This window comes from Pogoniulus pusillus, chromosome 14, assembly GCF_015220805.1.
Source record: "Pogoniulus pusillus isolate bPogPus1 chromosome 14, bPogPus1.pri, whole genome shotgun sequence".
NCBI lineage: Eukaryota > Metazoa > Chordata > Aves > Piciformes > Lybiidae > Pogoniulus > Pogoniulus pusillus.
This window is the reverse complement of record NC_087277.1, coordinates 11,416,280-11,661,965: the sequence shown is the minus strand read 5'-3', so window position 1 is coordinate 11,661,965 and position 245,686 is coordinate 11,416,280. Positions and strand designations below refer to the sequence as shown.

The 245,686-nt window shown below is 41.8% G+C and overlaps 1 long non-coding RNA gene across 2 annotated transcripts; it reads right to left on the bottom strand.

Moving 5' to 3' along the window:
• Positions 1 to 14,798: 14,798 nt before the first annotated feature.
• Positions 14,799 to 200,121, bottom strand: LOC135181042 (uncharacterized). Of its 2 annotated transcripts, none has more exons than XR_010304670.1 (5): positions 200,041 to 200,121; positions 34,663 to 34,821; positions 27,850 to 28,238; positions 22,761 to 22,897; positions 14,799 to 14,859 (listed from the first exon to the last, which is right to left on the bottom strand). It is a non-coding gene; the product is annotated as an uncharacterized LOC135181042 (long non-coding RNA). The 2 variants fall into 2 exon arrangements; XR_010304669.1 differs by lacking the exon at positions 200,041 to 200,121 and adding an exon at positions 35,840 to 35,912.
• Between the last annotated feature and the right edge of the window lie 45,565 nt (positions 200,122 to 245,686).

Here is a 245,686-nt window from a genome sequence, read left to right as displayed (position 1 = left end):
GCAAGAGACACTCAGTACATTCTACTAGGTACAGAGAGAGGATGGATACCACAAAGAAGAGATGACAAAATTGATTCTATGTCATTTTAGGCATTGTGGATTTCACAGTAGGCCTGAACTCTCAAGAAGATTAATAAATGCCATAGTCGTCATTGAAGGCCTTTCACATTTATCACTGGGGATTTGCTCTTTCATTCCTTGTAGACTGATCAATGTGAATGCTGTTTCCCTGTCCCTGTGAAGTCCAGTGAAGGTAGGTTGCACCAAAAGATTCCTGAAGTCTCAATAGTCATGCAGCCCTGGCTAGATCTATCCTGTGAGTTGCACAACTTGCAGTGCATGGCTGAAGTGATTTTGATGGATGAGTGAGAGGAAGGAGTGAAACACTAAATACAAGAGTCCAGATTAAATCTGGAGTTAGTGTTTTCCCTAGTGGAATAGTCTGATTTCTGATTTTTATCAAGTTGCAAACTCCTTCTGGGGCCAGGGCAAACCTCGCTGTGGCATTGGTGTTGCCGTGGTGTGGTTGAAAACTGATGCATTGTCCACATTACTAAAGCCATTTTCTCATACAGTCTTAGGCATTCTACATTTTTGTTGGAGCTCCTCAGAAGACAACTAACTACTATCAAATCTCAAGATTTGAGAAGTATGCATTGGTCACAACTCCATCCCAGGTGAAATAATTTCTGGGATTTTTTTCTCTTGGGATTTTTTGTGTTTAGCTTTATGAAGGCTGGAAATATAGATTAATACAGGACACAAACCCACTCAAGCTGGCATTTGATATATGCCTGGCAGTTAAGTAGATGACAGATGCTTTTGCCAGAGACATAGGGACACTGATGTGAAATTATTCAACTCTTTGTTTAGATCATCTGATTGAACTTGATTCTAGGATGGAGAAAAACAAACCTTATTTCAAAAGATGTCACAAACCCAATGAAATACCTGGGGCTAGAACTTGTAGTTTCTAGTTATCATCTCAGCAGACTCATCTCCTAGGCTATGTGGGAGTTATAAAAGTACTTCACCTTTGTTTTTTGCTGCCTCAAAACCAGGTGAAGGTTGGATTTCAGTTCCACAGCGAAACGGCTTGCAGTAGGGGACCACTCTGTGTTACTTAATGTGTGTGACTCACTCCCGCAGGATCTATCTCAAGTCATAAGCTCCCACTGAGTAACAACCTGGAGTTTTCTCCAGGTGCTCTTTAAGTGAAAAACCCCATGCCTCTTCTCTGGTTCATCTTTTTTAAACAAGAGCATCCACTGTCACTTCCACGTTCATATATCTGCAGTTTCACAACAAGCCATACTTGTTTGTGAGTCAGAAGCTAATAAATGCCATGCTTTTTATGTACTTGTAAGCTTCCCTGGGCACTCTGCATTGCAAAGCTTATGGCGTGCTGGTGCAGAATTGCACTGGTAAGGCAATTAAGTAACATGTACCCGTTCTCAAAAACCCACCACAAGACAGAGGTGCACATAACTAATTGAAACCTTACCTTTGCTGCTACATACAGAGGACATTTTTGGCATTTTATATCCTTTTAATGGAACTAAGAAAGTCAAAGTGGGTGCAAATTAGAGCTTTTACTTCAAACTTCCCGGAGTCCAAGTAATACTATAGCACCTGTGTTTTTCCCATGCTTTTTCCCAGGTCAAGTGTGGATGGCTGATAAAACTTTTGATACATCAGTCTTGAACTCAAACAAAAAATGTTGTTGCTGTGCAACAAAAGTGTTTGATAGAATGACAGAATTGTTTAGACTGTAAAAGACCTTTAGATCACTGAGTCCATGTTTCAGCACCAGAGAAGCTTCATGGCTCTTCATATGTCCAGGTATGAAATCCCTTCAGCTAGGTCCAAAAGGAATGGGAAAATAAAGTGGGGAGGTCTTAAAAAATTGCTTTTCTCTTCCTTCTTATTATTCAGGGGAACAGGTCATCTGGCTTTCCTGAAAGACCTAATTCTTCTGAAAGAATGGAAAGAAAGATAGTAAAACCTTTCCTTTCACTTACTGCAAACCTACTGCAATTTCCTTTCTCTCTTAGTCTCAAAGAGTGTATAAATATTACTCCTGAAAATAATGCAACATATTTTCCACTCATTCTGATACACACTTTCCCATTCTGTTCTTCACTCCATGGGGACACCATATCCACCCTTGTATTTGAATTATCCTGAGTTTGTGACATACAAGCCTGAAAATTGTGATGCCATGGTGGATTTGACAAATATTTGTGCCATTGACTTGATTACCTACCCTACATGTTCAGTTTGTGCTTTCGGGAATTCAGTGATTCAGTTAACTTGACTCAAGTCTCATGTGTGTTACTTTTGTGTCATCATCTCCCATATGTTTCCCCCATCCCAGTGGTCTAAGATCCTCTGTGATACTAGGCAGCTGTCAGCAAGGAAGAATGTGGGAAGAAATAATGTGTCTTAATGGAATCACAATCTGTTGCTCATACACCTCAATCTTCCTCATCTAGCATATCTCATTTTTGAGCCACTTCTTCCACTTGATCTCCATTTCCAATTCCCATTACTGAGTGGTCTCCATTTTTTCAGCATCCTTCCACTGAATAATCTACCTTACTTATTTCCCTTATATGCTTTGCTTGCCGATTCTTCCTGCAGGAGTCCTTCAGAAGGCTGATAGCCTCCTTTCAAATGAATTACCACACATGCAGGCATACATACTCACAGTCCTGTCTCCTAGCCATGGCATAAACGTCTCTTCATACTTCTCCACATTTCATTCTCTGCATTATCATCATTAATCCCTTTCCCTGAAAATTTTTTTCTTCATTAGCATTCTTGGTTTTCTCCTCATCTCAGACATTTTCTGGAGGTAGCTGGGTGATGGACAGGAGATGCTCACATTTCACTCTGTGTATTTCTCAGTGAAATAAGTAGAAGTTGTCCTTGTCTGAACAACTCCTCACAGCAACTTCTCATGGCAGGATGAGCCAGTGTGAACTCTGGTTCATCAGGACTTCAGACTGAGCTCATTGCTGGGATGCATTTGATGCAAAAGAACTGTGAAGAGTCAACTGCTGCTTTGATTAGAGAATCCAAGACTGGAAATGTGGCTTTGGTAGTTGCTGTAACCTCTTGCTGGAAGAAAGTTATTCCTACTGGGGGCTGAGAGGAGGAGGTTAGGCAAGCAGCAAATTTGCTGTTGGTGTTGGAGCGAACTTTGCTAACTTTGTATCATTTCAGACCTAGGACGACATTCTCCGCATGGGTCTTGGAGTCAGTTGGCATCCTTGCTTCCTAAAGGAGCAGCTCCAGGTAAGAATCTCCTTTTATTATTTTCCTCTCCTTGGTCATTTCCCCAATTTTGAAATAATTATGCTAGGCTAATAAAAATGCTGTCTGTGGTTACAAAGAAATATCATGTCCTACACCTCATTCCCTGAAGGCACTTCCTCCACTTCCCCACTCCTCTCCTGCTCTCCTTTTGTTTTCTTTGCATCATGTCCTGAGAGCTAGGAACACACTGCTTATTGCATAGCATCCTGATTTTCTGCCAAAATCTTTGTTTCTGTTTTAGTTGATACTACTTTGCTGGAGTAAGGTTTTCTTCAGCTGCAGCTTGAGAGCTATGAATCCTTTTTTTACTAAGTGCAGAGTTCATACTTTCCCTTGATTTACTGGCAGTAAAATATTGTCTGATCAGATGTCTTAGTAAAATGCTATTCTCATCTAAGGATGACATTTTTACCTTTCAAAGAAAACCAGACTTTCACTTGCAGATAAAATGTCAGAGAGATGAAGAATGTAAACAGAGTTTAGATTCTCTTATCACAGTTAAAGAAGAAAAAAAATACCCCAAACTATTTTAAACAGAGACCCTATATAAGGAAGTCTTCAAAACCACTTCCCATTTCATAGGACAGGATATGCCAAAGAAATTACACAGCTTGGCACAAATAACAAAGATAATTTCAACTTTAAATGCTACAAGGACATTGAAAGATATCTCAGGATATAAATCCTATTTTGATTACATTCTTCAGCTTTGCTTTCATCTTCATCATTTTTTCTGGGTAGAAGGGGAACTTAGGAGGACAGTCAAAACTTGTGGTTTGTAAAAATTATGAGCATCCTGTAAGCAAGTCTGGAAATTAAAACCTTACATTTCTTCCTTATACAAGCATAGAGAAGAAAGCCAGTGAGTAATCTTCTCTACTTTGCTTTACTGGAACTCTTTTATCACTCATGGCTGGTCTGGAAGATGAGAGGTAATTTAAACTCTAATGGTCTCAATAAGCCCTAAGCAAAGAAAACAAAAACTATATTAAAACAAACAGTCTACAGCCACTGAATCTCTCCTCTGTCAGACTTATCACCCTGGGGACACTGATGGACGAGTCAGAATTCAAATACTGTAGGCTGGGATCACTGATGAGAACAGCCCCTGCTGGCTGTTAAACAGATGGGCACCTTCAGATCTACACAGTCATGCACATATTCTCCAATGATGGAAATCAGCACTTCTCTGCAGGAGTCAATAAAGAGGTATCAATATTCAACAGCTGGGAATCCAGCCCATAACATTTTCCATTTGTGTTAAGATTCAGATTCACAAGTGCTGGATCCAAGAACAAGCTATGAGAGGTCTCTTAGGACTTTGCCATTTGTAAGTGTCAATAAAAAACACACAAACATCAAGTAAACCTGCACCAATACAGACCTTCATGTTTCAGGGTTCAGAGGCAAAAAGACAAGTTGAAAGAGCTGTAAGAATTTAATTAGGAGTGCAATCCTATAGGCCTCTTGTTCTTAAGCCATTTATGTTAGGTGGATAATGGTATTAAAGGCCAGTACCTTGTGTCCCACAGAGAGAAAAGTGGGAAGTTTTTACTGTTGGGTTAAAAACCAAACCATCTCTTTTCCATCATGGGATGGGTCTGCAGTGTGCCACAGAGAACTACGTGTGATTTAGTTCATCTTTCTATAATAGCTATAATTCTGCTCCTAAGTCTCTAAAATCATTCTGGTAAAGAGAGTAAGAGGAAGAAGTGAGAGAAAACACAAGGTTCCTTGAAAAATATCTTCAACGTTGTCTGAGGCTGGGCACAATCCAATTCTAAATTATCTATGGAAAGCAGTTCTATTCTGGAGAGAGAAAATGATATTTGCAGAGAAATGTCTTCAGGATGTACTTATACAATAGCAACTAGAAAGGTCATCATAGGGCATGTTCCTGTGCCTTTCACTGAACAAACTTAAAATAAGGTTAGGTTCATATAAGTAAAAACTCAGCCAATTGAGTGAGAAAGAAAGAAAGAAAAAGAAAGAAAGAAAGAAAGAAAGAAAGAAAGAAAGAAAGAAAGAAAGAAAGAAAGAAAGAAAGAAAGAAAGAAAGAAAGAAAGAAAGAAAGAAAGAAAGAAAGAAAGAAAGAAAGAAAGAAAGAAAGAAAGAAAGAAAGAAAGAAAGAAAGAAAGAAAGAAAGAAAGAACTAAGAAGAGTCTGTTCACTGCCACCTTACAATGTGAAGGAACTAATGCAGAGATCTTATTGCAGCTTGGTGATAGCATCTTTGTTCCTTATGAAGCCACATAGTTAGTAGAAACAACTGCCAAAAATAAATCCTGCCCCTCCTAGACAAGGACACAACAACCCTAGCTGGAACAATGGAGGCAGGCTGGAGAGACTGAAAAGTGAAAGGAAGAGAGTAATATTGAAAACAAGTTTGTTTTGTACTCATTACTGGGTGTGTCCTCGTTCTGAGTGAGGAAGTCACTTAGTTTAACATTTCAGTCAGCTGAGAAACCTCAGCTTTACGGCAAGTTCAGTTTTTCACATCCCTTTGCTCTTGCCTTGCACCCCGTTGCATTTTCATAACCGATCAGTGCTGGTCAGACTGGTTAATTTGAAGACTAAAGCCAGATTCCTTGTGAAACAACTGATGGAGAAAAGCTGCTTCTGTCTATGTGCTTGCACATGTTCTCTTCACATTACTCTTCAAACATGGAACACAGGCAACACAAAGCAGAAGGCCTCTCCAAGAATTTTGAGGACAACATGCCTTGTAAAACAAGTCAGGAGGGTGTGTCATTACAGAGGAAAAGAAAACCAATGGCCAGAGAGTCCTCTGTCTTTGTTCCCAGTCTTTTTTTATCAACCCAAGCACCAGTGCACAGGGAGCACCAGCACCCCTGCAGCTGCTATGCTGACCTTGCTTTAAATATGTCTCAGCTCTTAGATGGCCACCCTTTCATCTTGAATATGCCACAGACGTTCAGATTCATGTCTGGTGAGAATCCACAACAGTGAAGACTTACCAGCAAACTGTCTGGAATGAAAGACAGGCTGAAGTACAATAACTAATTCTTCCCAAGGATTTGGGGAAACTGAGTACCAGCAGGATAAAGAAAGAGAGACAATGTCACCCTGTAATGATGGTTTGAAGCTCTGCTCAATCAATCTCAACTTGAGAACAGAGAGGACAGACTGGAAGGTGTTACTTGTTTGCCAACATAAAGAAATTATGAGAAATTATTCACATGCAACTGATAGAGCTTCTACTGGCAAATTATTTTGGCATCTGAGATGCCGTACAACTTGGCCCTTCAATCTGCCAAAAGTTTACATTAAATTAAATTAAACTGTCCAAGGAAGACTTCTGGGAACTGTTTACATGTGGGACCCTGGAGAGTTGTGATCAGTCAAAAAAAATCTTTGCTTTCTCTGGGACAATAGCATGTGTACGGAAGGTGCATCCAGCGGCTGTAGTTTTCGTCTTCTATCGTGTCTCCTTGGCCTTCTGCTATTGACAGCTGCTAGAAGTGAAGCAACGCATTATGAACTTGCTTAGAGAGCTATGGGGCCTTTGTTTCTTTCTTCTTTCCCAGCACTGTGCTGTTATATTTTGTACAGTCCATTGATAAACTGTGGTGTGGAAAGTGCAGCTCCTGACAAGAGGACTGTGTCATGCAATAGCTGTACAGGCAACGCCAAGGCCAGTACCAAACCCAAAGCCCTACAGATTTGAAGCACCTGTCACATAAACAGTCACCTGAGGCTTTGCATACTCCTGGGTGCTTTTTTTAGGCAACCCCTGAGATACTGCAAGTTTCACTGGAGTGGAAAAAGTTATGGGTTTAATGGGTTAATCAGAGCCAGCTGGTTAAAAATAAAACCACGTAGTTTGCACAGGTGCTCAGTCTTAAAACAGGATGTGGGGTAAGCTGTGAGCATCATCAGAAATGGCTCTTCTTTTGGGTGGCGCCAAGAATATAGACTCTTGAGTGACTTGTCTATTTAACCTGTGTGGTTTCCTGAAGGCTGAGTTTTTTCTGCAACTTCTCAGAACAGTGTGCAGGTCATTGGATAGTTCTGTTGATAAGCATGGGATGGTCCTCTGTTTAAACTGCACCTGATAGTGATCGTGGGCTAAACCACACCAAGGCAGAGCCCTCCGACTGCTGCTTCCAGAACTCAGTAGCTAATTTTTCTTTTCAGTGATGCTGATCTTCAGGCTGGATATACTTCCAGATCCAGTCACCCTTTCTCAGCTGTGGTTTCATAACTTTAGATTCCTACGCTTTCACTCTTCATTAGGGAGCAAACATGATTACAGTTACCCAACTCCCCTTTGCTCAACATTCTTGACTCGGGAACTGCAGGATCTCCAGCAAGATTATGGTAATAATGTAAAAGATAATCCATTATGATCTCTACAAGATCATTCAGTGTTACCAGGAAGGAACAGTTTGGTTTACTAGTGTATTTAGTTCAAAAACATTGCACTGTTGTGCAGCAATCTCCGCCAGGAAAATGCAAGGCACTAGGATTTTGATGTTACAGAAGAGACTGAAGAACTGGCTATGTTTCTGCCCTTGAATTGAGCTCAGTGGAGCATCCAAATTGTTGTCTCTCTAAAGTAAAAGGAATACCCAATCATAACAATAACCTGTGCATTGTTTTTACAGAGAACAGACATACAAGTGAGTACCAGGGCTGTGAAGTTCATCCTTTGTCGTTTTTCCTCCTAAGTTCTTTTAATTGTCTCTTGAAGATACTATGAACATAACTGGTATCTCAAACATTTATCAGATTGGATACTCTGGTCATTTTCCCATTCGTGGTGGAAAGACATCTCCATATCATCACATGCACAGATACATTGTGCTATCCTGTGCCACAGGCTGCCTGTGGAGTGAGCTTTACTACTGTCATTTAACCTCGCAGAAAACGCTCACATTGCGATGCAAGACTTTAAGGAGACAGCTACTAAAGGCTGTACTGCTCTTTCTTAGTTTTTCCACATTTTATTTCCCTTTACTAGGGATTTCTACTGTGGATACAACACCTAACAAAATGCGTTTTTTTCACAGCTTGGGTTCTCAGGTCTCCATACTTTCATAGTGTTGGAGGACTGTTTAAAGCCATGGGTTGCATGACGAGCAACTTTCTGCCCACACATAGAAAGGGTGTGGCACTCTGCAGCTTCTCAGCTATCTGTGTAGAAAACACCACCTCTCACTTTTGATCATCATAACCCTGTAATACTGCTCACACAAAAATAAACCCATGAGTTTGTCAGCTACCTGGTAAACAATGCAGTGTTGATAACCACCAAATGGATTCAAGAGAATTGTTTCTTTTTTTGTTTGTTTGCCCTCAAGCTAAACAGTATTGCCAATAGCAATGCTGTGAAAATTCAATACATTGACAGAACAATTTTCACTGTGAAGTACTTTACAACCTAGAAATTTGGCTGTGGAGAGTTGGATATGTCATTATCTAGATTTCTGCCAGCAGAATGAGATGCAGCCAGTCTGAAGGGAAACATCTCTATCAGTAACCAGAAAGGAAACTTCAGAGCACCAAATTGTACATGTTGACCATCACCTTCCCCAGACAGCAGAAATGCCAGAATTTTCTTGCAAATGGTTTTCTGGTACTTTTAACTATCAGCACTGTGAAGTCCTTGGACATCTGTTTCACAGACAGAACAACACCTTCAGAATATCTCCACTCCATTTCCCAATGACGTCCTGGGTCTGAGGAAGGACATGACATATTTTATCACTGCCACTGCTTCTAGTGACACACACATTACACTCTCTGTTGTCACCCAGAAGTGACCTCTCTCTTCTGCGTTTAAGTGCAGTGCAGTGTCTCTAAGTAGTGCAGTAATTCAGATGAAGGAGTGCATGAAACTTTCTTAATATTTGCAGGTGGAACAGTTAAAGACTGACTCACACCTCACAGAAATCAATGGAGGTCACAGTGGACTGGACTGGACCATAAGCAAGGAAAGGCCCTTCATATGGTAGGGTTTGCCTGGTTCTTATTGGCTTATGCTTCTCTGGTTTTAAACAACAGCTCTCAACACTTGACTATTTACACAGCTCTTGTATCAACTAATATTTTCCTCAAAGTGTTGCAGTAATTAACTTATAAATAAACCATGTCTTTTCAAAGCTGGTGACACATGTCAGCAAGTGTTTGCCAACAGAAAGCTTAACACAGTGAATATGGGGAGCTTTCATTTCTTCATCTTTTCAAGCAGACTATTGCTAAGAGAGGTCATTCACAATTTGCAGAACCTCTACTTGTGATTCATATGGCCAGAACTAACAGCTATCAGCCACATCCATCTCACCAGCCTAACCAGTGCATTTGCACAGATTTTTTTGGAACTGCAGGTTACAAGACACAGGAAAGCAATACAAAGATGCATCCACAGCTGATGCAATCATCAAATCATTTAAGCTGGAAAAGACCTTATGATCATCAAGTCCAGCCATAAACTTAGCATTGACAAGTCCACCACTAAGCCATGTCCCTAAGTGCCACATCTATACATCTTTTTAATACCTCCAGAGATGGTGACTCTACTATTTCCCTGGGCAGCCTATTCCAGGGTTTGACAATCTGCTGAGTGAAGAAATGTTTCCTACTATGCAATCTAATCCTTCCCTGGCACAACTTGAGGACATTATCACTTGTTGCTTGGGAAAAAAGATCGACACCTAGTTTGTTGCAGCCTCATTTCAGGTAGCTGTAGAGAACAATAAGGTCTCCCCTGAGCTTACTGTTCAGGAGACTCAATCAAGCAGACTCAGCTCTTGGTATCAATTCTCCTCTTCAGCTTTACTTCAGAGGATTTTGTTCTCAGTTTTAACATTATGACTGTGAAGATATGCATCTGTGTCATGCTGGATTAATGCAGAGCATGTCACTGAGCTGAGAGACTTGTTTTATATGTAGAACTCCAAATCATTCCTGTAAAGAACTACTCAACTGTATGCACTATTACATACTTTAGCCTTTTGCATGTGAAAACTTTAAATTCTACAAGCTAATATAATAAAGTAGCAGCTTGTACTAGATGAATGGACTTCTGTTTCTTTCTGGTAACAGAAAGGGGAAAGTGCTGAATTTGCAGATCTTCCACTGGAGGTGTAGACAATCCTATAGTGGATTTAGATTATTAATTAGTTACTGGTGTGTGATCACTGGTAGATGCTCAGAGATATTTCATACATCCTGGAAGCCCAGTGTATAACTTGAAAAACTCTGGGAAAGCATTTGCAAGGAAGTTTTCCTGAAGTAAAAGTCCTTGCATTTTTGCTCTGTGGTCCAGATAGAAATTCAGCTCAGATCAGAGGAAAGAAGTCAGATTTCACAAGACCAAAGAGAGAGTTGGGCAACAGGATTGCAGAAGCACTGCACAGGAAGCTTTGGCTCTGAGTGTGTTTTCCCAGTATTTTTCCCAAACTGATGAGTACTTTGCACCCATGGGTGGCCAGACATGCTTATCCAAATATTGTAAACATCCAACACTGAAATCCTCAACAATTACACTTTAAAAATTGCACTTAACAAAAAAATCTTAAAAACCACAGAACAGCTTCAACTCAGACATGAGCAGTAGCTAAGCTATTCACCTCATTCTAGACAGAATCACAGCCATGTTATCTGATGTGCTCTGCATCTAGGTTAGCTTTAACCAAGTCAGGTCTGACATCAGTGCATAAAACAGCTGAGCTGGGTCCTCACATACTGACCACAGCCAGTCAGGCTAAAAATCTCCAAACCCTAAAGATTTTGCTTGGGAATGAATATTGCTGGGCCAGTTTTCCTGCAGCCCTTTACCTTGTGCACTTGCTTGACTCAGGGTTGTGTCTTAAGAGAATTCACTCTCCTGATCTGTGATGATCACTTGCAGAAGGAACATCTGAATGTACCAGGTTATTAGGCACTGAAATAGGAGTAAGGAATCTCAAGTAAATTTTAGACAGAATTATGATGCTGACACCATAAAACCCTGCCTAATCACTTCCTTGCCTGAGGCATCATGGAAACATATGCTCTTCATAACACTTAAAATACCCACAGATGCTACTATCTTGATCTGTCTGGGTGCTCTAGTGCAAGTCTAAGCTTTGCTTGAATTCAGAAATGAAGCCATTGATGAAGCAGGGATGCTCAGATGAATTAAGAACCTGTTGTTTAGCCCAAAACTTCAATTTTGGGAATGACCTTTTTAGAAACAAAACCTAAAACTAGAAGTAGAAGGCATATTTTCTACTTTATCAGTTAAAATCCCTTTAAGGAAAGGGAGAGAATTCACCCCTGTTTATGAATTTTCTCTGATGTCTCTTCATACAGAATCTTTGAATGGTTTTGGCAACACAGACTAGAATCCACCAAGGTCTGCCCTTGTCTTTTGGTTACAGAGAGAGCCTCTCTCATTCCCACTTTGCCTCTAGCCCTTTAAGTATTGCCCTTTTATTTCTGTACACTTGGTACTGCTGAGAGGATGATGAGTAAGAGTATTCTGGTACTTAGGACCTGACCCCAAAAATGTCAGGCTGAAGGGAGCTGAATCTTTGTGCCTGAGCACTGAGCAATGTAAAATGCAGCCATAATTCCCCGAGACTGAGCAGCTGCTTTTTAAGAGAGGAAAGTGAATCATTTCCTCAGTACTCAGCCTGATAACTTTGGAATAGATGCTTAGGAAACAGCCTTGGACTGTGAATCACAGAGGATCAGAGGTGGAAAGTCTGAGTTGCAGAGGTGGTAATGTTTCAGACTTGTGTCTCGAATGTGTCCTATAGACACATTCAATTTAGGTGCTTCTCTGCCCTGTGATGTGAGTTTTGTCTTTACATATATCCCTCTAACTACTGCATTCAGGATGCGGACTGGTGCTATCTGAGGACATTTTGCTCATTTCACAATTGAAGCCGTAAGGTCAGTGCCAGGCTCTGCAGAGGATATTTGTCAGCTTGAGATTTAGGAGGGAAAAAAGGACTCAGAGGAGCATTGTAGCACAGCTAACTGCAAGGAGAAATAAATGTTACTGACTGACAGACTTGTCACTCAGCCAGACATTCTAAGTTTCTAGCTCCATCTAGAAGTAATGTTTGGTGAATGCTTATTTACTTTCCATTACTCTTCATTTTTATATTCTAGGGAATATTTTGGATGATAAAATGTTTTAGATAACAGTCTTCCTTGAATAGTAGAATTGATCCAATTGACAGAAAAAAACTGAGTACTGAGAGCAAAAGAAAACATAAATAGGCGAGAGAGAAAAGTGGTGGGTGGCAGATCAGAGAGCCAAAGGAGGGAAACTGCATGCCAAGGTCACAAAGCAAGAGAGTAGTTAAGCCAGAAATAGAAATCAATGCAATAACAGCAAAGGACTGGCTTGCTTGGGGTTGTTTGGGTTACATCCTGTTTACTAAGCTAAAAAGATTTTTGCTATTGTTGTTTTTCATCTGACTGCAATAGCAATTGCAAACATGACTCAGGTTTCTCTTCAGATCCTAAATGTTTCTCTGTTCCAGCTTATTCTACATTATGCAGTAGGAGCGATATTTTCCAGTCAGAAAGCAGCTGGCAAGAGGTCCCTTTCTGCTGCCTTCAAGCCAGCAAATATCCCCTACTTGCAGGTACAGACCACCTGGCTTCAGTGCATGCACGGCGCAGCTTGCTGTGGGAGATGATGGGGCCATCGTATCTTCCCAAACCAAGTGTGGAAAACTTGTGAGACTTCCGGCTGGGAGTTGGAGCTGCTCTGGTTGGTGTTGATCCAACTCCCCGAGAACCATCCAGCAAGGGCCCCAGGAGCACTCTGAAGTGCCCTGATTTGGGATGCTGCAAGCCCAGCTGCCCCAAGGCAATGATGCTGGAGCCTAATCAGAAAGCAAAAAATTAAGTATCAGGTAGCACGAATATAGCTTTTTTCAAGCCTCTTGTTTTCAGATGGTCTGAGTAATACTGTGATCCATCAGTCAGGTATCTGTTTAATTTCAGCAGAGAACCAGATAAAGAGAAGGAGGCTGCATCTGAGGATAAATCTGAAGAAGACTGAGCTCATGAAGCCTGCTTCTCAAATAACAGAGTTAAATTTGCCTTTGAGAATGTTGTTTCTTACCCTTAAATAAATCAGTATCTAAAAAAAGAAAATAGACACAAACTAGTCAGCAATCTTCACTGAAGCTTTTAAATGATTTCTTGGGTGTTACAGATGGAGTGACAGCAGGATTTATCCAGTTAATTTCTTCCATTATTAAATATGAAGGTACGTGACTCAGTTTACTGTGCTTACCAGTGGAATTCTTTATTCATCTTGTAGTAGATGATTTTGATTCATGCTTTGCCTGATGCTACCTGCTGGCTTCCCAGGTTCAGCTTTACCTGTAATGTTTTGAGTGTTGCCTTTATTTAGCATCCTCAACTGAAGCAATAAATCCAAATAGCCATAACTCTTGGAGATATTTGGGTTTAGATTTGAACATAATGCCACAGAGGCATCTGTTGAAGATGGACATGCAGAGTAGATTTCCTTAATCCAAATAATCCTTGCAGTTTTGTGAATATTGTGGCAGCAAGGTCCCAAAGAACTTTTTCTTTATGCTGCTTCAGTGGAACATAGAGATTTTTCAGTATATGTGAAAACTATCATATTGCTTCCACTTAATTGCTGAACCATGAATTTTGTGGGTCTAATTTCACATACTCCCACATTAGAAAATGTAGCATATAATCTCTTCATCTCAACTTCTCCATCAATCAACTGAGAATAATAGCAGCTGATTTAGGAGTACTGTGGACTTTAATTAATATGTGTACAGCATGTTGAGATCCCTGAAGAATAAGATGCTTTACAACATCAAAGAATAAACAATGACATTCTTTGTCTTATATCCTGGAGCCAAGATACTTTAACATTAAGCTTCAGACCTATAAGGGATACAGTGGGAATCCCTTTGCAGCACTAAGTAAAATCAAAATGTGCCTCTGCCAACAAAGCAATATAAAAGAAATCCACAAGCACATATTTCCTATATTCTCAGTCTGAGAAAAGATTTCTCTCTGTTTTCCCACTCCCCAGCCTATCTCTAATCCTACTGTTGCTGAAATGTTTAGCCCTGGACTACAACAGTGATTCTCATTAGCTCCTTAATGCCAAGGAGTGATGTTTGAGGTTCTCACACTAATGTCACCAATACAGGCAATACCCATCTGATAAATCTCAGCTGTTCTTTGGATGACCTGGAGGCTTGTCTGTAATTCTTGCAGAATATAGCAGAGCCATTGCAACTAGCTTGGAGCCACAGTCACACTGTAGTGCCCTCCTAAATTACAAGGCAGCCACTAGTGCTGACCTCCATTCACACCCTGCTGGTCCTTCACATTGCTGTGGGCTCTTTACTAGTGAAGAAAAAGTTTAGCTTCTGACATTACTGAAGATTTGGGAAGTTACTGAAAGACCATAAGAAATTCTGATGATTGTATCCTTCTACTTACCACAATTACCCTCTTGAAATGGCAGGTAATATAAAGTCCTTCCTCCTTCCACTTGCCCATCCCCAAATCTGTAGATAGAAGTATAAAATTAAATGTCATTTACCTCAGGAAAGCACTTTTTCTTTGACATATGGGAAGCAGGTAGAAAACCCAAGTGATAATATCTATTCATTCTACAATGAACCTCATAGATGAGACATCATACACGTAAACAACAACAGAGTGTGTTTGTGTAGTTACTTCTGCATCCACAGACACAAAGTACCAGAGTGTTCAAGCATTGTGTACTTTTCCCATACAATTCCTCAATTCTAGGTATTTTTTTTCATGCAGTTGATCCCACTGCCAGAGACACTGAGCCTGTGCAGCTCAGAAATGCTGAGTATACTTTGTCAAGAAAACCTAGAAGGGAAAATGAATCTGCAGCCCACGTTCAGGGAGGGAGGAAGGAATCTTCTTGAGGGGGGGGGGCTATCTGCTGCTGATAGCTGAGATAATGGTCCATTAAGTAGTAAGGATGTTTGGTTTACTTGTGAGAAAGCACAGTGGAATTGACTTAATGTCCTGAAATAATCCAATTTAATGTTTATTTTTTTTCCTGAAATACTTTAAGACTAATTTCTAGTGGTGTTCTAAGTTGAGTTAAGTTCATTCAGGGATCAAAGACTCAGAACCACAAAGTTTTCCCTTGCACCTCTATCATCTGTGAACACTGCATCATGACAAGTATGGTTCTGTTCTTTATTTGTAAACAAAACTGCACTTGCAAAATCCTTTGAATATTAACTGTGATTCTGTATTATTTGCAAAGAAAATCATTTATCCCTTTTACAACTTCCCAAATGCTTAAGAGAAATCACAAGTTTTACGATCACTAAAAGTGTCGTTACACTTTGAGGTCGGAAGCTGAGACAGCAAATTTCTGGGGTTTTTTATTTCTTTTTTTTTTTTTTTCCTCCCTGCAGGCTTAGATTTTCCAGTAATGTGCCTCTATAGTTTAGTTTTCTGCTTTTTCTGTCTCCTTTATTCAGCAGCTGCAAAGACATCTACAAAGTCAAAGAGAACACTGAAGGTCATACAGGATTAGCACAAAGCATTTCTGAGTCTGCAGGCTAGGCTGGTGCAAATCAGCAAAGCTTGACTAGCCAAGGATGTGCAGCTTGAGCTTGCAAGGCAACAGAAGTCTCTGAACAATATACAAAAATACACCTGGCATCTACATGAAGATATTCTTTGAGGGAATAAAGCTTTCCTGTCTGGGGCTGGAATTTTTGAGGAGGGAGGGAAATGCTTGCACAGGCAGGATGTGTTGCACTGAGATGTTCAGTCACTCTCATGAGATAAATGCAGAATTGCACACATTGGGGTTGAGTTTTCCAATTTTTCACCCAAAGGTGAGATTAAATCTGCATCTTTCCCTTCCCTCACTCTTCTTGCTATACTGTTGGCTTTTCCCATTCCCAAGTGTTAAAGTGATCCATCCCCACCTGTACTTCACTCCCAAGCCTAAATTATTTCTCTTACTTTCCCCATCAGATGTCCCCTGATTTCAGTGAGGCATATGAAAACATTAAAAGGATGGGCCATTTTTTCTTATTTTTCTGTCTATAACAACTTGGAGAGTGCTGACTTCTAACATGGGGATTTCAACTAACTAATACCTGCATTCTGTGCCTCAGTCTCTTGAATACTGTAGGAAAGGTCAGGGGTAGAGCTTGACCTTGTGGTAGAGATGGAGGTATCTGGAGTTTGGGAGGAGGGCCAAGAAAAGTTTAAAACCAAAAATTATAGTCTCAAGTTGTGCCAGGGGAAGTATAGGCTGGATGTTAGGAGGAAGTTCTTCACAGAGAGTGATTTGCCATTGGAATGGGCTGCCCAGGGAGGTGGTGGAGTCACCGTCCCTGGAGGTGTTCAAGAAAAGACTGGATGAGACATTTAGTGCCATGGTCTAGATGACTGGATAGGGCTGAGTGCTAGGTTGGACTGGATGATCTTGGAGGTCTCTTCCAACCTGGTTGATTCTATGTCTGGACTCAGGGAAAGAAGAAAGAAGTAAGACTACCACGCACAAGTTAAAAAAAATAAGTCTAGATTACTCTGTGTCTTTTACTAACCATAGTCCATATTGTCCTTCTAGCCTGGATTTCTCCAGTAAGTAACAGAAGGAGTAAAGTGCTCATTTCAGGTAGTTCTCTGTGCTGTTGCTTTTTGTAGAAAAAGTTTTCTCATAATTGAGCTTTTTTGGGAATGTGAAGCTGCAAGAGTGTCTCATGTTGAGGCTTCGCTGGATGAACTTTTAGGACAATTGGAAAAAGTGTAAGGAATCTGACTCCAAGCCTCGACGGTTTGTATTTATTCAGGAGATCTCAGGAATTCAGATGTGAAATTGCTGATCTGATAGCTTAGTGTCTTTCCTGTTGCATAAATAAGCTTTGGTGTCAAAGTCATGAAGGATGGGAAATGTGACAGCTTTAAAAAGGGTTCAGGGATCAACCTGATGTGGCTCACAGGAAAATCAGGAGGAACTACAAGAGGAGGTGAATTAGTAGATGTGGACAATCACAGTATCACAGTATCACCAAGGTTGGAAGAGACCTCATAGATCATCAAGTCCAACCCTTTACCACAGAGCTCAAGGCTAGACCATGGCACCAAGTGCCACGTCCAATCCTGCCTTGAACAGCTCCAGGGATGGCGACTCCACCACCTCCCCAGGCAGCAATAGGGAAAGGTTGCTCTGATTAAAATAATGAAGTTTGAATTCAGAAAATCTTTTTGTGAGGCAATTCATTACAGTCTTTACAAACTAAATTGTCAGGACAAAGGAAAAACAAAATATCCTCTCAATATGAATAAAAGATGGAAGAGAAAGTTAGCAGTAAATTGTTAGATTTATACAAATGAAGGAAGTTCACAGTGGAAACTCAGAGATCTATATTCTCAGAGCAAACCAAGGCTGTAGGAAAAGAAGGTGGCAAAGTCTGCAAATGATAGAAATTTAACCAGTGGAATGAAATCTACAACTGGGAGGTTTTAGGAAAATCTTGCAAGCCTGAATGACAGAAGGTGGGGGGAAGGCATTTCCAAAACACCTACCAAGCATCATGTGTAGAAATTATATCTGCACAGTGATGGATTCTACCTTATCTTTACTGGTAAAGATCTGGAAACTGCTGAGTGTAATTCCCAGTAAGGCATCCCTACAGTGCTCAAGGGCAGTCGAAATTCAAGCTGAGAGCCACCAAAAGGATAAAGGCAAACACAAAACATCTATATGCTCTATATAAATTCACAATATATAAATTGATGAAAGGCCTTTGAACCTAATGTCTAGTTCTGATGACCCCATTCTGCTCTTATTTACAGTCATTGTGAGCAATGGGTTATTAAGGTAAATGGACCTTTGTTTTGACCCTGAGGGTGGCTCTTGTGTTAAGAAACATGAGTAACAGCTGCTACATGTTTGTTGAAAGTCCATATCCTAAGAAAAATTACAGTTAAGAATAAGACAACAATTGGATATTGACAGGCAGGAATGATGACATAAGTTTTGCAGAATGAGTGATTTTTGAGTATCCCCAGTAATCTGGTGTTCAAAAGGTAGGTTTTTCACTGGTATTGTAAATTAGACCCCCTATGAGCTCCCTCAGGCACAGGCAGTCATTATTTCTGAGCGCTTCAGTCACTAGATACATTGTTACTGACAATGCAATCTTTTAAATTGTTTTCTAGACCCCTTAAATTTAGGATTTTTTGTTTTCTTCCCTGTTGCTAAAAGACATTTCTAATCAATATCTAAGTCTGTTGGATTCTTTCTTTTCCCCTCCTAAGCTGATTTATTGGCAGCATTTATGAAGTTCATCTCAGCTTCTCCAAAGATTTATAAGTACATTGGGCATCCTTACCCAGACCATATCCAAAGGAGCTCACTGGCATTCCTAAGAACATAAGTAATTTAGTTTCCATTTTGAAATAAGCAGGGATGGCCCTAGGCTCAGAGTGAACATGTTCTTGAAGCAATGCTGGATCACAAGCCTGACTAGGCACATTGGGAGCAATGCATTGCCAGGCTGCCTGGATGAGAAAATCAGAGTGATGAAGAGCACAGCATGGCTGTGTAGACTCTGAAGGCCTCTTCTTTTCATTGTAGGGTGAACACGGAATCCCTAGAGATTGAGCTCTGCTTGTTCCTAGACTTCTATCATGATTCTACAACTCTTCCCTATCTGGCACAAAGGCCCTTGGAAATGATGAAATAACAAGAGTCATGTCTGAGGTCTGTGAGAGATGTGATGAAGCTATGCACAGAGGAGCTGAGCCCACATTACCAGAGTTCATGTGACATGAAGGGTAACTGACAGCAGAAGCAGTGCATACACAGTGCACCAAACTCACATCAGAGGCAGGGGATGCTCAAAGGCACAGACATGTTCATGTCATTGTGGTGGAGCAGGTCCAGAGGAGGGCAACAAAGCTGGTGAAAGGCCTATGAGGAGTAGCTGAGAGAGCTAGGGCTGTTTGGTTTGAAAAAGAAGACGCTGAGGGGAGATCTCATTGCTGTCTACAACTACCTGAAGGGACATTGTGGTGAGGCTGGTGCTGGTCTCTTCTTACAGGTAGTTGGAGACAGAACAAGGGGGAATGGCCTCAAGCTGAGACTGGGTTGGTTTAGATTAAATATTAGGAAAAAGTTTTTCATGGAGAGAGTGGTCAGGCACTGGGATGAGCTGCCCAGAGAGGTGGTGGTGTCATTGACCCTGGATGTGTTTAAGGGTCATTTGGATGTGGTGCTTAGGGCTATGGTTTAAGGTGAATCTTGTAGAGTAGTGTAATAGGTTGGACTTGGTGACCCTGAGGGTCTTTTCCAACCTGGATGTTTCTGTGATTCTGTGGTTGCTGAGCTCTCAAGGCTACTCTGCTCACCTTTGGCCAACACCACTGCAGACTCTTTAGAGGAGTCTGTCGGTCTCTTCCATTAGGTAAGCGCATCCTCATGGTGGTGGATGAGTTGAGCCTTTGGGTATCTCCTTTTCTGCCTGTTCTGTGTGAGGCAGACTGAACTTACAAATCTTCCCCTGTTCTGGTGAGAGGACCAGAGACTACTCGGCTTCAGTTTTTGCACTGACTGTAAACAGCAGTTCTGCAGAGCACTCAGCTCACTGCATCTTCCATCAAACACCTTTCTCCTGGGGCTCATTGGCATGGCATCATCTTCATTGCTCCGTGATTGAAGCTTAAGACTCTCCGGCACTGTCTGGAGTGCTTTAGCTGAAAGGACAGCTCCTCTTGGATAGGGTGATCATGTCAGCCCCAGCCCCTTCACCTCTGAAGCTGAAATTATCTTATAAAAATGCTACTGCAGCAGCTACTGGCAGACAGCTCTGCCCCTCCCTTGTCAGTCATATCTATCTGCAGGCTGCCTCTGCAGTTTTCATCTCCCTTGCAAGATGGGAAAAAGAAATAATACATAGCTCAGCTGTTTCTGTCTGTAGGCATTTAAGCTGGTAAAGCTCAGCTGTATAAATCTTCCCAGCTGTGAGAACCTCAGTGCTTTTATTCCCATGATAAAGCCTTTGGCTTTAAATGTGTTTCAGAGATATTCAAAGTAGAAATCTTTCTCTCCATCTGGGGAATTGCTTGGTGTTAACTGACAAGGAAATGGGAGGTCAATAGCATTTAAAAAAAAAGAAAAGAAAAGAAATAGAAAAGAAGACAAAGGGAAGAAGCCTGGGTTATAGAATTAACTCTGTGCTAAACCTCGATGTATGTTTTAGGAAGGGGGAGTGGAGGGGAGGTGTGGGGGTTGGGAGGTTTGACTTACTCAGAGCCTTTCATTGGAAAACTAATGCAACTGTCCCCAAGGCACCGTGCTGCTAAGATCTGGCATTTTCCTGCTCCAATGGAAAAGGAAGACCGATACTTTCCCTTATAGTAACCTTTGCTGATTAATCAGTGTAGTGACATTGAAGTCGGTTCCAGTGGGAAATAATTGCTGTCGCTCTCAGACACAATATGGAAATCAGATGCCATGGTGACAGCAACAGTTTTGAAGGGCTGGCAAGGAAATTCAGTTCAAAGATCAATGTCTGGCAGGCAAAGTGTTCACTTGAAGTCAAAGAGAGAAGAGTTTAGGCATAAAGAGTTCTCCCCAGAATGATGGGATTTGGACAACAGATGGATAAACTTTAATAAAAATCCAGATATGAGGAAATTTTCATGATGCAGGGTAGCTTGAAACCTAGGGCTCAAATTTGCAGCTGAATATGAATATCTCCAGATCTGAAGGCTGTTTCAAAAGTCAGGTTCTTAGGCAGATAAGACAACATCTATGCTATTGTGCTAGTATTCAGCTTCCGTTCTAGGTTCAGTTGAGAATTTCCTGTTGGTGGTCATGAATATGATCCCAGTTTCTTTTCTGCCTCAATTTCTCATCTGTAAAAAGATCAGTGAGACCTTTTCTATGGCCAAAGGTGTTATAGTAATACCAAAATGCACAGTGCTCTGACACCAGGGCGTCAGCATTTGAGATGCTGAGATGTTGTTTTGTTATTTAGAGTCAAATAATTAAAGAAAGATGTTCCATTAGTGTGTAAATCTCTGGGTTTTTTAAAGAGTCTTAAATGAGCTCTGTTTGTGGAGCCACTATATAGAAGCCTATAGATGAAACACTTCTGGTCCATCCAGCTAAGTTTTATTCTTGGGTTCCTGGAAACATGAGAGTTCACCATCTCGAAGGATCACTGATTTGACAGATTGAATATCCTGATGCAGTCCATGTCCTCAACAGACAAATCTTAAATTGCATGTGAAAGTTAAAGGGAATCTCCATTTCACGGGCAGAAAGTGCATAACAATAGCTGACTGATAAATTTGATCTTCAATATCTGAGGGTTTCACAAGATTACAACATCCCAAAGTGCTGGCTTTTTAAATAATAATAGTGAAAACATTTTCACCTTGCTCTAAAGAGTGATATATTGTTAGCATTAACAATACCTCGATGATATTTCTCCTCTGGGAACAAATACATGGATTTGAATAACACACAAAGCTATCAAAAAGGCAGATGCAAATCCAGCACCTATCATTTCCCCTGACTCTCATATTTCTAGGAGGTAAATGAAGGCAAACCAAAGCAAATCACTGTGATCATGAAAACATATGGCAGCAAAAGCAAGGAGCTGCACCACATGGTTTACATGGGAAACAGAATTTGATTTCCATCAGCATAATGAGAATTTGTTCCCATGCTGTTCCGATAATGCAGGCCTCAGCCAGAAAGATAAATATGTTGGTGTCTAGGGAGAAATTAAATTATTTTACATTTCCACTGAACTTATAGAAGCCCAGAATGCAACTTCTTGCCTGCCTATTATCAGGACTTGGATGGCTCATTGCTGCCTGCAGTAAATGACTCCAGATAAGCAAGATCTCACAGGAACCAGCTGAAATAAAGGCAAAAGAAAGGCAACCTCTTGGAAGCAATATACAGGGTAGTCAGATGGCACATGGGCAATAACTACCTGAATTGGGACCTCTGGTGCTGACAAGATCTCTGCTATGCAAGTACAAGGGAGGAGCTGTGAGGAGGGATGAATCTGCCTGAGTACAACATGGCAATTGGTACCTTGACTCAGCGTCTATGTCACCACGAATGTCTCATTTTTAAGGCACTAAGAAAGGAAGATCTAAGTCTCACAAATGGGTGCAGGGTCCTCTTGCAATGTATCTTTCATGTCACACACAGTGCATAGCCCAGGAGTCTTGGTGCAAAGTCTCACAGGAAGATTAGGCAGGAACCTTGAAGAAGGAATTTTACTCACCACAGGGAAGGTCCGAGTCTGATATAGACAAGCCTATTTCCCTCCCCCAGAAGAAAAATAGCTCTCTAATACCCTAACAGGACTTGAAATGCTTCTGTCTCTAGTTCACAAGTTACCTCTGCGAGGGACAAAAGCAGTTCACTTACCCAGTCCTTCAGGTGCCTTGTTCTTGACACGATGGCCCAGATCCTCCGAGTACACATCACGCCTACTGACGTGATTTAGGAAACCTGATTTTAGTGGGAAATGGCAGTAAAATTCCTCTGGTAGTGGAAGCCAAGCCCTTTGAGACAAAATATGATGGTATAAGGATTATCTACCAGAGAGAGGGTTTGCTGAGGGTTAACATAGCACCGAAGGAAAACATCTTTTTGCTCCATTTGTAACATATGAGGTCTTTCACTCAGCAATTCCAACAGTACTTCTTATGTCTACCTCCTCTTTTTTCTCACCTGTTATGTCTGATCATCAATCACTATGAATCATGTGCCACTGTATGTTTTTGGCAGGTCTGAGACAGTTGTGCATTAAAAGAGGAAGAAAGTAAATGAATGACCTACTGGACATAAATTACCAGAGCAGCATTTCAGAAGTTGTAGAGAAAAAAAAACTAATTAAACTTACCGTCACACATCCAGGACAAGAAACCAGGAAATGTGCCAAAACAGTTCCCAAAATAACTCCTTTTGAAAATATAAGCTTATTTATTTATTTATTCCCTTATTTCCCTCCCCTTTATAGCCATCCTGACATTAATTCCTGTATTGAGCATCCAGGAAGTACCTTTCTGCCAACTATCACAGCAACTCTTGCCATTTAGTTATTATCCTGTGAACAGAAGCACTATTCCCTACTGAAATACCTCACATCTCACAGGAGAGCAGAGTAGAATCATAGAGTGCAATGCGTTGGAAGGGACATTTAAAGGTCATCTAGTCCAACTTCACTTTAACTAGATCAGGTTGCTCAGAACCCCATCAAGCCTGATCCTGAGTGTCTCCAGGGATGGGGCCTCCGCTAGCTATTTGGGCAACCTGTCCCAGTGTTCCACCACTCTCATAGTAGAGAAGACCTTAATGTCCATATTATTCTAATAATGAGACACCCCTCTACCAGCACTCTGGCTGGCTGGAACTTAGTTTTGTCACAGTATGGCCATTCTTACGCTCTTGCTAGAAAAGTAGGCATCAAGATGCAGTGTTGTCAGTGATGAAAAAAAAATAAGGAGATGAAAAAGCAAAAATAAGTATGCTGGAAACCAACTGAAGAGAGATGGCATACAAAAGATATTCTCAAGAAGAACTCTCCTCAAGCGCAGGTGTTTTGGGCCACTCAATTCAAGAGTGAGGTAACATGTCCAGAGAAGGGCAACAAAGCTGGTGAGAGGCCTGGAACACAGCCCTGTGAGGAGAGGCTGGGGGAGCTGGGGGTGTGCAGCCTGCAGAAGAGGAGGCTCAGAGGTGACTTCTTTGCTGTCTACAACTACCTGAAGGGAGGTTGTAGTCAAGTGGGGGTTGGTCTCTTTTCCCAGGCAATCAGCAACAGAACAAGGGGACACAGTCTCAAGTTGTGTCAAGGAAAGTATAGGCTGGATGTTAGGAGGAAGTTGTTGCCAGAGAGAGTGATTGGCATTGGAATGGGCTGCCCATTGGGGTGTTCAAGCAAAGCCTGGATGAGGCACTTAGTGCCATGGTCTAGTTGACTGGACAGGGCTGGGTGCTAGGTTGGACTGGATGAGCTTGGAGGTCTTTTCCAACCTGGTTGATTCTATGATTCTCTATGTGTTCAGCACCTCTCTCACACACAGATTTCCTGTATCTGACACTGGAATTCACACTTTCTGTACGTCAATGTTCTTTTCAACTAGGCCTACAGCTATTCAGGACATGAAATTTCTCTTATTATCAGTGCGCCTAATGTCAATCTCTGTAGATACTTTAGGAACAAAAATTGCACGTTGTCCTTTTGTGGCTATGCTATTTCTTCATTTACAGTCTAGAACTCAGCTACCAAGGAAAGAAACACATCTTTGGTGTACAGATGCATAAATCCTCCTAAATACACCATAAGTACTTGTAGTTAATTACAATCCAGAGCTGGAGCATAGTTATGTGCTGAATGGGAAATTCAGGAGCTATTCCTAAATCCCAGCTGTCAGAGTATACCCCATTTCTAAGCTCATGTAATTAGAATTTCCTTCTCTAAAAATACTGTAGTTCTCAAATGTGTTTATTTGCTCTTCTCTAAGATTACTATGAGATAGTATGAGTTTCAGCCCTTTATCTTCAGCAGTCTCATGCTGATTTATGCAAAAGAAACCCTACAGAGAGAGAGAGATTTATAAAATGGCTATTACACTATAATCAAGATTGCTATTTGCAGAAGACAAATCTTGAAGAACAGAACTATCTAAAAAATCTGGGAGTTTGATGCATCATTTTGACTTGAATTTAGGAAGGCAGAAGCCAACACAGAATTGAACAAGTGAAAGAAAGTCAGAGTATGCATGTTGTGCATGCCTTCAAATGCATTACATAGTCCTCAACTTTTACATCTGAAAGGAACAAAGTACATTTATTTCTACCATCAGGTTTGGTTGGTGACAAAATATCTTTCAGAAGGGCTGACAGTCCCATACTGCTGTTCCCTAGTGACTGATGATCCTCAGAAATGGAAGAAGCTTCTTTCACATAAGCACATAGTTCTCATAATTGCACAGCACAGAATTCCCCTATATAGGATGAGAAGTTTCCAAGTTCTCTGGTTTAATGTCCACTTGCGAGCTGCCCAGGGAGGTGGTTGAGTCACCAACCCTGCAGATGTTTAAGGGTCGTTTGGATGTGGTGCTTAAGGATATGGTTTAAGGTGAATCTTGTAGAGTAGGGCTATAGATTGGACTTGGTGATCCTGAGGGGTTTTTACAACCTAAATGTTTCTGTGATTCTGTGGTCTTAGGTTGACAGTTGGACTTGCTGATCTTAGAGGTCTTTTCCAACCAAAACAACTCTGTGATTCTATAAGTGCCATCTTGGAAGTGAATAGCAGGGAGATATTGATTGCAGAGATAAATTTTCCAATGACAGTTTTATAACCAGTCTTACCAGGAGGCAGCTGGATTCCAAGCACTGTGACATCAGCACTTCATCCTCCCTTTTCTTAATAGTCAGCAGTGGGTAAAGCAGCACCTGACTTCTCTAACCCCTCCCTCTAAGCCACTTCTGTGCAACTCATGCTAGTAGATTTGGGGATTCTTTCACTAGGTGAGTTTCTTTATTTACCATTCATATGAGATTCAATTGTTTTTTTTACCTCGTTGAGTTGATCTGTATTAGCTTTCATTTTTAATGGAAAGAAATCTTCCAGTTTCGATCTGAAATTCTGCCCACATCAAAATGCAGGTAGAGCCTGATGATTGAAATTATACTTTATCTCTCACATGAAGTTTTCAGAAGCAACTAAGTGACTTAGGGCCCTGCTTCTCAGTCATAATTTAAATATTTGGGAATTCATGTCTCAGTGGAAGTCTCAGACAACCATGACCATTTATGACACTGGGAAAGAATTTGATTTAGGTCTTGGGGTCATCTAGGCACATTTGAAGAAGCTCTTCTTGTTTTTTAACTGAATGAGGTCCTGTGAATAGGCTGGTAGAGGATTAAAAGGACTTATCACAAATATATGTGGTCTATGTTAATTTATGTATAGCTTGGTCTTTTTCTCCAGAAATTATCGCATTTGTTAGACCAAAAAGTTTCAGAAAACTTTGCTTATGGTGAAGAGCAGCAGCAGTTGTGAGGATAAAATTCCTAATCCTTTATGCAATAGACCCAGGGCACAGTGGACTAAATGCCGTTTCTCCAGGCTTTAAACATAGATGCACTTAAATCAGCCTTCTGGGATATAGGAGTGTCTGTGCTAGAAGTCTGCCTGAAGTTTGAAACACAAAAATAGCATTTCAGACATAGCAGAAGTCATCTGATTTTAGAGAAACTGTGTCCTCAGGATTAACTGTTGATTATCCAGGTTCCCAGCAGTACAGCTGCTCCTCGTCTCTTTGCCAAAATAGGAAATGCTGCCAGGTCTGGAATTCTCAAAACCATGCACTCAAGCCAGCAGAGAACCTGAACTCTGTCATTTTGCATTCTATAGCCCTAATTTTCATCATTATTAAGGGATCAGTAGGGGGCAAAGCTGAAAATGCACACCTAGTATACATCTCTTTAGAGAGCTGACATGTACTTGCACAGACCATAGCCACCTAAGCTTCTACACCTACCTCCTATCCTCCTCATATATGTTGACTGAGATGACAATCAAAGTCTCCTAGAAGTACAGGCCACCAACAAGACACCAGGCTGTTGCTGCTAATAGCTCATGCCTAGGAGATCGTAATTATTGCTGCATGCCTAATTGCTTTAATTTTTGCCCTGTGACCAGATCAATCCAAAATCCAGGGGGCTACAAAGTGGTTTATAAATTAAGTCCATTCCACCCTCGGCTGTATGTTGCTTGGTGCATGTAATCACTTTCTAACTGAATGATCTCACCAACAAGAAGTTAGCAAGCATTTATCTTCTCATTCCTCTGGATGTGTAAGGTGAATGGTAGCCATTGACTGGTCTCAGGTACTTACTGGTACCTCATGTAAGTCTTAGACTGGCCAAACCACCAAATTTTGACTGTAGGACACAGGATTCACCAGCTTGGCTCCAGCTGTTATGGTTCCAATGGCTTCTTTACAGATGAAATTAAAACAAATTGTAGTCTCAATGCTGTGAAATCTAGTGCAGAAAGGGCAACTCTGAACCAGTATTTAATAGTGGTGATGATCACTTTCAACCCTACTAGTCATTCCTGATTGGCTTAGTATGTGCATCATGATGGACAAAAAAAATACAAAGAGATGCAGTCACTGTGTTTCTTTTTACACTGGGTGTGCCCTTGATTCCTTCAGTTCACAGTGACCAAAAATGCTAAAACTCAGATCTGATCCAAGTTTTTATTCTATTTATAGATGTAAGCAGAATGGAGAAGTCCTGACTCCAGCACTGAGGGAAGCAGGATATGCAGCCATCCTGCCAATGTAATAAAAAAGATACTGTGTGTATCTCAGTGTTTTCAGTGGCACCATTAATAGCTCATTGATCCTTGTACCTAAAAGATTGCAGGAGCATTATTTGGCAGCGTAAGTTAAGCAAAACAATAGCTATGATTGGGAAAATATTGAACACTCACCATGCTGATGTTGTGCTTTGTCACAGCATTTTTTCAGCTGGGTTACTGTGCTCTGACTTGTCATGAAACACCTGTTCTTCAAGTAGTTTCTTTGCATGATTTCTCTGCATGTCTTTGATGCTAGTCTCTTTTTCTCTCTTCCCTCTCAGTGAAAACACAGCTCTGACAGTGACTTTGGAAAGCCTCACAGATGTTTTTCTTATTCTGAACTACAGCCACTCTGTCAGCTCACAAAGGAGCCCACTTAGCATTTCTTTGCAACACTGTCATTGAGTTCCATGAAACATTCTGCTTCTCAAAGTTTGCACAGTGAGCAGCTTTGTGTTCTTTTATTTGACTCTTTGTAATTTTGTTCTTGAGTAAACCTGGAATTTTTCTCTTGGACGATGCTGTAGGGGGGAAAAGGGAGCAAAATTTAATAAAGAGAAAAACCTGATGGATCTGTAAATAAAAACATCAATGCTACCTGTGATGCAGTTTGAAAAGACGTCATGAATCAGTGAGTCAGCTGGACAAAGGCATGTGAGGAGACAGGAGTCAGGAAAACACGTAGAGATTTGACAAATCTAATGAACTCTAATTACAGATACATTTAGCCATGCTGCATGATGTGAAGCATTAGACTCATAGTCAGATTAACCCTTTGACAGTGGCAGTCCTATTACCAGTCATCTTCCTAATCGCCAACTGAGATAGTAGGTAGGAAAAGAAATGTCTTCCCATGGGGAGAGACTGAGGCAAACAAATGGCTATTCCTGTCTTTTATTGTGAGTGCAACATCAAAAACTGTATTGAATAAAATGCTCAGTACAAGAGTATCCAAGCAGACTTAGAAAACAAGTAGTATTTGTTCTAAAAATGACTGTCTTTTTTCTTTGTTTCCTCTCAGCAGAGCAGATGGAAGAGATCATTTTCTACTGTCATAAGGAAAACTCAGTCCCAGACCAGACAACATAGGTTTCATGGAAGCAGGCATGGACGACTAACTATCAGTGCCACCCAAACATGTAGAAGGCTAGACCAGAATCCTTTCCAACCCTGACTGATTCTGTGATTCTGTGATCCCCTCTTGCCCTATAAAGGTTAGATGAGATTAGAGGTGAAATCATGAGCTGTTGTCATCATATTGTCTCTTACTCATGTCTGACTTGTTAGCAAGATGATCAGGGCTTTAGTCTGTACATATTACTCCAAGGAACTCTGGCAGTAACAACAACTTTGCATCTAAAGTATACATTTCCTTTTGATAATTCCATCTAATGATCTTACAAGTATTAGCAAAAAAACCACCACACATGTCTGTGGTAACAAACTCAGTTGAAATCTTATGAGCAATCTGCAGACAGAAAGTGATGCAACTCATTAGAAAATGCAGTTACAAATTTACACAGCAGAAAGAACTGACATCTTCTGAAGGAATCAGTACAAATGATGGACCCAGTTTAAGTCAGAGTAGAATATGAAAGGCCCTTCATCCCACAGCTTGTAGAACAATTAAGAGCTGATTGAAAAGGTAGCATTCAGGCAGTCAATCTCTGTGAAAACCAAACAAATGTATTACAGTGTCTCAGAGCTAAATACTTCCTTTTCATGGAGGAAAACCACAAAATATGTGTAAGTTATATTAGTGGCATGTGTCGATGGCCAAAAAAAGGGGAGGTTTTAAGATGGAAGGAGTACCATACAACATAGCTTCTGTGCATTTAGTGAACATCAAAAATCAGCAGATTCTAACTGCAGTGTTTCTTGTTGCAGTTTTCTGGAAAGACAGCATATCCTGAAACATCAGCACACAGAAAGATGGAGGAAGGAGTGCAGGAATACCCAGCCAGCCTCTTTTCATCTCTGTTATATGATCCACACAGTAAAGTAAAGAAGGTTTGTGACAGGAAACTTTACTATTAGCATTTGGAAGTGCGCTTTGGAAAGAAATCAAAACAGAAGTCACAGTTGAGTTATTTGTCCCTAAACCTTGCCTTGATGATCTAACTACACTAATAAAAATCTGCACACTCAAAAGTGCAAGTCTTAAAGGCTTGCAAAGCCTCCAGCAGATGGTGGTTTACTTGTGCACCACCACTGGGCCACATTTGCTAAGGCTGCCATCTATTTATTCCTCTGCTCCCAAATATTATTATTATAATTTGTATATTTATGTGCCAGCTTTTCTGATTTGGCTGAGTTGCTCTCATCACTAGAACAGGGAAAACTGGCTTTAAGCCACTTATATCTTCCCTTGGAGTTTGGAGGCAGCCAGATGTCAGTCCAGTATCCTGCATAAATTAGAGCAGCCTCAAGAATGTTCTGCACAGTTATCTACATGCACTATAGTGTGCTTAGACTACTCTAGTGCCCAAGAACAAGCAAGACAGCAGAGTGCTCCAATTATGTTTCCTTTGCCTCCTGTATTTCCTTTCCATTAAGGGAAAGCAAACCACAAAGTGGTTCTTGAAACTCTATGCTTTATTGCATGAAGAGATTTAATTTATAGTGGGAATCCTTAGAGGCAAGAGGTGTCAGTTTCATGGCACTGTAGGACTGGGACAAAGAGACTGTAGCATGGCCAGGGTTTTATTACCAAGCATCAGATTTGTCTTTCTCCTTGGTATCAAAGAATACAGGGTAGGAAATTATGCTTTTGAAATAGATGGGATATTTTCTATGACATCAATGAGCGATTATTTCACCTAGCAATTCGAGGTGTTGCTTTGCTCCTCTTCCAGGGACCTAAATTACACCAACAAAATGGAAATGTAAAATTGTATCCATAAGTTTACAGGTTTATAAAATTAGGCTTTGTGCTGAAGTCAGTCTGAAAAAAATGAATGTCTTATTTGCAAATTGCATGCAGGTAGAGGATGTAAATTCTGACTGGTTTTCAAAAGAGCATCAGTAAAACATTGCCAAGGGGAGAGAACTCTGTGATATGATCCATCTCATACATTATTTCATGATCATGATAATTTTTCTGTCCCTATGGCAATATTTTACAGAAATTATGGTAAAGAAAACTATCTCTAATTGTTTCATTACACTTCTGAGTGTAAATCTTCATTTGAAGAGCCTTCTGAAACAGAGGAGGAAAATGCTGAATTGAAGGGGCTGTGTCTGCAAACAATCTGGGAAAGTTTATGCCTTAATGCCTGAGTCACCAGGAAATAGCAATTAAATCTACTGTGTAATCACCTCCCATTTAAAGAGGATCAAGAGAAGAAAATAGGTATGTGTATGTCTGTGCATTGTGGTATGTGTTCTTAGTACAGAAAGTCTATTTTCCTTCTATATTCCTATCTTTATATTACTTGAAACATCTTGACGTAGCAGATGACTAATGTTCTGTACATCTTTTATTCTGTGCTTCATTTCTTTGCCCTGTATTTCTTGTAGGATCTTTCTTGTGATATCTAACCCTGAGCACATGCATTTTATGTAATGAATGAAACACAGGTTTTAGCATGAAAAAAACCAATCCTTTCATTACTACATCAATGTGCATAATAGGATTGAATTAGGATCACTAAGACAACCTTAAATTTGAGGTTTTAATATTCTCTTGAAATTGCATCTATATTCTTTTTGCATATTTCCTAATATAATTGTCCAACTTTTTAGATCATAAAATGGGGGAAAGGATAGACAAATCATGGCAGGATTGTAAATTTGAGACCTGCCTCTGCCCCTAGGCTTAAAGGACAAACTGATAGTAGTAGCAGGTTGTCATCCTCTCCATGAACAGCTCTGAAGGAGAGACAAACATTTTATTTCGGAGGATTTCAGAGAGATTTGCTGACATCATAGTCAGGAAATGTAGCAGCCAAAGGCTGTCCACGGAGCAAGTCCTATGTGCTTCTAAAATTCAAGCCCCTACTCCAAATCATGAAGCATTAGAAGATTTGATGAATGACTTTTCCACCTTCTTTTTTAAATCTGATGAATCCAAAACACTTTTCTCCTAACTTCATTCATAAAACAAGCTGATCCAATCTGCTGAGGGGAAAAAATATATCTGAAGCTGGCACATACCAGGGAATATTACACACTGAATTGTTAAAGATTAGAAAAATGACTGAAAACCAAGGCTCTCTAATGGGATGCATCAAGCTGGTATTACCAGCTGGCTTATAACTATGTACTCTGCATATAGTAGTTGAGGGAATTAAGCAAATGGTTTACTGTCAAGTCTTCATTATAGAGCTGGACACATAGTAACACATTGCCTTTCTTGAAAATCACACACATTGTCTGTAATACTAAATAAATAAAGTATTTAAGTGAGGTGAAAGTTTATCAAATATTATTCTCATTTAAGATATTTTCATAGCAGTATATGATAAGGAAGCTTCAAACTTTACAGATGTAGCTTTTCAGCTCACGGGGTTCTTTGTTTTGTTGGGTTTTGGGGTTTTGTTTTGGTTTATTTTGTTTTGTTTCTCAGGTTTCTTTGAAAGAGGATTCGTCTGGGTTTAATTTTGTCAGTTGGGATTTCTATTAGAACTTGTCTTCTTGGCATTGTAATTGCACGTTGTGACATTTTAACCTTTTCCTTTTTTCAAAGGGCAGTCATTCTGTACTCATACTAGTGTATTTAGAACCCATCTCTGTGATCAACTTGTCAGACTTCTTTTTTTGTGAGCATATGAGACCAGGAAAGGAGGAGATGTTAATTAAGCATGTTAGTTTTCGAATAGAGGAACAGATGGCAGGATGATCTAGTATTTTAGTGCCTATTGGGGCAGGTTTTAAGGTAATCTTTTCATTTAAGTGCTTGGCAATTGTATAAACACAGCTCAGTTGCTTCTGTTGCTTGGCCTAATTGTCTCAGGACATTGTCATGGATCCTCTTTCAGCTCCAGCTGTTCCAGATGAGAAGTTTACAGTTTTTCATCACTACATCCAGACTGAAAATTACTACCCCATCTTATCTATTGGTGGAAATGTTCACATAAGGAGTACTCAGCTTTTTCTAACCAGGTTAACCAACCCAGTACAAGTTCTGGGGCTTTTATTGCTGTGTAACCAGGGAGCTATTGAACCAGAGTTCTCACTGCTCAGGGTGGGAAAAATTAATGTGGAGGAACAGAAAAGTGACCTCTTTGGAAAGTATATCTAAAGCTAGGATGAAAGACATGTCTAGTATGACACACTGTAGTGTGAATGCAGAGTATCCAGATGCTTCTGTTTCATTCCCATCTTGGAAAACATCCAAAATTTACCAGATAATCCCAAGGCTCTTGCTTTGAATGAGTTTTGAGCTGTCTATGTCTCTGGCAAGTTAATCACATCTCCAAAGCACTGCAGGCCAAGATCTTTAGACTGTTTTCCTTTCTGAATCAGTCTTTTACTGCCAGCACTATGAGCAAAGAAATAATGAAAAGGCGACACTGGGATAGAAGATTCATTATTACTAAATCACTCGCCCAGCTCCACCAAGGAAAGACAGGGAGAGAAAATTCTGAGGAAAAAAGTATCTCATGATAGGATGTGCATCTCCTCCTCACTTTGCTCATACCAAAGCTCCCCACAGAAATCAAATCCCAGTCTTGTTAATTTTAGAAATATTGACCAGCATCTATCACAGAGCCTTGCCATTGTCTCTCAGATGTGAAAGGATCTACATATTGTAAGTGGCAACAAAGCACCTATGCTCTTGGTGCTTAATGAAAGAATCAAGTATCACAGAATAAAGAGGAAAAAAATCGTAGAAGAAACACAAACAAATAAATAAAAAAACCCCAACCAATCAAACACCTATAACAGATTTCCAATTTGCAGAGTGGATTGTTAGAAAAACATGACACATTCAGCTGCAATTAGGTGGCTGGTAAAGATAGACATGTGCATAGCATAGTATTGCTAGCTTCTCATCCTGTCACCTCTCCCTAAAGCAGAGGGACAGATTTGATGACTTCTGATTTCTGTGATTGTACCATACCATCTTGCAACTTTCCACCTAAAGCACTTATCAGTGTGAAATGAAAGAGAAGAAGAGAGAATGTTTCACACAGGAAGTGGAGTTAATAGGGTGACACCTAACCTGGCTCAGCTGAAAGTATATTGCACTGACATTTTAAATGCTCATAGTCCTCAGAGCAAATTATTTAACTTTCTTTACCTTCTAGGATCTCTTTTGGTGATCTGAGGCATGGGAGGTGGAAACACAATTTTTTCTCCAAACAGTCAGACAGGGTAATGCTGTTCTTGCTTCCTCCAGTGGGCAGTAAAAGGTCTTGTCCTCAAATTTTATCATAAACTCTTCAGTGAGAAGGAAAAGCAAGTTTGTTCATACTGACTATTGCACAATATTTTCCTACTCCCTTATGAGGCCCTGAAAACAATGTCAGTAGAAGGTACACAAGCTAATACCATTCATATGCCCTTCAAGCTTATCACTGTGCACATGAATCTGTATCATTAAGGCTTCACAGGCTTTGTAGTTTTCATGATAAGTGAATGTGTACTTGAATTAGTGACTGATATATGTGCTGTTCACATAACTTTTGGCACAGTTGGATCAGTACAACATTATACCTGCTGCAGTGGTAGAAGTGTCAATAAATGAATGTACTCTTCTGAAACTGCCCAACCATCAGCAACTTTTTATGACTTTAAATATATTTTTGACTGTATCAGAACCATGTATCACTCTCTTCCCCAAAAATTCTCAAGCTCGTTTTTTTCAGATTGGTTTCCCAAGAGAATTTACTCCGTTTCTGCAGAACAAACTGGCAGCGAAGGCTAAAACTGCTCCCAACCCAGAGGACTCTATTCCAGTCCAAGCCTATTTAGGAAGGGAACAGCAATGACTTCACTCACCCTTATTGCAATGTTTCCAGTAAAGACAGGCGTTGTTCTTCTCATGTGAGCTCAGCATGTCATTCTTAATGAGATCCCGACTGAAATTTTACATCAGTTATTGAAAGAAGTACTTTTTCTTTAAATGCTCTTTCTAGCTCATAAGATTCTGCTGAATCACTGTAAAATACAAAAATAAATAAATAAAAAAACTGGTGAGCTGTCCAGATGAATACTGAACAACATTAGATCATCACAAGCCGTGCTAAAACCAAATGCAAATATCTAATTATTAGCCAGCAGATCCAAAACACTGCCAAATAGTTCTTGGTCACTCTGTTTACACAATGACAGATTCTCATGTTAGTCATATCCTTCTGAACAAATGTTTTGGATGAATTTTTAAATCAATGTCCACAAGGAAATAGGAGAAGGCAGCCAAACTCTGTTGAATGCCTGCCACTGACAAAGGTTAAGTATTTACAGTCACTCTCCGCCTAACTATTCTAAAGAAACATTAAGGAGTGAAAAACAGAAGGCAAGGATGTTCTGTACTTTTGGCAACAATGATGCAAGGGCAACAGAAGCGGCTCCAAATTAGCCAGTTACTGGGCCAGATCCTGTCCCCATTAACGTCAATGAGTAAAACTCCCTTTTGGTCTAAAGGGACCAGGATGGGGCAATTGGTCCTTCAATTGACTAAGGAAAAAATAGCCAGATTTTGTCTCTTTTTTTTTTTTTTTTACTTCCTCTTGTTCATGAAGACTTCCGTTGGGACTGAACACAACTGAGTCATCATGTAAGCATAGGCCCTAACTGGACTGTTAGGAAGGCAAATACATGTTGCATCCACTTAATTTCCCTGAAAATTGATACCCATTTACCCCACTTCTTTTTGAGGCATTCATAGTACTTAAGTCAATTATGTTCCAATTAGTTTCACTCACAAAATCAGCCAAATTACAATAATGGAAAAAATTGGTTTAGGTGAAAAGATTTAGAGATAGAATAAAACTTAAACCTAGAGGAAGTTTGCTATTGCAGTCTTCTAGTCACTTAACTCCATGGCCATATATTTTGGGATGACTGCCCTAACATGACCCCTCACAAAGACCTTGTACAAATGTTAAGACAGATAGATATACATTCAATGACCCAGTTTCTAGGTCCTGGTATCTCTATAGCATGTGAAATATACCTGCAGATACTCAAAGGAATGCAGAATCATGGACAACTCTATGTAGGCAGACAAGAAACAGAGGCCATGTCCCTCCTCATGCCAGCCAAATGACAGTTATTCTGCCTTTTGATCTCCTTTTCACCCTGCAAGTAAGTAAAGAGACAGATGGATACAAAGATGTATTTCACCATCTCTTGTCTTTCAGCACTAGAATATTCAAGAGTAATATATTTTTGCATTTTTGGGGCTGGTTTTTTTTTTCATGTTAAAAATAAATCCAAAGACAAACAATGTTTCTGTAGATATTGGAAATGTAAATGCATAGTAGAGGAGGCATACATACTTCAAATCTAGATCATTACCTGCCTTCTGCCTTTCATGTTCTATTTTTGTGACCCCTTAATAAATAAAGGTTGAATCATAGAATCATAGAATCAATTAGGTTGGAAGAGACCTCCAAGATCATCCAGTCCAACCTATCACTCACCCCTGTGCAATCAACTAGACCACAGCACTATGTGCCTCATCAAAAAAACTTGGGAGTTCCTGGTGGACAAGAATCTGGACATGAGCCAGCAGTGCACACTTGCCGCCCAAAAAGCCAGATGCATCCTAGGCTACATCAAAAGAAAGCATGGTCAGCTGATTGAGAGAGGTGATTCTGCCACTTTGCTCTGCTAAGACCTCACCTGTCTAGTACTGTGTCTAGTTCTGGAGCCTTCAACACAGGAAGAATGTGGACCTGATGGAACGGGTCCAGAGGAGGGCCACAAAAATGGTTAGGGGGCTGTAAAAACCTCTGCTATTAAGACAGGCTGAGGGAGTTGGGGTTATTCAGCCTGGAGAAGGCTCTGGGGAGACCTAAGAGCAGCATTCCAGTACCTGAAGGTGGCCTATAAGAAGGCTGAAGAGGGACTGCTTACACAGTGGTAGGATGTGGTAGGATGAAAGGGAATGGTTTTAAATTAGAGAAGAGTAGATTTAGGTTGGATGTTAGGAAGAAGTTCTTTACCATGAGGGTAGTGGAACACTAGAACAGGTTGCCCAGGGAGACAGTTGAGACCCCATCCTTGGAGACAACCAAGGTCAGCCTCAGCAGAGCTCTGGGTAACCTGATCTAATGAAGAATGGCCTTGCTCATTGCAGGGAGTTTGGACTACTGAACCAAAGCCATTCTGTGATTGTATGATTTGTGCATAAACTGAAAGTATAAATCCTGTCCCTGAAGTCAGATAGTGCTTGCAGAAAGAAAAACTGCTTTCACAAATCTCTGATTTGCAGTTCTTAGAGGAAGTGTCACTGAGAACACCAAGAAGGTCAAAGATGAATTTAAATTACTTTAGTCTTTTTAAGTATTCAAAGATTATTTGATTTCTACAGACTAGCATATGCTCCAGTTCCAACTGCAGTAAGTGGGAAAACATGTGAACAGCAGTGAAAAACATATAGGTCTTTATGCAGTGGCAGGCAGTACACCTATGAATGAGCTCATACTCACAAACTTTTCATGTCCAGGCCACATAATGACATAAAGTCATTTTCATTCCAGGAATGTCCATATAAATATTTGGTGGATGGCAAAATGTGTGCAGTCTTCGGAGGCAGAAGCTTCTTTCAATCAGCTAGACCTCTCAAAATCAATCTCTTGTTCCATGAGCTTGAAGTTCATTTTCCCCATGTTTTGGCAGAACTTTGCTCTAGTGAGAAGCAATTACAAGCCATTCTTTGGCTTCTCAGAGCACAAGAACTCATCCAAAATAGAGTGGAAATCTCTGCCTGACCTTGGATTTTTATTTTTACACAATACTTTTAATGTTTCCAGTGGCATACAATGCAATTTCCCTGAAAGCAGAAACAAAGCTGGAAGGAATCTTGTCCAAGATCTTCATTCTTATATCTGGAAACTTTCTTTCATGAAGACTGACATGTGGCAACCAAGACTTTTCCTTATATCCTAGTATAACTAGCCAGGTTATTTCATTCATGGGATTAAATTTAACAAGGTCAAGTGCAGGGTTCTACACTTTGGCCACAACAACCCCAAGCAGCACTACAGCCTGGGGACAGAGAGGCTGGCAGAAAGGGACCTGGGGATACTGGAAGACAGTAGCTGAACATGAGCCAGCAGTGTGTCGAGGTGGCCAGTATCAGGAGCAGTGTGGCCAGTAGGACCAGGGAGGTTATTCTCCCCTCTGTACTCAGCACTGGTCAGGCCACACCTTGAGTACTGTGTCCAGTTAGTTCTGGGCCCCTCAATTCAAGAGAGACTTTGAGATACCGGAATGTGTCCAGAGAAAGCTAACAAAGCTGGTGAGGGGCCTGGAACACAGCCCTGTGAGGAGAGGCTGAGGGAGCTGGGGGTGTGCAGCCTGGAGAAAAAGAGGCTCAGGGGTGACCTCATTGCTGTCTACAACTACCTGAAGGGAGGCTGTAGCCAGGTGGGGGTTGGTCTCTTCTCCCAGGCAACCAGCAATAGAACAAGGGGGACGCAGTCTGAAGTTGTGCCAGGGGAGCTCTAGGCTGGATGTTAGGAGGAAGTTGTTGCCAGAGAGAGTGATTGGCATTGGAATGGGCTGCCCAGGGAGGTGGTGGAGTCACTGTCCCTAGAGGTGTGCAAGAAAAGATGGGATGAGGCACTTAGTGCCATGGTCTAGTTGATTGGACAGGGCTGGGTGCTAGGTTGGACTGGATGATCTTGGAGGTTTCTTCCTGGTTGATGCTATGTTTCTATGATTCTATGATTGCTTTATCACATTTCTGTGACTACTTCACCCAGTAACATCATTCATGAGCACTAGGTTGCACTGATAGGAAGCAAGTTAAGAAGACTTGGTTCAAAGCATTATCCACAGTAAAGGAAGTTTTAATTATGCATCTAGACCAACAGAAACCTATTCTCAGACTGTGTTGCTGATGTCATTCTAACATGAGGGCCCATGTTAGATATGTTCAGATATGTTGAGATAACAACAAAATCTTCTCTTGCTCAGCTAAAGACCACTAACAATCCATAGTTGGTCCACATTGGAGCTAGTTTTCACTGCAAAGAGTTGAGCTGCAGAAATTTGTATCTTAGCCACACAAAGTATTCTGAAAATTAAATTCTTCTCTTGGCACTAAATCTGAGGTGGACTAAATATATATATATGTAATATTGAAATAACATGTTCAGCAGGTTGCCATTAAAAAAAAAAATAGAAAAAAAAGGAACAAAGAACTGGAAGTCTTCCAGAGGAAGATAAAATTTGATGCTTCTCTATATAAATCTAACATTCTTTCATCTTTTATAAATGGAATTTTGCAGGTCATTAGTCCCTTAATGTAGTATAGCTATCGATTGTAGGGATTGTGTGTGTGTGTGTGTGTGTGTGCATCTGTGTGGAAAAAAAAAGTATTAAAATGGTTGAGATAGAGAGAAAATTGACTGCTGCATAGTCACCACTTTTCATAAAGATTTTTACTACACCCTTGGTATTATGGATCTATAATATGCAAATGTGCAGCATCATTAATATGCATTTGCTGCATACACCCTCCTTAACAGAGTATGTTATGGGAATACAAATGGAGAACAATACACTCGACTCAGCTAAGTTTTAATGGCCCATTGTATGAGTGGTCCCTTTCTGGGAGGTACCTTAGCCTTTTGTCTTCAATACTTCCCTTCCTTTATCACACCCATTCTCTTTATTTATTCTTGTTTTCACTGACACTTCCAGAGCTGAATTATTTAAAAGTCAGCATAAAAATTAAATGTGCATAATGTGAAAATCTCCTTCTTGTTACTTTCAGTGGAGGTAGCTGGCACAAGAAGAGAAAACAGAAATCAAAAAGTAAGTTCAGCCAAGAGTCTCCATGGTGGAATGGGATGTGCATCTGCTGGGTAAATGTGTCCTGACATAACTTCAGCTTGTATTTCCTGCTGATGGGAGTTTAGGCATTACCTAACCTAGGTGAATCATCAGAGTACATCCCCTGGCACTCTTCTGTTCTTGTCTTCCTTTCCTGGCTGCTTGTCTAGGAGAAAGAGCCTTATCACACCTTTCCTTCAGCCAGCAAAACCTCAGTGCAGCAGCTCTGCAAGGGCAAGGTCACTTCACCTGGCAACAAGAACAAGACCTGTCTCTAGGAACCTAAAGATGTTGACTCATATATACCAGTGGTTTAAACCTTGACAGTGGATGAAATTACCAGTCCCAAGTTTTTTATCTTCTGATTCTCTGCCACCTTTGGCACCTACACAAGGACAGACCTAACCATGAAGCACTTTAAAATCAACTGACCCTGACTCACTCTAATCCTAAGCTGAGCCTTGAAGCGAAGCCTTTCAGGAGAAAATTCACAAGCAATTCAGAGAGGGACACTACTGGCAGTATGGAAAGCAGTTGTCACCTGAAAAGAAACTACCCATCCTCATTAGTAAGTGCATGCAATTAAATCTAATAATGACCTTGTTGTTCTCTTCAGTGCTCTTTGCCTGCAGGCTGTAAACTTTGTAGATCAAGTGTGCCTCCAACCACTCTATGGGGACAGTCATCTGACAGGGGGTGTGACAAGGACCAGTAAGAAAGGTAATTTTTTCCACTGTCTCAGTTAAATCTATCAAAGAATCGGGTTAAAGTCCTTAATGGTCACTAAGTGTTAAACACACTGCCAGCATTTATATGCTCAAGCATTTAAGGCAAACCTTATATAGATGAAAAATTAAAGACAAACATGCACCCCTATAGTTTCCTTAGAATTAATTATTCAGTGATGGTTGCCAGTGTTATTTTCCTTTACTTGCCAATGACTGATCCAGAGCTTAATCCTTTCAAAATGCAACTGGGAGAAAAATAACACAGCAAGATGCGCTCTGCTGTGCTAATTGGGCTTCCTAATATGGTGTGAGGACATTTGTCGCTCAGCCTGCTTATTCAGTGGTGCATATTCAAGCTGTTTCAGCAGGTCTAGCTACTCTTATGGGAAATTAAGCTGCAATCAGATTCTGCAGTCATCCAGGTCTAGACTGTGATATTGATCACAGAACAGACCCACTGAAGGAATGAGGCTGAAATGGTCTCTTTGTATATGAGCAGAGTTACTTGACAGAAAATGACCTTTTGCAGATGCAAATCTGTTATGAGACATGTTTCATCCTGAAAGCTGTGGAAGTGCTGGGAAGCCATCACATAGGAAAGGTTCCGTTTCTTGTACATTTTATCACATCACCTTTTTCCCAGTCAATCTTGACCATGAATCAGAGTTACACTGAACTTCAGAGTAATGATCAGGATCTCTTTCAGATTTCCAATCATTACTTGCCAAGGGCTTCTATGGTAACTGAGAAACATAGGTTATTGAAGGTCTTTGTGCTTTGAACCAATTTTATTATAACTGGGATATTGACCAGTGAAGTAGGAATGAGGTGACATAATGGAACCATTTTCTTCTCCCAGTTTCAACTGGCTGATGATTAGATGTGAAATGTAATACTAGTAACATTGCAAGTGTCCCAGTCCAGAGATCAGTGGAAGAGGCTATATAATGTGAACTAAGCTCTATTTGTAGAAGAATAAAAATACTGAACATAGAGATATAAATCACAGGTTTAAATTCCAGAGGGCAAGGGATGACAGAGTTACAGCTGATAGTTGTGAACCAGGATACTATTAGCTCACAACTGTTAATTTCCTAACAAAACCAAATAAACATAAACCAGCTGTTAACAAGTATTTCACTCTTAACTGTGCAATATACAGGCATTCGAAGCAAACTGCCACATCTAGTAAGTCTAGAATGCAAAAGGAATACAGTGAGCACTACTATAAATGAAAAGGAAAGGACTCTTAGTGAGGGTAATCATAGCTGTGGCTTTTAAGAAACCTCAGGAAACACAACTGTCCAAATAACATGAGATGCTATCTCACAAACTCGCCTGAGATCACAGCATTCTTCACATAGTATTTTCATTTGTAACAAAGGATGACCAAAGTTCACATACCTGCTTAATAAAACAACCACATGTAAAATAACAAAATCACAGAATCACAGAAAACTTCTGGTTGGAAGGGACCACAAAGATCATCCAGTCCAACCCTCCAGCCAGCACTGAAGGGTCAAGACTAAACCATATCCCTAAGTGCCAGGTCCATACTCTGCTTGAACACCTCCAGGGACAGTGACTCCACCACTGCCCTGAGCAGACCATTCCAATGTTTGATAACTGTCTCTGTGGAGAAATGCTTCCTAATACCAAGTCTGAATCTCCCTTGGAGCAGGTTAAAACCATTTCTTCTAGTCCTGTTGCTTAACACCAAGTGGCTGCCCCCCTCCTTGCTCCAACCTCCCTTTGGATAGCTGTAGAGAGCGATGAGGTCTCCCCTTGGTCTCCTCTCCTCCAGATTGAACACCCCCAGCTCCCTCAGACACTCCTCATAGTGCCCTCTGAAACTATGATTTTTTTTCTGATAAACCCCAGAGAGTTATTGATTCATTTGAAAGAATCCTAAACCTAGAAATATTTGATCCATTACTTCCTTCTCTGGGAAGAAATGTCTGTGCAGAAAGCTCTTGGTTAACTCTTGAGCAAAGAGCTCCGAAGTGACTCCTCTTTTCAGATCCCTGCAAAGCCTGTCAGCAATGATAACCCTTTTGTCTTCATTGCTGGAACTGCTCAAGGAGGCACAGCATACCAGAAAACTTCTTCACAGAAGCCTCATTTAGGTGGGCTAAACAAGGGTTACTGGTGCTAATGTTGGGGTGACCTTCTAGCTTACAACAAAAAGAGTTTGTGTCAGTCCTTCCTAGGACTTTAGAGCCAAAGGTTTTTTTCCCCAAAATTATCAGGGAGTGAATGTTCTATCAGCACCTGTTAGAGAGGAGAAATGGCCTGCACATCTGAGAACTATCAGCACCCATCCTGTGCCTAAGCAAGAGTTTAAAAGTTCATTTAGCTATCATCACACTTTTCAGACTATTAAAAAAAATGAGCAGTATCTAATAGAAAATCTAAGAGAACAAGAAATGCACTGTAATGTCCACCAGAATGTCAGAGTAACCTCTGCATCACACAGCTAATGTGACATTTAGCTGAGAGATATTTCTCTACGTTTAAATAGAAAACTCAAACCCAAAAAAACAAGTCTGAGCTAAAGGAGAGTGGCTCACAGCAAAACCTGAAAATCTCCAGTGCTCCAGGCTAGACCTGACTCACTTTCTTGCTGCAAAATAAACTCAAACCAGCAGTTGGTAAGATAGTCCCAATAGCCATTCAGTCTGCCACCCATAAGAGGATAACAACAGGTCACAGTGTCCCTTGCAAAAGGCAAAACTAACTTCTGCAGTGAAACTTCTGTGTCTCCATGCAGAATTTATGCTCAGAAGATGATGAATGATCTGGTGAAAAAGTGTGCAGAACGAGGCTCAGTCTGTGCCTACTGAACTGTCTTTGAAGCGCTGGTATCTTAACCATTTGCTACAATTAGCACGTCCCTTTTCTCATTAATATTGGACCCAGATAGTTCAGGTCCTGTGTGGATAGTTCATTTGGCACCCTGATGAGATCAGGGGAGGAATGTGAATACTACGGAAGTCACTGTCGTCAAAATAAACTCTTTCTTCAGAATAATAACTACTTTACACTTTTTAAACATGGTCTTTGAGTTTCTTCCTCTCTGACCATGAATATCAGGTGCTGAATTTCTCAATATTCAGAATAAAAAAGTAGGTATGGTATAGTACTCATGAGGACTGAAAAAAGAACAAGAGGTACCCTAGTTCAAACTCAGCCCCAGACTGACTTACTTCCTTATTTCTTTATTTTCACCTGAGATGTTCCTGGTTTTATTTCAATTAAGATGCAAATATACTGAGCCAGAAAAGGATGAAGGCACAAAACTTCATATGGATTACATATATATGGATACTATATTTCCATTCAAGGATCTTTAGGTGCTTTAGAAAAAAAATGTTTAGATCCCAGTGCATCTGAGACTTATCCTCCTCATCTGACAAACAGGGGGGGAAAAGAGAAAGAGAGAGAGGAAAGGGAATGATATAATTTGCTACTGTCAGAAAAGAAGGCTGTATCAGTCTGGGCCAAAACACAGAAATCTCTACCTCTGCTTGTGAGAGATGTTACACTCCAATGGCTCTGGAGGTCATAAACACTTTTCATATTCTAAGCCATACACACATGTATCCATAAAAAAATGTTAAATCAGTTATTGGCTTTTTCAGGAAACCAATGTTTTGACTGCTTTAAACAATTGTTTATTAAAAGGCTTAAAATAAGTTTGTTTTATCAAATTATTTCTTTTTGTAACAGAAACAAAGAGTCTCCTCTCGTTGACAGCCACAACAACCCTCATGCCTTCAAAACAGCCAAGTTGCCCATTTCTATAAACTAGTGAAGTGGCACCTGAATGTCCTTGCTTATTTTTCACACAGACCTGTTAAGCAGTGACTGTACATCTGAGTTTGTAACACCTGCGCTTTCTGTGCGTGATGAAGCCTCTCCTTGATGAGCATCCCTTAACAGAGCTTCTCTGTCAGCAGCTGGAGCCCAATGAGTGCAACACCCTGCTGGAATCACTAGAAAGCAAGAACTTCCAAAGCTGTTTAAAACATTTGTTATGGGATGAAAATCGCTATGCCAAGTGAAATCTTACATGTTGAAAAACTCCAAATCTTAAGAAGTCTGTGTTCAGTCAGCTTGACAGGCCATAAGGACATTTGTCCTGGGGCAAATGGTCACACTGTCAGCACAAGGGAGCCCTGCTCTCCTGAAATTTATCTGAAATACCACAGTGGATGAATCACACTTCTCATAAAAGCGTCCCTGTGTGTACTATTAAGAAAGAAAATGGGACTTGGAGTGAATGTAGCAGATCTTTAACTGGAGTTGAGTAATGTGGCCAAGCCCCAGCAGTGCATGCTACTTTGCCCTTCCACTACTTGTAAACAATATCTTTACTTGCTGCCTTCCAGCCAGTTCACTTCCCTTTCTAATCCCAGGAAGTCACTGCCCACCCTTAAATGCTGAAAGATATATTTTAATCAAGTGGAGGACTGAACAGTAGCATAATTTTACTTGAAGCACACACCAAGCCACACTTTAGAGCTATTTGGGGAAGCAACTAACCGCAGCTTGGCAGCCCCCCCTCTGCAGAGTTCAGCCTGGGTGGTCATTTGAGCCAGGGACAACACAGCCAATTCAGACAGATGGCCACTAAGTCAACCCAGCACATTTGGGGAATTCAGATCTGCCATATCCAGGACATCAAAAAAGAGATGCACACCTTCAACTCCCCTCTTCAGTAGCTCATCTGTGGGGGAAAAAAAAAAAAAGCATGAGGGAAATGCTGTTCAGCTAGAACAGACTGGATTTTTCCCCCAAAATGTGGATGTGTACACATGTGTGCTGACATTTTAAAACTCTGCCCAAAATTGTTTTCATCCAGTATAATTTGGTGAAATCAATATACACTCACAAGAAGCTAAGAACTCCATCTTTCTGTGACTTTGCCATTCCTCATTAGTCCCTCTACTTGCTCTGCTCCTTAGGCTGTTTTTTTCCTGACTTCTCACACATCCAATAGGGTTCTTGATGTGTTTTCTGCTGTCTGATCAGGAGAACATGGGATGCACCACTCCTACACTTCTCAGCAGACATTTCAGAAGATAAAGAAGTGGGAAATTGACCTTTGACCCCTTTAAGGCATAGTGAGACACTCAGAATATTTAATTAAGAGGCCAGTAATAATCACAACCCTCTAATTTAAAAAAAAAAAAAAAAGGGGGGGACTTCAATGCTCAGGGAAGGCAAGGAGTAGAAATGGGGCAGGAAGGAAAAGATTCTGCTTGAAAGAGATATCAAAAGCCAAAAAATGCTTTAGCCAGTAGGAGGAGGGATAAAGTTTACCATTAATATTTTATCAGCTCCAATGCTGTTTTCCCAATCAGACTGGAAATTACAAGCAAACATTTGATTCTTCATCAGGAGAGCACAAAGACAGCAGAAAGCATATTTCACTTAATCTTATTTCTCCCTTCTTCCTCTTTCTCTTACTGTTGTGTGACTGGTATGTTATCTACTGCATCCCTGTCCTCCAAATGATTAGGAGAAAGTTCTTCCCAGAGAGAGTGATCTGCCATTGGAATGGGCTGCCCAGGGAGGTGGTGGCATTGCTGTCCCTGGAGGTGTTCAAAAAAAGACTGGATGAGGCACTTAGTGCCATGGTCTAGTTGATTGGACAGAGCTGGGTGATAGGCTGGTCTGGATGATCTTAGAGGTCTCTTCCAACCTGGTTGATTCTATGATTCTATGTCCATCCACAAAACAGGGGAGAGAAAAGAAACACCTAAAAGATTCAGTTGAACATCAGAACCACTGTCCAACAAAAAGGCAAGGCGATGGAACAAAGTCCCCATCATGCCTTGTCTTTTCATGCATGTCATCTCAAGGTCAGTAAATCCTACTACTTGCAAGCTGCAGACGCTAAAATTAAAATTAGTAGGCTTTAGGTCCCTTTAAATATCACAGAGGGAGGCCCAAACCTCTTTAACCATAAAGACAACATCTGCCTCAAAAATGGACAGTCAGAGAAGAAAGCCCATACGAAATCAGTTGCCTAAAGCACATATAACACTGGGCTACTCATTAAATACAGTGGACATTCGTTTAACAGGGAAGCTGGTGGAAGAAATGTTTAATGCCCTGAAAATCTACACTCTCTGTATCTTACATTTTTACAGATCTGTAAGAAAATAGTTTTCTTAACAAGTGTCACAGTTTTGCCAGATCACTTACAAAGTATATTAAGAAGAGGTCATGCTTCCAACTGGCTTAACATACTCACATGCCCAGCAGTAGATTATGTTAATTCTGACAGTAATTTTTAATATTTGTAATGCAATACATTACTCAATAGGATTTCTAAGTCTTCTCAAAGCTTATTAGTCTGCCTTTATAAACCAAATGTCAGCTTTATCAAAGTCAGACATTAATTATCAGTGATGGGCAAACCTCAAAAGGTTCAGCAGCTTGGTGTAGTTTGACTAGACAGGCATAAGAGCAGCTGCTTTTGCAGATCATTATGATAGCAGATTTGGACTCCTGTTTCTGCAAATGCTAGTTTTTGAAATATAAGCATCCAGATGGAGTCTGCTGTGTTAGAGGAGGCTACTGAAGTATATTCAGCACAGCAAACATGGTGCCACCTGACCCCTCAGTGTCAGACTCTAACATCCAAATTCCCTTGTCGCTGAATGCTATAGTGGCTGTAGTGCTGCAATAAAACACCCATGGGGAGCTGAGAATATAACTGCAAAAATGAGAGAGGAGGGGAGGGGAGGGGAGGGGAGGGGAGGGGAGGGGAGGGGAGGGGAGGGGAGGGGAGGGGAGGGGAGGGGAGGGGAGGGGAGGGGAGGGGAGGGGAGGGGAGGGGAGGGGAGGGGAGGGGAGGGAAGGGAAGGGAAGGGAAGGGAAGGGAAGGGAAGGGAAGGGAAGGGAAGGGAAGGGAAGGGAAGGGAAGGGAAGGGAAGGGAAGGGAAGGGAAGGGAAGGGAAGGGAAGGGAAGGGAAGGGAAGGGAAGGGAAGGGAAGGGAAGGGAAGGGAAGGGAAGGGAAGGGAAGGGAAGGGAAGGGAAGGGAAGGGAAGGGAAGGGAAGGGAAGGGAAGGGAAGGGAAGGGAAGGGAAGGGAAGGGAAGGGAAGGGAAGGGAAGGGAAGGGAAGGGAAGGGAAGGGAAGGGAAGGGAAGGGAAGGGAAGGGAAGGGAAGGGAAGGGAAGGGAAGGGAAGGGAAGGGAAGGGAAGGGAAGGGAAGGGAAGGGAAGGGAAGGGAAGGGAAGGGAAGGGAAGGGAAGGGAAGGGAAGGGAAGGGAAGGGAAGGGAAGGGAAGGGAAGGGAAGGGAAGGGAAGGGAAGGGAAGGGAAGGGAAGGGAAGGGAAGGGAAGGGAAGGGAAGGGAAGGGAAGGGAAGGGAAGGGAAGGGAAGGGAAGGGAAGGGAAGGGAAGATCAGTGAGAGAGAGGAAAAAGACAGCATCAATTCTTTGAAAAATCCTACCACTATGCTCTTCTGTAACTGAGAGCTATTTATACTTCAGCTATCTCTGTGAATGTATATTCCTCTCAGTTGCAGGGGAAGATGACTGTGACATTTGCTCAAATCATCCCAGTAGATTGGGTTACTTAAAGGATTTCATCCACTGAACATCTCCATCCCCAGCCTGAGTCCTCACTCAGCTTTGTAAGAGTCCTCTCTTGTATCCAATCAGAGACCATTTAATCAGCTGAACACCACAAATTATGCAAGCTTTTCCCAAACACAGCACTGTATTCTGATAGTAAAAAAAACAGTAGTCAAAGCATCTTCTTTTATCATAAGACAATTTGTGTTGTTCAGCATGCTTGCCCAGAATACACGTGTTCATATGACCACCTCAGCTTGGCTCCCAAGAATTAGTATTTTTTGTAGAAGATGAGCCTGAACACTAAAATCCAAAGATCTGTGAAATTGGAAGGTACACAGACAAACAGTGCTCTCCATGAGCCTTGAGATCTTGGTGAAGGAAGAGTGAATACTCTATAATCACGGCCAATTGCAAAGACAAGTTTGCACATTCAGAACTTGAGCATTTAAGGAAGGAAAGTCTCAGCTCTCTTTGAAAAAGATGTTTTCATTCAATAGCCATTACAACTATTTCTTTAAATCATTTGTAAGTCATTATGGACAAACACTTCTGAATTGTTTGTGCAGCTGATGAAGACTAAGTCTTAGCCCTTGAGAAATAACTTCTTCTCTTAGTTACGCCATAATTGATATGACAAGCTCCAAATTTCTTCCTTTCCCTCCTTTTTTCCTTAATTTCTAACTGTAATTTCTATTCAAATGTAATCTTATATATTCTGCCCTGACCTTTTCTGGAGGGAATTTAATTACCTGCAGAGTTTACATAAATTATATGGCCTGTTTGTCTAAGATTAATCCTACACAGAGATCAATAAAGCAATGGAACATCAGGATAAAATGGCTACTTGCAAATGCCACCAAAGGTCACAAAAATCTTTCTGGAAAGAGAGGACAAGAGACATGGTGTAACACATTCCTGTCATCAGTCCAGTGTCTGTCACTGCCAGTGCCTCAGCAGCCACTCAGGGATGATTTATCAGCTGTTAGAGGACATTTGGTACAAACGTGCTACAAGAACCAGCTGAGTAAAATGAATCGAGTGTGGTGATGACTATAATTCATCATTCTCAAAAACCAGCTCAGAAAGTATGAGAAGGATGATACGTTGACCATAGCACAGATAAACTACTTTTGAGACCAGTCTTTGGGAACAACCTCTTGCTGCCATGCTGTGCCAGTTTCCACACAGGAAAGATAGCTCTTGTTCTTCCTTTATTAGATGGGAAGGACTTGCAGAGTATGCCTAGCTGGGAGACTTGTTACAAATTACATGTTTGGAGCTTAGTAGAACTTCTTTCTCAGTGCCCTAGGTACATGCTTTCCAGCACACCTGAGTTCATTCTCACACTAGCTCGACAGGATAAATGCAGTGAAACTGCAATACAGTTAACTCTTCCAATCTCATCAGGGCTAAATGGAGTGCCAAGAAATGTTTCTCCTGTATCAAAAAGAACCAAGGTTGAGAGAACAGAGAGGAGAGAGACAAGAAGTATCCCACTTGTTAGAGCAGCAATGCAAAAAACTTCCTACGGTTTTACCACACCTGATTAAAAAACATAGACTCCAATCTCACATTTTCACTGACAAAACCTCTGGTTTTAACCATGAAGGACTATATTCAGGCCCACACTGGTGCTAAGTACCAGGCGCAAAACTGAGCTAATATTGTTGCTGTGCAGACAGATTTTCCTAAGTGCTCACCATTTAGCAGCTCCCACTGTGACAGATTCTGAAAGAGGTCAGTACTCAGCATACACACTCCTTATGACTTGTAGCCAATTAGCTCTGTGCCAAAACAGGAGCTGAGCTTTTGTGAAAATCAGATTAGCTTTTTTTTCAAATCTACTCCAGGTGGGCAAAACAATTTTAACTTGACTTTAAGAGGCAGAAGTTGGATATCCTGTCTCTGAAAGAGGGGAAAAGCAGACAAAGTGGTACTCCAGTATGTAGAAATGTGATGGAGGTCTCTGGTGAGAAGCATGTTTTGGATTATGGTGTGAATGTCTTTCTTAGCCCTGCTTGGGATAAATTTCTGCTGGGAAGTGGGATTTACCAGCTTTATCTCCAGGGTATGAAAATTTTGGGTCTACAACAAACATAGATTATAATCCAGCTGGGGAACTTCATTCTATTGCATTTTTGTATTATACAGCACAGCAACACTTGACCAAGTACTGTTATACAAAGTGGTAAAGCATGCAGTTTTGTGCATAGGAAGATGACTTGAAGCTATACAGTCTGGAGCTTCATTTAAAGCATAGTTGGACTCAGGCCCTTGGTTTGATCCACTGTGGTGGAGACGATCAGGGTCTGAATTTGAAGTGGGATAAAACTCGGATGTTTAAATAACCCCAGAAGCCCAGCAGTGTTTTGATGTGGAATTATGCTCTGAACATCATTAGCAATATTAACAATCTTTTAATTACTGTGCAAGCCTCTTTCAGCAAGCCTGGAGTCAGAACTGTTGAGGGAAAATTCAAACAGAATCTCAGGGTAATAAAAAGCCCATTGTTTTTATGTCCTGCAATAAAGCCTGGAAACCACAGATGACATCAGGACCATATTTTTCAGGGCATTGCACATACAAGCAGGATGAGACAGGCCTTCTTCAGCTCACAGACCAAAGGAGAGGGAGGGAGAACAGTGAAGATGAGGAAAAGCAACTTCTCTCTGTTGCCCATTTTGGAAAAAGCTGCAGGAGTCCAACTCTGCCTTCTCACTCGCAGCCCCAGAGAGTGGGCAGTACTGTTCACAGCTACCAACTGCAGCTCAGATAGACTGGTTTAGGTCACTGTTACAACAAAAGACTTTCACAGGCAGCCCTCTTCTCTGATTTGGATCCTAGGGGTGTCAGAAGAGGTCTGCTCACTCGCATGAGTGAATATACACATGTGGTGTGTGGTTTTGCTTTGTACCAACTAGCATGGGGCTGCACCTGGTACCTTGCACAGGGACAATTGCAAAATTGTCTGCTAAGTGTCTGTCACACAACAGGGGACACTGCTGATAGAAAAAGGCAGTTGAGATTTTCATCTATTTCCCATTTGGTGTTATGTTGATGGTATGGGTTAAGCTGAACATGAAAACACCTGTTCTGCTGCGAAACTCTTACTGGCATCGTCAACCTTGGGGAAGGCTGCTAACACTTGGGCTTCACAACAGATCTGTGTAGATGTGTACATTTTCTTGTTATTTATTAAGAAATAGCAATTGTATTAATATCAACCCATTTTTGCACAGCCCAAGGTAGAGGATCCCAGCAGTCCAGAGAAAGAGTGTCCTTTGGCAAGTGAGTTTGTGTTAGACCAACTCCCTTGCTGGCCAGCACAAATCATGCATGTGTAGTACCTCTGGGAGCCACATGACTACCTTTAAAGTGTTCCTTTCCACTGAGTCTTGAGACAGACTTTGGTTGATTTTGTACCCTTAGAGAATGGAGGTATGGGACAAGCCATCTCATCTTTGCTATAAAAGCAGAGCATAGTAATTGTGCAGTTAGACACTGCTAAATTTATACTTCTATTTAATCTGTTCCAGTAACCCAGCTCAGAGTTTCTGCCCTTTTGTTGTTTTTGGTATTTTTTAAAGTTGGTTTATTGGTTGGTTAGGGTTTGGTTTTCTCTTCATTTGTTTGTGAGTTTTGGTTGGTTGGTTGGTGGTGGGTTTTGTTTATTTTTGGATTTGTGTTGATTTAGGGGTTTTTGATACCTATGACAAAATGTAACTGACAACACTAGGGAGCTAAATGCCTTATCAATAGATTATGGTGGTAATGACATGGGAGTTTAATTCAGGAGGATACGTCTACATCATTTTATTCCCTTAGGGGCTATGTTTTATGCTTGCCAAAGTGAAAGACTCAGAAATGGTCCACAGAATCACGATGAACTTTGTTTCCAGTACAAGTGATGATCTATAGGAGAGTGGTAAAAGTGAGGTACTGGTTCATTTCTTTTACACGTCAAGACATCACCACCAGAGATCATAAAGCACTTTATAGGTTGTGAAATTTCTGGTCCAGAGGAAGGAACACATCTTGAAAAGTAATGAAAATAGTGATCCAAACTGAGTCACAGCATGGCTTTTGTCTTTGGGAGTGTCACATCTGTGCAAATCTGTGCCAAAAAAAAAAACAACCCTAGCTTAGGTTAGCCTCTTTAGGCATTTCTAAATATTCTAAACATAGAATAAAGATCCAAAATCCTTGAAAAAATATTGCAAAAACATCATCATTCTTGACATAGTAAAAAATAAAACCAGTAGTTACTGGGTGCAAAACATATTTTACCACATCAAGCCTTAGTTATGCTTACAAATTGTCATAATTCCTTCACCAATGATTTTGAATATTAGTCCAAGAGAAAACCTTTAAGGCATTCTTTTTCAATTAACTGTCCCAGGATATGTGAGTTTTAGTACCTAGGTCTTTTTGTAGGCCTTTTCTTGAAGTGAAATTCTTAGCTATGAAGGGGTTATGGCACTACTTTCCAATGTCCTTTGTGCAATCTCAACTGGTAACCAAGCACAGCAAATGTTTATGCACAGAGCTGAAACAAATCACCACTGATGCCACCACTAAGAATTGAGTGACCTTTGGCAAAGGAGCCTTGTGTCCAAGGTCCAACAGGCAATGAGGATTAACTTTATGGTCCCGACAGAGCCCTGAATTCCAAGCATAGAAATTAGGTGTTTGTAATAAGCTATTTACAGTTGCAATTCTGTTCTTTTCATTGATCCTCAAGGACTCACAAACAATGCTGGACATTTTGGTCACCATCTCCCAAGTCATGTATTCACTGTCTCCATAAATAGATGCTGCTTTTTGGACAGCATCCTCCATAGCTCTCTTTCAAAGCAAGGAGCCATTGGGCTAGGAATTGAAAAAGCTGAGAGTAAAAGAGGAGACAGAATGTTTTCAGCTCCCACATGGAGTGGATATAAGTGTGTCACCAGAGGAAAAGGAAAAATTTGGACCTACAGAAACAATGACAGCATTTTAGTGACACATATTTGTTGAATGTCCAAAAGAAGAAAGTCCTATCAGAACTTACACAACAAAACATCCTGATGATTTTTTGTAATGTTGTCACAATCAAAGCCTTTTCTCACTTCTCTCTGGTACCTGAATACAACAGATAGGCTATTCAGCACACTTTGTCTTAGTGTGCAGTTTTCATCCAATGTACAAGGCCTAGACAAATCTCTACAGGGACCTCATTCTAGATATGTAAGGTATGTTGGGATATGAGGTATGAGTCATTTTTCCTGTATGTTCAGCTTTGGTTGCAGATTAGGAACCTGCAGAGGTAGAAGCTATACAGGAGTTAGGGCTACAGTAGGCATTCTAAACCATAATCCTGCCAGACACCATTTTCCTAGCATTCAGATTTTCTTCCTTCATGAATCTGCAGAATATTGCAAATGCTCAGTACAGGCTGTGCAGATTTATCAAGTGTGAAGCTGGGAAGATTCATATACCAGGCATGAAGCAAAAATTAGCTTATATTCTGCTCTTTTGAAATACTTTTCATGACCCAGCTTCACAAAATGACTGATAGATGTTTTATTGAAAAATAATACTTCTTTAATACATTGCAGACAAAACTAACAGTAGAGGAAATGTAGACCCACTGCTGAAGGAGGTGAGTGCCCTGGTGACACAGGATGTAAAGAAGGCAGAGTTACTGAATGCTTTCTTTGTCTATACAGCTGAAGACTGTCCTCAGGAGCCCCATACCCCTAAGGCCCCAGAGCAAGTCAGGATGAATGACAAGTTTGCCTTGGTGGACGAGGACTGAGTTAGAGATCAGTTATAAGATCTGGAGGTCCATTAATCCATGGGTCCTGTGGGTGATGAAGAAGCTGGCAGAAGTCATTGCTAAGCCACTCTCAATCATCTTTGGTAAGTCATGGGGAACAGGGGAGGTGCCTGAGGACTGAAGGAAAGCAAATGCCATTCAAGTCTTCAAAAGGGGCAAGAAGGAGGACCTGGATAACTACAGACCAGCCAGTCTCACCTCCACATTTGGAAAGGGGATGGAGCAACTTATCCTCAGAGCTGACTCTAGGTGTATCAAGGATAAGGTCATTGGGAGCAGTCAATATGGTTCTACCAAGGGGAAGCCATGTTTAACTGACTTGATAGTCTTTAATGAGGACATAACCAGGTGGATTGATTATGGTAGTGTAGTAGTTGTAGTTTATCTCAATCTCAGGAAAGCATCTGACAGCTTCCCACAGCATTCTTGCAGCTAAACTGAGGAATCATGATCTGGATGATAGGATAGTGTGAACTAGTTTAAGGAAATATGTCAGAGAGTTGTGGTCCACTGGACAGAGTCTAATTGGAGGCCTGTATCTAGTGGAGTCCCTCAGTTCAATAAGGACAAAGAACTGCTTGAACAAGCCATTGCAGAGTCACAAAGATGATGGAGTTGAGTATCTCCCTTATGAGGAAAGGCTGAGGGAGCTGGGTTTCTTTAGCTTGGAAGAGACTGAAGGGTGATCTCATTAATGTTTATAAATATTGAAGAATGAGTGCCAGAAGGATGGAGCCAGGCTCATCTCAGTGATGCCTAATGATAGGACAAGGGGCAATAGGTGAAAGCTGGAGCATAGGAGTTTCTATGTGAACATAAGGAAAAACTATTTTTACTATGAGAGTAACAGGGAGCAGGCTGCCCAAAGAGGTTGTGGAGTCTCTTTCACTGAAGACAACCTCTTGGATGCATTTCTGTGTGACCTGCTTTAGGTGATCCTGTTCTGGCAGGGGAGTTAGACTAAATAATCTTTTGAGGTCACTTTGAACCCCTAACATTTTGTGATTCTGTATGATTCTGGGAGGAAAAAGAAGAAATTTAAAAAGGCATAACTAAAGGTTCAAGGAAAAAAAATAATAGAACCACAGTAGACACCTCCAGAGAAATCACAGGTTCAATTAAAAATGAATTGTAAAGATTTTTTCTTCACACTTTCCAAAGAAATTACTGGGGACACTAAGCAAGAACTGGGAGGAGAACTAAGTTATTATACACTCCAGTCCAAACTTGTGTCATTGTTATATTGATGACATTAATATGATGTCTTCTCCAAAAGTGAAAGAAGAGAAATTTGATGGGAAGAATCAAGACCCTCAGTCAGTAGTGTCTGAGGGGAGCAGATATATAATCCTATAGTCAATTATTAACCAAGGTCAATATTTATGGCACAGGGAAACATTTTAAGTGTGCATTATTTATGTAGAGACTTGTAATGAGCACTTCATGCTTGAATAGAGAATGTATATACTGGGATAATTTTAATAAGAGAGCTGCCTGTCATGGGAAACAGGATATACTTCCTTGGAAATATACATCTGTCTGTCTGTCTGTCTCCTACTCTTGGTCTAATTGAATTAGTCAATATTTTCCACCATTATAATTCATGATCAGAAATATCCTTTATCCAGAAGCCTGCAAGAATGGGATAAAGATGTTTTAGACTTTGCTTTTGCAGCTTCTATTTATGTAAACTGAATTCAGACTTAGAATTTTTCCTGAAAAAATGTTAATGTATCTTAAATTATGTGAGGGAGGAACTCCAGCTATCCTCTCCTCATATCCAAACAGACAAAGCCTGCTGCTGGGAGCGTTTTGCTTACCTGACATGATGCATTTTCCAAATCACACTTCCATTTACCTCATGAATCTTTTCTCCTCCACCCAGAGTATGTATCAAGCATAAGGATGTGATAAAAACTCCTGAACTACAAAACGACAGCTTTGCTGTGACAACCAGTGAGGAAACAAGTGGCTGGGTTATATGACTGTAATATATGAATCTTGCTTTTGGGATTTGGCTTCTGTTCCACACATTCATACAGCATCAGTCATTCACTGAGTGCCTGCTCTCACATACACTGAAGAGTATTACAGTATGCTGAGTCAGGTTTTAAAGGAATTCAGGCACATAAAGATGCTGAATGTCTTCTAATAGGATTTTCAAATATGCCTAAGCACACAACTTCTGAAAGGCACCTCTGAAAACCCCATAAAGCAGTTATGTGCACCTGAAAGTGCTTGAGAATCTTATAATTGAAAGCAAGTAAGTTTCTTTTACTCCTGTCTGTGATTTTCAGCAGGGACCAGGGAGCTCTAAGCATTCTGAACTCCTCAGTTGTTGTGTTCCCTTAAAAAACCCAGTTTAGGACCTTATCCAGTGCCAACATCAAAGAGAGAAAGCTCAGCAAAGATTTAGAAGTTGGAACTAACAAGCATTCTAAATCAATCTGAATCTCATGCTGGGTGACATTTGCTATTGATCAAAGGGACAGAACGAGTGAAGTCAAGGGAACATGATTGGGAAAATAATAAACCAGCACCAATTAATGTTTCAAGGTTTTTCTTAGCCTGAATGTCTGCGCTAAAGCACACTGCTGGATGAGAGGTGATCATTTGTGGGGTACTCCTTAGACAAAGAGGAGACTGTGTACATTAGAGGAACAATGAAAATTAATTTCTCTCGTTATGACCTTCTATTCAATCTGGTCTATCTATGTTCTTCTTAACATTAAGACTATACCCAACTAATTTCTTTCTGACAGGTGATATGCTACTTCAATAGCACAGTAGATGGGTATTTTTTAAGAACCTGGCAATACAATTGGTCCCTCTGCTAGCTCACAGACCTGCTGGTGGAGCTAGATAGAATTATTGCCTGGAAAAGGTAGAGAAGTTGGGAGACTTCCTTCCTGAATAGGACTCTTCTCAAAAAGAGCCATCTATAAGGACATTCATTTTACCCCTAGGGTGACTGAATGCATCTCCTGTCCCAAGGTAGACTATTGTGGCTTGCTGGGTAGACTTATTGTTCTTTTTCTGTTGTAACTAAAAATCTGGTTGAGAAATGATTACTAGTGTGATTTCTGAAGGTCACCCACACTTCTTTGTAACTTGAATTTCTCGTACTTAACATAGAGGTAACACGTCTCTCCAGGGAAGAGGAAGGGATTATGTTGCAGAGTTAGAAACATCTGCAGGGAAGAAGCACACGAAGTTCTGCAGAACAAGCTCAGGAGAGGGAGAGAAAAGCTCTTTGTTGCCTGGTAGGAAGGAAGATGAAGAGGGGATCTGAGGTCATGACTGGAAAAGATGAGGTGAACTAGAGCTGAGTATCACCTGATATGAACTGGCAAAAGAAGGAAGGGAGGGGTCCCTGTGATGGTATAGCTGTTTTCTCACAAACTGTCCTGACTGCAGGCTATTCTGTAGATATCACTCCTTGTAAATGGATTTAAATGATAAATGATATTGTTTATTAAAAACTGCACAGGGAGACAGCACGAGTTAGGGCAAACCAGCAACTCTTCTGCCTTATTTCAGTGTCTTACCCTTGGAAGGAGTTTGTAGTAGAACAGATCAGTTTGCACTCTTGTCTGTTTGTTTCTTTGTATTGCGAAGTAGTTAATGAATTAAAAAAACAGCAGCCTTAAAGCTGATGCAATTATTTAACTTCAGCCGTAAGAAAAGCTACACTGGTCCAGCTGTGCTGCTGCAGAGTAACTCAAGACAGCTGGAGATGTGGTTAGAGAAATATAGTCCTCCACAGCTGGAATTCCTAAAAGAAGCAATATTGCATGACAGTCTCAGAGAATCGCTACTACAGAGGACAGAAGCCCTGGAGACAAGGGAAAGAGTCTTTGGAAGGTGTGCAATTCTCACCACCAGCCAGAGAAAGTATCTCTGGGTGCAGGAGAGTTATTGCAGCCTGGCTTGCTATAGATCTGTGCCTATGGTGATATTCATGGTGGTCTGATCAGAAACAGATGCCAAATTAAGATTTTATCAAAGCCAAGGAATTAAAAATCTCCTCTCAGAAGGATTCTCTTCCGAGTCTTTCTCCCAGTGAAGGGATTAGTAGTCTCCATCTCTCTTTCTTACCTGTCTGCCTGAGACCTGCAGGAAGTTGCTACTGCTTTGTATGACTGAAATAAGAAGAGCCAGCCAGTGAAAAATGCATCAAATCAATTTTTTTAATGAAGACAGGATGAACATACACAGAATGTGCCAACTATGGAATGTATAATGTCTTTAGTCCCTGAAGCATCTTCCTTGTGTGGAAGTTTTGGTGGGTTTTTTTTGGTTTTGTTTTTTTTGTTATATAAGGAGTGGGAGAAGGATGCAGAATTGTGCAATAAGGACACTAAAAGCTTAAAGCTGGCAAACCCTAATCTGTTATTTTCAGCTACTCTAAAGAGCTCTGGTTAAGAGCATTGCTGCGTGCTGCCTGCCTGACCTATGTAACTGGAGTTTCACTGGCTTGCATCAGCCAGCCACTGGTTCGTCTTATGTTAACCAGGCCAATATTATTGTATTACATTTAATGGAGCTCCTTATGTTATTCCAGCCTTGCTTTTTTTTTTCTGATTCATGTCCTATTCATCCCTCCCATCATCTATCCCTCATTTTACCTGGAGCATGCAGACGTGCTCCTCTTCCTTCTGTACCAGACACCACTGCAGTGCAGTGCTTATGATTACAAATCATCTCATTAAAGCCAGACAGTCACTCAGCTGGATGCAAATTACTGACCTCCTCAATTTATGAATGTCAGACTTTTCAGAGTGGGAGGAGGTGGGGAGAGAAGAGTGGAAAGTGTTCCATTATGTGGTATCCATCAACCCTATCACATTTATAAGCTAATAAAAAGGCTAAAATGAAGTTCATTGGGACTGGCTGTATCTAGTAGTACCAGCTGGTTCTATGAAATATTAATAGGAACAAGACATGTCTCTGCATTAGGGTCTGTTAGGTGAAAGGACGATACTGCTATTGATAAGTTACTACTCTGTCTATTCTTCCTAGTGGCAACTTCAATTTCCCTTCTGGCAGTCTTAATCCTCCTACGTATGTGACATGACAAGGCTAAAACGCAGGAGATCTTATTACTAAAGACACAGATTTTATAGGGGATCAAAAAGATAGCCTTGACTTGTAGGTGATATCTAAAGTGATACTTGTAGGTGATATGTTTTGACCCGTTTTCATTATCTGTGAACTAGACTGTCATCCTGTGATTCAAAGACATAGCTTTGTCTTGAACTGGGAGAAGGAGAGATGTCAGAGAAGATTTTGAACCTGAACCTTGAGTCCTGGGGGGAAAAATAAAACCACAAACCCTTCAGACAGCCAAAACACTATTTAGCAGCATAGCAGAAGAGCTTGTCTGTCTCAGTGAGAATGATGAAGGTTTTCTCATTGTGGTGGCTGTTAAGTACAGCAAGTTCCTAGACTTATTTTTAATTAGTAATAAATGCACACTAAAAAATCTGCTGCTTGCTGGGATTGGCATTCATATATCAAGCCAATTAGCACAGCAGATCCAGACAGATAGGAAACCAACAGAAAAGCCAAACAATAAACAGGCCTGCACTAATCTCTAAGATCTGCAGATGGTCCTTTCAGATCGCATGAGCACTATACCATTAGAGGGAAAGAAAGGGTACCAAATGACGTCTGTCCTATGGCTGACCATTCCATTTATGAGCATTCATGTTAATATCAATTAAGCACCTCTCACCAACACTGAGAAATATTCTCATCTAGCCTGGGCCAACCAGATGGGCTGCTGGGGATCTTTGTGATTACTGGAAAGTACGCGCTGTAAAAGAGAATGAGAACTGATAGAAGAGACCTCTTAGAGACACTGTGAGTAAAAGTTTCACAAAGACAGAAAGATACATCACAAAAGTGTTTTTCTTCTGTGCCTCCCCTCCCAAGATAATGGCCAGTCACAAGCTTTTAGAAACAGAATAAATGCACTAGAACATATCCCTTGGCAGAGTAAGGCAGATGCAATGATAAATTAGCTGGCGGGTGGAAGGCTGCCTACTGTGCGGAGAACAGGTTGTCAAACAGATTCATTTATGGCTCTGAGAGTGATCAGCTGGATTCTGAGTGGTTAGTGGAAATAATTGTATCACATATAAACAGCACACCTCTTACAAAGGACAGATACACTGTCCACTAGATAGCAGAATCACAACTTGTAATTCAGCAAACATATACACAATAAATTTGAAATTGAAAATCAAATCCTTTACATTTTCCCAGAAGAGCTCAAGCATAAGCAACATCAGTCAAAAAGGTAGCAGCAGCAATGAAAGGCTGGCAAGCAGTTTGTGGAGATATATTTATATTTTTGTCTCACCCAGAGGGGACAAGGGCCAAATGAGTCTTCAAAAAACAGTAGCTACTGCACACACAGACATCTATTTGCCAAGTGTCATGCTGCATAACTGCTTGCAGCCAAAAACTATCCATTATTACAGTGAACAGATGTAAGCAAGAATAACAGGAAAGGAGTGCTGCAGAGAACTTTTGCAATGATATTCAAAATGATTCAAAATACAGCAATAGAGGCAGAGAATCTCTCCAGGCAACAGTATACCAACCATATCTTCACACAGCATTTTTATGAGTCCCACTTTTTACTAGAGCTGTTGGCATTTTAAACTATCTTTCAGGAGCAGTTTGATGGAGTTGGTGCCCCTGCAAAGATGAACACAGGCTTATCAGGAAATAAACACTACTTCTGCTGGGATGGAGGGTAGGCAGCAGCTAGTATGGCGACCTGCACTGTCTTGCCACTGCAAAAATTTTGGCCTGGCTTGTTGTGCTGACTTCAAGGCAAACACCTAACTGCCTGAAGTCAACTGGAGTCATTAAAGGTGATGGGGGAATATGTCAGGGAAATATTTTTCTTCTACTGATCAGCACCTTCTCCTGATTTGAAGAGATGAACTGCAGCAAAAAGAAATTGATGGAGGAAGCAAGTCTACCACAGACACAAGGGCTCATGATCCACACTTGTGCTCCATGGTAGAAATCTCCCTAGGGGCAACAGACTTTCAAAGCACCATGGGCAGGGCCCTGTGACAAATATTCGCGTGCAGAACTGATGTCCCGGACTGAGAGGCAGCAGCAAATAGCTAGGGAAGCATAATACTGATGGATCATAAATATTCTAGTGCTTGATATTGATGGAACACCTAACTCCAATGTTTTGGAGAAGAGATAGGATCTATTTGTCCAGGCTAAGCACAAGAATCCTTTCACTCACTTTGGTCCTCAAAAGTTCTTAGATAATAAACAATATTGTTAAGTAGTTTGAGAATTAGACATGCCCAACAACATTTCTGAGAAGAATTCTCAACTTGGGTCAGCTTCTGGAAGAGCATGAAGAGTTTACCTCCATTTCAGAGTTAGCAAGCTAATTTCTAGAACAAAAAATTAAGGTTAAAAGGTAATACCAATAAAACCTATGGTCAAGCAAGGGCTCATACTCTTGTTTCATTTTCCCTCCCCAAGGACAGCTGAAAGAAGTCAGATTATACATAAGCTGCTACGTGGCCCCATCATAGAATCAACCAGGTTAGAAGAGACCTCCAAGATCATCCACTCCAACCTAGCACCCAGCCCTATCCAGTCAACTAGACCATGTCATCCAGTCTTTTCTTCAACAGCTCCAGGGATGGTGACTCTCAGTATCACAGTATCACAGTATTATCAGGGTTGGAAGAGACCTCACAGATCATCAAGTCCAACCCTTTACCACAGAGCTCAAGGCTAGACCATGGCACCAAGTGCCACATCCAATCTTGCCTTGAACAGCCACCACCTCAGAGTATGTGTGTTACATCTAGTGAGTGTTTCAAGGAAAATCTATTAAGCTGACAGTGACAAATACCTAAGTCTCCCTTGTCCAAGGAGACTATAGTCTATAGTCAATTTTGGTTGTGCATGCTTTTTGTCCAAGGAATTCTTGAATTCTCTGCTACTGCTGCACAGCTTCCCCAAGAGCTCTGGAGAGTAACCAAATCTAGCTTTGTAATCAGTTATAATTAGCAGCATTTTCTCACTCAGTGGAGGGACTTGAACCTGGACCACTTATGTCCTGGGTAAGTCCTTCAGCCACTGACTTCTCTACAAAGTGTGATGGGGAAAGAAGGTTAGGAATTAAGAACTTGGTCACCATTTCAGAGGAAATAAGTGAGACCTTTAGAGTTCTCAGAAAAAAAAACACCAAATGCTGTAAGCATGTACCTGGTACCTTCCCAGCTTTGGATCTAAAATGAAGATTATGGAGACATACATCTGATCCCTGCCCATCTAGGCCCTGCATTTCCCTCCTGGATATCTCTTAGCTACATACTGCAGCTCCCTGCTTAGTATATAACCTGATCTGAATCCCACTCTAAGCACATAATCTCCCTGTAAGCTGTGCAGTAAGCTGCATTATTTGCTTAATGGTACTGTACTAGGCAGACAAGATAGCTGCTGGACCTAGTCCTTATCAGGCTACTAAAAGCAGTCTCTGATGAAAAAAACAAACTGAGCTATGTCCTATACAGATCACGAACTTAAACCATTGTATTTCCTTTTCAGGGCTGAAGGCTCACAGGCTACATTCTTTCCTATTTATGATATTTCTGTTGCAGCTTCTCTTCAAGAAATGCTGCTAGGCATGAGGGTATATTTCACTCAAATGCTGTCCTAATAAAAGATGTGCTTCCTGATTGCTTAACTTTGTAGAAGCAGAAAACGTTCATAAAATCACAGTGTCCACTTTGAGCTGACGTTTCCCATGCTTTCTCAGTCATTTACTATTCATTATCAAGGTGATTCTCTCACTTAAGCTAGTGATTTAGAAAAGAACATGATCTCCATGAGCATCTAGACTACAATTATCCAAGGAAAGTCAGGGAGGAAAAAAAAATAAAAGGGGATAACTATACTTTTTCCAAACACTTGGAACGAACATCCTTCTAAAAAGGCTGTGATGGATGTACTTATGAGGATACTGATACAGAATTGTAGTCTAATTTGGGTTGGAGCCCAGCTCCATGTTGTTTCCAAGTGCATCTCATCCAAGAAGAGCTCGTAGAAATATTCACATGGTAGGGTAGTCTATTTTTGTCTCTGCCTTTGTTTAGCTGTACAGAATGTGCTTGGCTGATGTAAAACCTGATGAAAACTCTGCCCAAGGTAAGGAAAGTAATGTTCCTGCAGTGAACCTTTCTCTTTCTCCCTTTGTTTTCTCTCCTTTTTATTTGAGCTATGGTCATCTCCCTCTCCCTCCTCCCTGTCCCCTTCTCCTCAATGAAATAAAGCTTCTCTGAATTCATCTGTACTTCAGTATCATAGGCTGACCCTCTCTTTTTTCACAACATCAGCTGGCTCTGCCCGTGATGCCAAGTGACACCCTGGGTGATGGCAGAACACTTGCTAGCAGTTGCATCAGAAAAGCCTTGTGACACCTGCTGCTCAGTAATGAAAAAGAGGAGTGAGCTCACACGGAAGATGACTCAGCAACACAAAAGAGACAGGCACGCATTTATCAGTCCAAAGGCATACTCCCATGAAGCCCTTTACTGTAAGAAGATTTAAAGAATCTTTACAGGAGCCAAGTGGCAGAAGCAACATCGGCTTATGTGACTCAAGGTATTTCTGTCTGCACATGTTTTTATTGTCCTGTGCTTGATGAGTCTTGCAATTTCTCTTCCAGACAAGGTAGAATCTGAAAGAGCCCCAAATAAATTATTCATCTTCCCAGTTGCACAATATCCAGAACAGGTGGGAAGGAAAGCTACCAAGAGCCAGCTACATTTTCCAACTCCAAATAGCATGTTGTTATCCAGTTACTTGAGATTTACAGACAAAGGCAGCAGTTAATTTCCTTTACATTTATGTTAATCTTGATACAACAAAACAAAGAAATCATCTGTGGGGTTGCTCTCTATACAACACGTACATGGCTGCACTTCACAGTTTGCATAAAGAAAATGATACAAGCTGACACTGTTCTTTATTCTGTGCAGACTTTAATGTATGTTCCACTCTGAAGAGAAAAATTTGGGAATATTGGTAGATGGAAAATTTTACACAAGCCCAGAAATCCACTTGTATCCTGGCCTTCATAACAAACAGTATAGCCAGCAGGTTGAGGGTGATGATCCTCTCCCTCTACTCTGCTCTCATGAAACTCCAGCTGGAGTACTGCATCCAGCCCTGAGGTCCCCGGTACAAAACACATGTATGATCAGAGGTCTGGTATCTCTCTCTTACGTGTAAAGGCTGAGGGAGTTGGAGTTGTTCAGCCTGGAGAAGAGAAGACTCTGGGAAGAGCTTATTGTGGCCTTTCAATGCTTAAAGAGGCTTATAGGAAAGGTGGAGTGAGATTTTTCACCAGGGCTTTTACTGACAGGACAAGGGGCAAATGTTTTAAACTGGAAGAGTAGGTTAAGATTGCACATAAGGAGACAAAACAAACCTATGGTGAGAGTGGTGAGGCACTGGCACAGGTTACCCAGAGAAGCTGCACATGCCCCATTACTGGAAGTGTTCACGGTCAGGCTGGATTGGACTTCAAGCAACCTGATCTAGTGAAAGATGCCCTACCCATGACATGGGATTCAGACTAGATGATCTTTAAAGATCCCTTCCAACACAAGTAATTTTGTGATGCTGTGATTTAACGATTCTGTGGCCATGTTATGCTTTGTATTAATCCCTTATCTGAGCTCACTGGGGACTGTTCTACTGTATGTTCTACTGTAGGCACAACAGTCTCCACACTAAAGCATCTCTCCTATCGTGCTCACTCCCAGTTCTGAAGTATTTCTTTTTTTAATGTTGTAGAGGGACCTCTCAGAACAAGACTATGCCATGTTAATCATATGGCACTTGAAGGTTGCAATCTTAACTGGATTTGATTCTGCGGTGGTTTGGCCCTGTCTGGGGGCCAGATGCCCACCAAAGTTACACTATCACTCCTTGTCTCACATGGACAGGAGAGAGGGAAAATACAACCAAAGGCCTGTGAGTCAAGATAGAAGCAGTTTCACAAAACTATAGAATCATAAATGGTTTAGCTCAAAGATCATCTAGTTCCAACCCTCTGCCATAGGCAGGGACACCTTCCACTAGAAAGAGGTCACTCAAGGCCTCATCCAACCTGGCCTTGAACACCTTCATGGAGGGAGCAGCCACAACCTCCCTGGGAAATCTATTCCCATGTCTCACCACCCTCACTGTAAAGAGCTTCTTCCCAACAACTAGTCTGAATCTCCCCTCTGCCAGTTTAAACTCATTACTCCTCATCCTGTCATTACAACACCTTGTAAATAGTCCCTTCTCAGCCTTCCTGTAGGCCCCCTTCAGATACTGGCAGGCCACTATATGGTCTCCTCGAAGCCTTCTCTTCTCCAGGCTGGAAAGACCCAACTCTTGTAGCCTGTCCTTATAGGAGAGGTTCTCCAGCCCTCTGATGATCTTTGTGGCCTTCCTTTGGACTTGCTCCAACAGTTTGATATCCTTCTTGTGTTGGTGGCTCATGTTTAATAGGAGGAAAAGCAAAAGCAAAGGCAGTTCACAGAAACAAGAGCAAACTTCCCGTCTTTGTAGGAGATTTGCAGAGGAGCAGGCAGGATGTAAAGCAGTGTGCAGTGTTGGCACAATGTCACACTGTGGGCTATGCAAGCTGATCGCGTGAAGGTATTTAGAGCCTGTTCCTGGTAAGCACTCCAGGCAAATTCAGGATGCAAATAAGGCAGCAATGGCCCTGTGCTACCTGCTTGTCCCTTTCATCAATATCTGGCCCGAGACTAATGGGCATTGGACATAGATTAGCCAATCAGAATGGCACTTCTCCAAGCTTCATCATATTAGGTGAAACCAGGGCTTTTGCCCTGCCCTCCCACAGTTTCTTCCCCCCAGCACAGAAGGAGAGGGAGCAGGGGAACATGTCTGAGCAAGCCAGAGCATGGATAAGGCCATATTTGGCCTATGAGTTCTGCCACCACAAGTATGGAAAGATACACCTGCCTCATACACTGTCTCCAAATTCTGCCTCCCTTCATATGGATGAGACGGTATTAATTCTGCCACATCTTAGTCTTCGTGCATAAGAGATGAATGTGACCCTTCCACTTTATTCTTTACTGTGACTTATCCCTTCATGCTTCATTGTCCAAATTAGTAAAAGGCTGAATTACAACTAATTTAAATCTCAACCTCTTCAGTTGTAACCCAGTGCCATAGGTTAAATAATATCTGATCTCTCAGAAAGCCCAGCTTCTAGGATTCCCACACATTAACCAAACAAAACCAAAATGATAAGACCTAAAAAAAAAAAAGAAAAAAAAATCCCACTCTTCTCATGTCACCATGAATAATGTTAGTACTGTCATGGAAAACTTGGGGGAAAGTGAGCAAAAGTTGTAAATTATATTTATGCCTTTCAGCCATGTCTTGTTTGTTTTCTCTTTATTGTGCACTGTATTAATGAGGAGGATAATCGTTATTTAATATCCTCTTCCAAAAAAGGCACTCAACCAAAGCACATGAGGGCTTGAAATAATTAGGACTATATAATTGGGTATATTATAGAGGGCATGAAATTAACTGTAGTTAAATTAACTCTTCTTTCTCAAATGAGCATAAAGGAGAAATCACTGAGAACACATCTTTCTCATATTAATTGGAAGCAGAGGAATACAGTATTTTATCAGCCTGAAATGTTAAAGTGAACCCTGATTTGCCTCATAGATAGGCAGATGAAAGTGGCTGCTTTGTATAAAAGCACCTATTGGCTCATTTAGAACTAGGAGGTACAATACAGGTTTGTAAACAGATGAGACTGTCTCCAGTAAGGGAATGGCCAACACAGTGAAGGCACAGAATGTTTCACCTTGATCTGATGCCAGTTTTTATCTCATTAAGTCAGGCAGCATTTTCGCTAGACATGACACAAGGATGGGAATCAAGGAACCTAGTCTTATACTCTGTGTCTACCATGGACCTACTTGACCATCACAGGCAATCATTTTATTCATACACAGCTCAGAAGAGGAAAGTTAAGATGTTTGTTCTTCCAACCTTCTCTACTACCATTCTACCATGTTACTACTGTGCCCCGCAAGCTGTGGGGATGTGCAGACTTTCTCCCTCTCTCCTTCTCTTCTAAATTTCAGTTATCTTTGTTCCTTTTATTCCTTCTTATTCCTGGTACATGTTCCTGGACATGTCAGTAGGTCATGGTACAACAGAGGTGCCTATTCAAGGTCCTTTGTTCTCAGTGTAACCAATAAAAATGGTCAAAAGAACATCAAAGGTAACCAGGAGGCCTTAGATGAAATTAAAACTCTGGACTGTTGTCTTTATGTTCAAATAACATAAGGTCCATGTTACAAGAGAAGGGCACCCAGAGGAAGTAGAAGACAGGAATAAAAGACATAAATATCTAAAGGCAAAACTTCAGTGATTCAGTTTTTGTTCTAGGTCATTCAAATGTTTTTCCTTTGATTTATTTCCAGTCCACAGCATAAGATATAACAAATCTTTAATTGATGCAAACTGGTGTCAGCCTCCTCAAGACAATGGAGCACCACTGGCTTTCATCAACTCAAAACTTGTCTCTCAGTTTGAAAAGGGCTGCAACAGTGCACATTCTGAACTCAGTGAGATTTTCAATCAGGCTGGCTGAAGTCAGTCTCTTAGGCTGAGTCTTTGGGATATGGAAAAACAGGCTGACTTTTTAAACCAGAAAGTGATCAGTTTTTCTTGGTCAACCCAGAAAAGAGGAAAATGGGAAGTAAAATCAATGGGAAGCATTATGGGAAAAGAGAAAGAGCGGGAGGTAAAGGTGGAGCATGGTAACAAGTGGAGTTAACCCATGAGGAAAAGAAACACAAGACAAATCCTGAAAGGAGAATGAATGGACAAATAGAATTAGAAACTTGAGTATCCTCAAAAGCAACTGAGCTGGACAGGGAAAGGAGAAGAAGTAGTGCAATTTCTTAGTTTTGTTTTGCTTTCTGAGATGGTAATTAGGCAAAGGTATTTTAGTATCCAATGCCATAGTGTGAAAGGGTGAAAATGTCTCCTGCTCTTCATTGGCTTTAAGAAGAAACAACCTACATTACCTCTTACAGTTGCCAGGAAAAGTGTTTCCTTTCTGTTTCCTTTGTTTACTTTCTTAGTCTTTAAAGGTAGATTGAGAAAGAAAGTAGAGCTATTACTATGACTCAGCTTCAGATGCTGAGAATGATGATATCAAACATACATCACTCTACCCTTGTTAGCTAGCTGCAGTATCAATGCTAAAATTATTTCAGATCTCCTCATGAATGCAGCTCTGATTCCTTCACATCTTGAGGGTGCTCCCTATTTACTTTTGCCAAAGACATCAACATGCATGAAACCGCTTGGCAGTGGTACATCTAAGACATACATGACAGTGTTGCAGTCAACTGGGGACACTTAAACCAGACTGAAAATTCAGTCCTTCCCCAGAAACAATGCTGGAGCTCCTAGGCAGCTGAAAATAACATCTATCATCACGTACAGATGCATGTACATTTCTCAGTATCTGAACACAAAATCACTTGAAAGCTTTTAACCTCTCCCAGAAGATTATACAATGTTTGATTTGGGGATCCGTGGGTTATCTAAATATAATCATCACTTCTAGAAGTCGGAGGCACACAACATACAATCAAAAAGCTGCAGAGTGTCTCCAATCATAAATCAATGCCATGCTGACGCTCACTTTTTCAGAACACTGACCTGCCTATGAGGATCATGGTCCCCCATGATTCCCTTTGTATTCACTGGATTTAAGCAAACGCCTCTGAAAATCAAAAGATATTTGAATCTTGAGACTAAAATGGCTTTCCCTTTCATCTACTTGTACTTGAACTTTTTCTTACAAAAATATTTGTCACACTCATAGATGGCATGAATGATTTCTCCCTTATCCTGACCATGACCATGGAGAGTGTATCTAAATGGAAGACTAAATGATGAACTGTAACATGAGGAGGTATGCAATTCCAGTAACTGCTCCCTGCTTTAACACATTTAATTTGCCCATCACTCCTCACAGATCCAAATATTTCAGCAGAAGCCATTGCTAAACTGTACACTGCCACTTTCTTTGCATATTTAAAACCCAATGTCCATTAGGAAGGGAAAAAAACTCAGTTTTGCCATTTTCTAGGAAGAGACTACAAAGGATAGAGCTATGTAACAAAGATATAAGGAGAAGAAGGAACAACTGAAAAAGAGCTCTTTGGATCTCCCCTCACCATCAGTCGGGGAATGCTTAGCCTTGTGAAATGAGACAGGCAATATCACAGTATCAATATGTTACACTATTCTGATTGTCATTCCTTATATTCCACCACCAGACCTGAAAATGCTTTTCTGGAATAATATCACAATTGACACACAAAAACATCATGTGTCACAAGAAATTTACTCACTAAACACTCTGCAGAATCAAATCACTCATAGGCTAGGGAAGCTTCATGGCTTTGCAATCAAGGTGTGGAAAAAGTACCAGCAGATTGGAATCCTCACCTCAACCATACTAAGCAGGTGGTGCATTGCTGTCTTATTGAAAAGTCAAACCTTACTAGTTTTATCCCAAGAAAGTTTGTTAAAATAATCATCTGGAGTTGAAAGACACATTAGTTTTGTTTATTTAAACAATAGCATCAATTTTCCTGTTCTTGAAAGGTTATAGAGATGATGTAGAGGCAACAGTTACACTTCCATTAGAAGTTTCTCAACCTTGCAAACACTTAGTATGCTCTAATGTACCTCCTCTCTACATGCAAAGGTATCTCACTGAGTTTTCTGTTGATTCCATGGGCCAGCTGTCAAGATAAGAAACTACACAGTGCATGTGATCAAGTGCCTAGGCACTAAACCACCAAGAGCTACCAAAACACAAATCAATACATAATAATGATAACATAATCCTGGAGGAAACTCCTATTAATTTCTACTTATCCCATTAAACTAACTATTAATTGAATGGAGAAGATTTTATGCAACATAAATGTTTCAACCATGTTTCATGAGTCAATGAGCTTCTGAATCCTCTATCACCAACATTAAGAGAAGACATACCACATTCAATGTCCAAATCAGAGATTAGATAAGAACAAACCTCAAGTATTTTTATTTATATTACAATTATTACTTTCAATTCCCAAACTTCATGACACTGTAAAAGAATTTCTTGTTTTCATGGAACAAAAAGCATCCAGGGACAGCCTTCCATAGAGGCTGTCAGACTGATGTGTAATACATACATTTACATTTCATGGGAGTTGAAAGTACATTCATCTAACTCATCTCTGTTATATTCTCTGACAGCTCTTGAAAATTGCCAGGCTAGGCTTTAGCGTTTGATCTTTCGACATTATTGGAGGTTGTATAAACAGGAAGCAATGAATAGTTTCAGCATCAATTAAGATAATTCTAAACAAACATGCTGTCATGATGCTGTCAGTTCCCTGTGGTGAGCATGTTCACGGACACGTGTTAAGACCACAGTGCAAATCCTCTTTCAGTGGTAACAGCAGTCCTGGTGTTCCTCCACTCAGCTGCAACTCTCACTATACTAGAAACCCAGACACATTCTTGCCACTTAAATACCACACAGTGTGGTCCATATGGATTTATAGCTATTACATTATCTGGGATAGTTGGAAGAGAGCTATAGCCATGTGGATGCTGTGCCACTTGCCCTTAAGACCAAAGAGCAAGTCTTGACTTGTTTCATTTAACAGTAGCCTACAGATCTCATTTTGCTACCAAACACCAGCAGATCATCACATAAAGCAGACAGACTTAAACTAAACTATGCTGAGCTTCAGGAATTCTCTGGTACTTTTTATGTATGTATTAAATAATGAACAAGAAAGGGAAGTCAGGTCAGGATGGAAACTGGTGGTCATTAGATCAATGATGTACAAACCCAGATTTATTAAGAGATGTATTTTAAAACTCCCTGGAAGAAGAAAGTTGCATAGGCATTCTGGTGAATGATCTCCCAAATAAATATGGATAAATTTGGTATCAAAAGACCAAGGGAGGCACCCTTCACTACATGTCTGTGCAGAGGTTTCAAATCCTTTTCTAACCATTAATTGCTTTCATTCTTTCATACCACAGATATGTTCAATATTTCTGCTCTGAACCTGGTGGGAAGTTTCTCACTTCATTCAACGAGCTTTTGATTAGACTATTATTTTCATTGCTCAGGTCCTGCACGTTTATTATGACTGCAAGTACGTAACATTGGCTTCTCCACATTTCTCTGGAGGAGGAACTTTACTTCCTTGGCATGAATTCTAAATGTCAGACTGAGGACTCCATATGTCTACCACCACTAGAGCTTTACCAATTTGTTGAATGTGACTATATCAATAATTTCCATGGCACAGCTCTTAACAGCATTCTGAAGGGAGAACTTGTAAGCAATCACTTTCCAAGAAAACCAAGAGGCCTTCCAGTATAAACAAATGACTGGAAGAGAGCTCCACCTACACTATGTGGGTGCTTCCTGAAAAGATTTGGGTGGACAGGAAGAAACAGAGTGCATTTTCTCTGAGCCATAAATGCTATATAGTCAGGATTCTTTTGTTGTATGCCTTGAAGTGAGCAAGCTGGAAAGACACAATGGACTGTCTTGTGGGCAAGAGACTGCAGAGATGCTGAAATACAGGGAGCTGTTTCTTAGCAGATTCTATTGTTTCTTTTCCCAAGCAGTTTCTATTGTCTCTCTTCCATCCTCTCAGACTGTTGAGCCACAAGTATGGAACGTGCTATGCAACTGGGTGGCAGTGAAAGAAAATGTTAAAAAATTGTCTAGAAGGAAATATTTTATCTTCATTTCCTTACTACAAATAACTTTATATCTATATATAGATTCATGGTACTTAATGATAAAAAATGATGCAACATGCAATCTGGGGAAATGTCTGCATAGTGTAGTACCCAAGAGACAGACAAATGGTATGGCCAAGCCCTGAGCCAACTAGAAGCCTTCTAATCTGAGTTATTACAGTGCTGGGTACTACTTAATGCACTTCAACCTTCAGGAGAACAAACTAGCCCAGGTTCAGCACTTGGCTAATTGTGTGTGTCTAGTATTGCAAATGCTGGGACCATGGTAAGGGACATTCTTTGTTATGAGGGTTATGAAAGAGACTGTTCAATAGTTTAGATCCCTCTTTCTGTAGTGATGACACTTGTTTTATTTTAAACTCCTGTGCCAATCCTTACAGCATAAAGCACATCAAGCAAGTTGACAATAGAATTTTTAAAAGGTGATGACATTTCTAATGTCTTTAACCTAGTTTTAGGAACTGTTCTCATTTCAGGAGTGGTTGCTTTGAGGATCAGCCTTACAGAATGGTTTAAGTCTTCTCATATGACTAGTGTGCATGACTGCATGTATGAGCACCTAAGACACTGGGTATTCAGCAAGGAGCAGAATATGTTAGAAATTAATTTAGCAAGATGAAACTTCACTAAGTGTCCCAAAGGGTAAAGAGAGGAACAGACAATTAACAGTCTATTGTAGCATCAGATATATTCCTTGTAAAAACAGAATGACTCATTCTGAGAGGGTTTGTATGCATCTATGGTCAAATCTGAGCTTGTTGTAGCTTGCAACCCATGTAGGTGTCAAAACTCATCTGCTCACTCCAATTTTCCATCAGTAATTCTTTATTGCTTCATAATTTCATAGTAAAAGTCTATATTACAGGAATTTAAAAGTGCTGCACTACAAACACATCTTTCATTCAGGTCTGATGTTTTGTTTAGTTTTTGGCTGCTTGAAAAGAGCATCAAAATAGAGAGCTTTTAGAAACTGGAGGTAAAGGGAAAATGCTCTCTTATGAATGACCTAGATATAAAATGATAGACTAATTAGTCCAGCCTGGAACGGCAGAGGTCACTTCCCTTTAAAGCACTGGACTAAATACCAGGCAGTCTGTGTTTGTTTTTCCTGGCTCCCTGTGAAAACTTAAACAGGAGTCACTTGAGCATAGAACATACCAACACAAATATCCCTGTATGCTTACTTACATGATTACTATCTTTTATTTCAATAGGTGGTCATGGGAATTAACTGTTTGCTGGATCAACGCCTCCAGTGCCTTCAGCGACTATGGTTTACGTTTTACTCATGTTTCGCTAACACTGTAGAAACACAACCACCAGCCATCTGAGGTGCCATATTGCCCTACAGATACAAAACAAAACTATATTCTGTGTCCCAAAGACATTACAGTCGACACTTAAATTGCTGATTTGCCAGTTTCTGCTATTTAAATTGACATACAAAATGTTCCTGACTTTTCTTCCTGCCAGTATGCTGTCTTCTACTCTGTGTGAAGAATAGAAACCCACAATGTTTACCTTGAGCAGCTTCTTCATGAACACATGACCTAGGTTATTGTAGGCTGTATTACAGCAGTCCCCAAGGGAATGTTTATATACACAGAGCATTTATCTACAATCCCCATAGCCATTTTTATCAGATTAATGTTGAGCATTTCCATAAGATCTCTAGTAGCACATGATCTATAGAATGACACACTTCTACCTTAAGGAAGACCTTTTTCTTCTTTAAATTAAGCAAAACAGCATTTTTGCATTCTTATTAGAATGGGATTTCTGTACCAAAATCCCATTAGTGTGACTGAGAGGAACACAAATAAATGCTCTGGTATTAATCATTACTTTAATTGTTATTATTATTATTATTCAGGCTGACTTACAGAGGGCTACTGCTTTTGTGTAGGATCTTGATAATCAGTCAGCTATAACAGACAAATACAAGGATGCCAGTCTTGATGAATTTAGGGGTTAGTGGACAAATTTTTGTATCATAAACATGAAAAGATGTGGTGCAAGAATGCATTTGCATTGTTATGGTATTTCAGCCATGGATCAAATCCTGTTTATTATTTATAACTACTTAAACAATGCCAGCCCCAAACAGAGGTTTGGCCTTCCAGAGACAAACAATGTAAGAATACTAACCAGTAGGCAAATGAAGCACTGAAAGTCTCAACAAAAATATACAAATTGCACACACAGAAATCACCAAAACAACTCAAACAAACAAATAAAGAAACAAAACCCAACACATTGTTTATCCTTTTTAGCAAATGAGGAATTCAGGGTTTGACAAGGTTTCTGAGGCAGGACTAATAATTCAGCCCACTTCAGTCATTACCTTAACTACTTCTCTCTATCAGATAAAACTGTGATTTCTTTAAGATTAGAAGGGTTTCACCCAGCACATTAAGATGTATTTGAAGATAGAATGATACTAAATCAACAAACAGAGAGAATTTTCATAGATGAGGATATGTGCCTGTGAAGAACAGCAGTGAATGCATAGTCCATCTGTAATTACCATGGTCATGGCAATTACTGCAATGAATCTGACACAAAATAAAGTTGTATGTGTACACAGGATAGAGAAAACTCTACTATGATGTATAACCAGGAAAAGTAGATTAAATGACATCCAGTTCCAATCTTGGTATTGATTTTCTAGTAGTTCCATTAACATGATACTTCACATAAACACTCTATCATTCTGAACATTCAGGGAGTGTAAATAATTACATCGCTGTAATCCTAGCTGACAAATCTCACATCTCTCCTATATGGTCATGAGTCAGTACATATCAATCAAAGCTGATGTGTATTTTTACATGGGAGGCTCTTAGACATATCACATCTTCCTTGTGTTTACCACCACCACCTTCTGAAACATGATAATAGCCATTTGAATCAATCTTGAGGTACAGGCGTGGGGCATGAATCATAGCATTCCTTCATGCTGCCACACAGCTTCTGAAATACATCAAGAATCTGTGTCTGAACATGGGCAGTGTTGTTTGGAAGAAGAAATAATTGATTGCCTTGTTCCATCATGTGTGTAAAACAACTTGCAAATTTTTTATGCTCTAGCTTTCTTTCACCTCATGGCACAATAGAACTGATACAACCTTCATTTGAGGCTTGGAGAATATGACCACAAAGAGGAAAAGAAAAGCCAAATCCCAGGACAAGGAACTGGGAAAAATATCTCTTTCTAACTCTACAAGTGACTTCATGTCTGACTGCAGAGAAATTTTGGTATGGTAAAATAGAAACCCAAGACATCTGCTTCACCTGTAAATTAGAGATTTTCAGGTGAAGGCTACAATCTCAGCACCCCTGAATGAAGCTGATAGTCTGAACATCTGTCAGGAGGTCTTTTTTTTTACTAAACAGGTCTCAAGAGCACAAAAAATTTTCTAGCTGTAAACTTGTTTGCTTTAAACCAATTAAATTCCAGGCAGATGTTCCAAGTGGGACACCCTCTAGGGTCTATAAAATCACCCAGATGTAAATAAAAATAGAGAACCTCATAGATAATTTTGAAATCAATAGGCACCAAAAAAAAAAAAAAAAAAAAAAAAAAAAAAAAAAAAAAGATGGAAACAAAGGCCTAGATTTAGAGGCAGACTCACACCCTGCCAAGAGCTAAAGCATTGTCTTCAGTAGCTAGTGTATAACAGGTTACCCAGAGAAGCCATGGAAGCTCCATCCCTTGAAGTGTTCAAGGCCAAAGTTGGACAAAACTTTGACAAATCTGATTCAGTGGTAAACGTCTCTGCCCATGACAGAGGGGTTGCAACTAGGTGGTCTTGCATCATCTTTCATGACCCAAACTATTCTATGATTCTATGACAAAGTAAAAGAGAGAAAGATTCAGGCATCAGATCTTTTAGGTCAAATAATAGAGATTTGAACCCTGTTCCCATATTTACACATTCACTTAGATTACTTTCTCAACTATTACAGTAGTTTAATTTGCTCAGCTTTAGTGAAGAAAATGGAATGAAAAGTTTCCATATATGCTGTTGATTAGAATAGGGGCAGAAATCTTCAGATTATTTGAATCCAGTAGAGGAGGGATTTAAAACCAAGCCTGCAGCTGGACCATGGAATATGATACAATTCCACAATTCCAACTTTACTTAGCAAATTAGCAAGCTTCAGATAAATCAAGGGAAAATCAAGGCTCAAGACTCACATTTCCTTTACCATTGGGTTCCCTTTCTTTAGCTTTATCCTTTTTGCAGAGCTCTAATTGGAATGATACAAAATGGCTGGATTCCAATACTCCACTGGTAAGTCAACACAACCAATTTGAACCCTGGCAAGGTAATCACACTCATGCCATCTGCCACAACCTAGATGGTTTTCCTATGAAGAAAATAGACAAAAGACCCAAGATAGCAGCATCCCTTCCCCTTCATCCTACTCTGTTGCTCAGCAAAGGGGCACACAGCTGCTGGGGTTCATACTGTGGCTGCAGGTGAGTGGCCTCTGATGGCTTCCTCACTTCCAGGGATTAGAAGACAGTCTGAGTTTCTCCCTACGCATCTCTGAACTGGCAGGTGAGGGCAGAAAGAAACCAGGCACTTAGCTGCTCAGCCCATGATGCTGCAAGCAAACTTTAAGTTTCAGCAGCTGGGGAGATAAGAGAAAAAACTAGATGCACCAATTGATTTTAGGTGCTTCAGAGGTTAGGTCATATTGAAGATGAGGCTGACAGAATTGTTCTCCTGGATTTAAGCATTTAATCCTGCAGTGTGAATCTCAGACCGTATCCAATATTTTTTCTTTGTTTCTCTCTTTTCTTTCCCCACCTCCTTTCTTTTTCTCTTTTCTTTATTTCTTTTTTTACTATAGAAACTCACAAAATTGCTAGATACAGGTAAAGTAACAGCACATTTGATTTTTCTTTTGAGTTGTCAGAAAATCGTTACCTGAAATACAGTTGAATCCACTTAGATCAATACATGTTAAAGGGAATATACCCATTAGAAGACAAAAGGTAAATTACAAGTATAACTCAACTTTATAAAAGGAATAAAATTACTAGGAGAATTTTAGTTTAAGTCAATAATCACAGTGATGATTATGGCCATATCAAACTCTTCTGAGCTAATAATTCTTAGTGGGGAAAAAAATTAAAATCTACTTTCTGTGAGCAAAGGTTAAGCACTCAGCTGATTTAAAATGTTTTCTTGATGTCTGGAAATCAATGTATACCTTTGGGCAGATATTGTGTATAAACATACATAAAAGCAGTGACTAACACCATATTATAACTTGAAAGTGCCCAGTAGGTGTGTCTTATCTGCAGTGCTATCCTACCGCAAAATCACGGGCACCGTTGTGTTGACTAGGCATCGACTGTTGAGCAGCAGAATTGCTCAACAGAGAGGTGTTAAGCAGGGTTCAAATCCTGAAGGCTTTGAACAAAAAAACAACCAAACAAACAAACAAAAGCTGCTGGTGTGGTTCTCTGTGTCTCTAACATCTGTGTGTACACATAAAGAAACTGAATGTACTCCATTGGCTTCAAATAACACTTGGCTCAATGGCATTTTTCCTTCCTGCTTTCAAAGCTTCTCATAGCACTTGTGTCCTTTTCAGCTGTACACACCATCAGCTTCCCGAGTGGGAAAAGCTCTGAAGGACACGAAAGGCAATTTTTCTTTTAGGAAGTACTCAAGACAGGAAAACTGGATAGCCAGTGGGATAGCACAGGACTTCTCTGCTTCTCTCTGACATGATTGAGAGCTTGGAGGAATTGTTCTAAATTATTCCAGCTATATAGTCCCAATGAGAATAATCATACGGAGGTAGAAACCCAGACATTTTCATCTTTTGTTTCCTACTACTTACTATTCCTGCAATATACAGAAATGAAAATTTCCCTCCTTCCCTTCCTTGCCTATTGACTTTAAAAGCAGGTTTTCTATGTAGGGAAAATGAAGGATTGAACTCTGTTATTTCTTAATGGAGAAAATGCTGGTGGTATTTTAACAGCTCTCTCACTCGACTAACCCATGAGCATGGGTCATTTCTTACATCAGTGAATAAATCGGGCTCTAAAGCTCACAGTGCTTCTGGGAAAACAATTATCACAGGAACTCCTGCTACTACTCTGGAGGCCACATCTAGCAGGTTTTCAAAACACCCATGGCTCTTTCATACAGAAAATGGATTTAAGTGTTACTTTCATTGTCTTCATGTCCTTTAAGAACATAATTTACAAATATCAACAAAAAGAAAGTTAAATAAAAAATCCCCAAATGCCCTTTCTGGTCTTGACTTTCTATCACTGAATCAAATTTTATATGCAATAAGATATGATTTTATTATATACTCAGGTAATCAAATAAGTCAAGACCTTCATTAGTAGCAGTGAGAGCAGTTATATACGTTTTTTGGTACACCTGCAGTTGTTGGTATGTGTGTTGATAAAACTGCAAAGGACAGAAGACTACTGCTAAAGGTAGTAAGTGAGCTAAGAGGCTCCAGACACTGAAAAAGTCACAGTAGTGAAATGTACCTATCACTACATTGCATAAAGAGGGGTGCAAAACAGTAGAAAGACAGGAAATAAAGCAGTAAATACCTATTACACAAGCATGTGTCATGCTGGTAGGTCCATGACATATGGAAAGCGTACGAGACTTTGTGTTTGACACAAAGTTCCTACTAAGAAATATCTGGACAAAAACTATTTTCTCAAAGACATGATAATTTGTGTGGCCTTCAACGAGTTAATCTAGAAACAGCAAATCATTAAGTGCCAAATTCAGAACTGGTATGAGAGCAGAAAAAAATTATGGTTTCTTCTTCTGAGATGAATCTTCATATCACCAGTCATCTCCTGTAGGCCTGCTAATACCTATTCCATCAATGCACAAGGGAGTCTAAATGGGTGCAATTTAATTATCAAGGCTTCAAGAAAGGGTGTAGGCAGAAGCAGGTTGGAAACACCTCTCCCATCTGTGGATTATCTGTTATCTCCTCGAGAGGGAAGTTATATTTACTTTGCACTTCCCTGTGCAGTGATAGAGTAGGGGTGAGGGAGTTTTAAGAGACCATTAGGAAGTCAGAAGTTAGATGAAATACATCACACTTACAAGTACGTCTACTACTTTGCTGGGAGAGGATCTAACTTCCCACCATTTTCAGCACTGAGAACTTGGAAAGCACACAGCAGACAGGCACTGTGGATAGCAGAGGTATTTTGATTTGTTTATAAAAACTGTCAAGCACCACCCACACTCTGTCCTCAAGTGACCCAGTTACATTCTGCTGCATGAAGATGAAGCATCAAGATATCTACCAACACATGGAGTGCCGTGTTTTATGCTCCAGCAGGATAGATAAGCAATCAGCTCAGAATAACAATAACAAACTCACTATCCATAATAAGATCCTTGAAGTTCTTTTCTCCTGAACAGGATTAAGCCTTGTTTAACATTCCTAAATATTTGCACAATGGATTTGGGATTTTGTTGGGGTTTTTTTGGGGGAGGGCTAGGGTTATTCTGGCTAAGACGCAAAGCAGAGGAACAGAAAACTATACAACAAACCAATGTAAAAGGGTAACAAGGGGCCAAATACAGGCCAGAATATGAAACAGAAAAATGGGCTGTTCTTTAGGCATTTCTGGCAATGGTGGGGAACGGAAATGTCAGCAGGTGTTTTGTGGCAGTGGGCTTTGGCTAGCTCCATTCCAGCTGGGCAGGCTTGAACAGTTTAGGTTAACAGGGGCAAAATGGATCATACACAGCACTACAGAACAAGGGGACACAGTCTCAAGTTGTGCGGGGGGATATCTAGGCTGGATGTTAGGAGGAAGTTCTTCATAGAGAGAGTGATTTACCTTTGGAATGGGCTGCCCAGGGAGGTGGTGGAGTCACTGTCCCTGGAGGTGTTAAAAAAAACCTGGATGAGGCTCTTAATGCCATGGTCTAGTTGATTACACAGGGCTGGGTGATAGATTAGACTGGATGACCTTGGAGGTCTCTTCAACCTGGTCGATTCTATGATTCTATTCTATGATACAACTCAGAACACATGGGCTTCACTCTTACCTGGGACATAGATTTGCCATGTCACTTTTAACTGGATGCTTTCAAGCAAGACTTTTCCCACTTAATTGCAGCGATTTTAAAAAGTCATTGTCTTTTTTTGAGCTGCTCAAAATCGTAATGACTAGAGAATTTCTTTGTAGTCAGTTGAGAATGCTGAACATATCTTCCCTGAGATGTGTAAGATAGATGGGGTCCAACAGTTGCTGTCCTATCACTCTCCAGTGATTATAGTTTCTACACGACTTGACTGAGACAACTCATTTTCTGTTCTTTTCCCTTTCTTTCCACCTTTCTTCTGCCTGCACAAACAGTAGGCATTTATGCCAAAGATATTCCTGTGCAGTGTATTTCCAGCATAACCTATACAATGTTGTGCACCCACTGGAATGCAAATACATAAAGCATCAGACCTATTTTATTGTTTTGACAGAATGCAGTGGAATTCTAATTCCTCTACTGGTTTTGCCATCTCTGATCTACACTTCTTCTCATTCTTCCATGGAAGCAACGTTTTCTTCTGACTGCAAGCAATACAAGAATCAGACTCCTGAGAATCAAAAGATATGTAAAGAAAAGTTAAAAAAAAAAAAGGAAAAATAAGTGCAGGAGCTGGAAACACTGTTCAGGTCTCTGTGGCATTATTTCCATTCTAGAGTCACAACAGAGACCAGGTAAGACCAGGAGTTTATAGAGCTGGCTAAAACAGTGAAAAAGGGAAAACATATAAAGGCATCACATTCCATGTAACAAAAACCTACTGCATTTGATGGCCAAAAGTCAGTTGAGAATATTTAGTTGGAGGTTGCCAAAATGCTGAGCAAATGCTGCACTAGTAAAATAAACCGTTTATGCGGCACAGGTAGTCCAGAACTGAAGAAAAGGAGCTCAGTAAGTACAGAGTAAAGCAGGTCAGAGAGCAGTGATTAGTGGGTGCAGGAATTTCAAATACAATCATGAACCTGGTCAACATGGCCTGAAAAGATGGACTGCCAAATGCTCTGTGAGAAAGGAGAGCAGGGAGAAATACATTTCAATGTGACATATCCGTTCTGACAGGGGAGAAACTGGTTTCTGAATTTAAGCTGTTGCAGGAGGTGGGGTAGAGGGGCTGCTCTTTAGGGGAAATATGAGATATCAGAAATTACACTGTGAGAATAACACCCTCATTTGTTACTGTTAGACTTGCTCGGATCTCCTATCCTCTTCTGATTGTGTCTTTTTCTCAACTGCTTAGTCTGCCTGTGAATGATGAAAAAATCTTTGGTAACAAGAATTTAATAAGAAGAATGGGTGAAACTCAAGTTGCACATGGAGGAATGATGTCTTTTTATTCTGGTTAAGATGGAAAAAGATTTTTTAAAGCTACTAAAGGCACAGGTTACAAATTAGCCCTATAAATAGCATTGTCCTTATTCAAATTCTAAAACAGCCTAAGCTAACAGGCTAAATTTTCATATCACTAATGAAGGTTCTTGGTCATCTGCAGACAAAGTAAAATGGGAAAGATGTATCAGTGGTTAAGGGAAGAGGACTAGTTGTACTTCCACACAAGACAGAGTGCACAAGAAATACTTGGGCTTCATCAAGAAGGGGCTACCTCTGGACTTCCCTGGAGTCCTTGGTTGCCTCAATGTGGTTCTGTGCATGCAAACTATTTTGCATATATCTGAAGGGATTTAAGTGATTTATAAACATCAGTGAGCTCCTTCCACATGACTAAATGTCTCCTGATGAGAGTACTGAAAAATCACAGGAGATTTTTTTTTCCCTCAGAAATCTCATATAGATTCTCTCAAAGCTAAGAAATTTGGCAAGTGTATGGACCAGTTTCCCAACAAGACCATCACCATGTAACAAAATCAGTCACAACAGACAGTGGTAGCTTTCCCTGTTCTCCTGCAAGCTAGCAGGAAAGGGACATGAACACATTGTTTTTTTATTGGTCTCAATGCTAATATAGGCAGGACTCAACTGGTTCTTTCCTGATTGTTGCTTCACCCTGTCTCTTATGAGCTCAAGAGAGTTTTGGAGACTTCTCATCTTATTCCTTCTTTATTTAGGAGTAGCTTGATTCATGTTAGAGACTGCATCATCCATATTCCTCCATTGCCAATAAGCTCAAGTCACTACGTTGTAAGAATTGACCAATTTACTGCTTTCCTTTTCACACTAGAGATCCAGACTGCTCCAGTGGAAACCTCTAAAGTTTGTAGATCCAAAAGGCCAAAGGACTTATGGATAATCTGTGTTTAGAGAGAACGTACAGCATACTAAATGTATGCAGCATACTAAAAAGGTAAGGGGAATAGAGAAGTAGAGCTGAAGGAGCTCAGCAACTTGTAAAAATTCATTTCCTCTACATATTTGAACTATTAAATGTAGGTCTAAGACTGAAAATTTTGCTCTGTGCAAGAAAGACAATTTATTGTTCTATTTGTCATTTGTGCAGGCAGACAGGCAGGGTTTGTTTGACTGGGGGGAAGGGGGTGTTGTTGCTTAGGTTTTTTTTTTCCTTTTTAACAATCCATTTTACAGGGCTATTTCAGGAGATGCCTGTGAGCACACCAGAGAGGTGCTATATCAAAACAAAGTACACCTGATTAATTGCCTAACAAGGGAGATGTTTGCACAGCCAGTACCACTCATTTTTCATGTGACAATGCAGACTTTAAGTATTAGCAACCAACAATCCAACACTGCCAGAAGGATGTAGGCACCCTCTACACAATCTTTTCTCTCAGTCTCATGCATGTCAGCATACTGTCAGGGATCATTCAAGTTCCACATCTGACCTTTCCTTTGTACCTGTCCCAGTAACCTGTGAGAGATTTCAAGAAAGGATATGGATTTCATCAATGGCATTAAACTGTGGTTCAAGAAGAACCACGTTTAAAGCATCACAAGCATTTTGAAATGTTGCTAAATTATTACATTAGCAAACTAATTCTCTTTTCTCTCGTGCTCATCAGATTCATTCCCCACTAATGAATACAGAGAAGAATGAATCTCCAAAGAATTTACATTTGAGTTTTAAAGGAGGTTTAATGTTTGGATTTGGCTATAACTTCAATTTCCTTTCATGAATATTTTATTTAAATCCTGTATTAATCACAGAGTTGCAAAGATAGCCTGCCTCCTGCTTCTGCTTGCTCTCATTGTCTGTCACAGAAGCACTTTCTCTCAACCTTAAATATCTCTAATTAAAAATTTCCCTGAAGCCAGCTGATACCTGTGTGATTAATGGGCTGGCTAATAAATAAAATGCACTGTGCTACTTTAAGATCGTTGTACCATAAAAGCACAGAAAGGATGCCAGTGGCCTCATCATTTTGAAAGATGTTTATTAAAGCAACAATACAGAGGTCCTAGGGATCCTGAAGTGCTCCACATCATTAATAACCAGAGAAACCATCCACTGAGGAACCTGCTTCAGACACATTTATTCTTCTAAGCAAGGAAGCTACGCAAGCAGGGGAAAAAATCCAGGAGAATGAAGGGAAGCACAGAGATTTTTTTTGCTCTGATGGATAAACATCCATCTTCTCCTTAGTGTAAGCATGAACAACAGTGAAGGATTGGATGCTGCTGGAACAAGGCTTTTCATTCCTAGATTTCAGGTTCAAATCAAGACAGATTACCCAACATAGTTCCCATGTGACGATTCTTGTTTGAGTTTTTGGTTTAAGCACTCTTGGTAGAGGTTTGAGACAGCCTGGGGCTGTTATCCAAAACTAGGGAAGCTTCTGCAGACAGGGGCATGAGGATTCAATTACAGTCTCATCTGTGCTCAAGGAAAATCTCTTTCAGTGAAAGCAGCTCAAACCAGGTAACTGCACTTATGTCAGATTAGCCTGCCAGTCAAAATAGTGCACAGATGTTTCCCTGCATAGAGGTAGTATCCACCTTATCACAATTAAATAGTGCAGCACTGACAGCTCATCTTGGGTTAGTTCATAATGTGGCAATAAGATCTGCTCTGGAGCAGATCAGAGAAAAAAGATGAAGCCTGCTGTAATGTAACTCTCAGGCATGCTGACTCAGCCACATTGCAGGGCAGACAGAGGTGGCAGACTTGGGCTCATGTCTCCTATCTAGAGTCTTCCATCCATTTCAGTAAAGAGAGAAGCAGCTGTGAAGCCAGATGAAAACACACACTCATGCCTTGAAAGAAAGTACAGCTCAGTGCTGAATAAAGTTTGGTATAGGTCAGTCATGCTACACCACTAAAAGGTTGACAGCTTGTAAGAAATAATGAGCATCAAACCTTGCATCTCACCAGCCTCCAAGACAAGCAGTCAGGCCTTGTTTCTATCACATTCAAGTGTATCTTCCCTGTGCAGTATGATATGAGTCTACTTCCATGATCCAGGTGCTTAGCACTTTGAACCCAATACTCCGCCTTTCCTCTTTCTCATTTGTGTCACTGTGAACACAAGCTAATAATTAGGTTCCACACTCCTTGTTTAGACCAGGCCTCCCATGAGAGTTGCTTGATCCATTAAAATACATCATGAAAACATACCTGTGTTACAGATCCACAGGAGAACCAGCAAAATCCTTTACTACTTTCTCACCAAGGCTGTATTCAACTTTAGGCAGCGAGTTAGGCAAGAAATAGTCTCAACCTCATGCATTGTTTTGTGTTTTGGCACTGATTAGTCACCAAAAAGAAAGGAATCTGGAGCTAACCTCTCTCTTTAAATGGGATTCCCTCTCTCTCTCTCTACCATGGTTTGAACTGAGCATGAAAACTACTTGTTGAGTACCTTATTCAAAAACCTTAGCATCCCAGAACCCAAACACATGAAAATATTTTTCATCACTATTGCCATTTTTGTTAACAAATCCTTTGGGGGTGGCTGTAATGAATTGACAGCTGCCACCAGTAGCTCATGTAGTAGCCCAAAGTAAAAAGCCAAACAGTATCCCTGGTCATTCCTGGTTTGCTCTAGCCATCAGAGTGAAGGCTGTTTTCTTCAAAGGGGTAAATGAGAACCAGCAATCCATACACATGCACTACACTCAGGTGATATGACAGTTTGCTATCACTGCCAAACCCAGATATTGTCCTTACTTTTGTCTGTGAAATTGACATGTCATTCTCCATCTGAATAGAATTCCTTCTTTTACCAATGCCTTCATTTGCCCTTTTGAAGCATTTTTCTTTTCAAAACTTGCTGAGTCTCTTAGTGTAGTCAAAGTGAATGGCCAAGTTAATCCATGGCTACTTAAAACAGAATTCACAGTGGGCTGGATTAAATCCTATCCAACCAACACAATTAACCTTAATCTAGATTCAACCATTCTTACCCAAGGCCTAGGATCTGTCTCTCAAAGCTCTGTGGTATAAACATCTGTACTTGAGAAAGCTGTCTGCAGGCAGTGGAGACCTAACCAACAGAACCAGCGCTGTTTGGGAGAAATATTTTGCACTGAACAGAAACATTCAGGTTTTTTGGCTAACCTGAATGCAGTACTATGGTGGCTGACTCTGGCTCTTATGTGGATACAAAGGGAGACTGGGAAAGAACTGCTTAGTTGCAAATACCTGCAATCTCAAAGCATATATTCACTTAGATGAATCTCACCCCAGAGTATTCACTAATTTACTTATCTGTCCTACTGAAATGACTAGCAATAATCACACTCATGTTCATAGTGCATAGCTCACCAAGTTATTTAAAATCCATCTTGTTTACTTCATCCAAAGCTGATCAAAACTGTAATAAAAATAACTCCCACCTGTTTGCACTTGTGTAGGAGGCCTCCTTTGGCATATAAACTGCATGCATTTTTACTGACCTTATCTTGGCTACGTCATCAAGACCTCCAATGTCAGCCACATTTCACCAGTGAGACACATGTAATTACATGAGATGCATCTGTAAATACAAGTCATTTACACTACATAAATACAAGTTTCGACTGAAGCTCATTTTATATTCATATAGTAGATTTATGTCCTCTCAGTGGTTCATGTGAAGCCACTAATATCATTATATGATACACTTGCAGTGTAGGGACAGTTGTAGTTGAGTGAGGCAGAGATTTTCCTCAGCCTTTTAAAGTAGTAAAGGTGATGTCAGCTTAACAAGAGGGAAAAGAGGGAATGTTACGTATGTGTAGCTGTCACCAGAAGCTGTGACCTCTGTGGGGCATTTAAAGGTATCAGTGGTGAAAACATGTTAAAATGGTGAAGTAGAAGAATAGTAAGAGAGTTATGAAGTTTCCATAGATGTTCTTAACAAGTCATAGGATATTTGAAGCTCTTTTCTTCACAGAGAAATCAGTAGCTGTGCTTTTCAAGAAATACCCTTTTCTTAACTCTCCCCTGCTGCAGAAAACAGACTGCATTTTTAACCCACAACTAAGAGGTTACTCCACACTGAAATTTCCTATTCAAATTAAATCCTCAATCTTAATTTTTTCATCATTCAGAATAAGAGGACTGGGTATGATATTTCATTTTAGATTCAGGTCAAAAGATGTTTATACATTAGAAAGAGAGAGAAAAATGTGTCTTATAACATCTACTAGGACCAACAAAAATCAATAACCATCTGTACAACACTAAGAATGCTAAGTCAATACAGGGGACTTGGTAAAAGATTTCAGTTTCTGAAAGAAGTTACAGGATGTTTGGAAGTCCTTTTAGCATTTTGTTCATTTTCAGGGCAGAAGACAATCTGGAGCATCAGCAGAGCAAACTTCAGAAATGCTTTTAACCAGATTCACAAAACCAGTTTACTGCCTATCTGTTTGTTTCCACTTCCCTGTTCCCTAGTAACACAAAGCAATCATTTTCTAAGAGGGCCACGAAAGACCCAAAAAACAATATAGTGGCCAGACTGAAATCATGTATCTTTAAGTACAGAATCGTAGAATCATAGAGTGGTTTGGACTGGAAGGGACCTTTTTATAGGTCATTTAGTCCCACACCTCTGCAGTGCACAGGGACATCTTCAACTAGAGCAGGGTCCTATCCAGCCTGACCTTGAATATTTTCAGGGGTAGGGCATAAACCACCTCTCTGGCAACCTGTTTCAGTGTTTCACCACCCTCATTGTTCTTCCTTACACCTAATCTAAATCTACCCTCCTTTAGTTTAAAACCTTTCTTCTTGCACTGTTGCAGCAGGCCCTACTAAACAAACTGTCCCTAACTGTCTTACAGGTGCACTTTAAGTGCCAAAAGAACACAATAAGGTCTCCAAATAACAGCTTGTTTTGAACTTCCTTGAAGTTGTGAGAATGTAGCACAAATAAAAACAGCCTTTTGTGAGCCTTTATAGTTGTACATCAACAGTAACCTGCTGCTTAATTAATTAGCTGTAACTTTTACTGTGAAAACACCTTGACTTTCTCGATGTGCTTCTCAAAGCTCAGTAGCAATGCTTTTGCTTACACTGGAAAACACTTGACAGAATAAATCATAAGCCAGGGAAAATGCTTGTGATTTAAAGTACAGCCATGGGTTAGAAAGTCAACGTCAGCCTTTTAGTCAAATTTTAGGACATTAACTAGATTTCTGATTATTAGTTGTGTCTTATTTCGTGATGCTCTCTTTCTTTATAATCACACAATTGCAGAATGGTGGGGGTTGGAAGTCACCTCTAAGACCATTTTGTCCAACCTGCCCAAAAGGATGGTGTCCATATGATTCTGTCCTTTTGGTGATGCATTTAACGTTGCTTATTTCAACTGTAAAGAATGAAAAGACTTATTCTTAAACTTATATGTTCTAGGAATATTTAAAACCCTATTTTTAAAAACTAATTCAGGCAGCATTTAAAGAATCAAGTTGTAGGTAAACCATGACCCTAGAATAATGTGTAATTTTAACCCTCATCCTTGTCCAAAAAATTGTAGTCCCAGAACAACTTAAATAATGCAAGAAATCATATAAAACTTTGTCTTTTAGTTTTCAGAAGAGGAAAATATGTTTATTAAAAATAAGCTTTGTGATACTTGAAAAAGAATGTTTCTTTCTAAGGTTTTAATGTCACAACTGGCAATAGATATTTTTTATAAGGCCAAACCTATCAAAATCCATTTCAATTTTTTCATTCTATTTCAGTTCATGAGGAATTTGTTTGAGAGTCACCTGCACACACTATGTTGATTTTATTTTGTTTTCCAAATTGGAAGGTAACAAACAGCTCATAACTTGGAAATCATCTCCGAGACATCTTTGCTATTCTCTCATCTCAGTTTCCAACACTAGAATATTAGAATCCATTTCACTTTGCAGTATATAATAGCATGCATTTTCAACTTAAGAGTTGTTCAAGATGACTGATTCTACTTTGCTAGTGTTAAACTTTCCAAATCATCTACAGGATGAAAATCATCAGTGTCATCACTGACACTTCTATACAATGAACAAAGTCTCAGCACTGGATGATTTCAGAATGTACATGATTTAGTCCATCCAGATGGTAGAATAAGAATAGGTACATGACAAAAATAAAATTTACATGTTTAAGATTTATTCTGAGGATCATCATTGCCAAATCACAGTCTTATAGAAAATGCTTACAGAAATTACAGGGGGAAATGCATTCTTGATAGCTGGTGCTCTTAAGGGGAGTGATTATTTCATTCTCTGAGAGACAATGGCTCTACAAAATACCTCAGATTGTATTTAAAGAATGAATGACATCATAAACTTCAATCAGACACTGCCAGGAGTGCAGTGGCGTTTTTTCTATGATCCCTCAGTAGCAGTTGCTAAATAGAAAACATTTGTATTGGAGTCACATTGTGTTTTGTGTAACACTCAAGACATCTTCTGGAGCAAGGCAGTGAAAAGCTATTCATACACATTGTATCTGGCCCACTACTCCACAAAGTATTTTAGCTCTAATCCACAGACTAATGCTCCTGCAGTTTCTGAAACAAGACTCTCCTAATCCTGGCATCTGAGACAGTACTGCATTCAGATGATAAAAGTCTGAGTTCATTTCCACTGTTCTTTGTGTACAAGCATCAGTTCCTTTGTGCATTTCTCAAGAGGTTGGTTGTAGTGCATGACAGGAATTAGTTTTCATCTCCTGTAGAAATATTACTGATTTCAGGATCTGTATCTCCTGTAGAAATATTACTTCTCTTGGGCTCAGACTAACTGAACAGTAACCAAAACCCAGAGGAACCATCAGCCAGTACTATGAGTAGAAACAAGAACTTTTACACCAGATTTGCTCAGTCTTCCCTGTTAGAAGTACAAAAATTAATTCAACTGATAATTTTAATAATATAATTGCAATAATTAAGTTGATTTTCTGACTTTCCATTGACTCATTCCCTTCCTCTTGTGGATCAGTGGAGACTGGATCATCCAGCAAAGGGATGAAGACAAACAGTTGACACCGAGGACAAAAGCAAAAAACATGTTTCAGTAATGAATTGCCTTTGTAATCCAGGGGTTCTAGTACAACCATGGATAAGGAAAGCTCAGGTTCAAATCCTCAGTCTGATATATTGTTTCTTTACACAAAGGGAAACAACTGCAAGTAGAAAGGCAGAAGGACCCAACTCAGAGTAACTAGGATTATTTTTCTGGGGAAGATCATCTTCAGCCTTTATCTCCCATTTGTCTTCCTTAGTTCCTCAAATATTACCCTGAACCTGAGACGCTTTCTGACAAAATATTTTCTTTAAAAAAGGAAAAATATATTTTTAAAAAAGCTGAAATGCTGCCTGGGCTGTACCTCAGCTGCTTTCTAACCTGCAAATCCACCTTCCTTCCCATGGTAAGTAGAACACAGATTTAGGGCAAATCCACACTTACATTGCTGTTCATTTAGGTCCTGTTCTAATTTGTCGTCTCTACATATATATATGGACATCTTGGCCTGTATCAGGAACAGTGTGTCCAGCAAGTCCAGAAAAGTGATTGCTGGTGAGGTCACACTTTGGGTACCATGCTCAATTTTGGGAGCCATCTCTATGAGAAAGAAGATGAGATCCTGGGAGCAGCTCCAGAGAAGGGCAATAAAGTTGGTGAAAGGCCTGAAAGATAGGTCTTATGAGGAATTGCTGAAGAAAGTGACATAGTTTAGTCTGGAGAAGAGGAAGCTGAGGGGAGAACTAATCACACTCTACAACTATCTGAATCAAGATTGAAGTGATGAGAGGGGCTGGTCTGTTCTCCCAAGTAACAAATTATAGGAGAAGAGAAAGTGGTCTGGACTACAAGGCAGACAATTACCTAAGAGTGGAACATGCTTGCATTGTGTTTCAGTTTGTAATAAGTAAGTAAATAAATACTCATAAAATTAACATTTCTGTTCCCTCTGTAGTCTACAGAGTCAAAAAGACGTTACCCAGATTTCGGGATGAGGAAACCTGAGGTGTGATTACCATGAAATGATTTAATTCACTACCTTTAGTAAAAGAAGGAGGGAAAAGAGGGTAAATAGAAAACTAAAAGCAATGTGTTTCAAGAGGGCAGATTTCAATAAACACTGTAAAATGGTGGGTGAGATCTCCTCGGAAACAAGTTGAAGTGACAAAGGAGTCCAGAAGAGCTGGCAATTCTTTAAAGAAATGACAGTGAGGGTACAATCAGGAGCCATGCCAACATGAAGGAAGGATAGGAAGTGCAATCAGAAAACAATTTGACTAAACCATGAGCTCTTCAATGACCTGGAGCTAAATAAAATGCACAGGAAGTGAAAACTACACTGAAGTACTAAAGACAAGTACAAATGAATAGCATAAATATGTGGGGGAAAAAATCAGAAAGGCAAAGGTACAAAAAGAGAGGAAATTAGCAAAGGAAGCAAAAAGCTTTCTGTAAGCACATTTGCAGTAAAAAGAACTCCAAGCAAAAACAGTGGTTCACTGCTAAATGGAGAGAAAAGTTCCTGCCAGATGAGTCTCAGAAATGTGAGCTATTTCATGCCTTTTCTATTTCAGCCTTCACTAGAAAGGTCAGCTATGGCTAGACAGTTGATACAACCAAGGCACAATAACTCAGATTACGATAGGGGAGATTCAGACTAAAGAATACCCAGACAATATAGATGTTTCCAGTTCAATGAGATGCTAAAATGTTTATCCCAAGGTACTTAAAGAATAGGCAGAAACAATCTATCAGACATTAGCAAATTTCTTAGAGAATTTATGCAAGCTGAATAGATTCACAAGACAGAAGAAGAGTCAGCAAACCACCTGCCTGTACGAAGAAATAAAGGAGGAGCCAGGGAAGGTTCAGTTTGACATTCTAGCTTGACTCCTGGAAAAATACTGGAACAAATAACCTACTTGTAAGCACCTAGGTTGGCAACAAAGAGAGGAGTAGCAGGCAACATGGATATGTCAAGAACGAATCATGTCAAACAAACCTAATTCCACTCTACAGCAAGGTAACAAGCCTTGTGGGTAGAAGAGTTAAGGAAGATGTCATATGTCTTGACTTGAGTGAGGCTTTTGACACTGTCTCACATAATACTCTCATAAGAAAGCTAAGAAAACATGGTCAAGACTAAATATCAGAGAAAAGGCATGCAAAAGTAGTTGTAAATCTGCACTTCAAGAGCAATTTGTCTATTATTTAGTGTCAAAATGGTAGGAATTAATCAGCTGGGAATCACAGAGGTCTATCCTAGGTCTGTTAAAGTTCAATATTTTCATGAATGATGAGGGGAAAAAGGAGTAAGAGTGTGTTTGATGCATTTAGAGATAAAAATCAAGCTCAGTCAGACAGTCTGTAAACACAACGAACACAAAAAAACTGTTGGAGAGACAAAGAAAGTGACTTGGGAATTATGATGAATCACAAGCTGAACATGAATCAACAATGTCAATCTCTTCTCCCAGGCAACCACTAGCAGAATGAGGGGGGACAGTCTCAAGCTGCATGAGGGGAGGCTTAGGCTGGATATTAGGAAGAAGTTCTTCACAGAAAGAGTAACTGGCATTGTAATGGGCTGCCCAGGGAGGTGGTGGAGTTACTGTCCCTGGGAGTGTTTAAAAAAAAACCTGCATGTGGCACTTGGTACCATGGTTTAGTTGACTAGATGGTGTTGGGTGTCAGGTTGGACTTGATGATCTCAGGGATCTTTTCCAACCTGGTTAATTCTGTGATTCTGTAACGTCACATTGTTGATAAAGTGACAAATCTGACACTGGTGCATACAAACAAGAATGTCACCTGCAAGACATGTGAAATATCCCTCCTGCTCTGCTCAGCTCTGCAATACTGTCACCAGCTTAGGAAAGGACTTATTGCACAGCATGAATGCAATGCAGAGAAAAATGTGACCCAGGAAGAGACAACTGAGATAGTCTTGGACAGGGAATGTCTGAAAGGAGACATGAAAATAGTCTTGGAGAACCTGAGAGACAAAAGGAGTAAGATCTTCTTGTATGCTGAGGCTAGGCTAACATATATGTGGTTTTACTGTAGCAAGAAATCCAACACAGAATCATAGAATAATTTAGGTTGGAAGGACCTCAAAGATGATCTAGCTCCAGCCCTCTGCCATAGGCAGAGGCACCTCCCACTAGAGCACATCACTCATGGCCTCATCTAGCCTGGCCTTGAACACGTCCAGGGAAGGAGTATCCACAACCTTCCTGGGCAACCTGTTCCAGTGTTTCACCACCCTCACTGGAAAGAACTTCTTCCTAACATCCAGTTTAAATCTCCCCTCTGCCAGTTTAAACCCATTACTCCTCATTCTGTCATTACAAGACCTTGTAAATAGTCCCTCCCCAGCCTTCCCATAGGCCCCCTTCAGATATTGGAAGGCTACTACAAGGTGTCCTCAAAGCCTTCTCTTCTCCAGGCTGAAAAGCCCTAAAACTAGTTTGACAAATAGCTGCCAGAAGTAATTTAAGTAGAGGTGATCCTAACAGATTTCAAAATGATCTTTTTATCCATCTCTCCCTTCCATCACACATCAGATTTCAGGGACACAGGTCATGGATGATTAATCAAAGTTCACACAGGACATCTAAGAACAAGCAGAAAATTGAAGGCTGACCTTAATAATGACAATTCAAATGTCTCTACTTCAGAATATCTCTCCTCTCTTTCAAATAAATACATTAGACACGTAGAGTCCTTACACAACAAATGAGACATTAAAACTTTTTGCATATAGTAAAGGAAATAGCATCCAGGTTGACTCTTTTTTTTTTTTTCCATTTCTATTTCCCCTGCCTCTATTATCACAAAACAAATGGAAAGAAGGTGATGCCAAGGTAGAATTTTCTGGTGGAAAACACACTGCAAATATACAAACACACCATTAGACTTCTGCATAATTGGATACTCGTTGGAAAAGGTCACCAACAAAAAGCATTTTGACACAGCCCTGAAAAAAGCTCAGGTCCTTTATGTAGCATGTGTCAGTACAGAACAGAGAAGTGACACATCTGGTTTATGATGCCACATTCACAGTTTAGGATGAATTATTAGTGACAATATTCTTTTTCAGATGCCTTTTTTTTTCTTTATTAGAAATGCTGTGAACAGTAATCGATACCCTCCTTTGCTGTGTTAATAATGCCTTCTTACCCAGTAAATATTGGCTAAATAATTAAGTGAAGAATCTTTTTTTTTTCCTTTTTCTTTTCAATCCTCTGTGCAATTTGCTTCATTTAGTAGATTTTATTTGGAAAAACTGAAGGCATTGTTCATATCTAAGAAAAAAACAAACAGCTAACCATGCACTGCCTGTGTGTATCAGCTCCATCAGAAGCAGCACACTGTTTTAAAGGGACAGCCAAACTAGAATTAAGGAACCAAAGATACCAATCAGTATCTTTGAAAATAGACATTTAAAGGACATGGAAGTGTTTTCCTCATTCTGAAATGGAACACAATTTAAAGTACTCTCAAATCTCAATCCACCTTTTGCAAGTGTTTTTTGGCACAGATTTTCTCTGAAAGTTTTGAGTATTGCATTTTTAACTGTTTAGATGCCTTCAACAGTTTTGCTGCTACTTAAATAACTTGGTAAAGCTTTCCTGGTTTAACAACTGTTGGTTATGCCTCAAGTGGATAAAGGAAATCGAACACAAAACACCATATATATACCTATTATTTCCATTTACAAATTTCCTGAAGAGCTTAGTACTCCTCTCTGCTTTTAATCTAAAGTAGTTCAGTTTTAATCTGAAATAGTAGTTATCAGTAGCCCACATAAATCATTTTCTACAAACAGTGGTGGCAGAGAAAGGTGTTTTCAGTCCTTTGCAGACCTGTCAAAATGTTTGTAGAAGTAATTCACACTTGCAGTAACTGAACCTGTAACAGTTTTGCAATTCACTTGAAATTAAATCTCTCTAATTCAGAGGCTGACTCCTGCCCTCATTTTGCCTCTGGGTGATTACAGGCGGTAGGTTTGATTTGTGTAACTAGACCCAGTTATCTGTTACGAACTTTGAGGGTTTTAACCTGGGATTTGAAAACTTCATTCCCATTAAAGGTAAGAGAAACTGGATGTTTAAAACTGCTTGATGACTTCAACATTTTCAGCCAGCTCATCTGAATTCTTCTGAGGGACTAATCTGTATATGTTCGCACAAATCCTGTTAAAGTCCGTGGAAGTCACAAGCACATCTCTGGGGCAGAGTGGGACCCCCTGCTATCTAGTCAGTGCAAATTAACAGCTGGGAGTGGAAGGAATGTAAAAAAGCAAAATCTCTTCACAGGGCCACATTGATATGCAGGGGATTTGCTTGTCAGAGTGAGATGTGTGATATGAAGTGAATGTTTATTGTGCACTGCAGGGAGCTTCCAATAGTAGCCAAAAGGAGATATCTATAGTAGATCTGAATCAGAAGCCGTCTAAAAGCCAAGGCAGAGTGAAAGGCCTTTTGATTCAGAATGCCTTTGTGATGCTACTTATTCCTCATTAAAGGAAAAAATATTGCCAGCATTTGCAATTTGAGGAAGAGGAAATTTGGAATCTTGACATTTTACCAGCACTTGTAACTCGAATATTTCACAACATTTTGAAGTGTGCTTATCTGTAGCCATGGATGGATGGATGTATGTACAAAATTCAGTAAATTGCAGTAATGCTCCCACAGGAACTCGGGGTTAGGGTTTCATAATTTTCAGAAATTATGAAAACTTTAGTCTCATAAGTCATGTAAACTGCCGTGGTCCCTGAACACAAAGACAAGCTCAGATGGTGTAGACTCTCACCTTCCCTTACTGGAGAGGCTTAAATCCTTTTGGTCACCTGATCCCTGGAAGAAAATACTAGGAATTTCTAATCTGTGTTGTGTTTGGGATGACCTATTAGAGCCTTTCTCCAAGAAAAGCATCAAGAAGGACATAATTTCCCCTTCTAGTAAGAGTCACTGGTTTCTTTCACTCTAATGCTGAGCTCCACTCGTGTGTGATACAAAAGCAAAGATTACTGCTGCTTACTGCTGCTAATGCCACATAACCTCCCAGTTTTTGGTGGGGCACCAAGCCAAGGGTGCCAGGTCCTTGCTCAGGGGTGGAGCAGGAACTATTTATTACCTAAGGATCCATTTCTTCAGCACATTTTTTTCCTTCTGATCAAGCAAATATCCAGATGAGCAACACTGCACTGGTTCCTTAGGCTGAAGTAATCTAAAGTAATTTGAATTCAAATGTTTTGCTTGGATAAGTAACATGTTGGTTAGCAACATGTTACTGCATGAATCATATCTGCAGTACTAACAGAAATAACAATTTGAATGATCCTTTTCAAACCAAGGGTAAGTTTGCAAAAAAAAAAACCAAACTTCTGTGAATTACTTTTTCAAGTGGCCACATCAGGGACTTTTCACTCTATTCATGCACCATTTGTGAACAGAAACTAAGGTCTTTCATCAAACAAATCACTCATTTTGAGTTATTTGCCATGCTGTCACTAGGAGCAGTACTAAATTCAAAAGCAACACCCACACACATCCCAGTACACTTAGCCAGTTGGCCCAGAGAGATAGCACAAATCAAAGCCAGCGTGAAACGTGCAGACAAATGAAACTAGGAGAAAATAAACTGTCATGTGCAGTCAGGCATTACATCAGGCTACCCAGGGAAGCAGTGGAATCACCATCCCTGGAAATGTTTCCAAAAAAGTGTAGCTGTGACATTTAGGGACATGGTTTAGTGGTGGACTTGGCAGTCTTAGGTTAATAGTTAGACTCAATGCTTTTGGAGGGTTTTTCTAACCTTAACAACTCCATGATTCTATGATTATGAATGCACAGGGTCTACCATCTCACTGCTTTTGAATTAATGTTAGGCACAAGCCCAATCTGACTAGTGCTCATATACTTGTGTACTCTGTTTCTAGACCAAATCTACATGGAATCCGGGATCTTCCCTAGCACATGCACTTGGCAGTCACTCCAGTCCACCAAAGTAGCCTTGCTGAGCAGATAAAACAACTCTTGAGTCTCTCTTCAAACATATTTCATGAAGGTGTTTTGTGCCTACTGGTCCTGCAGCTTCTTGAGTCATTCTGAGTCCTGCTGCTTAAAATCTACCTCTTAATGTGTACTTAGCTGTTAATGATAATGGAAATTAAAAGAGTAACTACCTAAATGACACTAAAGATCAGGACATACAGGCTGTAATCTGCTGCCTGCTCCTCTTAAGAAAAACAAATTACTTGTCTCTTCTTAACCCTCTGTCTTTCTCTTCTTACAGGCTGAAAATTCAGTTTTTTCCAGCAAATGCTAGGGCAGAAGTAATACCAGTACCAACTCAGATTTAATCCTAATTATTAATTTCCCACTGAACATTCACATTTGGGCTTCCTCCTTTCCAGTCCTCCAGCTGGTTAATGTGTTTCAACAGTTTGTCTCATTTTAGGATTGTGTTTGCAAAGGAGGGAAGGGATGGTAAAAACCTTTGGCATCAGCAAGACATTTCAACTCTATCTCAGTAACAGCTCTGATGTGGCAAGCAGAACCTGTCAGCAAAGATGCCCCCAGCATCAGCTCTCTTTTCTATCTTCCTCTGGCACTGAGTTCAAGGTCAAACCTAGCAAGAAATTGCAGCTATGTCCCTTGAGCCCTATGACTTGGCACCATCACATCAGTCTCCCATGTGAGGAAACCTTGCACAAAAAATACCTTCCAGGAGATTTCTGCCTCAAACTGGACAACACCAAAGTACTCTGGCTCCAGGGGGAGGTAAAAAGTTGATTGCTACCTACTCAATAACCATTTCCTTCTGGGTGATCGATGGAGTGTTGTCAAAGACCCGTCTGGTGACAGGCATCCGTTAGCTATTGGAGGCAGAGGACAAGAATGGCTCTGTGATAGATGATCATGGAGAAGGAAGCAGCAAAGAGCACAGCAGCAGCAAAAGGAATGAAATAGGCTTCCTGCTGAACTGAGGAGCAGGCAGTAGGATAAATGAACAGACATTGATTGAATCAGAGCACTTCTTTAAACTCAGAGCCCTGACTACAGCACTCTTATTGCACCGTGTAAAGTTTCTTCTAGTGCATGCTTGGTGACATCTTGACACACTGATTTTAGTATTGCTCACTCTGTAATCCCCAGGGGAAGACATCTAAGCTCCAAACAGTGCTTTTGAGTCATTCCTTCCAACTAAACTCGTTTTCTGGTTTTCTCCCTGCCAAGGTCACTGAGTTTCTGATCTTACAAGCAGAAGCTTTACAGTAAAGGTGAGTGGAAAGATGAATGAAGACTTGCATTGCTCCTTCAGGGTACCAGCTGGCACAGTTCAGCCAGTGTAGTTTGTAGGCAACATTAACTGACATTACACTAAAACTCTCCCATGTAGACATAGTGAGAGAATGGTAGAGAGCAGGAGTTTTCTCAGAGACACAGCCTGCCCTTGTCTTGCTTTGAAAATTGCACAGTGAGACAATCTTCACACAGCACTGTAAGATAAAGCCAAGTTGTTCTTATATATATGAGAGATTGAGGCAGCCCTGATGGGATGGAGTAATTGGTGGAAGGGGAAGAAGCTGCTGTCCCCACACTTCACCTCTGGACGATGACTGAAGAGGGCAGCAAGGAAACCTGAGATTTAGCACTGGGTGCAGGAGCTGCCTTCCCTCCTGTTGCTGCAGCATTAGGAGATGAGAGAAAATATTTAGATGTTAATAGGAAGGCCTTTCCTTCCCTTTCTCAGCTAAGCAGCTGAGATGCAGCTACACAAACCTGCATGTTCCCAAACACATGGTCTCTATCTCCACGTCTCTCCTGGGCTGGTACTGAGTCAGCCTGGCCACAGGAACAGTGCTCACTCACACGTACTTTCATGTACACGGGCACAGGATGACTGAAGAAGTTAATAAGCTTCAAAGCACGCACAACGATAATCAGAAGTTCACATCAGGACAAGGAGAGAACAGTGAGGCCTTGCAATGGGTGAATAAATTACCTCTGAGTCCTATGCTTCCTGTGAATTCATACATAGACTGGTCTGTCACCAACATCTCAGTGTAGGCACACACTGGTGGAAGAGTAATCCATGTGATGGTACATGAATCAATGTCAACCACTTTCAGCTCCTCCCCAGGGCAGCAGATGCTATGCTGTGACTCATTTCTTTTTTATATTACCCTCTCCATGCCATGTGAACAGCTGATGTTTGAGATTTGGTGCACATCCAGAGCATGTACTTAAGGTGACAAATCTTATCACAGAGAATGAATGCAGTCCCTTGCAAACACTGGGGCAATGGTTTGCTTTTTTTCATGCATTTCAAGCCAGCAGACAGCAAAAACATCCAAGGAAGAAGAAACTGCCTCAGTTTCACTTGAGTAGGATGACATGACAAGGAGCCTTATGGAATAAGCAAACCTACCACCCCAAGACCACTCAGAAGGCAACAGAAACAATCATGAAATGACCAGATAATGTCAACAATCCTTCCATCTCCAAAGTGTTTATAAAGATTACATCCAAGCTAAGATTTAAGGCTTAAATTTCCTCCATGCTAAACCAGAATAATATATACCCACCAATTCAGCACTATCACACTCCCATACCCTATGAAGGTTCAGAAAAAAGTACCTGTGAAACACAATAAATCTATGTCTTATTGGACTCATAATTTAATTTTTTTTTCATGTAAACTGCTTAAATATCTTTATACATCTGATCAGCTGCCTGGGAGTATAAAGAGATTACATTGTGTTTAATAATAAATAGAAAACTTTGAAGCTTCATCTTCTAGATTTTTACTCAAGGATGTATTAGTCATCACATTTTGGAAATGGAGAAGAGGAGGTTCAGGGGTGACCTCATTGCTGTCTACAACTACTTTAAGGGAGGCTGTAGCCAGGTGGGGGTTGGTCTCTTCTCCCAGGCAATCAGCAGCAGAACAAGGGGACACAGTCTCAAGTTGTGCTGGGAAAGGTATAGGCTGGATGTTAGGAGGAAGTTCTTCACAGAGAGAGTGATTTGCCATTGGAATGGGATGCCAGGGAGGTGGTGGAGTCACCGTCCCTGGAGGTGTTCAAGAAAGGACTTGGTGCCATGGTCTAGTTGACTGGAAGGGGCTGGGTGCTGGGTTGGACTGGATGATCTTGGAGGTCTCTTCCAACCTGGTTGATTCTATAATTGTACGAAACTTCTTTTCTTTTCCAGATCAGTGTCTAAAATAATTCACACTTCAACCAATTTATATATATATATACGTATATATTCATTATTATTTATTATTATCAGTAATTATCTCTCTGAAAAAAAATACTTTCCATCAGAAAAAAAAAAAAAACAAACTTTTTTTAAACTGAAATACTCTTTTGGCATTATCTTCCCCATTTCAGAGTTCTTTAGAGGGTTAATTTCTAAATTGAAAGGCCTCATTCAACTGAAAAGTCAAAATGTTTGCCATAGATAACTACTAAAAAGAAATGCTGCAATACTTAAAGGAAATTCTTTGTTGCTTTTTCTCAGTTAAATTCTCTTAGACATTCGACTCAAGTTGTTGAACAGCTGTATTCTCACTACTTTTCTTTAAAAGCAGATCTTCTGCTTACACAGAAGAAAATTATCAATTTCTCACTTCTGATATCTACTCAATGACCATCTCTTATGACAGGAAAACTTAGCAGAATAAAGGAGTAAAAGAATGAGCCTAAACACAGCACACAAAATAAACGGATGTCTTGTCTAACGCTGCAGTGATTCAGGATGACACTGAAAGAGGTTTCCAAGCTTCTGTTTACATAAACTATGTACAGAAACTGTTTACAGAAAGCTTCCAATAAAGAATATATATTAAAAAAATGTATATATAGTTATAACCTTAGATATGCATCTTTTAATGAGATTTTGAATAAATGCTTTGTTTCCTTTAAAATGTGTAGGAAAGAAAAGTATATTTCAATCATCAATTTACTCCCACAATATAAACACATGCATATACTCCCCATATATGGACAATATATACACATAGATCTAAACCATGGGAGCTGGGGTTGTTTAGCCTGGAGAAGAGGAGGCTCGGGGGGACCTCATTGCTGTCTACAACTACCTGAAGGGAGGTTGTAGCCACGTGGGGGGTCGCCTCTTCTCCCAGGCAACCAGCAATAGAACAAGGGGACACAGTCTCATGTTCTGCCGGGGAAAGTATAGGCTGGATGTTAGGAGGAAGTTCTTCACAGAGAGAGTGATTGGCATTGGAATGGGTTGCCCAGGGAGGTGGTGGAGTCACTATCCCTGGAGGTCTTCAAGAAAAGATTGGATGAGGCACTTGGTGCCATGGTCTAGTTGACTGGCTAGGGCTGGGTGCTAGGTTGGAGTGGATGATCTTGGAGGTCTCTTCCAACCTGGTTGATTCTATGATTCTATGATTCGTGGAGCATAGTAAATGTTTTACTGCAGGTTTATCTCCTATAAGGAGATAGCTTTGAAGATTTTTTTAATATATATGTATTAAATATATATACATATATCCTTATATTTATATATCTCCTTAGAAAATTCAGAAAATATTGAGATCTGAAGGGTACCTCAGACAATTTCATTATAACTACACAGCACTTTTTTGGTGCTACCTAAAGGCCTTCTTCAAAAGGCTGAAACACAGAGTTGCCATTCCTGGCAGTGTTCAAGAAAAGACTGGATGAGGCACTTAGTGCCATAGTCTAATTGATTGGACAGGGCTGGGTGATAGGTTGGACTGGATGATCTTGGAGGTCTCTTCCAATCTAGTTAATTCTATGATTCTAAGTTGTACTGCTTAGCTGGGATTGAGAGCACATTTCCCTGTCTTTCAAATACCATCAGCCAGACCTGGCAGTGGAGGACTCCAGAAGACATATAGGTTCCACCAGGCAATTGGGGAACGGGGAGTTGTAGCAGGTGTACAACTACCATCTGATCATGGGTGTCCTGTGCCAATCTGAACGCAGCAAGACAAGACAGCAAAGCCAAAGAGCCTGATAACTGTCTTGTTCTCTGTCAAATGCAGATAGCTGCAGTGAAACAAAGTGGGTTAGGAGGGGCCAATGAGAAGTACTGGGAGGGAAGGTGTGAAGGGAAAAAAGAAATAAAAGTATGTTTTAAAATTATTTCTAAAGTTGTACTCTAGGTTCTTCTTTATGCATAAAATCCACAAAAATGGCAAGAAAAAGGCTGTCTGTCCTCAAACTATGTCAGCTCTGCTGAGAGTCCCACTCCCTTCCCAGACATCTCCCCCTATCCCAAAAGCAAAGTAAGAAGGACAGACTCCTTAGGACACCAGGACAATATGTTATTTTTTCCAGGATAACCTCCAGACTAGAGGCCAGACTGTTGGCTGGTATAAATTGCTATACCAACTTCACTAGAGTCCAGCTGATTTATTTCAGGGTCCTGCTCTTCACTAGGTGTATAGAGACCACAACACATGCACCCACCATCCTGCCTGCCTTCCATCATGTCAGAAAAGTCCCATAAAAACTGCATTTTGCAAACACCACCACCCCGGGCCAGTTACAGGCAGGAGATAGGGCTCTCTTTTTCCCCAGGGTCATGGCCTTCGAGATCCTGCCTCTCACTTCTAAAAAGCCATAAAATGAAGACATTCACTCAAGTAATCCCAGGGCCTGCCTGGGAAGGAAGTATCAGAGCCCTCTTGGTGGGGTTGCCTGCCTCTGGGATGCATATGCCCCTGAAATTAGCTCTTGGAAATGACACGGGCATCTTAACAATCTGTGTTTAAAGGAGCTTGTCAGACAGGAGCAATGATAACTTATCATACACAACAAGGAGAGAGAGAGGAAGAGGGAGAGGTATGAGTTTTGTTTAGCTTCTCAGGACAAAGGATGACACATACTGATATATACCATGGAAGAACTAATTAAGCTATAGGATGACTGTTGGCACAAGTGGAGCTAGCTGTGTCTGAAGACACTTGATGGAGAATAGAGATATTCTAACCACCAAGGGAAGAAGTTTTTTGAAAACATAAGAAAATCTGTAAGATTTTATCATGATATTCAGTCAAGGAAGGCACAAAAATTCACTATATTACTCTATCAGAGGGACTGGACTCAGCACACTTTTGCATCCTTTCCACACATACATCATATAAAAGTCAAAAGGAATTTTGCCACAGATTTATTTTCACAGGATCATTGTATCAGAGGATGTTTGGGGTTGGAAGGGACCTCCATAGACCATCGAGTCCAAATCCTCTGCCAGAGGAGGAACAGGGACAGGGAGAGCCTCAGTCACAGCCCCACACTGAGCCCACTATGTCCCCACCAGGCACACCATGGCCAAGGCACCATCCCCTTGGCCAGGACGGGGTGCCTGGGGTGCTGCTGTTACTCCCCAGTCTGTATAGGCGGTTGGAGCAGCAACTGCCTGCAATAAGCACAGGGAGATGATTTGGCTCACCCTGAAATGTTAATCCTATTAGCATGTGCTTTTGGCCTAATTAATTTTGGATCTTCAAATGATTCACCACTATTTTTCAGACCAGATATGGACTTCAAACTAAATGAATGCGTAAATTGTATCGTCAGCAGCAAGACTCCAGACCTGCTCATGCAGATCTCAGCACATAGAATAAACTGCAGTGACCACAGATACAGTTTATTAATCAATTATCTCTGTTTATTGGAGACCAGGACCTTCCTGCAGCTGCTATACTAAATGACGTGCAATGACAATTATGTAAACTTTCATGGACCTCCACAAAAAGCTACCAGTGGTTTCCTGGCTGTAATTTTGGATCTGATCTAATCTGACATATGGTGATTTTTCTGAGTCATTTGATAGGGCAGAGAGCTAAGTAAACCCCTCTCCAAATAGCCATAAAAAGTGGTCCTGCAGTTTTTGCTACTTTTGGAAACCCAAAAGCATGTTGCTGCAAACAATCCAACACGAAGGCAGGAAGGATTAAATCTTACAGCAGATTTTGACCTTGAATGCATCAAATCTTTTTAAAACTGAAAAATGTTTTCAAACAAGAAACTTATTTTAATAAAAGGGAGTCGGCCTTCCAAGACAGTGAATGACTCTTCTTCATCAGAAAGTGAAAAATATAATAGACAAAAAGTTTTCATGCTAACATGGGATCTTTTTCAACAGCACACTTGCTAAAAGAGTTCAGTTTTCAGCCGCTGAAGATGAAAACATTTATAAGGAAAAAGTGACACTAGCAACTCTTATGCAAATAGTGGAGATTCATTGCATAAACACATTTTATTCAGACATTTTTCACAGCCACATTTTTAAATCTGTCTTAACTGGACTTCAATTTCTTGCTCTAGCTTAGGCCCTTTGATCCTTTGAGAACAGATTGATCCTCTAAATCAGCTATCTCGATACGTAAAACCCCTACCTTTTACACTTCAGGACAAGATTGCATATGCAGACCTGACTCTTAATATCTAAGAAACACGGATCAATAGAAAACCCATCTGAGAACATCAATTTTACAACTGACACCTACAGAGCAAAACAAATTAACCTAAAAAATGGAATTATCTTGCAATGAACTGCATATTTTGTTTACTAGAAATAATGCATCTAAGTCTAGTGGAAAGACAACGTTTGCAGAAATCTGAAGTACACAAAAATAGTGTAATGCAGCAGCTCCCAAACAGACCTGAGCTCATCCTGCTTCACTTGCATCATCATTTTAAGAGACTCTGCATGTAGATGAAGATTGCTTATTTTAACAATTGGAATCTCACTTAAAGTTGCTGCAACTGACTTACACTGAGATGTATAAGGAAGGTGCTAGGGATGTGATGGGATTTGGTTCCACCAGAAGCTGTAGTAGCCTCTAGTGCCCTGTAGCAACTGGCACGCAGGGAGAAAGGAGGTGAAAAAAGGGCCTAACCAAAGAGCAGAAAACACTGGTGTGAAGCTGATTTTGTGCTTGCTGCTGAAGCAGAAGACAGAGATTATCAAGTATCAGAATCATAGAATCAACCAGGTTGGAGGAGACCTCTAAGATCATCCAGTCCAACCTACTACCAGCCCATGTCAATCAACTAGACCATGGCACTAAGCGCCTCAACCAGTCTTTTCTTGAACACCTCCAGCAACTCCACCACCTCCCTGGGCAGCCATAGGTACCTCATATTCACCCAAGTCTCTTAAGTGTGCAGCACTGATATGCCTGACAGAAAGCTTCCCAACCCTGTTTTACACAACAAAGAGATCTGGCTAGTTCAGATAAGGGATGGAGGAACATCCAAAGTTTCAGTTGCTTATTTATCTGAGATGCTCCACCCTTCACTAAACATCTCCATTCCTAGAATGGTGCAAGTCCCTTGATTAAAACAGTATGGCACATTACTGGAATACCTCAGTCCTACTGAGTTGTCTCTGCCTGTCCCATTCCCAGAGATATCACAAAATCTGATTGTATCCTATTGCTAAATTCCCACCAACCCCAGTGGCACCAGGACTAGGCTTGAGTAAACATTTTCTATCCCTACCTAGGTTGTCTTATTCAGTCATTCTTAACAAGGAAGGATATTCTCACACACCCCTTTCTTAAATAAAGTTTTTCTTCAGTTTTGTTTGTACAGCAATGCAAACACCTTGCACAGGAGGGATCTTTTATTCTATCTGCCGGAACAACTGCTCGCACTAACTGAGAAAAGTGTATATCAATAGGTCCCTCTGAGAAACAGAAGGGACAACAATGTTGTGCTGTAGCCCTTCCCTTCCCTTCCCTTTGAAATCTTGCATGTTTCAAACAAGCTTTTGCCGCTCTCCACCTGTATTTTGTATATGCTGATTGGATGTGGCACTTAGTGACACGGTCCAGTCGATGGGGTGGTGTTAGGTCATAGGCTGGACTTGATGATCTCAGAGGTCTATTTCAGCCTCGATAATTCTGTGATTCTGCTTGATCACAGAGCAAATCCCTGTAGAGCAAATATGAGTCTGTAGAGAGTTCAATCCTCTTAGCTATCTTCTACCAACCCATTGGAAGTACTCTCTAAGTTTTCTCCAGTTATTTAAATATAGAAATTCTTCCCTGCTCACCAACCTTGCAAAAAATTCCCAAACACACTCCCACCCCTGATTTAGTGAAATGTCATTTATCCATCACAGAAATGGAGCTGCTGTCAGAAGAGCTGAGCTGGAAATCACTTACTCAAGTCTCAGTACCTTAAAACTGCTGTTCTGTAGCTGGCTCAAAATATAGAGAGGACACAAGTTCAAATGCACTTCCAAACATGGTTACTTTTTCTCTAGTAATCTTCAAATGGTAATCCCAAGGTGAAAGACTCTCCTCATATTTATCCATCGTCTGTCATGTTGAGAATGGTGGACCTCACCTTCTCCTCTCATCTGGCATCTGGCTCCTATCAGGTCCCACCAACACTGTTGAAAATCTCTCCTTTACATTCATGTGTAAGTGAATTAGTTCATAGTTTCTTCTGATATTCTCACATCTTTGAATATCTCACCTTAATGTAGCCTTCTAGTGCTTATTTCCGTCTTTTTCACTTGGTTGTTAGACTTCAACCAACCTAGCTTGAATAATCACTTAGCCTCATTTATTCCATATGTAAATCAATCAATCTGTTGCATTGTTTGTTTGAAGAAATTTCAGCTCCTACTTGTATGCAAGATGCTACATGCTATTAAATTTCACCCTATGGCATCGGCACAGTTAAACTTATTACCTAGTTTGTCTCCTTCTCAATTCAGATTCATCTTCTAACGAGCTAAAAATTAACAATGTAGATAAGGGTCACTAGAAATGTGTACTCCTCTTTACTAATATCAAATTGCACATCTGCAATAGAACACAACATTTTATGCATCGTGCTAGAAAACTCTATGATTCCAGGAATTTCAGATGTTCCCCAGCATTATTCTAAGACAGATAATTACCATAAAGCACAACATAAAGAATTCCCCTAGACATCATCTGCATGGCCTATCACCGCAGATCTCTGCTTAACCTTAAGACCTGACCTGAATATGAATCCCTGTGTTCTTTACACTCGTATAAAAACCTGGCACTTCAGCAGTTTGCAACTAATCAATTAATAGCTCACTCATGTATTGTGATGTAGTTAAATATTAACACGAGAAGAGAGTAAACGACCTCCTCCCGTCACTGTACAATCTTTGCAGCGGTGACTTCAGTGAGTGAAAAAAAATTAACCAGCTCCGGTCACTCTGTGAGTGAACATCCCACTCTCAAACAGTAAAACTTTACTTGCCCTCTGGAACACCAGAGCATCAATCTGTCACATATTAGGGATTCCCTTTCATGATATTAACATACCTCAGATTGAACCAAATGCCAGTAATTAAGAGTCTTGTTGAGGAAAAAGAAACAGTTTACTTAGTACTTGTCTATAGATGAATTATTCCTACACCAGCAAGGACAAGTCTTGAATGTTCCCTCTTCCTAAGCTTGCTTGCTTATTACTTTGCACAAAGAGACAGGACTGTGAATCTAGTGCGCACTCCTGACCCTTTTTCTCAGAAGATGGGACTCTGCAAAGAGTTGCTCAGGTTTTATTCCCTTAATCCAGCAGACAGATCATTTTACAGTCCAACCTTGTCAGTTTTCAGGAAGCTGAACTGCTCTGTATATGGATCTTGTCCAGGAAAAAAAAGTAGAAACCATAGGTCATGGTTTGTGCTGCAAAACTGGTGCCAGTGACTTTGTGGCAGATATTCACACATCTGAGTCAGATCTAAACTAATGTGGCTAGATCATGTCAGAAGGGTACAGAGCCACCAGAAGTGCTGCTTCTTAGATTAATCATAAAAGTAAAGTTCAATCCCTGCCTCTACAGGTACATTAAAGCTAGTCTCTCTGAGTGTTCTTTGTGGGCTACTAACTCTGATGCCTTTCATAAATCTTGGCCTGGTGAAAGATGTCAGATTCCCCAGTAGACGCTGGCAGGATAAAGACAATTTCTCTTTTCCGAGGAATCACAGAATCGCAGAATTAATCAGGTTGGGAAAGACCTCTGAGATCATCGAGTCCAACCTAGCCCTTCTAATTAACTAAACCATGGCACTAAGTGCTTCACCCAGCCTCCTTTTAAACACCTCCAGTGATGGTGACTCCACCACCTCTCCAGGCAGCCCATTCCAATGGCAAATCACTCTTTTTGTGAATAACTTCTTCCTAATGCTCAGCCTAAACCTGCCCTGGTGCAGTTTGGGACTGTGTCTTCTTGTTCTGTTACTGGGTGCCTGGCAGAAGACACCAACCCCCACCTAGCTACAACCTCATTTCAGGTAGTTGTAGAGAGCAATAAGGTCTCCCCTGAGCTTCCTCTTTTCCAGGCTAAACAACCCCAGCTCCCTCAGCCACTCCTCACAGGGATGTGCTCCAGCCCCCTCACCAGCTTTTTTGCCCTTCTCTGGACACATTCAAGCACCTCAACATCTTTCTTAAATTAAAGGGCTCAGAACTGGACACAGTACTGAGAACCTGCAGTTGAGCTGCCTCTGCTTTTTGTGCATCTTGTCTTTAGCACAGAGAGATTTTATTTGTTGCTTGTTTGTTTGTTTTTAAAGTAAGATTTCCCCTCAAATATTTCTGGGGTTGTCATCTTTCTTTGTCACTTCTTTCTTGTGGGAAACTCTTAACATACCAATGGCCAGAAAAAAAACATAAATCTCACTTATGAAATCTCCATATATAAAAGTCTGTGAATTGTTTTAACAAAAAAGTACCTGTCAAAGTTTTCATCAGAAAGAAAAAAAAAACAAACAAACCAAAAACAAACAACAAGAAGTTGTGATTGTATAGTGCTCTTAGGCCATCTTTCTACTCAAGGACTTTTCTGATCCAGTCCAGATTTCTTCCGTAGCCCACCATTTCCACACAATGGCAGCTCCAGGAGGTCAGAGCCCAGGCTTCAAATCCTTTTGACCTGGTACAGATAATGGGTTTTGTGCTGATACAGACAAGATGGGCTTCAAAATGCTCATCAGAACTGTCTGACCCTCTTTCCTGTTGTTCTTTTTGTGCAAATGGTGGGAATCTGGAGGCAAAAATAGGTAGAAATGATGCTGCAATACTGCTGGCTAAGAACGGTGTATTCACAGTTCTTCTGGTGGATACATCTTTTCAAGCATTTTTGTAATTCACATATTTGTGAACATCTAAAGGATGGCTTGAATCAGTAATTTTCATGATGAAAGTTAGTAAATTTGTGTCCACAGTGACATATCTCCCCAGAGAATCCACACCTGGTGATCTTCCCAAAGCCGTCCACCTTCCAGAGTCATATACAAAGTCAAGCCTGAAATTACAGGTATGAGAGACTGATCACATAATAAGTGATAGAAATAAGTCAAAAGGGGGAAAGGACACAGTAAAACCCTCTCTGCTCAGCATTCAAGTTGTGAGTGCAATCAGCAGTAGGCAAGAGTAAAGATAGTCAACCATCTCCATTCCCTGTTGCCCTCTCCATGGTATGAATAGGAAAGAAAATTTGCCTTAAGGGAGTTGACAACGACTTCTTCTAACTGCTTTTTTAGCCCTGTCCAGGAAGCTATGATTGCAGAGGAAGAAGAGCCATCAGTTTTTGTAACCTGTAACATCTGTAGAAGGTGGCAGGAAGGATCGAGACTTGAAGACTATTAACTTCTTTGTATTAAAGCCAAGGAAGACAGAGTGAAGCTCAGAAAATTCTACCACTTTAAGAGGTCTTGATACCAGATCCCAAACTAGGGAGTAAAAAAGTATATTAGGACAAAGCTAAGATGTCATGATTTAATAGATGGTAAAGAAAAACACCCAGAACTTTTCTGTATAGATATATATTTGCCAAGATAACCTCCAGACATCCTGAATGGTGATAATTGACATGCAATAGTGACCTCTGCACTTCATTAATGCTGAGCAGAGTTTGCAAAAGATGCTTCACTTGAGTCCTCAAGTCAGGTCTCCACTCATAGCATGATTTAAAAACTAGTTGCCTTCTAACACTAATCTGCTGGATGGCAGCTGGCCTTTGGGTAAACAATAAAAATCTCTCTCACACTGGTGACAAATTCACTTTCTTAAAACTATTCAGCTGTAGAACAGCTAAAGAGAAAAGAGAGGAGAGGGGAGGAGAGGAGAGGGGAGAAAATAAAAAGGAAAGGAAAGGAAAGGAAAGGAAAGGAAAGGAAAGGAAAGGAAAGGGGAAAGGGGAAAGGGGAAAGGGGACAGGGGAAAGGGGAAAGGGGAAAGGGGAAAGGGGAAAGGGGAAAGGGGAAAGGGGAAAGGGGAAAGGGGAAAGGGGAAAGGGGAAAGGGGAAAGGGGAAAGGGGAAAGGGGAAAGGGGAAAGGGGAAAGGGGAAAGGGGAAAGGGGAAAGGGGAAAGGGGAAAGGGGAAAGGGGAAAGGGGAAAGGGGAAAGGGGAAAGGGGAAAGGGGAAAGGGGAAAGGGGAAAGGGGAAAGGGGAAAGGGGAAAGGGGAAAGGGGAAAGGGGAAAGGGGAAAGGGGAAAGGGGAAAGGGGAAAGGGGAAAGGGAAAGGAAAGGAAAAAACAAAAGAGAAGGAAAGGAAAGAAAAAAGAAAAGCAAAGTTCAAGGTTGTTAGTTTTTTTGAAATTGCATCTTTTATTCCTGCAGTGCCAGTCCAACAATTGTCCAACTCTCCTCTTTATAAATTAAGCCTCATGAAGAAAACATTTTCTCCTTTTTTTCATAAAAACTTTGGTATGTAAAACTACTGACCTGTGAATCAGAGTTCAATTATTATTTCTAAATGTGTGCTTACAGACAGGCAAGTAGACACTGGACAGACCCCAAAAGGCTGTGGACTGTGTTCTGGCTGCCTATTACAGTCATTAAGTAGGTGATTCATTGCCTAGTATTTAGGACTGCCAGACTATGCCTCTCTATGCAATAAAGAGGGAGAAAGAGTTGCAACATCAAAGTCAGGCATTCACAGTCAGCCATCTGCCTAACACTTTGACTTATGTCCCTTTATTGTAAATGGATCAGTATCTACCATGGTGTACTCTGATCTCATACCAAACATCAGCACCATTCTAGGTGCTAGTGCTCATACCAGGGGCCCTGCTGGGTAATAAAACTAGCCCTACCTAAACTGGGACATGAACAAAGGACAGAAGGTCACTGCAAAGAACATATGGAGGAAGGCTGGCAAGGCTTTAGAGAAGAATGGCAAAGAATCCACATTTGATGCTCTGTTCACTTGCTGTGGCTTAGGTTTCATTGAGTGGGAAGTGAGCTGCAAGCCCACACTATTGCACAACAATCTCCACTCCACAGCATCTCTCAAAGGCTGACTTCAAGGTGCTTTGCAAGAGCAGGTGAATATTATTGATCTCCACTTTCCCAAGGAAATGCAAACATTTTAATGTCATCGAGGTTACACAGTGAAATTCAAACTCAAATGGTTGCTCTCCAGAGTCCCACTTACCACGGGGAGTTAAGAGTTGACTGCATTTGAAGTCAGGACTGCACTGCAAACCCTGTTCTTAATCCACTCTAGTGCTATACAGTAGCAGACAGTTAGCATACATTTGTTGCATGAACTCTCCTGCAATGCAAGGCTGTCACAGGTCTGCTGTGATCAATTCTGATGAGCTATTAGCCTTGGAACGGAGGGAGAAGGTAGAGGCTTTTTGGCAAAGCTGTTCTTCCCTCAAGAGTGGGAGTGCAGTACTGTCTGAACAGCCCAGCCCTGCTTTCTCACTTAATTATACAGCCACAGGTTCATTTCCAGCTCTCCTTCATGTCACTGGGCTGCATAAGACCTGCCAGACTTCACATACCAGGCATGAGACTTGCATAGTTGACTTCTGCCTCCATCTCTGGTACATCAGGCAGTGATGGAGCAACGCCGCAGGTGACACCAGCAGAGAGTGAATCACTGCAGTGCAAAAAAGCTGTCAGGCATCACTAAAGATGTAAGAGGCACAGCTGGGCCGCTGGGCAAATAGCAGGGACATACTGTGTGACTTGGGATCGTTCCTGCACGCTTGATTTGCATTTCCTATTTCTAAGCACAAGATCAGGCCATGCACTGGCAGCAGGGAAGGTTGGTGGCTGTCAGGAGCAGTTACCGAAAATAGGGTTGAGTGCTGGGGGCAAAGGTGGGCCTGATGGTTTGATTTGGTTCATCCTCGTGTAGCAGAACCACTGCAAAGGACATACCTTTGTACAATCCTGCCAGTGTGAAAAAAAGCTCCATACAATATCGGGGCAACTATTTGAGCAGTTGTGAAGCCTTCTGAAAGGACCAGTGGCTTCCAAGTGAGCTGATCCTCCTGCTAAGGCCTCACCTATCTGAATATCCCATTTCACTGATTAGCCAGCCTGTGACTTGCTTCTGAGGACAATACTTAGGAAGCATTGTTGCAATAGTAATATATTTATTCCCCTGTACTGATTAGGAAATTTTGAACATCATCTGGTTTAGTTTGCTCATTTATCTTGCAAAAACACTCACTGTCATGTAATTCACTCTTGTGTTCTGCTATTGTGTTTGGTTGAGATTCACACATGCACACACACTTGAGAGGGAGATAAAATCACCCTGGCTGAGGCTTTATCTTGCCTATCTGTTCCTCAGATGGCTCCATTTGACTCGGAAAGGAAGAGGATAATTTGATTCCTAACAGAAAAGCTCCTCCTTTGATCTGTTGTTTCTGCAGTTACCCATTCCTCAATAGATCTTTTTCTGTGTGATGTTTTCCTTTTGTTTTTCTTCACCCTTGTCGGATAATAACGTGTTTGAGAGAATCCACCCTTCTTCCAGGGAAACATCACAACTAGCCCTTTCGAAGCCAGGCATAACTGTAAAACTCAGCAGTGCCCCTTGTACCATCCTGCATCTTTAGATGATAAAACACTATTTGTCTAATCTTGCATTTAAGCCACAGATGCTAGTATTACTATATTTCAAAGGACCCAAATCAATCCATTTTCTTCATTGTCCCACTCTCACAAAAATCTAGACAGAGAAGCCCGAGGCTTTCTAGGTTTTTAAGTGCTCTAATCTGGACAGATCTTAGCATTGCTGTCATAATTGATTAAGCTGTTGCCAGCATCTCCTGCATCTCCTGAGAGCTGTCATGGTTCACATTCATCAGAGCATGCTCCAAAGTTCACACACTTCCACGAGGCACAGCTCAGCGAGAGTCAGGCGTCATTAGAATAATAATACTTTGCACTTGCGATCCTGCCTTTCATCACAGGCTCCCAAGGTACTTTGCAGATACTTAAGAATCCATTTCTGCTACCCATTGCCACACTCTGTTATACTGCACAGCAATTCTCTCTCCTTCCAAAAACGTTCTATGGAGCTGTTCTCAGAGTGAGATACACCAAGGGCAAGTAAACACTTACTGAAAATGTGTCACAACACTTTTGAGAGATAAGTGTTATTCCTGTTTTACAGACAGAAAAGAATTGTGGCCATGTTTGAACTAGTATGCTAAGGATGGCTGAAATTCACCCTGAGACCACATTAGCCTATGCCATATTGAGTGCCTGCAAGCATTGCTTCAGACAGGATCAAAGTACCTCCATACAGCATTTTGTGAGCCCAGAACGTAACAAAGTTACACAGGATGCTCGTAGACAAAGAGAGGAGGAGCCAGGCGGATAGAAGCTGGGTGTATTGTGGAAGGAAAATGCATTTACAGGTGGTTTGAATCATTTTCCTCCAGTCCTCCCTGTGATATACCAAAGAGGATACAGAGGAAGCAGTGTGGCAGCTAACACAGAGAACAAGTGTTCTTAAATTTCTTCTCAATGTCTAGTCACTACAACTTCCCATCTTTTCCTATTTGCTATGGATTCTTTAGCTGTTTACTTATTATTTGGCAGGGGGGGGAAAGGTACATATTAAATGTATTTTTACAAAAGGAAAAAGCAACTAATTTTCGGTGATGCAAACAAATGGATACTCATCCAATCCATATGCACAAAGATACAGTGGATACATGGGTTTTACTAGGTGTATTTAATGCACATGCAAAGCTGAGAGAGACAAAATCAAGCACATGTTGATTTGGTTGCTCATAGGAAAGGAGATTCACTGTGTGGTAATTTTAAAATGGAGTGTTTTCTTCAAAGGGAAATATGTATAAAAGAGAATGCTCCTCTCTGAGAGGAGGGAGGTGCTGTTCCTTTATTCAAGGTGGAGATCTGTGAACAAGTGACCAAGCAAGAACAACGGAAGAGGAAGCAAATGGAGATAAGGAGGCGGGAATAAGCCTCAGTTCAGCTGAGAAACTCAGTCTTTACTGGCTTCAGAAAAGCACAAAGGGAAGATTCGGCATAGGTTAACATTGACAAGAGCCCTATCTCCTGAGTAGGAGAAATTGCCTTATTTCTATTTATTTCTTTGATAACGACTTTGCACCTCTACTTATATGCCCTCTTCTTTCTTTGTGCCCAGACTTGAACAGAGAGAAGACATCAGGCTACTAAAATCGAATAAAACAGCTCACTAAAGGAAGGGCAAACTGACTTGGAAAACCAGGAGCCATCTCTACTCCTACCAGCTGGAGTTTCTCCCTCTTCTACAGCCATTAAAGTTATGAAATGTTTGGATGTTTTACTAATTCCATTAAGAACCAGAAAGGCTGTTCCCACCATGACCAGAAAATGAAACAGCAGCAATCACACGGGAAAATGCTCAACTTTCCAGACTCAACAGTTTTATCAGCACAGATACCCTCCAAATAGACAGCAACACATTTGACTGCTTCCTTACACTGAACCTTTACTCAGCCTGCAAAGCCTAATGGTGTTACTAACCTTCCTCTCTGCCTCTTTTCTCCAGCAAGAAGAAACGGGCCACTGATAAGGACTCTGACCTAGGATTCAGATGCACTTTTTCTTTTCTCCTTTTCATGGATTGCCACAGAGACTTTGTAAATTGTGTCTGCATCCCAGTTCCCCAGCTGCAAAATGGAAATAATAGCACTTCTATTCTGCAAAATGGCATTAAGAATATTAATTCTGAGGCACTTGGTACATTTCTGAATCACCTGGCATATGATGATAATAAAATTATTGAAATCATCGTTTCCCAGGCTCCATCTCTTGCCTGGGTCTAGATCTTTCCTAGAAGTTTTCTAGCAGCAGCAAATGCTAATGTGACAAGCATGGGACCTTTTTTTGTGTGTGTGTGGTACTGTATATGATTTTTCAGCTTCTGGAGTCATATGATTATAGATAATTTTGCTCTTCATTAAAATAAAGACTAAAATTTAATAATCAAGAGACTTAAGCATAGAGAGGGTAGTACAGGGAAGAAATTGTTAAAATCATGAATGCAAAAGAGGGAGATACTGAAACAGCCCCAAATTGTTTCTTTTAAAATGTCGAGATTTCTAAGCTGATAGAGTGTTTAATAAGGATGAAAGATTCATTTGCAAGTGCAAAGCTGACAATACCATTTTGTTCTTCTTGTTTTTTCTCCTTCAGGTGCTATTGCAGTACAGACCACATCAGCACTATTCACTCCAGTTCACCAGTACAGGCACCTAAATTACCACCCCAGCACCACCTGAGTCTTTGAGAAAGTGAGAGCTCAGAGCTGAATTTTGAAGCCAGCTCACACCGTGGCAATGTGTCAAGTGCATTAACATTTAGCGAAGGTATGTAATGCCATGCTCCTTGCCTCAAGGAGCTTACAGCACTACAGTACAGACAGAGGGACTGGAACAGGAAGCCAAATAAAAAGAAAGAAAATTAAGCAGACATGTTGGCTACATATCCCAGCAACCACATCAAGACTGGTCAGAAGGAGGAAACTATCACGTCTTTTAAGTCATCCCCACTCACAAATCCAGGCCCTGGCAGTCACACACAGGCTGGCGTGGATCCGCATGGCTTCCCGCACCCCTTCCTGGGGCCAGCCCTTCCTTCTGCACCAGCCTGCCAGCAACAGACAGGTCTGCATAGTTAGCTGTAAGCCACACAGGGAATTGGATTACTGGCTGGTTCAGCTAGTGAAAGCAGGCACAAGCTACCTACAGTCTGATATAATTTTCAAACCTTACCATTGAAAATTCTTCACTCTAGTCTGTGCCAAACAGAGTGAGCAAAGTCTACCAGTCCCAGGCCCCTGGTGCTCCCATCACAACTTGCCTTGCACAGACCTCAGCCCACCCTAGACCCCTGTACCTCAGAAGCATCAAGACCCTCCTACTAACTCACCTACTCCAGCATTGGGATAAATCATGTCTGTATCAGCCTGAAGGAGGGACAGCTGTGTATGGCCTAGGTCTCATCAGAGAGGGGAAGCTTGTTCTTTCTAGGAAGATGGAAAATTCCCAGGCAATTACCCAAAGGAAATAAAATCTTCTTGAGAGCTGAAGACGACAGTCAGACACACAGGACTGTGGAGGAAGTTGATCAAGGTCACACAGCAAGTCCCCGCTGGAGCTGGACTCAAAACATGAGAACCTCCAACTCTAAGTTACACTGTACTGTCTTCCCTCTAACCAACTCAGAGGAGGGCAAATTAGAACAACAAAGTGACCAGACTAAGGAAGCTTTCTCTGATATTAGACATACTAGCATCTCCACATGACGATGATGGTAGAAAGAACCTGTTCCAAAAGCCATACAGAAAATGATTCATCCTTAACTTCTCTGTGGAGATAATCTCAAGATCACTTCTTTGGGTAGCTCAAGTACAAACTAGCACATTTCACAGTTTAAGCCACCTTGTGCAGACACGAAAGGCAACATAGCTTGATTTTATCTAACAGAAGTGGTCAGTATCTCTCAGATATTTAGCATTCCTCTGCAGTGCGGTGCACTGCGCATCCTGCTCTCCCCTGTATAGTTTATTGCTTCCTTAAAGAGAAAAAGTAAATGGGCCAGATCTGCAGCTGGTGTAAATCAGCATCTCTCTGCTGAAGTCAATGAAGCTACACCAGCGGGCACTAGCTAAAGATCTGGCCCAGTGAGTTTAGTGCCATGAGGTTATGAATCACTGTTGTTATGTGGCGCTGCATGTAATTGCCTGATCCCTTCTCCCCATGTCCCCAAGGGGCAGAGAGCAGCCCCCCTCGTAATGCTGCCAGCAGCAGGAGGAGATGAGAGTGTAATGTTCAATCATCTTTTGCATGTTTTTCCAATAGTAAATCACAGCAGGGGATGTGACCCCCTGCTAATTGGAAGTCATGTCCTGTGGGGTTCTCTTCTTCCCTTTTACTCCAGTGTATATATTTGTATTAAATACTGATAAATGGTACAAATGCAGAGAGGTGGTAGATTCTGTGCAGCTGTGGCTATAATTAATACTTACCTCAGAGATCTGTTTTTCACTATTTTCAAGTATGTGCAATCATGGTTTTGCTAGGTTTTATCATAAGATACTAAAGTTGATGGAGATTCCTTCAGTAAAACATTACTTAAGTCATCTGAGCTGTTCCTGTGTTATAGGAAGATAATGTTTCTTTCACTACCATCTACCACATGGTCTGAAATCCCTCCATGACCATTTTGTGTTTTAGAAATAGTGAAACCTAAAGATGGTAATGCAGTAGACAGGAAGCATTTCTGTGCAGCTCATCAGCAAGCCAGTTTAGGTTTTCAAAGGGGTTTAATCCCAGTGAAACTCAACCCTGTGGTCAATGAAGCACTTACATTCCTCCCAAAGCTCAGCAGTAAGATGTAGGCACCAAGGATGCGATTGTCAGGCAGAGATTTCCTGAGGGGCTGATACACAGGCTGTGACTGTCTGCTGCTGCAGTGGGGTGACGGGTGTCACTCAGGCCTGACAGCACTTCTCCCTCTGTTTGCGACCAAGGTCACCAGACCTTCTCGTGGTGTGTATTGTTGCAATATGGAGCAGCTACTGCAGGCACTGTGCAGAGACCTCTGCTCGCCCCAAGTTCCTTTCACCCCTTAGGGCAGTGTCTCATTTTTTTTTTACAACCTTATAAGCCCAAGATGTGAGGAGGAAGTTCTTCACTATAACAGTGGTGAAGCCCTGGATTGGGTTGCCCAGGGAGGTGGTTGAGGCCCCATGGCTGAAGGTGTTTAAGGCCAGGCTGGATGAGGCTGTGGCCAGCCTGATCTAGGGTAGGGTGTCCCTGCCTATGGCAAGGAGGTTGAAACTAGATGATCCCTGTGGTCCCTTCCAACCCTGACTCATTTTATAATTCTGTGATTCTATGAAGTACTCACTCAACTTGTCCTATATGATGTCCCCAGCAGTGGGGGCAGATGCTCTGCTAAGAGGACTGGGCCATAACCGAGCATGACCTCCCAGCAACATTACTGCTAACCTCTTCCTTCACTCAGTGCCAACATATCAAATGTGTTCTCCTTCTACAAATCAGCCCAACCCTGTACCTCACGCATAGCAGGGTGATACATGAGATGCCTGTGACATCACAGTGCTGTGAGACAAAATTACACACTTTTGAAATGAACCCGGCCCTGATTGCATCATGAGAGATGTACCAAGAATATGATTAGAGAAGGATAAAAGGTGCTTCTTTAATAACACATTAGCTAACGTGTTTAATGAATGCATTTTAAATGCCAGCTGCAGACAGAACAAAGTGTATTTCAACACACATTAGTTGATCAAGGGAAATCTCAGGAGGAAGTCTAAAGGGAACAAATGAACTTGGACAACTGGAGAATCCAGCCCACAGAGACATGAATGGGAATTAGGACTGTAATTCAGCAAGGTATTTAAAGACAAGTTTTTAAAGGCACTTAGTGAGTTAAACATTTAAATACCTTTAAAAATCTCAGCCACCAACATGTAATGATCTCTAAGTCTGTGTTCAGATTCATTCCTGTTCATTTCAGCAGAGTAAGCAGTACTAAAATATTCTGCTGAATCAGGATTTAAATCAAATTTAACAGGCTAATCCAGAAATTATCTAAATCCTATACAAGCTACGAAAGGAAGATTCATCCTCCCATTTTCAGGTACTGGAACCCTCTTGAAAAATCACTTCTCAGTATTTTATTAAATTCTGTGGGTTAGTTAAAAAAAATCTATAGTCAAGTAATTGTTCTGCCTCAAATTCTGTCAGACCTTCTGAGAAGAGCTGGGATTTGAATTTCAAACAGCAGAATCAATAATCAATCACTATACAATAATTTGGAGATTTACTAGCCAGAATTATCCACATGACATATAGAAGTGATGTTTGATAAACAGCTCTTCGCCCATTTTATGTTCGATTAGGAACACAAGGTGCAGTTTCTGCTGAACACTAACCCAGCAGGAATCTTAGAGGAGGAGGAAGTGAGAGGAAGTTCAGGTGCCATGCAGATGGGCTCTGTGTAATAGCATGAATCAGATCTAGTAAACCCTGTCCTCAGTGAGTAAAAGTGGCAGAGAATTAAGGAAAGTCAGAGGTTTAAGCATCTATTTCAACTGGATAGGTAGAGAGTGATGAAGTTCCTCCACCAGGATTCTGCCACTCCAACTGGCTGCTCATACAAGAGTCTGTAAACTCATCTTAAGAAGGAATGGGAGGGATTGAAAGGTGAAGGAGAGACCCTTGACACTCTCTAGTTCCTTAGCTCCTGCAGTGAAAGTAAAAGCAATCTGGGCCTGATCTTGAGAAAGTGAGAAGATCAGATACCAATGATAGTACTTTAAAGTGTCTGCAGAAGAAGTGGCTTATGCCCCAAGTTGTAGTGAAAACTTGGTAAGAATCAAGTACTTGGCAAAGCTTCAAAATATAAGAACTTGAAGTGTGAGGTGCTTCTTTTCATCCCAAAGAGTCTCTGTCCCCATCTCCAGAGCACAAAGTGCTCTAGTTGCTGCTTGTGCTCCATAAACACCAAGCTTTGTCTGATCTTGGACCCACTGTTAGGGGAAAGCATCCACATGTAAGCAGCTGCTGCAGCAAGAAGGTGTGATGCCATCCTGTGCCCTGCTACTTCACTAGCCTTAGGATGCAGCAAACTCTACTGCTTCCCCCCTCTTACACCCCTGATCATGTCACAGCCAAGTGTTAGCCTCAAAGAAAGTCAAAAGCGCTTTTTCAGTAAAGACAATACAGGAAATGGTTTGCTCTGTACTGCAAAATAGTTACTTTAAAAAGAAAAGTCCCCTCATGCTCATAAATTGCCTCCAAAGCATGACTCTCAGTATGCAGAAGTCTAAGAAAGGATTACACGTCTTGTACTCCCATTACTATGATGGAGAAGGTTTCTATGAAGGAGGTTGTGGTTTCAAAAAGGCATTTTTAACTACATTTTCATTTCCTAGGTCGAATTATCTTATGCATTGGGCCTAACTTGCACTACAAAGCATCAAGTACATCTATTCAATTAGAGGTGTGAATACATCATGTTCCTGAACAAAATTATGTTACATTGGTAAATTGCACTGGTGTGAATTATGCTGACAAAACCCACTCAACAGCTTGCAGAAGGGTTGTTGGTGTGATTCTGTTGCTGGTGGTTTCACAGAGAAGGAGAGTGGATGGTACTGATGGTATAACTGGCATTACAAAATGTTTTCGGCTGCGGTGGGATCCTTGGCTCACTAAACAGCTGCAACACAAAATGTTCCTAGCCGGGCACTTTGCTGGCAGAGCACTTTGTATGCTCAATGGTACTCAGACTGGTTTGAGTAACCAGGTACAAACTATCCAGGATCTTTCCTATAGAACTCTCTATCAGCAGTACTTGTTGAAGGCTGTCTTTGACAGAGGGTTAATGACAAGCAGGCAGAGGGCATTCATAGGTTAAACCAAATATTTGCAGGCAACAGCTGCTGAAACTAGAAAGATGTGGCAGCTCAACTCTGTGCTTAGTGACAACATGGAAACTTAAGGAAACTCATTAAAGCAACAGCTTGCCTTGGTCTTCACTTCAGTGATCAGCATCAGAAGTCTGTCTCTTGGAGTCCCCACTGGGGCTGTTTCCAAATGGGTATAAGAAAAGAGCAGTAAGAGCAGATATGTTAGCAGCTTAGCTAGTCAGATTCCAGAGGTATGCTATGATGGGCTAAGACATCGTCTATGGAAATATCAAAATCTAGGGGAAACAGTGACAATGTTCCACTGAGAAGAGAAGTAGAAACTTAAGGATATTTCTCTGGGGCACAGAAATGGGAGAGGGAGGGAAAAGAAATACTGAAATCAGCTGTTATTAGAATATTTCTCACTACGGCTTCTAGTGCTTCATATGAAAGTTCTGAAATCTTTAAAAGCCTGACCAATTCCAAACTTTCAGAGCTGGAGAGCAGCACCTGAACAAGAAATCTGGAAGTGTTAATGCTCCAGCAGAAGTTGAGATGGTAAAATTTTCCAAACTCCTGAGAGTATAGTGGTGGAATGAGCAGTGGCTCCACAACCTGGTGGTACAACAGCTTCATTTCATTGCTTCTACGATGATGTGGTGTCAGAGGCTCCCTAAGTGCTAGAAACCTTTGGACAATGCAAATGAGATATATCCTCTAGGACTTTATTTTCTGGGCACCTGGGTTCCTCATCATTCAGTGGAGAGATTTTTATGGAAGTCTCCCTGGTCAAAGCCTGTGAAGTGAATATTTAGTTTTAGCTGACCATTTTTCTTGTGTTCTTCCTAAGGAGCCCATGAAGACCTAGAGGAAGCAAAGAGTCTCACACTGAAAACTTCTATGCATTTGATGAGTCCAAAGGAAAAGAGAGATTCAAGTGCTGGAGTGCTAGGATCAAATCGCACCACCTCTATTGACTCTCTCTATAGTCTCATTGCCTTGTCTAAGTTTCTGCAAAACATGAAGATGCCTGAATTCCTATTTTGAAAGCATTGCATGATAAAAAAGTACCATGTGAAGCATTACCCCCAAGAGTTAAGCTTTGCAAAGCTGGCCTTATAGTAAATTCGTTGCTCATTACTTTATTTATAAGTGGGCATATTTTCCAAGAGAAATGCTTCTTTTGGTGACTGTGTGCAACTCAAAACTGTCAGGTTTGATTTCATGTGTTAGTCAGAAAGTAAGAGTAAATTATATGTGTCCCATAAATCTTACAAGAAACCCTTACAACTTCCAATTGACACAGTGTACGAAATTGCATACACTGGAGTGGGCATTTCTCCTGATTTTCTGTTGAGAAAGTGGGAGGAAAACACCTTTTGTTCTCTGGTGAGGGTTTAATTTATGTGCAAATGTTCATTGAGTTTCTTGTGAATGGGAAACCAAACGCGTTGAGAGGAAAAAGAAAAACTTCAACAATCCCTCCACCTCCACCCACACCACCTCACCTCCACCCCAGCTGCCAGCACATTAAAACGAAAAAAAGGACACTGATTTTTATCAAAGTATCTCACCTTTCTGCTGCATTTCAGCAGCAGAATTTGAAGTCTATTTTCAGTATATTTCAAATACACTGCAGCAGCAGTATGTTTGAAGTAACTCAGTAAATGGGAATGAGAAGGAAAATTAAATAAACCAAGCAGTTCACAAAAGATGGAAGGCTTAAGAAAGTAGTATGAGCCTAAGGGTTCATAAGTAACTGCTCTTTTCAGTGCATTAGGAGATGCCTGAAAAAGCCTTCACTTTCAGAAAGCAGTAAATCGTAAAGGATTTCTGGAAGATGAGCCACTCTCAAAGAGAGAGAGCAGGGAGAGAACAAAAAGTAAGTCAAAGCCAGTGAGAATTAGTTAAGTAAGTAATTTTGAGAACACTATGTCACGTTTCAGTGTCCTCATACTTTTGGGACAATATCTAGACTTTCTCCCACAAAAAAAGCTTTTGTAAGTACAGTCAGGGGACTTTGAATACTGCATGACACTTCTGACACTGAAAAAGACATCTAAGAGTGGACGAATGTCCTTTTCAATACTGAGACCAACTGAAAAACAATCCAAGCTGTGCAACAGTGAATAAAAATTCCTGGTTAATGAATCTCAGCAGATACTTGTTATCTTTTCAGGCTCTTAAGTTAATGATTTCTTTGCTAGATGATGGCTGTAACAGCTAAGAATTGCATTTCTTTCTGTAAAGTCCTCATGCAGTTCAAGCATGCATTTCACTTGCTTTCAATATGAATAAAGACACCAGGAAATAAGTATTTTCATACCTTCTATGTTTAAAATCCTTATCAACCCTAGGACACTTTTTTCTGCAGAGATGCATGTGTCAAGCATATATTTACTACCCTAATGTTGACTAAACGTAGCAGAAAGGTTGGCCGTTGTCCTATGTTAGGTCTTCCAGAAGGTGAGAGGAATAATTTGTGTGTGAGGTGCAAAATTTTAGAATCCCTTTCTTCTTCTAGCATCTCCTCCTTATCACTGTGGTTGCAAAAGGGGAAGGCTTTCTTGCACCTTTTACCATGAGTGTGTATGAGAAACAGAGCATGCTCAGTTCCCTTAGTTTAGTATTTCAGCATCGTTTCTAGGTTTCTGATCCTTTGTGTCTTGCATCCTGTGCCAGGTACAATGAGACAGCAAATGTAGGAGACAGAGATAACAAAAAATATACAGATATGTAACATCACATTACCTTTACCCCAGTGTCACAGTAGGTAACTACCAAAAGAAGATGCTTAAGCCTGGTCTGTTCTCACCCCCAGCCACCCCTTGCATCAGATCTAACAACCACCTTGAAGAAACAGGTTTGTTTGCTAAACCAGCAGAAAACACATCTTTCTTCACTTGTGTGTGGTTTGTTTCCATGTCAACTCACCACACTTTCTCATGATCTGCAGATGCTATATAAGGGAGGGACAAGAATACGTGAGCAGGGACAGAGAGAGGAAAGTAGGTTATAAGAGATTACATTGAACATAAAAGTGCACCCCAAATCCCCAGTGGCACATCTAAATCTGCCAATACCAAATCTACCAAATTCAGAAGTCTGAATGGGATGCTGAGTTACATGAGAATCCATCAAAGTTTTTTGTTATATGAAGAGAAACTTGAAGGTTTGAGGAGTTAAGGTCATAAGTACAACAGTGAAATTAATGTTTCATGGTTTATTTGTAATATAACAAAGGTCATTTAATCCCAGGAATAATAGTAATAAACCTGTAGTATATGAATATTTAAAGACTGAAATGGTGTTAAAATGGAGAGCAAAGACATTTCATTATCAATAGTCCTTGTAAGTTATCTCTATCATTAGGATTTGTTTTTCATTAAACTTATGAAGGTAATGTTTGACAACTCTATGATACCGCAATAAAACAAGCACTAATTTTACTGGCTACGTGAAAAGTACCAATGTTACATAGGGTACCAAGCCTACAGGTGTGTTTCATGCAGCACATATTATTTGGATCATTTAGGGATCTGAAGGAAAATGAACATTTAAGTTTCTGTTAGAGAAAAAAGATCTTTTACGAATCTAAAAACTACCAGAGATTGATCATTAGGGATCTTGCTTTTCACTGTATGATGAGATGCTAAAATCTCAATATATGAAGGTTGTAGTATGCTGAAGGGCATATTCATATATCTCTTAGCTTGTTTTTGGGCCAAATAAGCAAACGATGCTTCTTGCATCATCTGAAGACCTTCCATAGGACTACAGAAAGATAACCCTTACTAGAGACCATACATTTCAGTGGCCTAGATTTGTCTCCATTTTTATTAATAATACACAATATAAAGTAGAACTGAGAAAGTATTTTAGTAACATACACAGCACTGGAGATAACTCTGCCAGAATACAACGTTTGGTCATACACATTTTCAAATGGGATTTTGATAAATGCAGTTTAGAAAATAGCTCAGAGGATAATATGCTTTATCAGCTAGATCTATCAGGAACATGGCTGTAGCACACACAGAGAGTCTGAGCTAATATTAGAAATTATTTAAGTTATTGATATTGAAGCTTATGCTGAAGCATGCTAATTCCTGCCTCTGCCTATGTAAGCCCTACTAAAGACAGCTTGAGTGTCTCTGCAGATACACACAGCTGCATTACATTCTAAGTCAGAATGGCTTTCAAAGACAAAGTGAGAAAGAAATCCAGAAATTTGACCTCAACTCAATAGTAAACACTGTAAACATCGAACTTAATGGGATGGGAGCAAAAGTGTTAAAAGATGTGCTGTGCAGAATCACAGTCGGTAAGATAAACTATCACTATCAAATGCTCCACGGACAACCACGAGTCCACCAATAATTTGGGAACAGACTCTTTGAATATCTGCCTGCATTCACAGCAACACAGACAAAGAATGTTGAGTCATGCTATTTTTTGAGTTTTACATCTGCCAGAAGGGAATCATGCTGCCCAAATGTTCATGTTACACAACTGCTTGCTCTTTCCCAGACACTCACACTGACGTTATACATAGCTCACCAAGCTTATGCCACTAGTCAGGTAGGACCTTGATGTCTGAACCCAAGTGTTCCTTTACTGAAAACTGTCTCACTCTTGCTGAATCTGATGGGTAAAATATTTATGAAAGGTGTGAGGAGCTCGTTTGTTACGATATAAGTGATGTTAGCAGTCTCTGACTGACATGAGTAATTAATTAAAAATACACTGCACTGCCTTGTGCAGACAGAATACAGATTTAAGAGCAGACGTCCAGGCTAAACCCATGTTTTCACATACCAGCAGATGGTACTGGAATTCTGCTGCTGTAAGACCCCATTGCCTTTTGAGCAGCTATGGTATGGGGGAAAAAAAGGAGTATTTGTCCTTTGGCAATAGTCTCATTACAAAGTGCTGGTTCAGCAGAGCAGGAGAAGCAGAGGATCTGACTTCTGCTACACAGTACTCCCTCCTGGTTTTCCAGTAAAAGCTTGACATTAGAAACTAGTTCCTAAATAGAGTAGTAGTTTAATTTATCAGAATTATTCATGCAGAAAAGAGAAAACATTTATCAAAGCTTCCAAAAGTGAAGCAATTGCAGAGAGGATGAAAATCTGTCTATAAGCTGTGCATTTGCAGGAAAAAAGCATCTCTTGTGTTTAGAATAAGGATGAGGTCCATGGCTGTCTTTTATGTCACAGCTGCATCTGCAGATCTTAGAAGTGTTGTAACTCTCATTCAATAAGTGTACCAAAGAAATGGAGTTAATAAGGTGTTTGGCTGGGGAAAATGAGAATTTGGCAACAGCATTGTCATGTAGGTGAAGTTTACACAAGAGACCTGAAGAGCTCCATTCTAAGCAGCAGCACAATTCTTTGCTAACAGTTCTTTGTCCTACGTCATCATGAACACTCTTCCACTACCACAGCCTCTCTCTTCTGATAAAGCTTATTTATTTGAGGCAAACAAAAGCATGCTGCCAGCTGCATCTCCAAAGAGAGAAGCTACTACTGCATCCAGTTAAAAAGTTCTGTTTAGATTATAGCAACTTTTTTTGTATGAACATCAGTAACCTTGACTGCTTATAGGAATAGCTCTCATCAAGTTCTGAGGAATTTGGTTCTATGAGTTTTGAGTTATTAAAATGTAAAACAGAAATTATAACTTTTTCCTTCCTTACTTGAGCTCTACATTTCATTCCTCAGTGTGAGATTAATTGTGTAGGCACCAAGAACACACTGGGAGATTTTTCAGGCAGCATCTATTGCAAGAAGTTAAATAATCCCAGGGTCATTCTCAAGCAAAGGAGCTTAATCATCACCACTGTTGATGGTCTCTAGCACAGTCTTAAGTCTGTGCCAGGTAGCATTTTTGGAAAGAAATTGCCAGGCACAATTTAGAAGCTTGCATGGATGAAAAAACATTTCCCAACAGGAGGTTTGGATGCAGCAAACCCATATGATATAATAAAACAGGTTAATTGTAGGAAATGGGGCACTCAGGCCCAGGGCCAGGGAATGGCCTTGGGTGCAACTACTTTCCCAGACATATATTCAAGCACTGGGGGAAGGAAGAACATGGCAAACCATTAGTGGTTCTAAAACTGTGTTTATCATTGTCATAGTTAAACATGTAAATAAACTGACAGAATGCTGATACCATTAAGTATCATAATTCCAAGATTACTTGCCTATGTCTGTGCTAAGTGAAAAAGCCCAGAGCCTGTTTGTGGATGGAACGGCTGATGTCCAGGCAGCTACACTGCTTCTTCCCTCCTTGGTCAGGCTGCCAGATGCTGAGCCATCAGCCTAGGCTGCCCCCAGACCATGCCAGAAAATTCTAGGAGAGCTATCCATGAATAACAGTATGACAGAGCTTTACTCCACAGCCTGAGCCATCATATTGGTGTCTTGTACATAACTGTGCTCTGGAGCCCTCTGCAAATATAGACAGTACAGCAGGATGAACGCTTGTACCGAATGAATACCTGCAGCACAGTAAATAATTTCATCCCTGTTTTCTTTACCCTCAAGGCACAACATCAGTTCAGCGACAGCCAGTGGATGATGCAAGTGAAAGCATTCCAGGGCTCCAAAAGGAAAACCCCTTCTGTGTGAAGCAGAAGGCAGAGGTCCTCAGCCATAGATTGGTTTTCTGTTGATTCAGCACTATGGAAACGATTTCTGTCCTTGTTCAAGAGATGCAGAATTTTTTTTTTTTTACATCTTTAGGTGCAGAGCTGGAAAGTAGGTCAGGTAGAATAAGTATGACAAGACAGGCCACTCACAGGGAGGTGGAAAGTTCAGCTATTATAAGTACAGTTGTGACAAGTTTAGATTTGGCATTCGCTGATCAAGATCTCTCAAATAACTTCAACCTTCTCCTGAAAGGACAGTGTGTCTGTATTTGTCCTTAAAATGTTTTGTGAAATTAACTGCAGAAGCCAAAGGATTTATTTTAGGGCTGAATATTTCATTAACTAAGCAAATCCAATGTACTTGAGACAGTATAATACGATAGTTTCAGAATTTACACTTAACATGTCAGTTTTAGGGCACTTAATTTTAAACTACATTATGTTAATGAGGGAGATCTGATTAACAATAAAGCTAACAACTGTGTATGACATGATCCATATGCCTATTAAGACATATTAATGCAATGTAATGAAACATTTTCAAATAATAACATTGTTATGTATGGACTATCTAAATTTAATTTTCCACAGAAATGAACAACACTGGTGTTATTTGTTAGGAAGTATCCTCCAGTTTTCAGATGGAGTTCAATTAAAAATAGAATTATAATAAATGCATCATTTTTAAGGTAGCTCCTTAACATTAATGCCAGTAAAGTTGGCAAGCTTGTATAATCTATAGGAAAAAAATATGTACAAAAGCCAATTAAGACTCCAAATTCCAACCAAAGCAGTTACAAGCCTGACCACTTAAAAGCTAACAGATGTTAATGTGGAGCTCACATTTCTTCAGTGTTTGTGTCAGACCCAATCACACATGCATCCAGATCAATTACTGCTTCTCTTGGCGATCAGCTCCAAGGCACATCCAGTCTGATGGTCTCATTGCATCACAGAATTCTATAGCACCATTTGTTGTCAAGACTGACACCAGAAGAAAGGGTGATTCAGCAGAATACTAACATAGGATTTTGGAGATGTCAGTTCTAGTCTCTCCTGGATCACAGGCTCTGCATCATGGAGCGTACATATTTAAAGACTACAGAAAGATTTCCCAGTTCCTCCCTCCAGCCATTCTTGTGGATGGGCATCACACTGGCCAGCTTTCAGTCTTTGGGGACCTCACCAGTGAGCCAGGACTGTTGATACACAATGGAGAGTGTCTTGGCCAGCTCATTTGTCAGCTCTCTCAGCGCTCTCCTCCTCCTCCTATGCATTGTCATTTGTTTACCTATCACTTCTTCAGGAGGCAACATTCAAATGGACCACACTTGTCCAAGAGCCAAATAAAGTGAAGCCAGGACAAAATGATGGCCCACAAAGAGATCTCACAGTTGTTACATGTCTTTGCAGCTAGTTCCCATCTCACACAATTTGATATCTAATGGTCACAATGATGTTAAAAGAAGTCTGCCATGGCACAAGTGTTTAAGGCCAGGCTGGATGGGGCTCTGGCCAGCCTGATCTAGAGTAGGGTGTCCCTGCCCATGACAGGGGGGTTGGAACTAGATCCTTGTGGTCCCTTCCAACCTTGACTGATTCTATGATTCTGTAAGAGAAACAGTACAAAACCCACCTGAACTCGTAAAGACACCATGCAGCAGTTACTTGTTTGTAGGTAAAATTGGTTCCCAAGACATACTAGGCATCACATAGGAGGCATCTGCAATTAGATCCAGAGGCATTAAGGCATTTATATTTAATCAGTTTCTGGGCTATTGAGGCCACAGAGTTGTCCCATACTAAGTGGATATGAAGGCCTGATCTTTACCTATTCCCTTTTCACCCTAAAGGCAAACACACCCAGAGGCATATGGCCATGGCTTATCAAAGAAGATTTACTACTGTTAGAATGTGAATATTTTGATGTGCACTGTAGCCTGATCTGCAATAACGAGCCACAACCTATGTCACGCACACCTGGTAGGAGTAGTTTGGAAACCTCTGGTTTATAAATACTGGCACTAAGCTTATCTTCTGATCATGATCATTTCCCTGCCAAGGAAATTTGATACCTGGAAAGGGATATCCTAGATAGCTGCATGCTTACAAACAGAAGTGCACCTTTTTTAAGCATCTCTCAACAAGTCCTTCTCTTGGGCAGCTGTTTGCTCTCTTCATTCAAGCAAGGGCTTTTTTCCCTTGTTTGGGCCTACCATGGACACTGACATCAATGTGATTTCATTACACATGCAAGTAAAATTGTGAATTTTGTGCCTTCCTCCTGTGAACTCCCCTCCCACTTGCCCCATTGCTTCCGAGAAAGAGAAGCTGAAAATGGCTGCTTGAAATTTCCTTTCTGTCGAACTGAAAATGAGAGAAAAGCTGTGCTGAGCACAGCTGTACTTTCTTAATCAATAAAAGCTGATTGAGAGCCCCAAATGCTCTGCACACAGTCTACAGCACTGTGTTTCCTGTCAGTGCTTGAGGTGAAACCTTCCATTTGCCTGCTGCGATGATTCATTTCCAAAACTTCAGTTAAGTTATCACAATGGCAGGTGACCTCTGATTTTTACCCATGTCTTTTTTCCCACCCTTTCTTTCTTTTAGTCTTTTTCAATTAAAATGTGACTCACTGTGATGGAATTTTGTCAGAGTCCATCAGCCAACATCATTTTCCTCACCAAACTCTGCTCATAGCACATCTTCTACAAATGTCTGGTTTAAGCTTTGGTATCTGGCATTGTCTTTTCCCTGGATATGTCTGGAGCTTCCAGAACTCGAATTCAGAAGGGCTCTGTTGTGCCGGGTGCTGTACAAATGTAATGAGACTTTCCCCCAGGAGGTACATTTTAAAAGGGTCTTGCAGTCCTTTAATGATACCCTCTCTGTCTTCCTCTCTCTCTTTGCATCTGTATGTTTTGCTGGTTCTCTCATGAAAGCAGCAGCCTGGCTACAAACTTGCCTTTTGATATCATCACAGCTAACTGGATTGCCTTACTGGAGAAGGCAGAACTACTTTGGATTTATACTCCAGGTGACTCACAGTGGGATGTCCTCCCCTCTTTCACTCATTAAATATTGCTCATGATGAAATGCTGTGATATGTGCAACATTTTTGAAGTTAAAGACCCAATAAATCTTTCTCCTTTTTTTGATTCCATGTCATACTACCTGTTTTAAGAGACTTTAATTGCTAATTAGCAATGCTGTTCATTTGTTTTATTATATTCATCCCAGCTTTCTGCTGGGATTTCAGCATCTGTTGGGGAGGAAAGCTTGGAAGAAAGCCAAAAATTTGTATTAAGAAGCATCAGCTATGCTCTTTTCAAGTCAGAACTGGACCACTGACACCATTTGATGGTAGTTACCCCACTGTGATACTGCCTTGGACCACATCCTGGGAATGTGACAACACATGTGCTCATCAGAGCTTGGAAGTACTAACAATAAACTGCAGCACATGAAGCAAAATTCTACAAGCTATGTGGAAATGAAATGTCTTTTTGAAATCACTTTCTTATAAATTGCCTTATCGGCTAAGAGACTACCAAGGAACCCTTAACTTGAGCATCCCCTGGGTGAATTCCTTCTCATAAGCAAGAGCCTCCCACTTTCCCCTATCAAAAATGATCTTTACTTCAAGAGATAATAGGCAACAGTCTGGCCTAAAGGCAGTCACATACTGGTGGGGAGCTAATTTATGCAAATGGCTCCAGGGTGTTTTGCAGAGGATCTCCTGAGGATCGTCATTGTCCTCATCATCCACATTGCAGCACAGCTTTGTTAAAGAAATAGGTTACCTCGCTAAGACTTTCGAGAGTCTAGACAAGGATGAGAAGTCAGCACCCAACTCTGGTATTCATTATTTGAAAGCTGAAGGTAGGTGGCATTATTAGTCTCTTAAACATTTCAGTCAAGCTCTAATAATAGGTCTTCCCACATAAAAGGGTAAATGATCCTGTGTGTCAGAGGTTATGTCTTCACTTCAGAGTTAACTCAGGTGAAGCTGTTGTCTTTCCTCATTCTGGTTTATAAAGAAACCTAAATCTGAGAGTGTATTTTCCATTCAGAGCAAGATTACCAATTGAAGCTCAGGATCTGTTTTCACAGGGGCTGTCACTCACAGTGCTGAAGATGCAGTTGTAGCATTTCAACGCTGAGTTCCCCAGTGTGCCCAGAAAATCACACCAACTTACATACTCTCACATGGCTGAGGGTACGCCTATGCCCTATCGTCTTAATCCTCACCTCACCCTTGGTTTTGTTTTTGACCCCTGGTTTTGATCTTCCACATTACATAAACATTAATTCACTCCCATGTTACCTCTGGAAAGTCCTAGGTAGCTCCTGTCAAAGAAAAATCAGTGCTTCATCTTAGATATTCTACTCTGGAAATATGTCCTATCAGGCAGTGTGGACAAGAATGCACCAGACTTGTGTTCTCCTACTTCACATCTTTGCAAACCCAAGGACCCCAGTCTTGCTATGTCACACATACAAGACCAAAACATCGAATCCGCTTTAGTCCATGAAAACACAAAGCATCAGGACTGCAGTGGAGCTCACACTTCAAACTGAAGATAATGGACCAAAAATGACAACCATGTCTTAGGGCATGAAGGACCAGCAGGAGACACAGACAAAAGTGTGGTAAGAAGAGGACAGAGCTACCATGTTGTCAAGGAGGCCAGCCTGTTTGGCATAGATGCAGCGTTCATTAATGTAGTTGTAGCCGGAGCAATACCATTTAATGTTGTAAAAAAGTAATGGAATATTACTTGAGCAACAGATTCAGAAATGGCTTCAAAGATACACACAGGTGCATGCAATCTCTTCATAGAAATAATGAGCATGGAATAAGGCCAGAGTTTACTAACTTGAGTTTAGACATAGAATTCAGATACATCTTTTAAGTATATTTTCCTGTGTGATTGATTATGAACCTTTTAACGGATGCAGTGGCCCCCCAATTGAAACTTTGTCATGAGTCAAAATGTGACAAATTCCTTTGATGACAATTTTTCTGAGGGAAAATGTCATTGGTACCCCCTTCAAGAATCACAGGATTTGACACTTCTCCAGCTGTGAAGTTTTCTTTCAGGTGACTTACATAGACTATCAACTTTTCAGGCAGCATAAGCTAGGAAGGTCTGTATCTTTAGCCATGCTTTGCATGTGGATTTATTTCCATGATGTTCTTATATTCAAGGAGGAGCATATGCATTGTGGCTCAATAAACACTGCAAGATTAACCTTAATTGGAGACCTCCTACCTGCAGTGAAAACACAAACAGTGACAGTTGCCAATATACCATTTCAAAACTTGTTTGCCCCTTAGCCTATGTCAGACAGCATGCCACAACTGGCTGCCATACCCAAGAGCTTCCTAGTTGGTGTTGAGAACAGGATTTGAGAGCCATGAGATCCAAATGTGGGAAAAATAAGATTATTTGGCTGTGGATAACAACAGAGGCCAAACTCTGATGCAAACTAAGATGAAGAAGCTGTAGTCACTGTCTTAGCTTAAGAGTACAGACAAGCCTTTTGTGTGCCTACAGAGGTGGGAAGGAATGGAAGATCCTCTCCATGCTCATTCCAGCTGAGGATTATGTAGGAAAAAAAGTGTGTGCCTTTAGTGCAAGACAATTACTGTGGCTGCACCATTGCTGAGGACTTTCTACAGTCTGAATTTCATCTGTGGATATGCTGGAGGAGTAAGGTATGAAAGTCAAGGATAAAGAACTCACTGTACTTACAGTCTGCTTTATCTAAAACCCTTAGATCTGCACATTTGTCCTGGATGTCTCAGAAGGACAAACATTTGCATGAGATTTTTTCTGATTTTTACTTCCAAAAAAGCCATAAATAGTATAAGAATATCAAGAATGACCTCTTTACTTCTGCTTTGGGTTCCCTGTAGAAGGAGGAAGTAGAATTCTCCCAATATGTTCATTTCAACATCAGTTTTTCTGGGTCTTCTGTCAGAGTACCTATTCCAGCATTAACCACAGAGGAGCTACAAATCCTGGATCAGAATAGCAAAGATGGCAGAAGTGCTCTGTGGAAGAGGAGTAATTCAACTCTCTTCCCAACATGTAGAGGGAACACAATATTGGTGGAAGACTCAAGACTCTCTTGTGCTCTAGAGTCACTACACCTTACTAACATGTAGACCTATTTACTGCAGGATATGTTTTTTTAAAGACACATAAGAGAGATTAAAATTTTCTTTCTATGCCTGCCCAGAGCTTTGTTCTATGGCAAAATGTTGAGAGTTTTCCAATTTACACAATGATTAGTTTAAGTAAAAGATCTCCCAGATCGTGTAATTTGGAACAAGGTGTCACTGTAACTGTGCCTGACCCACCAGAGTGGTCTCTGACTAAGAACATATGCAAGAGAGGCCAGGCAGCTTCATTTAGGACAAAGAAATATTTGCAATTGCTTTCCTCAGTAGTGTGGCATATATTTTTTAACCTTTTTTTTCAGCAGAAAAGCAGTTCAATTTGCATCAGAAGCAGCATGACTATTAGGTGACATTTTACTGTCAGAAGTATGGTAACACAAGTAGCTGGAAGTCTGCACTGCAAATAGGACAGGAGAGATAAGGAACTTCTTCACATCTGGGGTGGCCTGCATATCTCCTTCACACTGGCAAAGTAAGCAAATGGCTTTGCTAACTGACGGCTGTTGGATACAACAAACTGTTGGCTCTGTCTCTTTTCACATACTGTAAATATCCATATCAGAAAGCCCACAGCTAACCCATATTGAAACCTTGGCAGATAAAAATCAAAGGAGAGATACCAAAGTCTGATGTCTTCATCCAAAGCTGACTCAAGGCAATATTTTAAATTACTTGGCATTTATACCTATCCCTAAATTACCCTTTCATTCCTGGGAATGTCAGCAGGAGCAGAAAGCTCTCCAAAGGAGGTTTGAGGAGCATTGATATGATACTATAAGAAGCTGATATCATCTTTCTCAGACTATGCCCACAGAGTCCCTGGTGAGCTGGAAACTATGCATCTATCATTAGCCCTAAAAAATCAGGCTTATTGCAAAATAAATAAATAAAAATAAAAGCCTCCCTAGTTAAGCTGCCCCTTTCAAACTCACACTGGCAACAGAAACCTTATTACCAATCATACACTAAGTGTGCTGATGTGAGCACTGCAGATCATCTCTAACAAGAGTTACTGCCCATTTTCAATAGCTTGTACAATCGGTGGGTTTCCTAATTGCTTTGGGGATTAATAACACAATAGGAGGCCATTTCACATTGGTTGACAATTATTTTATCCAACTGTATAAAGAACAGGTGATAAATTAATAAATTATAATCAGTCAGTTATTAAAGCTTAATGGCAGATGGCTGTAACAAGAATAAAGAGAGCCTGAGCCTCACAAAATGGTATTTTGATAGTATTTTTCAATGCATTTTTAATGAGAAGCATATAAAATGCATAAAACTTATAAATCATTTATAGAAGAACAAACTACGGAGTTGAATGGTCCAGTTATAATGCTATCATTATATTATTAATACCACAAGATCACACAGCAGCCTGCAAATCTGACTGGCAGCTTATTGTGTCAGGTGCTGTACAAACAGAGAGTACTGCCCTGGTGCCAAGGAGCTGCACAGCCATGACTGGGTGCTGAGGGGGTGCACATGTTGAAGATGACCTGTCAATGAAATGGAAAGATCCTGGGGTTAAGCTCATTTGTCAGCACAAGTTCGGCACTGAAGCCCTCAGTGACTGTTGAATCCAGTCTAGGAATTTGGGACTTTACTCCAGATGTGCCTGTGTATCATAGAATCATAAAATGGTTTAGATTGGAAGGGACCTCAAAGATCATCCAGTTCTGCTCCCCTGCCATAGGGAGGGACATCTCCCACTAGAACAGGTCACTCAAGGCCTCATCCAATCTGGCCTTGAACACCTCCAGGGAGGGAGCAGCCACAACCTCCCATGGCAACCTGTGCCAGTGTTTCATCACCACTTGGAGATTTCTCTAAAAGCCATAACATGACATTCCAATGCCAATCACTCTTTCCATGAAAAACTTCTTCCTAACATCCAACCTAAACCTGCCCTGGCACAGTTTGTGGCTGTCTCCTCTTTATCTGTCGCTGGGTGCCTGGAAGAAGAGACCAACCCCACCTCACTACAACCTCCTTTCAGGTAGTTGTAGAGAGCAATAAGATCTCCCCTGAGCCTCTTCTCCAGGCTGAACAGCCCCAGCTTCCTCAGCCACTCCTCATAGGGCCCCTCACCAGCCTTGTTGCCCTTCTCTAGACACGTTCAAGCACATCCTTCTTAAAGTGAGGGGCCCAGAACTGGTCACAGTACTCAAGGTGTGGCCTAACCAATCCTGAGTACAGGGCAGAATGACTTCCCTTGTCCTGCTGGCCACACTATTCCTGATACAGGCCAGCATGCCATAGACTCTCCTGGCCACCTGGGCACACTGCTGGCTCATGTTCAGTCACCTATCGATGAGCACCCCCAGTTCCCTCTTTGCCTGGCTGCTCTCCAGCCACTCTGTCCCCAGCCTGTAGCACTAATGAGGTTGTTTTGGCCAAAGTGCTGTGTCTTAAGCCACAGATCAAGAACTGAATAACCTCTGGAAACAAAATAATGCTTCTTAAACCAGAGGTACATGCTTGGGCACTGAAAGACTTTTAAAATGTGGTTGACAATCAAGTAGTCATCTCTGAATCTGGTCTGTTACTGATGCCATCTCTTGGCTTCCCATGGCTACACTCACTCTCTTTTCTTGCCAAGATTGCTGGCTTCTTGCTTCTATCTTCGTTCCAAATCAGAGCTTCCACAGGAGGATGCTTTATTTGGTTTTGGTGCTTGTACAGCCTTTCAAGTCATCAGGAGAGGGTAGTCCTTGAAAAAGAGCCCTCCTCACAACACAAATCAGAAAACAAGGACAAGTACTCAGGAAATATCTTGGAAGCATCTCCTTTACACTGCATTTGTTGTGTCAAGACTGCAGCTGAAAACAGGAACACTAGTCTGGCACCTTTTGCAAGCAATGACACTCAAAATGGTTTTACCTCAGGCAGGAGAAAGAAAGACTGTCTCTTCTACACCAGTGCTAGCAGCTGCATTTGAGAAGCAGCAGAGCAGAGACTCTTAACAGGTTTTGAGGAGACTCCAGAGATGGCCTGCACCCTGAGAGCATGAGGGAAAGGGGTGATGCTCAAGGTGCATTTGATCCATCTCTCACTCATGACTGACCTCTTTCTGTCAGGGCTATGCTCTTTCTCATGCTTAGTGCTTCCTTTACAGACAGCTTTACACTGTATTCCTCTCTCCCTATCCCTCCACTTCTGATCTTCCATCCTCTTTCATCTAAGTGAAGAGTAATGTGTGCCTGGTCTCATGACAAATTTCAAAGGGGCATCATTAACAGACATACAAGGGAGACTCTTTCAAAGTTCTTACAATTTCATCAGTGTTAGAAGAAACACAAGGATTTCCCCATTTTCTTCCCCTTTAACACCTGCTCTCCTTCTGTTTGTAAAGGTATCTTCGCTTAATAGGCAACAAAACCTCCTCTGAGTCACAGGACTGTTTCTCCACCCCTTCATGAGCTTTCAGGGTCCAGTTATCCCTTGCAACCACAAGAAAGTACCTGGATATTCCAACAGATCAACACAGAAGAACTAGTTATGTAGAAACTTAAGACTGATCTTTTGCAAACTCTGGAGTGAACAGCTGGGTCAAAAACTTGCTGTCTCCCTGGCTCTGAGGGAATCTCTAGGTACTGAAGAGCTTATGAGAACATTCTTCCCCCCAGTCGGTGAGCATGCAACAGAGTTCTGTGGGACTGGAAGTGGACAGCACCGCTTGTCCTGCAGCCCCTGGGATGACCAGGCAGACAGGCAGGTGGCCAAACTGGCCCCATGCCATCCTCAGGGGGATAGGAGTTCAAATGATTTCTTTGCCTCCACATCTTCACCAACCTCAGTCCCATGTGTCAACAAGATTCTTCTTCCACTTGCTCTTCCTTGGCTGCAAGCCTCACTTCTGCTGCACTGCGCAGGTTTGTGTAGAACTCTGCTTTTCCCTAGCTAAAATAAGCATGACTTTCCTCTTTAAGTCATTTCTCCCAAGGGTAATTTGAAGCCTTTTAGAATCTGCTTCTGCAAAGATGTCAATATGCAGAGGAACTCTCTATCTATGCTGCTTTTTCACTCTCCCAGTTCTAGGGTCTTTAGCTTATTATCATGATGCTACATTTATCTGACCTTTGTTGGATATACCATCTGCCATGCTAGAAACTTAAAAAGCACTTAACTCTGTCTGTATCTAATTGCAATTTTCCTCATTGCCCTCTAAATTTAGTGCAATATCATCTGAAAACACTGCAGCCTTTGAGTCAGCTGAATCACAAAAGCCAATTATATCAATCATTTCATTTTTTTTTTTAAGAGAAGAATGAACACAGGATTTCAAGAACTGAGAAACAGTTCCACTCCCTGCAGGTTTAAATACTGGTTAATTTCATATCATATTTTTACCTACTCCATAACGCAAGGATCAATGCTCCCCAAACACTAACTGTGTTTTATTCTCATCCACCCACCAAGGTACACAATGCTCACAGTGAGTTGCCTTTTTTTTGGTCTCCCTCAGCAGTAATATCCTTAAAGAATTCCAGACGGTTAATGAGGCATGCCCTTCCCTTCCTGAAACCATATTAGATAGCCTTAATTAGGCCATGCTTTTCTAACTGTTCCTCCCTTAGTATCTCAAAAGAGGAGCTGAAGACTTTCAACTGCACAGATCTACAGCTTCCTGGTGCATCCCCAGGCCCTTTATAAAAATAGAAAAAGAGATCACATTACCTCCCCCTCAAACCTAAGATATCTCTCCCCTGAAGGAAGCAAATTTGTAAAAATAGCAACTATGGCTTCTCCAGTTTCCCAACCAGAGCAATAGCAGCCTAAATAGATGAGTGTTTTATTTCCTCAGCAAGTATGAGCCTCCAGAAAAGTTGAAAATGTGTTTCAAACGAGCATGAGAAAGCAAGAAAGCACATTCCCCTGCTCATCCTGAGCTCATGTTTCTATTGTTTATACTGTTCATTTGAAACAGCACAAGATAATTTTGTTACTTTCTAAAACAAAACTTTCTTCTGTTTTTCTTGGTCAGAGTTTTCAGTACTAACCAGAACCAAAACATACCTCCTCAGGACATGAAAATCTTTGGGCTTGTACTAAAAATACCAAAAGCTTCTGGAATTTCTCCTTTTCATTCTTTTAAAGGCAGGTCAAACACCAATACTTGAGATTCTCATGATTTGGAGAAGCTGAGGTTAGAATTGAGGTTTGCAAACCATAGACTGATTAAACTCTACCAAAACAAAACAATCATAGTTTAGTCTGCTGATCCTTCTATGGAACAAGCCTAAGTTTGTCCTTTCTCTACCTGCTGTTATAGTACCACCCACTCCTTCCCTGTCGCTTTTGAATAAAATCTAAAACCAGGGAAAACAATTCCCTATAAAGATCACTTTCTCACTTTGCCCCATCACTACACAATTCAGTTATGAGGGATCATCTTCTTCAACAAACACAGTTATTTCCTATTATTTTCTGGATGCAGGCATATATTTTTCTTGCTTTGTGGGACTAAATACAAACTCAGTTCCACATAGCACAAAAAGGTGAGAAGACTCAAGTCCAACATCACACAGCTGTAGAGATGTGTGCAGGACCCAAACAGAGCCCAAGTCCTTCAGACATGGACAGAATTCAACCTCACCTAAAGTGAAGAAGCTATTTCCTCTGACTGCAAAACTTTACAGGCTACACAGCAGTTATAGAAATTAACATCTGGTGCCCAGAGAGGTTACAGAGATCTGTAGGATTGGAGATAAGGAGGTGTGGAAGTCAGTGCTAGTAGCTTGTACAAGATGCTGCAGATGGGGAAAGCTGAGTTCAACTCTGAGACTAATACACAGAGAGGTGGAAGCGGGACAGCTGCTTCAGGGGCACAGCAGAGTTTCTGCCAAAATTAGCTTCCTGTTTACTGATGACTAACTTTGCTTTATGCAAATCACACCAATAGGACTGAAAAAGGAATTTTGGTGATCAATATCTGCACCACAAAAGTTATTGCCCCAGAGGGCTCCAGATTTTGCTTTCATTTAGTATAAAGGTGACAATATTGACCTGGGAAAAACCTTGGATGTGTTTCATCTCAGGGACTGCTTAATTCTCAAGGACAGAAGCTACTTCCATTATGCTGAAAAAATAAAAAACCCAAAAATTTATATACATAAAAAAAAACTTTGCAAATACTATTGACCTCATTTAGCACTGGTGGTTGTCCTGCTTCAAGTAGTAGGTGAGATGGGAAATATCCAGAGGTTGAAGCACTTCTGCAGTTTCATGAACCTCTGAATTCCAATTAGATATCTATATCTTAATATAGATTTTTTTAAAGTAATAATCTGCATAATAATGGTCCACTGAAAAAGACATTTTTTGTGATCCTTGAAAAATAACAAGTGTGTCTGAACCCACAGAATATACACCACAATTAAAGCCAGCCAAGAACATACACAACTATTTCTGTGCGGAACACATTTACATTTAACCTATTTCTTACAAGCATTGCTATCAAAAATATCTTTCAATTATGTTTGCACACCAAATATAATGCTTTTGTCCCCTCCTTGCATTGCTTCAGATCAGTGTGAGAGAAAGGGAAAAACTTTCTGTAAACAAAATATAACTCTTCTCCTAATGTGCTCACTTCTTTGCTTCTTCTTTTGTTGAGCACAGTGCTACACTTATCTTCCTATCTTTATCTAATAATTTGTGCTTTCTTTACTGAAATGCAGACAAGGTATCATGATTTAAAAACATGACACAGTCAAAGCATATCTGTGTTACTTCAAGATTCATAAAGGTCAATATCAAATGTGGGTATGAATCTGACCCTAGGGAAGTCGATCTCATATTTAAGGTGAACTGCTTTTTATGGCCATGCATCCTGTGTGACTGAATGGTGCAAGCTACCCATCCCTACAGGACTGCCTGCTCTCCAGTTCCTTACTCAACACAATGAAACAGGACCTTCTGCAGAGGAATTTCTCTGGGTTTTCATGTCAGAGAAAGTCTCTTTGCCAGTATCCAGAGGCTTCAGGAAGGTGTGCACCTTTGAAGCTGATATTCAGCCCCCACAGCTGTATCCCCATACCCTTTCCTAGTGTTTCCTCACCATTTTTGGACTGAGGGATGTGCACAGAAAACTACCTCTTCACTGCTTGGGTTTCGCTGTGGTATGGGAGGAGCTTTTTGCTCACGTTTTCTGCATTACGCTTTACCTTTTGGTCATTCTTTCACTGCTATGGAAGGACGTTTCTTCCACTTCAGCATTTGATCTCGTCAGAAGCCAGTAACGCTGTGGGAGGTATGACTCATCTTCAGAGGTCACCCCGCTTTGCAGAGAGGGGGCATTACTGTCTCATCTTCCTCCTTGAATTCAGCATCCCTGCTGCGCTTAGTAGTGCTGGCTGTCAGTCCCGCCTGCCCTTCCTCTTGCCTCTCTGCCGCTGCTGCTTCTGCTCCTTGCTTTCCTCCTTCTTGGCAGAGCATCAGAGGTCAAAGGGATCTTCAAGACCAAATTCAAAGCAGAGCTCACTCTGGTGCAACACTGTGGGGCTAGCTGGCCACCCAGTGCTTGCTACAGGCATGAAGCATGACCGTCCTCTCTATTCACACATTAAGTCTAAGCATCTAAGCATCATCTCAGTATCTGTGGATTTACCATCACGAGATTTTATAACATTAAAGAAAGAACATTCGTTCTTTTTCGCAGATGAAAGCTGAGACTCATAGTTCAAACACCTTAAAAGTGGTCTACTATATGCTACTGACTTTTCCTGTACCATAATCAACTAGAAACCCCAAAGACACATTCTGAATTGGCACTGTCTGTACCATAATCAACTAGAAACACCAAAGACACATCCTGAATTTGGCACTGCCAAATTATAAATTCATAGAAGACTACGAATAGAAGTAAAATCTCCACACCACTTCCTTCCCATCTCACTCTTCCTCTTCACCTTGACCATTAAAAATGCTGCAATAACAAAAGTGGTAAAAACTAATCAACTTAGGAGTCATTGCAGTATGTACCAGGCACTATGTTCTGCAGCCCTGAAAAGCTTGTAAGCGGGATGTTGAGTGGGAGTGAAGCTATTCCAGTGATAAGCATTTATGAGGAAAACACCCTTAGAATCATGTTGGAAAAAGCATTATGCTTCCCTTCCTTCTGTGCTCTGGAAAGACAAACATACCCTTTGATATGTCACAGGCATTTTCCTGGAAAAATTTATGTGGGGGTGAGGAATTCCAAGAGATATTTCACTTCAGACCAAAAACATACAGGAATAAATAGTCTTCTAAAGGCAATTTACATCATGAAACACACATGAACATCTAGACCACAGAGATATCTGAATATTGGATCAGATCTAGCTCTATTCCCTGAATACACTCGTGATTTAGAAACTCAAATTGAGTACCCTTCAAAAGTGTTTGCTTAAATAAAAGAAATCTTTTATATTCATTGTTATCAATATAATTAAAACCCAATAGAGAACACTCAAAGCAAGATTCATCCTTCTATGAAACTACTCAACAGAGGTAATTCCATAGGAAACCAACTACCAAGCAATGGAATTGAGGTTGGGGGTGTGAAGTGAAAGTTTCTCTTTCTCATTGTTCTCAAGGCTTCTATTTTGTGAGACACCAGTTTGAGACATCAACAACATGCAAAGACATCACAAGAGTTTAGACTGCCATATCCAGCCATGGTATAGAATAGAATAGAATCAGCCAGGTTGGAAGAAACCTCCAATATCATCTAGTCCAACCTAGCACCCAGCCCTAGCCAATCAACTAGACCATGACGCTAAGTGCCTTATCCAGTCTTTTCTTGAACATCTCCACAGATGGTGACTTCACCACCTCCCTGGGCAGTCCATTCCAATGCCAATCACTCTCTCTGGCAAGAACTTCCTCCTAACATCCAGCCTATACCTCCCCCGACACAATTTGAGACTGTGTCCCCTTGTTCTATTGCTGGTTGCCTGGCAGAAGAGACCAACTCCACCTGGCTACAGCCTCCCTTCAGGTAGTTGTAGACAGCAATGAGGTCACCCCTGAGCCTCTTCTTCTCCAGGCTAAACAAGCCTCTCCTCACAGGATTTGTGTTCCAGGCCTCTCACCAGCCTTGTTGCCCTTCTCTAGACATGTTCAAACACAGCTTTCTTAAGCTGAGAGGCCCAGAACTGGACACAGTACTCAAGGTGTGGCCTAACCAATGCTGAGCACAGGGCAGAATGACTTCCCTTGTCCTACTGGCCATACTATTCCTGGTACAGTCCAGGATGCCATTGGCCCTCCTGGCCACCTGGGCACACTGCTGGCTCATGTTCAGTTACTATCTACCAGCACCCTCAGGTTCCTTTTCTCCTGGCTGCTCTCCAGCCACTCTGTCCCCAGCCTGTAGCACTGCTTGGAGCTGTTGTGGCCAAAGTGCAGAACCCTGTAGTTACCCTTGTTAAATCTCATCCCACTGGCCTCTGCCCACCCATCCAGCCTGTCAGGGTCCCTCTGCAAGGCTCTCCTACCCTCCAGCACATCAACACCTGCTCCTAGCTAGGTGTAATCTGCAAACTTACTTATGCTGGACTCAATCCCTTCATCCAGATCATCAATAAAGACATTGAACAGATAGTGCTGTAAGGACCTATGGGTGTAGGATACATGTGCCACAGTCCAACAGTGGAGATGAATCTATATGATTTATGTCACTTCAGGGCTGTTGCACAATTGTCCTCTATACTTGTAGAAGATACCCTTCTAGGAGAGAAGCCACACAAAATAAAACAGAATCTACACAAAAGCCAGACAGCCTGCCTTGCAGAAATTACTTTTGGTTGCTGAAAAAACAGTGGCTGAAGCTTGAAGCATGGCTGAGGATTGTTCTTCCTTGTAGAAGAGCCCTTCTGCTACACTCTGGCCTGAGTCACATTTACTTTTGCACTCCAAACCTCATTCTTTTCAGGCTGTGGTTGCCTAGACTCTGCAAATAAGAGCCACTGAAGCAAATGGCAATTGCTTCCCCTATGACTTTGCAGCATCGTGCTTTACACAAACACCTACACTCAGATTCACAACAAATTTATTTGATAAATGAACACACAAAAGTGCAAAATCAGAGTAAAAGAATGATAAACCCAGATCTTGTAGCTTTACATTTTCTCATAAAATTATTTGCCTAACATAATAAATGAGTCTGATTTCCCTTTCTGTGAAGGAAGTTGACATTCCTGGGAATCCACATGCACAAATAACACAAGAAGATAATTCTGCAGATCAATCAAAAATAAACCTTCTGAAACTTCCCTGTTTTCTTTTTAATTGTAGGACCTTCCACATGGATGATATCCAACCACAGTGTAGCTAAACTTATGATGCTATTTTAATTATAAAGCCAAAATATCCACAGTTACTCTTTGTCTCAGCATGAAATCCAAAGAGCAAAAACATCAAGTCATTAAAGACCCTCTTTCCTGTTTTGTTGTTGAAACATCCTTCAGTTACACACACAATGGTCAAAGGAATTGCTTCTCATTTGTACTTTTTCTCTCTGCAAACCACAAACTGTCCTTTAATTGATTCAAAAGGTGAGTAGGGATTAGCAGAATCAAAGTCACTTAGGAGGGAGATGTTTTTTAAAGACTTCCAGTGGCAAATATAGACAAGGGAGTAATGCAAACACAATTAAGCTCTTTTGATGCAAAGGAAGCAAATGTTCGTATTGCGACTTGCAACAGAATGAGTTAAGAAATTAAGACAATCAAGCTATGTCATGTTTTAGCTCACAGCCACTGTAAAGTCTGAGGTTATAAACTCTGTTCAGACAAGCAAACAGTGAGAGCTCTGTTCTGTTTTCAAGGGATGGTTGTTATCACTTAGAAAAGATCCTACCTCCCAGTGGGTGATAAAAGCTTATCGCTCCCATGAACAACACAGCCCAGTAACTGGTCAGTGCCTCTATCTCACAGTTCCAGCTGCTGCCTTCCTTTGCCTTGAAGTAAGGAAAACATAAATAAAACAATTATCATATGGGTATTGCATTATGTAAATGGCAGTGGTTGTCAGAAATGCAGTTTCACACAACAGTGGCAAGGACTGAATTCATCACCAGAATTCTGAGGCTGGCTGAGAGAAACATTTCTCAGGCATGTTCCTCTAGCAGCAAGGGACAGTTGAGCATTATCTTCAGAGCACAGTCTTCCTGGGTAGCTGACATTAAGGATGGAGCTTGAAACTAATAGTTGGTGGCTGAGGATAGATGACTCAAACAAACTGCCTGAAATGAGTGAGACTTGGTACCAGTTGGAAGAGTGTGTTGCATTTGCTTCTAGCTGTACTTCCATGCAGCATCAGCTCCCAGCATGCTCATACAGCAAAGTGTGGCTTGGAACTAAGAGCTTTTGAAAATACCTGGGCCTGATTCTCTCTCCTACTTAAAATCAGCAACAATAGCACTAAAAGATGAAATACAATGGTGCATTTTGGCTCCTGAAGTGCAGTGGTAGAGACTTTCATACTGTGCTTGGGCATGAAAGAAAAGCTTTCCTAAACCTTCCCTCCATCTCTAACTGTATTGTGCTGATTTGCTGCTCATGTCCATTTCCAGTTAAAGTCTGTTATTCAGTTAAACCAATGCAAATCAGGAGCAGCCCCAGATGAAGCAAATGAGGTTTATCTTGACTTGTAGGGGTGTACAAGACAGCTGACTTCAGTCCTTTGTGGTCAGCATTTATTACTGTAAGCAGTGAGTTGCTCAGTTCTGGATGAAGAGGCAGGATCAGGCTGATTTACAAGTTAGTCACCCAAGTACACCATGAGCAAATCTGCTGAAAGACAGCCAAGAACAGAAGCTTAGACTTTGTACAATTTTTTCATGGTTTTGGTGCTGGCCTTGAATCACTACTGGACATCTAGAAGCAGTTTAGGATTTAGGAAATTAACAAAGGACTGAAGTTGAACTTTGGTGCCAGAATTCTCAACAGAAGAGCAGCCAGACTCCCTCTTTTTTAAGTTTCTTCAAAAGGTGTGTGGACACGTGTTTGCTTTTCTGCACACATCCAGCCCCATCCCAGGCTTGACTCATGGGCTGCAGGGTCAAGCAGCCTGGGGACTCATGAATGAGTCCACAGAATTCATTCAAATGGCACCCAACACATCCTGGGAGATAGATGGCTGAGTCTTGTGCCTTTTGGACCCAGCCCTTTTTCTTTGTGCCCAGCTCTCAGCACAGGTGTGATTTTCAGCCTTAAACAACTTGAGAGGCTTTATTTAAATAAGCCACCAGTTTGAGTTCTCTTTAATCTCTGAGATAGGGGATTTTTTTCTTGTATGTTCTGTGGTTGTAAGAATGAAAAATGAGTGGTCAGACCGGTAGTTTGCAGTTATATTGGCTGTTTCCTTTTCCAGAGATAATTCTTTTTTTTTTTCTCAATGAGTTGGTTTTCTTAATGACTTGCACTAAGGGGATTTTTCTTGGGGTTTTGGGGTTTGGATTTTTTTTGTTTTATTTGTTTGTTTGGGGGGGGATTGTTTGTTTGTTTGGTTTTAATCATTATTAATATTAACTCTGAAGTAGTCTTAAAGCAGTGTGTGTACAGTGGATGCTCTGCTGCAAACCCCATGCAAACAGATCAGAGCTCCTACTCTTAAAACTGACAGAGCAAAATGAGTAAACCCACTTACACAGACCACCACATAGCCTAAGAGACAATGACTGATCATTACCTTTTTATTATACTTAAGCAGAAGAACCTTCTACAAAGCAACAGACTCATAAAAGCCCCTATGAACTAGGAGTCTCCAATAGAAGCATCCCTATCATTTGGTGCAGGAAGTTAATTTCACAGCCAAGGAAATTATCTTCTGATAAAGTTAGGAAGTACACAGCAATAGCAGCAACCACTCAGAGTTTAAAAAAAAAAACAAATAAATTACTGAAAAACAGTAATTTTGCCCTTTAAGAGTGATTTATGAACATTCACTTTCTTTTTTTTTTTTGTCTAGAAAAGTCAGATGCTAATGAGCTTGAGATCAGAGGCAGAAGCAGGGCTTCAGCCATGAGCAGGATCTTAGCTAATGCCTACTGTTCTTTGTAGCAGATACATTTTCCTGAAGACTAGGGATAGGACGAAAAAAAACCAAATGTGATCCTCAGGATGCTCTTAGCACAAGTAAAACAACAATTCCTTTAACAAATCCGTAGAAAATGTGGAGTTTCACCCACCCAGGTCCTTATACAGTGCCTCAAAACAGTGAGTAGAGAGCGGCCTCTAAGATCAGACTATTAATTGGTACCTGTTCAAGAATATTTTCTGAATATCAGGACTAATTGTTCCAGTGTTGTCAATATAAGGCAGAAACAACTTTTGGAGAGGACATCAAATCTTCCTAGTCAACAAAGTTTGACTGGGCTTGCACCTCTGCAGCTGACTAGAGATACAGGCCCCCTGATCATGCAGACAGATCACTTTTCGCAATGTTATTACATCCTCCTCTGTCCCATGGATCACCTCTAGTTTCAGCTTGATCAAACCACTATTTTCTTTGCCTCCAGTCCTTACACAGATCGTTACCTTGGAACATCATGCTGTCCTTTAAAGTTGCAAGATACATAGAGCCTGTACCAGCTTAGCCATAGGGCCTTTGAGGTGATTTGTATCCACTAAATTATTAACAATTTAGCATTTGTCTGCCACAACCACAAGAAGAACCACCTTCCCCCTCCACAGACATCTATTCTTTGGCCAGCGTTTGCACTTTCTCTTCCATAAGTAAGAACATGATTCCTGGATTACTCACAAGCTATGCCTCAGCTGCAATCGTTACGCATCTTGCAGATACAGAGCATGGAATTAATCTCAGGATTCAGACTGGCCTGAGCATAATGAATTCCCAAGCAATTAGTCTGCACAAAGATCCTTGTTGCAATATTCACATGCTAAGGGTGCACAAACTAGCCTTGCCTAAGCTAACTCAGAGATGCCAATGTGCAAAGCAGAGAAACACAGAGTTCCCTGAAGCACACAGACTGAATTATGTCTTAATGGTGTTTGAGTGCTCTTGGGTTTGAAACAATAAACCCAGTCCTGATCTGTAAAGGACACGGAAGAGCACCACCACTACACAAAGGGTGGAGTTCATCACTGCAACTGATGGAAGTACTCATATCTCACAACCTTAATGTTTAGCATTATTCCAAATGTTGAGCCCTACAGCAGGAAAGGAGAATTTACAGACAACTTCATAATCTGTCTTCTTGATTGCCACAAGCCATGGAGCATATAAACCCCTGTAGCTACTGTTTCAGAGTCTGAAAAGAGATCTTTTACTTTCATCCACCAACTAAATGATGAACTAAAACAACCAGTGAATTCCTTCCCATACAAGTAAGTCACAAGGCTGACTGAATTTTTTTAGTTCTTGATATGAGGGGCCCAGTGTATGAAACCTTAAGTGGTAAACAGTAGGTCATTAGGGAATGATTATTCATTCTTTCCCCTAAACCCAGAACCAGAGTGTGAGCAATGAATTGTCAGGTAGAGGATTTAAAGCACATGGAAATACTTTTAAATGCAATGCATACCTAAACAAATTGAATCCATTGCTACAGGACTAGGTGAATTAAGAAAGCAATTAGACAACTGAATAAAAATCCATTATCAACTATGAAAAATAAATATACACCTCCTTTACCAGAAGCTGCTGGAAGGAATTGCTGGGGGAGAAGTGAAACTGGAGGCTTTACTCATTTTCATACCTCATCTTTAAACATTCTCAGGAAATCAATTTCAGAGACAGAAATCCTGGGATAGTTGTAGAGATGCTCTTCTATTTCAGCATTTAAAAGGCATTACCTTCCCTCAACCATTCTCAACACTCATTTCTTCTTGAGACAATTTTCCTAGCACCCGTCTTTACAACAAGGAATAACACATTTACTAGGTAATGGGTTTTGTCTGCTGTAACCTCGGTTGCTAGCAATCTCCTCTTTGCCAGAAATGGCTATCATTTTTATTTAAGTATTAATAAACCTTTTACAGAGCTGTTAGGTACACTTGTCCTCTACCATTTCTTATTTTTATATTTTAATCTAACATAAACTGAAAGTTTGAAAGAAAAATGTATAGTCATGCCTTGCATGTCAGGCCAAGGTCTGTGGAATGTAGCTAACTGTAGACAATACTTAGAATCATAGAATCAACCAGGTTGGAAGAGAACTCCAAGATCATCCAGTCCAACCTATCCCCCAGCCCTAGCCAGTCAACTAGACCACTTCTGAAGTACCTGGGTTTCATACTCCCGTTGAAATGATAAGTTAGTTTCAGGGAATTTCAAATGGTCGGCTTCATCAAACTATCAAGGGGTAGGGAGAGTTTGGGTTTCTTTTTTTGGTGTAGCATGCCTTACAAAAGGAACTTCTGAAAGGCATCCTTGCGATGTATCTCTGCCTGTGCCCCTCTGCTGTTAAGAATACCAGGCAATGCACTCCTGCAGTTTCTCCTAACTGGTCTCATGTGAACACTTCATGAAATCGCTTTGTGTAAAAGACCAACTGGCAGTTTCTTCAAGGCAGCCTTGTGTGTTTTAGCAGTTCTCACTGCTTTGAGCCATTACCTAAGGAATAGAAGCTGCCCATGACATGAAGCCTCTACACTTGAAACTACTCCTCAAAGGAGGTTCTCTTTTCCCTTTATTTTTCAAATCTTCTCCAGCAGTATCTAATAGATGGGAAGATGCACTGGCAGAAAGAAAAAGAGTGATAATTGTGGCCACAAAATTCTGCCTACCAACCCCCAGTAAATATAAAGTTGCACGTCTCTAGAAACACTGCCGGTCATTTAGAGAACCCTTCTGAAGTAATGTCCTTCTGAGCTTTCTTTTGTTGAAAAGCAATAGTAATTTGAGAGTTAACATTGATACAGGGCACAGCTGCTAATTGGCTGTCAATAAAAGTAAACTTTTTTATTAAAGCAGGAAACATTAAGAACAAAAGATACGCACAACATTTTAGACTTAGGGATTAAGCCTGCATTTACATGTACCCTCTCCAGGCAAGGCAACCTCCTGGGGGATGTTCCCTATAGTCAGCAGTGTCCAAAGTCACTGTAGTGGTCCACAAAAGCAGGTTTAACTCTGGAGCTGGCTGTTCTGCATAGGTGTAAATTCTGCCCTTGGCAAATGCAAGCAACATAAGTGACACAGAAGCAATGACTTTGGCAACTTCTCTCAGATGATTTGCATCTGAAAGAGACATTTTTGGAAATAGAACTGTTTTGTCTCAATGGCTACAAAATAAAATTATTTAACTTTTTCATTCCAACTGAGTTTAAATTCTGAAATTTCCTTCAACGCTCAGCTATTAATGCCTTGGGCTTTTTTAAAGGTTAGACACTAGAAGGATTTTAATTTTCTTTTTATTTTTGACCCACCTCTGACTTAAGAGCAAAGTGCCAGAAGAGAATCAATCAAACTGAGTTATTAACAGTTGTGTCAAAGTGAGAAGGTGTTACCCTCAAAATTTCCAGAGCTTAGCTCAAAGCATGGGATAATCTTTGCTGTTTTGGAGCTATTCTTTAAATGTGTGGACAGCAATACTGACATATGAAAAAAAATCAGCAGCTGCAGCTACAAAAAGAGCTGTGTGCCTGCAGAATTCTGTCCCAGGGACCTCAGTGTAGTACTGGCCCTTTGATATCCATGGAAATGTGGATTTTCAGGAATTGTAAGTAACCCTCTGGGTAAATTTATCTTGTAACACTTGGGAAAAATAAAAGGCATCCAGTATGAGGTCATCAGTTCTTACTGGGGGAACAACTGACAGGATGGAGTTTAAAAAGGCAGAATTCACTTGAAATCCCTCTACATCTGGAGCTTACTTCTCATGTTACAGGAGTCCCAAATGTTCAAAACAGTGAACCATTAGTGACTGAAGAAGCAGCAAAACATCTGTATAATGCATGAAATGTCTGGAAGTGTCTGACTCTCTGGGAATCAGCTGAAGCTTTCAATTGATGCTTTAATGGTGGTAATTGAAGTCTGCAGCACCGGCACATCCTAGCTCAGTAATTAGATGGATTAGAATTTTCCTTGTTTGGCAGCATTCTTTAAACAAGCTTCAGCTTTTCATATAGTCAACATATCTCTTCTCTGTAGCAGAGATAAATGTCAGATCAGTTCAGAGTGAAAAGTAATTTAAGCAGCGACTCAAATTTGTCTTCACTGAGTACCAGAAGAGATATTTCAAAGATAGGACAATGGCCCTTTCTATCCTAAAAGAATGGCCCATTTCTCAACATATAAAGGCTAGCTTGTGAAGGGCAATCTATGGGTGTGCCTTCCCTGAAATCACTGAAGCTAAACCTGCTGATGATATTTCAGGATTCAGTCTATGTTTTAATGAACAGATGAAATTCTGGTAAACAGATGTGCAGGGAAACAAGAAAACGGAGAATTACAAGGGAGACAAATATACTGCCAATCACCTAATGAGATAAGGATTTGTCATTGTAATTCCTAACTCTACGGACAACACCATAAAAAAATGAAGCCACGAAAAGCAGCCCTACGCTGGGATGATTTGATGTGAAATTAAGTAAAGGCAGTAAAGATCAGGAACTAGACTCCATCCCTTGGGAACAACAGACATACTCTTCAGTCACTTACATCCAAATCCTGCTCTCTGTAAATCCTTTTCACTCAGCCTGAAAATGGCAGCATCTAGCTTACGCTTGCTTTGAAGCTACAGAGAAATGTGCTACACATAGCTATCTTATTTTATTGGTGCTCTTTTCAATTTCAGAAGTAATGTTTTGAAATTGGCTGCTTCCTAGTGCTCATGTCTGGTTTTTCTCCTACCTGAATGTTTTAGTTGAGTGATACCAGAACTTCTAAACATCAATGGATTGGTTTATCTAAAGAACTGAACAGCCTGAGGATGTCACTGAACAAAATCTCATCCTTATATCCTGAGAACCAGTCTGGTGGGATGTTGACACTCTTGCTATCCTAAGCATCAAAACATTAATGTCTGAGGCAAATCAGGCTGGCATAATTCCAAAGCCAAAAGAAAAGAGAGAAAAAACCCTCTACGTCCTCTCAGCTTTTAGCCCTGGCCTTCCAATTCCATGTCCTCCATCTGGAGGCAATCTAGTAGCTACCACCTTTTTCAGACTTTCATTGCAGTTGATTCCCCCACGACTAAATGGAGTCTGGAAGTACAACATTCCCCCAAACTTGCACCTTAACACTCTGAAACAGGAGACCGTGTTTTTGATGGGGGGTCCCATTTCAGTGATATTCATGAAGAACGTAGATGCTGAAACCTGAATCACCAAAACCTTGACCTTGTCATCAGAGAAGGACCCTACTGACAGTAGCAGCCAGAATCTCTCTCAGCAAATGTTCCTGAGAGAAAAAAAAAAAAAATCACAGGACACACTTCATATTCTCTATAACTTGCAATATTCTTAGGTGCTTAAGTGAATTAGAATGAACAAACAGAAAAAGAAAGAAGGAGTCAGATAACATAGACAGATGACTAGTGAAGAATCTTTCTCACAGCAGAAAATCACCCATAAAGTCTGGGTTATATTTCCAACTTTGCCACAAGCAGCTGTCTGATCTCGAGGAGGTCTCTTGAAAGCCATTTCCATTCTGAAGCCCAACTAGCTGAAAATGACAACACCTTACTTAGCAGATCTACTTTTCTTGAGTAATCGTATTGCCTTCATTTCATGAAAAACAAAAGAAAAAAGTTTGGTTGTTGTTTGGTTGGTTTTGGTTTTGTTTTTTTTTTTCAGGGTGGGTGTTCTGTTCTTTTTCAAAGAGCTGAACTTGGCTGTTGGCTGCCTTCTGCTTGCTCAACAGAAAAAAAATTACAAAAAATGTTGTATCCCTGCAACCTCAACATCACAGACTGTTCAAGCAAGGTTCCTGTGGACTTACTGGCTGGCACAATTCAGAGTGCAAAATACGCTTGTATTTCCAAGAACAGATGAATGTAAACTCACTCTGACGAAAGACTGCAGCACCTCTAAACATCAGGGTGGTGATTTACCAGAAAAGGCTTCCAGTAAGAACATTTAGGCATAAAACATATTAACTACTTTTAAGATTGAGCTTAATCAGTTCATAAAAGGGATTATATAATGTGATTGCCTGCACACAAGAGACCCCTTTCAGGCCTCAGCTCCTTAACTGCAGAATATATCTTAAGGCTAAGAGATCAATCGATAGTAAGGACCCTTCAGAGATTTGACCATGTATGGGAGGTATAGTTTAAATGAAAGTGCTTTAGCTGTACATCCCTTCCTGTCCTACGATACACTCAGTAATGTAGCATTTAGGGTGATTATGATAAATTGGTAGTGTAATGACAGGGCAGGGATATCCTTGGATAATGCTGCTGGTAGGACTGGTTTGGGTATCACAATCTTTGCACATTTCAGAGGTCTTCAATGCAATATGGTACTAAAGAACACCTCCAGTCGGGATACAACATGCCACCAAACCACAATAAACTGCTGTGTGAGAAACAAGCACTGGGAAAGATAGACAAACCCACTCACAATGGCCTTGCAGAAGCACCTCTATGGTTTCCAGATACCTCAGTCATTTAGGAATCAGTGCTGAAGAGGGACCTCAAGAACTAATTTAAATCAATGAAGCTTATCAATTTGTACTTAGTGCCATGTAAGTCCTAAGTGTAGCTACACTCTTCTGAGAGCAGCATAGACCCATGCACTTGACACAATGCCTGTACTAATAAATGATTACTTGGGTGGATCAGATCTGGATCTCTCTTCACCTACTGGATGGTTTATGGGAAAAATCCACCCATGAGTGATGATGAATTGACTGTACTGCTAAATAACTTCTGCTCCCACAAGCAACCAGTGCCACACATACATATACATTGGTTGACAGGAAGATTATTGTGAATCAGAAATGTGTGTTTGCAGCCTAGAAAGCCAACTGTATCATGAGTTGCAACAAAAGTGTGACCAGAAGGTCAAGAGAGGTGATTCTCCTCTATTCCACTCCACCTTGTATTGTGTCCAGCTCTGGAGTCCTCAGGACAGGGAAGCCATAAAACTGCTTGAGCAGGTCCAAAGGAGGATCACAAAACTTATCAGAGAAGGATGGAGAACCCGCCCTATGAGGACAGGCTGAGAGAGCTGATGTTGTTCAGTCTGGAGAAGGCTGCAGGGAGACCTTATAGCAGTCTTCCAGGGGCCTACAGGAAAGCTGGAGAGGGATATTTTACATTAGTATGTAGTAACAGAACAAGGGGTAATGGTTTAAAATTAAGATTTCCATTAAATGTAAGTTTTGAAAAGATATAAGGAAGAATTTTTTTTGCACTGAGAGGGTGCAACATTGGAACAGGTTGCCCAGAGAAGCTGTGGATGCCCTTTCCCTGGAAATGATAAAGACAATGCTGGATTCATCTTTGAGCAACCTGATCTAATGGAAGGAGATCCTGCCCATAGTAGGAGGGTTGGAACTACATGATCTTTAAGGAGATGAGATAGAAATGCAGTAGCTGCAGAAATCCCTGATCTAATATAGAATAATAGCAAACAGCTGCCACCTACCTATCTGTAGTCACCTGTTCCTAAGTTTTACAAGGAGAACCTTCATGCCTTCATCAACAGCTTGACTCTATAGTTGATAAGCACACTTTGTCCCTTTTCAAGGATGGATCTTTTAGCAATATAATTTGTGAAAGAGAATTACAAAGTTCCTTCTCAAAACACAAGCTATCCTTACCAAGGAATATAGTTGTCAATTGGTTAACTGACAGTAAACACCTGTAGGAAACATGAGGTACCAGATGTAAAGAGTTGGAACAACTTCTGCATCAAGTGTGGAGCACAGACTGGATACTGAATAGTTATCATTTCTCCTTGATTCAGGGGATTTGGCATAGGGGAGACAGAGAAGCTAATAATCTTGAACTTTTCTGTGGAAGGGTATTGTGAAACATAATCTCAAGCACTCAGCTTCCTTTGCCTCATTCAGGTGGCATAAAAGCTGTACAGACCAGGCATACGCTGGGGGTCAGACCTGCAACCTTTGTAAGTCTGCAAATGGCATGGAATTGATACAGTAGGATTGCACCAAGAACAGATGATGCTCCCTGTGGGACCACTGCCAATTGACTTTTGTGTTTTCTACTGAAGGATGGCTGGAGGTCAGACTGCTGGAACTCTAGTACAACACTATACTTCCTTTCTATCACAGAGAAAAGGTTTTTAGCAGTTTCTTTCTCTTTCAAATCCTGCTTTATGCCATCACATAAATAAGAAGCTTGCTACTTGTATATACATGTATATCTTTTACATATAAAATGTTGAATGAGCCTATGGCATTTCTTTGCAAACAAGCTAATATCCATGGACTTCATTAAGGCACGGGTATGAGTCTGATTAAGGTAGGACAGGAAACATAAAATTATAGTTTCAGCTCCAGCGCAAATACATGCAAGAAAAGAAATAGTTTGTGGAGTATTTTCAACCTGACAGCACTTTATTCATGGGGTTGTTGGGGGTTTTTTGTAGAATTCAAGTGGATAAGGTCACTCACACATCAAGGGAACCTGATCACTACGGGTAGAACTCATTTCATCTGAGATTAGCTACCTATGAAGCAAACATCTCATCTAAGGCAGTTTTCTAAGCTCTGTACTCAATGGAGAGAGAAGCAACAGCTACAATACAGGCAGGACCAGTGACCCTCTGAAGACAACTCTTTCTGCCGGCTACAGAGGGAGTTTAAATTGCTAGTTTACTTGAAATGCTTGGCTTTTGAGCACTTGAGGTTATGAGAGGAATGTTCCTCCAAATATTCAGTGCCTGCAATATTCATCAGTTGTGTAGCATGCCATTTTCTTTGGGTGCCCCTCCCATTTCAGGTAATATTTTATGCCAAGTTTGGTATATACCAGATCATAAAGGAATAGAGTATCACGTCTGTGACTCTCTGAATAACACAGACAGGTTGAGTGCATTTTCTCTGCATTTGAAAGAAAGTTATGGGTCATTAATGCATTCAAGAGGGAAAAACAGTCCTGAATTTCAACAGGACGTTCATCAATACCTGGCACTGTAATGGCTGAGAAATGTCTATTGTTTGGTATAAACCCTGCTTAACAGACTATGGCTAAGAACCATAAAGCAAGCAGACACTCTCAGATTTTTGTATCCTCAGAAGTGTGATTGAAAAGCAGTGACTGGTTCACTGCACTATTGTTCAAAGATAAAGGCAAACAGAACAAAGAAGCAGCAAGGTCATCAAGTCCATCAAAGAAGACACACTTTCCACAGTGTGTTTCTTAGTGTTTTGTCCAATCTCATTTTAAAAGTTTCATGCTGAGGGGGGAGATATACCAGCTATTTTGGGAGTTTATACTAGTCTAATAACAGATATTGCTCTCAGGAAAAGTTCCTTGGTATTTACCCTGTTATTCTTTTCATGGTATTATCATGTTGCGACATTCACCTCAGATAATTCCATGAATCTTTCCTTCAAATTTTAGCTTTCCATATACTTACACACAAGCTTTACTTCATTGTATTATAGATAATATTTCAAATCATTGCTGCTTAGAAGACTGCAAAAGCAAAGAAGTCTTGCTGCAAAGCCCAAGATATGAATTCAAGGTCACATGAATATGGTAGATACTCAGATTTTTTTTTCTGGACAAATATCAAAAGCTTCTTCCCATCCATGAAGCTATATAGAAATGCTAGCTGGAAGACTGAAAGGCAGTTTCTCAGATACATCCGGCTGGGAAACTTCATGTCATTTACCTACTCATGCTAGTTCTCTGCACTCAGGATGTTCCTTTTCCTTAACTTGGTCTCATGCTTACTTGAAGACCTGTTTACCAACACTGTTTTGACATAACAGATGTCCAGCACTGAATATTCTATGATACAGTTATGAAATACAGAAGTCTCTTGTTGCCATGAACATCATTAATGTTTGTGTAGCACCTAGAGGCTCTGATGTCATTGTGCAATGTCTTGTCAATGAAAAACACGGTCCCTGTTACTATTAATTTGTTATTATTAATTTGCATAAGGGAGTGTAAGACACATATCATGCTCATTTCCATTAAACTGTTTATGACTCCTTCTATCTGACCACATTTTATCAACAGGCAGCAATTATCTGAATATTTTCAATTAAAAAAATCACTCTGGGACATGGTGGTGCTGAGTTGATTGTTGGACTTGATCTTTAGTTGACGTGGTGGTGCTGGGTCGATTATTAGACTTGACCTTAGAGGTCTTTTCTAACTTTAATGATTTTATGATTCTAAAAACACCCCATGTTTGATTCCTTTTTCTATTTTAATTTAAAGGAAACACAGAGTCATAACGTTTGCTATCTCAAAATCAACAAAATGTTCCACGAGCAGTGAAAGTTTTCATTAAAGCCACACCTACAGTTAAAATCAGAGGCAATATTTCAGGTGGAAATGGTTTTCATTAATAAAATCAAATTAGCTTCCAGTGGAAATAAGGAAAAACAAGCCTGGGGAAGGAAGACTGCCAGTGCTTCTAAGTACGAAAATACAATGAAAAATAAATAGGGAAGGAAAAGGGAAGAAATCAAAATACAGCATTTTTAGTTTGAGGGTTGTGCTGGTGTGAACATATTTAATACAAATTTTACCATCCTAACTTTCCAGTAATGAAAATAAGCATAGAAGGAAATACATGGTTTAGAAATTCACACCCCCACGTGTTCTTTCTCTGTCTCTCCACCCCAATTGTGTCTGTTGTTTTTCTCATATAACTTAATTTATTTTGCTTTCTTGAGCTGTATCTGGTCATGATCTTGGCTGGATTAAATTTCACGTTTGGCTTCAAGCTCCCTGTGTTGAAAGCAGATGTGTCCCACTCAGAAGCTCACTAGGATGAAGTCAATCAGTGTCTAAATTATCCATTGACTATTCTGATGTGCAGATTTTGTTATCCCACAAAATTACTTTGCTTTCCATTTCCATCACAGGATCTGCTTCTGCTCTTGTGTCTCTAAACAGGCTTTCACGCAGTTAAAGTAGCGGTGTCTTCCCTGGATATTGGTTTTATTGACAACTGAGCCTGGTGCCACTCTTCCTGTGATATGGGGGGAGATAAGGCTATTGATGCCAATCAGTTACTCTACATAGAAGATACCACATTCCCCTGACAAATATTTGACTAACCTTTCTCCCAGCCATATATATCTCAGTGAATCGCTACAAAAAAAGTCCTGTGGCCTACCAGATCCATATGACATTTCAGGGAGAAGACTCAACAGACATTTAAGGCAATGAGAGAAAGAGAAGAAAACAAAATTACAAGCTAAAATTTCATCTGCTATGAATTAACAAAGCTTTGCTGAAATCAAGAGCCGTATCATTTTACTTTGGTTAAGAATTATGTCAGAGAAGTCTTCTCCGGGTATAAATTTTAGTATTGAGAACAGTTTCAATCAGGCAATGATCTGGCATCAAGTTCAGCCACTTAGTGTGTTCAGTATAGAAAAAGTTGCATATAAAAAGCCAGATGAAGCCAATGCACACCGATTTTCCCAGTGGGTTTATTACAACTCTTTCATCTTTGAAGAAGACTTGAGTTTCAAATAGACCAGCTGCCTACTGACTTCATATGAATATCTTAATCTCAGTTTAGCTGGCAATCTTTTGTAAAAGTGGCACCCTTGGAGGGTGAAAGCAAAGGAAAACTTTCTTCAGGAACCAAAAGAGGAGGTCAGGAAGCCAAGGAAGGTCTGAAATTGTAAATTAAATGGATGTTGCTTCAAAGAGCACCACTGAGCAGCCCACAGCAACCAGTGTTGAGACTGATATATGATGGGGAGACAGTGCTACCCACTAGGAACGAAATTAAAGCTCTACCTGGAATGAAGATCTTTGGCACATTCCAAGCCTACTTATCTTGAGGCAGGAAGCAAGACTTGAAATTTAAGCAATTAGGTAACCAGTTCAGCAACATGTGTGCAGAGCTTGCTACCAGAGACTGGCAAGAAAGTAGCAGCTACACATGAGTGTGCCTCAGAAACCAACTATCCTCATCACACATTGCTTGTGATATGTTCCAATGTCTATGACATGGTGACAATGCAGATCCAAAATGAGAGGCACTCTCCAAAACTGCAGAGAAGGAACTGACTAAAGGGGAGATGACAACAGCCTGTGCACAAAGGGGAACTCTTGGGCTGGAGAGAGTATTTTTGGAGTTCCTCAAGGATTGGTCTCAGGACTGATGTGACAATAATTACATTAATAGCATTACCACAAAAAGGAAAAACTTCATTTTTTTTAAAAAAAGCCTGTTGTAAATGGAATTTGCTGATGAGAATTTAAAAACATCTAACATCATCAATGCAGAGAAGGAAGAGGAAATCACACAGAAAGCATCAGATAACACCAGTGATGGGAGTAAGAGAATAACTTTCAACAGGGAGAAGTTTGACATGTCAATGAGTTAAGAGTATGTGAATTGATGTTGCAAGTATATTAACACAAAGCTGCAATAATTCTGCTAAGGTTCTTGTTCACCAGTCTGAAGGAACAGACAACCTGATCAGCTAAGTTATCCACAGAACCAGCACCTCAGTGAAAGGGCTAACCTGTCTTGCCAAGTCAGCAACAGGAAAAATAATGTTTATAAACCAACTTGCTCTGTCTTCTATGGAGAAGTCCTTTCAGTGACATAAAGCATGCATCATTACCCTGCAGAGATCACAATGCAATGAAACAAGGACTGGCTCATCCCTCTCACATTGAAGAATTTTTTGCCTTAAATAATCCTTTATTTTCCAATACTGCCTCAGTCAGAAGTCAAAAACAGCATAGGGCAGGGACTGGCTCCTGGGCACTGAGGAGGTATTTGGGGCACTCTGCAGGCAGGGGGCCAAACTGGGACAGGCTGGCAGGTTCAGGAGAAGGAACAAGCCACTTGGGATAGAGAGATAAGCCTTCCTGACCTACACTTTCTGATGACCCCAGTAAGGTAACACAGGACCATAGTCGGGAAGAAGAAAATGATGCTTCCAAGGTGGGGATGTGAATCAGACTTTCTGTCCATGCAAGTGGCTCCAAAAATTACTGCTAGGGCTGCCAAGAGGGATGTTATGAGTCCCAGAAACAGCCATCAAGATGTTCATTGCTAATCTCTGCTGTCTGAACAGTCATACCTATTGGCAGTCTCACAAAGGTCAAAAATCTGGCTAAGAAGCAGGCAAATCCCAGGCCACCCACTTGACTGACTTGCCCTGCAAGCCTGACATACACATGCTGCAGGTGCAAGCATCTTGGAAACACTTGATGATGCCACCAAATACATTCATTTGGGATGCAAAAGATGAAACGCACCATCTGAGAGGAACACAGCTCTGCCAGATGTACAGGAGCCTCCATCCTGAGACAGAGGCACAAAGCCACACCTGCAGTCTCCCACTGTCTCAGTTCGGGTCCATGAGCATACCTGGGACTGGAGAAGAGAAATGACTCTTCCCCCTTTCCAGGAGTAATAATGAGGATACTGCACACTGATTGGAAGTTTGAAGAGAAATTCTATTTACAAGAGCATACATACAAAAGGCAATGGGGTAGAATAAGCACAAAACCCACTAAGTCCAAACTGGCCTTCTAGAATCCTCCATCCCTTTCACCCTCATTGGCCTGAGGATAGGCTGAAACTGCCCTCCCCAGCTGGGGCTCACAAGGCCTCAGTGGCCTGCAATAATGCAGCTCAGCTCCCTGCCAGCCATCTCCCCCACGACCCATGAGATAAGAACGTGCGCTGCTCCCAGAGAGAAGCGAAGAGAGGCAGGGAAGAGAAGGGGGAGAGATCAGTCAGGCACTATTGGTTAAGCTGGGATATCAGAAAACGGAATGGAAGAACAATAAGACAATATCCTGGGACAAGCTTATCCATCTCCCTGGGATGGGCCTCTGTCCCTATGGTTTATTAAAGGGGACCTAGGATCTCTCAAACTACCACAGCCACCAAGCAGAAAAAATTGCAGTTTCAGGTTATAGTCTTTGGGCATTAGTACAAGCTAGCAGATCCAACCCTGAAGTGTTTCCCCATACGGTTATAAAACACAAAGGGGGTAGGTTTCATTCTACAGACTTTTGGCACCAGCACTGGCTCTTTGTTTGAGCAAATAATTTAAAATGCGATTTTTTTGGTGAGGTGATTCACACCAGGCTTTTCAGAGACTTTTTGTCACTGTGTCTCAAGTAAGAAATTGCAGGCACTGTGATCTATAAGCTGAGGTTTCTATAAGCAAAGGAGGGGAAAAAAGTTTTAAAAAATCAAGACTATCATTTTAAACTTCAGAGAGATTAATCCAAGGGCTGTAGATTTTTCACTCTCCACTGCTTTTTGTGAACATGACAAATACGCCCGAGCAGTTAACATCTTACTATTTGAATAAGTCAAATTACCCCTTATAAGCCTATAGCTTCCACTAAGAGAGAGCACAGGTGAAGAAAATAACATTTACAACTACTGTTGGACACAAATGCTGATACTTACTTGGATCAGGGTTTTCAGTAAATCCACTAAACTAACAGAGACACACATGCAAGACCCTATTTAGCCACACATCCCCAATATTAAGACATTCAAACACCAAAGTTTGGTTCAAGCCATTCCCAGTAAAGGTATTCTCAAACCCAAAAATGTCTTACATTGCTGGTAAATCTATTACTCAGACAATCTCCTTGTCTGGTTTCTTGTCAGCCCACAGAGGATTTTTGTTGCCCTTTTTTTTTTTTTTTTTTTTTTTTTACAGCATAGTAAAATTTTCTTTCTTCAATGCTTCATTAGCTCATCTTACTCATGCAATTTTCCCCATTTTATTTCATGTAAATCAAATTACTCATCTGCTCTGTGATGCCATCAGTCTACAAAAAGTCTTCTATAAAAAAAAATATCATGCAGTAAAAACCAAAAACTGATGCTTATGCAGGTAGTATAATTTGTTGGGGAACAATTCCTAAGAGGTGCATAAAGATAAAGGCTGTTATGAGGATATAAAGACTTGGGAGGAATTTTAATAGGATTTGATTCTGTAGCATGTGGCTAAGATAAGGTGGTCAGGAAATATTTTCCAAACCAGGGGATTTTTGCCTACTGTACTTTTTTTCTTTTCATTTTTGTTCTTTCTTTTGGCAAGTGTGGTTAATGGTACTCAAGCTTCAGTACCTTACTTCATCTGCTCATTTACCTTTTGAAAGGATGTGCCATAAGCAGAATATTCTGTTTATTCACCAGAACAGACAGGTAAACTGCAAGCAGTTTGCAACTTTGCACATGAGTATTTTCTCCTCTTCTGCAAGATTAAAAAAGACAGCAGAAGCAAGCTGCAAGGTTGCGGGTGAAGACAAATCTGAATGTGCAAGAGGGGTTCTGGTGAGAGGTCTGTACTCACAGCCTAGACAACTGACATACCAAAGATAGGTGAGAAAGCACAAAAGCCTAGAAGCAGGATCCTAGGATAGAACTTGGGGTGCCCTGAGAGATCATTCTCATGGCCTGGGTATCTCCCCACTTCTCCTTGCTGAGGACAAGCTCCTCCTTGCACGCGGAACACAGAGGGAGCAGTTTGTGAGGATCAGTGCATTAAACACCTTGTAAATCACAGTCCCAATGTCTGAATAAAGCAACTCAGCTAGGAAAACCCCCACCTTTTCAGTTATTAATCCTGTGATATACCAAATGACTGATATTCAGGTGCATAGATATATGTGCATATGCACAAAATTATTATTTTTAAGTCTCATTTTACCACCGCTTTTTTCCTAACATTAATGTACAGTCAAATACTAAATACAAACCACAGCAATAAACAACATTAAAGCACTAAGAAAGTAAATAGCTGAATGCTGAGTGAATAGGCAAGAGAAAACTGCAAATGGTACCTTGCTAACCCTTAAGGGTCTTTCCCAAGCATGAGCAGTAACAAGTTAGTCCTTTGAGCAGAAGGAATTTCTTCCAGGACAGAGAAGTAGCAACAGCTGAACTTTGTCCCTCATAGGCAAGGTACATAGGAAAAGGATTTAAAATATCACTAGATAATCAGCAAAACTGGTGGCTTGTAGGATTGTCTCACATATACTGAAAGTAAAGTGAGGGGCAAGTTTTGAAGTGGTGTCAATATGATGAGACACAAGAAGACATAACTGTGAGAAATTAAATATATATATGTGTGTGTGTGTGTGTGTGCGTGTGCATAGAGAGAGAGAAAATAGCTGATCAAAATCTCAGGGAGAAACTTCATCTCAACTTCATTAAAAAGAAGCTTTCACCTGCAACTAATGCCCTTGCTTGCAAAACCTTTTTGATTTTAACCGAGAAAGCAAGCTGGACTTTGAGAAAACTGCTGCTTATGGCAGGGAGAGCATTAATTAGGCAACAAAGACCCTGGGGAGTAGATCTGTGTATAGTTGTGAAGCTCAACATTTCTTGCTAAGTTTTCTGTCAGTTTGAGGTGAGGTAAGATATGTAGCCAGAAGCAGCCTTTTCGCACAGTATCACAGCTTTCAGCCTTGTCTGAAGCTGGGAAATACAATGATTTTTGAGACTTTAACAAGTATTTTCCAGTTTTTCACCAGAGTTGCAGTTTCCTTCTCATGTTGGATTGCATTTCCAACAATCTAGCCAATAATGAAACCAGCTGCAGATAGCATACCTGCTGGGGGAACTGTGCCTTCAGCACAGTTTATTCTCCAGTCTCTGCTTCCAAGGACTTCACTGAGCCAATTCAAGAAGGAAAAAACAAACAAACAAACAAACAAAAAACCTGGGTAGATTTCAACACCTTCTACCCCAGTTTTTCCCTGTGATTTGTCCTTGAAATGTGCACACTAGCCCAACAGTAATCCAGAGCCAAGCACCTGACACTTCTCTAATTAGCATTGTTCTTGCAGTTTTACTTTGGATTTTCCCCTGTGAAATCGTTCTTTTTGTGTCAGAACATCCTTTGCATCTTAAAGCTTTCTACTGTATTTAAGATTCCTGCTTCTACCTGATCTTGTCTAAACACCCTTGTAACAGATGGTGGTAGCTACTCTTTCAGTCCAGAGGAAATCAGACAACCAGGAATTTACTGCAGTATGCTACCCTTCATTCATCTCACTCATTCTTTTACACGATCACAGCTGACTGGGGTGGAAATTTGCAGAAGGTAAATGCTGAGCAAAGCTGTCTCCTTGCACTAACCTAATTTTCATGAGAGAAATCTTTCTGAACTTATGAATTGTTGTCCTTTGGTTCTTATCCAAACAGGTTAAAAAAAATCCTCTCTGTAAGAACCTGATCCTGCATCAGTATTGGCTCCTGGGAATCACATCCACCCTAGAGGCCCCATTTTTTAGTGGGAACAGGATATAAGGGAGCTGTTGTTTTCAGCTGCTCATTGAAATAAGAGTGCCTTACAAGCAGGAGACATGGATTATGCCTGTGAACAAGGCTTTTTGGAGCTCTGGCAGCTCCAGGGTTTCAACATACGAGGAACCTTGGAAAAATCACTTCAGGGCAAACAGGTTCAGTTAGTCTTGGTAGCTCAGTGTCAGTATCACCACCAGGCTGGGAAGAAAGTGGGATGCAGACAAGGATAAAGAGCCATTTTTTTCAAGAGGCTTGGCTGTAAAAAAGTTGGGAGCTGTCCATACTAATACATTGCTGTCAGATCCTGCTCCACCCAGCACAGAAGAAAAAACTCCATTTATACCCACCTGCCTCAAACTAGAGAAGGGTTTTATTCTCCATGGACAGCATGTATCTGCCCATAAGGAGGGGAGATGGAGAGCATGAGGGCTCTCATTGAGTAATGGAGTTTGTATTAGGGCTGAGAGCACATCATTTTGGCCTTGCTGGCAAGTGATGCTCAAAATCTGGAGCTGGGGTAGTGGGAACTTGTAGAGCAGGCTGCCTTTCTGCATCACATACATTGATGGCTGGTTTGTAATCCTGGGCAAACTGGGGTTCTACAGGGATTGAAAGTTTCTCTGGAGTCAGTGAAAAAAAATCAAAGGAAAACAAGCTCATTTCCACTAGGATTTCCTACGTGGGGGTCCTCACCTTTCAGCAAAGTAAGAGGAATCATCCTGTGGAAATGGTCTGAAACCTGCAGAGACAGACTGCAGCACATGATGCAGGGCAAGGAATTGTTGTATTTTCTATGCATGCTCCACTGAGAGGACACAGTATTTTCACAGTATCTTCTAGAGTCTCAATTAGAGTTTCACTCTTGCCTTTTCACTTATGATGTCTTTCAACTCCCCCCTAGATATCACCTCCAGCTGTGTCTGCTGCACTTCCCTTGCCACAGTGCTCTGCACCGTTGCACAGATAACAGCCAGACAAAGGCAGCCAGGGGGCCAAAGGCAGCATCTCTTTCTGAATGCAGATTACACGGCTGAAGTCACAGGGTGAAGTTTACACAGGCAATCCTCCTGCGTCAGGAAAAGCAGGCACTTGCTCTGGCCTCAGGAAGGTCAGGAGGATGTGAGAGGACTCTGATGCTTGTCCTAAGATAGTGTTAATTCGGCTTTGTCCAAGAGAGGGTAATGAAGCTCTTTGAAAATCAGTAGTGAAGGGTTATTGCAACAAAGGACCATAGTCCCTTCTTGTCAGAGAAGAGCCATCTGCTTCCTTCTCCCTCTCCTTATTCCTTTGGGTTACACAGCTATGAATAGACAATAATTCTCAAGAATATTATAGGCCAAATTCTTGGCTGTGCTTTTGCAGCTGCTGTAGGGCAACTTTTCATGAGACTTCCCTGTGACAGGAGGATGTCCAGTATTGCACTACCCCAAATAATGCCTAGCTTCAGGAATGCACATTGAACAAACCCATGCTGCTGCAACAGCTCCATAGGGTCACTGAACTGAGGTTGCTCTGATTTGTTGCAGTGAGTCAAACTCTCTGGTGTGGGTATCTGGGAAACAAGCATGAGAATTTCACATCTTCATGAATAGTGGCCAAAGTGAGGTATCTGAATCCTGAAGTCCTATATAGGGTTTAGAACACATTACAAACGCCCTTTGAACTCACTACAGAAGTAAGTTTTGAAGATGCTGAGGTTTGCAAATTGTGATTGAGTGCAGGAAAGCTTTCCTCTTTCTCAAACAACTGGGAAACCAGAGTTATTCTTTCTCTCTACCTTTCTTACCGTCTTGGCCCTGCCATCAAATTTCATAGTATCGTACCTTCAGCAGAGACATGGCAACTGCTTCATACTTACCCTCCCAAGATAGTTTCTCCAGCAAAGATCAGACTCTCCATAATCATTCAATGAGACACGTTAGTGAGGTTCATAAGAGAGAACACACTCCTTGCTCTGCACAGCTCTGGTGGCCTCTGGAGTGGCCTAGACAGAAACTGCCACCTCCAAGGAAAAGATAACACATATACCCTAGCCCACAGAAAGGAAATGTATTGGATTCTCATTATATCCCATAATATATGTCAAATACAAGCCATTTCATATCTTCTCTATATTCTTATATCAAGTCTGAAGTACTGACAGAGTAGTCATTTCATTATTGTACAAGATGATGCAGTCTCCAAAGCACTGCCAAGAGGTGCAAGCATTTCTCTACAGAAGTCCAGTGCAATGCACCTGAAACTGGAAGCATCACAGAGCTATAGGACCATGCCTCTGACTGTTTGCTTCAGCAGATGATACAGTCAGAAAGACTGTTAATGCATGATGTAAATGCTCTGTAATATAAGCACCAAAGGAGAGCTTTGACGTCAGATGCAGGTCTTTTTTCTCTGACAGTCTCCTGTGCCTGTGGCGTGAATCTACAGCCATTCTAAAACCAGCAATCTTTGGGCTTCATGAAGACTTGGTGATTGAATTGTCAGCTGTGACACAGAAATTAAAAATAGATAAGAAGTATTAGCTCAGCCTGTGAATTCTCTTTCTACAGCAGGGGCTTTCTGTACCATGCATTGTACTGTGGTCTTCTCAGCTCATTTTAAAAGGACAAATAAAACATGGATCTATTGATCTGTGGATGGCTCTAACATTTTCACTGCATTTGTCACCTTACTGCCAAATACTATCCTCCTCTTACCTCTTCTTAATGTGTGGGTAAGATGTCCTCATTTATTACCTCCACCTTTAGCATGAGTCCTTGTGTTTGATGAATTAAAAGGCTGATGAAGTGGTTGTGCAGAAATAATTCAGCATCCACATAGTCCACAACATTCAACTCTGATACGAATTTTAATTATTCTCATAATTCAGTTTCCTTGACTCAGATAACACATTTTTGGCATCACAAGTCTCAGAACAGCATGATGCTTGCTAGGGTAAGGCTCACCTTTGCCAAGCCGAGATGGCCTGTCAAGTTTATAACCTTTGCCGAAGTGACCGTCAAGTCACAAGGTCATTAGTAAGAATTTTGCCAGCACACCACACAGTGAGTCATATTTAATAGCCCATCTGCTGTCACACTTCATAAAATATTTTCCTATTATTTCTCCTTTCTGTTCTGTTCCTAAGGAGCAAAGTAACGGATGTGTAACTGTCAGAGTTCATTTTTGCAAATAACAGAGTAGAGACATAGTTATTGCCTCTCCCACTATCCCTAAACGTCTGATACCTCTTATCATTCTTGCTGACATTTTAACAATGCTGGCTGCTCTCAGGGATCAGCATTAGAATTCCTAGTCACAAGCCAGGGCCTTATTTTACTAGGCACTGTAAAGACACAGCACAAAAGCTGCACCCCAAATTGCTGCAGACTGAACATATTCACAGGGCAATTCCCTTCCCACTGGCACAGATTCACCCTTGGGACCAGTCTCCAATTCCCACTGCTGATTTTAGCTGGGGACCTGCTCTTTCTGAATGCCCAATTCCTCATTCATTGCCTTTATTTGCATGCTCAAATACATGTTAAAGCAATGACATTTCAATAGCTAGGGTTTCTTCTCCTCTCCTCTTCTCTTCTCTTCTCTTCTCTTCTCTTCTCTTCTCTTCTCTTCTCTTCTCTTCTCTTCTCTTCTCTTCTCTTCTCTTCTCTTCTCTTCTCTTCTCTTCTCTTCTCTTCTCTTCTCTTCTCTTCTCTTCTCTTCTCTTCTCTTCTCTTCTCGCCTTGCCTTTTCTTGCCTTGCCTTGAACTAAAATGTCCTGAATTTATACAGCTAAGCAGCAACAGTCTTTAAAGGAATTCTGTTTTCATCCTGCTAGCTTTTGCTATGTAAATCTCATTAGTAGTTCCATTTTGTTGTTTGAGGTTTGGTTTGTTTGGTTTTGTTTTTTTGTTTTGTTTTGTTTTTTTTGTTGTTTTTTTCTCTAGAGGATAGGAAAGGGGTAGGCAGAAAAGATTATTGTGAATGAACTGATCATTTTATGAACTCATTAAATATGCCAGCAATTATTAATAATTAATGGTAACAGGGGTACTTTGTGCTCCTCCTCAAGAAGCCAATAATGCTCTTTAGTAGCTGTCCTTTGAAATACACAATGAATCTGTTCCTTGGGGATAACACTAAATGATCTAGATTGATGCCTTCCATTCCTTTTCCATTGCAGTTCGCATTTAACAAGAACTCTAAGCAGAGAGGATTTGCTTTCTGGCCAGCTAATATTATGCATACTTCACCTCTGCAAACGTCTCAAAGTCTGCACAGCAGATGTCACACAACATCCTCTTTGGGAGCCTTTTTGCTCACTCCATAATAAAGCTGCATTGCAAATGCCAACAGCCTTCCACTGAAGAAGTCTTCAGAGACATCAGTTCTTGAAGCCTCACAGCATCTCCTTGCAACACCCATCCTCCACCATGGAGGAGAAAGGTGAGGCAGAAAGAGTGAGTTGCAGGAGACTGCAGGAGCCTCAAAGCCAGAGATCAAGAAGGAAAAATGAGGGCAACCAGATTCCTGACACTGGTGACCTGGATATCTTCCTAATGGTCAGGTAACACAGATCCTGATGGCAATGGTCATGTACTCCATATCTCTTCCTACCACCCCAAACCAAATCGGTCTCTCATAACATGTGGCTGGAGAAATAGATTCAATTTTTGTTCGCTAGTGACTGATAGAGTGACAGCAAAGGAGTAATCACAAGCACAAAATAAAGCAATCTCTCTTTGAACACATGAGACTCAGAAGGTCTGGTTATGCATCATATGTTTTGATCTTAGACAATTTAGCTGTTTACCCACAGGCAAAGGGCTCAAGTTTTCTGGTCATGAAAACAGAAGTAAAACATCTCAGAGAAGAAAACAGAAGGAAAAAAATTAGCTAATAAGCAGTGTATTTTTACAGGAAGCCAGAGTTTGTTGTGAGGATAAATTTGTCTTTACAGGAGATGGAGAATTTAAATTGTGATTAACAAGATAGAGAAATTTAACAGATTTTTGATTTCAGAGATAAGAAGCTGTTTATACATCCAGTTCCAGTAATGGATGATGCACTTCTGCAACAATTTCAGGATATGGGCCACAACATTGTAGCCTATGACTGAAGCAACCACATCTGGCATGTATGAGCCCTTTCTGCTCTCCTTTGTGTCTTGTACTGCGTCTTACACATTTCAAACATTAACACACAGATTAGAGTTGTTGCTCCTTATTGCTGTGCAAAACAAATGCAAGCCCAGGACATTACAGCCACAGAGAGAGGGGGAAACAAGGGGAAAGAAAACCAACCAACCAAAGTCTTAAAGACCTCTTTAAAGACAAAAAATAGTATTTGATGGATTTGTTTGGCAGGAAACATTAAGGTTTCACCTGTAAATAAAGAGGAAGATCAAGCTGATTTGCTTCAACTGAAAGTAAGAAGACTTGTACTTTCAATATCTTCAAATAAAAGAAAAATGGGGCAGATTTTGGTCTTTTGGTTTTCTGGGTTTTGGTGTTTTTTTTTCTATTTATTTGTTTTTAGAAAACACCAATGCAGTTATCCACATGAGTCTGTCAAAAATGCATTGCCAATCTTAACAGCAATTTTAGCCTATTGCATAAACTGGCAAAGAGGAAGGAAATGTTGATCTAGAGAAGTAGAAGCAATAAAAGGAGATTTTGTCTTCAATTTATGACACAGAAATAAAGACAGCTTGTTCTAAAAAGACAAGGTGAATGCAGTTGTGATCCTCCCTTTTGATGCAAATCACACTTGGAACTTGGACTGATGTTCAGTACAGCAGGAGCAGATGAGACCTGTGCTGTTCTAAGGTACAAACAAGAGAGAGAAGCACTCAGTAACATTTCGTGTCCATGCTCACAGGAGAAGGGATCAAACCAAGGAAGTTAATACTTTGTAAGTGATCTTGAAATGAACAAGAAGGTTGAAATTAGCAGAAAACCAGACCAATCTACATATTGTGATGACTTGTCCACAGAAAAGGATATGAGCCCCATGGCAACTCTGTGGGAAATGGTTTTCCCAATCCACTTCCACTTTTGAGATTTCTTCTGTTTCACAGCAGGACAAATCTGTGACCTCTACATTTTCTCAGACCTCAGAGAGTCACCCATCTCAGAAGTGTCTCTATGCTGGATAAAGGTAACTAAAACTCAAGCCCGTTGTTGGTCTTAATCAGAGTCTCAGCTTTTCCTTGTGCCAAATACACCCCAAAAATACCAGTCTGTTGGCTGCCCTAGGCAGGGCAAGATTAGTTAGCTGGAAGAATACAATCTCAAATCTAGACTTTCTGTGAAAAGCACAGAAGATTGAAACATTAGGGAGCTAAGAGGAAAATTAATGCATCTAAAGAAATTTTAGACTAGGGAGGCTTTCTTTTATGTATAGGTTAAACAGACTGTATTTGTAAGGTCCATATGAGCTTCAGGGGGGAGAAAGTGTTACATGAACTACAAAAAAAAAAAAAAGCATTGAATGGCTGGGAGAAGAGAAAGACAACCACTATGTAGTAGGCAACCCCAGGAAAATAGGGAGAGAGAAAAAGAAGATGAGCCACACACTGGAAAAGTCTAGAGGTTAAAGGGAAATAGCATGAAAAGACATCAAAAAGATTTTTTAAGCTTTAAAATTAACTGAAAAAGTAAAATTGTGAAACAAGTCTCCCTGAGAAAATGAGGTACTACTGACTTAGGGGAAGTGCAGAAGGTTTAATCCGTAAACAAATTCAAGAGATTTCAAAAAGCAAATAAGGAACTAATAGTAGCAGCAGGAGATACACAGTGAGAGGAGCGTTTCAACATCACAGGCATAACCAAATCAGGGCAAGCAAGTGAAAGTCCCAGAAGATGGGTACGCAGGGAGGGGAGCAATGTATCAGCTAATGGCACAAGTTTTCAGATTTTAGCCCGGCAAAATCAAGATATGAGGTCTTGTAAAGACTTTTGAGTTCACCTCCATGTCAGAGCTGCACTGCAGCAAGCATTACCTCTATTGTTAACAACAATTTGCTCTCAAACTCCCAGGAATTGTGTCCACATGCTCTGCCTGGGAAAACGAGTATCAGCTTACAGGGTCAAGTTAGCACTGAAAACAGAGGTAGGAAGTGTTTTAGCTGGTCTTCTAATTCAACACAAAGGGCTCAAAACAAAGTTATCTGTGCCTTGTTCATTTCTGACAGAGATTTGTCTGGACCATGTAAGTTTCCTTACACATTTGCATCCAAGCTAAGTCACTGCTGTAGTGAAGTTGTATATTTTTTTAATAAACAGATGTGTTCAAAACTTGCATCTTGCTCTATGCAGAAAATTGCCATCTCTACAGACTAAGTGAGGAGATGAGTCTCCTACTGGGCTGCAGGAGGCTGACCCTGATTTTCTGTGGATGGTAATAAAGCTGTGCATACTGAACAGCTGAACAGTGTTGTATTTGGTATAGTTGTACTCCTTGCATAGAAAGAACAAGCCAAAATTCTCTGTGCTGTTAAAAAGAAGGGGGTGTGTGTGTGTGTGTTAAAATATATATTTTATTGTCTTGAAATTGCTCCAGTTTAATCTGAATGTGAGAATGGATGGTGTCACATTGCTCAGTACTGAAGAACAACCAGCAGCTATACACCACAGTCCTGAGCAGAGAGAACTAGCCTTGTGCAGTTTCTCCTCCAGCCTCCATAAGATGTACAGTCCACACCTCACTTGCTCTGTTCCACTGTCACTCCTAAGTGCCTCCAAACCATTTGCTACCCAACTGCAAGGACCACGAAATAGTTTTTCATAGGATGCCACAGCTGAAATGGATCTGGATAGTGTGAGTATGAAGTCAGGCATGAGTCAGCCTGACTGGTGTGACCACCCTGACCCACTGTACTTTTGCCAACGCTGTCCCACAGCAGCAACCATTCCACTGACCCAGCACCACGTCCTGTGTAACCAGGCACAGCACAAAAAGTTCACACCAGACAACATCATGCTGCCAGCTGCCAAATGTTTAGTGTACCAGCTGGGGCTAACCATAGCAGAACTTGACCAATGCTGAAAGAAAAAGAGGATGCTTGGAATGGAAGCCAAGTCAATTATTTTGCAAACAAGATCGGTACTCTTCCTTAAAATAGTAGTCAGATGCTGATTTGGTGTGAATGGGTATGACTTAAACTGATGGCAAAGAGCAGGTCAGGCAAATCAGTAAAGTACTAAAAGTCACTATATCATGGCTATCCTGGATATTTAGTACTGTTCAAAAGGCCAAGAACAACCTCCCCAGGCCCTTCACCTCTACTGACTGAAGAACCAGTCCTGTACCAGGACACCTGCATTTCCATTCCTGACATTGACTGTAACAGTAGGCGATTAATGGCACTGTACAAGCAGTTGAATAGCAAAATGCCTTAAAGAGCATCAAGATTTCTGCCATGGGAGGAATGCCCTGAAAGATGATCAATACTTTTCTGTGTAGTTTGTTGCTTTACCCACAACAGCAGCAAATCAACGTAGGAAGGTCATCTACCTCAGATGAGATGATCCTCCCTCAACTTTCTCCCAAAAGCCATCAGGGAGATGGCAGAAGCTGGAAAGAAACTTGGATGCCTGGTGGGTTGACAGGCAGAGGAAAGAGGCAGTGGAAGAAGAGCCAAGCTGTTGTTCTGATGTGACTCATTCATTTTCCACTTCAGTTTATGACAATTCTTACATAAAGGAAAAGAGACAAAGACTGCTTTGGGGCCTTACTTGAATTTCTTTCTGACACAAACAAGCCTTTTCTTCTTCTTTTCTGTTCTTCACCTGGTATTTAATTTCTTAGTATGGAAAAGCTGAAGTTTCTTTCCTGTTCTTACCCAACCTGATAACCACAAATGTTGCGGTAATATTTGTTCACTGTCATGTAAAACATAATGATAAAAACACAATGATTTTTATTCCACTTATGCCACAAATCTGGAATTTGGACTAAACCACACCCTGGATAGAAGACTTTATTTCAAATAATTGCTTCTCAAACTCATATTTAGGGCATTTGACTACATTTACCAGCACTTAACTAGTTTATTTCAAGCCCTCTATGCATTTGGGGTTTTTGCTTCAGTAATATCAGTTACAGGAAATTATAGACTATGTTGAGAAAAAAAATAACAAACATTCTAGTAAGAATCTGCTTTAACCATGCTTTTCTACATTTGTTTAGGCTTCTATTTAGTTATCAGGAGAAATGTTATACTAAAGCCCATTCTTTATTTTCCCTATACTATCCATTCTATTATATATCTTTATTGTATTCAATCATCTTCATCTCCTTTTTAAGCCAAGCTACACTGTTCTGTTGACTTCCTCCTCTCCCACAGAGCTTTCCTGACTTTCAGACTTCCCCACTTCTCTCTACAGAGTCATTCTGTTTCTGCAGTACTTGAAAGTCCTTGACAAATGCCCATTACTTTTATTGAATTCTCACCCCTTCTTAACCAAAGATTTATCTTGCATTACACTCCATCCATACAACACAGTCCTTTATATATGTATTTTTCTCAGAGACATTGAGAAGGCCTATGTTTATTTCTGTAAACGGGGATCTGAACTTCAGTCAAAAAGAAAAACAGCAAAAAATCACACCCCTACAAACACACACAGCCAATGGATTAATTTCAGCAACAGCAGAGGGAAAACCTGGCAGATGGAGTTTACTTCCCTCTGAGGCATTTTGGCTAATTTACATCCTTGTTTCAGAGCTAAAAGCTCCCACTGAAAGGCAGCCATGTGCTCATTTTAAACAGGTAGATTTGATTAAAGGCTGGACTTCTGGGGCATGATCCTGCCACCTTTGTACAATCAGTACTACCAAGGATAATGAGATTACTCACAGGAGCAAAGAACTGCAGAATCAAACCCTGGAGTCTCATGTATTAATTGGAGATTTTTCTCCTCTTTTCCCCTCCACCCCTTTCTTTATTACCCTTAAAATGCCTGGGGAGCTTCAGAGTTATAGCAATTATTGTTATGGAGAACAGGGCATAAAATGAACTGTTATTGCCTTTAAAAGAGCTGGAATCTCTTTACCTTTCAAGAGCAGGGCATAAAAATCTGTATGCAAATGAATAAATATAAATGCAAATACAATCGACACCAGGAAAAGCTGGTTTTCCCTGAGCTAAGGAAGCATAATGATAATCAGGCTTCCAACTGTAAATGGTGCTCACTGTTTTGTAAGGGGTGAGGAAAAATGAGGTGAGGGTTTAATATACTTTCTCCTCTGGTTAGGGGAAACAGGTGTGGCTCCATTTCTGGTAGCTTATTATTTTTCATGAATATATTACAGGTGCTCTTTGCATATTTCAAGTGGTAGCAAATTATGCTGTTCCTGCTCAGGAATACTCACTTGCGACAGAACAACACAGATTAAGAGGTTTAACTGTGCTGCTTTGCACAACTTTGATGGTTTATGTGGATTTGAAGAGGCAGTAAAACATCCCTCAGCAAACAAAGTCTTCCGAGTGGATAGAAGATGAATGCATCCTTTGTTTACTAATAGGCAAAGAAGAGAGGAATTAAAAGGCAGAAATTCTTGTCAAAGGACCCACCCTGCCACAGATATGCCATGTGGGAAGTTTTTAAATGTCTGTCTCCAGCCCATGTAGGTGTTTATATGGCTGAGATCTTGTAAGCACTGGAATTCCCTGAATAAATTTTCCCACTAATTCAAAATTCATCCCTGAGACAAACGATAAATGAGCGATGAGAGCATCGGGTATGTAGCTGGGCTGAGGCACACAGGTAAAGCGCAGGAACCAAAGCAAGCACTGGACCAACAAGAGCCATGTCCAGCTATTTTTTGCATGGTCTTACCTCCCATGGCCCAGAGTAACTGTGTTGAAACAAAACTACTGAATACCACTACTGTGACTTCAGTACTGGGAGAAAAAGAAATGAGATACGGTGTGCTCTGGTCTAAGTCAGAAGAGGAGTACGTGGAGTGGTTTGGAGGAAACTTGATGGTCCTCAGGGAAAAAGAGAGAAAGGGAAGTGAAACATAAAATGCTCCCTAAGTGTGCATTGTGTCTCAAAGTTCATCTTGATACCTGTGTCAAGTTGTTGGGAGCAAACTCAAATTTTTTATTGCTCTCATTTCAATTGAATCAGCAGATAAAATCATAGAATCAACCAGGTTGGAAGAGACCTCCAAGATCATCCACTCCAACCTAGCACCCAGCCCTAGCCAGTCAACTAGACCATGGCATCCAGTCCTTCTTGAAGACCTCCAGGGACGGTGCTTCCACCACCTCCCTGGGCAGCCCATTCCAATGCCAGTCACTCTCTCTGTGAAGAACTTCCTCCTAACATTCAGCCTATACTTTCCCCGGCACAACTTGAGATGGTGTCCCCTTGTTCTATTGCTGGTTGCCTGGGAGAAGAGACCAACCCCCACCTGGCTACAGCCTCCCTTCAGGTAGTTGTAGACAGCAATGAGGTCATCCCTGAGCCTCCTCTCCTCTAGGCTAAACAACCCCAGCTCCCTCAGCCTCTCCTCATAGGGTTTGTGTTCCAGGTCCCTCACCAGCTTTGTCACCCTTCTCTGGACACGTCCCAGCACCTCAACATCTCTCTTGAATTGAGGGGCCCAGAACTGGACACAATACTCAAGGTGTGGCCTGACCAGTGCCGAGTACAGGGGAATTAACCAACAAGACAGTGAAGAAAGCAAGAGATGCAAAAAATAAGGCAGTAGGTCATAGGGAAGGAACCAAAATGACTCAGAGGACACTAAACTTCTTCAATTGCTAAATTAAAAGATCAGTAAAATTCATTTGCAGACAACAGTCTGGGAGAAACTATCAGATCAGCAAAAGAGATGGGTTTAAATGCTCCCAGAATGTGACACAATTTATTGGCAGAACAAAGACGTTAAAAATCCCCTGGTGAAACTAAAATTAAAGGGGATTATTTGGCTGCAATGTTCACAAAAAGACAAGGGTGGGGGGGGAATGCATGCTTCTCACAAGGTGCAAAGGTCAGAATAGAGACACGAACAGATGAACAAGAAATCAAAACTGTTAGAGATCTGACTGTAGTGATGGGATTGTTGCCATCATTGAGAAGAACAGTAAACTGCTAAGGAAGCAATGAAAGTAGGTCACAGTGATGATCTTGATGTCAGTGTTAAGAGTGGAAGAAATGCAATACACAATATATTTCACTCTAGCACAGAGTAATCTACCATCAGGTCAATACCTAATATGGGAAGAAAAAAAACAAAGAAAATTAAGACTCAGAAGTAAAACTCAGAAGGTTTCTTTAATTGTAACAGAAACTTTAGCAGAGCCATATTATAGAATACAGAGTGGGCTGGGTTGCAAGGGGACTTTAATTGTCATCTACTTCCAATGCCCCTGTCATCGGCAGGAACATCTTTCACTGGGTCAGCTTGCTCAAAGCCCCATCCAACCTGGCACTGAACACTTCCAGCAATGGGACATCCACAGCTTCTCCAGGCATTCTCCTTCAGTGTCTCAACACCCTCACTGTAAAAAAAAATATTTTTTATGCAAAATCTAAAACTGTCTTCTTTTAGTTTAAATCTGTTACCCCTTATCCTGCACTGCAGCCCTGGTATTTCTCTATCTTTCTTGTAAGAGAGGCAGAGAGGGAATATGAAGAAAGGCAATCTGATGCCAATGAGCTCTACCACACCCCACAGGGTGAAAACCAGGAAAAAGCACAGTGTCAGGGAGAAGGGCCCATGAGAATTATGGATGGGTGGAAGAGATATCAGTAACCTGAAAAGAGCATCTGTAAAGAAAGTTTGGAGAGAATGCACAAGGGAGAAATGTCCTGGGAACAAAAATGTCTCAATATGGCCTCCTGCATGCATTGATAAGCCTCTTGTGTCTGAAAGCTGGAGAATGGTGCATGTCCACTGCAAGGAAACCAGCTGGACAAAACAGGCAGGGTGCATTGGCAAGGAAAACCATTTTAAGGAACACAGGAAGCCCTTACAAAGACACACACAGCAGGTGAACAGCTCTTCTATGAACTTGGATATAGACAGCCTGGAAGAAACAAACGATGAGTAGATGCAAGAGAGACAAAGAAGACTGTTAACAAGTGCAACATATAAAACAAGCTCAAATAGTGTGAGTTGTTCTACCTGGGCAGGTACATAAACTCACTAAAAGTGTCACTGGTTTCAGGGATGCTCCATATCTCTGCTAGCACAAGTCTGAAATAAGCAGATAAGCTGGAAGATGCGTACACACTTCAGTACCTCACTTTTCCCTAAAGGAGGCTGAGATACAAAACAAGAACAGCCTTTCCATGGGCCCTCATTTGATAGCCTAGCTAGGGTAGAGATGAATGGTTGGGTATGGGGAAAATCATAGTGAAAGCCCCAAAATGATCAGCAGAATTTTCAACAGTATCTGGAGAAATTACTCACTGGTGATTCACAAATTCTATGGTCAGAAGGAGCCAGTGATCATCCTCTCTGACTTCCTGCAAAAGACATTTAAAGCCTTGCTTTGCATCAAGTTTTTGATCACTGCATGCTCTAAAGCTTGCCACTTAGACTGAGTTCATAATCTTGGAGACAGAAATAATCCACCTGCATGTAGCTGCCTGTAATGGTGCCAGGTGGTCCTTTATCAGACAGTGCAGATATGGTATCACAGTATCACAGTATCACCAAGGTTGGAAGAGACCTCACAGATCATCAAGTCCAACCCTTTACCACAGTGCCCAAGGCTAGACCATGGCACCAAGTGCCACATCCAACCTTGCCTTGAACTGCCCCAGGGACGACGACTCCACCACCTCCCCAGGCAGCCCATTCCAGTGCCTAATGACTCTCTCAGTGAAGAACTTTCTCCTCACCTCGAGCCGAAATTTCCCCTGTCAATACAGCCAATGGAGCTTCAGAGCTTCATTCACTTCATCCTAAATTAAGTGCCTAAATTAAGTTTGATGACTCACACTGCAGACTTCACTGACTCTGCTGACAATCTTCACCAAAAAGAAACAAGGCATAGAATTCTGAGAACTAGATATAGAGGCATTGTAGCCACCCAAAGCTGAGTGAGATAAATCTCAGCCCAACAATCCAAAAGTTCAAAGCATGTTACATTTGTTACAGTTGTTACTCTTATTTATAAACCAGATAAACCAGAGTAGAAATGAGTTATAACTTGTCTATCTTCAGCTTACAGTCATTGACTTTATACTGTCATTGTCTATTTAACTGAAGAACTTTCACAATTAAACTACTCTGCTGTTATGCTCCCCTTTTCTCTAGACCAACAGCGCTCATTAGAGGCTAGATCTGTTGTCACCGAAGACTACAAAATGATGTCAGCTCAAATAGTTCTATTAACCAGGAAAGAAGGGTCTAAAATAATCTGCAAATAATATGCTCTATAAAAACATTTTCCTTTGCCAAAACCGCAACCTCCCAAAATAACACAAGCCAACCCAACCAAACCAAAACAACAACAAAATCAGAACAAAACCAACAAATAAATATCAAAATCACCCCTCACAAACCCCAAAACATTCCTATTTACAGAGCAATTATAAAAATAGATAGATTTGGATATTCATAGGAAAAAAGTAACAGTTCCTGTCATGGGGAAGAAATGTGTAAAGAACAAAGAACATGATAAAGGAATTTCCTTTGCTTGTTTGCCTTGGTAGACTTTCTCTTGGATAGTGTAACAAGTGTTGTGCCCATAGTGCAATGGAGGCTTTACCTCCAAAAAGGGAACAGCCATCAAGGAAAGAAACCCCAAACATATGCTCCTGGAAAAGTGATACAACACGTTTCACGTTGATAAAGGATAAAAAGAGCAGCTTGGAAAACGCAAGCTTAGACTTGATGCATTTGTGCAGTTTGTTTAATAAAAACTGTTGCCTGCTTTGCAGTTTCTCTTCCCTCATTCCACCTAGCTGGAGCACAAACCAGCATTTCACAGAGCAGGATTCTGTCATTAAGGTAACTACTGAAATACAGCACTGGCAAAGACTTCAAGAGACCATCTAGCTCAGCCTCTGGGAAGACCAGGAATAATTCAATCATCCCTGATAAATTCTGATAGCAGATGCCTCAAAGGTGCTGAGATGATGTCCTGAATGCTGTGGCAGAGCTGAGCCATGACAGCCCTACTGAAAGACAGAAGATTGGATCCCTTCACTCCATCCTCGACAAGTCTGGGAACTGTGTATTATCCTTCACAGCCTAAGGGCTTCCCTTAGCTCCACCAGCTGATCTGCTCCAGAAGCTCAAAGGGAAAGCGAAGCTGACCGCATCTCCCCAGAGGGTTTTCCCAGCAGGTGGAGACTAAAGACAAGCTGTTCATCTGAACGTTGTAGCCCCAGAGTTGGAAGACAGTAAGGATGAAGGGAAGGATACATGCCTGGAAGATCAATGGCTGATAGATACTTCTCTTGAGCTGTTTCTACAGCATTTGGTGTGTCTCCCTTACTGCTTCTGGCGCTGGGAGAAAACCTGGTCATTTTAAAATCAAAGAAAGAATCCAGCACCTTGAAAACTGTGCCCCAAAGGCCCAAAATGTCCTTGATCCCTCCTTTATTTTCTCCCTGCTAAATCCCTTATACAAAACCAATCACTTTTCAAGCGTCCATATGAATTCCCAGGCAGGAGCAGGTTAACACTGTTCTATCCTTTCCTATAGCTTCAAGTCCCCATCTTATCTTGAGTGGCATCTGTACCAGTAGGAATTTCACAGATGTTGAGCACTTAATGCATTGAAGGATCATTTCAAATCCAAATTGTATTGGTAGGCTTTAATACTCCATGCAGGAAGGTATCTGATGCACTTTGAAGAAGAATGAATAAACAGATAACAGTATCATGGATGTAAAGACTGGAAATTGAAAGTCATCAGGCAGACATACCACAAAAAATCAGAAATAAAACGTTCAGTTCATAATAATATCATAGGGCTGTTTCACTCCATGACAATTTCTTCTAAATCATTCCCATAAGAAAAACAAAACAAAACAAAAACATATTGACATGTTTGCATTTCAGGTCTGAATTCCACAAACCACATTAAAATAAACAAATAAACCAACAAGCCCACATCCCTTCCCCCAAGAAATACCCCAAAACTCTAACACAAATAAATTTAAGGGCTAAAATCTGGATAAAATGGTTTCTAATTCATAGCTATTGGCAATTGGAATGGATTTATATGTAAGGTCACAATAAGCTATGTCTTCCAGTCTATTCAGTCTCTTTTTTTCCTTCTTTTATTTGAATAAATCATCAGTGTAGAGAGCTGATCTCTCTTCTTCTTTGCTTATGTCAGTTTTGTGTTCCCTTCTCTTGGAAGAAGAACCTATTTGACTTCTTTCAAAAGCTGCTTTCTCTCATGCTTCTTTCCAGTTCTTCCTCAGAGCCAGACTGAATTCTTGAACAGTGAGATTAAGACAGCATTTCTGCAGTGGGTTTCCACTAAAATATCTTTTAGACACCATCTATAAGTGATCCCTGTCCAATTTTCATGTCAACAACTCAAGTGCCTCTACTCAAGCTCAAGCTTTCTGTGAGTTATTCCTGTGTCTGAAAACCACTCTTACACATTTACAGTTCCTCCTTGTCCCAATATACTACTTTAATTTTTGCCATCATTTCCCTTTAATCCAATACAAAGCTCACCAGGAGAAGCAATGTTGCAGATATGCAGGAATGGAGACTGATTTGGCAAGCAGACAGGCATCCAATTTACATGTGAGGAGGTAGAATTAACTTTCTGCTTAGTGATATCTCAAACTTCCTAACCAGCACAGGGCCTTCCTCTTGATTACAAGCCAATGTCATCTTAATTCATTTATTTGTATTCAGCTATAGCCTTTGTTCTGGGAACACAGCCAGATGAAATACTGAATACTTAGTGAGTATAATTAGAAAGGTAAGCAGGTCCAAAAGAAACTAAATCAACACATAAACACACAGAATAATTACACAGGTTGTATGAGGAGAAAGTTGAGGAGTGGAGGGCAAAGACTTGTACACACACAATAAACCCCCACATCCTAAGTGATCTATCTCTACAAAACTGACATATTTGTCAAATGAACTCCATTTCTCTGATAATCTGGAGAAATGTTTGTTTGTGGAGTGAGTGGGTTGGACTCATGACCTGTTTGCTGAAGCAACAAAAGCTCTTGAAAAAGAGCCTTCCTAACATCTGACAGGCTTTGGCCTTCAGCAAACAACATGTTCAAAATAAGCAAATAATGAGCAACCTTCATCGATAAACTGCCAACACAAAATGCCTTCTGATCTTATAGAACAGTTCTTGCTTGGCTGTCCTTCAGGCCTTTTCTCATGGCCCCAAATAATCACGTGTCTTTTTAACTCTCCAGCTTTCCTCTCAGCATCTGAGTCATTGTGATGTTTAACACTCAGTACAGCTTCATGAAGAAACCAGTTTATCTCTAGCCAGATTGCTCCAGGTATTTGCATGCTACCTAGATCATGAGAAAATCAATAGGAATCAAGTACTTAAATATCTTTGAGGATATGGATTAATGTTCCTCCTGAAATAGCCTTCTATCTCCGGTCTATGCTACAGAGTAAAAGCACTACTTTTCTACTAGTAATATGACACAGCCTTCCTGCTCAGCCAGAAGCAGAGGTCTCCTCTGAGGAGCAGAGGTTTTGCACTTAGCAGGAACAGGCTGCAGTGACTAAATCTGGTCAAACTTACAAGTGGCTGCAACCATTCAAACACCCTTGAGTGGTTTAAGTAAATGAGCTTACTCAGATTGGTCTTCTGGAGTAGCTGTTAGACTCTGCCTGAGTACATCAGTCCCATCCCTAAAACATCAGACTGTCATCCACTGAACTATCTACCAATTATCAAGAACAAATTCAGCTAAATTCTGATGCAGAAGCCACTGGAAGCTCTGCAAATATTTCCACTACTTTAAACTTTTTGCTAGTTCTTAACTTATCTCTTGTTATCAGTCTTAGTGGGGAAGTCAAGCAGTGAGCTAGCACAGTGTGAAAAAAATAAAAGCCCCTCTTTAACCAAAAGTCAAAAGTGAAGCCTGTTGGAGGAGGTTTACAATATGAAGCTATTTGCATTATCATTTCCCACCATTTCACATGACAGTGACCTAAGACTATAGTCTCCTTAGGCCTTAACAGTGCAAGAAAAAAGACACCTATGACCTTCTGCAGCCCACTCAAGCCTACCCTTGTTTCCAGAGCTGAGAGAAGCCATTTCACAAGTGCACACAACAAACCCTCCTCCTCTTGCAGCAGCAGCAAAATGTCTGTGTTTGAGAGAGGAAATTCAGGAACAAATACTTGTAAGTTGAAATCTCACTTCTGACTTCACAACCAGGAAGCTTCAGTGTCCCAGAAAGTAAAGGGGATGAGGCGGCATAATCTGAGGCCAGGTCAAAGCCACTAATTTTTACCAGTCCAGCTTTGCCACATTTGGACCAACGTATCTGTGCCAAGCAGCAGACGGAAAGATGCTCCATTGAAACACTGTTCTTGTTAGCAGAATTAATTTTGCCAAGGAACAGAGGAGAGAAAGGAGAGGGCTAAACCAGCAGCCAAAGCAGAGGTTCACCAGGTTAGACTCTGTTCCCAGAACAAGAGCTCTGTGCCTACTAAATATATCTGGTAACTTCTTCCAGAAAAGATCTGGTCTGAGTATTTCAGGTTTTGGTTTTACCTGTGCTGAGTGTTTCCTCTCCCTGCCTCTTAGCTTACTCCTTAGAACTATCTCTGCTGCTAAGCCACTGCTTTTGTTGTGGCATACCAGAAGTATGTTTTCTTTGCGTTCACCTCCACCCATAAAAAGTTTTGCACAAACTGGAATTCTCCTTCCCCACATCTAGTTGTAGCTTTTATTTTAGCCAATATCCTTGACAGCCTATTACTCTAATTCTGAAATGAAGCATGAAATTTGGACCAAACTCCAGCAAACTCAAGGTAGCTTTATTCAGCTTGGTGACCTTTCCAGAGCTAGTTAAGAATCAGACCACAGAAAGAACTACTTCAGCTTCATGATCATCAATATGGTTATTTCCCAACAATCACATACTTTCAATACTCTTGCTCTCAACTCAGTCTTTCTTTCAAACCCAGTGCGAGTGGGATGTGTTCCACCTCCCTTACTGGCTGTAGGATATGATAAAGATGTATGATCAACATGCTTAGGCCAATGATCACAGAATTAACCAGGTTGGAAAAGACCTCCAGGATCATTGAGTCCAACCTACCACCTAACCCTTCTAATTAACTATACCATGGTACTATGTGCTTCACCCAGCCTCCTTTTAAACACCTCCAGGGATGGTGACTCCCTGGGCAGCCCATTCCAATGGCAAATCACTCCTTCTGTGAAGAACTTCTTCCTAATGTCCAGCCTAAACCTGCCCTGGTGCAGTTTGGGACTGTGTCCTCTTGTTCTGTCACTGGGTGCCTGGGAGAAGAGACCAACCCCTGCCTGGCTACAACCTCCTTTCAGGTAGTTGTAGAGAGCAATAAGCTCTCCCCTGAGCCTTCTCTTCTCCAGCCTGAACAACCCCAGCTCCCTCAGCCTCTCCTCAAAGGGCTGTACTTGAGCCCCTTAACCGCCTTGTTGCCCTTCTCTGGACACACTCAAGCACCTCAATATCTTTCTTAAATTGAGGGACCCAGAACTGGACACAGTACTCACGGTGTAAAAGATCCCCATGCAAACGCATAATCAATAGCATTTTATAGCCCATAGACACCATTTTCACCCTCGAACTTTACATTTGGTCAGTCTGGGTGAGGGGTTGGTTGCAAATTCTGCATGCTGCTGTCAACCCATTGCACCAAAACATTTAAAGTAAAATAACCAAATATCCAGCTCTGAGAGAGATATTTCAGTTACTGTTGACTTGGACCACATATTTACAATTGGAAGTAGTGTTCATGTCTGTAATACAGGTCACTGGAAAAGGCAGCCTTGTGATAGCAGTCTTTGGCTAATATTTCAGTCACTTAACATCCCTCTGCCCTTTGGTTGGAAGGGCTTCCCCTTTACTTCCTGGCCTAGTATTTCTGCACCCTTCTGTTTCATTATTATTCCAGAGAGAGAGAGAGTCTTCATCTGTGGACAAATTTACCTTTGAATATCTGTCTATAAAAAGATTTAAGATCTTTCTGGATGAGAGTGACAGTGCATATCTGCTATCACTAACAATGCTCTGATTTAAGTAAAGATGTAGCTCTATTATCAAGATTTTAAAATAAATTTAAAAAAAAGGAGGGGGTAATGGGGGGCAAAAAAATCACAACAGTACTTATACTGCATGCAGAAATCATGTCTGGATTACAGAGAACGGTACATCTGAACTCACTGTACATTTGTTACACCGTGGCATCACTCTTATTCATTGCAGTTCTGTGTGATCCATCACATCTTCTGGGTTAATTGTAATTTTCCATGGTATTTTTCTACTTAGGAAGATGCTTTTTCCTGAGCAAAGGTCAGGTTATCATCTTTTTCAGTAAATCAGTTTTGATCAAAGAGGACAGTTTTAGTTGGCCTCCTACTGACAACATCTCCCTGATGTAAAGCAAGTCATGAAGATGCAGCTCCCCTTAACTTGCTTACAGTTTTGGCCTTGTCTGTGTTGCCTACAAAGTATGTTTTTCACACAGGGATTAATTAAGGCACATTAGTCATCTCCTGAAAGCTAACAACAGGGCAATACATTGCTAACACAATAAGTCTTCTCAATTGCATGGCAGAGATGTACATAAAACTGTGACTGGCCTGAACCTTGCTTCCTATGGGACCTCCTGGTTCTTGTTGCACATTTCATTTTTGCTTCAGAAAAACTCATTTTCTGAGCAATGAAGATACAGTCTTAACTTTTAATACTTTCCCCCCACCCCAGTAAGTGTAAACGTAGCAAAATGTGCAGCAGGCACTATAGCAATCTGCAGCATTAGTTTTGTATGTGATAGGAGGTGATGCTAAGGTGCTAATCCAACCACAGATGATGCTGGAGCCCTGCTGGCTGGCCACACAGGCTCTGGTCTGAGCCATTGTGACTGCTGTCTCAAACCTGGCTCTGGTTTTGCCCCAGTTAACAACTGACAGCGAAAATTCTGTAAAGCTGGAGTGTAACGGTTTCTACTACACTTTTGGAGAGACAACCTTAATGAATAAACACTTCATCAATGGAAATTTGTCTTTGCTAGGAAGAATGATCAGAGAGAAACTAGTGGCTTCTTGGCCACCACTTCAATCTTCTAGATTTCACCAGGATTAGATTGCTGAGGCTCAATTTGATGTTGAGTTTATGTGTAAGTAGCATATACAACAGCTTTATAAGACAGCTTAGGACAACTGTCTGTGATAGCTTGTTAAATGCCACTAAAATTTGCTGAAATGCTCAATGCAAGGCAAACTCACAGGCTGCAAGGGTCCTCAGTACATGTTGTCTCTTTTCCAGAAGAAGTCACACAGAACAAGAAGAGTCATTTCTTTATGAGAGAGCACTTCCTGAAGGCTAGAAAAGCAAGTCCATGAATAGGAAAAGACATATAGTACAGACAGTCCAAAAGAAGGAAGAGATGAAAAGTGGAAAAGTCCCCAAGCATAAAAACCACAGACTTGAACTTGTGAAGGAAGAGTACTCAGCACCAAAAGGACTTAGGAAGTAGACAGGAACTAGATGACTCAATTGCTTAGTAGAAGAGAGCTTGTGAGACCAGGCAGGAAAGAAAAAAAAAATGTTCAGTAAAGAGAGAAGCTTTGTGATTTGGATCAGATTCTGCACATAGGAAAAGAGGATGGCTTCCTTCATGGGCTCTATCTTCTAAATTTCAAGGAAAAAGTGGAAACACATTTGTACAGAGCAGCAGAGAATGTGGAGAGCTGAGGTGAATTTCTGCATGGCCTAGGGGGAACATAACCCACAGCTTGATGTGAGACCATTTTATTACCTTTAAATGGTCAGCTTCATTATCTGGTGCCATCCTAGGGTATTTCTTCAAATGCTAACTATTGGATGAAGACCAGAGGATGGAACAAACAGAAGTCTGAGTATAGACAAGATACAAAATTTCATAGGAAAGAGACAAAGTATCTGGTTTAAAAGAAAATAAAACCAACTTCAGCAATTTAAAAGAAATAAGGCTCTGACTTTAGCTAGTTGAAATGTATGTTTCCAACTCCAGTCTCCAGCTCCCCCTCTAACGTGCATTCCATGGATTTTCCAAGAGTTCCTGTTTGTCTTAGAAAGAGCCCTTGGAAGCTGAGCAATCATTTGCTGTGTCAAATAGGTAATACTCACTAGCTTATGGATACATAAAACTTATATAACACAGGCATGGTGCTCTGCTGCTGTCTGAAAACCTAAGCTATACTCAAGGGTGATTCAATCTGCATTCATTGCTTCTGCAAGAACAATCCATTTGTAGGATGTTTTCCATGTTCATGATAACCTCTGAGAAACTGAAAATGAATTGCCATCAAACAGAGATGACTTTTCAGGAAGGTGTGCCAGTTTAGCTACAAGCAAAGCAGAATCATTGACCCTCCAAGAATCAATACAGCTATGCTAGTGCAAAATTATTTATAATAGTTCTGTTTAGGCCATGTCTACAGTGCAGACTTTGGAAAGCATCAGTCATGGGTGTGCTAGGCTGCAGTATGTGACAGACATAACTGTGCTGGCAAGAGTACCCAGCCTAAATTAATTTCCTAATAGTTGTGCTTTAACCCTCACAGAATATTCCATGAAGCTACACTTTGCCCTACCTACACCCCCTTTTCTATGCCAGAAATATGCTCCTTGAAAAGATTTAACCTTATTTTATTGGAAAACACTTTTTTTTTTAACTGTATAGGTCTCATTTTTGCTGACAAAAATCCTTGGCATAAGATTGTGGAAATATCCTTTTAGCTTCTCCACATGTGGGATGATGATTTCTGCCTTCAGCTGCCTCCTTCCACACTCTCAGATCAGCTAGTGATGAGCTTAGTGGGCAGGTCTGTAGAGTCTATACCTTTGAACAGTGATGAATGCCAAGCAGGGCGTAACATACATTTGTGCAAAGTAGAGCCCACTAGGATAGATAAAACAGTCTTGACTCCATCTAGATTTTAGCTCATTTTAGAAGAAATAATTTTGTTAGTAAATACCAGCTGAAAACCATGACAAGCACCTCAGAAAAGGAATTTTTTCTACAGATACAACTGATCTGGAAGGATATACGTTCAGTATTCACTGGGTTTTCCTCTCTCTTTTCATGTGAGACCAAAAAAATTCTTTTATCTTTTTTCCCCAATAACATGAAGCCTTTGCAATGACACTGTGCAAGATTGTGCATACCTGTATGCTGGTCTTTCCTTCCTAGCAATAACTTTAAAACCTATTATTAGTTTAAAAATCAGCAAATGCATTCATAGAGAGGTGGAAGACTCAAAGACACAGAAATTTTGCAAATAGGAGGAAAAGGAAAAAAATAAATCACCTAAAGAAAAAGCCTACAAGGTGTCTTGTTTTGGGATCACCAGCCCTTTATAAGAGATAGATAAGATAAACTGTAAGGTATCCAAACAAAGAGCACTAAGATGGTGAGAGTGTTGAAGCTCATAATATACAAGAAGGGATTGGAACAGCTAGCTTTATTCAACCACCAGAAGACAGGATAACCGCAGAGTTGCTTTCTACTCCTTAATGGAAGGAAAAGAGAGGGAAAATGAAGGCAATCCCTTCTGAAAGATGCACAACAAAAGGACAAGATGAAACAACTGCAACTTGCAATGGCACCTATTCCAGCCAGACAAAACAAAAGTTGCATCTTCAGAGGAATTCAGCGCTGGAACAAGAACCCTGAGAGGGCAGGCACTGTCTGACCTTAAACACTTCCGAATCTGACTGACGAGCCCTGAGTGGATATGATTTAATTCCAGAGTTAGTGCTGCTCTGATCAGAATTTGACATCTCAAGAGGACCCTTTCTGCCTAAGTCATCTTATGATTTAGCTATGATTAGACACCAGAGAGAGCACACAAAAATCAATTTCAAGATACAAATCTATAGGAAATGAAACTTCCATGGTCTTGCCACTTATGGAACTATCTGAGCTTTTCACTACTGGCTTTCTCTTGGTTTGCCTTTATTAAGAGGAAGTTGAAGAATGGAAATATGTGTTTGTATTTCCCTTCAATAATCAGGAAAAGAAAATGCATCTTTAATCACAGTGAAAATATGCTGCAGAGAAGATGAAAGGAATTCTGCTGTACTACTTGGAGTCCTGGAGACAACAGGTAAACCTATGGAAAAAAAGGAGTGTGCCTTCATTTCCAGTTCAGGATAGGAAACATTGTATTAACTAAGCAGAAGACCTATGTCCAGAATGTTTTTCCTCTGTGTCTCATTGGCTGAGCCCACTGCCTCAGCTTCTGCTGTGAAATCACTGCCTTTACTTTGGGTGAGCTGAAATGTGATGGCACACCTGGCTCTGGACAAACTGTATTCTGTTGCTCTCTCGTTATGAAAAACAGCTGTTGACCAGAAATACTAAGCAAAAACCTTGGTTTCACTTTTCCCCATCTAGACTGACCTTGACATATAGTAGGATGTCAAGTCTCAGCTCATAAGGGCAAAGAATAGAAGTGGAGTAATCCCATAGTTCTCTCTTGGCACTTCCAGGTGGATAATATTACACATCATGGACTCTCATGAAGTATCCAAAATCTCATTCATCTAGAAAGAACTGGGCACAATTAATATCCCCATTCTAAAAGACTTACTGGATAAAGCCCTGAGCATCCCAGTCTTGGAGCTGCCCTTGTTTTGAGCAGGAGACCTCCTGAGGTCACTTCCAATTCTGTTAATCTTTTAATCATATACATATCTACTTGAGAGTTTTGACACCTGAGCCAATATAGTTGTCTTGCACATCTGCTTTTCACAAGCCTCAGGAAAAAAAAAAATCAAAACATTCAAGCAAATGTATTTGGGGGTATGGTTTGTTTTGTTGTTGTTTGTCTGTTTTTTTTAAAACCAGTAAAAACTGTAAAATTGGTTTGCCAAATCCTTTTTCACAAGTTTCTTTCTAATTCACTGAATTGCTTAAGTTAAAAAAAAAAAAAAAATTACAACCCCCACTCTGAAACTATTACATTTAGGGATTTTTATTCAGAAAACACATCATCTTTAGAAAGGATTTTTAACAGCCTTTAATTATTTTTAATTTAAATCAGAATAGCTTTGTTTTATTTGTTTGAACCTAACAAGATGGTTTTGGTCCTCTCCCAAAGTTTGTTTACGTAGAGATGAGGACTGCAGTCTTGACTTTTTAAGGTGTGTGTGTTGTGGTGGCTCATTCGCTCACCAAAACTATAGAGTAATGTAATTTTGTCAGCATGCGACAAATGTTGCTCACAGACTTTGAAAAAGCAGTCAAATCAAGAAGTGGTTCCTCTTGTGCCCTGAGAAGTTTGTGCTTTCCTATACCTCCTGACTGTTTCTATCTCACCTTGGGTCCTTCTCTCCACCTGGGCCCTTACAGCAGGGCAATGCTTCTAGGGCTGTCTGTCTTTCTTGTTTTCTGACAAAGCTCTCCTAAGTAATATACCTGCAGCAGCCAAATAGTACCTGCTCTGGCTGCAGCTTTGCTCTCCCAGAAAGCTGGCAGTGCTTCCATTACCTCCCCAGACAAAATAGCATTTGACAGTCTGGAAGAGGGAAAGACCAATTGTCCTTGAAGCAGGAAGGCCAGAGAAAATTTGTGGTGCTAAAACTGGAACTTGCTCAAAGAAAGTCCCTTGTGTCAGTTTTCAGGCACTGAGTGTCATGTTTGCATGGAGTGAGAAACTGACCATAGCTATGCAACTTGCAAAGGACAACAGCTCCTATGCAAGACATCTGACTCCTTAATATTGCTGAAAAAGCCACAGATTGAAGCCCGATCGGTTGATGTGCTTTCCCACCTGCAAAATAAACGTGAGCAATCTTACATAATTATAATAATTAGCATTTGTAGTATAATGATGCTTTGATGCAACCCATTTTATGTGGCATTTTATCATTATTCTTTAATTAAAAGATCTCCAGCTATTGAGATCAACACAAGTGCGTCACACCCAGGCAAGTGAGAAAGCAACTTTATCCCAGATAGTGAAAATACAGGTTATTCAGAATTTTGATAACCCTGGCTGTTTGTAGCTGGCATTTTGGCTCACACTTGTTCCTCTAGGTACTAAGCTATGCTTGGCAGATAAGGATAAGGAGAAGAGCCGGTAACATTCCTAAAGCCACAGCTGGAGCTGGGATCCACTGTGCTTGCAAATCCAATGGGTTTGCACATTTTCTTCTGTAAAAGAAGTGGTAGATGTGAAAAACAGACTATGCAACAAGCCAGAAATGTGCAGGGCTTTTTGTTTGGGTTCTTCTTCCTTTCTTCTATTTTTTTTTTCTTAATGTATATTGGAAAAAAAGAATAAAGAGAGAGAATCCATTAAAGGAATTGCCAGGTGTATGCCAAAATGTATAGATTCTACAGCAGCTTGTGAAGTACAGTCATGAAACTGAAGCATGCAACAAGTGTTTGAAGGTGCTTAACATTCATTCCATCTTTGTGCTGATTTAATTAGTAAACATCTTCAAAGGAAACTGGCTGACTGCTCAGGCAAAGGGCACAAGCAGTCCGGCACCACAAGAAGAAAATAAATGTTTAAAGGAAGATATTTGGAACATACAAGAGCCTGGGGATTGTCCATGGAAAAACGAGAATCAAAACCTTTCTGTGACTCACATTGCTGGTTAAAAACACAGCAAAGCTGTGCCTCTTCTGAAGCCTGCTATGGAAACAGGGTATTCATTTACAAAGAACTGTAATGTACTGAAATGCACTTGAGATTTGCAACTACATTAGCTATATAATGCTATTTTCCATACAAACAGGGTTTTTCTCATTGGTTATGATAACAATCTCAGAAATATTGACCTATTGGAAAAGAGTCTTCCCAGGCCCACAGCAAGCAGTGAGCTGCCATCCAAGTTTCTGTAGACTGTTTCTGTACACACCTCAACATTAGGCTGGCTGGAGCAAGCCATGACTGTGTAAACCAGAGACCTCTTGAAACCTCACTTCTAAATAGAAATAAATATCTGCTCACAGGTGAACAGCGTCAGGCTTTGATCTTAAAAGTTAAATAGCAGTCTGCTCTCCTTTCTGTCCTGAGAAGTCTAGTTTGCAGGCATGGTAACCAGCTGTGTGCTTGTGGAGGTGGGTAGAAGTAAGGAATGTCAGCATCCCTGTGGACCCCATTGGTGGCCTTTCCTGGTGAACCACAGGGTGCATCTCCTGCTCTGAGCTGGCACAAGGTACTTACAAAGAAGCTGCTGTAGGATTGGTATGGAGAAGGGAATCTGTGTTATGAAACTGTGGGGCAGAAAGATGGGCATTTACCACCCTAATCTGTTTTGCCGAGGCTTGAGAGGGACTGAGTTACAATTTCTTAAACTCTACTGAACACCTTCAGCAGAAGTCTTTTCATCACCACGCTAAAGAGGATTGAAGGGCATCACTCAAATGCCTTTAGTTCATTGCCAGAATGAACTAAAAGCCTTTCCCTCCAGATGCTATTGTTTGACAAAACATACGAGGTGAAAATACTTGGGTGGAAAAGAAGGGCTTTTTAGTACGTTGTCTGACTGTCATGGTGAATTCAGCTCTAGATGACCACAAACTTTCCCTAGGCTCTTAAAATCTTTCAGTGTTATCTGGATTCACTCTGCAATTCAGATTCTATAATCCCTTTTCTGCCACCTGTCAATCTCTTGTGGTCTGAATGTGAGTTCTTTTTGGAAGGTACTTCTACTGCACAGAAAAGTGTAGACTGCCACCACTGAGCTACTGAGCTACTGCCCCAGCTGGAATGTCTATATACCCTTGAAACACAGTTTTAAAAACCAATGGGTTTGCAAATCCTGTAAAAAGAGTATTTAAGCAACCACAAGATGTTTTAGGACTCTTAGATACTGGTGACTCAAGAATTAATCGCTGATGATGAAGAGCATTTTAGAAGACAAAATAATGGAGTCATAAAAATCCAAAGACTCTTTCCATTAAAATTAATATAATGAAGCCTTATTTTATAATCATATTAACATAGAGCACACAACCTGCATAGAATTTGAGAGCAGAACTTACTTCTGTAATTAAATAAGATGAACAAAAGCTAGTCAGGATTTTTTTTTGTCTTGAAATGAAAAGGAACAAATAATTGCAGGAGATTTTTCAGTAATACTTCCTCGGAGATCGCTTCACGGCAAAATACAATTTTTCAAACATTAAAAATGCAAAAAAAGCATTGGAACTTTTTTGAGGTATTGTTGTTTTAATGGAACTTTCTCATGACTGGAGGAAAAGCAGAACTGTTGCAAATGTTTCCATAGGAAGTACTTATCATTTCCCAAACATCTTCTTTCTCTGGATTCATACTGTAAATTGAAGATGACTAAACTTTGAGTCCCAAAATGGTAATTAAGCTCTTTGGAAAAAAAGAGAATAATAAAATAGTGCTTGGTGGATTATATAAAACACCACGTGAATTACTGGCTAATAGCTGTCCTGTTATCATTTCTCTGGGGTGGTTAGACAGATGACCCCAGAACAATGGGGAATTCACTAAAATAATCCTTTCCTCTCCAAGAGTTAAAAAACCACTTCTTGAACATATGAACCAGAAACAAAATCAACCTTTGCAGCCTCCTCTTTGCCATAAAAGGACTCCTCTCACTGCAGTCACCAGAGTCCATTAGCTGAGAAAGCAGGCAGGTGTAAAAGAAGTTCATGTTTAACCTCACTGGGTTTGAAAGCCAGCACTGAAGTTTATCAGCTCACAAGCCCGTGAAGGGAGGAGGAAAGGCAGAGAATGGGATTTAGTCAAAGACTTACTCAGAGTTAACACAGGCCACTGGCGCTAATAAACAAACATTGCCAGACATCAAAAGGAAGTAAGTAAATCTGGGAAGGTTTAGTCCAAACAATGGAAGGCCAAGCTAAGCCTTTACAGGGTGGGCAGTGGGGCGGGTGACTTTGAGATGTTAACCCTTGCCTGGGCCACAGCGGCATCACAAAGGGAAGGTTAGATCCCGAATTTGTTCTAGGGAAGTAAGAGATTGTTACCCCCAAACCAGAAAAACCTCAATAGTCTCAACCTCAGATGTCTTGAGTTTAAATTGTCTGGCTTGTACAAGTTCTAGAGTCAGCCTGGTGAAGACAAGAACTTACTCAACCACTGATCTGCCAAAAGATCTGTAAAGATTAGTGAACCAAACCTGATTTCCAGGGTTGAAACTTGGCAGATTTCATACAGCTCCTGGACAAGCAGCGAGTGATGGCCTTACAGAAGAAGCTTGTGGCTGCTCAGCACACCAGAACATGGAAGTTTTCTGTATTTGAGAGACAATCCCCACTGCCACTGTGCAGTGTGAGTGCAGCACATGGAGCTCTGGGGTGGAGAAAACGCAAAGATGTAGCAGCACTGCCTTCTGCAAGCATGCCCCCAAGTTCTCCAATAGCTTTTTGAGGGACACACAAGTCTTCTTCATCTAAAGGGCATCTCTATCCTAAGTGATAGTGTCTCTACTCTAGGTGGGGTTCATTCAGGGCAACCAAATAACACACCTACACCTAAAGCTCCCTAAAACGCATAACTCCCTCTGTCTTCTTCTTTCAGTTTCTATTTGAGTATCAGTTTTGCTCTGCCCATAGCATAGCACCTTGCAAGCTGTCCAAAGACAGCTCCATGGACAAATGTATGCTCACCCTCAGAAAAAAAATCTTCTCACAGGGAAAGACTTCGAAGAAGCTGCTAGGAGCTGGAAGAAAGGAAATTTATTTTCTTCAGATGACGGCACTCAACAACTTGGGAGTCTCAGAATTACGGGTGGTCTCTGGCCCATCCATACTGAGCAGGGTCTCCAGGGACAGCAGAATTCACGATGGGGTCCACAGTGCTTGCCTAAGGATCCCCTACCAGAGCAGAGGAGCAGGAGCTGGTGTCTTGCATAGACCCTGAGACTATCCCATGTCTCTGCAAAGCCAAATATCCTCCTAAGCACTTGGTAAAGCTAGGAGATACAGCCTTTCACCAAGACACAATCTCATTTCCTTTGGAAGCATGATCTACTGAGAGGGAACAAGAGGCACTGGGGTGAGTAGACTCTTGCTTGAGTAGACTCAAGGTGCAGAAGCCTCATCAGTGGCAGCTCTCTCATTAGATTCTGCTGTGCATTTTTACAAAAGCTTTTTGCATCACCTTGTTCCTGAAAGAAAAAGCCACATGGTAACAATTCCATTCTTAGAAATGGAAACTTGCTCCTCAACTCTGTGCTTCATGTGGGCAGATAAAGAGCTGAACCAGAGGCATTATACAGCTTGTCTTCCTTTTACCAAGAAGAGCAAAGGTAAGAAAAAAAAAAATCAGAGCTCCTTTCCAGCAGCTGGATGCTTTCCATGCACTCTCTTCCTCCTGAAGGGTGCTCCCTTGGCTGGAAGCATAGGCACTGCCTCCTGCAGGCTGCTGACAGCTTAACCCTCAGGAAAGAGCAAGCGTGTGAAAGGGAGAACAGAGAAAGCCTGAAGGTATTGGAGAGCACAGAGGCCCCAAGCAGGACAAACAGCCAGATGTAATCGGGTAGGTTTTGTTGATCACCGTGCCATTGTATCTGTGTCCTCTCCCATAGCTTCCTCTGCCCTTTTGCCTGGGTAGTGAGGATAACTGAGCCAGCAGTGTCTTGCTTTTAAAGGTGATGATATATCAAAAAAACTCAAACGAAACAAAACAACAAAAAGCCCCACAGCAACCACAATCAACATAAAGGTTTAAATAACATCATGCATAATACATTGCAAACTCCAAGCTTCAAGCAAGGGAGAGATGTCTGAAAAGGAGTGTAAACTGAGCCAAAAACAAAGCAAGGCTTTTTCCAAAAGACAGGGGCTGGCAAATCTGTAAGAGCCTGCAATCTGCTGTGGCGCAGGTTGTTTGAAGGCCAGGATGAAGGACAGCATGCCAAAAAAAGCCCCAGTGCCTGAGTATTATTAACCTTCTTTTATTTTTTTCTCTTTTTTTTTTTTTTCCCCTTGTTATTCCGTCTTGGTCAAGGCTCAGTTTGGCACCTCCTGAACTCCCATCTGCTGCTGGGAGTGCAGACATGGACCACCCAACACAAAACCACCAGCAAGTGCTGAGCTACAGCTCCAGGTGGCTCCAGCCCCACTCCTTTCCCATGCTCTGCACCTCCTGACTCCCTTTCCATCCACTGGGATGCCTCATCCGGTGCTGTGTCACCTCAGATGTCTTCAGATCACAGCATGCCACCTTCCTTTGTCAGGCAAGGTAAGGCAATGACAGGATGATGTGCAACTAGTCCATGTTTCTTTCATTAGGATCGTGCACCTGCTGTCACTTTGGATAAGGACTATATATTTCCAACAGTGTCCTGTGAAGTCAACAGGACCAAATTCCTCTAAGAGGTCATGAGAATTATGTGGAACCTCCAAGTGTGTCTATTCAGATCTGTATCCTCTACCATAGCATGACCAGCTCCATTATTTCAAGATCAGATCAAGTACATAGGCATGGAAAGCAGCCACAAGAAGCCCAAAAATCATAAGAACATATTTAACTTTCAGCTAAAGGATTCATCTAGACTGCAGTTCTATTATCCCTGTGCCTAAAGCTAGGCACATGTCTTTTGTGGATCCTAACAGCATCAATAATTTACCTTGTGGAAGCAGCTAGAGACCCTATTTAAGCTGAGATTATTGTACAAACAAAATAACTGACAGTGCCTGCCCTAAAATCTTTCAGTCTGGAAAGCAATCTGCAATTCCCTTTGCGGCATGCTCTTTCCTGATTTATTTTTTCCTTATATTTAATCCAACTTAAACACTTCCGAGCAGCAGCATCAGCATGTTATTTTTAAATTCAGCTTTTATTGACTAATGAGAAGAATTGACCCTTCTCTTTATTGTCAGAGAAGGGCAGAGGCAGCTGGGCTCAAATGCTGAAAGATTTACTGAAGAGCAGCCGGGTCTGCCGAGGCACTAACTGAGATATGAACCATGAATTAAGATGCTTCTGAAATACTTTTGTGAGGGTTCAGCACTAGCATAGGCTTCTTGTCAGATCAGCTGTCTGCCAGCCAAGACAATAAAAATGCACCCTCCAGATTAACTCTTCCCCAAAGAAGTCTGATCTTAAACCAGGCAGGATGGCTATGCAGGAATTGGTAGCAGTCCTCTTGCAATCTGGATCAGATGCAAGTGCAAAACAGCAAAAAGGCACCAAGCAGCTGGGTCTCCATTTTCTTGATTATCTGATAGAGTTTTGTGCATTTGCTGCATTTTTGCAGTTCTAATCCCATACAGAGCAGGCTCCTGGAAACAGAGCATCTCTGATGGATCAGATGCCTTGCTGCAGATTTGGAGTATTTCTACATGTAATTGTCTTGAGCTGCCCCCAGTAACTTCAGTTCCCATCACGCCAGGGCCTCCCCTCTGCAAAACTACTGATTCTCATTTTCCACTACTGCTGTGGTCTCCTATCCAGGCTGCCACTGTCCAGTTCTACAATATGAAGCACCAAACTGAACCCCCCCGACTCAGTCCCATGACACTGAGAAAAGCAGAAAAAGTAATGTCTGGATATTTTGGGTTGTTTTTTGAAACACACCCCACACTGCCTGTAGCCCAGTACGGAAGATTTCTTTAGCTCAGTGTTGCCCCACTGACTCACAGGCGATTTGTCATTCTCTAAAATCCCCCAGTCCTATTTGATGATAGGAAAATACTAGTTAGAAAACAGCAAGTTCCCTCTTTTTTTAGAAGACTGGCAGAGCTATTTAAAGGTTTTTACAGTAGCCATTCTTTTATAATGTCCTTAGTGTGTATAAAGTTGACAAAGTTGACTATATACAATAATCTTCCTAGTTAATACCTCTTCCATCCTGTTGGGTCTTCTTAGCATTAGCTGCTCTTTTAGTTTTGATCCCAAACCAGAAGGCCAGAAATAAGGAAACCTTCTATTTCCACACAAAAAAAAAAAAAAAAAAAAAAAAAAGAAAGAAAAAAAAAAAAGGGACACCCTCTGAGTGACATGGTATTAATAAATAAATTAATAAAATTAATAAAACATTCATTGCTAATTCTAGGGTAAGATCTGAAGCCTCTTTCCTTAGTTCTCACAGATAATTGCCATTACTCATTGAGACTCTTGGCCCATTATGTCATATGGGCATGTATCAGATGGCAAAAGCTGGCAAGTGTGATACATTTTCTACTATAGCAAGGAGGGTTAAAGCAGAGGTGTAAGAAGCTGTTGTGGTGGAATTTAGCCATGGGACAGAGGAAGAAAAGTGAATTAAAAAAAAACAAACTTGTTTTCTATGTTTTTCTATTGAACTGTAGAAAATCATAGAATATTTTGGGTTGGAAGGGACCCTTAAAAGTCCTTTAGTCCAAACCTCATCTAGTACAAGGTGTCCCTGCCCATGACAGGGATGTTGCAGCTAAATGATCCTTGAAGTACCCTCCAGCCCTGACAATTCTATGATTCTATATTCAACTAGATCATGTTGCCCAGAGCCCCATCCAACCTGACCTTGAATGAGGAGATGAGGCATCTACTAAAAAACCATACTATGTATTGGAGAAAATCCTTCATTATTTCCTTCTTTGGAATGAGCAGCCCTCTGACAGATCTGTTTCAAGAAGAGTGTTCAGGTGCTACATTGAAGTTATTTGATTTCTGCCTTCCTGAGATCAGCTTTCTAAGAATAAGTTAAACATCTGTCTTGTGATTTCTGAAAGAGGTGCAAACGAGGGAGATGACCCAAAGCCAGCCAACAGCATAAGAAAGACTCCTCTCAAACTGAATGGGTTTTGAATCAGACCCAAAGTCACTTGGTCCGAAGAAAATGAAAAGGAGCATAATTTAAGTATTTGCTGAGTGTCAGAGATATAAGCAGGGCTGCATGTAATGAAAATATGGAAAGGCTGACTGATAAAGATAGGGCAACAGTTTCCTCACAAGGTTTATTTTGTTCCTATGATTTAGGGCAAGCCAGTTTCTGACATACTGGGCAAGTGCCCATTTTCCTTTCAGAAGCTGTGGTGAGCATCAGTAAAGGCCGAATATAGCACGCTGCAGAGCAGCTCTGCTGTTTGAGGTAACAGCCTTCAACAAGGAGACCAGCCAGCTGGTCTGAACAAGAGGTAGACACACAGGCAGTGCTCTGCCAGACATGCAGCTGTATTTGCAGTACACAGTTACCTGCAGTATCAAACAAAAGGTACAATGAAATTTCTCTCACCCAAACACTGATCAAAGGGTACTGAGATATTCCAGGCCAAGGTAATGATAATCCAACAACATACTTCCATTGTTGATAGAAAGGTAATAACCCTGACATGATCTAACACTGATGTTATTACTGCTGCTCTACAGCCTAGCCTGCACAGAGCTGTAAAAAATCCAGTACCTCTTTTACAAAGGTGAACACTAAGTTCTGATAAAATTCCATTTTTTAATAATTACATACTGCTTGCTAACATCTTCCCTGTTGCTATCCCCTGCTGCAAACAAGACAAACCTCATCCTTGATGCCTTGATGGTGGTTGCATTTGTGTGGAAGGAAAGCACTGACGAATTCCTGTTTAGAAAATGCTTTTAACTCCTAAAAGACAGTAAGTCCCTCTATAAACATAACACACTACTGTAAGATTTCTGCTGGGTTCTGATGACTGATGAACTTTCAGGCAAGAAATGTCATTATGAGCAACAAGTCAACCTTGGGCACAAGCGAGGCCAGGGAATTTTCGGTGGCAGGTTTCACAATCAGACTAAAACCTGTGGTAACAGCCTAACATCACAGAATGCTTTCAGTTGGATAAAACCTTTAAGATCAACAATTTCAATGGCTAAACTCAAGTCTACCACTAAACCATGTCCCTAAACATTGCATATACACATCTTTTTAAATATCTTGAGGGTATTCAGAGTGACTCCACCACCTACCTGGACAGCCTGCTTCTGTGCCCGGCAATCCTTTCAGTGGAGAATTTTTATCCTGACATCCATGCTAAGCCTCACCTGGCTCAACACAAGGACATTTCCTATTCTCCTGTCACAAGGGGAAACAGACTGATACCCACCCTGCTACAACCTCCTTTTAAGCACAGCATGATAAGGTGTCCCAGGTTGAGGCTATTGGGTTAAAAACATTTTCTGGGGACTAGAAGAGTGCTATTCAATCCCATAATTCTGCTATCTCTTTATAGACTGCCAACAAGGTCAGTTCGTTCTCCTTTCCTCCTCCTCCTGCCTTGAGCGTGTGGCAGGAGCCAATTTATCGGGAACATGTGAGCAGTAGGCCTCTTGGATGGCGGAGGCCTTGGGGAGGGGGAGGATTGGAGCACTGGGGAGTGTAGATCTAGTTTTTGGGGGATGGGGGAAACTTCAAGGGGGTTCGCCATGGTAATTGCTTTTGTAATGCCTATCTCTGTTTTCGCTCTCTAAATATAATTCTGTATTTTCTCTCCAATTTGATGAGTTTAATCTCTGTCGGCTCTCTTTAAAAAACCACAACATAAGGTCTCCTCTCAGCTTCCTTTTCTCCAGACTAAACTACCCTTGCTTGTCCTAAGACCTGTTCTCCAGACTCTTCACCAACTTTGTTCTCTTCTTTGGATGTGCTCTAACACCTCAATGAGGTCATGTAGTGTGGTAGTTCGAGGGGCCTTAGGCCCCTGTGATGGTTTGGGTGTTACCTGTCCCCCCACACTTCAGAAATACCCAGACTAGGCTCAGCCAGCTCTGGGAATATGAATGAAGCTATTTATTTACAGCTAGCACAATATACAAGCAGATATTTACAGTATATGCAGTTATATACAGAAATATACAAGGTAAATCATAGAATCATAGAATCAACCATGTTGGAAGAGACCTTCAAGATCATCCATTCCAACCTATCACCCAGCCCTAGCCAGTCAACTAGACCATCACAGTATCACAGTATCATCAGGGTTGGAAGAGACCTCACAGATCATCAAGTCCAACCCTTTACCACAGAGCTCAAGGCTAGACCATGGCACCAAGTGCCACATCCAATCCTGCCTTGAACAGCCCCAGGGACGGCGACTCCACCACCTCCCCGGGCAGCCCATTCCAGTGTCCAATGACTCTCTCAGTGAAGAACTTTCTCCTCACCTCCAGCCTAAATCTCCCCTGGCGCAGCCTGAGGCTGTGTCCTCTTGTTCTGGTGCTGGCCACCTGAGAGAAGAGAGCAACTTCCTCCTGGCCACAACCACCCTTCAGGTAGTTGTAGAGAGCAATAAGGTCAGCCCTGAGCCTCCTCTTCTCCAGGCTAAACAACCCCAGCTCCCTCAGCCTCTTCTCGTAGGGCTTGTGCTCGAGGCCTCTCACCATACAGAAACACAACTCCCCTCCCAGAAACCTGAGTCCCCAGGAGGGGCTCTCAACCACCCCTGCACCTTCCCCCTGCCCCTCTCAACCTTACCCCAGTCCTAAAGAAGAACAGAGGTTCAGCCAAGAGGTTATGAAGCAAAGGTGGGATAGGCCAAATGGAAGGTGAGGTTAGAGAGATGCAGCTCAGCCCGAGCCCAAGGGAGTGCGACAAAATGGCGAGAGTGTTAGCTAATGTTTTCATTTCTCCTTCAGCAAGACTCTGAGGGGAGTAGACATCACCATTGTTTTCCTTTCACAGCCTATGAGCTAGTTCTTCTCACCAAAACATTCTACCCTGCTTCAAACTAGCACAGACCCCTTAAACAAAACCATAGGGACAGAGGCCCACCCCAGGGGGATGCACCTGCTTGTCCCAGGCTATTGTAATACAGTTATTATATTCCTTTTCTGGTATCACAGCTTAAAAGACAGTGCCTGACCTGATCTCCGCTCCGTCTCCTCCTCGCCTTCCTGGCTCCCGCTCCTCCACGCAGCGCAGGCTTTCCCCTCACGGCCTGTGGGGCAGCCGGCGGGCAGGCAGGTGTCGAGACGCTGAGGCCCTGCAGGCCCAGCTGGGGCGGGGGGGGCGGGAGCGGGGGCGGAGCGGGGGGCGGGGCATTGCCGGCCTACCCTCAGGCACCTGAGGGTGGAGCATTCTAGAAGGGCAGTTTGAGCCCAGTGGATTTTATACGTGTTCTGCCTGACTGCCTTTTGTATACATGCCCTTGTAAAGAGAATTCTCTCCCAAACTTCCAATCGCTGTGCAGTATGCTCATGCTCGCTCCTGAGAAGGGCTAAGGGTCAATTCTCTGCTCCAGAACCGGGTGAGCTCGTGGCCCAAACTGGAACGTGGAGTCAGGGCCCCAAAACCGAAGCCACTATTCAAGGTGCAGCCTCACCAGTACTAAGAGGACGATTCCTTACTGCGGGCCACACTGTTTCTGACACAGGCCAGGATGCTGTTGGACTCCTTGGCCACCCAAACACACTGCTAGCTTATGTTCAGCCAGCTGTCGATCAACACCCTCAGGTCTTTCTCTACTGGGCAGCTTTCCAGACACTCTCCTCCGAGACCATAGCATTGCATAGGGTTGTTGTGACTCAAGTCCAAGATCCAGCACTTGGGCCTCGTTGAACCTTATGCCACTGGTCTCTGTCCATTGACAAAGGTTGTCCAGATCCCAATCAGAGCCTTCTGAACCTCAAGTAGATCAACCTGGTGCTGCTTGCAAACACTGCACTGAGGGTGCACTCCATAGAATCATAGAATCAACCAGGTTGGAAGAGACCTCCAAGATCATCCAGGCCAACCTAGCACCCAGCCCTAACCAATCAACTAGACCATGGCACTAAGTGCCTTATTCAGTCTTTTATTGACCACCTCCAGGCACAGCAACTTCACCACCTCCCTTGGCAGCCCATTCCAAAGCCAATCACTGTCGCTGTGAGGAACAGTGCTTTGTCTTCCTGATCTCCAAGTGGAGACCCCTCCTCCAGATCACTGACAAAGGTATTAAACAGAACCGATATCAATACGTAGCCCCGGGAAATGCTTCTTGTGACTGGCCACCAAATGGATTTAAGTTACCTTGCTTATAGCAAGAGAGATATGAAACAATCCAAAGCGCTTCTGTTTTTCCCAGAGAAAGAATAGGTGATGCCTGAAAGAGGTTTAGTATCAATCCCTCAGTGATATTAAGCCTAAAAAAACATTTAAAGGGCTTTACACTGGGTTTTCATTTGGGGAACAGTTAACATACTGCATGTTATAACTGTTTCTGTTCAGGGTAGAAGGCTTTTAGCTGCCTTCCTCCCTGGCCCAGAAACCACAAAATGTCTTTTCCTGGAATGGCTCAATTGCATGTAACTATAAATTAAAGATGAGCTATCCCTATACTGAAGCCCTGTTCAAGACCCACATCAAAATATGTCCGTGTCCCACATTTACAAAATGCCTATTTGCTTCATGCTAAGAAAAGCTGACATTTGCAAGCGGCTGTGTGCTTTGTGTTTCACCGAAAACACAAGTTTTAGCTGTGGTTTGTGAAAGGTGGGCTTCTCCTGCCAGAGGCACATACTTTCCCAGGAAAAGGAGGACTGGTGTCATTAGGATCCAGCTGAGAATGAATTCCCCTGCTAAGAGGAATGTTTTACAAATCCAGTATCTAAATAATGAAGAAATATACAGAGCGCTCAAAGTAATAAGACCTGGCATTCATCCACAAGTTTAACCTGGAAAGGTGAAGCAAGACAGGTAGGAAACAATGAAATGCATTTCAAAGTGCCAGGCAAAACTCTGTGTATTCCCACTGTGGCATCTGCCCACCCTTTGCCATAATGTAAAGGTGTCTGAAACATATCAGTATCTTCCCATCAAATAGGAAGCAGTATAGAAAAAAGAGTAATGCATAGAAACATACTGGGGATGAAATTCATATCTCTTAAAATCAATGGTGGTTTTCAGCTGGTTGCAGCAGAGCTACGTTTCACATACAGCTAACAAAGCGAATATCCACACCAGAACACGTCCAGATTTCACGCATGGGTGCTCTTCTTGGCAAAGAGAGCTTTTCCATACCTTTCTGAGGTCCTAATTCAACCTGGTATGTAATTCCCTTGAGAGTTTACTCACAGCTTTACACTAACCACTTATCCCCTCCAACTGTGGCCTAAGATTACCCCTCCAGGGAAAATACACAAGTGAAAAGGAAGGGATGTGTCCTGTCTAGGAGGATGACAAGTCTGAGTATTCCCTAACTCTTGCATGTTTCTTTCTGCTATTTGAGTGATGGAAGGAAACATTTTTCATGTCTCCCTAGTCTGGGGAAAAGTTGCATTCCTGGAGACTAGATAATGGGAGGGACTCAAGGAGGGTATTTCTCCAGGCCTTCTGCTGAATGTTCTATTTATATTTGTCACGGCATCTTCAAAACTTGACAGCAGTCCTCATGTATTGGGAGTCCCAAATACTTGGAAAATCCTCTGAAACCACAGGTTAGCCAAGTATGACCAGAGGCCAGGGTAGCTTTCAGAGTGGCCTCTTCCAGTGTTGCCAGATTTTTCAACTCTAAAGGCTACTCAGTCTTTGACAACATCCAACATCACTCTGCATGGAAACCTTAATACTTGTCCTCTCCATTAGTCCCTTTGTACAGAAGGAAAAACTCCATAAACCCACTCTTTTGGTTGAAAATATCTCACCACATCAGAGAGCTGAAGGTGGCGTGGAAGAGGTCAACCAAGATCTAACAAATGAGCAAGGTGTTCTTTTTCAGTGTTTCCAGTTTTAGAAAGCCCAAGTCATTTCTCTGGATAGAGCACAGTTTTAAAGAAAATGGGCCAGAGAGTCCTCTGCAGATGAGTCACACTGCTTGAATATCAGAGCAGAACAACAGCGCTCTTGTCCTACAAGGACTGAGACAAAAATAGTTGTTTTCATAAGCCTTTTACCTGATTTTCATTCTCATCTGCACTGAAGTCCAGTGGGGATGGAAGAACCAATTTTACTTCAACTCTAACCTTTTCCAAGATGTGCAGCTTTCAAGACTGTTGGCAAATTAATAACATGCTGGCAGAGGAGGTGTCCTTAAAAGGTAGCAAGCAGAATATGGCATTATTCTGGGTTTCTGCCTACATAATAAAACTTTTTCATGTGTATCACAAGTACTCTTCTTTCCATATAAGTACCTGACACTTCTTTATTAGCATATATGAAACATGGGCCTGCACTGACCCCAGCTGCCACATCACTCCTGAAATAAAAATCTGCAGAACTGCTCTCAGCAGTCTTTATTTCCTGTATTTCATGCTTGCATAGAGGGAAACCCAGTGTCTTGGAGGAAAGTGAGAATGTACACACACTGGAACAGGCTGCCCAGAGGGGCTGTGGAGTCTCCCTCTCTGGAGATACTCAAAACCCACCTGGACGCGTTCCTGTGTGATCTGGTATAGGTGATCCTGCTCTGGCAGGGGGGGTTGGACCGGACGAGCTTTTGAGGTCCCTTCCAGCCCCTGATATTCTGTGATTCTGTGTGATTCTGTACCGTACACAGGAGAAAAATTTCATTATAACACTGCAGGTAAGACATGTAACATCCCATCTGTTTACCACTCTCACCTCTAAGCTCATCTCTGCCAGGTTAGGTTGTGTGCCCAGCCAAGAGCAAACTGTGTCATGCCATAGCAGGGGTGTTTGGCCTAAATTCAAAATGGGCCATGGGTTTAGATGCCTGAATTAAAACACGATAAAAGGAGTAAATTATCAGAAGAGTGTGCCCATAAAGAGAGAAAGAAGAAAAAAATTACACTGTTTTTCAACTTGAACACCAAAAAAATCACTAAAACTTACCTTAAGTCCCCAGCTTGAAAAACCCTTCAGTATGCCACGCGATAGTCAAAGATGTCAGATAAATAGTGCCGTATTGCAGCTGAACTGGCTGGCATGGAGAAATCAAATGACTTGTTCAGAATGTTTGTGGAGATGAGGATGGAGCCCAGAAGTTAGATATTTCTCTCCCCTGGAAGCTGGCAGCTAATTGCACATGCATTTTTTAAAAACCATTCTGGAAGTTGTCACACTCTGTGACATGTTGATTAAAGTTCCCCACCAAGCAAGGGGCTTTACTTAACCTCAGACCTGCATTTGAGTCATGCACACATCCAAGCACAAATGTACAAACACAAGTCAACAGACCTACAGTGTCATGGAGCCAAATTATATTCTTTCAAAGCTTCAGGCTGGGAGAGGGGGCCAGAAGCCCTTGGCAGCACTCAGACCTCCCAGCCTGAGGAGAGAGGCTCTCAGGTTTTTCTGTGGCTGCACAAATTTTGTCAACTGATTTCACACTTTGGGAACACTGTAAGAGCTGTACAATCTATCGATCTCCTTCACTCATCTTGGTCAGCATAGTCAAAAGACAGGACATGAGAGGATGCAGGGCAAGGAGAGGGAGTATTTCTTCTTCAGCCTCTCAAATAATCTCAAAGTGTTTGTTTTCAGTGCTTTAGAGCTACTAATTTATTCACATGGTTCTTCACTTTAGTGTAAATACATTGTAAAGTCTTGTGCAGCTCCTCTAGCTAAAGTGCTTCAGCTATAAGGATGTGCCTGAGTCAAGTCTCATGTCCCTTCCTTCATGGATAGTTTGTCAAAAAGCAGATTATATGATACAAAAGCCTGCATGGATACAGAACGATCTACAAAGGACATTTGAGAGTAAAAATGGACCATCCTACACCCTAAGTCTTCTGAGATACCAGACAAAAAATAATCTTGTCACATGCCTGCTCTTAACTATGTGCCTTATGCTCATGGGACTCCATTTAAACAGAGCATACAGACAAAGAGGATGCAGGCCCAACTTCTGCTTTTAAAGTCATACACATTTCTTGCCTTAGTGCCTTAGTCAAAGACACAGTAACTCTTCTGACACTATTACTGGACAGTGCAGACAAGCACAGTGCTGTTGATCTCTTGGCTGACTAACCAGGATACTTTCTACTATGAGACAACTAAGTTGAAAGAAGTTATAATTTCCATTTTTCTTACACTTGTGAGATTGCATCTCGAGCATTGCATCCAGTTTGGGGTTCACCAGTGCAAGCAATGCATTGATGTAATGGACCAGAATACATTTCACCTGTAATTCAGCTGTGCCAGATTCCTAGACTAATGATTTATATAGGCTGAGTTTTACAGCATTGATTCAGACCATGATACAAGTTTTTCCACAGGAACGTAAATCCTCAGAGGCAAGACTATTTATTTATTTGTACCAGTTTCTTCTGGGATTTTAAGGGCAGAAAAAGAGTAATCTTTTCAACAGGAACTACAAGGATGATCAGTTTGAGTACAATGAATGCTTTTTACGATGTGCTTATGTCTAATAAAAAATGTACAGATGTGTACAGACAAAGCCTAGACATAATTACATGATAAGTAAGATCCTGTACATCAGACTGCCTACAACTGTGTTTGGTGTTCCCATGTATCTGAGCCATCTTTCCTTCTGTTTCTTCTCCCTCTTCTTGCAACAGGTTTCTCACTCTTATAGTTTGTCTACAGGCTGGAGGCCAGAACAAAACTCCCTTCCAGTCGTTTCCCATTTTTTCCCTATTATTCTTTGTCTACTATTTGAATATGAAAGGTTTCTTTCCTTCCTTGCCATATGGCAGCAATAATCTACATTCTGAAAGCAGAAACTTAAACAGAAATATGTATTTCAAATTCATACCCAGAATTGCAAAATTCATGTGTTATACCTTACCACTGAGGTTCTTATAACCCAAAGCCTTCATCGTGTCCACACATGTACATGAAACAAGCCAGAGACTGTTCCTTGGAATGAGAGCAAACTGCCCAGTAGCTCATATTCAGGCAACCGAGCCATTTCACCTCTTCAAAACAAGGAGCCTACAGCACAATTGCTACTGAGGATAGCCCCAGACAGTGTCCAGGCATTGTCTAGAGAAGTCCTAGTTGGTGTGGGCTGGAGCTGTGCTAACAGCCCTACAGTATGGGTAATTATACTCCCGTGCTCAGGGCTATGTCTTGTCCCTGCTTATTAACCTGTTGGGCTAAATCTCACCACAACCTCCTGTGCCTCTTGTATTTGCAGGCTTTTCCTCACACTTACTCATGACAGAAGAATGGTCTCTGTTAAGCCAAAACTCAGTAAGAGCTCAAGAATCATGCCATCAAAGGCTATAAAATAGCATGAGAGTACATAAACTCTTAGAGTTCAATGATATTATTTATCAGAAATTACTGCCCAAGGTGTCTTGCAAGTGCTAAGACGACTGCAGTTTTTCAGGAAGCAGACTGGTAGTCACACAGGCACAAACAGGGGAAAAAAACCCAAATGTCTGTTAAGCTGTGGAGATACAATATTAGACAAGAGGTGACCGATCAAATATTGCAAGTCTGTCACTTACAGCCTGGTCTCCAAGGCTCCAAAAGGCACAGTTGTGATTTCAAGGCCATGTTTCTACACCCTTGTACAATATCTTTATACAACCTGATGGAGCACATCTCTGAGCAACTGTCTTGTACACACTGGCCCTGACTGCCATTTAACATCATGCTGGAAGTGCTTATGAATTGTTCTTACATATACCAGTTTATTTAGAGAGAAATGCTTGCACAGGGCCTTTCACGGAAAACCTACAGGCAGTCAGAGAGAAGGCTGATAGGGAGCCATGATAAAGTGTTTCAAGCAGACGACACCCTGAACAGTTCCACCTCTGCAATGCCAGCAGGCAGCCCCCAGGACGAAGGAAACACCAGTGAAAACAGCTGTCACTTTTTTGCTGGGTCAAAACCAGGAGTTCTGCATATTTATTCAAGCTCAGATGACTATTCAAGTGTACATGTGGTAAGACTGACCCCGGGTGCAGCTCTGATATGTTTCAGTGGTATCTCATTTTCTATTGACCCTTTCCAGCCAGACCAGAAAGGGGAAGTCCTACTTTTAAAAAAATCTCACAAAGGGAGGAAAAAAGCATACTTTGCTTCTTACCATCTTAAATAGCTTGAGATTTGTATGAACAGAGCCTGGGTGGATGCCAGGTTTCCACACTCCTAGAGGGAAAACTTCAGGATATGCTTCATTAATAAAGATCTAAGAAGCCTAACACAGCACATAGCTACCTGCTCCGTGGATATTAATAACAGTGTTAAGCAATGTCACGCCAATTGTATTACAATTACAATTGTAATTACAATAACACCTTATAATTCTAATCCATAGATGTGGAAGAACATTCACATGCAGCTGTGCATGGACAAATCACTGCCTAGGAGGGTAATACCGTTCAGAGGCCTTGTATGAACTTCCCAGGTTTTTCTATATTTTCCATTCTGACCTTGTTATTCTCCTCTTGCTCTTCTCAGAAACCAGACTGTGAGCTATCGACAGGTCATATATGAAAGATGTGGTCACTTTTTGAGCTGAAGCAGAAAAACTCATCCTTTGCCAGTGGAAAGCACACATTTCCTAGTCTTACCCAATGTGGTGGCTATCAACATGTAAAAAGAGCAGGGTCCAACGCAGCTGCTACAGTATCACTGGATAACTCCTCACATTTTGAAGCTGGAAAGTCTGGGCTAAAGATGTGTAGCTTGTTTTGCAACATGAAAGAAACGTACAGACCTGAGAGTGTATGTTGGTGTACACTTGGTGTAACCATGCTGGCTAACTGCACTGACTAAATACATATTGATAAAAACTAGGTCCAAAACTAGGTCACTTACATACTTTGCACTAATAATTGACCTCTAAAAGAGCTCTAGCCACTTCTCACAAGACAACTCTATATAGTAAGCACCATCATGGTACAATACACCAGTATTCAATACCACAGTAGTCCTGTGAAACTAAGCTCACTCCTTCTTGGAAAGACCTAGGTTCCAGATACTGGCAGATAGGGCAAAAGCTTGCCTGATGAATGCATACAGACTAAAGACTGATGGTTTAGAAACTGGCTAGAATAATGTTAATGATAGTTCATGCTACACAAAGCTGCACTTAGATTTGCAGACAAAATTACTCCACCATTACCACAGAATCATAGAATCATTAAAGTTGGAAAACACCTCTAAGATCATCAAGTCCAACCATCAATCCAACACCACCATGACTACTAAACTATGTCCCAAAGTGCCATGTCTAAGCATTTTTTTAGTACCTCCAAGGATGGTGACTCCACTACCTTCCTGGACATCCTATTCCAATGTCTGACCACTCTTTCAGTAAAGAATTTTTTCTTAATACCCAATCTAAACCTCCCCTCGCACAACTTGAGACCATTTCCTCTCACTGTATTGCTAGTTACTTGGGAGAAGAAACCGACCTCCACCTCATAAAGAACAACCCTGTAAAGAACAACAGGGTCTCCCCTCAGCCTCCTCGTCTCCAGACTAAGTGATCTGGTGTCCCTCAGCTGCTCCTTATAAGACTTCTCTCTAGACTCTTCACTAGCTTTGTTACCCTTCTCTGGAAATGCTCCAGCAAATGTCTTTCTTTAAGAACATGAACATTTCTAGAATTCAGGTTATGACCAGATGTCACCATGAACTGTTGTCATTTCCAGCCCATAATTTGTCCTGTTTAACTAATTTGGACTGGTATCAGTACACACAAGGACCTTCTGTTCTTTGCATGTTGTCATCCATAGCGTTCTAAGCAGTGTGCCAGGTATCAACCACATTAATCCTCCATGCAAGGGACGCAAAAATCAGAGGACGAAAGCTTTGTTTTGAGAGAGGCCATCCAATCTGAGGACTGCTGACAAGAAAATACTATGTCCACCTACAAAAAGGGCAAAAATATTCAGGAAACTACAGACCAGTCAGCCTTTTTTTTTAGTCCCTCAGAAAACTGTGGAACAGGTACTTTAAAAAGCTATTTCTAGGCACACAAATGACAGGAATTTGGCTGTGAAAAGCCAACATGGATAGATTGAAGGGTCAGTCGAGCACAAAGGCTGGTGGTTAAAGGCTCAAAGTTGTGCTGGCAGCTAGGTAAAAATTAATTTCTTCTGGAGTAAATGTAATTCAGCTTTATAAATCATCTCAAATGCACTATCACCAAATTTGAGGATGACTCTAAACTGGAAGAGGAGGCAAACATTCTGGAAGGAAAAGCCCCCATAGAGAGAGATTTCAACAAGCTGTTGAGATTCAGCCAACAAGAATGAGGTTTAACATGAGGTTCAGCAGAGATAAATGCCAACTCCTGAACCTAGGATGGAACAATCCCAAGCAGTGGCACCAGCTGGGCACTGGCTGGCTGGCCCGTTGCTCTGCTGAAAAGGCAGAGGGTGTCTTGGCATACTGTAAACTGAACATGAACCAGCCATGTATCCTGGCATCAATGAAGACCAACAGCATCCTAGACTGTATTAGTAAGACTACTACTGATAGATGAAGGGATGCAATTTTCTTGCTCTGCTCAGCACCTGTTATGCCACACCTGGAACACAACGGCTAGTTTTAATCTCCCCAGGTCGAAAGAGATGTTTAAAACCTGGAGGTGGTCTGGAAGGGACCAGCAAGATTAGGGGGCTGGAAAACTGCAACTTAATGAACTGTGCAAGCTCAGCCTTGAGCAGGGAAGGCTTACAATAGGAAAGTAATTTTTAAAATATTTGCTGTGAAAGCAAATCTTCAGTTGCCTAGAGAGTGTGGAATCTTCCCTCACTAGAAAGACTTAAGAATTGGCTTGGCTGGGCCTTGAATAACCTCATTTGGGGCCCTGCTTCCAACACAAAGTTGGACCACGTGATCTGGAGAGGTCCCTTAAAAGCCCATAATTGTCTGTGTTTCTTTTATTCTTTTCCATTTCTTCTTAATCTATACTCTGCTGGACACTTATGTGAGGAGAAACACTGTTCAGAGCTTTTCACTTTGGGGCAGAAATCTGTAAGGGTGCAATAGCATTTATTTTCTGTGAGTGTCCAAGAAACAAAGAGTTAAAGATCTCTTGCTAGCTCAGACAGCAGCTCCAGCTCGCTCACACCCAGACTTTTAATGGCCTGGGTTGCACCCTAACCTGGACACCTGGCAGACATCATCTCTGCCAGGTTTCTGCCCAGTCTAACCCTGCCCAGAGGGGCAGTGAGTCTCATGCTTCTCACTGGCCATGCCTTCCCCAACTACTGACTTGTCTCATGCTCTACATCGTGTGCCAGTCCAAAGCATAAGATCTGCCCATCCACCTCCTGTACATGAGCTGGCATGCATGGCCTAGCCTCTGAGTAGGTGCAGCAACCTCCCACAAAATGAGGGGAAAAAAGGGTAACTGTTACCAGTAACAGCAAAATTCACTGCAGACAAAGGTCTCAGCCTGCCAGAAGACCCTGTCATGGCTTCAACTGTGACACCAAGCAATGTACCCAGTCTGAGTGGTAACTTTCTCCAGGGCAAGTAACCAAAGGGTTAACTGTGCTAGCAATAACAAGGCAAATGATTAAGCTGCATAATTTTCAGCTGAGTACCTTTAAACTTGCCATCCCACCCATCATTTCCCTGCTGGGATCCATACTGAGATGGACATGATAAGGAGTTCAGTTTTATCACTCCAGCCTACACTTTCCTGCCCTGCATGTAGGGCCATAAAGAAAGGAGAGCTGGCTTTGGTGGCTTTGGTGGGAGGCAGGCAGCAAGCAGAATGGCAGTGAGCTGAAGTAGCACTGGCAGTGAGCACCTGAGTAGGAGTCAGGGCCACCAAGTGCCCTAGCACACCTTTGGTGTGTTTTCTACCACTGTGAAATCATCTCCATCACGGAAACCACACCTGAAATATCTTTCCAAAACTGCATCAGATAAGTAGTGACTCCTACCCTGGGGAGCTGGAGACATGTCTAATCTCAAACTTCTCCCTTTCCTGGCCCCAGCTCCTAGCTTGCCATAAGTGAGAGTGATACAGACACCTCCATCACTACGAAACACAGTGAGATGTCTTGAGACAACAGGAATTCAGTCAGTGCACACAGCAGTCCTTGAGAGACTTGGGGTGACATCCAGTTGTGTTTCACCTGGTCTCACCCACAGGCTTCTAGCAGACCCTGTGTCACTGCCTCCTGTCCCAGAAACACACCAAGGCAGCCACACAAACCAGAGAGGCAAGTGGGAGCATTAGCAGCAGGGCAGGCAGCAGCCAAGCACCCACCATGGAGCTGCTTGGGAATTAGAAAACAGGCAGAGTAGGCCTCCTTCTATTAACACCTTGTCTGGAGGGAACCAAACATGTCACACAACTGAAAGATGATGTGGCTTTGATCCATTGTGTGACAACAACTGAGCAGAGGAGAGACACTGCAAAGCTGCCAGCCCAGCTTGTAGAGTAGTTCATGCACTGTCAGATCAAAGGCCTTGGAAGGAGGACACCAGCTTTGGTCCCAGGTCCCAGGGATCTGAGTGCAGAACAGATCCTGTATGGAGATGAGAAATAGCGGTGGGCAAGTGTCAGATGAGGATGATGATTAATTCAAGCAGGAGATGGGACATAGGCCTCCCATGTTAAAGAGGAGCTGCTTAGTGCTGGTCTCTGCAAACTCCTGTGATGGATAAAACATGGAACAAGCAGGCACACCCAAAAAAACAGCTAAGCTTGGTGAAAAAAACATTGCCATTTCCTCGTTACACTAACCTACACCTTCAGTGGGATTCACTAAGCACCATCTTTCACCCACTGGTTTCTCATCTCCTGACCACTTCCAGCATTTCAGAAGTCCTAGAACAGTGAAAAGATAGTGATTTGGGAATGGCTTAATGCCCTCGGGTGTGGAGATCTGCAACTCCGCTTGGTATGTCTAGACATTTTAGGATTTTCATGTTAAATTTTAGAGTCTTTTTGAATGTTCCTTCACCATCTGCCAACTGGCTGCTCTGAGACCAGTGCACTTTGATTTTCATTAGAAATACCATCCTGATACATACAACTTTGCACAAAAGAGGACGTCATCCCAGAAGGACCCAATGTGGAAAACAGGTGTGACAGTGAGGATGACAAACACATAGCCCTGGTTACAAAGGAAATGTAGTGGGCAACGTAATTGTGGTTGTGGATTCCCAGCTGCTTCAAGGATCAACCATAATCCCCAAAGGATGAATACTGTGGTGATCTGTTGAGGATAAGAAATGGTGAGAATTATTCCTCTTATCCAAGCAAACCTTCCTGTTTCTTGTCTTAGAAAGTATCTCAAACGTCTTTCCTATGTTAAAACAGGGATATCCTAACTGAGGGTTAAAAAGGGGAAATCCAGTAGCTGAAAGAAGGACCATTCATCAAAAGGAGGTAAGCAGAGGATGGCACCTCAGCGCTGAGAGAAACATCAGTAGTTTCACAAAAGTAGCAGACTAAGTCAGAAAGAGCTACATTTTAAAGCTTTTCTTGACCCTATTATGCTTGCTTCTTAACTGAGCAGACCCTGAGGTCTTTACCAGTACTCAATGACTTGGCAATCTTCCTGAACATTTTCTTCAAAATGGATACAACTGACAGGCACAAGGAGAGTTACAATCTGCCTTGACTTCCAGGACTAAGAGTTATGGTTCAAAGAAAGCAGCCCTGGAGTCTGCAGTGGAAAAAAGGCATATCTTATGGCAAAGCCCTTCTATGCTCAGCTTTTTAGTCAATTTTCTACCCCCTGACTTTTGCTACAAGGCATGTCAGGATGTCTCTGTGAAGCAAGACTCATTCCAACTGGCAGCTCCGGATCAAAGAGCACTGGAAACATTAATCAGTGTGCCTAATCATTTCCAATCACAAGAAACTTTTCTCTGTGACCTGGCATATAAACACCGAGTCATTTCATTCACTGGCTGACGGACCAGAAACCAAACAATCTTTATCGTACCTAATTCATCTCACTCCTCTGGGTAATAGATGGAACCTCCTGTAATCCTCCAGCAGCAGTGGCAAACATTAGGTGCTTTACTTAATCAAACTGATTAGCAACCTGTCTGTAGTGCCTTTTATCTGTTGGTGCCAAAGTAGTTTACAAGCATTAAGTGCATATAATTTTGTGATAGTAAAGCAAGATGTGGTTACTGTTTTCAAAAGCACCTCCAGTAACAGGGTAAAGCTCTTGTTTAAGAGAGTGGGGAGGTTCAAGGCAGTGAGTTTTGCTGATGCATGAAAAACACTTTGAAAATTAAAAGAGTGAATGGTGAAGTCAAGGAGGGAGCCCAGGAATTTTGATTGCCAGCTATCTATTCTGCCCATATTGCCATATGGTTTGTAGCAAGAGGAAAGGAATAATCAAAGCAGACATCTGTTCCCAGAGCCTTATCTACTTGGACACCATCCTCAGGACAGCCATACTCTGAGCACAAACAAAGGATGATGAGATCTCTGCTGCTGGCGGGTCCGTGGGGGGATGTGGTGCCTCCTGCTCTGGTTAAGGTTAATGTGTGTGTGATTGCCACCTGTTTGGGAGTTTGCTCCCACGGTAACATTGATTTCTCGCTTAATGCCAAGTGCAGAACAACAGCCCCATCACTGTTAAGAGCAACGCTGACAAAAAGCTAAGGTTGCTTTAACTTTTCTTGGTTTTCATTCAAGGGCCTCTGACTGGGTGAAAAATAAAAGAAAGAATTATGCTAAAGGTCACCCTGTTCCAGAGCAGCTTGTTCCCTCTTTGAAGGAGAGAGACGTGAGGGGAGGTACAGAAACCTGCTGGTGTATCTGATGAGTTCCAACGGGTAAGAGCCAGTGATGAAGCCCTGTAGAAGCAGTTTATGAACTTGCATGACCTGCCTTGACACTTGCCCCAAACTATCCCATCCTTTTCACTGGTGCATGGTGCCAGAGGCAATCCGTCTCCCTTTTTGCTCTCCCCAGGGCACTTCTTTTCCTTGAGAGTAGGTGCCCCAGGCAGAGGTGCAGGGAGGTGAAGAAAGCTGGAAGAGCTCCATGAGCACACAGAGACTTTTCTCCAGTATCGAAGCAACTCCATCTGCTGCGGTGGAAAGCTAAACGAAGGATTTCCTGGTCTAAAGGCTGCGAACCCAAAGCTTAGGAGAGGTGGATTTCAACCTCTGCTCGCGCACAGGCTTGCTGCCTGGACTTGCCCAAGTTGCTCAAAAGCTCCACGTATAATGGTACTGACATGGCTGGCTCCAGGAAGGAAGTCCATGACACTGAGCTGCCGGGCTGCAGAGGATTAGGCATCTATGAATAGGTTTGGCATAAGGAAACACATCCAATGACAACTGCCAGACAGGGTAAGAGGAGGTGCCAAAAGACAGGACCAAATCTCCCCCAGGTTCTGCTGTTTGAACCACACAGCTCGGCAGGAGCTTGCTGTTGGTGTGGTTTACCCTCTGCTGGTCCAGCACCTGCAGTGGCTTAGCACATGATCATCACTCCTTGTTCTCATCTCCTTGCCCCAGGTTTTTGCAACCGTCTGCAGACCCCAAACTGCGCTTTATCCTTTTGATTCCCAGTCCCAATCTGCTTCAGTGGCTAATAAACCTGACAGGACAAGCAGAGGGCAGACAAGACAGCTGGAAGCAGTAATACTTTCCCAGCTTCAGGGAACAATGCCAGGGTTGGTCCTTTGGTACTTCCTCTTCTTTCTCTGTGGATAGCCAGGGACAGGGATTTTGTACCTCTGGTTGTCACCTGGTAGTCAGGCACTTGGAAAAGGGAGCTGAGACTTTCAACATGGAGTTGTGCACAAACTGGGCATCCTTAAAAAGGCAAAGCAGAGCCTTGTCTCCCTCCAGTTACAAGCAGAGAGTGCTGTCTCCTTTGCTGACCTGAGACTGTACTATGTTTTGGTAGCATCTCAGTATCCTGGGCTACAGGGTCTGAAGCAGGCAGGAGAGAGCCAGCCCAATGGTGTCACTGCCACACTTATCCCAGCCCGGGCACTTCCAGCAGCATCACTTGACACCAGGGAGCTGCACCAGCATCCTACATGCCTCTTGGGTTTGTGGCCCAAGACTTTCTCTATGGCTGCTCAGTTGGCCTGTCTTCTACCACCAAAACAGGAACAACAGAAGGCAGTGAAAAAGCAGAGATGGGCAGAGGCTGGAATATTCCCACATACCAACCATTCAAAAATCACTATTTTCTTCATATATGTAACAGGCTTCTGCTGCAGCTTCCCTAGGCACTGTCCGAGGATGCCTGTGGGCTACAACACCAAGATCACTCTTCCCTGCACCTGACAAGCACCAAAAAAATATACTGGAGACTCCTGGAAGAAGAGTGATGCTGTGTAGTGGGTTAGAAAATTCTCCTCCCACCCCACCCCTCCTGTACCCAGATGAAATTTACCAGACCAGCTGAGATGGCGTGGAATCAAGATCAGGCTGTATTTTACTGCAAGCTAAATTCACAAGCATATAGACAAAATATACTCACATGTATTTACAATTAGGTACAATTTAGAAATAACACAGAAATCAAATCCTCCCCACCTTGGACAAAGGATGTCCACAAGGAGCCAACACTACCTTCTTCTCTCCCCTCCAGGTAGAAAACCAGCAAGGCTCACGTTATCTGGTCAGTCAAGGATAGTATTCAGCTACGCACAGAGAAGCAGTGGAGGAGAAGGAAGGCAGAAAGTCAAGGGAACAAAGAGTGAGAAATTGTTTATACATTGGCATTTTATCCCTCTTAGCAAACCAAGGAATGACACAGACTTTATCCTTATTTTCTTTTTCCAACTGATGTGCTGCTCATTCAGTCTATATTCCAAAGAATGTCCAGAAAGTTCCTCTCTTTTGTTATAATTTAGAACCAAAATAGAGCATTAGCACTTCAATGGCTACATGCTGCTTCTGCAGTGAGACTGAAACTGGGAATGTCAAAGTCATCAGGATATGAATTGTTTTGATAACAATGAAAAAAGGCCACTAAGCCCTCCTGAACCAAACATAAACCAAAGATGAACATGTGCTATGAACAGGCTTCGACAGAAAAAAGGCTCGGCTTCTTGGCTAGCACAAATCAACCCATATCCATCAAGGTCAACAGAGAAACATTGATGTCATTAGGGACATGAAACATGGCTCTCCTCCTGCTTATTTAGGAAGACAGTAACTATGGAACTGACTTTTCCAGCTAAAGCGGCCAGTGTGCCTTCCCTGCAAGCAGAAAGGCAGAGCTGCTGCGGAGAAGAGTGGTTTAGCAAAACCAGAGATGAATCACAGGCAAAGACTCATCTTCCCACAGTCCAAGAGAGCTGTCGGTGAGCTCACTTGGCCCTGGAAGTACTCCAACTGTGCTCCCATGCTGCTCATTGGATTTGATGTACCCTTCCCTCTGAGCAAGGCTTTTGAATTCACCCTTGGCAGTAATGGCAGGCTCCAGAGCTCAGGGACCAGAGCAAACATCCATCTGTCCATCTCTACTTACCTGCCTTGACGGCTCCCACATGAAATCAAAGTGCTTGGTGCAGCTGTAATGACTGTGAGAAGCATACTGCTGTCATCTGAAAGGGAGCCATGGAAAATGGAGAGAAGTATGCTGCTGTCTCCTTTTTCCTTACCCCTTTCCACTCTCTGGAAATTTGCTACTGCTAACAAAACAAAACAGCCAAGTCTGGGTACACCATCAGAGCAGAACAGCTGCTGGTCTCCCCTCTTCCGACCTGCTGCATTTTTCAACTTTGCCTCCCATTCTGTATTCATTCAATAATGCCATTTAAAAGTAGATCAAAACAGATTTGCCACCTGCCAAATAAACTGTTTCCTAAGTCTAGAGTTCTGATTTGGCAATCCCAACCCATTTGTGACTCTTCTTTGAATTCTTCCTAGCATTTCACTATTCTTCTTGAAGCACAGACACCAACCACTGTGTCCCCCTTTAAAGGAACAAAGCCATATCCCTGATTCTACTTGCTGTCCAGAGCTGCAGACATCCTTTCTGTCCCACTGCTGCAACAAGAGCTCACTCTCACATGATTACACACAACAACCCCTTCAACTCCTGCCCTAACACTGTACTTCCCAGATAGCCTCACTCAGGCTTCAGACAGAACCTGAACTATTTCTTCCTAAGCACACCACAATGCATCCAACAGCCATAAATGAGGGCTCTTCATTGGTGCTATTTAATCAGATACTGGCTTACGTGGGGTGATCACATCCTTGCTACTAAGCACAGTGAGGGGAAACTCTCAGTTGCTGGTACTTAAAAAATCTCTGCCATTGCACTGCTTCTTGACATCCTCTTGGCACATGACAAGAGAACCTTCCTGAATGAAGACTAGGAGCCCACATGGGCCATTCCCAAAACACAGCTGGCTGCAGTCCCCTGAATTGGAAAGCTAGAGAGCTTATGTATGCCCTTCAGATGCAGGTTGTCCTCTACTGTTTGGCAAAGTGATAGATGGCAGTCTTGGGTGCATCAGATCACCTCATCACACATACCAGAGCCTCACTACAAAACAGCCTTTAGTGTATTGCTCTAGACTAGTTTGGAAGCTCCTCTTGCAGTCTAGACATAACACTTGCTGTAGGACAGGTAGGGTGTTGAAGCTCATTCTTGCAAAGGTCAGTGGATCCAGGATGCCCTGAGAGAGGCCAAACCTGAGGAAGACAACCAAAGATGTCCACTGAACTGCTAAATCCTCCAAATGCTGGATGGCATCATGTCACAAGCCACATTTGGCAGGCAGGAAAGGGCTGCAGTTAGCAAGTGCTCTGCTCATGCTTGCTTTTCAGCTCAGTTGTAGACAGGGAGAGAAAGCAACATTATCTCACATTAATTTTATTTTCATTATATTTGCCACGTGACTTTCTTCTTCTCCCATTACTATATCCATCTGGGCTTTCCCAAATTCCCCTGTTGAAACAGGGTGCTGTGAAGGACCAGAGGTTCAGAGTCTTCTACACGCTCAGGCAACTAAGGTGCTTCTCACTTTCCTGCTGGTTTTGGAACCCAAGGTTCATGGCTTGCAGGTGGAGTACCTGGCCCACTAACAAGAGCACACACAGTGCCTTACAAGCTTTCCTCCAATCTTCACCTTCTTGCAGGATCTCATGGTGCAAAACTCCCATGGGGAGCAGAGAAAAGAGAGTTGTTGGCTGCAGTAATGAGCTGGCCCTCAGATGTTAGTTAAATCAGGGCTGGCACCAGACATCACCCATTCCTCTGGTAATGGGAGGCCCGTAGTAATTAAGGTAGAGTTGGTTTTGTCACCCCTACTAAAATTTAAGCAACAAGCCGAATATTGTCCTTCTTCTAGGACTACTTGAAAGCAACACAGTATGGTGAAAGGATGAGAGAGCAGATGGGCTTTGTCGTCTGCATGCGACCAAGGCAAACTCCTTAAGGAAACTAAACCAAAAATACCCACCACAGACTACATGATTCATAAATTCTAAAATACAAGAGCAACCAGCTACATGATTTTGTCTGACCTCCTGCCTAATAAAGACCACAGAATTTCATCCAGTGATTTCTGCCTCAAGCCCAGTAATTTGTGGTTTAAACTGCGCATCTCGACCAGCCTACTGTCCAGCTTGGATGTGAGGACGTCAAATGAGGTGCTAACCACTTCCCTAGCTATCAAAAATTGGCTCCTCTACAGGTTGTCAGCATTTCTCTACCAATGCATAACTTGCTGTAGTCTTCCCAAGGACACAGACATTTTTATGTTTTTGCCCTCTCCACCAAAAATCTCAAACCATCAAAAAGAGAGAAAACAGATTCTGAAGTGCACAATGTCAAACAAGGGTACAGCAAGAGAAGAATAACAAAACATCTCAACATGACCTTCTGATGTGGTCAAATGGATGAACTCTACACTAAAATGCAATTTAAGGTCCACTCTTTTTCCCACTCCAAATGCCATAGTGGAAAACTTATTTTGGTTCAATAAAAAATTCCCAAATACACACCTAGCTCTGTGACTTGTAAGGAAAACTCATTTATTTGGTTACAGAAATAGGTATTTTTTCTGATACTTGTAAAGCCTGACACAGAAATAAATAATTCCACCAGTGACCTTGGGAGGCCAGAGCAAAATCTGTTTCAAAATCATTCCATAAGAGACAGGCCTAGTAAAAGACAGCTCATTGCTGACTACACCTGACTGTTGTTTCCAAATTTCTGTGGCTGAAAGCACTAACCAGCTAAAGAAAACTCTTCTTTGTTAAGGAAACAAACCCAAACCGCCAAGCAGCTCAGAAGGCTGCAAGATCAAATTTCTATCAGGTGAAAAAATATTTATGTTGAGCACTGAATTAACACAAGCTCTTCTTTCCTTGTACCTCTCAAGTGCAGCTTTTGATGACAACCCTAGCAATTGAAGTTCCTCCACTCAAAGACCTATAACAGCACAGGTGACAGCCTTGATTTTTTTCTGTTACATCAGCCTGTGCTGAAGAGTAGGAAGGAGTTTCAGGCACCACATTCTAACTCCTGTTCCTGTTCATCACTTAAATAACCATATTAATGCCTAGGAAAACCAAACCAGGTGGTTCATTCCAGCAGTGTCTCTTTTATTGCCACTTTAAAAGATATGTTTTCTTACTCTTTGCATCTCACTCTCTCCCAGTACTCCTGCTAGGGCCAAACCAAGGCTCAAAAGCAAAATTTCAGGGTGGTTCTCTTACAGCTCCAGAAGGGACATTGTAGCCAGGTGGGGGTTGGTCTCTTCTCCCAGGCAACCAGCAACAGAACAAGGGGACACAGTCTCAAGTTGTGCCAAGGGAAGTATAGGCTGGATGCTGGGAGGAAGTTCTTCACAGAGAGAGTGATTGGCATTGGAATGGGCTGCCCAGGGAGGTGGTGGAGGCACTGTCCCTGGAGGTGTTCAAGAAAAGACTGGATGAGGCACTTAGTACCATGGTCTAGTTGACTGGGTAGGGCTGGGTGCTAGGTTGGACTGGATGATCTTGGAGGTCTCTTCCAACCTGGTTGATTCTATGATTCTATGCAACTCCAGCTTGCAGAGGTGCTGAGTTGTTTGCAGTCAGCATGGTGCTGATGATAAAGGTGTTAAGTGTTTGTTCACGTTGGGTGTCTTGGGGGCTTTGGGGTCCACACTTAATTACATTCTGTTACAGCCATACTCCTTGCAGCACCCGAGTTAGTGAGGTCATGCCAGTAACACCTCTGGCTGCAGCACTCAGACATCTGTGAGCTCCTGAGACCTACATGGCACACAGCGGTACGGCAACAGAAGCAATACATCTAGAAGAATAGGACACATAGACTTATCAATTAGACATTCATCTAAGAGGCCAGTTCTACACAAACCACCCAGTTTCAGACTGTATTAAGGCACAGTTAAGGCACTCTTTAAGGCGTCATCATTTTGGGTGGAAGATCTTGCATCATCTAAAATCCTGCTTCTGTCCAAGTGTACAGGTGCAATTTGAGCTGGCACAGCCTGCCTGAAACCAAAATGAAGCAGGAGTAGCTGCATCCCAGTTTTGCACACATGATTGTGCAGAAATGAATGCTGCTGCCATAACAGAAAGATGCCCTATGTCCACATGACTGCATGGACACTAAAGGGATTCATAATCAAGAGTGGTTCAGCTGAAAAGGTATACCTTCTGAAAAAGGTATAAAGCACTGTTTTGTAAGGTTCTGGGTAACCAACAGTTAAAGCTCTGCTTTCAAATCACCCAGCCCAAAGCAGTCATAGTGGGCAAAAGTAGCAACCCTAACGACTCAGCAGCAGCACAGAAGCTGGCATGAAACCCCAGAGCCAGTTTAAGGATAAGTCTCACAGTTTCCATTATTGCTACCATAATGATTTTGCAACTCTCATTTATTTTTCTCCATTTCAGCTGCTAATTTGTGGCAAATATTTAAACCTCCCCCCATCCTCCCCAAAAAAATAACCCAAACAAAAACCACCAACAAAAAATCCTAAACCAGAAGAACCCAAAACCCCAGAGTCTGCCCATCCTTGAAATGAACAGTCCTGGCATGTCTGGAATGTGCAAAACCACAAAAGAGTAATTTCTGTTCATATTACTCCTTATGAAATCCTCTTTTAAAGAAGACTCAGCACTGGATGCTTCAGCCACTCAAGAGAGCCTCCCTTCAAAGCCTTTTTGCTTTGAAACGTGACTTATCAGTCAAAGCCCGGGTGGGTTTGGGTATCTCACTGTTGTGTCCTTTGCTTTGAACTCTGGGGCCGTTACACACACAACTGCCAAACCAGTCAAGCCATTTTCCTCTCCTCCTTTGTCCCCAGGTTGAGGGTAGATAAAAGCAGCACCAGGCTCGCTGCCCTGCAATGCCAATTTGACTGTTAATTTTACATTTAAGGAAAACCAACTAACAAAACCCAGCACCACACACAACAGTTATCACTGTCACCCACACAAAGGCCAGAGCAACCACAGTGTGATTCAACAAGACCCAGGCTGCAGTGGGTATCTATGGACATGCATGGGAATATTCTTCAGGCTATGTGGTTATGCAGCTCTCTCTTGCTCTGACATGTTCTTTTCTTGCATTACTTCTACAGATCTTTCTTTCAGCCTCACAACTTGCTGTAGCATCAGTGTGACAACACCACTGGCAGCAGGACGGGAGCTTGATGTGAGCAAGGTTTTGATCACTCCCTTGCACTTATAGCAATACTGACAGGGTAAAGGCTTGGTAGAAACATGTTTGCTTAGAGTGAGGAGGTGACCAACTCACATCACTGCATTAGTGCAGTGCTCAGCACATCTCTTGAGATGCCTCAGAAGAGTCAAATCTTCCTCTTAAGTTACTAGGTAAAATTCTGCTGGCTTCTCTTTAGTTTCTGCCTCTCCACTTCCCTTTCCTGAGCCCCCTGAAACTTTCTGGGCTCACATTCCCAGGCAGATCACCACTACAGGCAATCTGTGGTGAGTGGTTCAGCTCCAGCTTGAACACCAGAAAGCATCAGAGCAATGCAGGGCAGAGAGGAAACACAGGGACTGTTACTTCCAGTTTTCAGTCCTTACTGCCTTTTCATGCAGACTGACATGGAGCCCTGCAAAATGCAAGAAGCACTGTAGCTCATAAGCAAGAGGTGTGGCAGGACAAACATTAAAGACTGTTAAGAAAGAGCAGACCAAAAAAAAAACGTTTCTTGTACGGAACTGAAAAAAGAAACGATAAGAAATGATAAGCAGGAATTCCCCAGTGGTCTGAATTTGTTGGTGTGATTGCTTTCAGGCTATTTTTCTGTTGTTGTACCACCTTGATTTGCATACAGAGCTTCTCTAACAGGAAATATCATCTGTCCTGGAAAAAAAAACAACACAAGAAGAGTAAGGATTTTTTGCTGTAAGGGATAGGATGACTTTTGGCACTGTACAACACTGTACTCTTCTCAGAAAAGCAGCCTGCAGTGGCACACTGCACTCTCTCCTCTCTCTCAATTCTATGTCCCATCACGAAGGCAGCAGCACATCATGATGCAGCTCCTCAGGAGAGCTTCCATAGATAGAAAACTTGAAAAGGAAAGAAAAAGAAGCAGGTGAGTCGATTTGCATTCCAGATTCACAATTAACACAGCACCAAATTAGCCTGCAAGAAGTGGAAGAGTAAAAAGGAAAACCACCAACCTGAAAATGCAAATCTTCACCCTACTACAATTGTAAGCCACAGTCAGAATTCCTACAGGCTAGGAAGGTGCTAGTAAGAACACATCTTTCACTACTCTTTCAGTGTGGTCACCTCATGAACTTGACAGTAGCTTGTGATATGTGGTTTCATTCCTATCCCATATATGAACAGTTTTGTTTCCTGAAGAGAAGATGAATGGAAGAGCAGAAAATCTCCAAAAGGATTGCTGGGGGTCCTTCTGTCTTTCCTTTCTCTTTTTTTCCTTTTATTACTACAATTCTGCATTAATAATTAGTACAGGATTAAAAAGAGACCAGTTCCCAAAGTTCTTGGATCTTAAAGAATATAGGTTGCTGGTTTGAAACTCTCACACTAACTGTTAGCAGTGCTGAATGAAACTACAGCATTAGATTTCAATATGATATACACACATGCATACACAATTCCTCTACACATGGCTACCAGAAACTATGCCTCATCCTCAGCAGTGAGCTCAAGTGAGACCTGTTCAACAAACCTTTATGCTGGATTGCAGGACCTCAGCTCTTCACATCCATCAACAGTTACATCTCTACGGAGGAGCAGAGCAGAGAGTAAAATCTTGCTTTACAGATGAGTAAGTGAAACAGTGGCAATTATAATACAACTCTGTGCATTTTTTCTGCAAAACTCACTTCCTTGCCTTAGCTGTACAGTCTTGGTCCCTCTCCCTGCTGAGGTCCACAACATTAGCAGTGACAAGAGGTCTCTGTCATCCCAGGGCTCCTCCATGCTTCTCTCGGCTGCTGAGAAGCGCTTAGGTTTTCCAAGCACAGTGACAGGTCTTACTTAAAGAGATTATCTAAGCACAGCCCTGAGCACCTCTGCTGCTGCTTGAGGGCTGGGCTGGAAGTCGTTGGGATTGCAAGTCAACTGGGCGGGACCTTAGGAAAGAAACTGCAGCGGATCAGCAGCATCCTGGGCTGCAGGGGCACATGAGAGAGATATCAGTACTCGTTACACAACATCTAGACATCGTGTCTTGTTTTGGGATTCCTGCACAAGGAAAACATTGACAAAGTAGGGTGAGTCCAGTGGAGGAGAACCAAGGTGGCCAGGGGCTGATAGATCTGCCTGTAGAAAAGAGACTGAGGGAGCTGGGCTTGTTTAGCCAGGAGAAGAGATGGCTTTCCATCCAGCGCTCCCCAGCACCTGCAGGGAGGTTACTGAGAACACAGAGCCAGGTTCTCTGCAGTGAGGTCTGGCAGAAGAGTGGCAGACAACACACATTATTTGAAACAAAAGTGGTTCAGAATGGATGTTACAAAAAAGTTTTTCCATGTGTAAACAGTCAAGCCATAGGAGCTGGCTGTGTACTCTCATCCTTAGAAGGTTTTTTTTCCAAGACTTGACTGAATAAAGTCAAAAGCAACCTGGTCTGCTCTCACAATTGACCGGCCTGAGGTCCCTACAGTCCTACAAGCAACATTCTTACTGCCATTACTGCAGAGCTTTTGGAGGCAAGCCTGAGAATCACTCAGTGCTTGTGTACTGCAATGTCCCTCAAGTGAAAGACCCAAGAGAAACACACAGGTCCCAAAAGCACAAAGGCTGGGAAGGTACCTTATGTTCCCCTCACAACATGACAAACCCCACTTCTGCAGGCAGTCCCACAGTGACCCACACACAAGTGTCTACCTCAGTTTGGGCATTGGTGCCCAAGGAACCTCTGTCCCCACATCCCATGTGCAGCACACAGCAGTGTTCCAGGGCAGTCACACCTCTTCCCTGCTTTGTATACACATATATTTACACAACAAGCAGATTTCCTACGGCCTATGCACAGCACTGAGTACAAAAATCATCCTTGTACTGCCAAAGACTGCAGCCTCTAGTCTACAAGATGCAGAAACCTCACGAAGCCTTCCCTCTGCCCTGCAACCTGCAGTGCTCTAGCATGGGATGAGCACCTGCATTGCCGGCATGGCCCATTCCCATTCTCCATCCCTTATATTGTAAAGGCTGTTGGAGCAATCTCTTGCTTCTAGTCAAAACAACTTATGTGGCTAAGAGACAGGAAATGTCACAATGAAGGAGAGGAAAAGGGACCTTACAGAGAGAGCTGCTGAGCTCTGCCTTCTCAGAACAATCTATACAAACCACACGGCAACTGTTGCATGCACTCAGTGGGCAAGACCAGGAGGATGCAGGAGAGAAGAGGTTCACCTTGAATACTGTGTTCCAGTTTTGGACCCCTCACTACAAGAATGACACTGAGGTGCTGGATCAAATCCAAAGAAGAGCAATAAAACTGGTGAAGGGTCTAGAGAACAAGTTCTACAAGGAGCACCTGAGGGAACTGGGGTTGTTCAGCCTGAAGAAAAGGAAGCTTGGGGGGAACTTTGTCACTCCCTACAACTGCCTGAAAGTCAGTCTTGACCAGATAACATCTTTTAAAAATGCAAGCCTGCATCCACATAACAACACCTGCCCAGCTTTGAAGATACGCTCACCAATGTCATTTGTCTTCTCACAGGACATTAAAGGGCTCTAAGAGTTTATCCACATGTGGGGTTTTTTGTACTTGGAAGTGAGAACAGTAAGCATTTTTATACCTACACCTATTCATAGGTTTTTGTTTTCAGTACAGAAGAGGGTATCAAATCAGGCAGTTTCAACTTCTGCTGAAACTCCTGTGTGACCCAGGATGGCTAATTTCAAGCAGTTTCTGAGCTGCTGCAGTGACTGAATTTCTGTAACTGCACCTATACTGAGGTCTGTACAAATCAGCAAGAGAAACCACAGCTTCAGTCAAAATTAGTATGTTGGTACAGAAATAAAGAATGCAAACCCCATCAAGGTAAGCTCTTGAAATAAGAGATGCCTTCAGTATCAGCCTCCTCCCCCTTCTCCTCTTTCAACCTCTCCATTCCTCCATCATTTGAGCTTGGTCTCAGGGCTATACTTTGCAGCCTTGTTTACTGGAGGAGAAGGATGCTTTCTGTCTGGGAAGCCGGGAAGGCCGTGTCAGAGCAGAGCAGACCCCGGGCCTGCAATTACCCAGGCAGCAGCAACAGTATGTTAATTCACTGGATCCCTCTGAAACGAGGCACAGTGCAAGTCCCTGGAAAAAGTGAAAAGGAGCCTGTTAAGGAAGCTGTGTGAAGGCCTTGTGCACAGCAGCCCCTTCGAGTCCAGACAGGGCGGACTTTGCACAGACATCGTTTTTACAGCAGAACTGGCAGTCAGCATGCCTCCTCTTCCCACCATGGCCCATCCAACAGGAGCAAGAAGAACCACCCTCAAAGGTGACAGGTTGCTCTTGGCCATGGGGCAACATCTTCATTTTGAAGAGTTGAAGGGATGTCTCATCTGCAGTGAGTTCACCCTGGACAGAACATGGTACAGTACCTTCTGACTGCTGCTAATTCTTCTAACATCTAACTATAAATTATGGTCCCTTGCAACTATCATGATGAAAGTAGTCTTCTACTCTTAAATCAGAGGGGTGTCACGCTGCTGGCAGGAAGAGCTGCCTCTCTCCTTGGGGAAAAGGGGCAAAGGAAGGGTCAGGAAGATCTCTGCTACCTTCACACGCTGGGCAGGTTGCCCACAAAGATGTTTTTAGTGCAGTTTCCAGACAACTACAAATCTCCTTGAGGAGCAAGCAATGACTTCTATCAAAGGCAAGCACAGCTTTAAAGCTGCATAGCCTCTTCTACAGAGCCATGCACTGCAATCCATATAGAGATTAAACTCTGCCAAGTGGAAGAGTTGCACACCAAAGCCCTTTCTGCACAAGGCTGTTGACCACTGAGCTGATACATTGAGGTCAGAGGCTCATCTGTGCTGACACTCTTCAGGATAAAAGCATGGGTTTTGTGTACACATACAACTGCTACCCTGAGGAGGAGGGGGCAATCAGTTTAACCAGGAGAAACTTAAATTCATCCCTGGGGTCCTGCAGAAACAGGACGAATATCATCAAAGATCCAGAGCAAGTGTTTGCTAGCTTCTGCAATGTGCTAGGCTTTTTGGAGAGATTGCTGTCTGAGGGCAAGACCCAGAGAAGTCTCCTTTAAAAAACACCACTTTTGAGTGGACTGACTTACACTCTCCACAGAGAAGCTGGAGAGAGAACAGCACTGAACTGCAAAGCCCGGCCACCACTGAGGTCCTGCTGGCTGTCCCTAAACCAGAGCAATTGGCTGCCAGGCGACGCACCTCACATGAGACAGTTTCCTGAAAAGCACTGACAACACACAGTTGAAAGCTGGGTTCAGACAAGCAGTGAAATAAGTCTGCTTCTGGTTTTTGAGTTGAATACTCAAGGCTTGCCATGTTTGCTCATTCACAGGTTATCCGGGATGCACAATCAGCAAAAGTCCCACAAAAACACTTGCTGGGGCTCAGCTACCAGGCGGTCTGTAATGGAGCTGTTCTAGAGAAAAACAGAAGTGTTATTGCACACATGGCTGTCCCAGCACAATTAGTCATACCTGATGGAGAGATATGTGTCCTCACAGAGCTTTTACCATCTTGTCAACAGATGAAGTCAAAATGAAAACATCCCCACTATCAGCAACCAACTTGAAAGCTGAATCATAAATCCTGAAAGCAGCCTCAGTGCTATGAAGAGATGTCTTCTCTTCAGAAGCAGACAGCTGGTTTCCTTCCATCTGTCCTGTGTTTTTCATTCCTGTGTAATTTCTCAGCATTGCTCAGTGAAATACCATTTCTTATCCCATCTCTCTGCTTAAGTGATGCTTCTCTGCTCTGGCTGAGGGGTGCTGTGGCATCAGAAGAAACTGCTCTTGAGGCAGGAAAAGGAAAAGGCCAGAGCTTCAGTGGTGGGAGACAACCTCTCGGTCATCTCCTCTGCATGACCTTGGACAAGTTCCCCAGTGCTGCTCTGTCTCATTTCCCCACTGAAGTAGCAAGTTCCCCACCAAGTTAGGCAACTTCCACAATGATCTGTGTGGTAGGCCATGCATTACCTATCTGGGGTCAACACTAATCATTAAGGGAGACTGATGGTGGGTCTAAGCTTTCCTCCCAAGTCAGCATCTCATTTAGTTACATGGAGATCTTCAGCACAGCCTAGATCACAGTTTTATACCTGAGTACCTCAGGAATGTCTCTGTTTGTCTCTTCTAGCTCTTGGCAAACATGACCTACCACAAGAACACCACTGCCAGCCTTGTGGCTCAGGAGATCCTCCTCTCTTCATCACCTGACAGAAACTTCTAATTCCACAGGGCATTTTTTTTGCATTGACACTAATGAGCAATGCAAAGAACTGCCACATGAATGGGAGGAGTTCAGGCCGTGGCTTGTACCAGAGGCAGCACATCAGCAGGCAACTCAGGTTGTTGAACTCCATCTGGGAGGTTACCTGGCCAGGAGGTACCATGCCAAACTCATAGGGATCTTATGGTCACTGTCTGCAGGGAGCATCCCAGTACCACGATGGTGGGGATGAGAGCAGACATCTAGCAGCTCCTCTCAATAACTGTTAGGAAATTCCTTTGGAAACTAACTTCTTTTTTTTCAGAAGCCTCCTCCTCAGTGCTGACAACCCCTTCAAGATGCAATCTGCACTGTCAGGGCTCACATCAAGGTGCAAGGGAAAGCACATCCTGCTCCAAGAGGTGGCTGTCAAGTACAGGAGCTGCAGAGCAGCTCCGCATCCATGGCAGAGCTCATAACCAAAGCCAAATCCTCTAGACTTGGGTAGTTCCTAGGCAAGTCCCAGCCAAAATTACACATCTGTGCTCATACCAAAGACATATTCAGAGCAAAGAATCACTGCTGCAGGTTGCCATGGCAGTGTGCATAAGTGATTTTATCACCCTTATCAACTGCAACAGCGTTATCAGAGAACAGTACTGGAGTTTTTTTCATGGGTGCAATAGGTGGGAGAACCAGAAAATCACTGCCAGCCAGAAAACAGCAGTCAGCACACAAAGCAAGAGTGCCTGCTCTCTGTGAGCTGCCTCCCATGGGCACACAGCCATTTACTCAGCCCTGGGCTTGTGCTGAAGTCCATGGGGTGACACAGGACTCCCTGGCAGCCCCCCAGCCAAGAAGCAGGGTTCTACCCTGCATGGAGGGACATGCAGCCCCCCAGGGAGCGCAGCGATGGCAGGCAGAGGGTGTTTGTTTGCCTGTGCTCCTCGCAGAGCCGATGGAAGTAGGTCAATCCTTCTGCTCTGCTGAACCTTTTGGCAGGTTGGCGCTGCGCTGCCATCGCCGCTCGCAGCTCGTCATTTGTGCCGTGCAGCAGCCACATCGCTCAGAAGCTAACGAATTTAATACATACAATTAAATCAACCTTGGCATCTGCTCAAAACCCATCTTGTGGTTGTTTGCTTTTTCCTTCCCTTTTCATTCCCTTCTCTTGGTGGAGAAGAGACACATGAGAGGAGAGATGCAAGAGAAGGTTTTAAGGGGCAAGATGGTTTTCTTCTTCCAGCTATTTCTCTGCTGCTCTCCTATCATTGCAGAGATGTTTTGTTTTCCTCCAGGGAATGTGAGAAACCCATGTGGCATCACTCCTTATGCCCCTTTCCTCCTCCCTTGCCCCAGACTAAATGACCTTTTCCATCTTCTCATAGGTTTTCCAAATAGAGTCCAACACACCAATGATCCTTTGGCTCCACTGCTGACACTCACCACACTGAACATGGGCTTGGCAAGCTAGCTTAGCTGGCATGTCTGGCAAAGAGAAGGCACATCAAAGTGTAGCCTGCAGCACCAGGGCTGGGCTGGACATGCTGCAAGGTGTGAGCATCATCTTCCAACTTCATACTGAGCAAAGGCAGAAAGTCTCAAGGAGCACACTGGAAACAGCTTGCAACTGCCAGGGTTTACTTTGACTGCTCTCCCACATAACTCTCAAGCTCCTCCATGTACCAGCACTGCTTGATAGACATGGTCATGAACATGGCCTCAGACTGAAGAAGCCATCCAAGATGTTATAGCAGGTACCTCAAAAAGCACTGTGGGATGTGGAGCTGCCATTTGGGTGACATCCTCAGTGACATGACCAGTGAGATGTTCATGGCTGTCCTCTTGCACAGCCCAGCACGGGCACTGGGACCACCTTGGCCAACCTCTCCTACATCCTCACTGCGGCAGATCCTTCCTCTTGCACAAGTTCTTCCACACTTCTGCCCTATCTTTCTTACTCTGAGATCATCATCTGAAAGGCAGCATGGTGGCACAGCTTTCTTGCCATTCCTGGATGCAGAAGTTTAATTAAAGGCACTTGGACCATCCCAGAAAAATACACCTCTGGAGCAGATCTGTTGTCTTTTCCACATCCTTCAGGTCTTCTACAGCCTTGTTAGGATGAGGAACCAGGATCAGAGAACATGTCAGGTGTCACTAGACCAAGGTTATATTCTTTCCTGCAACCAAGTGTTGTTTCCTCCTTAGTTTCCTCCAGAATGACAGACAAGGAAGAGCTCCTCCTCTCCCACCCCAAATACAGACCTCTGAAACATCTGAGCTTTTATCACAGGTCTCTATTGCAAGTCTCAGCACACCTTGGTACTGCCTCTTTCACACAATCTAGAAAGACAAAAGCTTCCAGCTTCCAACGTGATTTAAAAAGGTTGTATGAGAGAAAGAACAGCTTTGTGCTATGCTGCACAAGCCTTACTCAGCAGACCCATCTCTCTGTTCAGTGTGAGGGTGACAGAACACTGGATCAGGGTGCCATGGGAGGCTGTGGAGTCTCACTCTCTGGAGATATTCAAAACCCACCTGAACACGTTCCTGTGTGATCTGGTATAGGTGATCCTACTCTGGCAGTGGGGTTGGACTGGATGAGCTTTCAAAGTCCCTTCCAGCTCTTGACAGTTTGTGACTCTGTGACAGCAGTCTAGAAAGCACTTTGGACTCCTCTGGGATGAAAGGCACCAAGAGAATGTAAACTGTCCCTTGCCTCCATGGCAATGGATGTTAGATGAGTCCCTTTGTGAATGCAGAAAGTCAGCTCTGCAAGCAAGCTCCCCCTCCTCAACAGTAATGATAAGGCTCAGGGAATCTGCTCCTTTCCTCACCTTTCACCTGTGGGCCATGCACAGCCCACCCTGCACACGGTAGAGAAATACACCTGGATCCGAGGAAAGAACTGGGAACAGAGGTTATCAGTTCAGGGCAGTTACCTCAGCTGCTGTGCATCGGTGTGTCTTCCCTGACACCACCAATGACAGAGTCTCTCCCATGTGCTGACCTGCTCTGCAAAAAGTGTGTACAGTTTTATTTACATCTCCTTAAGACTGATCAGATATGAGCAGGACATCTATGTACCTTCCATACTACACAATCCTGTCTCATCCATGCTGGTGGTGCCAGGTGCTGCATGAATGCAGACGAAGAGGCTGCCTTGCAGGAGACCCCAGGAGATAAGAAAAGCCAAAAGGAGTAAAGGCTACAAGCAGTGAATTTCAAGCAGTGGTGCTTGACACTGCTGAATTAGTGGCAACTGTCCTTTGCACAGCAATGATTGTGAGAGAACCTCACAATGGGTTTAGCATCAGGGCTGATGGGAGCTGCTGTGACTTTCAGACTTAGAAAGAAAAAGGAGGTGGTTTGTGGAGGGGTACAGAAGTTCACACAAGCATTGTCACATGAGATGAATGTCCTTCCTGCACCTCCTCAGGTAGATCAGATCTGGAGGGTGACAAGAATTACAGAAGTGTTCTCGCAGATTTTGGCTTGTCTACCGCTCCTCACCCTGCCAAATGGCTGCAATAACAAACTTCTAGTGCATGTGGCAGCTCTTTGTGAGGTTACTCAGCAGGGGATATGCTCAAAGTTCTTCTTGGACTACATGCCCATGGTGGGACCACAGCAGAGACTCATTTCCTACCACAAACCCCTGGCACACCAGGTCAAGTGGCTTCTATAAGCCACACAACTACAACCACAACAGGGGCACAGACAGGGGAAGGAGCTATGGCTCCTACTGCAAAAATGGAGGACCTGATTCCAGGTACTTTGCACCAAGACAACAACCCTCTCTCTGTCCTCCTTCCTTTCAGTTGCCACCAGCTGTGGCAGCAAGGGGCTTGTCCAGCTGCTCTTTTATCAAATGGGTCACACTAAGCACAGAGTAAATGCTATGGCTGATGGGGTTCTGACATCCTTGCAGTGGCTTTTGCAACTGGCTTTCTCAAAAGGACAAGCTGATGTAGGAGTCTCCACACTGCACAATGTTGCTTCTATCAGTTTACAACAATGTCACCTGGATTGCTGAAACACATCAGGTTCAAACTTCCACAGCATGGGCATAGGAGTTGTTGGAGCACACAAGGGAGAGCAGTGATTTGGACTCCCAGGGTGAGAAAGAAAACAGAAGCTGCCTTTGGCACACACTGCATGTTAGTGAGTGCATGTGAAATAGTGTCCTCAGAGGAACAAGCATCACTCAGCATCTCCTCTGCACTCAGCCATTTTCTCCTTGCAAGAACTTCTGGTGCAAACAAGACAGAAAAAAGAAACTAATTCTAATGTATTTGCTGGTTTATGACATCTAGGCACACGAGGGACCAAACAGTAGAAGAGATGAACAACTTGTGTGCCCTTGTAGCAAACAGCATTTAGCTTCACCGTCCCTTCAGCAGCAACTTCTCTCCCTTGCATTCTCCTCTCACCCAGTCACAGATGGTGAGTCTAAAGCAATTTATTGGCAGAGACTGGAGAAGAAGTCAGAGGACTGGTGTTCCCAGTGTTCCCAGATCCTGTGTGCTCTTTCAGCTCTTCTAGATACCACAAACCAACAAACACCAGCCTGCCACAGGGATGGCCAGCATCTCATCACAGCTGTTCCCAAGACCAGCTCAGCCCAGATTACCCCACATGGAGCTATCCAGCCTTCCTCCCTTCCTAAAACAGGACCCCTATCATCTCTCCAAGCCAAGCCTAGCACACTCACCAACATCTGCAAAGTACTCACTAACACAGGACAGCCTGCAAGTGATTCAGCCAGCCTGAGGCCCATGGCTGGGACATTTCACACCACCAACGTCCCAGGAGCCCTGTGGGGCACAACAGGAAATCAGTTCTTAATCACCGTCTCACTTTTCATTCCCCACTTCAGTTCTGCTATTTTAGCAGCTGCTGTGAGCTGGCTCCACGCTTTCAGATGAGCAACCGTTAGGGCAGAGGGTTTAGCTGGAGTGTTTTTGGGCTGCAGCTCCAAATGCAAAGAAAAACATGAAGTTACGGTGGTGAGAAGGTAGAAATTAGGTAGCAGCAACTAAGACTCTGAGATACAATCGAGCAAGGACCATTCTCCTTACCCAGGTTGGTACTGTCTTTGCTGACTGGGACAGGCAGGACATTGGAACCCTATTGGCTGGGGTTGCTGTCCACTTGGGACAGTTCTCAACATGGTCTGATGAAGATGTGTCTCCAGGTGCTTCTCCTTGATCATAATACATCTATAGATCTGTTGCAACACCAGGGCTGGGCTCAGTCTCTGCAGCAGCCAGGGAAAATTCCCCTTGCAGGGGTGAAGTCTGCTGCCACTATAACTCTTGCAGATGGCAGAGCCAGCCCCTGTACACCTGCACCAGAAGCCATCTGAAAGGGAGAGAGCGAAAGGGATGTGGCCAGAAAAGGATGCAGCACGAACTCACTGTCACAATGATCCCTGTGCGCTGGCACAAGGCTGCCTGCTAAGTGTCCATCAGTACATGCTGCCATGTCTGAGGACTCCAGAGGCAGCAGCCACCTCAAGGAAACAAGAGGTTGGATTCTGCACTCAGCTTTAGTTGCCTTTTTTTTCAACCCCTCAACCTAGTTTTGTTGTGCCACAACCATTGTGTACATTATTACCACCAGAATAAACACAGTGTTCTCCCAGCACATGAGACCCGGGCTTTCCAGGAAGGGATGACCGAGCCAGCAGGGCTTCTCCAGGAGGGAATGGGATATGTGAGCAGAGGAGCTTGTGACCTCATCCTTGGTGAAAACACATTGAATCAGCCATAAGAAACTTCACAGCACTCTCTCAATGTGCTCCTTCCTTGCAGTGAGTGTCCTAAAGTTTATAAGGACCCTCCCGTGCTGGCTGACAGTGGGTAAGAAGCATTTCTGTGCCACACTGATGGCAGCACAGCAACATCTTGGAGAGACCATAAGGAGAGGGAGCAGAAGAGACAAGAAGTTTCTCATGACTGGTCTAGTACCTAGAGGACAAGGTGTGCTGAGATGGTGGGGCAGACTTTGGGCTTGTCGCTTTGACTGAAGCGACAACTTCCTCTGTTGGCTTCCCATCAATTGCTCTAAAGCAATCACACAAATCTGATGTTACTCAAAATACACTTCAGATGTCTGCTTCTCAGATGGACACTGGTAAGCCTATTCATGATGGACCACGATGGTTTTGAAGCTTCTTGTGACACTTGCCTAGCACAGTCTGCTCAGACAAACACCTGGGAAACTCTTCTGTGCAGTTTAGGTACCAGAGACAGAATGGCAAGTCTTAAAATTATGGAACCCTTGAGCCAAGTCTCAGAGCAACTTTTGTCACAAAACTAATTAATTTTTTGGGAAAGAGAATAGAATTTACCTCCTGCCTTCCCCATACTGCCTCAAGCAACATTATTCCTGAAAAGCTCCCACGTGCTTCTTCTGCCATGCCTTTAAGCCTTTGCCTTCTCCACAGCTACATTTGGTGTGGAGCCTGTGAGTGACAGCTGCTGCCAAATTACTGATGACCTGTAACAGCTTTCCTTTCTCCAAACTGGCTTTGATATGACCATCTCCTTCATCAGAAATGGATGGAAATTAAGTCTTGCCACAAAGAGATGCACAAAACTTGCTTTAAAAATCCCCCCAAACAGTCCACCATAGCTTGGGGCATTGCTACAGCAGGCGTGGGATTCCTCTCACCTACCTTATAGCCACCTAAAACATACATATATAATCAAAGTGAGCTGGCCTGGGGCATGTCTCATCTGATCCAAAACAAAAATTGCCTGCAGCATTGGTGTCTGCATCTGAAGAAGTCAGTGTAGGCAGCTTTTGCAGTTGGTGAAGAGTCTACCACAGAGCCAGGGAAGGTGAAGGTGCAATTCTTCTCATTCATCAGATCCATCCCACTCTAAACCACATGGACAACACTGACTAGTTCTCTACTGACTACAACAGAAATCAAATGCCCTGCTGACCTCCAGAGAGGGGTGCCATGCAAGGACTCCCACCTCCCCAGCTAGCCAAATGCAAAGCAGCAGTGACTTCCAGGTGGCAAAACTAACCTCAAAGCCTAACTTCGGCATCTAAGATGTCACTGCCCCACCCTGGTGTGCTTCCAAGGGTCAATCCCCCATCCTTCTAGCAAGAGGAAGTAGAAGAGATATTTTGCCTTCCTCAACCTGTGCTCCAGCTCTCCCTGTAAGTGAAGATGGTCTTGTGCTCATGAAAGAATGGATAAGGTGCAGATGAACATATCCTGTAGCCCTGTCTCCGCAGGTAGCAGGTTTTGGCAACTTAGCAAGTGGGAACTGAGAACAGCAACATCTCAAACAGCTCTAGTGGGATTCACTTCACCTGAGGATAGTTATCAGAGCATGCAGATTTGAGTAGCACATTCAGCACAGCTGTATTAACATATCTCAGCAAAACACCCTGAGACTCCAAGACAGAAAACGCTGCATGGGCAGCTAACTTCCTCCTAATAGCACATTTACTGCTGGCAAAAGAGAGAGGCTTCAAGCGCTTCATGAAGGTTAGAGACTGCAAGTGCTTCATGAGCCGTTCACAGGAATGTTTGTAGGCATTACTGAGTAACTTGGGAACTTAATTAACTGCTTCAAAATGACCTGTGTGATTAAAAAACCTACTTGGACTTCAGGTGCCCTGGAATCTGTAATCCCTGATCCTGCTGCTCAGCTAGCACAATTTGAAGTTACCATGCAGGCCGCTCACATTGCTCTAAATTCATCTACCTACCCAACAAACCCATAAAGATGCCTCCAAAATCCAACTTCCCAGACAGAGAAGAAGGAAAACTCCAGCTACCACCTCTTTATCTGCTAACTGCTGAGGCTTGCCAAGAGACAGCAAGAGCACACATCCCCTGGTGGGCTCCGCAGGCTTTCGGCACCAGCGCACACCTGAGTGGCTCTGGACACTCAGTTTGAGTATTTAGGGAAACTCTTCTGCTTCTCGGAAACTTTTCTGCAGTACTACTTACAAGGCTCAGCAGCATTTAGAGTCCACTGGCTGTTCACAGCTTGAACCCAAAGACACACCACCCGTGAACCCTCTTACTAATAATGGCTCAGAGGGCTGGAAAGCCCCCATGCACCTCAGCCCTTCCTCACAGCGAGGTGACATGCCTGGGTGCTCGATTTGAATATGCATGGCTGAGGCCGCTCACAGGGAAGCACCAGATACTGCCTCTGAGCTGCACTCCTGACCCCAGAGATGCAAGGTGAGCAGAGCAGGGGCTGGAGTTTTCATTTTTCTACCCCTGAGGATTTTCCAACTAGTGATGTTTAAGAGCGTTCACTGGAGTTCTGGGGGGATTTTAGGCATGTCACTGTAGAAGGACATGCCCCAAGTGGAAGAACACGCCAGTAAAAATCCTGATGCCTCTAGTCTTGTGTTCATGACTGATTCTACACAACCTCCAGAAGCCAAACCCCTCTTTGCTTTGGGAGATCAACACCAGATTATCACTCAGAACAATTTAGACCTGCGATTAACTCATGGCACTCAAGTATCTGATACACTCTATAGGGAGAAAGCCATAATGGCATTTTTCACTTTACTGGGAAGGGACCAACTGAGCCTATGTTTAAGCCACCATTCAGGGGAGCCAGCTGTGATGTAATTTATTTTTATAGCACAAGCAGGACACAGTTCTTTACAGGTACAACATCCTGAAGATCAGAAGCTACAATACAGACCTCAGCACAAAACATCTTGCAAAGCCGATTCCACACCTAACAACCCCTTCACTGCTTCACTGGAAGCTCCTGCCTCAGGCTGGCACTGGCAAAAGGGACATGCTGCTTGCAGTGAAGCTATCCATCATTGTGGTCTAGCCCATTAATGGGGTATCAGTTGTTCCTGGTGACACAGTAAAGAGGAACACCATGCAGAGCCATGCACACCACCATTGTTGGCACATCCCCTGTTGCAGTGCTCCCTCTCAGAATGTCTCCTTTTGACTCCAAATTTCCCTTGTTCCTATATGTCTCTTTGCACCCCTCCAAGCTAAAGCCATCTCAGCTGCCTGCCAATTCACTTAGGTTAGCACCTCCCCAGCAGCTCCAACTATGCCATACGTTTCCCCCATTTTCAAAGCTCAGATCTTTCTGCATCTTCGCCAAGGACATGTTCCTCCCCCTTCCCAAATCTTAACACCTATTGCTCACTCAGCCTTAATTCCAGCGGTTTTGGAAGCAGAGGAAGATTCTGGTGCCCTGCAAATTTGTCCCCAAATGCAGCTATTTCGAGTGGTTTCATGGAGCCAAGCACACTATGCACAATTCTCACTGATGCTGAATCTAAGGGATTTTTTGGTTTAACTTTACTTCAGCCAGTATTTTACTCTTAATGACTCAAAATTAACATGCTGCAACACCAGTTGCCTTACCTGTTTCTGCAACTTCATTGTAGTGCTGGAGAAGGGGGTAATGGCTCTGGAAAGAAAACAAAAACAAAACCCACAAAGAATCCAGGAAAGCCACTAATGGCATCCTCTGAAGAGACAGACTAGCAGCTTTCATTACAAGGGGACATCTTGAAATATGGCTTGAAATAACATGAGCTGTCCCATTTCCTGTACCTCATCAGGGGAAGCAAAACACTTTCTGTAAACTCTTCAGATGGACAAATCAAGGTGCCAGAGACTCAAAGCACAGAAATCACAGATGATCAAACTAAGGCTCCTGGTTCTTGGCACGATGCTACTGCTGTTACAAATCCATATATCCACCGCAGCCACTACTCTAACTGGGGCTGTCTACTCTGGAAAAGACAAGACTGAGAGGTGATCTCCTCAATGTGTACATATATCTGAGGAGTGGGTGTCAAGTGGATGGGGCCAATCTCTTTTTGCTGGTCAGCAGCAATAAGACAAGGAACAATAGCCACAAATTGGAACACAGAAGTTTTCACCTCAACATGAGGAGAAACTTTTTACAGTGAGAGTGATGGAGCACAGGAACTGGCTGCCCAGAAATGGGCAGAGAACCCACCTGGATGCGCTCCTGTGAGAACTACCCTAGGGGATCCTGCTTTGGCTGGGAAGTTGAACTCAATTTCTGGAGGTCCCCTCCAACCTCTAAAGTTCTGTGATTCTGTAATCTGCAATACTTATCTAATTGTGAGTAAGCTGCTCCTGCCAGTCATACTTTCCAGATAAATCTGCAAAGAAAAGTAAAAAGAACTATTACAACATGTTATCAAAGAAGCAAAAAGGAGAAGACAATAGCTGTGCAGAAAGACAGCATCTAAAGTGTCAGAGGGAATGTTGGCTTGGGGATTACAGGATGAAACATACACACCAAGAGTGAGACAACTATAAAGGTCCACATGAAGTACAACTAAATCAACCATAATGTGACCTTTCCGCTGGTGGATGCTGCAGCAAATACTGATGGCAGAGGTGGTGTAAGCTTTTGGGACGGGGACTGAAATTTCATAGAATCATAGAGTTGTCAGGGCTGGAAGAGACTTCAAGGACCATCCAGTTCCAGCTCCTTGCCATGGACAGGGACACCTCACACTAGACTAGGTTGCTTAGAGCCCTACCTAGCCTGGCCTTAAAAACTTCCAGAGATGTGGCCTTCAACACCTCCCTGGGCAACCTGTTCCAGTGTCTCACCACCCTCAGGGTGAAGAACTTCCTAACATCCAATCTGAACCCACCCACTTCTACTTTTGCTCCCTTCCCCCTAGTCTTATCGCTGCCTGACATCCTAAAAAGTCCCCCCCCAGCTTTCCTGTAGGCCCCCTTCAGATACTGGAAGGCCACAATAATGTCAGTTTGGGTTTTTTTTCTCATCACCCTTTTGCCACAAGCAGTGATAAGCAGTGAATGTGCATCCAAGCAAGGACCCAACATGTAGGAAATAGCTGCTTGGGGTCACTGTCTGTAAAAGCCTAACCCACCCACACATTGGGTGCAAAACGATCCTGAGCACAAGGGATGCTTCCTCACCTAACCCTGTTTTGACTAAAGCTCAGAAACTAAACAGTGAATAATGTAATAGTACAATAAAAAAAGACAAAGGCACCTTGTTTCAAATATGGTTGAAGGCAACTCTGAATGACCACGCTTGCCCTTTTGCACCCTTCCATACATGACCTTTGTGTCCACTGCCTGCACCTTGGTGAGCTTTGGTGAGCCACAAGAGCTGAGGCCAAGCCTTACAGGACTTTCTCACCGGAGAAATTGCTGCTGAGGAGGTGGGGGAAATACCCCAAAGGTCTCCCAAGGGGACTGAGTCATCGCATGGGTGCTTCACATAGATTTCAGAGGGGTAGCTGGGGAGTGGAGGTGGAGGGGGAGAAAACTCCAAACACCTCCCCAGCTTCACAGGGCAGAAAGGAAGAGAAAACCCCAGGTATGAATCACCCTGCCCCAACATTAGAGTCACAAAGCATTTCACACAGGCTGCTGCAAAATCTCCTGCCAGCAGAGAGGAGCCTATCTGCTATCCGTGCAGCCTGGTGGTAAGGCAGGGAGATTTAAGGGTGGGCACAATGCTTCTGTTGGCTTGTCTGTACTTGGGCAGTAGGCGTAAGGACACAGCTGTGGGGACCACCTCAGACCCACCAAACCCTGAGATCTCTACATTCAAGCATAGGTTAAAGATGGCCACTTCCATCTTCTCCTCCCTCAGAGGAGGAAGCTTTGCAATGTTGTTTTTGTCTTCTGGGTCAGACTTTGTTCAAGTCAGTGATTCGACCTAGGTTGCTGCATGGTTGTGTGACCCTAGCACCAACACCAAGCACGGGCAGCAACTGGAGAGAGCAAAGTCAAGGGCACCCCTTTGGTATCGACACATCCACAGCAGATGAAAATGGCCATGTAACTACAGCCTTAGACAGATGCTTTCAGTACTAACCATCAGCCTCAAAATAAACCAGATTCCTTTACTGAGCACAGGCTCTGTATAGGGACAGCCATTTAGAAACAAAACCAGGGCAACTTATTCCCTCCTGAATACTCAATCTCCTTTTCATTATATACATTTTCTTCTCTCTCTCCTTTTTTTTGTTCCATTTTTGTTTGGTTTTCTTTTACATAGGACTGAGAAGGACCACCCTGGAGTATGACCTCCATCTGCACCTACCTTAATCCTGCCCAGAAACCAACCAAGCACCTCACTCTCACCACTCCTACTACACAGATTCTCTCTTCTGAAATGATTAGAAACTTTTTTCTCTTTTCTAGCCTAAGCAAAATCATGCCAGGTGAGTTCCATTTGCTCCTGAACCAACAGCTCCTTCAGCTACAAAAGAACTGGGTTGAGCAAGCTCCAAGCCCTCCCTGGTCTACCTCTTCCCATATGAATTTACCTGGAGGACACACGGAACGGACCCAGGAGGGGTCACCCTCTCAAGACACACTGTTGACTGGGTCCAGTTCTTATCTTCCTTACTTTTCTAAGTGCACATCTGCTGCTCTGAGCCCTTTCTAAAAGTGTCTTTCACTCTGGTTTTTGGACTTTTTTTTGCCTTTTTAAAGATGCAGGATCAAAATTGCATATGTCTAATACAAATTTCATAGGAAATCAGTGTACAGGGGGAAAAGGGGGCAAAACCACTACATCCTACTTTCAAGAGGCAAATAAAGCACTGGGTAGGAACCGAACTGGCCACAGCTGTAATCTAGCCTAAGCAGTGCTTCTGCAGTACACGTGACACAAAATTAGACACAGATTAGGAGATTCCTGCAAAAGAAAATGCCATTTTGCCAGCCCTAAGTAACTTCTGGTGAAAAAAGAAATGTCTTCAGACCTAAATCAATTAAAAACTTGGTCTAACACAGTATTTAGCCTAGACCATTTTGCAGGGGCAAGTAAAAAAAGGAAATCAATAATTATCTATGTAGAAACCGATCACAGCTCTATGCATTTCTATCAGTAAATAAAGGTAGTCATATTACAAACATTGCCCATCCGTACTACAATACAAAGACAAACAAATGTGCACTGCAAGCTTTGGACTGAGGCTCTGGAATTTACAGAAGCAAGGCAAAATCAACAGGGGCTTTGCCTGAATAAAGACCACTGGTTTAAGCACATAAGGCTTGCGCCCATGTTCAGTCAACCAACTTGGTTTGCATGCGTGTGTGCACAGTCAAAGATCATTATCTCAATACATTTATATCAAAGAAGCAGAGAGAAAAAAATCTTGCATGCAAAATGTGGTGCCATGCAGAGAGATCTTGCAGATCTGCTGGCAGCTGAGCAGTGCTTTCACAAGAGGTCATGGCTGTGGAGCTGATAACCCTTTTAACATGTACGTTTTCAGAAAGGTGAGCTCATCTGGCCACCCCTACAACTTCTGCTCTGTGAGTCGCAGTGAGCAGACAATGAGGTGACACAGCACTGTGGTCATCTAGCCCTCATTATCTACAAGCTAAAGAACATTTTTGGTCCCTTATTTCAGGCCTGGAAGTTGGAAGACTGGGTTCTTAAGAAAAATGTGTGAAATGAGTCTGTTCCCTTTAACTGCCGATGCATCCATTTCCCAAGAGAGCACCTTACCCTGGAAAGGTAAACGCTAGGGAGGCAGGGGTATTTCTTATGGAGAAAAATCACAGCCACTAGTGACATGCAAGAGAAGGACACCTCAGAATCATCCCCTTTACAGTCAGTCCACTTCTGGATTTGCATTTGACTTGGTCACTCAGCTTCATCCAGCTGCTCCAAGTGCACCTCCCGATCCCTACAGTAACTACTCATTCCTGTTGTACGCCGGGGTGTAAGCATAGCCATTGTCTAAGATGTCTTCAGCCCCTAATTAAATTTCCAGCTCCAGGTAATGAGAGATGCTATCTCTCTTCGAAAGCAGCAGCCTTGACTCAGCACAGGGTGGAGAGGCGAGCATGCTTCTTCACTTTCCTCAAAGGTCAGCAAGGGAACGCCCCGGATGCGCTGAGTAGTAACACCTCGTCTTTAACCAAGACACGGGAGCTGTATTTAGGCAGCTGCCTGATCACCAGAGCTACAAGGACACGTGTCAGCTCAGTAACAACCAACCTGCCACACGGATGCCTTTCATTTGCCGCCCTTGTAGTTAGCTCTGCTCAGAGGAGCGTGCTGCTCCACTGGTGGGACCCGCGCTGTAGGGAAGAGCGATTACTGGTGGAGCTAATCACAAACAACACAGCTACTTAAGAGGGCTAAAAATAGTGGCAGCGTATTAATAGATGGAGCGCAGAACTGGGACACAGAAGATGAAGATTCTGATCTCAAGCACAGCAACATCCTTCACAATCTGGGGTAAATCTCTTCCTCTGCGTGTTTCATTTTCACAGTTTACAGAACAGGCTGTAAAACAACTTCTCAGAAAGGCTGCGAGGCTGAATTCCTCAGCGCCCAGAAGCACCAAAAGGTCCTCTCCCATACCTCCAAGCATGTGCAAAGCTTTCCCTGTCGGACGGACTGGCTCTCTGACAGTAAATTCACACCAGCTATGTGGCAACTGCGGTGACAGTTCCCATAAAGCTGTAGTATTTACCTTAAAATAGCTGAGTTCACTAATCAACGATCAAAGAAATGCAGGCTTTGGAGCTGGTTTCCAGTTGACCCAGAGCTACTGGAGCAGGGAAGTAAGCACAGCCCCTGGTGCACCACCTTGAACCCAGCACTGATCAGCAGGCAGAAGGATCATGGTGGAGGGAGAAGTATCTGACTCATTTAATCCATGCAAACTGGAGCCAATTCAAAAATCTTATGATTTGCATCTATCTAATGGCCAGAGACACAAAGACTTGTAAAGACTTTATAAAACCCTCTGCTGGGCTGAGACAAGCAGACTCAGCCTAGCACCTGGGCAGACATGAGAAATTAAGCCCACCCTTCCTCCAGCCTGCAACTTCTCAGTTAAACTAATTAAAAAAGCAAATGAGCCCCTCACTACCCTCCCAGGCTGGATGAATGCCACTGTCACACTGGAGGGCACCTTCTGAACACTGGCCTGGCAACAGGAGACCACACCAGCTAACAGATGAAAGAACAAACCTGAAGACCCACAGCTCTTCTCCCAAATTCCTGATGTTCCATAAAAGCTCCAGTGCCCAGATCCTGACCAGCCTTGCAGAGGAACCAAGGTAGCCTTGCACTGCTCAAGCTGCCATCTCCTCAGCTTCCAGGCTAGATCTGAAATGTCACACAGCAGCTGTGAAAAGTTGCTATGTGCAGGGTAGTTAGATGTGTGTAACCTCAGGTTCAGCCTTGCAAGGTGCAGTTGCATGGATGCAATCCTGGCATTGCCCTAGGATGCTGACTAACCCCTCTATATCTAACCCTCTGATGAAGCTGCTTTTACAGAAGAATTAAAAAGACTATCTTTAATGACAATGGAACTGTTGTGCTACAGGAGATCTGCCTCCAAACAACTATAATGCAACCTACCTCAACAAGTAAGAAAAAGGAATGGAAAATTAATGTGCGCCACCGTTTGCAAGGGGGTTCCTCTGTTTGTTTAAAAAGAGAGCCTGCATCTGAAAATGAGACAATGCAATCCCACAGCAAATGGCAGTAGTTATTTTACCTCTGCACCAATGGAGAGGAGATAAGACTCTGCCCTTGAGTGTTTTGTTACCTTCTGCACAAGAGTTCAAGATGATTAAAAAAAAAGAGGCAAAAAAACATAAAAGCCACAAACCATGCCAGTTTCACTGCAAACAAACAGGGATGTTTTCTTTAGCCATTTTTACCATGGTAAGAGTGAGATAAGCTGACCTTTCCTCTGAGTAATGTGAAAATAGCTGCAGGAAGATAACAAAATTGAAATACGTGTTAGACAAAACTGTCGGCTACCATCATCTCAGGCTGCTACTGTTCCCACACTCAGCATCTATGATGAACAAACAAAAACAGCTAGCAGGGCTCAAAAAATGGAGCAGCCACCAGCTGCACGATTGGCTTCCTAACCAGAAGGGGTGGTGGGACCTCCTGAAGTGAGGGCTAAGTCCCTTAGGCAGAGCGTTGAGCAGGAACAGGAAGGATGGAAGGATGGGGGCCAGCGGGGAAAGATACTGGAAGGAGTAGTCTCCTTCCTTCTCCATGTTTCCCTCCATGACTTCCTCCCTGCTCTCAGGGTATCATATTACTTAAGGCTTCTGTCACCAATCACACTTTCTAGCGGACATCAAGTCCTTTACCACACTCAGAAGCAGGCACTCAAAGAAACCCAAAGTTGCTTCAAGAGCCAAGGGCAGCACAGTTTCTCACCGAGCTCCAGTAGTTCCAGGAGAAGACCCAAGCACCTGGCTGGCTTCAAGCTCCAGCTTTACTGTGCAGCAAACCTCCTTGAGTTCAGGTGAGATGTTAGGTCTGCCATGGGACTCTGCAGCAGAAAGCAGGATGACCCGTCTCTTCTGTATTACATCACAGTAACTCAGATGAGGGACCACTGCAGCCCAGGACCTTGGTAGATGCATGGGGCCTAAGCAGCAAAGCAGGTCTGTGATAATGATGGGGGCTCATGGATGGGACTCTGAAAATCATCACTGGAAGCACAAAAAGAAAGCAGCACCCTGGGAAGGAAGAAGGGACATGTCTGGTGAATGATTCTTTCTTCATTTTCAAGCAGGTGGAATATTTTCAAATCTGTGACCTGAATTCTTCTAAAATATCCCTTTCTGTTGGGATAAAGCAATTAATTGAGGTATTCTCCAAAGCTAATATCTACTGCACCTCTCTACTTAAATGTAAAACAAGACACTTCAAAGCGAAAAAGAAACAGAGAAGCTATCAAAGAAGGTTGGAGTTTTTTGCTTGCTTGTTTGGGGTTTGCTTCTTAATCATCACCTAGCTCATAAATGAAGCGAAAAAAATAAGATAATAGAAACTTTAGCAAGAGGTTGGGAAGTATTTAACAACTTCATGCATCTTCCTGTCAGGAAAAGCTTCCCATGGGAAGATTGTCAGTGGGGGAGCGCAGTCAGCAGCAGCTTCCCAGTGCAGGGCTGCTCAGTGTAATCCGGCGCTGGCAGCATCACGAGCGGCGGATGCAGAGGGTCCTTCCCGGCTCACCCGCTGCAGGATGGAGTTCGGCTGACTTCATCGGAAGTGAGCTCCCCCCCTGCTTCCCTCCTCCCCCTCCAGCCGCTCATTCATGTTGGGAAAGAGCCTGGCAAACCCTGGGGAGATTACAAGGCAGGGGAAGCAGGAGGTTAAAACCCTTTGAGGCCTCTTTCAGTCTAAAAGACAAAGTAATCATGAAGCTAAAACAGATGCTTTGCTGAAAATAAAGAGCGGTTTACACAAGCCTCAAAGAGAAGCCAAAAAAACCCAACACAGCAGAGAGTCCCAGGAACTGTGAGCATCCTGCTCTTATAACTGACTACAGTACTTGAGTCTACCATAACATTACTGCAGCAGTTTGAAATGGTGTTGAATGATTATACATGCTGTCTGAAGGATAAATTCGAGGGGGCACAAAAAGGAGACTCTGCTCCTGCATTTGATATAATGAAAGCTCTGAGTTTCAAAATATATATTTACAGTTCACTTCCAAGAGTGACACTAGGAAGACTGACAAGACCAGCCAGCCACCCAGGCACAGGAACAAGCAATTACCCACTGAAATGAGCTCTCAATAACCAGAGCAAGAGGTGCCAAGACAAAGCTCGTGGAGAAATGAGCCAGCAAATGACACTTCTCAGTGCAATGACTGCTCAAGTCCCTGCTTGGGAGGCTGACCTGTTTCCTCAAAGACCAAAAGAAAAGCAGAAATTCAAGAGAATACTTCTGTGAGTTCACAGACATTTGTCTATGGTACTTTGGCCCAGCTCACCAGCACAGCTGAAGGGATGCTCAGGCTTTGGGTCCTCTACCTTTCTCCTGGACCTGCCACTCCAGAGTTGGTG